This window comes from Leucopleurus acutus, assembly GCF_964270905.1.
Source record: "Leucopleurus acutus genome assembly, chromosome: 5".
Taxonomy (NCBI): Eukaryota; Metazoa; Chordata; class Mammalia; order Artiodactyla; family Delphinidae; genus Leucopleurus; species Leucopleurus acutus.
The window spans coordinates 58,760,084-59,010,702 of record NC_139147.1 but is presented as its reverse complement, the minus strand read 5'-3'; the positions used below and the strand labels follow the sequence as shown (position 1 = coordinate 59,010,702).

The window sequence follows — 250,619 nt, the reverse complement described above, 5'->3', positions numbered from 1 at the left end:
ATTCTGCTATTGATCCCATTTAGAGTATTTTTAATTTCATTTATTGTGTTGTTCATCATTGCTTGCTACATCTTTAGTTCTTCTAGGTCCTGGTTAAATGTTTCTTGCATGTTGTCTATTCTATTTCTAAGATTTTGGATCATCTTTACTATCATTATTCTGAATTATTTTTCAGGTAGACTACCTATTTCCTCTTCATTTGTTAGATCTGGTGGGTTTTTATCTTGCTCCTTCATCTGCTGTGTTTTTCTGTCTTCTCATGTTGCTTACCTTACTGTGTTTGGGGTCTCCTTTTTGCAGGCTGTAGGTTCGTAGTTCCCATTGTTTTTGGTGTCTGTCCCCAGTGGTTAAAGTTGGTTCACTGGGTTGTGTAGGGTTCCTGGTGGAGGGGACTAGTGACTGTTCTGGTGGATGAAGCTGGATCTTGTCTTTCTGGTGGGCAGGTCCATGTCTGGTGATGTGTTTTGGGGTGTCTGTGGACTTATTATGATTTTAGGCAGCCTCTCTGCTAATGGATGGGGTTATGTTCCTCTCTTGCTAGTTGTTTGGCATAGGGTGTCCAGCACTGTAGCTTGCTGGACATTGAGTGAAGCTGGGTGCTGGTGTTGAGATGGAGATATCTGGGAGATATTCGCCGTTTGATACTATGTGGAGCTGGGAGGTCTCTTGTGGACCAGTGTCCTGACGTTGGCTCTCCCACATCAGAGGCACAGCACTGACTCCTGGCTGCAGCACCAAGAGCATTTCACCCACACGGATCTGAATAAAAGGATGAAAAAATAGAAAGAAAGAAGGAAAGAAAGAAAGAAAGAAAGAAAGAAAAGATAAAACAAAGTAAGATAAAATAAAGTTATTAAAATAAAAAATAACTATTAAGAAAGAAAATTTTTAAAAGAAAGAAAAAAAAATTGGACGGATAGAACCCTAGGACAAATGGTGAAAGCAAAGGTATACAGAGAAAATCGCACACAGACGCATACACATACACACTCACAAAAAGAGGCAAAGGGGAAAAAATAATACATCTTGCTCTCAAAGTCCACCTCCTCAATTTGGGATGATTCATTGTCTATTCATGTATTCCACAGATGCAGGGTACATCAAGTTTATTGTGAAGCTTTAATCCGCTGCTTCTGAGGCTGCTGGGAGAGATTTCCCTTTCTCTTCTTTATTCACACAGCTCCCGGGGTTCAGCTTTGGATTTGGCCCCACCTCTGTATGTAGGTCTCCAGAGGGCATCTGTTCTTCGCTCAGACAGGACAGGGTTAAAGTAGCAGCTGATTCGGCGGCTCTGGCTCACTCAGGCCGGGGGGAGGGAGGGGTGCGGATGCGGTGTGAGCCTGCGGCGGCAGAGGCCAGCGGGACGTTGCACCAGCCTGAGGCGCACCGTACGTTCTCCTTGGGAAGTTGTCCCTGGATCCTGGGACCCTGGCAGTGGCGGGCTGCATAGGCTCCCCAGAAGGGAGGTGTGGATAGTGACCTGTGCTCGCACACAGGTTTCTTGGTGGCGACAGCAGCAGCCTTAGTGTCTCATTCCCGTCTCTTGGGTCCGCACTGTTAGCTGCGGCTCACGCCCATCTCTGGAGCTCCTTTAAGCAGCTCTCGTAATCCCCTCTCCTCGTGCACCAGGAAGCAAAGAGGGAAGAAAAACTCTCTTGCCTCTTCAGCAGGTCCAGTCTTTTCTCCGGACTCCCTCCCGGCTACCCGTGGTGCACTAACCCCCTGCAGGCTGTGTTTACGTCGCCAACCCCAGCCCTTTCCCTGCGCTCTGACTGAAGCCCAAAGCCTCAGCTCCCTGCTCCAGCCGCGCCGGTGGGTGAGCCGACAAGCCTCTCGGGTTGGTGAGTGCTTGTTGGCACCGATCCGCGGTGCGGGAATCTCTCCACTTTGCCCTCCGCACCACAGTTGCTGCGCTCTCCTCTGTGGCTCTGAAGCTTCACCCCTCTGCCACCCGCAGTCTCTGCCTGTGAAGGGCTCCCTCTTTTTCTTGATCAATCTGGCTAATGATTTATTTATTTTGTTTATCTTCTCAAAGAACCAGCTTTTAGTTTTATTGATCCTTGCTATTGTTTTCTTTGTTTCTATTTCATTTGTTTTTGCTCTGATCTTTATGATTTCTTTCCTTCTGCTAGCTTTGGGTTTTGTTTGTTCTTCTTTCCCTAGTTCCTTTAGGTGTAAGGTTAGATTGTTTATTTGAGATTTTTCTTGTTTCTTCAGGTAGGCTTGTATAGCTATAAACTTCCCTCTTAGAACAGCTTTTGTTGCATCCCATAGGTTTTGGATTGTCCTGTTTTCATTGTCCTTTGTCTCTAGGTATTTTTTGATTCCCTCTTTCATTTCTTCAGTGATCTCTTGGTTATTTAGTAACATATTGTTTAGCCTTCATGTGTTTGTGTTTTTTACATTTTTTCCCTGTAATTCATTTCTAATCTCATAGTGTTGTGGTCAGAAAAGATGCTTGATATGATTTCAATTTTCTTAAGTTTACTGAGGCTTGATTTGTGACCCAAGATGTGACCTATCCTGGAGAATGGTCTGTGCGCATTTCAGAAGAAAGTGTAATCTGCTGTTTCTGGGTGGAATGTCCTATAAATACCAAATAAATCTGTGTGGTCTATTGTGTCATTTAAAGCTTGTGTTTCCTCATTAATTTTCATTTTGGATGATCTGTCCATGGTGTAAGTGAGGTGTTAATATTTCCCACCATTATTGTGTTATTGTCAATTTCCTCTTTTATAGCTGTTAGCAGTTGCCTTATGGATGGAGGTGCCCCTATGTGTGGTGCATATATATTTATAATTGTTATATCTTCTTCTTGGATTGATCCCTTGATCATTATGTATTGTCTTTCCTTGTCTCTTGTAATGTTCTTTATTTTAAAGTCTATTTTATCTGATATGAGTATTGCTACTCCAGCTTTCTTTTGATTTTCATTTGCATGGAATATCTTTTTCCATCCCCTCACTTTCAGTCTGAATGTGTCCCTAGGTCTGAAGTGGGTGTCTTGTAGACAGCATATAGATGGGTCTTGTTTTTGTATCCATTCAGTAAACCTGTGTCTTTTGGTTGGAGCATTTAATCCATTCATGTTTAAGGTAATTATTGATATGCATATTCCTATGACCATTTTGTTAATTGTTTGGGGTTTGTTTTTGTAGGTCCTTTTCTTCTCTTGTGTTTCCCACTTATAGAAGTTCCTTTAGCATTTGTTGTAGAGCTGGTTTGGTGGTGCTGAATTCTCTTAGCTTTTGCTTGGCTGTAAAGCTTTTGATTGCTCCATAGAATCTGAATGAGATCCTTGCTGGGTACAGTAATTTTGGTTGTAGGTTCTTCCCTTTCATCACTTTAAGTATATTATGCCACTCCCTTCTGGCTTGTAGAGTTTCTGCTGAGAAATCAGCTGGTAACCTTATGGGTGTTCCCTTGTATGTTATTTGTTGTTTTTCTCTTGTTGCTTTCAATAATTTTTCTTTGTCTTTAATTTTTGCCAGTTTGATTACTATGTGTTTTGGCATGTTGCTCCTTGGATTTTCCTGTATGAGACTCTCTGTGCTTCCTTGACTTGGGTGGCTATTTCCTTTCCCATGTTAGGGAAGTTTTCAACTATAATCTCTTCAAATATTTTCTCAGGTCATTTCTCTCTCTCTTCTCCTTCTGGGACCCCTATAATGTGAATGTTGTTGAGTTTAATGTCCCAGAAGTCTCTTAGACTGTCTTCATTTCTTTTCATTCTTTTTTCTTTATTCTCTTCCACAGCAGTGAATTCCACCATTCTCCTTTCCACGTCACTTATCTGTTTTTCTGCCTCAGTTTTTCTGCTATTGATTCCGTCTAGCGTAGCTTTCATTTCATTTATTGTATTGTTCATCTCTGTTTGTTCTTTAATTCTTCTAGGTCTTTGTTAAACATTTCTTGCATCTTCTCCATCTTTATCTCCATTCTTTTTCCGAGATCCTGCACCATCTTCAGTATCATTATTCTGAATTCTTTTTCTGGAAGGTTGCCTATCTCCACTTCATTGAGTTATTTTTCTGGGGGTTTATCTTGTTCCTTCATCTGGTACATAGCCCTCTGCCTTTTCATCTTGTCTATCTTTCTGTGAATGTGGTTTTTGTTCCACAGGCTGCAGGATTGTAGTTCTTCTTGCTTCTGCTCAAAATATCTTTTCAATAATATTTTTGATCAATGGCCTTTAATAATATTTTGATATGATTTGTCTCCTTGGAGAAAATCCCCTCTATATTCCCAAGTTGAAACCTCTGGTCCTTATCTGCTCTGTAAATTACAGATTCATAAATCTGGATCCTTCTACTCCCTTGCTTTAATTACTTCAATGGATTGATATTGCAGACACTTAAAAGCCCAAATGCCTTTCCAGGCCTATGGGCCTTACCTGTTCTGGCCCTCACTGCAATCTCAAAATTATTGTTCTACTCATGTTGACCTTCTCATTTTTCTTTGGACACACCAAGCTCATTCCCACCTAGGGACTTATAGTAACTCTTCCTTTTTGTCTGGACTACTCTTTGCCAAGAACTTTACTCACAACTTTTTTTTTACCCATTTCTCATTTTAAAATTCACCTCCTCAAAGAGACCACTCAACATAAATTGGCCCCATCATCTCTTTCAATTATATCATTCTACTTTATTTTCCAAATAGTACTTATCACTACCCAGTATTTTCTCATTTCCTTGTATCTTTCCTTGATTGCCTCTCCCCATTGGGACATAAGTTTCTGAAGGCAAAGAACTTGTTGGTTTTAGTTGTGACTCTGTCTCCCACACTGAGAACAATGCATAGCAATGTATAGGCATTCAGGAAGTATTTGTTGAATAACTGAATCAATATTTTATTATATTAGTCTTGTAAAGTAAGACCACTGTCATCTTACTGTGGCTTTGTGAGGTACATTTATCTCAAGTTCCCAATCTCAAACTTTTTTTTTTTTGTGGTACATGGGCCTCTCACTGTTGTGGCCTCTCCTGTTGTGGAGCACAGGCTCCAGAAATGCAGGCTCAGCGCCCATGGTTCATGGGCCCAGCCGCTCCGTGGCATGTGGGATCTTCTCAGACCGGGGCACAAACCTGTGTCCCCTGCATCGGCAGGTGGACTCTCACCCACTGTGCCACCAGGGAAGCCCCAATCTCAACCTTTTTTACCACCCAGAGGTCAGCCTCCCACCAGTTGTCTGAAGTCCATATGCTCTCTCCTATCAAAATCTGTCCTCAAGAAAGAATCTTAAACTCAATTTATCATAAGCATGAATGATTACTAATAGCCTACCTTTATAACAATCCCAAGTAGCATATCATTTTAATAAGAATAAACCCTTGATTGCAAAAATTACCAGGGATATACAAAGGAGTTTTTCATGATGATTCTTTCCATGATGAATTCTTCCAGAGCCCTTGGAATTTTTCTGCGGTTTTTTTTTTTTCAGATTTGAAACTATATGTGTTTAATCCATCTTTTCTATCAAAACAGGTAGTAATACAACTTACTTTTTCTTTCTCTGAACAATACAGATGATGATAAATAACATACATGGAACAGTAATGAATGCACCAACTATACACAGCCAATTATAAGAAAAACCAGCAGTACCTAAAAAACACAAATCAGAAACATGTTCTTTGGGACTATACTTCTTTATGTACACTGTACTGACATTTTGGTACCTTTAATCTGTAATGCTCTTTTGATTTACCATTGCTTTGTTGACGTGCAAATTGATACTGTAAGATTATTTGTCACGTTTCATTTTGTAAAGTAATATACTAATATATATTAAAATTGAAGACAGACAATATTTATTTTCATCCTGCTACTCTCAAGAATTTAAAAAAGTATAGCCACCTAAATATCCACTTATATATAATCACTTAAAAGTGATTAACCAAACTATAATATAGTCACTTGATGAAATATTATCCAATTACTAAATGGAGTTTCCAAAGAGCCTGTAATAACCTTAGAAAACAAAAATAATTAGTATTTAAGATTAATGTTCTAAGTAATGTGATAAACTTTTTATAAGGCTTATGTAGGGGAGCAGTATTTGCCACACCAAAATATGTCTCTTTCACCTAAGGATTATTTCAGGCTGATTTTTTTAAGAAGCTGCAAACACAGGAGAAACATTGAAAACCAAGTGGAAGTTACGCTTTTGTAAGAGACATGTTCATGTATAAGAGAGATCTCCATTTGTACCAGGAAGAGGGGGATGACTCTAAATCTCTAGAAACTCTTATCAATTGAGAAAACAACAACTTAAATCTGCATAACAACCTTACCTTTGTTTACTGTGCTTTTTCTGGTAACCTCCCGTAACTGACTCTCCACCCCTAACATCTTCTTTCTTTAAAAAGCTGAAGATGGTACTTAAGGTGATGGTGTCAATATTTTTAAAGACTCAGTTTTCGTGGGTCTCTCCCATGTATACATATATTAAACTTTTTGCTTGTTTTTCTCCTGTTAATCTGTCATACCATTTTAATTATTAGACTAGCCAAACAACCTAAAAGGGAAGAAGAGACAAATTCCCTTCCCTAAAAGGGAAGAAGAGACAAATTTTCCACCCCTATAATTATTTACATCAACTAGGTGAGCACAATTATTTATTACAAAATGGAAAATGGGGGCTCTGAGAGGTAAGAAAATTGCCCAAAACTATACGGTGTTTTGGTGGCAAAACTTGGAAGCAAGTGCAGTTCTGTCTGAATCCAGGGCCTGCACTCTTAAGAAAAACACAAATGGTAAAATTTTTAATAACAATGAAAAACAGATCTCCAGGCTGAAGGCAGGAGGTCAGTGAGAAGCCTGCTGCATAATCCAGGCAAGAAGTGGAAGTGGATCAGAACAGGATAGTAACATGCTGAGAAGACACAGAACAGACAGCAAAAGCAAGGAGAAGTACAATCCTGCAGCTTGTGGAACAAAAATCACATTCACAGAAAGACAAAATGAAAGGCAGAGGGCTATGTACGAGAGGAAGGAACAAGATAAAACCCCAGAAAAACAACTAAATGAAGTGGAGATAGACAACCTACCACAAAAAGAATTCAGAATAATGAGAGTGAAGATGATCCAGGACCTTGGAAAAAGAATGGAAGCAAAGAACGAATAGATGCAAGAAATATTTAACAAAGATGTAGAAGAATTACAGAACAAACAAAAAGACACGAACAACACAATAACTGAAATGAAAAATACACGAGAAGGAATAAATAGAAGAATAACTAGGGAGAAGAACGGATAAGTGACCTGAAAGACAGAATGGTGGAATTCACTGCTGCAGAACAGAATAAAGAAAAAAGAATGAAAAGAGTCTAAGAGACCACTGGGACAGCATTAAATGCAACAACATTCACATTATAGGGGTCTCAGAAGGAGAAGAGAGAGAGAAACGACCCGAGAAATATTTGAAGAGATTATAGTTGAAAACTTCCCTAACATGGGAAAGGAAATAGCCACCCAAGTCCAAGAAGTGCAGAGAGTCCAATACAGCATAAACCCAAGGAGAAACATCCCGAGACACATAGCAATGAAATTGGCAAAAATTAAAGACAAAGAAAAATTATTGAAAGCAGCAAGGGAAAAATGACAAATAATATACAAGGGAACTCCCATAAGGTTACCAGCTGATTTCTCAGCAGAAACTCTACAAGCCAGAAGGGAGTGGCATAATATACTTAAAGTGATGAAAAGAAAGAACCTACAACTGAGATTATTCTACCCAGCAAGGATCTCATTCAGATTAGATGGAGAAATCAAAAGCATTACAGACAAGCAAAAGCTAAGAGAATTCAGCACTACCAAACCAGCTCTACAGCAAATGTTAAAGGAACTTCTCTAAGTGGGAAACACAAGAGAAGAAAAGGACCTAAAAATCAAACTGAAAACAATTAAGAAAATGGTCATAGGAACATGCATATCAATAATTACCTTAAATGTGAAGGGATTGAATGCTCCAACCAAGACACAGGCTGACTGAGTGGATACAAAAACAAGACCCATCTATATGCTGTCTACAAGACACCCACTTCAGACCTAGGGACACATTCAGACTGAAAATGAGGGGATGGAAAAAGATATTCCATGCAAATGAAAATCAAAAGAAAGCTGGAGTAGCAATACTCATATCAGATAAAATAGACTTTAAAATAAAGAATATTACAAGATACAAGGAAGGACAATACATAATGATCAAGGGATCAATCCAAGAAGAAGATATAACAATTATAAATATATATGCACTCCAAATAGGAGCACCTCCATCCATAAGGCAACTGCTAACAGCTATAAAAGGGGAAATCGACAGTAACACAGTAATAGTGGGAGACCTTAACACCTCACTTACACCATGGACAGATCAACCAAACAGAAAATTAACAAGGAAACACAAGCTTTAAATGACACAATAGACCAGAGAGATTTAGTTGATATTTATAGGACATTCTATCCAAAAAGAGAAGATTACACTTTCTTCTCAAGTGCGCATGGAATATTCTCCAGGATAGATCACATCTTGGGTAACAAATCAAGCCTTAGTAAATTTAAGAAAATTGAAATCATATCAAGCATCTTTTCTGACCACAGCGTTATGAGATTAGAAATGAATTACAGGGGAAAAAACGTAAAAAAACACACACACATGGAGGCTAAACAATACGTTACTAAATAACCAAGAGATCACTGAAGAAATCAAAAAATACCTAGAGACAAATGACAATTAAAACATGACAATCCAAAACCTATGGGATGCAGCAAAGGCAGTTCTAAGAAGGAAGTTTATAGCTATACAAGACTACTTGAAGAAACAAGAAAAATCTCAAATAAACAATCTAACCCTACACCTACAGGAACTAGAGAAAGAAGAACAAACAAATGGCAAAGTTTGCAGAAGGAAAGAAATCATAAAGATCAGAGTAGAAATAAATGAAATAGAAACAAAGAAAACAATAGCAAAGATCAATAAAACTAAAAGCTTGTCTTTTGAGCAGATAAACAAAATTGATAAACCATTAGACAGACTCATCAAGAAAAAAAGGGCGAGGACTGAAATCAATAAAATTAGAAATGAAGAAGGAGAAGTTACAACAGACACCACAGAAATACAAAGCATCCTATGAAGCTACTACAAGCAACTCTATGCCAATAAAATGGACAACCTGGAATAAATGGACAAATTCTTAGAAAGATATAGCCTTCCAAGACTGAACCAGGAAGAAATAGAAAATATGAACATTTATGATAAAAACTCTCCAGAAAGTGAGCATAGAGGGAACCTACCTCAACATAAAAAAGGCCATATATGAAAAACCCACAGCAAACAACATTCTCACTGGTGAAAAACTGAAACCATTTCCAGTAAGATCAGGAAGAAGACAAGGATGTCCACTCCTGCCACTATTATTCAACATAGTTTTGGAAGTCCTAGCCACAGCAATCAGAGAAGAAAAAGAAATAAAAGGAATACAAATTGGAAAAGAAGAAGTAAAACTGTCACTCTTTTTAGATGACATGATACTATACATAGAGAATCCTAAAGATGCCACTAGAAAACTTCTAGGGCTAATCAATGAATTTGGTAAAGTTTCAGGATACAAAATTAATGCACAGTTATCTCTTGCATTCCCATACACTAATGATGAAAAATCTGAAAGAGAATTTAAGGAAACACTCCCATTTACCAATGCAACAAAAAGAATAAAATACCTAAGAATAAACCTACCTAGGGAGACAAAAGAACTGTATGCAGAAAACTATAAGATACTGATGAAAGAAATGAAAGATGATACCAACAGATGAAGAGATATACCATGTTCTTGGATTGGAACAATCAATATTGTGAAAATGACTATACTACCCAAAGCCATCTACAGATTCAATGCAATCCCTATCAAATTACCAACGACATTTAATACAGAAGTAGAACAAAAAATCTTAAAATCTGTATGGAGACACAAAAGACCCCAAATAAACAAAGCAGACTTGAGGGAAAAAATGGAGCTGGAGGAATCAGACTCCCTGGCTTCAGACTATAATACAAAGCTACAGTAATCAAGACAATATGGTACTGGCACAAAACAGAAATATAGATTAATGGAACAGGATAGAAAGCCCAGAGGTAAACCCACATACCTATGGATGACTAATCTATGAAAAAGGAGGCAAGGATATCAGTGGAGAAATGATAGTCTCTTCAATAAGTGTTGCTGGTAAAACTGGACAGCTACATGTAAAAGAATGAAATGAGAACACTCCCTAACACCATACACAAAAATAAATTCAAAATTGATTAGAGACTGAAATGTAAGACCAGACACTATAAAACTCTTATTGGAGAGGCTTCCCTGGTGGCACAGTGGTTGAGAGTCCACCTGCCGATGCAGGGGACGCGGGTTTGTGCCCTGGTCCGGGAAGATCTCACATGCCGCTGAGCGGCTGGGCCCGTGAGCCATGGCCGCTGAGCCTGCACGTCTGGAGCCTGTGCTCCACAACAGGAGAGGCCACAACAGTGAGAGGCCCGCGTATCGCAAAAAAAAAAAAAAAAAAAAAAAAAAAAAACCTCTTAGAGGAAAACATAGGAAGAACACTCTTTGACATAAATCACAGCAAGATCTTTTTTGATCCACCTCCCTGAGTAACAGAAATAAAAATAAACAAATGGGACCAAATGAAACTTAAAAGCTTTTGCAAAACAAAGGAAACTACAAACTAGACGAAAAGACAACCCTCAGAATGGGAGAAAATATTTGCCAACGAAACAATGGACAAAGGATTAATGTCCAAAATATATAAACAGCTCATGCATCTCAATATTATAAAAACAAAAACCCAATCAAAAAATGGGCAGAAGACCTAAATAGACATTTCTCCAAAGAAGATATACAGATTGCCAACAAACATGAAAGTATGCTCAACATCACCAATTATTAGAGAAATGTAAATCAACACTACAATGAGGTATCACCTCACACCAGTTAAAATGGGCATCATCAGAAAATCTACAAACAACAAAGGCTGGAGAGGGTGTGTAGAAAAGGGAACCCTCTTGCACTGTTGGTGGGAATGTAAATTGGTAGAGCTGCTATGGAGAACAGTATGGAGGTTCCTTAAAAATCTAAAAATAGAATTACCATATGACCCAGCAATCCCACTACTGGGCATATACCCAGAGAAAACCACAATTCAAAAAGACACATGCACTCTAATGTTCATTGCTGCACTATTTACAATAGCCAGGCCATGGAAGCAACCTAAATGCCCATCGACAGACGAATGCATAAAGAAGATGCGGTACATATATAGAATGGAATAGTACTCAGCCATAAAAGGAACAAAATTGGGTCATTTGTAGAGACGTGGGTGAATCTAGAGACTGTCATACAGAGTGAAGTAAGTCAGGAAGAGAAAAACAAATATCTTTTATTAACGCATATATGTGGAACCTAGAAAAATGGTACAGATGAACCAGCTTGCAGGTCAGAAATAGAAACAAAGATGTAGAGAAGAAACATACAGACACCAAGGGGGGAAAGCAGCTGGGGGTGGTGGTGGTGGTGTGATGAATTTGGAGATTGGGATTGACATGTATACACTGATGTGTATAAAATGGATGACTAATAAGAACCTTCTGTAGAAAAAAATAAATAAAATAAAATTCAAAAAAAAATTTTTAATATTAACGCTTTTTTTTTTTTTTTTTTTTTTGTGGTACGCGGGCCTCTCACTGTTGTGGCCTCTGCTGTTGCGGAGCACAGGCTCCGGACGCGCAGGCTCAGTGGCCATGGCTCACGGGCCCAGCCGCTCCGTGGCACGTGGGATCTTCCCGGACGGGGGCACGAACCCGTGACCCCTGCATCGGCAGGCGGACTCTCAACCACTGCGCCACCAGGGAAGCCCAATATTAACACTTTTTACAGCAGGTATTATGACCACAGTGTACTTAAATTGTACTATAAATATCACTTCTTTCTACATAGTCTTCTGAATATAATTTATATTTTACATTGCAACTTCAATTCAAAAAATGGCCATCATTATGATTATCAATGATAGTTCTTAGGTGTAACATAAAAGTGAACCTATACCTTGTGGATGGACCTTAAGGAAATTTGCACTTATATTAAGTGGCATGGACTACTGTGCATTTTGTATTCTTAGGTCTTCTCGTGAATGGTTGTTTTTGTCCTCTTTCTGATTGTCAGATTGATGTCATTTGTCTGCTCACTGTAACCTCTTTTTCCTTTTTAATTTGCTGCTTTAATTTTCCATTATCATTGAAGAAAAAGATAAATTCTTGTTAGCAATTACTTCTTCCCTGAGATACTATTAGAAAGTCCATATTTAATTGAAAAACTTTGTGCTATTTATTTTTGACTGTTCAGGTATCACTTTGCCTCAGTTTCTACTTTTAACTATGTTCTTTTTCAACAAGATATTACATAGCTCATTCAAAATGTGTGGAGGAAGTTGAATGGGAAGAATTTGGCATAAAAATGTGAACACAGCCGTGAAGTCAATGGCAACAGAAAAAGGGAGGAGGGAGCTCTATATAAGATTTCAGCAAAATCAGGGATTTATATCCCAAATACTTGTTATGAAGCTAAGCAAGGAAGAATCCTCTTTTGAATTGATGTTACTTCTTTACAGACGTTTGTATCTCAGTGATAAGTGAAATTAACCATAATAATCTACCCAATAGATTGAGAGGACACACATATACTATTCAATTGCCATAATTCAATCTCATGATTTGGAGAAACTTACCAGGGGAAAAAAGCTGATTAACTTTCGTTTTAAGAGATACATGTGGGCTTCCCTGGTGGCGCAGTGGTTGAGAGTCCACCTGCCGATGCAGGGGACACAGGTTCGTGCCCCGGTCCGAGAAGATCCCACATGCCGCGGAGTGGCTGGGCCCGTGAGCCATGGCCGCTGAGCCTGTGCGTCCGGAGCCTGTGCTCCGCAACGGGAGAGGCCACAACAGTGAGAGGCCCGCGTACAGCAAAAAAAAAAAAAAAAAAAAAAAAAAAAGAGATACATGTAACAGAAATACCTCTATTCTTTCCTGAAACTCCATTAAAGTAACAGTAACAAAAATAAAATGATTAAATGAAAAATAACAAGTAAGACAGAAGAGAGACCTTCATTAGCAAGAAGTTTAAACAAACTTATGAAAGGTGTAAAAAGGTTAGAAGAATGGCCTATGAAGGTGCCGGATGAAAGAAGCTGAAGGTTCATTTATGTACAAAGCAGACTATTTCTGCAGAGAGAGCCCTGCAGAACCTGGAGAGGCTCAGGATTCAGACAACAAAGGAAGGAATATTCTGAGTCACAGAATAAAAGAGTCGAAAGCATCCACTTCCATGGACATAGAAACTGTCATACAGACTGAAGTAAGTCAGAAAGAGAAAAACAGATATCTTATATTAACATATATATGTGGAATCTAGAAAAGTGGTACAGATGAACCGGTTTGCAAGGCAGAAATAGAGACACAGTTGTAGGGAACAAACATATGGACACCATTGGGGGGGAGCAGGTAGTGGTGGTGGGATGAATTGGAAGATTGGGATTGACATGTATACATTAATACATACAAAATAGGTAACTAATAAGAACCTGCTGTATTTAAAAAATGAATAAATAAAATAAAATTCAATAAATAAATAAATAAGCATCCACTTCCATAACCCAAAGCACAACTTTGGACAGCCAAGTGCTTTTGCCGACCACTCAGGCAAAAAACATGAGGTGGTAGTTCAAGTAATTTATTAAACATACAAAATAACCAGGGTAGAGGGGGTCAGAGCACCAGAGTAAAGGCCTCTGCATTCCAGCTTTTAGACTCTCCTGGCTAATTGCTACCTACTCTCTACAAAAAAAAGTTTGTCTCTTCACAAGATGCAATAAACCAAATAAGGATTCTTTAAACTCCCACTGAAGGCTCACTAGACTTTGAAGAAAGCCTGTAATCAAAGTGAAAAATACTGAGTAAAAGAAATATAAAATTAAAATGATGGTAGCGGAGGTGAGGCAGGGACTGGTGAAGATAATTAAAGATAATTATAGCACCTCTAAATTATTATTCCTAGATAGATTTGAGGAGATATTTTTTCCTTAAAATAAGAAGATAAGGGTATGAATTAAAGCAATTTTAAATTGTAAAATTAATTTTAAATTGTAAAAGCAATTCAAAATTATAAACCTGATTATCAAAAGAAGGAAACATTTAATGAAAGAGTTTGAAGACAAATTTTAGAAACTCAGATAGTCTGAAAAAACGAAAAAGAAATGTGAATATTAAAGAAAAAATAAAATAAAATCCAATCTAAATACTTTAGTGACCACTTAATCAAAGTTTATCAAAAGAGAATGTTAGATGAACAAAGGGAAAAGTCTCAAAGAAATGAGAAGATAGTCAGAGTTGAAGGATTTGAGTCTCTAGATTGAATGAACTCACCAAATGCCCATCACATTAAAGGATTAAAAACAAGACAACTAAAAATAGCACCAGGAAGTTTAAAAATTCTAATAATAAAGAGAAGATACAATGTTACCAATGAGAAGTAATATTTACTATTACAATTATCAGATTGACATTTGGCTTCTTATTAATAATAATAGATAGTCAGGGTAATGGAGAAATACTCTAGAAGTTCTGAGGGCAGAAGGATGATTAAACTAAAGTTGTATAACAAGCAAGCTATCAATCACATGTGAAAGCATTCTAAGACCATAGGATAGATCCTGTGGCCTGGTCGCATGACCACCAGAGTCACCAGGGAAATTGCTAGTTTCCCCACAGCACTGAGTTTTGAACTCTACTTGAACCAGGTTGTGTAGCCTGGAGAGGCTGAAAATGACAGAAGAGGGTAGTTTTTGGTGGTCTGAGTGTATTATGTTTTACAACCATCTCATTTGGTGCTAGCCTTCATTTTGTGCTTTATTTAGATTAGCCCAGAGGTTAATTCAGAGATTGATGAGATTTCCTAAATGAGGTTATATTTAGCCCATCTGGACTGCTTACTAGACTACTCATTCCAATACTCCTGTAGTTGGCTATGTACAAAAACTGTTATATTTCCAAAAGACGTGATGTCTCCTTCACTCATTCAAAATTTATGATTCAACATCACTGAAGGCTAGTGATGCTTTTTGTTTCTTGGATGAATGTGACAACTTATGGAGATACTTCAATCTTCTCATCGTTTTCCTGAGTTTATAAAAACCAAAAGTATAGATTATAAAGATACCTTAAAGATATCCTTAAAGATATCTTAATAAAAGATATCTTTAAAGATATCTTAATAAAATAGGATAAGTTAAAGATATCTTAATAAAATAGGATAAGCGGGCTGACTAACATGACTTACTTAATGTTCTCACCAACTCTGAACATAGCAATTTTATGAAAACTGTCAAAATATAAGACTGGGAATTAAGATACCCTAAGTTATACTGCAAGCTGTCCCATCAAATAAGATTCTGGAAAAGTCATTAGATTATGCTTTCTGCAAAAGATATGCAGAGGTACTCTAGTCTTATTTCTAAAATGATCTGTAACTAATGACTTGCCTTCTCAATGTGTATTTTGGAGAAAGAAAATATTTCACTCTCATTATAAAATCTAGGATTTGAAGCATTACTATCTGAATACTAAGCACCCAAAGTAGATACCTTCTGCAGGAAGAGATGGAAACTCCAGTTGGCAGATAAGCCAAGATCTCTTCTCTATTTCTATAAAATATATTTAAGGCTATGTAATGAGGGCAAGAAACTGTACTTTCTTGAATTTCTGAAAACTGGGTCAAAGCACATTAATTACTGAACATGGTGAGAAGAGCCCTGTTGACAAGGAAGCTATGGAAATGCAGTTACAAAAGATGAAAAGATGGGACTTCCCTGGTGGCTCAGTGGTTAAGAATCTGCCTGCCAATGCAGGGAACACGGGTTCAGGCCCTGGTCCAGAAGATCCCACATGCCGTGGAGCAACTAAGCCCGTGCACCACAACTACTGAGCCTGCACTTTAAAGCCTGCAAGCCACAACTACTGAGCCCATGTGCTGCAACCACTGAAGTCCGCATGCCTAGAGCCCGTGCTTTGCAACAAGAGAAGCCACTGCAATGAGAAGCCTGGGCACTGCAACAAAGAGTAGCCACTGCTTGCTGCAACTAGAGAAAGCCCATGCGCAGAGACAAAGACCCAACACAGCCAATAAATAAATAAATAAATAAGATGAAAAGATAATAGCCAGTATAAAATTGGATAGTAAGAGAAGGTTTCAAGGATATATGTTATAATGTCCAAGTCAACCTCTTAAAGAGGGTATAGGAATGTATAATTAACAAAACTATAGAGGAGAGAAATGAAATAAAAACAAATAATCTGAAAGAATTCAGGAAGAGAGAGAAAGACATAAAACTGGTCAGATAATAAACAAATAATAAAGTGATAGATTAAAACCCAAATACCTCAGTATATACACTGAATATATAGAGATTAAAAGTTATAGTTTTAAAAGATTATCATGTGGAATATGAAAACAATTATTTAAATTATATAGAAAATTATATTATTTAAATATACAAATATATTTAAATTATTATTTACATTCTTTAGGAAAATTAGACTGCTTAATTATGGTTCTGAAACAGAAGATACAGTTGACAAAGCTTGAAAGGAAGGTGGGCAAAGAGAAATGGGTAGCTAAGAAAGACTTTCTATGGTAAATGAAACAAAACACAGGTTTAATCATCCTGGTAAGTAGTAAAAGAACTGTACTGTGAGGAAAGAGACTATAGGAGGAACAAAGTTGAAGGAGCCTAATCTTCATAGACTGTGGCAGAAATTCAGTGGAAAACATGTAAGGGAGATCAATTAAAAATTTGCCATGTAAGAACAGTTACCCCTGGAAGCAGGGCTGGAGTAGATCATAGCTTCATTATTTGATTCTTTTAGCCATGTGTGTGTATGACCCTGATTTTAGATTTTTAAAAATTCATGACTATGCAAACACTTCTGGTAGTGAATTTTAAAGATAAATAGTCCCCCTTGTTTTGATTATTACTTTTACTTACATTCTTGTTTGACTGACAGAGGAATGATCTTCTCTTCATTCCTTAGAGGATGATCCATGTGCATAATCAGGTGTTGGAATCTTAGGGACCTCACAGTCTCCAAGGAGACGTTAAACATTTCAGTGATAGTAACTGTGCCATTGGGATTCAGAGCAAGGGATACCTCTGGTGGATTAATTAAGACTTATAATGGGAAAAGAGATATTTGAGGAGCAGTTTCCCCACAGCCAAGTAAGTAAATCTAAGAAAATCTTCAGAGTCAAGATTGGACTGGAGTTCAGTTCTTAATTCAGATACAGCTGAGGCAAAAAATAAATAAATAAAAAGAGAGAGAGAAACAAAATTAAGTTTAAAAGTGTGTCACCCTAGATTTCTATGGTGTTAAAGATGGACTTTCCAAAACTTTTATATGAAACCAAAATGTTGAAAACATGTCCATCTCAAACACCTCTCCTCACATATTACAAAACCTCCTAATTCCATCTCCTATACTCACTATCCTCCAATTTGAGAGGAACAATTTGTATCTCCACTTCCATTCAAACTTAAAATTACATTAAATAAACTCATAATACTTTAAATTTATAGAAACATAATGAGGGAACTCTATGACACTATCACTACCCCTTCAACGTTTTGTTAATTTGAAGACTGGGAAATTCTTATTCTCTTAGCATCGTCTTTCTTCTTTCTTCTTCTCTACTGTCTCTTTTTCTTTCTTCTCTTTTCCCAGTGAAAACACTGATGCCACTCATGAGATTTATCCAATGGAATGAAGCCAGTGCAGTGTAGTATAAAAAAGTTAGATGGGAGGGCAGAAGACCTTAATGCTATGCCTGGTCTTGCACTGTGTAAAAAAAGGGAAATTATGTGACCATCATTGACTTCTGGGTTTTTTTCTTCTATATAATAAAAGACTTCGGCTGAATGACCTCTATTATAGTCTTTCCTTCTCTAAAATTCTTTCTCTGGATCTTAACCTTCAAAGACCACATCCCCATGATTTTGACTCCACGTAAAAATTTATATACTTATAATGTTAAGGCAGATTTGTCCTCCATGGCTTCCGTGTGGAAATACATTAAATAAACATTTGTAGCAGGCTTCGATTTCAAATGTCACCTCTCAGATAGTTATGAATGAGGAATTGGGTTCAATGGCCTCACAGTGTAGCCTATCTATGTATGGTGGGAAAAATCTTTTCTCCATATTTACTGCTGTACGTGCCAATAGTTTGTGGCGAAGAATCTTGGATCTTCTGCCAGGTAATTTGAACAACGTCTGCTGGAGTTGTTAAATTGCAGAAAATCATCATGTTTTCTCCCAATATAGCTGTCTCATTATTTTTGTGCTTTATCCTATGTTGATTATCTGAAAATAAAACCCAGTGTGAATTAAAAGAAATGTACTTCATACTACCCTAGACTTACCCCTATCATAGCACTTATCTCTCTGTTTTATAATTTTCTTTTTATTTCTCTCTCTTCCCCCATTAGAAAATGAACTCTCCTATCTTCTTCACCACTGATAGTTTCTAGAAATGTTTTTGTTATATAATACCTAATTAATAAATATTTATCAAGTCCAAAAGTTGCAACATAAATTAACCAACATAAAATGAGTAATCATAATTTTGATGACTTTCTGGAGGCTGAGTGTGACCTAAATCGAGGGTGATAAACTCCTCAGGGTCCCAGGCTTAGGGAGGACCCCATGTTCCATAAGTTTCACCAGCAGGAACCCCACCAGGTTCTCATGATGAAGAGCCAAAAAAATCACCTCATATCTTTGGCAAGGGGAGGGGAAAGTTGCCATTTTGAAATAAGCCCAGTGCATTTTCCATAAAAAGACCTACTGTCCAGGGTAAAAGACCTTACCAGGTCCTTAGCTCACGTGGGTGGAAGGACAGTGACCTAATTTCAGTTTCCTTTAGTTTTCCTGACTGATCTAAGTGGGAAGAAGGAGGAGAAAAATATGTAAAAAAACTTGTGAAGGTCACAGCCAAGGGACACAGGTCTACTAAAAGAGTGAGGTTTAGCCATAAGATTTTTTAAAACTTCCCCTCCCTCTCTCTTTACCTCCACATCAACAAGGCTAAAATATGAGAGTGGATTACAGCTGAAATGGTTACAAGGCTCAGACTCCAATAAATAAGGAGTTCTTAGGGAAATTAAAAAACAACAGGGGAAAAAAAATGAGGAAACTACAAGACCTTAAAGCCCTTGAAACCTAGACCTACAGTAAACAGTAAACACAATCCAACTTCTGGCCAGATTACCATAAAATCCACACTAAATCTCCATTTACCTTAGTTCCTATTATTTGATAGGAACTAAAATCACATCTGGATTCTAACAAAAAATTACAAGGCATACTAAAGAAAAAAGCAGTCTGAAGAGACAAAGCAAGCATCTAAACAAGATTCAAACATAGGACTATAAAGTAAAAATTGTTGCCTGCCATCTCAGTTCTACAAGGATCAAGCCATTAGCCGCTGCAGTCACCCACTGACAGTGAACCTGAGGGGAATCCAGGATGGAGAAAACAGTAAGCATTCTTTGCTTTGGATATATCAGTCCCTAGACAGTTAAGATAAATATCTAAGGAAAAATTTCAATGACCCCATTTTCTTGCATCTTCCCATTCATAGAAAAACACTAAAATCATTAACTTGAGATGTCTGTTCTTGTGATTAGCAGTGATATTTTTATGCCTGACTGCATCTTTTTCCCAGCAAAAAAGTTTATATATATATATATATAATCTCCTGTCTCCTCCCTTACCTCTTTAGAGCAGTTTCTCAGAGCAATCTGAGAGGCTGTCTCCTGGGCTATAGTCCCTCAATAATGTCTTCGAAGAAAATTTAACTCACAGCTTTTATGTTGTGTGTTTCTCTTTCAGTTGACAGTTTAGAATTTGAAATTACCAGACAGGAAGTTGAAAATAACTATGATTAATATATTAAGAACTCTGGTGGAAAAGTTGAAACATGCAAGAACATGTGGATAATGTAAGCAGAAATATGGAAACTCTAAAAAGAATAAAAAGAAAATACTAAAGACACTACAAGAACAGAAAACTATAGACCACTATCTCTTATGAACATAGATGGAAAAATCTTAAAGAAAATAGCAAATTGAATCCAAAAGTATGTGAAAGGAATTATGCCCCAAAACCAAGTGGGATTTATCCCAGGTACACAAAGCTGGTTCAACATTTGAAAGTCAATTAATGTAATCCATCACATCAACAGACTATAAAAGAAAAGTCACATGGAATCATACCAATAGATACAGAAAAAACATTTAATAAAATCCAACACCAATTCACGATAAAAACTCTCAGTAAACTAGGAATAGAGGGAAACTTTCCCCACCTGATAAAGAATATCTACAAAAAACTTACAGATAGTATCATATTTTAATAGTGAGAAACTTGAAGCTTTCTCTCTAAGATCAGGTACAATACAAAGATGTCCCCTCTTGCCACTCTTTTTCAACATCATGTTGAAAATTCTCCCTATTGCAATAAAGCAAGAAAAAGAAATAAAAGATATATGGATTTGAAAGAAAGATATAAAACTATCTTTTTTCTCAGGTGGTATGATTGTGTATGTAGAAAATTAGAAAGAAACAACTAAAGAAACTCTTGGAACTAATAAGAGATTATAAGAAGGTTGTAGAATTGCAAGGTTAATATACAAAAGTCAATCACTTTCCTGTATATCAGCAAAGAACAAGTGGAATTTGAAATTAAAAACACAATACCATTTACATTAGCAGCCCCAGAATGAAATACTGAGATATAAATCTAACAAAATATGTACAAAATCTCTATGAGGGAAACTACAAAACTTTGATGAATGAAATCAAAGAACAAAATAAATGAGAGAGATTCCATATTCATGGACAGGAAGACACAGTATTGTTAAGATATCAGTTCTTCCCAACTTGATCTGTCAATTAAATGCAATTCCAATCAAAATTCCAGCAAGTTATTTTATGGATATTGACAAATTGATTCTAAAGTTTATATGGAGAGGTAAAAGACACAGAATAATGCACTACTGAAAGAGAAGAAAAAAGTTGGGGAAGTGACACTACCCGACTTCAAGACTTACTTGAAGTAATCATTGCAGTGTGGTATTGGCCAAAGAATAGAAAATAGATCAATGGAACAGAATAGAAAGTCCAGATATAGACCCACACAAATATAGTCAGCTGATTTTTGACCAAGTCGCAAAGGCAATTCAATGGAGAAAGAACAGTCTTTTAAAGAAATGATGTTGCTGGGACAATTGGATGTCTGATTACTTTCCTAGGGATGCCATAACAAACTATTACACACTTGGTGGCTTAAACCAATAGAAATTTAGTTTTCACAGATCTAGAAGTTAGAAGTCCTAAATCAAGGTGTCAGTAGTGTTGGTTGCTGCTCTCCAAGCTTCTAGTGGTTTCCAATAAACCTTGGCATTCCTTGATTTATAGATGCTTCACTGTAGTATCTTCCTCTATCTTCATATGCTGTTCTACTCTGTCTCTGTGTGTCCTATCCACTTCTTATAAGGAAACGAGTCATTGGATTTAGGGCCCACCCTAACCCAGGATGATTTCATCCTGAGATCCTTACCTTAATTTCATCTGCAAAGATCCTATTGCTAAATAAGATCACATTCTGAGGTTCCAGGTAGACATAAATTTGGGAGCAAGGGGGACGTTATTCAACATTTCACAACATCCATATGCTAAAAAAAATTAATATAGGCATCTAACTAACTTTCACAAAAATTAACTCAAAATGGATTTATAGATCAATTAAAACATGGAAAACTATAAAACTTCTAGAAAGAAGCATAGGAGGAAATCTAGGTAACCTTGGGAGTGGTGATGAGTTATTAGATACAATACCAAAAGTATGATCCATGAATGTAAAAAAAAAATTGATGAGTTGGACTTCATTAAAATTAAGAACTTTTGTTCTATGAAAGACAATGTTAAGGGAATATAAAGATAAAACACAGATTGGAAGAAAGTATTTAAAATATGTACATCATATAGGACTTTTTCTTAGTCCTTTCAGGCTTCTATAACAAAATACCACAGACTGAGTGGTTTATAAACAACAGAAATTTATTTCTCACAGTTCTGGAGGTTGGAAGTCCAAGATTAGGGTACCAGCATGATTGGATGAGAGCCCTCTTATGGTTTGTTGACTTCTCATTGTATCCTCACATGGTGACAGGGACTAAATTCTCTGTGGATCTTTCATGAGAGCACTAATCCCATTCATCAGGGCTCTACCCTCATGACATAAACACCTCCCAAAGGCCTCACCTACAAATACGATAACCTTTGGGGATTAGGATTTCAATATATGAATTTGTAGAGGGAAACATGAGTATTTAGACTATAGCAGATTTGTATCCAAAATATACAAAAAACAATAAGAAAACAAACAACTTAATTAAAAATTAGGCAAAAGTCTGAACAGGAAACTCACGAAAGAAGATATATAAGTGGCAAATAAGTACATGAAAAATGCACAAAATCTCTTGTAATACGGAAATTGAAAATTAAAACAATAATGAGATTCTACTACAGACTTATTGGAGTGGTTAAAAAAAATTACAATACTAAGTGCTGGTGAGAATGTGGCCAAAAACAGAAACTCTCATTCACTGCTGATGGGAATGCAAAATGGTATAGCTTCTTTGCATGACATTTTGACAGTTTCTTACAAAACTAAACATATGCTTACCATATGATCAAGCAACTGTGTTCCTAGGTATTTACCCAACTTATTATAAAACTTACATCCACACAAAAATCTGCATGAAAATATTTATAGCCTCCTTATCCATAATCACAAAAAACTGAAAACAACAACTTCAATAGGTAAATGAGTACACAAATGACATTTATACAACAAAATGTTTTACAGCCATAAAAAGAAATGAGCTACAGGTCACAAAAAGATGTGGAGAAACCTTAAATGCATATTGCTAAGTGAAAGTAACCAGTCTAAAAAGGCTACATACTGTATGATTCCAATTATATGCCATTCTGGAAAAGGTAAAACTGCAGACACAGTAAAAAATATCAGTGGTAGCCAGGGGTTCAGAGGTAGGGGGTAGGGTTGAATGGGTGAGGCACAGGAGAGTTTTAGGGTAATGACACTATTCTGTGTGATACCACAGTGGTCAATAAGTGACATTATGCAGTTGTCAAGTTGTATTGAGCTTTACAGCAAATGAACTTTAATGTATACAATTAAAAAAATAATTTAGAAGATTGAGGATCCCAAGGAGTGAAGACTGTAACCTGAAAATCTAACTTTATTGCAAATGTATCTTATGTAAACATAAGTTGATAGTAGATATATTTAACATGATATAATTAAAATGACATTTTACTTCTGTGGCCTTCCTCCTCAAAATTCACAACCCCAGTCTAATTATGAGAAAAACATCAGACAATCTTAAGCAATTAGATAGCCTAAGCAATCTTGAGATTGCTTAGGCAGATAGCCCAAGCTAACTTGAGATTGCTTAGGCAGATAGCCTAAGCAAACTTGAGAAAGAAAACTGGAGCTGGAGGAATCAGGTTCCTGGGCTTCAGACTATACTACAAAGCTACAATAATCAAGACAGTATGGTACTGGCACAAAAACAGAAATATAGATCAATGGAACAAGATAGAATGCCCAGAGATAAACCCACGCACATATGGTCACCTTATCTTTGATAAAGGAGGCAATAATATACAATGGAGAAAAGACAGCCTCTTCAATAAGTGGTGCTGGGAAAACTGGACAGCTACATGTAAAAGAATGAAATGAGAACACTCCCTAACGCCATATACAAAAATAAACTCAAAATGGATTAAAGACCTAAATGTAAGGCCAGACACTATAAAACTCCTAGGGGAAAACATAGGCAGAACACTCCATGACATAAATCACAGCAAGATCCTTTTTGACCCACCTCCTAGAGTAATGGAAATAAAACCAAAAATAAACAAATGGGACCTACTGAAACTTAAAACTTTTGCATAGTAAAGGAAACCAGAAACCAGATGAAAAGACAACCCTTAGAAGGGGAGAAAATATTTGCAGATGAAGCAACTGGCAAAGGATTAATCTCCAAAATTTACAAGCAGCTCATGCAGCTCAATATCAAAAAAACCCAAACAACCCAATCCAAAATTGGGCAGATGACCTAAATAGACATTTCTCCAAAGAAGTTATACAGATTTCCAACAAACACATGAAAGTATGCTCAACATCACTAATCATTAGAGAAAGGCAAATCAAAGGTACAATGAGGTATCACCACACACCAGTCAGAATGGTCATCATCAAAAAATCTAAAAACAGTAAATGTTGGAGAGGGTGTGGAGAAAAGGGAACCCTCTTGCACTGTTGTTGGGAATGTAAATTGATACAGCCACTATGGAGAACACCATGGAGGTTTCTTTAAAAACTAAAAATAGAACTACCATATGACCCAGCAAACTACTGGGCATATACCCTGGGAAAACCATAATTCAGAAAGAGTCATGTACCACAGTGTTCATTCCAGCTGTATTTACAATAGCCAGGACATGGAAACAACCTAAGTATCCATCAACAGATGAATGGATAAAGAAGATGTGGCACATATATACAATGGAATATTACTCAGCCATAAAAAGAAACGAAATTGAGTTATTTGTAGTGAGGTGGATGGACCTAGAGATTGTCATACAGAGTGAAGTAAGTCAGAAAGAGAAAAACAAATACCGTATGCTAACACATATATATGGAATCTAAAAAAAAAAAAAAACGGTTCTGAAGAACCTAGAGCCAGGATAGGAATAAAGACGGAGACCTAAAGAATGGACTTGGGGACAAGGGGAGAGGGAAGGGTAAGCTGGTACGAAGTGAGAGATTGGTATGGACTTATATACACTACTAAGTGTAAAATAAATAGCTAGTGGGAAGCAGCTGCATAGCACAGGGAGATCAGCTTGGTGCTTGTGACCACCTACAGGGGTGGGATACAGAAGTTGGTAAGGAGACGCAAGAGGGAGGAGATATGGGGATATATGTGTATGTATAGCTGTTTCACTTTGTTATAAAGTAGAAACTAACACACCATTGTAAAGCAATTATACTCCAATAAAGATGTTAAAAAAATTCTTCATGTACTTTACTTACCTCATGTTATGCTCTCTGCTTTTCATCCACTCCTCTTGATTTTCATGTTCAAATTATAAACAAAACTTTTTTCAAATAATTTTCAAAAATTTCTTGGTCTGGAACTATGTACACAGTATTGTAGAATATTTAAATAAATATCACATGTTTGTTGCATACATAGTATTTCATTTGTCAACAAAAGACTGTGATGATGTCCTACTCGGGCTACTTTCAAGAGTGTGGTTTTGTAGCAATCCTTTACCTTCCTAAGCCTCAGCATTTTCATCTGAAAAATGGGCTTAGTGCTACCTGACTCACAGAATATTGTGAATATGAAAGGAGAACATATAGATGTAATGCTGGTTATAAATAACCATAGACATTTTAGTTATCATGGGTGATATAGTCCCTGCCCTCAAGGAAAAAGGGAAAAGTACTAAGGGAAGTCAAAAGAGCAACACAAAAGAGTAACAAGCTAACAATTACTATTTCCATAAGAATTTCTATAACTGTGCTTACCACACTCCTTCATTATTACTTGTTCACATGCGTGTGTCCCTTACTAGATTCTGAGTTACTTGGTGACAGTCTTCTCCATTTTGCATTTTAGATGCAGAAGTAAGTTAAGGAGAAGAAACCTGAACATAATGTTTTCCTGTACCTGTCACATTCTTTTTTTTTTCTCAGCATATATCACCCCACATTTAACTTTTGTTCGAGCCATCTAGCTAAATTCAAATGATACTTGCCCCATGAAAAAACCCTTAACTGAAGTTATCATGATGTTTTTTCTCTGCTGTTCCTATAGAACATTAGTTATTGCCTTTACTGTGAACCAAACTGATTTTAGATGGATTTGAGTTAAATATCTTTAATCAAATTATTTTTAAATGACTAGAAAAAAGCAGGACTTGAATACTTATTAAATCTTTGATGTGTTTCAGGTGTACCTCAGTTTGTAATGATAAGCAAACCCACAAAAAACCCCAACAGATATGACAACACAAAAATGAAAACTTCTTAATGACCAAGAGCCTCAAAACAAGTCAAACTTAAAAGGCAAATGGGCTGCAAGGAATACTGCAAAACTAACTAACTTGCAGAGGATGCATTTGCTTCCAGCAGGCTTCTGGCTCCCCTGTTTGAGCTACTTCAGAAGCAGTGCTTATTACATTTCTTTCATTCTGTTTACTAAGTCACTGTTTCAAATATGCTCAACTTAAACCGTTTGCTAGCTGTCAACAAGTTGGATAGCTACATGATTAACATGCAGACCCAAACATAATGTCCTCTTCACCTAACCTTATGAAAGTAAAAAGACTACAGCCTGGGCTTCCCTGGTGGCGCAGTGGTTGAGAGTCCGCCTGCCGATGCAGGGGACACGGGTTCGTGCACCGGTCCGGGAAGATCCCACATGCCGCGGAGCAGCTGGACCCGTGAGCCATGGCCGCTGAGCCTGCGCGTCCGGAGCCTGTGCTACAGCCTGGTATTTATTTACCATTGATTTCCACCCAAATGCATTCGAGAGAAAAAGTAGAAATTTACCTGATCCTTGTACCCAGAGGGGTAGCATGAGGAGCTGGATAATAGGATGGATGCAAAGCCCATGAAATTTGATGATAAAATCTTCACTAACGTTTGCAGTATTTCATTTTCTAACTGAACTCTGGAACTGAAATGAAGCGCTTACAGCCAAATCTGTTACTCAGTAACCACTTGCTCCGAAAATCCATTAAAACATTGTCTTGATTTTTAACTTCCTGTGCGCCAACCCTATTCAGAATCCTAGGTCTATACATAAAATTTTACTTAAACATATCTGCCTGCTGTCCTTTAGCTGTCACATGATTCATACACAGGGCCTCAAAACTTACCTGCTGACTTGCAAAAAAATTTAATTAGCTCTTCTTTGGGTAGTGTTACTAACCTTTCCCAGTTTTTTATGTATGTCATGCATATCAAACTAGTTTACCCACAATGAGATTAGGTGAAAAGACTGCTTTCCACAGAGGTATGCTAAGTGTCTAAAAATCATTCCTCTCGGGATCTAATCCCTAAAATCCATCTCCTCAAACAGCTGGAGTGGGAAAATTAAAAAATAACTTTCCTGTAAAATCATTAAGCAGTTTCAAAGTAAATACTATTTATGTATTAAAATGAAAAAGCCAACAAACAGACCATTTTCACCTTCCTATAAACTCTTCTCTCTATATACAATTTTAAGTAGAGGGAAAGCACTCCTTGCTTGGTGCTTTTGGTTTCTATTTTATTCCCTTCAGTTCCAACCCAGCCACCTGCTTATTGGTGTTTTATGCACATGAATCCATACCATCTTCCCCAGAAGGTCTTCCTCCTGCTGGAATCCTGGAAAAGCAGTGTTCATTCTCTATCGGTTCACACCATACTTTTTTAATGTGAACAATTCATTTGAAAGTGAGGATTTTTTTTTCCCTCCTGCACTTCTGTTATTGCTGGTTTAATGATTAGGGTCTTCTGGACTGTATGTCCTCTCTTACAAGTTACGGTTGGTGATTTTTTTCCAGAACCTCCTAGAATTACACTTAATTAGCCGAACAGACCAGGGATGGGGCATTGAAACCAGGGCTAGGACTTGGGGAAATTAGTGTTCTCAGAGAAGTGCAGCTGGGCTTAGCTTCTCTGGAGTGAGATCATTAACCAGCCTCCAGTTAGTACACACATAGCCATACCCTCACCCCACCCCGTGCTAATGTGTGTACATACTGAAGATGTTTTGGGCACTAAGCCTTTTCTTTTCTCTTTTTGTCACTCATAAATCCCTATAAAAATTACCTTCTCCTCTCGTAACTTCTCCCTCAGCTCCTGTCTCAGGAAAACAAAAGCCTCTATTGGCATAGATGGTCCCCACCCTCCCCCACCTCATATACCAATATCCATCTCTTTCCTGTGGCTCTAGGTATTGGAAGTCTTTCTTTCCTGACTTCCCTTAAGACAAAACTTCCCTCTAAACCCACACTTATAAGTAAGTCTACTACCCACCTGAGAGAGGTTGCCGTGGTAATGAGACAGAGAAAACTCAGTTTTCAAAGGGAAATGGAAACTGATGCTGAATAATGAATATATTACCTCTGGTTTGGGGAGCTCTTCCTGAGATAGAGGAAGAACTCATTGTGAGTAAAACATATTAGGATTAAATGCCCAGCAGCCTCTGAGTCAGGGAGAAGCACTGCTGCTATGTTGGGGAACACCAAGTTCTATTGAGGTGAAAACCCTGCCACTGATTCTTTTCTTGTGAGTAATAAAGATGTGAACACAGCATTATAACTTTAAAGAATGACTGGGATCCGAGCAAAGTACTCTAAAGGAAACTGTGTCTAAAAAATTAAAGGAAAATGTATTAAGAATGATGTATCACTGAGTATAAAATATTGATAAAGAGATTAAAAGTTATAAAAAGGAATGTACAGAAATTCTGGATTAGAAAAGTATAACCGAAATGAAAAATTCACTAGAAATGCTCAACGACCGGTTCAAGGAGGCAAAAGTTAGAATCAATAAACTTGAAGATAGATCTAGTCTGAGAAACAGGAAAAAGACTGAGGAAAAATGAACAGAACCTCAGAGATCTGTGGAACACTATCTGAGCACCGCCATATTCGTAAGGAAAGTCCCAGAAGGAGAGGGGATACAGAAAGGGGATAGAAAGAATATTTTAAAAAATAATGCCTAAGGGCTTCCCTGGTGGCTCAGTGGTTAAGAATCTGCCTGCCAATGCAGGGAACACGGGTTCAAGCCCTGGTCCGGGAAGATCCCACTTGCCGCGGAGCAACTAAGCCTGTGCACCACAACTACTGAAGCTGCGTGCCTATAGTCCATGCTCCGCAAAAAGAGCAGCCACCGCAATGAGAAACCTGTGCACCGCAACGAAGAGTAGCCCCCGCTCGCCTCAACTAGAGAAAGCCTGCGCACAGCAATGAAGACCCAATGCAGCCAAAAATAAATAAATAAAATAAATAAATTTTTTACAATACCCAAAAACTTTCCAAATTTGATTAAAAATATCATTAGTCTACATATCCAAGAACATTTATTCTGTAGAATAAATACAGAAAGATCCACACCGGGGCTTCCCTGGTGGCGCAGTGGTTGAGAATCAGCCTGCTAATCAGGGGACATGGGTTCGAGCCCTAGTCTGGGAAGATCCCACATGCCGCAGAGCAACTGTGCCCGTGAGCCACAACTACTGAGCCTGCGTGTCTGGAGTCTGTGCTCCGCAATAAGAGAGGCCGCGATAGTGAGAAGTCCATGCACCGCAATGAAGAGTGGCCCTCGCTTGCCACAGCTAGAGAAAGCCCTCGCACAGAAATGAAGATCCAACACAGCCAAAAAAAAAAAGATCCACACCAAGGCACATCATAATCAAACATAATCAAAGACAAAGAGAATCTTGAAAGTAGAAAAGGATTTTCAATAACATTAACAGCTAATTTTTATCAAAAACCTTTGCAAGGCAGAAATAGAGAGACAGATGTAGAGAACAAACATATGGACACCAAGGGGGGAAAGCCAGGGGTGGGATGAATTGGGAGATTGGGATTGACATATATACACCAATATGTATAAAATAGGTAACTACTGAGAACCTGATGTTAGAGCACAGGGAACCCTACTTCACTTTGCTGTACAGTAGAAACTAACACAACATTGTAAAACAATGATACCCCAATTAAGATGAAAAAGTGCTAAGAGGAGTGGCCAAGATGGAGGACTATGAAGACCCTGAGCTCACCTTCTCTCATGGGTACACCAAAATTACAATTATTCACACATAAATTATTGATGAGAAAAAACTGGAAGACTAGCAGAAAATATCTTGCACAACTAAAGATATAAAGAAGGAGCCACAATGAGACGGATAGGAGAGGTGGAAATGTCGTACAGTCAAGACCCACACCCCTGGGTGGGTAACCCACAAATGTGAGGATAATTACAATTGCAGAGGTTCTCCCAAAGAAGCAAGGAGTTCGAGATCCAAATTGGGCTCCCCAGCCTGGGGGTACTGCACCAGGAAGATGGTTCCTCCAGAACATTTGGCTTTGAAGGCAGGCAGGGCTTGCTTTCAGGAGAGCCAGAGGGCTATAGGAGATAAAGACTCCACTCCCAAAGGGCACACACAGAATCTCACATGCTTCGGGAACCAGGGCAGAAGCAGTCATTTGAAAGAAGCCTGGATCAGAGCAACATGCTGATCTTGGAGAGCCTCCTGGAGAGGCAGAAGGCAGCAGGGGCTTGCCCCAGGGACATAGACACTGGTGGCAGCCATTTGGGGAGCTCATTCTGCCATGTGGCCCGGGTGCTGGCAAGACCCATTTTGGAGTCCTGCCTCTAGCTTATAAGTGCCAGGACTCAGCCCCATCCATCAGCCTGTGGGCTGGGACACCTTAGGACAAGCAATGAGCTGAGTGGAGACACAGCTGTACCCACCAGTAGGCTTGCTGCCTTAATACCGCACAGCCCGCACCTGCCTCAGGACCTGGCCCTGTCCACCAGAGGACCCTGGACCCAGGGGTCCTCTGGCACTATCACTGGGACCCACAGGGTCCTGCAGCCAGAGACCCTGGGATCCAGTTCCATCCACCAGTTAGCTGACAGTAGCCCTAGGGCCAGCCTCACCCACCAGTGGGTAGGCACCAGCCCCAGGACCATGGCAGACCTTCAGTCAGCCACCCTGGGATCCGGAACCACCCACCAGCAGGGCAACACCAGCTCAGAACATGCCAGACCTTGCAGCCAACCATGTCAAAAACCAGCCCCCCTTACCAGCAGGTCTACACAAGCTCTGAGACCTCCAGGGTCCTGCAGCTTGAGACTTGGGAACCTGACTCCACCCACAAGTGTGGCAGCTCTCGCCCTGGGATCCTTTAGGCACCAGCCCACTGAACAGAAGGTAAATACCAGATCTGAGACAACTTGGCCACCTCAGCCAGCCACCATGGGATCTACCCCACTCACCAGTGGGCCAACACCAGCTTTGGGACAGCCCAAACCCAACAGCGAGCCATGTCAAAAACCAGTCCTACCCACCAGCAAGCCAACACTAGATCTGAGGCTGCCAGCCCCACATTCACCCACTGCAGCACACATCTCTGCCCACCAGTAGACCAGAACTACACCAGGACCTCCTGAGGCCATGTGGCCAGCAGGTGACCTGAGCCTGTCTTCCAGTGGCTGGGAGCCTCCTTGCAAGGCAAGGCATGGCAACCAACCAAACCAGAGGCCAGAAGGACCCATATAGGCAAAATAGGGAGCACCTCTAGAGCATAGAGACAAATAAGAATCTAGATTTCAAAATCATTATAAAATTCCTTCCCAAACATTTTATGATGAGAGTGGGAACATGAAAATTGGCTCTATGGTAGTATCACTAAGTAATTTCAATGAAAATATCCTTTTCACATTATGTTTAGAAAAAAGAAATGAGTCTACCATTATTCCAAAAAATTTCCCTAGATAAAGGACTCAGAAGATAAAATCTATCTTGCCTGTCTTGATTGCATTCTCCTACATGGTTAGAATAGCCATTGTCTCCCTCTGTCTCTTTTTTGTTTCCTAACCCAGCAACCTGCATCCTCATATTTCAAAATCTCTATCATTCTATCTTATGTAGGAGTCTCATTCCCACCAGAATTCTGGGAAAACACTGTCTATTGGCTCTTTGCCAGAAATCCACTGTTCCTAAGTTTTAAATTAATAGAGCAATACAATTTCTGGAGGTTCCTTTTCACCCTTGTTTATTTATTTATTTATTTAAACGTCCTTAAGGCTTCAAGGGTTGCCGTAGATGTGCAGGGGCAATGATGCCGTGTAGCACCTTCTAGGACTGTATTTCATCAGCCAATCAAGTCAGGGGTTGTGAAGCTGAAGCCAATGGGTTCAGACCAGGGGCGGGGCTTACAGCAAGTAACTGTCAGTGAGATAGCAGTTAGTTGCGGCTGTTCTAGGGTGAACGGATTAGGTAGCCTCCACTTCTCACCTACATACCACACGATACTCCTCCTGAGGCTCTAGATGGTGAGTCCTCCCTTGGCTTCCCCTTCAGGAAGTTGCCCTTCTCCTTGGGTACTTTCTTCCGCAAAGAAGAACAAATGCTCCCACAGTATTCCAGCTACAGATTCAGCCAGCCACTCCCTCTTGTAGTTTCCAACTTTCCTATGGCAGCCAATCAAACACTTTTCCGAAGATCAACCAGCCTTTCAGTGTGAATTTCTGTCCCTTAGCCCCTGCCCCTCCTCCATTACACTTCCCTTATCAACTTTCCAGACTATGGCTCACCTGCCTGGTGATTGTTCCCTTTGCCTTATGAGCACCAAGAGGAAAGCACACTGATGCCGTGGTGAATCTCCTCAGGTGTATGCAGCAGAGCCGAGAGGGAGGAGGGGCTCGTTCTGAGTGAAGAAGCCTTAGGAGGGCAACAGACTGCCCACCTTCGGAGTCTGTGAGTAAGGCCCCGCTGTATTGTGTGGAGAGTCTTCTGAAGAGACAATCCAGCCCCAGTTCTGTATCTGTCATAAATCAATGAGAGCTTTACAGCTAATGAAGATTACTGGGATCCCACAGCTCTCTTTTCGGGATAATTTTGTCACCAAATTCCTGCAAAATGTGGTGATTAAAAGGAAGAAAGATTTCCCATTTTCAAGTACAGAGTGAATCAGTACGATTTCCACTCCATGAGAGAGAATTTCTCAAGGCTAAGTGATGTTCAGGACAAATCCATATGCCATTTTTGAGAGGACAGTTATTAACTCCACACAGAAAGAGATTTGAGGCATTATTTAATTTATTGATAAGTTACTATAGGAAACCTATGTGGCAATTTCAAGGCAAATCAATATTTTTTACCTAATGAGGCATTAACTCACAAACTTATTCAAAATTGTCAAAAGTCAATTTAAGCTGAAGAGGAGTTTTAATTACATTGAAAATCTGTTTAATCTAAACTGCTGCTTCTTTACCCATATCCTTTAAAGTATCAAACTAGAATGATATTAGCATTTACATGCTAACTTAACATGAGATCATTTTGGTCAGGGGAAAGGTTCGTTAGGAGAATTTGGAGTAGAGGTTGAAGAAGCCAAATTGAGTATTTACAGCCAAACAGGGAAATTCTGTTGAACTTGATCATATATGTCCCTAAAGTTCAAGAATAATTAAGATTTGCAGTAATTTTATTCTTTTATGAAAGAGATTTATTAGGATTGAATGTATAAACACTTATTAAGGTTTTCTTTTTTAATTTATTTTTTTATTGGGGTATAGTTGTTTTACAATGCTGTGTTAGATTCTACTGTACAGTGAAGTGGAGTTCCCTGTGCTATACAGTAGGTTCTCATTAGTAATCTATTTTTTACATATTAGTGTATATATGTCAATCCCAATCTCCCAATTCATCCCACACCCCCTTTCCCCTTTTGGTGTCCATACGTTTGTTCTCTATGCCTGTGTCTCTATTTCTGCCTTGCAAACAGGTTCATCTGTACCGTTTTCCTAGATTCCACATATATGCGTTAATAATATATGATATTTGTTTTTCTCTTTCTGACTTACTTCACTCTGTATGACAGCCTCTAGGTCCATCCACATCTCTACAAATGACCCCATTTCGTTCCTTTTTATGGCTGAGTAATATTCCATTGTATGTATGTACCACATCTTCTTTATCAATTCATATGTCGATGGGCATTTAGGTTGCTTCCATGACCTGGCTATTGTAAATAGCGCCACAATGAACATTGGGGTACATGTGTCTTTTTGAGTCATGGCTATTAAGGTTTCAAATAAACAATTTTAGAAATGAGAAAATGCTTATGGGAACATGTGTCCCTGCTTTTAGTTTGGAAAACAATAATTTCCTTAACTGTATTAAATTCTGAGAGCCTATAGGAATGTATAACTATGATGCAGAAAATAGTTTTCCTTTTTTGGTCAAACCCATTTGCTCCAGAATATTTAGTCCAGGAGTAACAGTGAGAAAATTAATAGGTGAAATTGACAATGTTTTCCTAAATAGTTTGATGCTGGGAGCAAATACCATCAGTCTATCACAATGTTCTTCCCTAATGGCACAGATTTCTCCTAGAGCAGTGCTTCTAAATAATGGCTGATTATTAGAATCACTGGGAAGTTTTTAGGTTCCTAATACTCAGGTTGCACCTTAGACCAATTAAATTAACCTCTGTGGTACCACCCAGGTATCTGTATTTTTAAAACTCTCTGATTCCAATATGCAGTCAAGGTTGAAAATCTCTGTCTTAGAGGGATAACTGAGCTTGCTCTCCTCTACCACTTAAATTACTATCAAGATCCCTTGGTCTACTTTCAGTTCTTAACATGTTAAAGTGAGGTTAAGGAATTTAGAAATCCTTTGAGGAAAAATGAAACAAACCAAAAATAAGCAGCCCCAAACATCAGGGAACTGGTCTGACACCCAGAGCTAGGTGTCACCTAGTGTTACTACAGGCTGGTCTGATGCTCACAGCTAGTCCATGCTGTTCTCCTACCGGACATATAATCTCACAGAACATCAAAATCAGATGAGTTCACTAGGAGACCGTAAATAAAGTTGGACAAAAAGAAGTCACCATGCAACCCATACAGTACCAAACATCCCCTCCCTCATCTAAAATGAGTGGCTGCTGCTTCTGTACTCATCACAGCTTTATCCCCATTCTAGTCTGCTTTCTCTATACATAAGATTTATTGAGATACCCAATCACAGAATTGTCCTTGCTTTTTTTTTTTTTTGCGGTATGCGGCTTCTCACTGTTGTGGCCTCTCCCGTTGCGGAGCACAGGCTATGGACGCGCAGACTCAGCGGCCATGGCTCACGGGCCCAGCCGCTCCGCGGCACGTGGGATCTTCCCGGACCGGGGCACGAACCCGTGGCCCCTGCATCGGCAGGCGGACTCCCAAACACTGCGTCACCAGGGAAGCCCTGTCCTTGCTTTCTGACAGCACCCAAGTTATAGTAAACTTTCACTTCCTTAGACCTTCTCCAAAATTACCCAGATCCACAATTAGTTCTTTCTAACATCCTTTTACTGAACCTCCCAACAGTTCCCCAGGGTGAATGGCCTCCCTCACTGAGACACATTATAAACCAAACTTGTCAACTACAGTTGTGTTTCTGGGGTCTTCACCAGAAGGGCATTGATACCCTTTCTCAAAATATCTGACTCAAGAATATTGAAAATAAGCTGGCTTTGAGACTGAAAACTGAGCAATGTTGCCTTTGAATTGGGTGAATCACAGTGGTTACTACCATTGGCTACACATTAAAATTGCCTGGGGAGCCCAAGCTGCCACCTAGACTGATTTAAATAGGAATCGCTGAGGATAAGACTCAGGCAATAGTATCGTTATAGCTCCCCAGGTGATTTCAAATAAAATTATAAATACAGGGAGAGGAATTACATAGACTGGGAAACTATACAGATTAGAAAACTGAGGCCAACAGCAAGTTGCTCAGAGTCTTTTACCCCGCAAGCAGCAGCCCATCAGATCTTTGCGTGCAGAGAGTCGCAATCTGACCAGAGAATCGACACTTTTACATTGGTGCTAATATGGTACAACGTTTGTAAACAGTGTTCACAAGGCCCTTTGATGCTGGTGTTACAATACCATGTGGAAAGAAGTAGAAGGTATAATTATATAAGGATGAACAGAACTATATAAATAAAATATATAAAAGCCACTAGATGACATGACTGTGCATATTTTTTTTGTTTTTGAAATGCTTCTTTACATATTTATTTCAAAAATATTCACAATAAGCATGTACTCATTTAATTTTCTTTCAAAAGGTTGTTTTTATAGTCAGTAAAGAGCATATTATAAAACATATGTATGTGAAATATGAAACTGAAAAAGACATTGCTGGATTGTGAGAGGAAGTCTAGTAATAACTGATTGCTTAGCGGGGCAGCCAGATGAGATGCTAATAGACATGAGAAAAGGTTAAGCTAATATTATGAGAGAATTGGAAGAGTTCCCTGCATGAAGTTTAAGACCCCGACGTAAAACTTTCCTCACCATGGGAAGCAAGTGGGATTGGCAGACTGCAGCTACTACCTATTTCTTCAAACCAAGACACACCATGGCCTTTGTTCCTTTTCCAAGAAGTAACAATAGAAACATGTAACAACTCCCTTGTTTTAAATCATCTTGTTTTCAATATTTTTCTTAGGTCCTTGGTTGCTATAAAAATATTTAAAAGTTAGAGAAAACATGGCCTATCAATGTCTCAGAGGAGATAAAAGAAGGCTGTTATTAAACATCATCATAGTCTATTCATTTCTGTCTGGATAGAACAACAAAAGAGATCAGAATATTCTCACCACCACCACTTCTTACTTTGGAATAGCTGCCGGAACATGCTTCCAGAGGCTCAGATAAGCTGAGAGCAGACCCCTGGTTGTCCATCCTCAGAACTAAGTAACCTGCACCAGCTTGTGGTCCTGGTGACTGGTTAGATGAAAAATCTTCTTTTCAGCTGGATAGGTACAGGACGAAAATAGCTGAGTAGCGCTTGGCATCATAAGAACACAGGATGACACTGGCTCGTCTCTATCACTTGGGGTTGTAATTCTTCTATCATCTAAATTGAAAACATCATAGAAGAGGGAGGCATCCCTAATTTGGGCACACCTTAAGAAATCACTAGAAATAACTAAAGAGAAATATAGGCTTTTTATTTATTTTTTAAGAAAAGCTGTAGAAGGCCACCAAGAAGGAAAATCTTATGTTCTTTTGGTCCTAGGTGAGTTTTGCAGAGAGTCCTAAGAGTTGGATTCAGACGGCCTATGAGAAACCACAGGATGAGTGGCCCTGTTTCTAATTTCACTTTTCTTAACAAAGGATTTACCAACATATGGCTGGATATTTTTAGGACAACATTCACGAAAACTTCTCAGGACCTCCCTGAAATCATTCTAATATTGTCTTTGATCTGTACAATTGGAGGTAGGTGTAATTCTTTTTATTTAAGTGTGTTTTGTGCTTGTATTTTGTAAATGTCACCATAGAGAATTAAGAAAAGTAGCAATAATAGGAAATTAGATTTTTTTTTCTAAATTCATACCTCTATACCAAGATTTTCAATCAAATGAATCCAACGGTAATCTGCCCCTGAGGAGAGACCATGTAGATCTGATCCACATTCTTCACCTCTATTGAGTTCAGAGTATTCATACCTTCTTACTTGCTAGGTCGTGGTTAGATTTAAGTGATGTGGAGAATTGAACCAGATAAGCAGAAAATCAAAGGTTAGGGATTTTATTGTTACCTGCATCATCATAAACTAGAGTTTCATTCATATTTTAAAATTAGGTGTCCCACAGATTTCTTCACTTGGAAAAAGAATTTTCAAAGTGATAGGTCTTCTGAATGATTCAGTTACTTTTTAACCCCTTGGTAGGTGTTCCCTTAGGTTTTGTCCAAATGGTAAATTATGCCCAGCTTTTATGAGAAGAAAAGAACACTGTAGAAATCAAAAGAAAGCACATTTTTTGCATGTGCTTTTGACCTGATTAGGAATTGTATTACAAAGAATTAGAAACATTAAACTGAAGGAAATGCTGTGATACTACTTATTTCACCTTGAAAAAAATTATAAACAAAGTTAAATATTCATTTTATAGGCTTTCTAATGGGTAGTAGGTAATTAGTAATAGGTAGCTAGTTTTTCTCATTATTAAATTATTATACTAATTCCTCATTGCTATCTTGGGAATCAGCCAGGATATTTCATTTAAGTTTAGTAATTTATTAATCCCTCATTGCAGGATTGCTAGAGAAATGAATATCTGATTTATAGCATGTACATAAACTGCTGTAAATATTTTAGTAGGAACACAAGAACGAACGATTACTAGCAATATTTAATAAAGATTCTAAGAAAATGATAGACTTCGTAAAAGAAGTAAAGCATGAATTTAGTGGATGACCAATTATACTGATTCTATATGCTTAAGTGTGAGGGAGGGTTTCAGTTACAGGAATATAGCAAGTAAGGAGTGGTGCAGTATTTCATTGTCCTCAGTATTAAGAAGTCATGTCCAATTAAAGTTCTATAAATGTGGTATTTCACTGCCTTTCAATAGACATATTTTTTTGCAGCATTTTTGAACCTACACTTGAAAGACTTTCCAATTCCTCTCCCTGTGATATTATTTTTATTTGGATGCAGTTTTGAAATGTTCAGTTTTACATCTGACCAGGTGTGTATAGTAAATATGAGTAAATATAGTAAATATAGTAAATATTTTATATATCTGACTATATCTAAGATTCATATAAATACAAAGATGGCTTAAGAAAATTTGTAAACATATTTCTTCACTGCTCTGCCAGTTGATAGATGCTTATGATGTGGATAACATCACATCAGCTGTGTAGAAGAAGGAACCAGGCATGAAAGAGCTGAAATCCAGGTAACATAGTCAAAACAGAGCCTAGGTCTGAAACTAGGTAGGCAATTCAGAATGAGTACATGTACAGCTGCTAAGAATGTGAGTAGCTGAGTATTTAATCATAATTCAAAACCTTAGACAAGAAATTGGTAAACAAGATAGAAGCCCAGAGAGACTTTGAGCTACTGATACAGGACTCTAGTGGCAAGAGAATTCTGACATTGAACAAATCTATTGCCTTGGGAATGTTTCATAGTGTTCCCATTAGAATAGAGGCTACTCTCTAAGTGCACCTGCCTTAGAATATTTCAAGAAACATACACTGAACCTCTTACATGGAGCTGGAAGTGAGGAACAAGACAAAGTATATAGTCAAGGCATATACAGTATTACTAAATAGTTGGGAACAGCTGGAGTCAGGTAAAGGAGAGACAATATGCTTACTACAAGGAATATAGAATGCATTATTGACACATTAAATAGTCCTCTAGCCCAGGGGTTGACGGCAAAGTGTTTTCTGTAAAAGGCCATAGAGTGCATATTTTAGACTATGAAGGCCATATGATCTCTGTCACAACTACTCAACTCTGCCATTGTAGTTTAAAAGCAGCCACAGACAATACATAAGTAAATTGGTATGGCTGTATTCCAATAATACTTTATTTATGAAAACAGGCATTGAGCCAGATTTGTTCCCAGGGCCCATAGTTTGCCAACACCTGCCCTAGTTAATCAGTATATAAACACGAACGTGTGTGAAAATGATTGACTTTCCCAAACAAATTTAACCAGTGATGTTAAAAACCATAATGGAAACCATGTATCCATGCCAGAACCAGAAGCAGATTACTCCTTCATTTGTCATGAACAGGTTTTATAATCATCTGATTTTTGACATAAGTGCAATTTTAAGTACTTCTATAAACTTTACTATTTGTCAACAACTCTTTAAAGGAAGAGACCATATGTTGAGAACTGTGAACGGTCTAAGATTTTACTCAACTTTCAATCTAATAATTTTGCTTGCCACAGTTTCACGGTCCTGGCAAAAGACACGGGACTCCTGGGCTAGAAACAAAGGACTTTATTACTCATAGCAATAACAGAAGCCAGAGTCTCCGCATTTTCTTGCCCCTGTTCCATGAGCCCCACAGGGAGAAGTAAAGAGAGCAAGGTGAAACCTGCATACATAATGGGTTGCATTATAGGAGAAGAAATCTGAGTTTAGAGAACTTGAATATTTTATGATGGGCAGTGAGCTCATCTGCCCTCTTGCTCCAGAGAGAGATAATATCTTTATAACACTGGACAGTATAGTAAACCTGCCTTTTTCTCTGGAGGGAGACACTTGCTTTATCTTCCAAAGCTGTTAGCCATACAAATATTCTTGAAAGAAAATATTCCTGGAAGAAAAGCAGTCAGTGCCTCCATCCATAGCATACAGAGAAACACAAGAGACCCATGAAGAATCATTTCCCAAATGCAAGGAGAGAGCCTAACACCATAGGTACTCAGTGTTTCCTTAATGAGTGAATGTTGAATGGATGTGTTAACGAACCAAACTGGGTCTGCTTGCCCACGGGCAGTAAAGCCAACCTACTGACAGTGGGTTGTGGTGAAGGAAAGTGCAACGTTTATTGTAAGGTGCCGTACAAGGAATATGGGACAGCTAGTGCTCAAAAAGCCTGAACTCCCCGATGGGTTTCAGCAAAGCATTTTTAAAAGCAAGGCAAAGGAAGGGAGTCCCAGGGTATATGATGAGCTCATGCACAATTCTCTGACTTGTTGATGGTGAGGTAAAGTAGAAAGATCAAAAATTGTTGCAAATATTTCCTGGTTCCAACCAGACTCCTGAAGGGATGTGTTAATTTCTTTCATTTGGTGCGGCGGGGTGGGGGGGGGGGGTTTGCATCTGTAAAACAATTCAGGAAATGTGCATGAGATATTATTATCTAGGTACTTCAGAGAGGACCTAAAGCAGAGGATATAAGGGAGACATCTCTCTGGGGAAGGCCCCATAGGGTCCTGCCTGGTTACAGATGCCCATATAGGGTTTAAAACTATCAACTAAATATTTTATGATAAACACCATTAATTGGTTATTTCATAATCTGCATTACCTTCCCAGTCTCTATCCCTGCTATTCTTCCATACACATCTTCTGTATAATCCATGGCTAATTACGTAGTTTCTGGAAATTGATACGATTGTTTACTCCTTTGTGGATTTTGTGCATGATGATCCGTCTACCTGAAATCTCTTTCTTTCTCTTGTATGCCTGAAAATCTCCTACATACCCTTCAGTACTTTTGTCAAACTGTTTCCTATATCTATTCTTAAAAAAAAAAAAAAGAAAAAGAAGCATAGAGATGTTCATTAACCTTTTGCTGTAGTTGGTAATGATCTGATGCAAAATTATGAAAATCCAAGAGTTAAGACTTCAGCACTTACTATGTTGTGATTAATCTTTCTATCTTGTGCTAGGCATAGGAGTGCCTGGCATGTATTCCATGCTAATAGACCAACAGATAAATGAGAAAATAACATTTTTATATTATTAGGTCCAAAACTATGCAGATGCCGTACAGTGGATGGATCCACATTTATTTTTTGATATATTTACACCAATAATTCTCTTTAATGTTGCATTTGACATGGATGTTTACCTGCTCCACAAGTTATTCTGGCAGGTAAGAAGTGTTATTTTCAATAATATTATTCACTCATGAACTACTACATGTTATCTGTGTTCAGATTTTTTTACAGTTTTAAAAATCAACTATATTTAGGTATAATTTATATGCAATAGTATGCATACATTTTGAGAGTACAGTTTGATGAGTTTTGACAAATATCAACCTAACAAGATATAGAAATTTCCATTATCCTAGAAAATTCCCTCAGACTTCTTTGAAGTCAATCCCTCATCAATGCCTCAGAGAGGTAAGTACTGATCCAACTTTCTCTTTTTTAATGATTCAATTTCATTTGATTTACCTTAGAAATTCTGTCCAAATATTATGTAATTTTTGGTACAGATAGTCATTTGCAAGGTCATGGGGTACAAGTGCAAAGACTAACTTTCTCATTACTTGTCATTTCTATATAGTATATTTCTTTTGAATATTAATTCAAAGAGAAAAGTAGGAAATCATTTCTATAGCCTTATTATTAAAGTCTCAAATAGATGCCAGGTGAAAAAATTTACATAGTGACTATTACAGGCATTATTTTCAAAAGTCATTCCTAAGCAAGATAAATTATATTCAATTAAATTGATTAAAAAATCCATTACATATTGTTTTTAGCAGGTTCTTCAAGATTTACATAACAGTGTCATTGTCTTCCATGTATGACTTAGATTCACAATCAAAAATAAGTCTCCACTTTGATACCACTGTAGTTTTCTTTTTTCCAAAATTTTTTACTTTTGATGAAGTTCAATTCATCAATTTTTCTTTTAGAATTTGTGTTTTTATGTCCTATTAAAAATTATTTGCCTATTCTAAGGTCACTAAGATCTTTTGCTATGTTTTCTTCTAGAAGTTTAATAGTTTTAGATTTCACATTTAGGTCTAAGATCCAATTTGAGTTAATTGTTTTATATGATGTGAGTTGGGTGTTCTGTTTCATTTTTTTTTCATATGGACATTCAATTTTTACAAAATCATTTTTCTTCTTCCAGTTTTATTGAGATATAATCAATGTAGAGCACCATATAAGTTTAAGGGGTACATCATGATTTGACTTGTATACATCATGAAATGATTATCATAATAAATTTAGTGAACATCCATCATCTCACAGATACAAAATTAAAGAAATAGAAAAAAATATTTTTCTCTGTAATGAGAACACTTAGGATTTACTCTCTTGACAACTTTTGTGTGTAACATACAGCAGTGTTCATTATATTCATCATATTGTTGTACATCACATCCCTACTACTTATTTATTTTATAATTGAAAGTTTTGTACCTCTGGACTGCCTTCATCCAATTCTCCCTCTCACACCCCCTCCCACCCTGCCTCTGGTAACCACAAATCTGATCTCCTTTTCTATGAGTTTGGTTGCTTGTTTGTTTATTTTTGAAGTATAATTGACCTATACCACTGTGTTAGTTCCTGTTACACAACACAGTAGTTTGATATTTATATACTTTTCAAAATGATCATCACAATGTCTAGTTACAATATGCCACCATACAAAGATGTTAACTAGTTATTGCCTATATTACCCACACTGTACATTTCATACCTGTGAATCATTTATTTTGCAACTGGAAGTTTGTACGTCTTAATCTCCCTCACCTATTTCTTTCCTTCTCCCAACCCCTCTCCAGGTGGCTACCTGTTTGTTCTCTATATCTATATAAATCTGTTTCTGTTTTGTTACATTTGTTCAGTTAGTTCTTGCCACAGATGGCAAGATTCCATTCTTTTGTGGTTGAGTAATATTCCATTGTGTGTCTGTGTGTTGTTTGTGTGTATATATATATATATATATATATATATATATATATATACACACACACATATATAAACCGCATCTTCTTTATCCATCTATCGATGAACATTTAGGTTGTTTCCATACCTTGGCTATTGTAAATAATGCTGCAATGAACATAGAGTGCACATATATTTTTGAATGAGCATTTTCGTTTACTTTGTATAAATACCCAAAAGTGGAATTGCCAGACGATAGGTAGTTCTATTTTTAATTTTTTGAGGAATCTCCATACCGTTTTCCATAGTGGCTGCACCAATTTACATTCCCATGAATGGTGCATGAGGTTTCCCTTTTCTCTACATCCTCTCTAAAACTTATTTGTTGTCTTTTTGATAATAGCCATTCTGACAGACGTGAGGCGATATCTCATTGTCGAAATCAGGGATTTGCATTTCCCTGATGATTAGTGATGTTGAGCACATTTTCATATGCCTATTGGCCATTTTTCTGTTTTCTTTGGAAAAATGTCTATTCAGATCCTCTGCCCATTACTTAATAGGTTTGTTTGTTTGTTTTTGATGTTAAGTATTATGACCTCTTTGTACATTTTGGATCTTAACCCCTTATTCAATATATTGTTTGCAAATATCTTCTCCCATTCAGTAGGTGATCTTTTTGTTTTGTTGAGAGTTTCTTTCCTTCACTATGCAAAAGCTTTCTAGTTTCATGTAGTCCCATTTATTTATTTTTGCTTTTGTTTCCCTTGCCCAAAGAGACATAGCCAAAAAAAACGTTACTAAGACTGATAACAAAGATCTCACTACCTATGTTTTCTTCTAGAAGTTTTTCAGGTCTTACATTTAAGTCTTTAATCCATTTTGAATTTATTTTTGTGCAGGATGTGAGAGAGTAGTACAGTTTAATTATTTTGCATGTAGCTATTCAGTTTTCTCAACACCATTTTTTGAAGAGGCTGCCTTTCCCAAATCGTATATTTCTCCCTCCTTCGTCGTAGATTAATTGCCTATATAAGTGTGGGTTCATTTCTGGGCTTTCCATTCTGTTCCATTGATGCATGTTGCTGATCTCTTAAGCTCAGATGCGTTTCAACAACCCTGCATTTTTATTCCCCCCCTCACATTTACTGTTTTTGACATCATATTTTACATATTTTGCTTTATGTATCCCTTTACTGCTTATTGTTGATATAGATGATTTTACTACTTTGGTCTTTCTACCTTCCTACCAGCTTTTAAGTGGTTGATCTACTACCTTTACTGTATATTTGCCTTTACCAATGAGATTTTTCCTTTCATAATTTTCATATTTCTAGTTGTAGCCTTTTCCTTTTCACTTAGAGAAGTACATTTAACATTTCTTGTAAAGCTGGTTTGGTGATGCTGGACTTTTTTAGCTTTTGCTTTTCTATAAAACTTTTCATCTCTCCATCAAACTTTAATTAAAGCCTTGCTGGGTAGAGTAGTCTTGTTTCTAGGTTTTTCCCTCTTATCACTTTAAATATATCATGCCACTCCTTTCTGGCCTGCAGAGTTTCTGCTGAAAAGTCTGCTGACCGTCTTTTGGGAATTTCCTTGTACGCAGGCCTCTCACTGTTATGGCCTCTCCCGTTGCGGAGCACAGGCTCTGGACGCGCAGGCTCAGTGGCCATGGCTCACGGGCCTAGCCGCTCCGTGGCATGTGGGATCTTCCCGGACCGGGACACGAACCCGTGTCCCCTGCATCGGCAGGCGGACTCTCAACCACTGCGCAACCAGGGAAGCCCCTCCCTTGCTGCTTTTAATATTCTTGCTTTAACTTTATGATCATTACCTTGAACTCTTTATCAGGTAGGTTGCTTATCTCCACTTCACTTAGTTCTTCTGGGGTTTTATCTTCTTCCTTCATTTGGAACATATTCCTCTGCTGCTTCATTCTGCCTAATTTGCTGTTTTATTTATATGTATCTGGTAAGTTAGTTACATTTTCCAACCTTGGAGAAGTGATCTTTTTTAGAAGTCCTCTGTGACCCAGCAACATACTCTCCTCTCATCACCAGAGCTGTATCCTCTAGGAGTTCTTCCTATGTGGGCTTTGTGGGTCCTTCTGTTGAAGGAGGATGACCACTGTGTGCATTCTGGTAGATGTGGCTGACACCCAGTCCAGTTGGTTGCCAGGTTCTGCCTTGTGTGGGTGCTGTCAGCTGCTGGTGGGCAGGGCCAGGCAGCTGCCTGCAGAGCCCTGGGTGGTCCTGGGGCTAGGGTTGGCCCACTGGTGGGCAGAGCTGGGTTCTGGAGTGGGTGGTTTTGGGACCTGGTATCCTGGGTCTAGTGTCTGCTGCTGGTGGGTGGGCCCAGTTCCTGACACAGCTGATTACAGAGTCTGGAGTGCCCCAGAGTTCATGTTGGCCTGTTGGTGAGTAGGGCTGAACCCAGGGGTGGGGAGCTGAGGGGTCAAAGATGTCTCAGAGCTGGTGTCAGCTTGCTGACGGGCTTGGTGGTTGGGTCCCAGAACTGGTGTTGGCCTACTGATGGGCAGGGCCATGGTCTAGGGGGTCCTGGAGCAAGTGCTGTCCTGCTGATCTGGATGGCTTTGGTGCTCTGGTGGCCCCTGGGCTCATGTCCACCCACTGGTGGATGAGGATGAGTCCTGGGGCTAGTGCCAGCCCACTGGTGAGTGGAGCTGTGGCCTAGGTTCTCTGGCTGCAGGGCCCTGAGGGTCCTGGAATTGGTGTGTTGGCCTGCTGGTGGGCAGAGCTGGGGCCTGGGTTGTCCTGGGGCTAGTGCCAGCCCGTCGGTGGGTGTGGCTTGTCCAGGGACTAGTGCCAGCTTGATGGTGGGCAGAGCCAGGTCCTTACAGATGGCTGTGGATATGCAGGGGATCCCAGGACTAGTGCCAGTGCATTGGTGTGTGGGGTTGGATCCTAGGCCTTTTGATGGACAGGGCTGTGTCCCAGGATAGTTGTACACTCAGAGAATGTTAACGCAATTGGCCTGCTGGTGGGTGGGGCTATATTCTCACCCAGGTAGCTGCTTGGCCTGAGGCATCCCAGTACTTTCCCAAGGTGAGCTCCAGTTGCATCCTTCCTCTCTGAGAGGCGCTCCGAGATCAGCAGGTGGGTCTGACCCAGACTCCTTTCAAATCACTGCCTCTGCCCTGGGTCCCAGAGCATCTGAGATTTTGGGTGTGCCCTGTAAGAGGGGAGTATCTATTTCCCACAGCCATCTGGCTCTCCCAAAAGAAAGCCCTGCTGGCCTTCAAAGCCAAATGTTCTAGAGGAATCATCTTCATGGTGCAGTACCCCCAGGCTGGGGAGGCTGATGCAGGGCCTGGACCCCTTGCTCCTTAGGGAGAGCCTCTGCAATTGTAATTATCCTCCTAGTTGTGGCTCACTCACTGTGGGTATGGATTTTGACTATACCGTGTCTCTGGCCCTTCTACACATCTCATGGTTTGTTTTTTTGTGTTTTTTTTTTTTTGAAGTATAGCTGATTTAAAATATTGAAAATATTATATTAGTTTCAGGTTTACAATGTAGTGTGATTCAGTATTTTTGGAGAACATACTCCATTATAAGTTATTATAAGATAATGACTATAATTCCCTGTACTATACTATTTTATACATGCTAGTTTGTGTCTGTTAATCCCATACACTTAATTTGTCCCTTCTCCCTTTGGTAACCACTAATTTGTTTTCTATGTCTATGAGTCTGTTTCTGTTTTGCATATACATTCATTTGTATTAATTTTTTTAGATTCCCCATATAAATGATATCAGACAGTATTGGTCTTTGTCTGGCTTATTTCACTAAGCATAATATTTTCTAAGTCCATCCACATTGCTGCAAATGGCAGAATTTCATTCTTTTTTGCATTGTTTGTATAGTGGTGAGCATAGGTGCCTTCCATTCTTTTTATGGCTGAGTAATAGTCTATGGAATACGTATACCACATCTTCTTTATCCATTTATCTGTTGATGGGCACTTGGGTTGTCATGGTTTGTTCTTTATATAGTTAGTTGTAGAAGATCATTTCTGCTAGTCTTCTGGTCTTTCTCAACAAAAGCTACTCTGTAAATAGTTGTAATTTTGATGTGCCAGTGGGAGAAGGTAAGCTCGAGGTCTTTCTATGCACCGCGCCCCCCCCCCCCCGTCTTTGCCACTGCCCTCTATATTCAAAAATTTTAAAACTTTGCTCCAAATTGTAAAACAAAGTAAACAAGGAAAAAGTATAAAGTGTGGGAAAAGTAAATTCAGCTCTACATTTTAGTGAATAAACTATATCTTTTCAATTGTCTAGCATGTTGAAGACTCAAGAAAGAAATTATGGAGGAAAAAAGTAACAAAAAAATCTGACCGGCAAAACTTAACGCCACTTATGATTTTAACTCTGATACTATAAGAAAGCTATTATTAAATATACTAGGTCCAGTAAAAGGAAATTACTGATAAAAGTTGAGTTTCAAATACCCACCTTCTAAAATTTCCCACACACACACACATAAAAGAACAGCACAGAGAAGACTACTCACAGAAACAGCAATAATCCTAATTCACAAGCTATTATGATTATTTTCTAATCATGTGATATTTGAACCCCTCCAGGAAAGACCTTGAGAAAAAATACTCTAGATTATAAGCAGGATGTGCATTTCTTTCAAAGTAATCAATACAGTTTTGCAAGTATAAAGCTGTTACCTAAAATACATTAGAATCAAAACTATTAAAATAACTTACACTTGAAACAGAGTCCAGGCAAATGAAATTCAGACAAATTGCAAAAAAATGAAATTGAAAAGAATAGAGATATAATACTAGTTTGAGCTGGTTCTAGTGTTCCCTGTCAAGCCATCTCCTGAGTCTCTGTTCAACTGGGGGGTCAGCTGAGGTAGGATGAGCTAGATGGCTCTGCTCATATGTCTTTTGGTTGGTACTGTTAATATTGGCTATAGGCAATGAGTGTCACTGTACATGTATCTCATTATACAGGCAATTATTCCAGGCAATTATTCCAGGCTTCTTCACATGGTGATTTCAGAGTCTCAAACATCAGTGGGAGAGGGCAAACTTGAATTTACTAGTGCTTTTTAAGAGAAAAATTTTATTGAAGTATAGTTGGTGTATAACATTTTCTAAGTTATTGGTGTACAATATGGTGATTCCCAACTTTTTAAAGTTATACTCCATTTATAGTTATTATAAAATATTGGCTATATTCCCTGTGTTGTACGATATATCATTGTAGCTTATTTTATGCATAATAGTTTGTATCTTTTAATCTTCTACCCCTATATTGCCCCTCCACACTTCCCTCTCCCCACTTTTTAAGTCTCTAGTTACATCATGTTTGCTCCTGTTCAGTCAGTATGGAAGATAGCTACCCAATGGTGTGGATTCAGGGAGCAGAATTACTGCAGCCATTTTTGCAAACAATATACCATGTGATTTATTGAGGTATCAACAGCTATTTGGTGGAAGAACAAAGATTTGGATATCCTGACCCTCAATCCTCTTGTCTCAAAGCCTCATTTTAATTTGTTCCTTTGAACAGGAGTTAGTAATACAACTCCCTTGACCACCATAACCTTAAATTGAGAATTCAGCCACCCTAGAGGTAAATTACCTAGGGGACCTTGATTTTCTTTCACCATTCTGATGCTGTTATCAAGCTTTATCTACCAAAGACTCCCTCTCAATAGTGTCAGGCCTCAGTAATGCCGTATAAGCACTCTGTCATTGTTCTGTCAATTTTAAGATTGGGTTAGAAATGTCTGATTAAGTGACAACCAAAATCACTCAGGACTAGCACCCAGGCCTCCTGAGTCAGAGTCCAGTTATTTCCCAACTGGACCCTAACTCTCCGCAAGAATGTCCCTGTACAGACAAAAGACTAAAATAATCAGAAGGAAGATAGCTTTTAATATTTTAGCTCTTCTGAATTCTCTTTTTCATTAACTGCATTAGGTATGTCTTTCTCCAGTGCCTATTGCAATGCCTCATTGCATAGTAGGTAGTGAATAAATGTGTAATAAATAAGGGGGTAAGAACTTGTGCTTTTTCATTTTTCTTGATGTAGCAAAAGTTGAGACAGGAACCTGGGGATTTTATTTCATTTTACTTCTCTGGAGAATTGTTTTAAATGGGAATGATTAGTACACTGCTGGTGGCTGTGTTTGTTGGTAAAACTTTTTGGAGGATATATTAGTAATCTCTATGGAAAGTTCCAAAATGATGCATGTCTTTAATTTTACTCATTGAAATTCTAAGGATATAATTAAGGATGTATGATATTGCTGTTTTTAATTTTATATTGGCAGTAAGAGCATTTTTCAACATCATTATGAAATTCTTAGTTATCCATTTTTATTTCATTTTATTTTTAAATTGAAATATAATTGACATATAACATTATTTAGTTTCAGGTGTGCAACATAATGATTTGATATTTGTATATATTTCAGAATGCTCACCAAAATAAGTCTAGTTAACATCCATCACCACACATAGTTACAAATCATTTTTCTTGTGATAAGAACTTTTAAGACCTACCTTCTTAGCAAATTTCGAATATGAAATACACTATTGTTGTTAACTATAGTCACCATACTGTATATTGCATCCCTATGCTTTGTTTTATAACTAGAAATTGGTATCTTTTGACCCCTTTTACCCATTTCACACCTCCAACCCCCCACCCCACCCCACTGCCCGCCTCTGTTCTCCGTATCTATGAATTTAGTTTTTTGTTTTTTTAGATTCCACATATAAGTAAGTGAGATCATATGTTATTTGTCTTTCTCTGTATGACTTATTTCACTTAGTATATGCCCTCAAGATCCACCCATATTGTGGCAAATGGCAAGATTTCTTTCTTTTTCTTATGGCTGAATAATATTCTATATAGATACCACATTTTCCTTATCCATTCATCCATAGATGGACATTTAGCTTGCTTCCATGTTTTGGCTATTGTAAATAATGCTACAGTGAACATGAGGGTGTAGTTGTGAATTCTCATAGGTACTTTAAGGCACAATCACCACATTTTCCCAAGTGCATTTGGTAATAAAATCTTGCTAGATAACCACCACAGGTAGAATAGGAGAAAGTAGAAGACAATGGTGGGAAGGCAGAAGGCCAGGATCCAGTTGTAGAATAACAGAATGCCCCTTCCCATCTTTTTTCTGGTCCTCTGCCCTTTCTATACATTCCTTCTATTATTTTGTTTTCTCTTTTTTCCCCTCTTTTGTAACTTCTTTCTAAATTTGTGTTCTTTTTTCTATGTTAATAGGCTATGTCTCCGTTTTTATGCATTGTTAAATGTGTATATATATATATATATATATAATATATATATATGGTATGTATGTATATACCTTCACACATATACATCTATATTCAGTGGCCTTATCAAGAAAATTAAAAGTTCATTTTTTTTCCATTATGGTTTATTACAGGATATTGAATATAGTTCCCTGTGCTTTAGAGTAGGACCTTGTTGTTTATCTATTTTATATGTAGTAGATTGTATAAAAGTTCCTTTTTAACTATAATGTGGTATTTCCTGTAACTGGTATTTCTTAGGTCCTAAGAATCTCATTGCAATATTTGTTCCTTATTTCCAGAGTTGCAATCACATAGTTTTTAAATAAGATAATTTAAAATTTCCCTTTAATGGATTGCATGTGATTCTACATCTCCAGTATCCTGATTATCTGCATTTAAAAATGGAATACAAATGCCATCTGATTTTTCTATCTGTAAAATTTCTTTGCAGATACTTTTAATTACAATTCCTGGCTTTTTGATTAATTATACCTTAATTCTTTGGTATTTGGCATCTGTGAATAAATTAGTTTTGAAAACCACCACATGGTTATTATTTTCAGCTATCCTTGTGAGTTCAGATCCTATGCTGACTTCATCTTCTATAAAAGACCTGGGTAAGTATATTTTTCTCTTTTCCTATATTTAAAATATATTCCATGCTTAAACTGTCTAGTTTTAAGATCTTTTGTTCACTATAGCTTTTCACTATGTGAAGTGGGGTGCTGGGACATTGGGGATTGAGCATAGAGATTCAGGTGGTGATGCTTAGAAAAGAAGGAAATGCCAGTGATGGGCTTACTTAGTATTTTAAGTCTTACATTCAGTTGTGGAATAGGGCAGGGGATTATTTGTAATCCTTGACTTTATACATGCTTCTATCCTGAGCCAACAGAGTAGTTCTGGGAGAATCACAATATTGCATGTACATTGCGGTGACATTTCTATTGCCCAAAACCCCTTTTCTGTTGAAAACACTGTCATTAAGATAATGCTATTGGTAAAAAAAAAAAAGAAAGAAAGAAAAAGTCGTTGGAGTGTTTGTCACCATTAAGACCAAAAGCCTAAAAAGTCAAAAACAATAAAATCATTAATGATACAGTGTGTACTATTTTAGGAGAAAGAAATCTATATTTAGAAGTATAAAATATCAAGTCAATGTAATCCAGAAAAAAATCCAAGAGCCTCATTCAAAAAAAAATTACCTAATTTGTATTCCCTCAGCTATTTTTTAGTAATGAGAACAAAAACATTTGCTTTAAAGTAGAATTAAAGTATAATTTTAATATGGCACATACATGCACATACACACACACATACTTTTTATGGCCACTTGAAAAGGAAGGAGCTCTCTGAGGCAAGTAGAAACAGAGTAGTGCAGAAACCTCAATTGTACCTATGTGAATAAAGAAAAGCCATATCTTTAAGACAAGGAGATTTGTCTGTCCCTCAACCCTGCTTCTATGAGACTCTGTCAATGTCAGGCCCTTTCCTACTCAAAAGATTTGGAAGAGTTCTATGCTACCTGAGAGAATTCCATACTCCTCTTAATTGGAATCCAGTTACTTATTCCACTGACTTCCTGGCTTACCATTGTTGAATTTAAATAATTTCTTTGGGTTGAGTTACAAGGTTGTTCTCATAAACTTTGGCCATCTTGTCGTTACTTTTGGAATTTTATTTTTCTCCTCAATTTGCATCTTAAAAAAAATTTTTTTAAATAAAGTATCTTTCTCTTGGCAACATTTTTGTCTGAGTTTTCAAAGCAAGACTTTTATATATTTTTTACTTTATTCTCAAAAATAAAATCTGCCCAGGCCAATGTCTGGAGTACATGAATACATTCACATTGTTTTGAGCTTTTTAGGGTCCACTGACTTCTCTTATGTTCCTTATCTGTTATTTATTTCTAAATACTCACATTTTGTTATAGCCCCATTTTCTAAAATGGAATAGTTATACAACAGTGTCAGTTAGGGTTTGTCTTTGTCTTTGTTTTTGACTAAAAAGCCACCACCAAAACATAGTGGCTTAAAACTACAATTATATATATATATATATATATATATATATTTAAACATCTTTATTGGAGTATAATTGCTTTACAATGGTGTGTTAGTTTCTGCTTTATAACAAAGTGAATCAGTTATACATATACATATGTTCCCATATCTCTTCCCTCTTGCGTCTCCTTCCCTCCCACTCTCCCTGATGGCATAGGCTGGGCTCCACTGATTGTGGCTAAGCTTACTAATTAATCTCCAGTCAGCTGGAGGGTCATTTGGGAACTAAGTGATCTAGGATGGCCTCAACTAGGAAGATTCACCTTTCTTCCATGTATTTCTCACATTCCTCCAGAAGGGTAGCCAGGGAATGCTGCCATGGTGGTGGCAGGGATCCAAGAGAGAGGAAGCAGAAATCTTCCTCAAGCCTCTGCTTTCATCAAGTCTCATTAAAAAATAATATTTTTTTTTAATTTAAAAATCAGAACTCTTTGGTGAGAGAAACTGCAACTTCTTACAGCAGAAGGCCTGGATGAAGGGAGAGGTGAAGAATTGGACCATCAAGGCAATTGAACTTCCACAGGAACAGACTGCCTTGGCTTTTCTTCTCTTCCAACAGCATACTTACTGTATCAGATTGTGATCACAACTATAGAGTGGTTGGTTCACAGGGAGGGCTTTTACCATTTCCTTAATAATATTTCCTTTCTATGGACATTTTGAAAACCATTAAAGGTGCTCAAAGTTATAGTTTTCCCCTACAGGCACATTGAATAGCAAAGAAAAATGATAATTGATGGATATCTAAACTTAGAATATCATCATAAATAGAGGAGGATGAGGATGGAAGTAGATTATATCAGGGTGCTCTCCATTAATGGAGCTTGATTTCTAAAACCATTGAAAGTGATGTATGGGAAAGTCAGACAATGTCTAATTATAGTGTGATTATCAGGACAATTGCCTTAATACTTTGATTAGGTACCGTGGTATAAAGCCTTAGTTTATAAATATACTTTATTCCTCCACCATCAGTTTTTCTTGTCTTAAATGCATGATATATGTATTTATATAAGCCAAGTCTCAGAATTAAAAGTAATAAATTTTATGTTTTCATCTGTGCTTTGAAACAAGGAATGAGAGCTCTAGTTGATTATCTTACTTACATAAACTATAATCAACCACAATTAATTTGGTAACTAATCACGGTGATCTAGACTTAACTTGTAGTTGATACATAACGAAATTTCCTTGAAGGGAGTTTACAAACATGACTAAAGTATACTTAAGTATTAGGAAAAGTATGTGATATAAATACATAGCTGAATATCCTTCTAATTGCTGATAAAATTTTATTCTTCAACATTGATGAAGTTTTTCCCACCTTAAAAAAATATTTTTCCTTCTGCAGGTCTTTCTAGAGGCCTTGTCAATTTAATTAATGGAGAAAGTCTGATGACCTCTATAGTGTCTTTAATAGTGTTTACTAGTATTATGGATATTAACTTTGGCTTGCAAAACAAAGTAAACTATTCCTTAGGTAAGGACTTATTTTTTTCTTAATTTCTTAAAATTAGAATCCTGTATTTTCTGAAAGTTTACATGGATTTTGTAACACCTTACCATAAGTTATGCTTATACAAATGTAATTGTATTAGTATAATGATTTACTCTTTACAAAGCACTACCACACATCCCTTATTTAATATCTGTTGTAGTTTTGTTGTGAGGCTGAGTTGGGACTTTTCACGAGGATGCATATAGAAGCAACATTCCACAGGCCTAGGCTGAATCAGAATGCTTGATAACAAGAATGAGGGATGTTGTTTTTTATGCGTTGAAGATGAACTCAAAAGATAAGCCAGGTAGTGCATCCACCAGTGGCGAGAGGAGGTGGCTTCCCTTCCCTTCGCCCTGGGACTATCTCCCTGCAGGCAATACAGAAAGCTGTCAGCTCAGGGAGGAAATGTGAGTTATACAGCCATCTACAAGGCCTGAGTGCAGTGCTTGTAAGCAAAGAGACTGTAATATGCCTGGAAGCTCATTTACCACATTCAGATAGCCCTGAACAATAAGTATTTTATTTCTTTTATCATATGTGTATGTGTGCATTTGTGTGTATGAAATAAATGATATATGCACACTATAATGAGTGATTATAAAGTATTTATAATCCTTCCCCATGCTTTCAGTGGTGCTCAGAGTGTAGTCTCAATAAAATTAGAAATTAAAAAGGAGAAGTTACAATCAACAGAAATACAAAGGACCATAGGAGACTACTATAGGCAACTATATGCCACTAAAATGGACCCCTAGAAGAAATGGACAATTTTTTAGAAAGGTACAATCTCCCAAGACCAAACCAGGAAGAAATAGAAAATATGAACAGACTAATTACAAACACTGAAATTGAATCTGTGATTTCAAAAACTCCCAACAAACAAAGGACCAGGACCAGATGGCTTCACAGGTGAATTCTACCAAACATTTAGAGAAGAATTAATACCTATTCTTCTGAAACTATTCCAAAAAATTGCAGAGGAAAGAACACTTCCAAACTCATTCTATGAGGTCACCATCACTCTCATACCAAAACCAGACAAAGATACAAAAAAAAAGAAAGAAAATTACAGGCCAATATCACTCAATATCACTGATGAACATAGATGCAAAAATCCTCCACAAAACACTAGCAATCCAAATCCAGCAATACATTAAAAGGATCATACCCCATGATCAAGTGGGATTTATTCCAGGGTTGCAAGGATTTTTCAGTATCTGCAAACCAATCCATGTGATACACCACATTAACAAATTGAAGAATAAAATCCATATGATCATCTCAATAGATGTAGAAAAAGCTTTTGATAAAATTCAACATCCATTTATGATAAAATCTTTCCAGAAAGTGAGTGTAGAGGGAACCTACCTCAATATAATAAAGGCCATATATGACAAACACACAGCTAACATCACATTCAATAGTGAAAAACTGAAAGCATTTCCTCTGTGATCAGGAACAAGACAAGGATGTCTGCTCTCCCCATTTTTATTCATCATGGTTTTGGAAGCCCTAGCCACAGAAATCAGAGGACAAAAAAAAAAAAAAAAAAAAAAGAATTAAAAGGGATCCAAATTGGAAAAGAAGAAGTAAAACTGTCACTGTTCACAGATGACATGATACTATACACAGAAAATCCTAAAGACACTACCATAAAACTACTAGAGCTCATCAATGAATTTGGTAAAGTTGCAGGATACAAAGCTAATACACAGAAATCTGTTGAATTTCTATACACTAACTATGAAAGATCAAAAAGGGAAATTAAGGAAACAATCCCATTTACCACCACATCAAAAAAGATAAAATACCTAGGAATAAACCTACCTAAGGTGACAAAAGACCTGTGCTCTGAAAACTGTAAGACGCTGATGAAAGAAATCAAAGATGACACAAACAGATGGAAAGATATACATGTTCTTGGATTGGAAGAATAAATATTGTCAAAATGACTATACTACCAAAAGGCAATCTACGGAGTCAAGGCAATTCCTATCAAATTACCAATAGCATTTTTCACGGAACTAGAACAAAAAATTTTTTAATTTGTATGGAAACACAAAAGACTCGAAAGCAAACTTGAGAAAGAAAAACAGAGCTGGAGGAATCAGGCTCCCTGACCTCAGACTATACTACAAAGCTACAGTAATCAAAATGGTACAGTACTGGTATACCATACTGTTTTGATTACTGACTATTCTTTTCCAAAAAGAATCACCCCTCTCATGTCTTCCTCTAGGGAGCTGGTTCAAGTGGTGGACAATTAATTACCCTACTTGTGCATAAGAAGCACTTGCTTTCAGCATTGTTCTGTATCCAATTATTTTACCCAGGCCATGGCAGCTTGGAACATCAACTGGAACCCCAGTTTAGCACAGGAAGGTACATTCTCTTTAAATTCTTCATATATGCCATCTGTGGTGTATAAGAAAACCAAACCAACTACCTACATACAACCTTTTCCAAAATCCAGAATACAAAATGAGGTGACACCATACAGCACTTAGAGAGTTTTTACCATAAAACTTGCTGCAGATAAGGGCTTCCTGAAGATGAATAAGGTGAACAAAAAAGAAATGTTTATATTCAGAAGCATCTTAAAAACTCAAGAGCCACCCTTGGGGGAAACTGAAAAATGTAAAATGTAGTCATACATGCTGGTCAGAAGGATCCAAGCCCAGCCCCTATACCTGATCTAGTATTCTACCAGGTCCCATTTAAGATAGTAAATACTGATCACAGAATTTCAGGGAACTTTATCAGAGGCAACATCTACAATCTAATCAAAAGAACTTTCTTGATATTCACTGAGAAGCAAAAAAAAAAAAAAAAAAGAAAAGTAAAAAGAAAAGTACTGATTTAGAAGTTAATTCATTCATTAATCCAACAGTTACTTGTTGATATGTACTATGTGATAGCTCCTATTCTAGGCCCTGGTGATTCAGCCATGAACATAATAGTCCTTGCTTTTGTGGAGCTTGCCTCAAAATTTTGACTATAATCAATGGAATAGAATTTTGTTTTTGATTAGATTTCAGAGGAGTACAAACTTTTAAGTAATCACTGTTAAAATGATAATAGTAACAACATTTTATTACAAATGTCTGCTGTAGAAAGAAGAGAAAAGTGAACTTATTTTCTTCGACATCAGGACTTTCTCTGAATTTTTAATAGGAGAATTTCCCTTAAGAAAGGTTCTTGATAAGTTTTACTGGTATTTCATTTATATCAGTTAACACAGCTGTGAAACAGTAATTTTCATAGTAATCATTATTTTACAACATGTAATTATTTAAACAGTAGTGCTCTATCTTTGAAGTGAACACATATTTCATAATAGGGAAAACCAAGAAGTTACTGCACTCAGAGGTTCTTACCTTTTCCTATTTGTATATTAGAAGTTTAAGAACATTATAAGAAATAATGGATTTGCTTTGAGGTTTTTCCTAACCTAATAAATCCATTCAGCATATATTGTACTCATTAAGAGCTATTTTTCTTTCTTAAAGGGGAAAGCAACTTTTAAACTGGGTCTTTTAACTCCAGTTCCCTGCATTTTTCTGAAACCAGAGTTGGCCTCCAGCCTATGTTTCATTTACAGGAGGTGCTGGATTCCCAAAATTATCATCATGGTCAACTCCATACCTAGAATGGATGTGACTTAGAGGGTCATTCATGAAATTCTCCTCCCAAGTTCACACTATCCCTACGGATGTTAAATCTTTCTGCTTGGCATATCTAGAAACCGTGGCTCCCTTTCAGCCATAGGAATGAGACTAGGTAGAGAAGGAATCTAAATAGCCTCAGTACTCTTAACAGTGCCCTCTCCACCAGTGGACATGATTGAGGATTCATAAATGGATTCTTTCTCCTTCATTTTACTATCTAAGAGCATAGTCCTAGGATTTACTTCCCCAAATTTAGCCTTGTTTTTCGATGTGGTTGCTGTTGCTGTTTTCTGTTGGCCATTCTTTGTTTCGATTTTGTTCTTGCTCTTCACATATTCTGTTGAAGTTGACCCTTCAGGCTTTCCTGACCCCAAGACCCACTCTCATCTGTAATTCAAACTTTGCTCCTCTGTTCCTCACCCTGTAAAGGTGGGAAGGACTTCCTCACCCACTGAAAATGCCTGATTCCGGCAATCAAGGCTATCAAGGGCTTAGGTCTCCTGTTTTCCTGGGGAGGGCATCATAACGACTGTAGAAAGCAATTTGGCAAGATATAATAATATCGATAAAGGATCAACTATCCTTTAGTGTAGTAATTCCACTTCTGGGGACTAAGGAAGTAATCAGAGAATTACAAAATAATTATGTACAGAAATACACACTGCAACATTGCTTATCAGGGAAAAAACTGGAAGCAATGAAATGCCCAACAATAAGGAACCAATTGGATCGGTTTGGCAGGCCAAGACAATACAGGAAATTCACTCAGCTGGGACTCAGAGGCATTCCTTGTTTTGTATTTCTTTGTGTGTATTATGTTAGACCTGGAAAATAAGTTCCATGGGTTTAGAGACTTTCTACTTCTTGTTCATTACTGTTTTTCCAAAATGTATTACAATTTTGGCACTGAATAAATATATATTCCCTAATGGGGACTGAAAAAAGCTCTTAAACTAAACTGATCAAATTTTACAAATTTGTGTCTGACTTTTAACATTTGAAAAGAAACTCTTTCAATTTAGGAATAAGAAAATACCCTACATCTACCCCAAAAACTATGAGCTATTTTTAAAGAGAATGACAAAAAGAAAAGTTGACCCAGATTATCACTTAAAATTAAGAGCAAGTAAGTTCTATTAATTATTTCCTGTTTACTCCCCTTTCTTACAGCTCATAGCATCATGGATAAAATTTGGTCATATTGTATAGAAAGTCTCTTGTTTGGAATTCTAACTTCAAAACTGGTACAATTGTGGTTGTCTACTGTTTTTGGAGATGATGTGAATCATATAAGTCTCAGCCTTTCAATTCTATATCTCATCTTTTATATTTGTAAGTAAGAGGGATATGCCTAAAATTAAATGATGTAGAAAAATTGAAAATAAAGATATGGGAAATATTTAGGCCAAAAAAGAACATTCAACTGATCTAGAAGGAATATTTTTGAAAATAATGTATCAAAGGAGATTAAAAATATTAATATGTATACAATGGAAAACAATGTGCCAAGATATATAAAGACAATTATAAATGACAAGAGAAATTTGACAAAATCATTACAATGAGATACTTTAACATGCCTTTCCTAGATAATTTCATAACCAAGTGGACAAAAAAATGACTATGGCTATAAAAAGATTTAAATAAAAACTCAAATGCTTGGCTCACAAGATATATAAAGAGTTTTATCTTCCAAAACAGAATACTTATCCTTTACATAGACATATAGACATTAACAGAAATAAACTAGACTAGAAGAACATTACAATAAAATTTCAAACATTGCTCAACCACAATGCAATTAAATGCTAACTTCAAAAGGAGGATCTTTAAAAATAAACATTCTAACTGCCTGAAATTTAAAAAAACTTTTCTTGGTAACTCTTCAATCAAAAAGGAAATAAAAATAGAAGTTACAAATCAAGGAAGGCTAAACATTAGAAACTCTATCAACATTACTAATCCATTTACCACAACTCCCTTCTCAAAGAAGTATGGCAGGCAATGATAATTAGCCATATCACTGTTCCCTGACAGAGCCTCAGAATCACTTTCAACCCAGCCCTTTAGACAGCTCCACAAATGATTTGGAGTTGGCATGTGTGATAATACTTACTTCCCAAATTACACTATGTCTTTCCATTACACTTAGGAATAAGAGTGTTGCCTAGCCTCATATCCGTGATTAAAGACAGATGTAGAGAATGGACTTGAGGACATGGGGAAGGGGAAGGGGAAGCTGGGACAAAGTGAGAGAGTGCACGGACTTATATATACTACCAAATGTAAAATAGATAGCTAGTGGGAAGCAGCTGCATAGCACAGGGAGATAAGCTGGGTGCTTTGTGACCACCTAGAGGGGTGCAATAGGGAGGGTGGGAGGGGGAGACACAAGAGGGAGGAGATATGGGGATATAAGTATACGTGTAGCTGATTCACTTTGTTATAAAGCAGAAACTAACACAGCATTGTAAAGCAATTATACTCCAATAAAGAGGTTAAAAAAAAAAAGTTCTGGAAGCTCTAGCTAATATAATAAGAATAAAAGAAAGACGTTTATACATTTTAAAGGAGAAAATGGTTACATTAGTCACAGCATTTTAGATTATATAGAAACACCCAAGAGAATTAATTAATAAACTAAGAAAACAAGGTTCTTTAATAGTTTGATATAAGGCAAATATATAAAAATTAATAAATCAAATAGCATTCTTATAAAGCAGCAGTAACTAGTTATAAAATATAATGAAAATTGATTCTCTTTACATTAGCAAAAAGTTATAAAATATCAAGGAATAAACTTAACAAGAAGTTTGGACTTAAACAGAAAGCTACACATTTTATACTTCTGAGAAATATAAAATTTAAATAGACACAAAGAAAAGCTTCTTTTTAGAAATGCTAGAGTAACAGGCTTCACTACTTTCATGTCTGAGGAAGGAAAGGCAGAACATAGGGATGTGAGGTTTCCTAACTAATCTGGATTTAAACCAATTATAATCTAGTGAGGTTGCACAATCGTTAATGAATTAATAGACAGTGAGAGAATAATGAGTCAGTACAAGTACATTCGTTACATACTACTTTAATGGTGTATTCCTAATGCTACAAAATTTATATTCCAGCAAACATAATTTCCTCTAACATCATTAAGTAAGCATAGCCTCAAGATTAAGAGTTACACTCAAGGAAATAATTTTATCTATTTTAATTTTAAAAATTGAATTATCATTGATTTACAATATTATATTAGTTTCAGGTGTACAACATAGTGATTCAGTATTTTTATAGATTATACTCCATTCTGTTATTACAAAATAATGACTATATTTCCTTGCACTGTACAGTAGATCCTTGTTGTGTATTTATTTTATACATGATAATTTGTATCTCATAATCCCCTACCCTATCTCCAAGAAAATTATTTTAAATTTTTAGAGTCAAGATGTCTCAATAAACATTTTAGCAAAAAAAAAAAATCCTAGGACAGAATTTCATGAAAACAGATAATGAGTAAATATAAATCTAATGTAAAATAACTTTTACCCTGACCTAGCTTATTGTTTATATTAATATCTTCAAGGTAGTCATCATAAATATTTTCCAGATTTTACCATTACTTAACAAGTTATAAAGAGTAGTCCAGGATTTGATCTCAAAGCACATGCATCCACAGTTTCCTCTTCCTTCACGATTCAAAAATGACTAAGTAAAGTGTTCGTTTCTGGCTTAGGTATCATTCCTAGCCAGAACTAAAATAAAGAATATAAAACTTGTAATTTTCCATCTCTAGAAAGGAAGACTCAATAGTGTGATAATGTTGTTCATTTCATCAAATTAAGATTATCACAATCTGAATCAAATAATGATAGAATTTTGGAGGGAGGTGAAATTTTACAGAATAATTTTAAAAATTCATCTGGAAACAAACTGTGAGACTATGCATGACAACTTTTTTAAAGTGAAGAATTTTACAATTAGGTAAGTATTAAACATTTAAAAAGCCTATAGTAATTAAAATACAACTGCTATTAACAGGGAAATACAAAGTAAACCAAAGAAACAGAAGGGGCACAAAACAGATCCATGTATGACAATTTGATAAACATGGCAATAATGGTCAAAGTGGCATATCCATAATATTCTTCAATATTAAAACAAAAATTTTAATTTGTACTTGTTAACTAGAACAATGTCTAGTTCAGAGAAAAAAAAATTAAGAGAAAAAAAATAAGCCCATTACAGAACTGTATTGCTGTATAATCCCTCTGTAGTTTTTCTTAATGTGTGACTGTATATATGTATGTTAGAAGCAAGCCTCTGTGAGTGTTCACAGGGTACTCCACTCCTCTCTAAGATCTTAATCCAATTATCTTAAGCTTCCAATTCTATAGTCTATGAAAACCCAAAGATATCTCCTCATAATTTCTGAAAATTTCTGGAGTTTTCTTCCTCATAATCTCTGCTGCCTCCTCATAAATATATAGCAATTTCTTCTTCTTAGTAAACTCTAGTGAAGATGGAGACAAGGGGAGCTCACAAGGAAAATTACGTTGTGTAGTTCACAACTCTATGAGATCTAACAGCTACCCATATCTCCTCACTTTTCCATGTTTCCCGCTTAATTTTTACCACTTGTCTCCAGTATAGAAATTCAGCAAGCAGCCTTTAATGCTTGGAGTTGCCTTCTGGGTGTCTCATTCTGTACTTTCAAGTAGCTTATCTTATGATTTTTTTCTAGGCAAATATAGTCCTCTCTTCAATAGAAATTTCAATCAAAATGTTCTTTACTATGCGGCTGCTTCCCACTAGCTATCTACCTTACATTTGGTAGCGTATATATGTCCATGCTTTGTGACTGCCTGGAGGGGTGGAATGGGGAGGGTGGGAGGGAGGGGGATGCAAGAGGGAAGAGATATGGGAACATATGTATATGTATAACTGATTCACTTTGTTATGGGGCAGAAACTAACACACCACTGTAAAGCAATTATACTCCAATAAAGATGTAAAAAAAAAAAAAAAGAGGAAACAAACAAACAAACAAAATGTTCTTTAAAACTATACCTGAAGTCCTGGCAGTGGAATTATGGGTATTCCCTTTTTCTAAAAAATATAATCTCTATACTGTATCATATTATTTGAATTTTTCACAGTGATAATATATCCCTTTTATAAGCTACTTTCAAAATTATTTTTCCTTCTAGCTCATGAAAGCTATGAGAATGTTTAAGAATATTCCACAGTTTTGTACACTTTTCAGTCCCTGACAGTAAATTCACCAAACCAAAATTAAACTGGGGAAGTAGATCCATATTAGGTTTCTATTGGCTCCACTCCCTTAGTCTTGTCACAAGATCAAACCATTTCTATCTCTTACTGTCTTCTAAGAAAAAGTATGTGAAGTGAGCTAGTCCATAGAGAGCTCATCAGCTCACTTCTATTTAATTCATCCAGAGCCCCTCTGAAAAAATTAGACCTGTGAAGGGTGCTCTAGCCTCACTAGGGCACATGAAGAGATTTGTGAACTCCACATTGTTGCCAATTATCAGAAGCCAAAGCAGTGCAAGGATGTTCATTACAGACTTTTCTGCACAGTTGGGTATGAATCTAAGGAGGAAGAAGGACAATGGGTGGTGATAATAATTTGTGATATTATCCAGTTGAAACCAAGGGGAATAGCCTCTCTATATGAAGTCACTGCTATCAGATATCTGATGTTTTCATCTCTGGCAAAATTTGTGCCACTGTTGATGTAAAATTAATATTTTATATTTGTTTCTTTAAAAACATAGGTAAGCTAGTTGGAATGTCTGGAATATTTACCATCGTCGTTATGGGACTTTTTTTAAATTCTACAAGTTTTAAACCAGGAGTTGAAGCACTTCTTCTTGAGTGAGTGGCTAGCATATTTTCACTTTGTTTCGTACATTAGAAGTTATAATATTGTAATAGTAACTACATCTACGTCTACATGGTCAAAATAAGACACTGACTTGAAAACTAGCTAACTAAAAACCCGTTCTAAAAACTCTGTTGCCTATGTCCTCTAAACCTCCATCTTTAAGCAAAATTTGTAACCTCACTTTGAGTTCATGTTGACTCTATTTCACCACTAATTCCCTTAAGTCTGACCATATTACTCAGTAATGTTCAGTCTAATCCCCTAGACAGAGGCTAGGATTAAGGTAAGGCAACTGAGGCCTTCATCTCAGGCACAAAATTTAAGAGGGTGCCAAAACACTCAGTAATCAAAGCAAATATTTTAATGTAATATTTTAAAATTGAAATTAATACAAAAAATCCATGGTGAAAATACAAAATTTTAAAAGATCAGTATTACTAACAATTCCTTTTGCCTCAGGCTCCAATATGGGTCAGTTTGGCACTGCCACTAGAATGGAAGACCAATATTTTAAGGACAGTGAAGAGAGGCCATGCAAAGCCAATTAAAAGATTAAGCTGGGGCATTTAAACACAATTGGCAGTGTTAAAAAAGAAAATAGAAGAGTACAAATTGTGCCTTGCTCAAGGGCACCCAGCTGAGGGGGTGAGTGGAATCTGTGTCAGTCTTGAAGAAGGGGTACTTTCTGTAATGTTCCAATACATGGGATGGGAACTTGGCCTAAATCACACAATGGCAACATATTAATATGTGTTAACAGAGGCCCTGAACATAATCAATGATTTTTTGGCTTTTGGGAGATCATTATGGAAGATGAAGTAAGTTCAGAAGTCAGAAGCTGAAAAGTATAGGATTTTATAGGATTTGAGAGCACGTCACTAAAATTTCCTGTCAATTACAAAGGAAGCCAGTTGTACTAGCAGCTAGGCAGCATTAATTGGGCCACCATTGTAAGAAGAATTTAAAATGTTATGCATGTATTTATATCTATGGGAAGTGATTCTGAAGGCTCCCTTCATTCTTGCTGTAACTGAAAGCTGGATCTCCCCTGAAGACATTATTTCCCTCGTGTTCCTTAAAGGTTATAGTGTCTTTCTCACCTGCATCCCTGGTGCTATAAGACTAGGGTTGAGGTGGGTGATTTTTCTGTACCTCAGTCATTTCTATATTATTTTTCTTATTCTTCCCCAGAGGAGCCCAGTTTTGAAGCTCATGCCATCAGATTATACCATCGGCCACCCTCTTGGTTGTAGTTATCTCTAGAACTCTGAGTCACACTCTCCATTTTGTGAAGATCTTGGCCGCTGTCTCACTGCGACTCTCCAACATCATGCTATCACCATCCTTAGTGGCATCAATCAATATTCACACAGTTGATCCTACTATTCCCTCACCTTTCAATTCCAAGACTTCCTCTCCTCCTGTGAGCACATCTATCACTCCGCTTCAGCCACCCACTTTATGCTCATAAAAATAATAACTTCATAATCTCAATTTCAAGAATCTTACTATCTAAAATATAATATGTGGCAGCTCCTACTCTCTGAGACTGTAGAAATCTAAGATAATAATGGTAAATCCTATAAGAGTCTACAGCAGGTCCATGCTACTCTCTAAGAGAGGAGGTGCACCATCTCCCATCTTTTCAGCTTAACCCCCTAGGACCCCAATTCTAACAATTCTGTTGTCACACTGAGAATATAACGCATTGAACCTATGATGTTTTCTGACCCTCACCCACCTCATTTCCTCCTTACCCAGATCATTTCTTTTCTTTAAAACCATCTAATAACTTCTCATTTGGCTACAAGTCAAAGTTGTTTCACTGGCAAACAAATGATGTATTTGTCCCCCTGTTACTTCTGTGATTCATTTCTACCACCCTCACCCTCACCCACCCTGCTCTAGCCACACTTGTTATTCCTCAAATATACCAAACAGGCTTCCTGTTTGGGCTTGTGTTCTTGTGCTTCTGCTCTTGAAATGTGCTTCCTTTACATATTGGCATAAGTAGCTGCCAATTTCATGCTTCTATTTCATGCTTCTATTCATACATCACCTTGTTAGAAAGAAATTCCCCAAATAAGAGATACTTCCTTGTCAACCCATATAATTCTTCTTAAGTCATATAGTACTACTTGGTTTATTTTTATTTTTTAAATTTTATTTTAATTTTGTTTATTTTTGGTTGCATTGGGTCTTCGCTGCCATGTGCGGGCTTTCTCTAGTTGCCGCGAGTGGGAGATACTCTTCATTGCGATGTGAGGGCTTCTCATTGCAGTGGCTTCTCTTGTTGCTGAGCACAGGTTCTAGGCACGTAGGCTTCAGTAGTTGTGGCACACGGGCTCAGTAGTTGTGGCTCACAGACTCTAGAGTGCAGGCTCAGTTGTGGCGCTCGGGCTTAGTTGCTCTGCAGCATGTGGGATCTTCCCGGACCAGGGATCGAACCCATGTCCTCTGTATTGGCAGGTGGATTCTTAACCACTGTGCCACCAGGGAAGTGCCAACCTGTATAATCTTTTATTCTTGGCAAATTGATGTCCCTAAAATGTCCAGGCCATAAGGTCTTATCATTCCTCTAGGCTAAGGGCTGTGCAACATTGAGATATAAAAATGACACAGATGCCTAGATCTATAGTATCAAAATCTATGAGGGTGAGAGCATGGGATATCTGATTTTAAAAAACTCTTCCAAGATGATACTTATATACAGAAAGGGTTGTGACCCTTTGCTCCCGTAAAAGGTCTAGATTTGTTAGGATAACTCATGATCACCAAATAAAGGAAACAGACTTTAAAAGAAAATTCAGAAGCTTTTTTCTGTGTGCCTGACTGATTGAACACACACACGTACATGTGCACGTCTATTAGATGGATTTGGAGCTTGGTTATTCAGCTCATATCCACTCTGAATTTGGTGGGCATTGATTCCTTACAGAATCTGGTTTCCTCCTCATAAGATTTCTCCCGTTAATTTCTACCATATATGAAAGAGTCTTGATAACTCTTCAATATATGTCACTTACTTGATTTGATTACATTTTGTGCTAATCTCAACAAGACTGAGATTTTTGATATTTGGAGACATTTTCCCACAGCGTTTCATGTTGAAATTTTCTCTGGTAATTCCTAGGTATTTGTGTTTCAGGGACAGAGTCTGGCAGCATATGGGTAAAACCAAGCTCTTTTTCCTCTCATAAAATGGTGTTCATGTGCCCTTTTAATCTTTTCCATTTATTTTGCTACACATGTAATGTCAACCTTAAAGACATGAAATATACAGAAAGATAACATGAAGTTTTAAATAGCTATGGTCCCAACACCCAAAAATGACAAATACTCGTGTCTGAGTGTACTTTTTCAAACTGCTTTGCCTGCAGCTGATGAGAACATGAGCTTTGGGAATGATGCAGAGTTTTCCTGGGCTCTGGAGTACTTGAATAAGTACAGACTCAGAAATCACAAAAGGAGAATCTACAAAGGACATTCATGTGAATAAAAGATTCATTCACATATTCTAAGTGCTAGCTAGATTTTGGGCAAAGGCTTAATTCTATCACTATGTAAATCAGACTAGTAGTTCAGTATTTCCTTTTAAAATAAACAATTTTAGATCTTCCTAATGATACAAGGACTTCACAATCAGTATTTTCCAGCTACTTGAACCATAGTGCCTGAATGAGTTCTGTCAAATAGTATAGCTACAACCTAACATATCTTTCAAAGTCAACCCAAATAGAACGACACTAATTTACATTCAGTGTAAGCTGGTTAAAATTGCTTTAGAAGTATTTGTTTACTTGCCTTAGTGCTCCTTACTCCCCAGTTAAATTATAAGCCCCTTGAGTGTTGGTGAATGCCTTATTCATCTTTATTTTCTTTATAATGCCTAGCACAATGCCTTACATAGGTAAGTCTTGCATTGAACATGTTAGATTAATTAATTATATTTAAATTTTTTTTCTAAAAATGCAGATTCTGGAGTTGTCTATCATTTGTTGCTTTTCTTATGGTGTTCACTTTCATTGGACTTCTAATTCCTGCACATACATATTTATATATATCATTTTCTGATATATATTATTCATTAAATATCTGCTTAACACTTGTTGTTTTCAGGTAAGAAAGTCATTTGAATATTTCTATTTATAAGACATTGACTAAGCCTGAAGACATTCTTTAAATGACAGAGATGTTTCATACCTTAGAATGAAAAATTCACTCAAACTTTCCAAGGAATCATCAGCAAGTTAGCACTCAGTGTTTTATTCAATTTTTAACTACATTTCAAAGCAATGCAAACATGTTGTAAAATTTTTGAAAATTAGAAAAAAGAAAAAAACTTCTCATAATCTTACTACCTAGAAGCAACCACTATTAACATTTCGTATATTTCCTCCAGTGTTTTTTATTGTTTTTTATTCTATGAGGTTTCATGAAGTTAAACACCTATCATAAATAAAAATGTTATCTTGCTTTGTTCGCTTAATATTATATATTAATATAATATATATATTATATAACAAATAACTTACTCTTAATAAAGTATAGTTGGAAATTGCTTTTCAAAAATCAGGGAGGGACAAATTGGAAGACTGGGATTGATATATACATGCTACTATGAATAAAATAGATAACTAATAAGGACCTACTGTACAGCACAAGGAACTCTACTCAATGCTCTGTAATGGCTTATATAGGAAAAGAATCTAAAAAAGAGTGGATGTATGCATATGTATAACTGATTCATTTTGCTATACACCTGAAACTAATACAGCATTGTAAATCAACTCTACTCCAATAAAATTTTTTAAAAAAGAAAGATAACCTTTCTTTCCTCCTAAATTATTATTCACTATTATTTGATATCTGCTCTGTTTGGTGTTCTGACGATTCTGGCATTCTGCCATGTTACGTTATGTTATGTGATGTTATGTTTAGTTACTTTAAGGTTACATTTTTCTAGCTTTGATTCAAAAAAATTAAAAATAAATTAAATGATCACATGTCTAATAAATAAATAAAAATCATATGGAAGTTCTCCTTGTAAATGTCTTTTTTTACCTAAATAATTTTTGTAGCCCCCTTTCCAGTGTTTAAAGGCAGAAAACAATCTGCTTATGTAACTGAAAAGGAGATAACATAGAAGAGGAAAACCACCATAACAATTCTTTAATCTCCATCACCAAAATTGTTAACATTCTACTTCCATCTAGGAAGATTAGTTGGGACCCAACATCAAGTCAGCCAGTGCCAAGTAAATGGAAATTAGCCCCAAATTGTCAGATACAGTTAGTGTAAAATATAAGAATGATCTGTTATTAAAAGAAGAAATAGAAATGAATTAACTGATACTGGGCAGATTCAGTAAGATTAAAATCTACACAGAAAAAGAAAGAGAGGACATTATTTTCTCTCGTATTTATTAGATTTGCTTTTATTTGTTTTTGAGATCTAGAATAGAGTATATCTACAAAATGTCTCTAACACTTTTTTTTCCACCTGGAGAAGCACCACTCAAAGGTGATGTGGAATTACTCCACTACTTTCCTAAGAGAAAGAAAGAAAAAGAATAATACCATTCTCTTGGTATGGAATGCCCTTCTGCCTTCCTCTTGTGCCATGCCAACAGAGTGTGAAAGATGGTTCATTGGTCTGAGAGTTGGCAGTTCCACAGGGAATAGATTGGAATAGCATAGAATGGGATGGAAAGAAATTTCTATGACAAAAATAACTTTTTAAAATCTGTTTTGTCTTTTAGACTTCTGGTCTTTCTATTATTGAGCCCTCTTTTGTCTCGACTTGGTCATGGTTTCAGCTGGCGCTGGGCATTCATTATGGTCTGGAGTGAAATGAAAGGGATTCCTAATATAAACATGGCTCTTCTGCTTGCCTACTCTGAATATTCTCTTGGATCTGAGAGGGAGAAATCTCAAGTAAAGAAAGATGTGGTTTTTTATTAGAATATTTTATGAAAACTGTTTCTGTGTACTAAAATATGCTTTTGTAGTGAGATCGCTCAACCCCACTTGGAATGTGGGAGTGATTTAGCTATGATGGTAAAACTGGGGAGGGGAAAAACAACTGGCAACTTTCCTCTTCTCCATTCTAGCTTAAGCATTCCTAAATCCCTTCATCACACTCCTAAAAGATAGGTTTATTGTACAAGTTAAGAGAATTAAAATTTATAAGTCATTTAAAATATTACCTGATACAGAGTATGCACTTAATAAATGTTTCTATTTTTATTTACTTCTAACACCTACTCAAGAAAAGCAGAAACCTACTTATAATTGGCTCTATTGCCTTCTGTAACTTTATGAGGCCACATTTAGTAATGCTAGGAACCGAAACATTTTGTTTATTAGCGGAAGTTATCTCTAAGATAGAACCCCCAAACTCTGCCTAACAGAACATAATGGGTATGACTCTCCCTCTACCTCATCTCAAAATAAGATAATTTCAAGGAGCTCTTTAAGAAATTTTCTATGCAGACATCACAACACATCTAATACTTCCATCGTGGCTTTTCTTTTTACATAAATTCCAAGAGTAAAGGGAACAGTACAAAGGCCATTATTATGTATAATCCAAACATTAAAAAACTAAATATTCAAACACTGCTTTCTAAACCAAAGTATCTAATATTACATGACCTCCTCCTTCTTTTTAACCTATCTCCACCTGCCTGAATAAAAATCAGCGGCATCATCATACATCCTGACCAGTATAATGGTGAACGTTGCACATGGATATGGGTTCCGAAATTTTTAGTTGGTTGCTATTTACTGTGTGACCATCCACAAGTTATTTAATTCCCACCACCTCACCCAAGGTGTCAGTTTCCTCACTCCAAAACAGATTTAGTAATAATACCAATCGTTTGCTAATAAATATTTAACAAGTAACTTTCTCAGAGAGGGGGAGACCCTAAGTTGTAGTGTTTGCCAGTTTCTGTTGTGTAATCACTGGCACCAACAGGAATATCAATCTGCTCATAAACTTCCTGAAAATGTAATGATCAGCTCTCACAAACTTGTATGAGCCAGGTCTATCTGGCTATATCACTATCTCCACTGTCTCAAAGGGTTATTATGATAAATTGAAAATATACCTAAAATGCTTAACACATTGTTTAGCATATAGTAAATGTACAATAAATCTGAGCTATGATGATGATGATGATGATGTTGCCATGTAGACTTGCTTTCAAATAAAACTTTGGTAGATAAAATCATTTGAGAGATGTCTTAGTAGTAGTTAACTAGTTGAGAAGAAAGTAGCACTCCTTACTTAATTTAATTTAGCTGAATCTTACAGCTAATTTATTAATACTCACAAAGAGGCACTACAATGAAAGCTTAAAATTTTAACTTAATCCTCTCTCTACTACTCACAAGTTCAATGACTGAACTGAATATGTTCCAAACAAGTACATAAAAATATGTGAAGCCAAAACTGAGAACTAAGAGGAAAAATAGACAAACTATATTTGGAGACTTTAACACTCCTTTTTATAATTTGTTCAACAAAGTGTAGAACTAGTAAAAAAATCAGCAAGGATATGGAAAAACTAAGCAACACCATCAACCAACAGGATCTAATTGACATTTATAGAATCGTATCAACTGATACAGAAAAAGCACTTAACAAAAATTAATACCCATTTATGACAAAATCTCTCAAAAAATAGAAATAGAAGGGAATTTCCTAATGTTGATAAAGAACAGCTACAAAAAAATTTACAGGTGGCATTATAATTAATAGTGAAAGACATTTTCACCCTATAATTGGGAAAAATCCAAGAATGTCTACTCTTACTCTTTTTATTAAACATCATGATGGAAGTTCTAGCTTGCTTCATAAGACAAAAAAATAAAATAAAATTAACGAAAAAAAACACATGAATATTGAAAAGGGAGAAATAAACTATCCTTATTTGCAGATAATATTATCTATATAGAAAATTCCAAGGGTCTTCAAAAAGAAGATAAAAAAAAGCTCTACTAGAACTAATAAGTGAGTTCAGCATGGTCTCAGGATACAAGAGAAGTATAAAAAATCAAGTATTTCTATATACTACCAATTGATACAAGGAAATGAAAATTAAACATACAATTCCACATACAATCATTCAAGAAATAAAAAGCAAAGGAAGGGCTTCCCTGGTGGTGCAGTGGTTGAGAGTCCGCCTGCCGATGCAGGGGACACGGGTTCGTGCCCCTCCAGGAAGATCCCACATAAGGCGGAGCAGCTGGGTCCGTGAGCCATGGCTGCCGAGCCTGCGTGTCCAGAGCCTGTGCTCCGCAACGGGAGAGGCCACAACAGTGAGAGGCCCGCGTACCGCAAAAAAAAAAAAAAAAAAAAAAAAGCAAAGGAACTAAAATAACGAAAACAAGTTTGAAAGAGAAGAAAAAATGGGAAAAATCACTATACCCAATTTTAAGGCATTATTACAGTTATAGTCATGGAGATTAGATAGTATTGTCAGAGAGAGAGAGAGACACGTGGAACAGAACAGAGAACCCAGAAATAGATCCACACAAACATCCCCAACTATTTTTTTTTTTTTTTTTTTTTTGCGGTACATGGGCCTCTCACTGTTGTGACCTCTCCCGTTGCGGAGCACAGGCTCTGGACACGCAGGCTCAGCGGCCATGGCTCATGGGCCCAGCTGCTCCACGGCACGTGGGATCCTCCTGGACCGGAGCACGAACCCACGTCCCCTGCATTGGCAGGCGGACTCTCAACCACTGTGCCACCAGGGAAGCCCCCCAACTATTTTTTGATAAAGGTGCAAAAGCAATTCAATAGAGGATGTCTTACAAATGGTGCTGAAGAATGGGTCATTCTTAGGCAAAAAAAAAGAACATTGACTCTAAGTCTCACATCTTTTACAAAAATTAATTATAGTGGGTCACAGAATTAAATACAAAATGTAAAACTAGAAAACTCTTTTTTAACTTGGAATAAAATCTTTGGGACCTAGCATAAGGCAAGGACACCAAAAGCATAATCCATAAAAGAAAAAAAAAAGAAGAAATTATACTTCATCAAAATTAAAAACTTTTAACAGTCCAATGGGCAGAATACAGGAAGAGACATTCCACAGAACAGGATATACACATGATAAATAAGCATAAAAAGATGGTCAACATGATTAGCCACTGGGGACATGCAAATTGAGACCACAAAAAAGATATCTATTAGAAGGGCTAAAATGAAATATGGTGATGAAACTAAATGTTGGTGAGGATGCAAAGAACCTGGACCACTCATACATTACTAGTAGGAATATCAAATAGTACAGTCACTCTGGAAAAGAATTTGGCAGTTACTTAAAAAAAAAAATTACATACGCAAAGGAAGGGACCCAAAGGGCCTGGGGTAGCATGGGCACTTCTGGCCCGGACACATAGAGCTCCCAATGCTAAGTCTGTCAAGGTCAAGGCTACAGCAACTCAACAAAACTTTCCACTATCCTCAAGTCAAGCAGTTATTGCTGGGAGCTTGGAGGTATCAAAAATTCATGCCAGAAGACAAACTGTGCCTGTCCCTTAAACATTTGCCTTAAGGGCAGCTTCAGAGCACTACGCTCTGTTTCTGAACCAGCCCATCTGACAGCAGCCTGGAGAAGCTGCCTCCTCCATTCAGCCTCCTCCATCAGGAACCATTTTCTTCTTTGAACACCATCAGGGACACCCACAACAGGGGCTGGGGGTCCAGTCCAGCGAGAACCCAGGAACTCAGAGATTTCTCCTGATTATGTCACAGAGTGCTAAGGGTAGGACTAGAGCCGTGTGGCTGACAGGGTCTTGGTTCTCCAGCTGGGTGTCAGCCCTGAGCCTCTGAGGTGGGAGAGCCAAGTTCAGGACATTGGTCCACCAGAGAACTCTCAACTCCTCATAATATCAATCGGCGAGACCTCTCCCAGAGATATCTGTCTCAATGCTAAGACTCAGCTCAACTCAACGACCAGCCAGCTCCAGTGCTGGACACCCCATGCCAAACAGCTTACAAGACAGGAACACAACCCTACCCATTAGCAGACAGGCTGCTTAAAATCATAAGTCCACAGACACCCCAAAACACACCACCAGACACAGTCCTGCGCACCAGGAAGACAACATCCAGCCTCATCCACCAGAACACAGGCACTACTCCCCTCCACCAGGAAGCCTACACACAACCCACTGAATCAACCTTACCCACTGGGGCAGACACCAAAATCAATGGGAACTACTAACCCGCAGCCTGCAAAAAGGAGACACCAAACACAGTAAGTTAAGCAAAATGAGAAGACAGAGAAATACACAGCAGATGAAGGAGCAAGGTAAAAACCCACCAGACCAAACAAATGAAGAGGAAATAAGCAGTCTACCTGAAAAAGAATTCAAAGTAATGATAGTAAAGATGATCCAAAATATTGTAAATAGAATGGAGAAAATACAAGAAATGTTTAAAAAGGACCTAGAAGAATTAAAGAGCAAATGAACAATGATGAACAACACAATAAATGAAATTAAACATTCTCTAGAAGGAATCAATAACAGAATAACTGAGGCAGAAGAACAGATAAGTGACCTGGAAGATAAAATAGTGGAAATAATTACTGCACAGCAGAAGAAAGAAAAAACAATGAAAAGGATTGAGGACAGTCTCAGAGACTTCTGGGACAACATTAAATGCACCAACATTCGAATTATAAGGGTCCCAGAAGAAGAGAAAAATAAAGAGACTGAGAAAATATTTGAAAAGATTATAGTTGAAAACTTCCCTAATATGGGAAAGGAAATAGTCAACCAACTCCAGGAAATGCAGAGTTCCATACAGGATAAAACCAGGAGAAACATGCCAAGACACATACTAATCAAACTATCAAAAATTAAATACAAAGAAAAAATATTAAAAGCAGCAAGAGAAAAGCAAGGATTAACATACAAGGGAATCCCCATAAGGTTAACAGCTGATCTTTCAGCAGAAATTCTGCAAGCCTGTAGGGACTGGCAGGACATATTTAAAGTGATGAAAGGGAAAAACTTACAACCAAGATTACTCTACTCAGTGAGGAGCTCATTCAGATTTAACAGAGAAATTAAAACCTTTACAGACAAGCAAAAGCTAAGAGAATTCAGCACCACCAAACCAGCTTTACAACAAATAATAAAGGACCTTCTCTAGGTAGGAAACACAGAGAAGGGAAAAACCTGCAATAACAAACCCAAAGCAATTAAGAAAATTGTAATAGCAACATACACATCGATAATTACCTTAAATGTAAATGGATAAATGCTATAACCAAAAGACATAGACTGGCTGAATGGATACAAAAACAAGACCCATATATATGCTGTTTACAAAAGACCCACTTCAGACCTAGAGACACATATAGTCTGAAAGTGAGGGGATGGAAAAAGATATTCCACACAAATGGAAATCAGAAGAAAGTTGGAGTAGCAATTCTTGTATAAGACAAAATAGACTTTAAAATAAAGACTATTACAAGAGACAAAGAAGGACACTATATAATGATCAAGGGTTCAATCCAAGAAGAAGATATAACAACTGTAATTATTTATGCACCCAATATAGGAGCACCTCAGTACATAAGGCAATTGCTAACAGCCATAAAAGGGGAAATTGACAGTAACACAATCATAGTAGGGGATTATAACACCCCACTTTCACCAATGGATAGATCATCCAAAATGAAAATAAATAAGGAAATGCAAGCTTTAAATGATACAATAAGTAAGATGGACTTACCATCCAAAACATACCATCTAAAAACAACAGAATATACTTTCTTCTCAAGTGCTCATGGAATATTTTCCAGGATAGATCATATCTTGGGTAACAAATCAAGCCTTGGTGAATTTAAGAAAATTGATATCATATCAAGTATCTTTTCCGACCACAGCATTATGAGACTAGATATCAATTACAGGAAAAAATCTGTATAAACTACAAACACATGGAGGCTAGACAATACGCTACTATATAACCAAGAGATCACTGAAGAAATCAAAAATACCTAGAAACAATTGACAATGAAAACACAACGACCCAAAACCTGTGGGATGCAGCAAGAGCAGTTCTAAGAAGGAAATTTATGACAAAATACAATCCTACCTCAAGAAACAAGAAACATCTCAAATAAACAACCTAACCTTACACCTAAGGCAGTTAGAGAAAGAAAAACAAAAACCCCAGTTAGCAGAAGGAGAGAAATCAAAAAGATCCGATCAGAAATAAATGAAAAAGAAATGAAGGAAACAAGAGCAAAGATCAATAAAACTAAAAGCTGGTTCTTTGAGAAGATAAAGAAAACAGATAAACCATTAGTCAGACTCATCAAGAAAAAAAGGGAGAAGACTCAAATCAATAGAATTAGAAATGAGGAAGGAGAAGTAACAACTGAGACTGCAAAAATACAAAAGATCATGAGAGTTTACTACAACCAACTATATGCCAGTAAAATGGACAACCTGGAAGAAATGGACAAATTCTTAGAAAACCACAACCTTCTGAGACTGAAGCAGGAAGAGATAGAAAATATAAACAGACCAATCATAAGCACTGAAATTAAGATTGTGATTAAAAATCTTCCAACAAACAAAAGCCCAGGACCAGATGGCTTCACAGGTGAATTCTATCAAACATTTAGAGAAGAGCTAACACCTATCCTTCTCAAACTCTTCCAAAATAGAGCAGAGAGAGGAACACTCCCAAACTCATTCTACGAGGCCACAATCACCCTGATACCAAAACCAGACAAAGATGTCACAAAGAAAGAAAACTACAGGCCGATATCACTGATGAACATAGATGCAAAAATCCTCAACAAAATACTAGCAAACAGAATCCAACAGCACATTAAAAGGATCCTACACCACGATCAAGTGGGGTTTATTCCAGGAATGCAAGGATTCTTCAATATACGCAAATCAATCAATGTGATACACCATATTAACAAATTGAAGGAGAAAAACCATATGATCATCTCAATAGATGCAGAGAAAGCTTTTGACAAAATTCAACACCCATTTATGATAAAAACCCTGCAGAAGGTAGGCATAGAGGGAACTTTCCTCAACATAATAAAGGCCATATATGACAAACCCACAGCCAACATTGTCTTCAATGGTGAAAAGTTGAAACCATTTCCAGTAAGATCAGGAAAAAGACAAGGTTGTCCACTCTCACCACTATTATTCAACATAGTTTTGGAAGTTTTTGCCACAGCTATCAGAGATGAAAAAGAAATAAAAGGAATCTAAATCAGAAAAGAGGAAGTAAAGCTGTCACTGTTTACAGATGACATGATACTATACATAGAGAATCCCAAATATGCTACCAGAAAACTGCTAGAGCTAATCAATGAATTTGGTAAAGTAGCAGGATACAAAATTAATGCACAGAAATCTCTGGCATTCCTATATACTAATGATGAAAAATCTGAAAGATAAATTAAGGAAACACTCCCATTTACCATTGTAACAAAAAGAACAAAATACCTAGGAATAAACCTACCTAAGGAGACAAAAGACCTGTATGCAGGAAACAATAAGACACTGTTGAAAGTAATTAAAGATGATACAAACAAATGGTGAGATAGTCCATGTTTCTGGATTGAAAGAATCAACATTGTGAAAATGATAATACTACCCAAAGCAATCTACAGATTCAATGCAATCCTTATCAAACTCTCAATGACATTTTTCACAGAACTAGAACAAAAAATTTAACAACTTGTATGGAAACACAAAAGAACCCAAATAGCCAAAGCAATCTTGAGAAAGAAAAATGAAGCTGGAGGTATCAGGCTCCCTAACTTCAGACTATACTACAAAGCTACAGTAATCAAGACAGTATAATACTGGCACAAAGACAGAATTATAGATCAATGGAACAGGATAGAAAGCCCAGAGATAAACCCACACACATATGGTCACCTTATTTTTGATAAAGGAGGCAAGAATATACAATGAAGAAAAGACAGTCTCTTCAATAAGTGCTGCTGGGAAAACTGGACAGCTACATGTAAAAGAATGAAATGAGAACATTCCCTAACACCATACACAAAAATAAACTCAAAATGGATTAAAGACCTAAATGTAAGGCCAGACACTATAAAACTCTTAGAGGAAAACATAGGAAGAACACTCTATGACATAAATCACAGCAAGATCCTTTTTGACCCACCTCCTAGAGAAATGGAAATAAAAACAAAAATAAACAAATGGGACCTAATTAAACACAAAAGCTTTTGCACAGCAAAGGAAACCATAAACAAGACCAAAAGACAACCCTCAGAATGGGAGAAAATATTTGCAAATGAAGCAACTGACAAAGGATTAATCTCCAAAATATACAAGGAGCTCATGCAGCTCAATATCAAAAAAAAAAGAAAAACCCAATCCAAAAATGGGCAGAAGACTTAAATAGACATTTCTCCAAAGAAGATATACAGATTGCCAACAAACACATGAAAGGATGCACAACATCATTAATCATTGGAGAAATGTAAATCAAAACTACAATGAGATATCATCTCACACCAGTCAGAATGGCCATCATCAAAATAGCTACAAACAATAAATGTTGGAGAGGCTGCGGAGAAAAGGGAACCCTCTTGCACTGTTGGTGGGAATGTAAATTGGTACAGCCACTATGGAGAACAGTATGGAAGTTCCTGTAAAAACTAAAAATAGAACTACCATATGACCCAGCAATCTCACTACTGGACATATACCCTGAGAAAACCATAATTCAAAAAGAGTCATGTACCACAATGTTCTTTGCAGCTCTATTTACAATAGCCAGGATATGGAAGCAACCTAAGTGTCCATTGATAGATGAATGGATAAAGAAGATGTGGCACATATATACAATGGAATATTACTCAGCCATAAAAAGAAACTAAATTGAGTTATTTGGAGTGAGGTGAATAGACCTAGAGTCTGTCATACAGAGTGAAGTAAGTCAGAAAGAGAAAAACAAATACTGTATTCTAATGTATATATATGGAATAAAAAAAATGGTTCTGAAGAACCTAGGTGCAGGACAGGAATAAAGACGCAGACATAGAGAATGGACTTGAGGACACAGGGAGGTGGAAGTGTAAGCTGGGACGAAGTGAGAGAGTGGCACGGACATATAGACACTACCAAATGTAAAATAGATAGCTAGTGGAAAGCAGCTGCATAGCACAGGGAGATCAGCTCGGTGCTTTTTAACCACCTGGACACATGGGATAAGATGCAAGAGGGAGGGGATATGTGGATATGTGTATACGTATAGCTGATTCACTTTGTTATACAGCAGAAGCTAACACAACACAGTGAAGCAATTTTACTCTAATGAAGATGTTAAAAAAATAAAATAAATAAAATGATAAACTTTAAAAAAAAGAGCAAGAGAGGGAGACAGAGACAGACAGAAAGAGATAGGGAACAAATTACTGATATCCATAATTAAAAAGAAAACATGCCTACAAGTTATACAGTTATTAAAATAGTAATAAATAGAAATTATGCATAACTTTTTGTCAGAATAATTCAATACCTTAGATGAAAATGGTTAAACTCCTCAAAAACACAACTTACCCAAAGTGACACAAAAGAAAATAGAAAATCTGAATAGCCCTATATCTGCTAAAGAAATGGGTATATAAATTAAAACTGTCTCACAAACTAGAAGCCCAGATGGCTTGACTAGAAAATTCTACCAAACATTTAAGGAATAAATGATAACAATTCTACATAAACTCTCTCATAAAATAGAAAATGATGGAACACTTTCTTATTTTATGTGGCCAGCCCACTCTGATACTAAACCCCAACAAAGATAATTACAAACAAACAAAACCATTAAGTAAACATGATGCAAAAATTCTTAGAAAATATGTAGCCAATTAATTTTAAATATATAAAAAGTATGACATTATGATCAAATAGACTATCCAAAAAATATGTCCAGAAATATTAGTTTAACATTCAAGAAACTATTTGTGGAATCTAAAAAAACTGAGCTCATAGAAACAGAGAACATATTGGTGATGGCCTGAGGTGGTGAGAGGAGATGGAGGAAATGGATGAAGGCAACCTAAAAGTACAGACTCCCAGTTATAAGGTAAATAAGTTGCCAAAGAAAGTAAAACCTTCACTTTTACCTCACACCATATGTAAAAGTGCTTAGAGATGCATCATAAACATAAATATAAAATCAAAAGCCCTAAAACTTCAGAAGAAAACATAAGAGAATACCTTTGCAACCTTGGAATAGACAAAGGGTTTTCAGATCAAAAAAACAATAGTAATTGGAGTTCTCAACATTAAAAATGTTTGCTTACCAAAAGATAGCTTTACATAAATGGATAATGTAAGTCACAAACTGAGAAGAAATATCCATAACACATATATCTGATAATGTACATTTTTCTGTATTTTTCTAGTGAAATATAGCTAATTCATAATGTTGTGTTAGTTTCAGGTATACAGAAAAATGATACTCTTTTCCAGATTCTTTTCCATTATAGTTTATTACAAGATATTGAATATAGTTCCACATGCTATACAGCAGGTCCTGTTACTTACCTATTTTATATATAGTAGTGTGCATATGTTAATCCCAAACTCCTAATTTATCTCCCCCCACCACTGCTAAACCCATTGGTAACCAGGGGTTTGCTTCCTGTCTGTGAGTCTATTTCTGTTTTGTAAATAAGTTTATTTGTATCATTTTTTAGATTCCATACGTAAGTGTATCCTATGATATTTGTCTTTCTCTGTCTGATTTACTTCACTTAGTATGATAATCTCTAGGCCCATCCAAGTTGCCGCAAATAGCATTATTTCACTCTTTCTCATGGCTGAGTAATATTCCATTGTATATATATATATAACTTCTTTATCCATTCATCTGTGGATGAACATTTAGATTGCTTCCATGTATTGTAAATAGTGCTGCAGTGAAGATTGCTGCACATGTATCTTTTCACATTAGAGTTTTCTCCAGATATATGCCCAGGAGTAGGATCATATGGTAACTCTATTTTCAGTTTTTTAAGGAACCTCCATACTGTTCTCCATAGTGGCTGTATCAATTTACATTCCCACCAACAGTGTAGCTGGGCTCCTTTTTCTCCACACCCTCTCCAGTATTTGTTATTTGTAGACTTTTTAATGATGGCCCTTCTGACTGGTGTGAGGTGATACCTCATTGTAGTTTTGATTTGCATTTCTCTAATAATTAGTGATATTGAACTTCTGTTCATGTGCCTGTTGGTAATCTGTATGAGAATGCACTTTTATCCAGAATATATTTTTCAAAATTTCTACAATTTTATAATAAAAGAAAAACGACCCAATTTAAAAAATAGGCAAGGGGCTTCCCTGGTGGTGCAGTGGTTGAGAGTCCGCCTGCTGATGCAGGAGACACGGGTTCGTGCCCCGGTCTGGGAGGATCCCACATGCCGTGGAGCGGCTGGGCCCGTGAGCCATGGCCACTGAGCCTGAGTGTCTGGAGCCTGTGCTCTGCAATGGGAGAGGCCACAACAGTGAGAAGTCCGTGGACTGCAATAAAAATAAAAATAAATATAAAAAATAGGCAAAAGAGTTGAACAAATGTTTCAAAAAGAAAGATATATACCACTAAGCACATTAAAATGCTTAACATCATTACTCTAGGGGAATGCAAATTAAAACTACAATGAGAAACATAATATTCAATTTAAATGAAGGTTTTAGAACTGGCAAATCTCACCTATAGAAATAGAAATAGGAAGAGTAGTTGCCTCGTGTCAGGTGGGGATTGATTGGAGCAGCACTGGAGAAATTTGGAGGGATATGAGAATATTCTACATCTTGATAGGACTGAGGGTTATATGGGTGTATGCACTGTCAAAACTTATCAAATGATACATAAGTACATTTCAATGTGTGTAGATTATACCTTGGTTTTTCTAATTACCAGTGTTTGGGCTGCACCCTTGAAGAATTAAATCAGAATATTCAGTGGCACCATCCTGGGCACCAATATTTTAAAGTTTCTCTGGTGATCCTAGTGTGCAAACTTGAAGGCCTCTGGTGTGGTTTCATGCTCTGTCTCTAACCTTTCTTTGTAGCCAAAGAATAGAGGACTGGCTAAGAGTTTAAAATAAGTTCTGGAAGTTAGAATTCCATAAAACGATGGAAGTATGTAGTATCAAATTGAAAAGTGTCGCTTCATCTGTCCATGGAGATTAACTTGGGATATAAATGGAGAAAAGAAACAGGTGGCACCAAAGACATCAATTGCTCCTCCCTGCTGGCAATGAGATGCCAGAGAGGCAAAGTATGAGGTGGAGCAAACATACCAAGACCTCTGAGTTGTCCTCTTTTCCTAAGTGGAGAGAATTATTTCATACAGATGTGCTGATAATGTTGAGCAGAGAACTGTGTGGCTGTGTACATGGAGGTGTGTATGGTGGATGAGAATTGGTGAAGCACAGGTATATTTCCAGGGCTCAAGAAGTGCAGTAATAGAATTGAAGAACAAGTATTTTCCCCTAATGTCTTCATATGTACATAAATATTTGTCAAACCATGTGTCCTGAGTTTTGGTTTGGTTCCAAAATGTGAATGAAGCACATGCAAGAAGATAGAGAATCCCCAGAGTACTTTCATCATGTCTGACATCCAAATTCCCCTCTGCCATGAGTATCTATTGACATAGTACATCCTAGCTTAATTTACATTGGTAAATATAGAGTATATTATATGACATTGTGATGAAAACTTACTTTTTTTTTTCTATTCCAGATATTATTTCATGGAGTGTCAGTATCCTTAATTAGCCTGATTGTCAATAGATTTATTTTGCCAATGGCAGTTACTAAACTCGGTAAGCCCTGCAAATTCATATTCTGAGTGAAGAGAAAAATATTCCAAACATGCTAAAGAATTGTTAATAATGAAGAAAGAAGCCATATAAATACAAATCAGTGGTGTCTAATTGAAGAGGAAATTGGATCTCTATGTAAAGTCATATGAATTGTTTAGGCCAATAAGCTTGTTAGGCCAATAAGCAATAATTTTGTACCCCAGTGTTCATTGCAGCACTATTTACAATAGCCAGGACATGGAAACAACCTAAATGTCCAACGATAGTTGAATAAATAAAGAAGATGTGGTACATATATACAATGGAATATTGCTCAGCCATAAAAAAGGAATGAAATTGGGTCATTTGTAGAGATGTGGATGGATGTAGAGTCTGTCATACAGAGCCAGAAAGAGAAAGAGCCAGAAAGAGAAAAACAAATATCGTATATTATTAAGACGTATATGTGAAATCTAGAAAAATGGTACAGATGAACCTATTTGTAGGGCAGGAATAGAGATGTAGACATAGAGAACGGACATGTGGACACACAGGGGGAAGGGAGGGGTACAACAAATTGGGAGATTAGGTTTGACATAAATACACTACCATGTGTAAAATAGATAGCTAGTGGGAACATGCTGTATAGCACAGGGAGCTCAGCTCCATGCTCTGTGATGACCTAGATGGGTGGGATGGGGGGCAGGGTGGGAGGGAGGTCCAAGAGGGAGGGGATATAGGTATATATATAGCTGATTCACTTCATTGTACAGCAGAAACTAGCATAACATTGTAAAGCAATTTTACTCCAATTAAAAAAAAGATTACTTATTTACATTAGTCCAGTTTAAGTAAAATTATACAATAAGTTTATTCAGTTATTTGACAAACTTTTTGTTAAGAGCCTCTTATATGCCAGTCATTATTCTAACTGATAGTGATGCATTATGAAGACAAAAAAGATTTCTGAGTTGATGGAGAGAGGAGAAACAGGGAGTAAACAAGTCAAATAAGGTAATATCAGAGAGTCATTTTTGTATAAAAATCAACAAACCACATATAAATAAAATAGAAAACACAACAGGTAATAGATTCCTGAGGAAATTAGAAAATGAGTGTGTTCAAAGAAAGAAGGTAAGGTGCTGGGACCTTCGAGAACAATGCCAATAGTGAAGGAAGTTCAGATGGGAGAGGTAGGGAAAGAGTTAGATAATGAAGGACCTTGAATTTTAAGATTTTATTCTAAGGGATAAATGGATTTCTTGGTTGGTTTTAAGCAACTAAGTGTAATTTTATGAATAAGGTCCTTAAAAAGACAACTCTCGTTCTGTGGATAGCTGATTGGGAGCTATGAAGAGAATAGAAGCAGAAATACTAGTTTTAGGAGGCAACTGCATTATACAATATGACTGTTTCAATCCCCTACTTTTTAACAATTGATAAATTGAAATCTAAAGAGTTAAAAGTTCTCGTCTAAGGTCACATGGCTTGATAATGACAGTTAAAGAACTAAAAACAAATTGCTCTAATGTTTTTAATCCATTGTATTCTTAACTGCTTTATCACCCTTTCTTGTTACACGCAGAGTTTTCATTCATATGGCATTTTGTAACCAATCTTAAATTCCATGTTTATGGATAATATTGCACCTTCATCCTCATATTTGCAACAAAATCTTTCCTTTCATTTACTTTTTGTATTTTCTGAGCCTTAACATAGTAAAATGGAAAAAACAGATTAAAGAGGTAAAAATTTTCAATTTATCAGATGTTCTACTTAGTAGCTAAATAAACCTAAAATTCTTATTGTGGAGCATCTGTTTACTTGCACTGAGAGCAGTGAACATTTGCTCATGGAACATTATTGCTTTCCAAAGAAACTTCTATGGCTCAGAAAAAGGGAATTTGTGTCTGGTAGTAAGATTCCTTCAAACATTGAGGTCTGGAGATATATATACATACACACAAACACACACACACACACACACAGTTAATCCTTGATGAACATGAATTTAAACTACGCCAATCCACTTATAAGTGGATGTGAATTATTTTTAATTAAAAGAATTTTAATATGTACTTCAGTATAACACAAACCTGCTTATTGAATCTGAGGATGCACAACCATGGATATGAATGGCCAACTATAAAGTTATATGCATGGAGGGTTGGCACCCCTGACTCCCATATTGTTCAAGGGTCAAATGTATACATCTGGAGATAAATAAATATATATCATAAATACTTATATATATGACCTTATGTATAGGTGGGAAATATATGTATATATCTACACATACACTGAGTACATATATGTATATGTATATCTATACCTCCTGCATATATCTCCTACACATCTATATGTATATATGTATATTTTATATATATCATTAAAATGATGATGTCTACTATTTATAAAATGTGTTCTTTGTATCAAAGGTCTTCATGATGTCACATCAACAAAGTATAAATCACTGTATTATACATTTCAACACTTTCAAGAACTAACCATATCTGTAGCCTCTGCACTCAAATTTGACAAAGATCTTGCTAACGCAGATTGGAACATGGTTGAGAAAGCAATTATGCTGCAAAACCCATATGCAGTAAGCAAGTAATATCTTTTGTTTATTCCTTCAAAGTGGATATGATTGCCCTTAAATAAGTATAAATGTTATAAATATTAATTCACAATTCTTAGGGATTTTTGTGACCACTATGGGGCAAAGTAGAACTGACAACCCCTTTGAGTATAGTAAGTATGTATTGTAAATTCAAAAGAAGGACTAGTGTATTGGAGCTGCCTTTAAAAGACAGCGTAGGGCTTCCCTGGTGGCGCAGTGGTTGAGAGTCCGCCTGCTGATACATGGTACACGGGTTCGTGCCCCGGTCCGGGAGGATCCGACATGCCGTGGAGCGGCTGGGCCCGTGAGCCATGGCCGCTGAGCCTGCGCGTCTGGAGCCTGTGCTCCGCAACGGGAGAGGCCATAACAGTGAGAGGCCCGCGTACTGCAAAAAAAAAAAAAAAAATTATATATATATATATATATATATTACTTTGTAATATAAAATAGAATTCAAAGCCAGTGTCATACGATTAGATGTGGTGAAATGTCACCTCCTGCTTCTGAGATATGCTTTAGAATCTCCATGGTCAGACTTCTAATTCATATATGAGTTCATAATTCATTAGCTGTCATGAATGCCACAAGGAGAAATAATAAAAGTTGTCCTGGTATCTGCTCAATGCTTCTTCTGGGTTGCCATCTCCTATATTAAGTCCAATTTTCATTGCAATGTTTTTCTGCATCAAACAATATGAGGGGCCAACTTCTATGACTGTAGACATAAGATAATTGGTTGCTATGAAATAGGATTTCTAAAACTCCATTTTAAATCCTCTAACAGGTGCTTGAAGCTCCAGGTGGGGGCTCAGAATCAAGCCTTGTGTCTGCAGGAATATTGCCAGGATTTCTGGATAAGAAAAGTACCAAGTCAAATCTAAGGATTTTTTATAGTAGCTCCCAATATCTGATTGTGGCCTTTTGTTTATCTGGCTGCATCAGAATCACTGGGAAAGCTTATTAAAAAATACGGATTGATTTCCCAGCCTCTACCCAGGAGATTCTGATGCAGATGGTCTGAGGAGGGTCCCAGGAATATATATTTTTAATCCATTTACCCAGCTAATTCTAATGCAAAGTCAGGGTTGAGGTCACCACTCTGATATTTGATCTGTTTCAGAAGGCAGATAATTAAACAATTACATTCTCCTCTTTATGATGCTGACATGAGGGATATTCTAGTGTTATAGATAGAACATTGGCTTTAGACTCAGAAAATCTGGGTTCATATCCTAGATTTATCACTTAATAGATGCTTTGTGATCTTTATATAAACCTTTTATTTTATCTAAGCTTCAACTTTTTTCATCTATAAAATGGAGTTATCCATATACCCATTTCCTAACAGCCATGTTCACTTTTTATTCTACCTTAAGTGATTAGTTTAAAGCAGTGGTTGTCACACTTCAGCTGTAGCAGAATCATGGAATGGGTTTGTAAAAACACAGACTGCTGTCCCATCTCCCCACAGTCTCTGATTCAGCAGGTCTATGGTGGGGTTTGAGAATGTGCATTTCTAACAATACCCAGGTGATGCTGCTGGTGCTGGGGAACCACACTTTCAGAACCAGTGGTTTAAAGTGTGATCAGCAATGTAGTAGCTTTTATAAACTTTTACCAATGCCATGCAAAGGTAAAAATATGATATAACTCCTTCCCCCCAAAACTGGCAATTATGTTACCTTCTAGATGACTGTGCAAACGATGAGAAAACTCATCTGAACATTTTTCTGTATCTAGCAAAATTTCTATACTTTTTTAAACCAAAATGGTATGTGAATTGCTTGAGGTTTATGCTAAACAATATGTTAATGTTCATGTATTATTTTTTGGTTTTGATTTGTGTTTTATTTAGTTGGGCCAAGAAGAAAAAGCAGAACATCAAAAAGTGAAATGTATACACTGTAACAAGGAAATAGATGAGACCCTTAATATTGAAGCAATGGAGCTGGCCAAGAGGCGTCTCCTGTCAGCACAAATAGTTAGTATTTTATTATACGCTTTTTAAATTTTTGTCCTATCATTTATATCATTTGCAAATATTATTTTACCATTCAGTAGGTTGTCTTTTCATTTTGTCAACGGTCTCCTTTGCTAAGTTTAATTAGGGCCCATTTGTTCATTTTTGCTTTGTTTCCTTTGCCTTAGGAGACAGATCCCAAAAAATATTGCTACGATTTATGTCAAAGAGTGTTCTGCCTATGTTTTCTTCTAGGAGTTTTGTGATTTCCAGTCTTACATTTAGGTCTTTAATTCTGAATTTATTTTGGTTTGTGTTGTGAGAAAATGTTGTAATCTCATTCTCCTACATGTAGCTGTACAGCTTTCCCAGCACCTCTTATTAAAGAGACTGTCTTTTTCCATTGTAAATTCTTGCCTCCTTTGTCATAGATTAATTGACCATAGGTGCATGGTTTTATTTCTGGGGTCTCTATCCTGTTCCATTGATCTACATGTCTGTTTTTGTGCCAGTACTATACTAAAAAAATTTAAATTTAAAAAATTAAATTATTGGCTAAAATTATACTGAAAAGTTTCTCCCTTGCTTAAGACATCTTGGTTATTCTCACCTGCACAGCTTAATAGATTGCTTACAAAGGCAAAGGGAAGTTTGGCATTGTCTTAGGAATCTGCTTGAGTGCAAAGAGAAAAAAGAAAAGGACAAAAAGAAAAAGAAATCCACTCAAATTAGTTTAAGTAGAAGGTGTTTTATTTTGAGGAACTTGGAATTTCACAGATCCCAATGGCAGGAATTACAGCTGAGCTCTACCACCAGATGCGTTATGCAGTCAGTTCCATGACACTGCCTATCTCTGGACCGAACCAGTTTTTCCCGAAAGAATACCACCAAGTCCACTAGTAACTGCAGGTATAGGTTAGTATGTTTTCATATCAAATCTTGGGTAAAAATTAAAGAAATTCTGTAGCGCAGCAGCATATAGGACTCTGTGAGGAAATGCTAACAGCCCAGTTACCATTTTCTATCCAGGTCAGAATCTTGACCAGTTGCCATGACTCATCCTCTCAAAATGTTCATGTTGGGCCTTCCTCACTGCCTGTGGAACTGTCATGCATTTCTCTTCTGTTCCATGCATATAGGATTCTGCTTGCTCAGTCTAACTTGGGAAATGGAAGATCTTTAGGGTATGATTATTCCCTCCTCAGCAGTAGTCCTGGCAGACAAGCTGAGTCGCAAAGACAGCTTTCCAAGGACCCAAATAACTTCTTTAAGCAATTGAGGCAGTGCCATGAAGGGTGAACTTATGCCCATATCATGCTTTGTTCCACCAGCAGATTTTATGAGATCATGTCTTTGAGTCACTTCCAGATTTTTAATTTATTTCAGGAAAATATAGTATTCAGGAACCCTTAAAATCAATGCAGGAGACTCCATTTTGAGTCTTGCTTTTATTATTAATATGATATGTGACTCAGAACATATTCTTTTAAGTTATTATTCTCCCCATCTGTAAAAGGGGAAATTATGCTACCTGAATGACCTCTTAGATTCCTTCCACTCATGATAGCCTGTTTTCTGCAATATATACTTCCTGTACCTTTTTGATTTATAGCCTTAAACTTTTTTTTTCTACTATTATATCTTCATTGATTTTGTGCTGTGTGTTAGGTCTTAATCCAGAAATCCTATTTTTCAAAGTATATTGGATCTCTCTGTTCTATTCTCCAGATCTTCATCTCACCTCATATATTTTTAGTCTTTCTTTGTTCTAGACATATTTTCATGTGTATCTTAGCTTGTTGATTTGATTTCTGCAATCTCAATACTAATGTTCACTGTTCCCAACAGTATTAATTGGTAATTGCAGTTTTCAAAGCTCTGAGAGTTTTTGTTTAAATCTCAGCCAGCTCTTGTTAACGGGAGCAATATCTCCTCCACTACTGTATGTTAAAAGAGGGGGACTTCCCTGGTGGTCCAGTGGTTAAGACTCCACGCTCCCGATGCAGGGGTCCCAGGTTTGATCCCTGGTCAGGGAACTAGATCCCGCATGCATGCCGCAACTAAAGATCCCACATGCCACAAGGAAGAACCCACACAAGGCAACGATGATTCTGTGTGCGGCAACTAAGACCCAGAGAAGACAAATAAATTAATTAACTAATTAAAAAAAGAAAGAAGAGGAAGCACAGCATGGTAAGACAGTGGCACAGGAGAGCAGCACAACATAATGGGGGAAAAGAGAGGCAGGCTTTAAATTCAGAAAGAACTGAGTTTCCAATGTGATCTTGAGAAAACTGCTCAACTCCCTGAGGAGCCTCATCTTTCTCATCTATGCAGATTCGTATACCTTCCTCATAAAGCTGTTGCAAGAATTAAATAATTTTCTGTAAAACATAATTATGTTAATTCAATAGTATAATAGAGAGCTCAGAGATGGCAGTTATTGTTAGGAATCAACCATTCTCTAAATTCTTCTTACATTTTGGTATGAAGGATCACTTAAGAGTTAACATTTTTCTAGTATCTAACTGCTTTGTCACTTATGTCACTAAGCTTTCGTGAGCTCCATATGACTTTCAGCTTTCTTATTTTCCCCACAAACTACAGTGTTTATCTTTGAGGATACTGAAAATATTTTAATGCTACATTATTTTGCAAATATTTTAATGAAGTTTAAGGAGAAAATGATACTCTATAGAATTCCTTTCATTACTGACAAATAACCTTTTGACCATTCATCCTTAAATTTAGTTCTGTCCCTTTCTAGGATCCCCCAAGAGCAAAACCATGTTTCAATGTCTGTAAATAATTGTGCAGACAGAGTGTCTTCTATGGAATCAGGAATCTTTAGTCATATCACACATCCCAATTTAGGAAGTTGATTCTCAACAATGTTCAGCACACAGAAGTCGAGTTGGCTCTCAGTATATGGATTAAATGAATGAATGTCTGTGTTCTGCACCACAGGAGCAGCTCATTTCATGCTGGGAATAGATTGGAGACAAGAGAGTTCTGTTGTCAAAATATTGGGGGAAGTGGAATTAAATAAAGCTATAAATCAGAATCCCTTACTGTAGAATTTCTCAGAGTTTTTAATATTCTAATATGCATTAGAAACTTTTAAGATGGGGATAGTTTGCAACAGTTCCCACACTTATTTGGCCACAGAACTCCACTTATTTTTGAAAACCTAATTAACATCTAGAGGAACCTAGTTTCCTGCATAACCATTTTCATTCCACCAAAAACTCAGACCTACCTTCTGCACTGACCTCATGGTCTGGACTCCATAGGAAAAAAACCTTTTTTTATATAAAGATACCAGATTATTTGGGGATTTTGACTTCTTTCTCACAGATTATTTTTCCATAAAGAAAATAATATATTGTCCCTGTTACCCATATTATAGAATGATTTGATTCAACATTTCTTTTAGGCAAGCTACCAGAGACAATACAGGAATGAGACTCTGTCCCAGAGTGCAGTCCAGGTGCTGGTAGGTGCAGCAGGAAGCTTTGGTGAGAAAGGAGAGTAAGTATATTTTCAGGAGAAAGCTTCCAGCCTAAGCCACTGCATTTAGGAAATTGTGCAAATGAGTTTCCCGCTTTTGTCCGGTAACCTGAGATCATCCAGTATTATGCGTGCAAGCCACTGCCTGCTCTCCACCCCACAACCAGGCCAAATCACCTGCTTCCAGTTTCCCAAACTTGCTCCACTCATTCACACCTCTGTGCATTTGAACCAGCTGCTGCTTCTGACTGAGATGCTCTTCCCTTTCTCCTTTTGCCCACCCCTGCAAAGCTAAGCTGTGGTAAACCACTCCTCCTTCTAGGCTACTCAGATACCTCACTGAGGTCAAAGACTTCCTTAGTTCTTCCAGGCACATCTTCCCAATGCACAACCTCTCCTGATATACTCATAATGATTTCCTTAGATGCAAGCCTCCAGAGTCGACAATGAGTTCCTCAAAGTCAGCATGTTAGGGAGTACCCTCAGATTATCCCCTGTGGAGTGGAAGGGTGAAGGATGTATGATTGGGCAGAGGATGAGTTAAACTGCAATGCAGTTGCGACAGTGACCACCCAAAACCCAGACATACCTTCTTGTTCTAGATCTCACTTCTGGTACTGCGGACACCAAAATTTCCTGCTCAAGTGGTCCTAAGCTTATTTCTAGGATCGCTTGGGCCTTTTCCCTTATGTCATGATCTTACAAGCAAACTGGGCCCTTGGTGTGCACCCCTCAAAACCTAAGACATGTGCCAGCCTGGTGTCCACTCACAGGCACCGGCTTGAGGTACAGTGAGAGATAAAGCTGTGTGTGGGAAGAGAAACAGCCAGACACTAGAGCATGCTCTCACTGCAGTGTGAGTCCAGATTTTCAAAGAGTCTAACAGTTTTAATTTCAAGCCTAGCCATGTAAATCATTATGACATTATCTTTCCATATATGGTGCAAGTCCTCCACCTGCCCTTTTGCTCTAGGACCCTCAAATGCTTAGGGGACCTGAGCGATGTTAGTGAAGTAGAGGGAGAAGCCTGGGCCGATGTGATCAATTTAAAACAATATGATTCATACTTTAAAGACAGATGCACTATGTACAGTGGAAGTTTTTAAATGAATGAACAAATGGCATGCTGAAAAGTAGTATCACTGCATTGTCCAGGAGAGGTTAACATATGTAGAATACATATAAAACAGTACCTATATAGAGCAATTCAGCCCACCACCTTGATTTTTCCTCTTAAAATCCATGAAGGCAGAAGAAACATATGCCTCTGAGGACCCAGAGTAAATGGGGTTAAGGTGTGAAAGGACTCGTAGTGGGCAACAAAGGCAAATTTTGAAACATTTATTACATTTTCATTTATACATGCAAGAGATAAATATTGAATACTAATGTGTGCAAAACTATATGCCAGCACTGGGGAATATCAAGATCAGTGAAATGGTGTTCATATCAGAGAACTTTCTCTTAATTACACTTGTGTTCAGTGATAACTGCTTTGCTGTGTTGCTTTGGAGTTGATTTCACCATCTGCTGATCATTCCTATCCATAGCCCCACCTGTTGGGGTACCCTGTGGCAAGAAAACAAGTCTAAAGATAAAAACAGTAGGGGGGTAAATAGAGGTACCAGGACCTGTGCTAAGTGCCTGCGTAATTGCCTAAGAAGCAATACTTTGAATAGAGCTTATATTTATTGTCTTGTGTCAGATACAGTTTTAAACATATTACATGTATTACCCATTCAATGTCATAAAAATCCTATAAGTGCTATTATTATCTTTATTTTGCAGATGGGGAAAGTGGGGCACAGAGAGATTAAATAATTTACCCAGGGTTATTTAACTAACGAATTACAGAGCACGGGTTCAAAGCTATCCTACCTCACTATCCAGTTAGAGAGATCATACTCTTTTCCTAAATCAGGTCTAAACAGTGAACATGTTGATATAAAATAGGAACTCAGGAGCCTGAAAAACACAATAATTTGGCCTGTAAAATATCACACACATTGATATCACAGAATTTTAGGATTCATAGGAACTTGTGAAATGATCAAATCTTAGCTTAGACATTAATTCCTTCAGGAAGGTTTCCTGATTCCCCAAGACTGTATTCAACACCCTCCTTTGTGGGCCCAGAGTGTCCTCTTATTGTCTCTGCAGAACGCTTACTACACTTAACTGCAACTGTTGTTTGCATGTTTTACTCCACTAGTCTTCTGGATTCTTGAGGGCAAAGACCAGTATTAATGGTTTATCCCATGCATTTATCAAGCATAAAAGGTGCTCAATCAAATATTTTAAAAATCAGAAATGAATCAAGTCATATCTACATTCATGATTTTCCATGTAATTACCACATGATTATATTGAATCACAGAGAATGGAATAACTTCCTTCTTTTTAATTATATCAGTATCCCTGTAACAGAGAAATTGCCCAAATTTTAGGCTGAGAACATCATAATCCATAGGAAGAACAAGGTCCACCTTTGTACTTAAGTCACCAATGCCTTTCCATTAAGCTGCATTTTAAGGTAGGGCCTCAGATCCAGGGATGGAGCCCCATCCTCCTTCTGATGAAGACAATGTAAGTATCTGGTCAGCAGCAGGTAAGTTCCTCATGAAACCAAGGGAATTTGCTGAGCAAGACCAAATGATAACATATAGATCTGAACTGCCTCAACAAAAAACCCAGAAGAAACCTACAGGCAACTTGGGGCAAATGTCTTTTGGCGGTTTATGAGCACCAACTTCTCCAAGTAACCATTTTTACTCTTTCACTTCTCCACTTGTATTTTCCCCATAAACTCCCTGATTACTTGCCCAGAAGGTGCAAGAAAAGAGATGGGTGAATGTGTGAGTTGGGCTGGATGCCTCATATATGCTTTCTCATTTAAGTTTCCCAGGCTGACATAAGTATTTTTACTTCCATTCTGAGAGCAAACAGGTTAATGAGGTAATTTGTTCACTGCCACCCAGATAATGGAGGATCAAACACAAAAACCCACATATATTTGAATCCCAAATATTTGAATCATGGTATGCTTTCTCTCCCTGAAACTTGACTTCTCTATTTTGAAACATTTATCTCCATTTTTTTTTTTTTTACTCTCTGTTTAATGATGAGTCCCACAATCTAACTTCATAATTATATATCCACCTTCATCTACATCTTCATGACTTGGACCTATGCCCATGAAAGTGTCTCATTTCCTGTCGTCACTGGACAAAATAGTTTTCCTGCCTCCTGACAATACTGCATTAAACTTATCTCAAAAATTTTAAAGCATATTTAAAGGTTCTTCTTCTTTTTTCTTTTTTTTAGATATATGAGTGCAGAGACAATAAAGAATTATTCTGAAAGCAAAAAAATTCTTGTCTTTACTAGAAAAGTATTGCTCAACTGGGTGTATAATACGAAAAAAGAAAAAGGGATCCCATCAAGGTAAGTGCTTTTAAACCTTACTAGAAATGTTATTATAATCATTTGAAATTTCCTTTTATTTATTTTTAAAAATTTATATCCTGAATACTTTGTAAAATATTTTGAGGTGGTTTACAACGAAATTACTTATATACATACAAAAAGTTAAAGAAAAAAAGATATAGTGTAATAACTTTTATTATAGAGGTAAATTTCATACAAGATTAAACATTAACCATTTTTAAGTGTACCATTCAGGGTTATTTAGTATATTCACATTGGGCAACCATCTCCTCTGTCAAATTCCACAGCATTTTCATTGCTCCAAATGTAAATCCAGTACCCATTAAGCAGTCACTCCCCATTCTCTCTTCCCGCCCAGCTCCTGGATAGCACTAGTCTGCTTTCTGTCTCTATGAATTTACCTATTCCAAATGTATTATATAGATAGAATCATATAACATATAGCCTTCGGTTTATGGATTCTTTTTTTTAACATCTTTATTGGAGTATAATTGCTTTACAATGGTGTGTTAGTTTCTGCTTTATAAAGAAGTGAATCAGCTATACATATACATATATCCCCATATCTCTTCCCTCTTGTGTCTCCCTCCCTCCCACCCTCCCTATCCCACCCTGGAAGCAACCTAAGTGTCCATCGACAGATGAATGGATAAAGAAGATGTGGCGCATATATACAATGAAATATTACTCAGCCATAAAAGGAAACGAAATTGAGTTATTTGTAGTGAGGTGGATGGACCTAGAGTCTGTCATACAGGGTGAAGTAAGTCGGTTTCTGGATTCTTTCACTCAGCATAATGTTTCTTCCACATTGTAGCATGTATCTGTAGCATAAGGTTCATCTACTTTGTAGCATGTATGAATACTTTATTTCTTCTAATGGCTGAATAATAGTCCATTGTACAGACGTGCTGTATTTTCTTTATCCATTCAACGGTTGATGAGTATTTGAGTTGTTCTCAGCTTTTGGCTGTTGTAAACAGTGCTGCTATGAACATTTATGTACATGTATTTGTTTGAATTTCTGCTTTCCATCTTTTGGGTATGCATCTAGGAGTAAAACTGCTGGATCATATGAAAATAACATTTATTTAATTTATTTATTTAATTTCTTGAGGAAACACCAAATTGTTTTCCACATCTGCTAGATAATTATGAAATCAGGAAATGTGAGTCCATCCACTTTGTTTTCTTGTTCAAGATTGGTATAGCTATTCAGGGTTCCTTGCAATTCCATATGAATTTTAGGATTAAGTTGTCTATTTATGCACATAAAAAATGTCATTGAGATTTTCTTAGGAATTACATTTAGTTTGTAAATTGCTTTGAGTAGTATTACCATCTTAAAATATTAAACTTTCTGATTCATGAACATGGGGTGTCTTTTCATTTATTTAGATCTTTAATTCCTGTTAGGAATGTCTTAAAGTTTTCAGTGTACATGTCTTTGGTAAAATTTAATCCTAAATACTTTTATGCTATTTCAAATAAAATTGTGCTCCTGATTTCATTTTTGTAGTGTTTATTTCTAGTGTATAGAAATACAAGTTATTTCTGTATATTGATCTTGTATCTTGAAGCTTTGCTGAATTCATTTATTAGCTCTAGTTGTTTTTTGTGAATTCTCTAGGACTTTCTGTATTTAAGAGCATATCACCTAAGGATAGAGATAATTTTACTTTTTCCTTTCCAACTGGGATGTCTTTTATTTCTTTTCTTAGATTCAAGAGAGGTCTCCCTCTTCTCAATAGGAGTATCAGTAAATACCAAATGGATATTTTTGTACTATGGTTCTTTCAAAACCTTCAATAGTGACTTAGGCTACAACTTTCTGAGTACTTACTTCTGTTGATGTAACAAAGAAATGGAGATTTGAAAAACTAGGATTTATAGTCATCTACCTTTTAGGCTGTCTCTTATGTATCACTCATCTCAGAGTAGGTAGTACAGATTCTGGAGTCAGATGGCTTAGTTTAGAATCCTAGTCTTTATCATTTATTAGCTGGATAAGTTTTACAGGTCTCAGTTTTCTCATTTGAAAAACGGATAAAGTAATATCGATGTCATATTCTGGAGACTGATATATGTAAAGCATTTGGCAAAATAACTGGCATATAGTAGGTACTAGTATATGCTAGTTGGGTTCACCTCTGCCTACATTATGGGATTGTTGTAAAGATTACATAAATAGTGTGTGTAGAAGCACTTAGTCCAGAGACTAGCACTAAGTAAGCACTTAAATGTTAGCATTTATTATTGTGCTAAATAAAAATTGAGTTCTCTAACCAGTGGATGAAGTCACTATCAAAGATGAACAAAGACACAAGGAAACAAATAATCATGAGAGTGAATCAGCAGAAATAACGGCAGATTTATATCCCTAAGACTTCAGTTATTAAAATTATCCAATATGGACTATAAGTATTAATGAAATGTTGACGTTAGTAAGTGATGGAATCACAAACATGAACAAGGCCAATCACCAAAAGAAGATTTATATAATGAAAATGAAAAAATATATAATTTATATATAAATTATATAACATGGAAAAAATATATATAATAGTTTCTACCACCTTTTCATTGCTTCCAAGGTAATTACCCAGGTCAGATCTCAACACAGTTGGAGGGGAAAATATAGTGGCTGCTTCAGGAGACTACAACTTGTCAGCTGATGGAATTACAGGACCTGACATCAGCAAATACTAGTAGAACATATAAGGGGATGGGTCTTGAGGATATGGGACCAGAGGGCTGCAACATAAGGCCAGATTGGGGAGAAATTTATTGGCACAGAGGTCTTATCCATGATAATTCAGGATTCAACATTCTATCTAGGACACTTGGAGCTGGTGCTATTATATTCCTGAGATGGTTCTTTGAAGCTTGACCAGGCCAATAACCTACAATAAATGAAGTGCAGATGATAAAATTGGAATATTTAACCAGATTTATTATATTAGAATGAAGAACCAACCTCATGATCTTGTTCCCTGCGAAAGAACAGAGGATATTTCCCTTCACCAAGGCAACAGTGAGAAACTCAATGATAGATGTCCTCTGCAGGACATGGTTAACCATCATTAAGTCTGCTGTGGAACTGGCCTCTCTAGTATCAAAAGGAAATGGGAATGGCAGAAGACAGATGGCAACACTTAAATGTCAGAGGCAAGGTGGGCATACTTTATTTTGTGGACAGCAAACCTGGAGTAGCAGTCAGAGTGTTTGACCTAAGGATGGGTAACAAATATTGTATATTAAAAGACAATATAGACAAACAATTAACTATGTTATTACTTGACTTTTCTAAAGATAAAAAGGGAGAGCTGTTGAGCAAAGGGATGAAGTCAATTACTGCAAGATAGCTAAGTCAATTCTCAGAACCAGAGTCCTTGAGAAAGAACTGAAGCACCACAAATATGTAGGATAAATATTTCCTCAATCTTCTCTCAAATGGACATTTAATCATTTTACCAGAGTTCCTGTGCATTGGGAAAAGAAAATACTCAGACTCTGTTAGGACTTTGGGTTATGGCATTTTAAATGATACTGATATCAAAGGCTTGAAATACTATTGTGTTCCTCAAGTTAAACTGGGAGCTTTTAGGCCAGATAATTTATGGAGTTTCTGACCCAGTCTGTCTCATAGAAGTCCACCAGGTCCACTGTGTGGTTATTTCCCTAAGTCCCTAAGTGTATAATTGGGATGAATATACTTAGTGTCTAGCTGAACACAACCATCGCCTTGTTGACCTATATTGTAAGAATCATGGCAGAAATGGCCAAGTGGAACCCTTGGCCAAAATAGTAATGAGAAGCAATATAGCATTCCAGGAGGAGTTTAAAAACTAACGCCAACATTAAAGATTTAAAGGAATTGTAAGTAATTCCCATCATATCCCCTTTAATTTATCTATCTGACATAAACAAATCAGATTATAGTCAATTATCAATTTAAGCAAAAGGTAACCTCAAGTGTAATGCTGTGCCAGATGTGATTTTATTGCTGGAAGAAATTTTAAAAAGCAGTCTGTTCTCTCAACCAAGATGGTGGCATTGAGACCCCTGAACTCAATTCCTTCCATGGACACACCAAACCTACAGCTAAACATGGATGAGTTCTCCTTGAAAGAAATCCAGAAACTATCTGAGCAACTCCTACACATCAAGATAATGAGAAAATACCTACTTTGAAACAGGTAGGAAAGGCTGAGACACACTTTCACCATAAAACTCACCCCCTAGCACAGACATACAATCAGAAGGGAACACACAGCTCCCAGTCTCTCCCAAGAAGCAAAGGGCTTGAGCCAATATCTAGTACCCCAACTTTTAAGACTTCACCCTAGGGGATGGGCCCCCAAAATACCTAGTTCTGAAATCTAATGAGGCTTATAACCACAAAATACACAAGACTAGAGCAGACAAAGAAACAGTTCTTAATGGGTTCATGAGGATGTTGTCTCCTTGGAAGGAGCTTGTGTAAAATTTGGCCCCCTGGATTTTGTGGCTGCCACACAAAGGACACACCTCTTGATTGCCTGGCTCTAGTGGCCAAGGGGGCTTGTATTTTAGGACCCACAGGACTGTAGCAAACAAAGAAACACTTCTTAATGGACTACACCTCCAGGATTCAGTGCAGATGGAGCAGATAGAAATACCCATCTCCCAGTCTTTCCCTGAAAGAAGTCTATTTGCATACCTCAAAAGCTGCTACCTGAGGAGTCCAGTTTCCAATCAGCTTGCATCTAGGTGATGAATGATACTCTCCACAATGCGACACAAACAGGTCTTGGCACATCCTCAACTACTGGGAGCCACTAAGAGCAAATAAGGCAGCTTGGACAATCACGAAGGTCTGAGAGACAACCAAGAGCTCAGGCTAGGCTGAATGATAAGGTTTATCTACACAAGACCAGTCCATCAAGACTGAAAGAGGTGGCTGTTTTATCTAATATGCAGAAACCAACACAGAGCATGAAGGAAAATGAAGAAAGAGAGGAATATGTTCCAAACAAAAAAACAGAATAAAACTCCAGAAACACCTTAATGAAATTTAGATAAGTGATTTATCTCTTAAAGAGATCTATTAGAGTGATTTATCTGTTAGAGAGATCAAAGATGCTCACTAGGGTCAGAAGAAGAATGTATAAACAAAGGGAAAAATTTAACAAAGAGATAAACAATATAAAAATGTCCCAAACAGAAATCACAGAGCTGAAGAATAACTGAGCTGAAACATTCAATAGAGGGGTTTAACAGCAGATGAAATCAAACAGAAAAAAGGATAAGCAAACTCAAAGACAAGGCAGCAGAATTCATCCAATCAGAGGAGGAAAAAAAAGAATGAAAAAGAGTGAAGATAGCTTAAATGACTCATGGGACACCATCAGGTGGACCAGTATTTACATTATAGGGGTCCCAGAAGAAGAGAGAAAGAAAGGGGCAGCAAACTTATTCAAAAAACTAATGACAGGAAACTTTCTTTACATAGGGAAAGAAACAGACATCCAGATCCAGGAAACTCAGTAATTTCCAAATATGATTAATCCAAAGAGACCCACACCAAGACACATTAGGTAATTAAATTGTCAAAAGTTAAAGACAAGGAGAGAATATTAAAAGCAGCAAGAGAAAAACAATTTGTTATATACAAGGGACACACACACACCAATAAGGCTATCAGCATATTTTTCAGCAGAAGCTTTGTAGGTCAGAAGAGAATAGCGTGATATACTCAGAGTACTGAAAGAATAAAAAAAGAAAAAACTACCAACCAAGAATTCCCTACCCAACAAAACTGTTCAGAATTGAAGAAGAGATAATGAGTTTTTCCAGGCAAGAAAAAGCTGAGGAATTCAGCACCCTCAAGGCCAGCCTTACAAGAAATGTTAAAATGGGCTAAAGTCCCTTTCAAGGTAAAATGAATGGGAATTTTTTAATAACAGGAAAACATATCAAAGTATAAATTTCATAAGTAAATAAATATATAGTAAAATTCAGAGTACTCTAATGTTGTAATAATGGTGAGTAAGTCACTTATAAATCTAGTATGAAGGTTAAAAGGCAGAAGTACTAAAAATAACTACAATAATTTGTTAATGGATACACAAGGTAAAAAGATGTAAATTGTAACATCAAAAACATAAAATGTGGAGAGGAGGAGTAAAAATGTAAAGATTTTAGTATGTATTCAAAGTTAAGTTTATCTTAAAATAGACTGTTATAAATATAAACATGTTTTATGTAAACCTCATGGTAACCACAAAGCAGAAAACAATAGTAGATACACAAAAGATAAAGAGAAAGGAATCTAAGCATACCACTACTGAAAATCATCAGTAGATAGGTATGGATTTACTATTGCCATTTGATAATTGTTTTCTTGCTACTTTATATAGTTCTTTGTTCATTTCACATTCTCTTATCTCTTAAATTGATGCAGCCACCGTGGAAAACACTATGGAGACTCCTCAAAAAATTAAAAATGGAACTACCACATGATCTAGCAATCCCACTTCTGAGTATATATCCAAAAGAAATAAAAACAAGATATCAAAGAGATATTTGCACTCCCATTTCACAGTAGCATTATTCACAATAGTTAATATACAAAAATAACGTAAGTGTCCATCAATGGATGAATGGATAAAGAAAATACAATGGAGTATTATTCAACCATGAGAAAGAAGGAATTCCTGCATTTGTGACAACATGGTTGGATCTTGAGAGCATTATGCTAAGTATAAACCAGACTGAGAAAGACAAATACTGCATGGTATCACTTATATGTTAACTCTAAAAATAAGTAAAGTGAAAAAAATGAAATAAAATAATAGATTTTAAAAAGTCAACTCATAGGGACTTCCCTGGTGGTGCAGTGGTTAAGAATCCGTCTGCCAGTGCAGGGGACATGGGTTCAAGCCGTGGTCCAGGAAGATTCCACATGCTGTGGAGCAACTAAGCCCGTGTGCCACAACTACTGAGCCTGCGTGCTGCAACTACTGAAGCCTGTGTGCCTAGACCCCATGCTCCACAACAAGAGAAGCCACCACAATAAGAAGCCCGTGCACCGCAACAAAGAGTAACCCCTCCTCGCCACAACTAGAGAAAGCCTGTGCACAGCAACAAAGACCCAACACAAAAATAAATAAATTAATTCATTCATTAAAAAAAAATAGTCAACTCATAGAAACAGAGAGTAGAAACCAGAGCTGAGGGTTTGTGGAAATAGGGATTGGTAGAAGGTTACAAACTTTCAGCTATAAGGTGAATAATGCCTGAAGATCTAATGTAAGACATGGTGACTATAATTGAGAACACTGTACTTTATAACTGAAATTTGCTAGAGAGTAGAACTTAAATGGTCACACCCCCAAAAAAGAGTTATGTGAGGTGATGGGTGTGTTAATCAACTAGATGGGGGGAATCCTGTCACAATGTATATGTATATACATTGTATTGTATATATACATGTATATATGATGTACACTTTCAATATCTACAATTTTTTATGCCAGTTATACCTCAATATGGCTGAATTTTTAAAAAAAATAGAAAAGGAAAACAGTCTGGAGAGAGGGCTGAGAAGGGCAAAGGCAGTGTTACCATAAACTTAACAAAGCTTACACTCTATGGCTCCTCCCTCACACTGGCACTGCCTGAGGCCTTGGAGGATTTTTGCAATTTGATGACAGCATCATATATGTATTCATAATTTCATCTTCTTTTCCTTAAACAGGGGTCCAAATTGTAAAAATTTCAGGTCCTGCATAACACGGATCTACCTCTAAGAATAGAGAAATAATCCAGCACTTACCCACTCTTCAATCAATAATTGATTAATAATTTCATTTGAGTCTTAGCAATAATAATGCATTATTATACTAGTTGAATAATTTAAAAATAAAATTAAAAATACATTAAGTAATTCCTCTCACCCACAATTCTGTCTAGCATACTCAGTATAAAAATAATTTTTCAAAGCATGTATGTTAATTTAAAGTTTTTGATAAAATATGACCTAACCTGTTCCACTATGACACATGCTGGGATTCGTTCCAGATTATATGCCTTGACAAGGAAAAATGCTCATGATCCATTGCTAAGAGAAAAAACAGGTTATAGAACAATATGTATGATATAATTCCTTTTGTATTTATAAATATGATTATATAAACAAAAATATTGGAAAAATATTCAAACTGGTAATAGTAGCCATCTCTGAGAAGTGAAATTATTAGAAGGTGGGAGAGATTTGCTTTGTTTTTTTTTTAATATTTCCAATTTGAATTATCCCTGTCTTATGATCTGAAGTATTTCTACTAAAAGTATAAGTAAAAATGAATGAGAGGTGAGGAAAGTGAGAAAGAGGGGAAAACAGCCTGAAGATATTTAGCAGAGGAAGAAATTAAAGGAAAGTATATGAAGTAGGATGCCAGAAAGTGTATGGTATTGACAGCTACTTCTCAGAATTAAGCTGGGCTTTGTAGCTGTTGATGATTAGGACAGAACTGAGCATATATTGAAATTAATTCAGTGTAATTATTTTATCAGATAAAACTATCTTTTTTTTTTACAGCCATTGCTTTCTTCGTGTATGTCATAAAATAGTATTTACTGATGAATTTGAGTATGTCGGATATCTTGTGATACTAATGAATATATTTCCTATTATAATTTCTTGGATATCTGTGTTAAATGATATCTATGAGCTTGAATTAGCATATGCTAACTACTCTTTTCTTGCATTTTATATCACGGAGGCACTACTTAAGGTAAGCTAAAATGTGATTTTGTGTGTGTGTGTGTGATATGTCTAACAGGGAGATTTCCTAATTTCATTTTTCAACACTAGCTACAGACAGTTTTCCAAAGGAGTGTATAAAATTCTCCCTCACTCCTCAAACAAATTTATTTTTTAAAGGTGATTTTAGGGTGACAATAGAAAATATTCATACTTTAAGGATTGATTTTGTATTTGCAAATTTTTAATTAGTGTGTGTCAAAGAGATGCAGAGTGAGTTAAAAAGGTATTGGCAAAGTTCTTTAACTTAGCAGAGAGGTGAGCACCTGGATGTTCATTTTATTATTTTTTTTTAATGGAAGATTTTTTCTTTCTTTCTTTCTTTCTTTCTTTCTTTCTTTCTTTCTTTCTTTCTTTCTTTCTTTCTTTCTTTCTTTCTTTCTTTCTTTCTTTCTTTCTTTCTTTCCTTATTTTTGGCTGCTTTGGGTCTTTGTTGCTGCGCACCGGCTTTCTCTAGTTGTGGCACGCCGGGGCTACTCTTCGTTGCAGTGCGAGGCCTTCTCATTGCAGTGGCTTCTCTTGTTGCAGAGCACAGGCTCTAGGTGTGCAGGCTTCAGTACTTGTGGCATGTGGGCTCAGTGTTGTGGCACATGGGCTTAGTTGCTCCACGGCATGTGGGACCTTCCCGGACCAGGGCTTGAACCCGTGTCCCCTGAATTGGCAGGTGGATTCTTAACCACTGCGCCACTAGGGAAGTCCCATTTTATTGTTTTTATACTAGATAGATAAACAGATGGATAAGCAGATTGATAGAAATTCATTTATACTTGAAAAACATTTCATAATTTGATTTGTTAAATCCAGTATAAAGGTAGCTGTTAAATGATGGAAATGTATTGATGGGTCCACAAACATAACAGTATTGTGTCATATGGATCAAGTTGTAATATAAAATATTTTTAGCCAGACGATTTAAATACAAGAATTATATATGATATTCAAACAAAGTGGATGAAATCTCGAATCCTTACTGGAAAATTAAAATGCTACTGCAGAGCTGTGATTGGTGGGGAGAGGGGAATGGCTTCACATTCAATCACATTGTATGTAATAAATTCCAATTAGTTGGAACGACCATAGGAGATGTCACCTAATTAAGAAGAAATAAAGCAATTAGGGTTAGAGTTAGTACCAGGGTGAGTGTGAGTAAAGGATTCCCTAAAATCACTTAATACATACTATAGTGGAAAGAACACCGAGCTGGGATGCAGCAGACTTGGCTCTGGTTTTGGTTTTCTCTGACAGACAGTTAGCTGTTCACCAAGTCACTAAACTTTTCCCAACCTTAGTTTCTTCTTCTGTAAGATATCAGGGTTGGCCTAAATGAGAGGAAATGATCCCTCCAGCTCTGTGGTCTTTGTACTTTGCCAAGTTTAAGCTTCTGTCACAACTGTGCATAGCCATAGCTCCTTCAGTCAGGTCCACTTAAGAGAGCAGAAAAGGACTGCAGAGACTTCGCTACACTTCATAGCTAAGAGGGTACTCCCAAATGTGCAACTCTGTTCTTGTCTTTCCCTTCTATTTAACTCAGGATTCATCTTCACTGCCCGATTTACAAGCTTGCCTTCACTTATTTTCTTTGCTGTCTTTTCTACACAAGTTCAGTTCTGCCCCCTTTGTACTATGCCTATTAAAAATTCATTATGTTAATAACAATAATAAATGATCACTAAGGTACCAGGTATCATTGCAATTATAACATTTCAAATCCTTAAGTTAGCCCTTTAATGTAGATATATATTATGACTTGCATTTTACAGATGAGGGACCTGAGTCTCTGAGAAGCTGTTTAAGGTCACATAGCTAATGATAGTAGAGTTTGGATCCAACCCCTCAAAGTTTGTGTTCTTTCTAATACACAATTATACCTTAAACTTTCCTTCTTGTATTTTCAAACTTTTCCCAAAACACTCCTCAACCTATTAGAGTAATGGATCTTTTGAAACTTTCTCAGAGGAAGAGTAATCACTCTTCTATATCTGAGTGCTGGAGGCTTCCATTACCTGAATTTCTAACCATTCTTTAACAACCTTATATTTAACAAACCCTCTTCCTTTGAAGCCTACACTATCCTTTTATACCAAGCTCTTCCTCTCCTGGGGCTGTATTCTATTGACCTCCAAAAAACTCCTTCACATTTCCAAATACTGGGCATCTGGATAAAGTCTTACTGTTGATACCAGTTCTTTCAAGTTCCTAAGAGAATGATCTAACCTATATTCTGTTTCAATAAGAAGGAAATGAGACATCTACAGTAGCTGAATGGTGCCTTGAGCAGGACCTCACAAGAGGTCCTCCCTAGATTCAGCACTGAATTTCCTCAGCCCCGCCAAATGTGAGCAGACTCAAGGGAAATGACTCTCTACCACTAAACACACAACAGTCTGTTTACAAACAAGCATGACAGTTTCTTAATTTGTAATCGAGCTTACACTTTCCCTGGCGTAAATAGGTCTGTCTCCTACAGTCTCTGAATCATAGTGAGTAGGGGGATCAGGCTGCTAAAAAAGACAAATTAATCAAATTTACAAATCAGTATCTTAAGTTTTATGATAGAGACCTACACAGGGTGCTATGGGAAAAAAATGGAGTTCATTACACAGAATAGTAGGTTTAGAGAAGGAAGGCTATTAAGGAAAGGAGATGCTTGAGTTGAATTCTGAATAATGAATAGGAGTCAAAGTAGGGAGTATGTGAGTGGACAACAAGAACAAGGGAAAACTTAGAAGCAACAATGTGACACATACAAGGAACAATATTCCTAATGACAGGAGCTTAGGGATGGGTTGGTCACGATGCAGATTGGAGAGATGTTAAATCTGTGAGGAGGATATGGAAAATGAGACAGGAGACACAGACGTGAATTAAATAATAAAGGGCCTCATGGGTCAGGCTATCTCAACCACTTCCCTGGCATCAACTACCATTCATAGTCTAATGATTCCCAAACTCATGTCTCCAGCTCAGATTTTATTCCGAGCCTCAGATCATATAGACAACTGATGACTGGATCTCTTCAATAAAATACTGTGCAAACATCTCAAACAGCATATTCAAAACAAATGTATCATCTCTAAACCTACTCTTGCTTCAAAATTCCCCTGGAAACCTAATTTCCCAGGCTGGATTCCACAATCATTTTTGACCACTCCTACTCTCTTAGTTATAGTAGGTTTTCAATAAAAATTTTTTAAATAAATAAAGAATGAATTAATAAGTTAGTAGGTATTTTGAATATTTTATCTCTTGGAATAGATATTTCAATATTTTAACCATTTAATTTCAAGTTGATATGATCACTTCCTAGTATTTTAGACAAGTAGAATGTTAAGGTAGATCAGAGAAAAACCTAACTAGTAATGTTTCAGTTATTATGGAAAATGGTGTAGTAAAAGCAAAAACAAATAAGATAATATAATTTCTTTTTAAATCGACAGATAGCAGCAATGAAGAAGGAATATTTTTTACATGCCTGGAATCTATTTGAGTTAACAATTACATTAATTGGCATCATAGATGTAATGCTTATTGAGACAAATTCCATTAATTATCATACTTTTGATTTGATTCAAACAGTGGCCTTTATAAAAGTTGTTCGATTTCTTCGTGTTCTACGCATTTTGAAGGTAAAGAACTATTAAATCATGCAGTTTCGAACTGCTCCTGACTGCTTCATGAATTATGGACTAAAATCAGTTTACTAGTGTTATGGTTTCTACTTTCTGTTGGGCTGATGTTTATATTTTAGATCCCTTTGACAAATTAAATTTTATAACAGATTATATTATGAATATCCAAGTTATATTAGAAATTTGTTTAGCACATGAAAGTACAGAAATACTCATCACAGCTTCTCCTTTGAATAGAGAGCACATGAAAACTCCAAAGTAATGTTTATTCTTATGAATACCTGAAATAAATGATGGAAATCAACAAAACAAACCATGTAGCGACAAAGCAAATAGTATACATTCATACAAATTAAAAAACCGAAAAATACACATTCTGTGTTATATAAACTCATAATATAAAATCACAGCATCAAAAATGACCTTTGACTGTCTAATTAATGTCTTCCTATAACAAGTATAATGAGTAGTTATTTATTTCTATATGAGTGTGGAGATTATGGAGCATGGACTTAGGGATCAGCCAACTCTGCTGAAGTTAGGAGACTGTACAAGGGTAACAGTTAACCTGGGGACTTAAACCCTCAGCAAAGAAACAATGAAAAGTTAATTGTGGGGCCAAACAGGGAGTATAGTTGTGGTGGACTCTCACTCAAATGAACCATCTAGTGAACAGTTTAGTGGGAAGTTTAGCAGGTAAAAGTGACAGTACTTTATAGATGGTCATTTTATGGCCTAAACCCAGAAGATTAATCACATTGTTTTCCAAGAATTTAAACCAGTTGAAAATAGCATGCAATTCTCTCTAAGGGAAATAAGTAAAGAATAAAGTCTTAACCTCACAGAGACATCTAATATTATTAGTTACGGGGAAATAGCTCTAGCCATGAAATTATAGAGATACTATGAATAAAATAACCAAGAATCTTGACAAGTTACTATAGTTACCATTGAGAGCATGTCATTTTTTATTAATACCTATTTTAAACTAACCAACATAAAATCAACTATAATTTGTACAATTTATATTAAATAGTGGTCCTGTTTTTTAGCTCGTAACACCAAAGTTGCTGCAGATATTAGATAAAAAGATGAGTCATCAGCTGTCCTTTAAGTATGCTATACTAAAAGGATATATCCAAGGTGAAGCAGACATAATGACTATAATTGATAAGATTGCAAGTTCTAAACAGATTAAACAGGTGAGGAAAACTTTAAATACTAAGAAAATGGTTTATGTTCCTCACCCCTCAGTCTCCCTCACCCATCATGTCTTCTGTCTATATATGACCTTTGATTCCTGGTTTGCTAAGAATTGTCTGTAAAAACTGAAACTGATCAACATTTAGATTACTCAAAAGGCTCCTTACTGAAGTGTCTATGCCATATTAACAAGTTATGAGGCTCTTGGAGCACATCCTTTTGTCCTTGTGGAGCTGTCATGAAACCTGTGTGCAGCGGTCAGCTTCTCTCAATGCAAGTTCCAGGATCTGTCAGGCTACAGATGCATTAAATAGGAAATATTGGAGGACGATAAGTGATGGCAGGGTTGAGCCAACGGACCTTCCTCATAATTCCCAAAGGCTCCTTCTATTTCTCTATATCCCTGATTTTCCCACAGTAAATAATGAAAGAAGTAAAGGATGGGGATATGGCAAATGGAAAGGAGTACCAATAACTTACTTAGAGGGAAATCACATCTAATTCTCTCATTATACAGAAGAGAAAAATGAAGCCAAGAGAGGTTAAATGATTATGCCAAAGTCACACACATAGCTAATAAACAGCAAAGAGAATGCTAGGGCCTAAGTTCTAGACCTTATTTTTCATTTTCTCAATTAGGCAGATTATATGTCCCCACAAATTTGCCAGCTATGTGGAATTAAGCAGTCACCTTTCAAGATAATTTAGAACATTTGAATGCTATAGTCTTTTTTTTTTTTTTTTTTTTTTTTTTTTTGCTGTACGCGGGCCTATCACTGTTGTGGCCTCTCCCGTTGCGGGGCACAGGCTCCGGACGTGCAGGCTCAGAGGCCATGGCTCACGGGCCCAGCCGCTCCGCGGCATGTGAGATCTTCCCAGACCGGGGCACGAACCCGTGTCCCCTACATCGCCAAGCGGACTCTCAACCGCTGCGCCACCAGGGAAGCCCTGAATGCTATATTCTATATGCTATATGTCCAAAGCTTTGTAGTTGAGAACATTGACACTCAATATGTAGTTGAATACAGAGAGCTGTATCTTTTCTCTCTTCACCACCTGTAACTATAAAACTATTTTGCTGCATTTTATTACCTTTATAACCACTCATATTGAGGATACACAGTAAAAAATACAGAAGGACTTGAATCTCTAAGATATTGGCCAGTTTCAGTCCTCATTTCTGCTCCCACATAGTTTGGTTAAAACTTCTATCTCATTTAAGGTTGAAAGCCACACCTGTTTCCGAAATTTGGAGGCTATCAAAAATTGAATGGGAGAGTACTAGCATGCCTGCAGTTTTCAGAATCAATAATATCCTAAAGTAAGTTACTTTAAGAAAAAATATATGACTTACCTTTAGGCTTCTCAAAATTAGCCTAGGTAATGCCGCTTCTTATCCTCTCCACCACTCTTGCTAGAGTAAAATAAAATTCATTGCACAAAATTCAATTCTAATTCCTGAAAAATTTCCCATCATATTTTTCTTTAAAGTTATTTTTTTAATTCAGTTTATTTATTTATTTTTGGCTGCGTTGGGTCTACATTGCTGCTTGCAGGCTTTCCCTAGTTGCAGTGAGTGGGGGCTACTCTTCGTTGCAGTGCGCAGGCTTCTCACCACAGTGGCTTCTCTTGTTGCGGAGTACAGGCTCTTGGCACACGGGCTTCAGTCGTTGTGGCACGCAGGCTCAGTAGTTGTGGAGCATGGGCTTAATTGCTCCACAGCATGTGGGATCTTCCCGGACCAGGGCTTGAACCCATGTCCCTGGCATTGGCAGGCGGATTCTTAACCATTGCACCACCAGGGAAGCCCTAAAGTTATTAATTTAGGTTAAAAATTCATCAGTTGCAAATGTAAAGACATTTTATAACAGTTTTGTTTCCCAAAACATTTCTTTTGTTCCGTAGATGTTATTAAGGAGGATAACGAAGAATACAGGACATGCTATGGAAGAGCTAGGTAGGTACCTCTCACCCTAAAGATCTAACATGACCATCTCTTATCATCGTTTCTTCAGAGAGGCAATGGTTTTGATAACAAAACTGATCTTTGAGGAGACCTACTTACTATCAATAATAAAATGAATAACTTCAACAATCAACATGATCGTATCTTTGGCTGGATGAGAATAGTGTAATATTACCCCTCCACATTTGTTCTCTCTGCCTTATACCACAATGAAGGACTCTTAATTTCTGTTTAAAGAAAACACATTTGCATGCCATGGTTATGCATGTCTTTATGACCTTATAAATTCTGTTTTCTTCCAAACATACCTTCCTGAGCAACACAAGGAAAGAAGCTATTTTTTCCTCTGTTTGCCACAGAGTTGCCATCTGACAATTTAGGCTTTAAAACGAGTTGAAATCGGAACAGAGCCTCACAGATCGCTGATGTGACTGCTAGGAGACTCAGTGCCCAAACGTGACAACAGCCTGTTCTCTGAATCACACCAATTCATGGTCCTAGTGCAGCACAAATCCTGGGAGTGAGACAGACACATCCCTATAGCACAGTGTTTACATGTATGGAGAAGAAGGGGGTTTGGTACAAGATGGTGGACAACAAAAGAACACAGCAAGCCTGGGAATGAGGCCAAGCATGAGAGATCTTGCATGGCAGATGGTTGTCAAGCCAGACAAGAGGTCATGACCAAGAAAAAGTCCTAAGTGGATGAAACTCTCATGGGCATCCAGGAATCCACATCAGACAGGCAGGAGAACATAGATGAGTGATCTAGATGCCCAGGCAGGACAGGTGGAAATGACCCAGGAGGAGTGAGAGAACTTGATCAGAAGCCATATTTAAGCACACAGTCTGTAGTCAGAAATCTTCATTTAAACAGAATGAAAAATTGGGTCATGAACTCCAGACCTAGAGCCCAGGAGAGCCTCTCAGTGTCCAGCATAGATGTTTCAGTATAATTTTGATCCTAGGACTAGGGCTGTCTGTCCTTCACGGGCTTAGACACAGGTATGGGCTGCCAACAAGAAAATGTCAGGCAGAATTCTGTAACTACTGGTGAATTTTGATTGATTGTAGAGACCTCTTCAGGGAGAGATACATTTCCCTGTGGTGAGGGTTATACTCCATGAGTTTAAAGAAGAAATATTAGCTTACTGTCCACATGAAATATTTAAGCAATGTCCTATTTCCTCTGAAAATATTTTGTTATTTTTCAGGCTACTTAGAGTATGACCACCCAGAAATCGCTGTCACTATGAAAACAAAGGAGGAGATTAATGTCATGCTCAGTTTGGCTAGAGAAATTGTTAAAGTTTTCAGGTTAAAAGGAATTCTTCATAAAATTGAAGGTTTTGAAATTAATAAGGTATGGTAGAATATTTTCAAAACAAATATACTTACTTGATATATAGTTATTTATGATCATCAAACCTACTTTTGGCTCTTTCCAATATAGGCCATTCCTGCAATATAAATATATAACTTAAAATAGTTGTCTAAAGAAAAGCACCTATCAAAGAGAGTTTCCTTCCTGCAGTTCTATTGGTCTACTTCCCTTTCCTTTCTTGCCATAGTGAGGGACAACTTCTTTCTATGCTTTACACCCAGACTAAAGGTATAATGAAACTATTCCTCATCCTAGGCTAAACTGGGTATCAATATGTTCCTGGGAGTTACCTGTGACACTCAAACTACTTTTTCCATAAAAACTATGATTTATAAGAACACTCAATTATAGGGTAAGAATTAATTACATTTCCTTTCTCTAAGTTATTTAAATGGTACTGTGACATGTAAAAAGTTAGAGAGGGTCCCAACTCATTCTGTAAGTATAAAATTTATTCCCCAAATCGAGAATAGTATAAGGGGAAAAAAGTTATTATACTTGTGAATACATATATAAAACTTTTTAACACAATAGTAGCTAGTTGAATCTGGCATAATACACTATGACTAAGAAGGTTTTGTCTCCCAAAATAGCTATATAACTCACTTATTAAGAGATCAAAGAAGAAAAGTCATTTGATAAAATCCAACTCTCATTCAGAATGTTCAAAGGCTAATAAAAGAAGTAACATCCTTAACTGGATAAAAAGTATCTATTAAAAATCTGAAGCAAACATTGTATTAGATGGCAAAACATTTAGAATTATTCCCATTAAAGTCAGAACAGTACCATTTCAGGTAGTGAATGCTGTGCTTGTAAGTCTTAGCCAGATCAAGAAGAAAAATAAAAGGAACTTGAGAGATGGAAGTTTTGGAAAAAGAATAAAACTGTTATTTCCTATTGATTGTTTAATCTAAAACCCTAGAGAATTAACTTAAAATTGATAATATAGGATCAATAAAATAATTCAATAGGGTTTCCAGAAACAAGATCAACTTTCAAAATTATTCCACAACTAAAGAAAATGTGGAAAAATATTGTATTCACAATAGCAATTAAAAACTCTAAATCCTTAAGAATGAACCTAAGGTAAAATATGTATAACACCACATGGCAAGAACTAAAAGGCATAAAAAAAAATAAGTCTCCTTGAAAACAGGACCATGGAAATTATAGCATCTGAGGAATAGAAAGTAAAAGATAGAAGAAAAGTGAGCAGAGTCTAAGGGACCTGTGAGATACCATCAAGTGGACCAACACATGCAATGTATATGTCCCAAGAAGACAAGAGAGAGAGAAAGGAACAGACAGGAAATTTAAAGAAATATTGGCTGAAAACTTTCTAAATTTGATGTAAGGCATGAATATTAACATCCAGGAAGCTCAGTGAACTTCAAGTAGGGTGAACTCAAATAGACCCACATCAAGGCACATTGTAATCAAATTGCTGAAAGATAAAGAGAGAATTTTGAAATCAGCAATAGAGAAAAAATTCATCACATACAAAGGATCCTCAATAAGATTATCAGCAGATTTCTCATCAGAAACTTTGGAGACCAGAAGAAAATGGGCTGATATATACAAAGTACTAAAAGAAAAAATAGTCAACTAAGAATCCTATATCCAGCAAAAATGTCCTTAGAAGTGAGAGGGAAATTAAGACACTTTCAGACAAACAAAATCTGAGGGAGTTCATTACCACTATACCTGCCCTGAAAGAAATTCTAAAACATGTCATGAAGATTGAAATGAAAGGACACTGAACAATAACTCAAACCCATAGGAAGAAATAAAAATCTCAGTAAAGGTAAATACATGGGCAATTATTAAAGCTAGTATTATTGTAATAATTGTATCTGACTCCATTTTTTTTGTTTTCTACATGATTTAAGAGAGTAATATATTTTTAAAGTAATTATTAGTCTAAAAGCTAGAATTATTACAGCTTTGGCTTGTAATGTCATATTTAAGAGATGAATGCATTTTTAAAAATATTTAGTTTGTGTTTTGGACAGACAACACATAAAGATGTAATATTATGACATCAACTGCAAGGGGTGGGGATGAAGCTGTTAAAGGAGCAGAGTTTTGTATGTTATGGAAGTTAAACTGTTATAAATTCAAATTAGAGTGTTATATTCTAGGATGCTAAATGTAACCCCTGTGGTAATAGAAAAGAAAATAACTAAAGAATTACATATAAATAAATGAGAAAGGAGTTTTAAGTGTTTCACTACAGAAAATCAACTAAATACAAAAGAAGAGAGTAATGCAGAAAATGAGAGACAAAAAAGGATACAAGATAATGAAAAGATGATCCATAAAAAGGTAGAGGAAATTTTCAAAATAAATATATCCAAAAAAGTGCTCATGTTCAGAATATATAAAAATATCTTACAAATCAATAAGAACAGGACAGAAAATTCATTTTTTAAAAAAAAAATCAGCAAAAGATATGAACAGGCACTTCCTAACAGAGAATATTCTAGAGGCCAATAAACATAAGAAAAGATGCCAAATATCATCATCATAAGCTTAATGCAAATTAAACCCAAAAGTAAATACAAATACACAACCATCAGAATACTTAAAATTAAAATAAAAACAAAAATACTGGCAATACCAAGTGTCGGCAACTGGAACATTAGAGTGGGAATATAAACTGATGCAATCACTTTGGAAAATTATTTGGCAGAATCTACTAAATTTGGACATATACATATCTTAAGACCCAGAAATTAGATTATATAACCATATATACAACAGAAATGAGTACATATGTACAGCAAACAAGTATTCACTGCAGCATTTCAAAAGTCCAAAACTGGAACAGCCCAAATGTCAATCAACAACAGATAAATAAAGCTGTGGTATATTCATAAAATATAATACTACACAACAGTGAAAATGAAATGAATGAATGTTTACTCCTTGCAACATTATAGATGAATCTCAGAAACATAATGTTGAGCAGATGAAACCAGACACAACTAAGTACATACTCGTTGATTTCATGCAGATAAAGTTCAAAACCAGACAAAGCTAAACTATGGTAATAGAAAAAGAGTGATTAATTTGGGGTAGGAGTAATGACTAGAAGAGAACATAAGGGAGGATTCTAGGGTTCAATAAATGTTTTATTTTTTAATCTGGGTGCTGGTTACGCAGATATTTTCATGTGGTAAATGTTCTTTGATGGACATTATGATTTGTGCACTTTTTGCATATGTGCTATACTTCGGTAAAAGATTTATTTATTTTTCTTAGTTTCTGCTTTATAACAAAGTGAATCAGCTATACATATACATATATCCCCATATCTCCTCCCTCTTGCATCTCCCTCCCATCCTCCCTATCCCACCTCTCTAGGTGGTCTCAAAGCACCGAGCTGATCTCCCTGTGCTATGCGGCTGCTTCCCACTAGCTATCTATTTTACATTTGGTAGCTGGGACGAAGTGAGAGAGTGGCATGGACATATAAGATTTACTTTTAAAAGTAGTCTGTGACTTCAGAATAATGATAACATAGAAAAATGCTATAACGGGAGAGGTTGAAGGTTTCCATGGAAGAACAAAAATCTCAGAAGAGCAAGAAAAGGAAATAGTATAAAACCATAATTGTTTTAAACATTCTGTGAACACCAATTTTGTTCATCTCCTTTCTTAACTTTTGTGGTTTTAGTTAATAATGGCCAGAAAAAGAGAGATACTTGATCTTCAACCTATGTACAAACCTCTTACCGTTGACAAAGCACTCTATCATATTCCATGGCTAGATAAAGACCAAGACTATATAAGCTTTATTCAGGTAATATTTGTATTTGCTAGTAATACTATCTCTAACGTATCAGCAAATGATATTTTAAAAGGTAAAGATTTAACCATGATACTCTTCAGTTTTAAATTACCTAAATGTCATTGATTACCTGTAGGATAAAATCAAAATCTCTTTGAATGACATGCAAAGTTCTCCCACAACCTGCCTCCTGCCTACCTCTCCATCTTTACTTTCTGTTACCCATGTGTCATATACCCCATAATCTATTTATACTGAACCACTCATGGTACCCCAAGAACTTTATACTGTTCTTTAAGTCCATTCCTCTGTGAGTGCTATTTACTTATCTTGAAATGCTCTTTGCTTTCATTTTTTCCCCCAAAACCTCCTCTGCTTATTGCTTCTCTGGAAACACCCCCACCACAGGTACTCTGAAAAGCAGGCTTTAGAGTCAAATACCCCACCAGTAGAAGAACATCCTATGGTCCATCCAGAGTTTGGAAGACCAAAGGAATCACCACTGTTACTGTATATCTTTATTATAGCATCATTACATTATATTACAATTATTATCTTTACATCTCTCTCCCCTACTATAATTTTTACCTCATCCAGCATTTGAATACTCAACTCCTACCATGTAGCATCTCACATAGCGGGTGTTCAGTAAGTGTTTGTGGGATGAACAAATAAAGAGATTTAACCTGTTCTATTAACATCTTTTTCTATATCAAATAAGTAACAAAAGACAAATTATGTTTTTTTCACCTGCTTAAAATATTTTGAATGAATGAATTTTTTTATTACTTCATCAGCTGTTTAGAGCATGAGTATGTATAAGACACATATGTGCCATTAGCTTCTATCTGTCCTATCTTTCATCCAAATGAAATATTTTCATCCTTCTACTACATTCTTATTCCTAGATTAGATTGTTTTTTAATCTACGTATGAACACCCCATCTGAAATTACATATACCTGTGAATATCCACCTTCTTCTGTTAGCCATAATTCCTATTTTCTCTTACAAATTTATTACTAACACAAAATTTCAGATATTTTAAAGTAACATTTACTTTAAAAATGTACAACTTTTTAAAAAATGTAAACTCCAATCACCACTAAAATATTATTTATGGCTTATGTATTTGGTGATATTTTTTAGGAAAGATCCAGAGTTGTAACATTTGATTGTGGAAATGATATATTTGAAGAAGGTGATGAGCCCCAAGGAATTTATGTAATTATTTCAGGCATGGTAAAGGTAAGGCAGAGACATTTATAAATGCCCTTGTGAGCACTAGTTAAAAAGTTACATAATACAGAATAAATACCTTTCAATGTTAAGAACTCCATTATTCCTTTTTTTGGACAGCAGCTGTTATCCAAACAACAATTTTCTTCCTCAGACACAATGATAATACCAGCCATCACCTTTAAGTCATACGTTGCTATTGATAACAAGAAACCTCAAAGGATCAGCATTAAGATGGAAAGTTATAATATACATTGTTATTTATCTTATGTTTGAGTTGGGCTTTTAGCCATTCTAAGACAGGTATAGGTTGAGTGAGTAGGTGGGATCAGAAAGATCAGAGTATTTAAGAATGCTTTTTTTCCAAGTCATTGCTAATTTAATAAATTCACTTTAAAAGTTATGAGTAATACGTGTTCTCAAACAATATATAAATATTAAAACTGTTAAAACCAAAGGGGGAAAAAGCCATAAATTAAATAGTTTTGGTAAATTAACTGGCCTATGTATTTTTTTTCTTTCTTTGTTCCTGAACAGCTTCAAAGATCAAAGCCAGGTTTGGGAATTGACCAAATAATCTGGGAGTCAGAGGAGAAAGATTACCAAATAACTTACACAGACTTTGTGATCAGTGGGGCAATAATAGGAGAGCTAAACTGCTTGACTAATGAACCTATGAAATATTCTGCCACCTGCAAAACTGTAGTGGAGGTCAGAAAACATCACCTAATGTCTTACTGTTGTACTTTGTTAAATATCTAGTACAAAATTTAAGGTTATTTTTGTACTTGTATATGTTTACAGTCTAGCGACAATTTTTTTAAAAATAAGGATGATAAAGAAATAAAACTTGTTATAAAATTTTATGAACACACTATAATGTCCTAACAAAATGGTTTGTAAAATTAACCTACCATATTGAAACAAGGATTTAACCAGAAAAACTGGTTATATGAGATGTCTCATGGGAAAATTAGATGGGATATGTTAACTATCAATACCATAATTTGGAGGGTAAGGAAGGGAACAAGTCAAAGAGCTGGGGTTTATTACTAGAAAAGTTGAGCAAAGTGGACGGAAGTTTCCTGACACACAATTGAGGACAAAATCCTCAAAGCAGCAGAGACTTCCACTGGCCTAATGTGAACTCAGAAAAAATAATGACTGTAAATAATTGAACCTCCAAAATATATAAAAACCCATAAGTCGATAATGACACCTATTTTTTTATTCCATAAAGGTTGCTAGGATATCAATTTATGTCTCTGAAAATGGATTGCTTCTTTTTTTTAAAGGACCGTGTTTTATTTATTATTTTTTTACTATATATATATATATATATATATATATATATATATATATATATATATATATATTTTGGCCATGCTACACAGCTTGCGGGATATTAGTTCCCCAACCAAGGGTCAAACCCGGACCCCTGGCAGTGGAAGCCCGGAGTCCTAACCACTGGACCACCAGGGAATTCTGGATTGCTTCTTTTAAAAAAGAAAAAATTAAACATTTATCTTGCCTTTCCTCTATGAACTCTTTCAAGGAAGCTAAAAAGAAAAAAAAATGATGAAAAATTCTTCTGTGTAGAAGAATTCCAGCTAACAAATATAGAATGACAGAATTAGAATATCTCCATTTTGCCATCCCTAATGAAGTAATAAAACCTCTGTCAGAATGTCTATCATCAAAAAGTCTACAAATAACAATGGGACTTCCCTGCCAGTCCAGTGTTTAAGACTCTGTGCTTCCACCGTAGGGGCCCCAGGTTTGATCCCTGGTTGGGGAACTAAGATCCCACATACTGCAAGGTGTGGTCAAAAAGTGAAAAAAAAAAAAGTCTGCAAATAACAAATGTTGGTGAGGATGTGGATAAAGGGATGCCTAGTACACTGTTTGTGGGAATGTAAATTTGTGCCACTATGGAAAACAGTATGGAGGTTCCTAAAAACTAAAAATAGAGCTACCATATAATCCAGGAATTCTGCTCTTGGATAGGTATATGAAGAAAATGAAAACATTAATTCGAAAAGATACATGTACCTCAGTGTTCACAGCAGTATTATTTATAACAGCCAAAACATGGAAGCAACCTAAGTGGTAATATATATATATATATTATATACATATATATGGTAATATTACTAAGCCATAAAAAAAGAATGAAATTCTGCCATTTGCAACAACATGGTTGGACCTGGAGGGTATTACGTTTAGTGAAATAAGTCAGAGAAAGACAAATACTATAAGTTATCACTTATATGTGGAATGTAAAAAAAGAAAACAAACAAATTAATATGACAAAACAGAAATGGACTCACAGATACAGGAAACAAATTAGTGGTTACCAATAGGGAGAGGGAAGGGGTTGGGACAAAATAAGGGTAGAGGATTAAGAGGTACAAACTACTATGTATAAAATAAATAAGCTACAAAAATATATTGCACAGTACAGGGAATAGAGTCAATACTTTGTAATAACTTTAAATGGAGTATAATCTATAATAATATTGGATCACTATGTTGTACACCTGAAACTAGTATAATATTGTAGATCAACTATGCTTCAATTTTAAAAATTGGGCAAAGGATTTGAACAGATACTTCACAAAAGAATATACAAATTGCCCATAAACACATGAAGAAAATAATCAATATCATTAGCTCTCAGAGAAATGCAAATTAAAATCATGATAAGTTATCACTACACACCTACTACATTGGCTAAAAATAAAAAAACTGAACAGTGTATTAGCAAGGATGTGAAGCAACTGAAATTCTCATACATGGCTAGTTAAAGGGTAAAATGTTACAACTTCATCTGAAAACAGTTTGGCAGTTTCTCATAAGGTTAAATACACACTTACCCTATTACCCAGCAACCCCACTCATAGATACTTACTAAGAGAAATTAAAACCAACATACACAATGTCTTCTGTATTCATAGCAGCTTATTCCTAATAGCCAATAGTCTGTTCATTGTTAGTATCCGCATTTTATTTGACCAAAGCACTCGCTTCCCTCAAATAATGTGTTTTTAGAAATACTTATGTCTTTAGAAAAGGTTAAATGATCTTTGATACTTGGTTTTCTATTTTTTTCAGAATCTGTAAGAATAATAAAGAACCTCTCATTGGATCATGTAGTCTTTTAGTGCTTAGTGTATGACAAGATTGCACAAATATTTACTAAATAGATACATTTTATTAGGTTTCCAGGAAATAACATGAATCTATATAATTGAAATTATTAGCTTTAATGTTACATATATAAATGGGAAAACCTCATTTCATTAAATCATGGGTGCACAGGATGAAATGTTAAACTGATATCCTCTGGGACTTCCCTGGCAGTCAGGTGGTTAAGACTTCGTCTCCCAATGCAGGGAGTGTGGGTTCCATCCCAGGTTGGGAAACTAAGATCCCACATGCCTCGTGGCCAAAAAACCAAAACATAAAACAAGCAATATTGGAACAAATTCAACAAAAGACTTAAAAAAATTGATATCCTCTTCTTTCCAGGCATACTTTATTCCCAAACATCACTTGTATGAAGCTTTTGAACAATTCTGTCCTCACATTGAATATAAAATGTGGCTAAAACTTGGACTTTCTATTACTGCCAAAAAAATCAGGGAACATTTATCTTATGAGGTAAGAGGTGTTTATATAAAATTGTATTTCTCTCTGAGTGAAATAGCCCTAAAGTTTTGTTAGAAATTAACTATTTAGGAATTTATATTAAACTTTATAAACAATAGGCTATGAAATTGTGTTTTTCTTATAGGATTGGAATTACAAGATGCAGTTAAAACTCTGTAACGTTCATGTAAAAAATATACCGAAGAACACCAAAACTGATATCTATGGTGAAACTGTAATTTATGTCATCCTCATTCATGGAGCTGTGGAAGATTGTCAGTTACGAAAAGCTTATAAGGCTCCTTTCTTAATTCCTAGAACATGCCATCAGGTAAAGAAATATTGATTCAAATCTTCAGGTCAATATGCCATTTGTCCAATGTGTTAATGTTAGAAAAATTGTCACTTTTCCACCTTCCCATTCTCTCCCTTTCCCCCACCACCTCCATACACACACACACACACACACACACACACACACACACACACACACACCACACACCAAATTAATTGATTGCTTTTGCACTGGGTAGCCCAAACACCAAGCTATTCCTATTCACTGTCAATGAATTGGGCCAAGCTATACATTTTGACCACATTTAGATTTTGGTGCAACTGTAAATAGCAAAAGAGGACCTATTAAGTTCATGTACATATTGCAGAAGGACTACTCTCTCTGGACTGTAACAGCAGTGCTCTAAAAATGTTCTGTCAGTCCCATGCTGAAGTGAGTACCAGTGGTATTTCCCCAGATACTTTCAAAGTGAATGTAGAAATGAAGGACTTCTCATATTTAAGCTGTTGGGTTACCCTTCCAATTAAAATGAGAAGCTGTGCCATGAGAAGAAAGAAAGAAGTAAGACTGTATTATGTGTGTGTCTGTGTGTGTGTAGAGTAAGAGAGGCACATGTCAGGAGGAATCAGAGGACACATAAAATACAGCTAAAGAAAGTAACTTGAAAGAGGGACCTAGAGTCAATTAAATCAGGTACTTTTTAAAAGCAACTATGACAGAAACAGTGCTAGATGCTAAAGTGGTCAAGATGAATGAGACTTTAAGCTTGCCCTCAAGAGATCTCTCAACCAAGCGAAAAGAAACATATAAATAGATTAATAAACATTTACAGCTATGGTAGAAGTGCTTAAAAGGTAGATTTGGGACACAAGGAAAAAACTGAGGTGGGAATAAGAGGAATTCTAAGCTGAGAAACAGTCACAAGAAAATTTTCTACGTGGATGCCACTAGCATCAATTTGATGCCAAGTGAGAGGAAGTAAAACATTATTCTTAACTATGGTGCTCCCCAACTCTATTCTTGAATACATAACAATAGAGCTTAGTTGGGGGGTGCTGGTTGGGAATTTAGATGACCAAGTAAGAGATTCTCAAGGCAGCCCAAACCTGCCCAACTCTGTCTACTCTCCTAGGCATAAAACTCTGCTCACTGTGAATTTGGGCACCAATGTTATTCAAAGCATATTGAAGACAGTCACAAGGTTGGAAGATTTCTTGAAATCCATTGATTTTCAAACTTTCTTCCTGCCACATAGAAAAACTTTCTGGGTGATATTTTAAAGGGTCATTGATGATTAACTCGATTATTTTTCTCATTTGTAATAAAAATGAGCAAAATAATTAAAAATCAGTGAAAGTATGTAGAATATTGACTCTCACAAAACTAACATATCCAGGTATTTAAAGATATCTAATATCTATTGCTACTGTCAATTTTCAGGCCCAGATATTTAGAGAGGGTCTGAGATAGTAGCCTAACAGAAACATTCAACTGTATGATATAGCTTGTAATCTGTCAACTTTCAGATACAAGGCACTGAAGATTTCACAAAGGTAACAATTGTTCGAACTGCGATTGATTCAAAAAAATTCAGGTGGAACGCTAGAAAGTATATAACTTCACGTAAACGTGCTCATCCTGTAGCATCAGGTATGTTAGATTTCTTTGAGCAATTGGGAACTTACTTTCCTTTTGTAAAATACTCCTATATGTATTTGGAAACTTGTATGCATTCTACCTAGAGTACTGAGGAATCCTTTTAACTGCCATATTTGATATCCAATGTGTGAATTAAAACCGAGAACATCTAAGTTATTAGAAATTTTAATATTTAATCTATAAAAACAAACACATATAATAGTATTATATATTATACACATTATTTGTGTATAAAAGTAATTAATGAGGGAATTCCTAATTCATCCCAAAAGTTAAAATATTTTATATAGCAGTAATAATGAAAATATTGTTGCACTGTCTGAACAACAGAGATATAAATCATGTGACTAAATGAATAACTTTATTATTTTTTAAAAATTTTTTTATACAACAGGTTCTTATTAGTCATCCGTTTTATACACATCAGTGTATACATGTCCATCCCAATCGCCCAATTCATCACACCACCCCCCAACCCCACACAGCTTTCCCCCTTGGTGTCCATACATTTATTCTCTACATCTGTGTGTCTATTTCTGCCCTGCAAACTGGTTCATCTGTACCATTTTTCTAGGTTCCACATATATGCGTTAATATACGATATTTGTTTTTCTCTTTCTGACTTACTTCAGTCTGTATGACAGTCTCTAGATCCATCCATGTCTCCACAAATGACCCAATTTCGTTCCTTTTTATGGCTGAGTAATATTCCGTTGTATATATGTACCACATCTTCTTTATCAATTCAGCTGTCGATGGGCATTTAGGTTGCTTCCATGACCTGGCTATTGTAAATAGTGCTGAAATGAACATTGGGCTGCAGATGTCTTTTTGAATCATGGTTTTCTCTGGGTATATGCCCAGTAGTGAGGTTGATGGATCATATGGTAATTCTATTTTTAGCTTTTTAAGGAAACTCCATACTGTTCTGCATAGTGGCTGTATCAATTTACATTCCCACCAACATTACAAGAGAGTTCCCTTTTCTCCACACTCTCTCCAGCATTTGTTGTTTGCAGATTTTCTGATGATGCCCATTCTAACTGGTGTGAGGCGACACCTCATTGTAGTTTTGATTTGCATTTCTCTAATGATTAGTGATGTTGAGCAGCTTTTCATGTGCTTCTTGGTCATCTGTATGTCTTGTTTGGAGAAATGTCTATTTAGGTCTTCTGCCCATTTTTGGATTGGGTTGTTTGTTTTTTTAATATTGAGCTGCATGAGCTGTTTATATATTTTGGAGATTGATCCTTTGTCCATTGATTCATTTGCAAATATTTTCTTCCATCGTGAGGGTTGTCTTTTGGTCTTGTTTGTAGTTTCCTTTGCTGTGCAAACGCTTTTAAGTTTCATTAGGTCCCATTTGTTTATTTTTGTTTTTATTTCCATTACTCTAGGAGGTGGATCAAAAAAGATCTTGCTGTGATTTATGTCAAAGAGTGTTCTTCCTATATTTTCCTCTAAGAGTTTTATAGTGTCTGGTCCTACATTTAGGTCTCTAATCCATTTTGAGTTTATTTGTATATGGTGTTAGGGAGTGTTCTCATTTCATTCTTTTACATGTAGCTGTCTAGTTTTCCCATCACCACTTACTGAAGAGACTGTCTTTTCTCCATTGTATATCCTTGCCTCCTTTGTCATAGATTAGTTAACCATAGGTGCGTGGGTTTATCTCTGAGCTTTCTATCTTGTTCCATAGATCTATATTTCTGTTTTCATGCCAGTACCATATTGTCTTGATTACTGCAGCTTTCTAGTATAGTCTGAAGTCAGGGAGTCTGATTCCTCCAGCTACATTTTTGTTCCTCAAGACGGCTTTGGCTATTCGGGGTCTTTTGTATCTCCATACAAATTTTAAGATTTTTTGTTCTAGTTCTATAAAAAATGCCATTGGTAATTTGATAGGGATTGCATTGAATCTGTAAATTGCTTTGGGTAGTATAGTCATCTTCCCAATATTGATTGTTCCAATCCAAGAACACGGTATATCTCTCCATCTGTTGGTATCATCTTTAATTTCTTTCATCAGTGTCTTATACCTTTCTGCATACAGGTCTTTTGTCTCCCTATGCAGGTTTACTCCTAAGTATTTTATTCTTTTTGTTGCAGTGGTAAATGGGAGTGTTTCCTTAGTTTCTCTTTCAAATTTTCATCATTAGTGTATAGGAATGGAAGAGATTTCTGTGTATTAATTTTGTATCCTGCAACTTTACCAAATTCATTGATTAGCTCTAGTAGGTTTCTGGTGGAATCTTTAGGATTCTCTACGTATAGTGTCATATCATCTGCAAACAGTGACAATTTTACTTCTTCTTTTCCAAGTTGTATTATTTTATTTCTTTTTCTTCTCTGATTTCCATGGCTAAGACTTCCAAAACTATGTTGAATAATAATGGTGAGAGTGGACATCCTTGCCTTATTCCTGATCTTAGAGGAAATGCTTTCAGAATTTCGCCATTGAGAATGATGTTTGCTGTGGGTTTGTCGTATATGGCCTTTATTATGTTGAGGTAGGTTCCCTCTATGCCCACTTTCTGGAGAGTTTTTATCATAAATTGGTGTTGAATTTTGTCAAAAACTTTTTCTGCATCTATTGAGATGATCAAATGGTTTTTATTCTTCAATTTGTTAATATGGTGTATCACATTGATTGATTTGCATATATTGAAGAATCCTTGCATCCGTGGGATAAATCCCACTTGATCATGGTGTATGATCCCTTTAATGTGTTGTTGTATTCTGTTTGCTAGTATTTTGTTGAGTATTGTTGCATCTATATTCATCAGTGATATTTGTCTGTAATTTTCTTTTTTTGTAGTATCTTTGTCTGGTTTTGGTATCAGGGTGATGGTGGCCTCATAGAATGAGTTTGGGAGTGTTTCTTCTGCTGCAATTTTTTGGAAGAGTTGAGAAGGATGGGTGTTAGCTCTTGTCTAAATGTTTGATAGAATTCACCTGTGAAGCCATCTGGTCCTGGAATTTTGTTTGTTGGAAGATTTTTTTTTTTTTTTTTTTGCGGTACGCAGGCCTCTCACTGTTGTGGCCTCTCCTGTTGCGGAGCACAGGCTCCGGACACGCAGGCCCAGCAGCCATGGCTCACGGGCCCACCCGCTCCGCGGCATGTGGGATCCTCCCGGACCAGAGCACGAACCCGTGTCCCCTGCATCGGCAGGCGGACTCTCAACCACTGCGCCACCAGGGAAGCCCTGTTGGAAGATTTTTAATAACAGTTTCAATTTCATTACTTGTGAATGCTGTGTTCATATTTTCTATTTCTTCCTAGTTCAGTCTTGGAAGGTTATACCTTTCTAAAAATTTGTCCATTTCTTCCAGGTTGTCCATTTTATTGGCATAGAGTTGCTTGCAGTAGTCTCTTAGGATGCTTTGTATTTCTGCAATGTCTGTTGTAACTTCTCCTTTCTAATTTTATTGATTTGAGTCCTCTCCCTCTTTTTCTTGATGAGTCGGGCTAATGGTTTACAAATTTTGTTTATCTTCTCAAAGAACCAGCTTTTAGTTTTATTGATCTTTGCTGTTGTTTTCTTTGTTTCTATTTCATTGATTTCTGCTCTGATCTTTATGATTTCTCTCCTTCTGCTAACATTGGGTTTTGTTTGTTCTTCTTTCTCTAGTTCCTTAGGTGTAAGTTTAGATTGTATATTTGAGATTTTTCTTGTTTCTTCAGGTAGGCTTGTATAGCTATAAACTTCCCTCTTAGAACTGCTTTTGCTGTATCCCATAGGTTTTGGATCATTGTGTTTTCTTTGTCATTTGTCTCTAGGTATTTTTTGGTTTCCTCTTTGATGTCTTCAGTGATCTCTTGGTTATTTAGTAACATATTGTTTAGCCTCATTTAATCATGTGTTTCTGTTTTTTACATTTCTTTCCCTGTAATTGATATCTAGTCTTATAGAGTTGTGGTCATAAAAGACACTCGATACGATTTCAATTTTCTTAAATTTACCAAGGCTTGATTTGTTACCTAAGATATGATCTATTCTGGAGAAGATTCCATGAGCACTTGAGAAGAAAGTGTAATCTGCTGTTTTTCGCTGGAATGTTCTATAAATATCGATTAAATCTATCTAGTCTATTGTGTGATGTAAAGCTTGTGTTTCCTTATTAATTTTCTGTTTGGATGACCTGTCCATTGGTGTAAGTGAGGTGTTAAAGTTCCCCACTATTATTGTGTTACTGTCAATTTCCTCTTTTGTAGCTGTTAACAGTTGCCTTATGTACTGAGGTGCTCCTATGTTAGGTGCATATATATTTATAATTGCTATATCTTCTTCTTGGATTGATCCCTTGATCATTATGTAGTGTCCTTCATTGTCTCTTGTAACATTCTTTATTTTAAAATCTATTTTATCTGATATGTGTATTGCTACTCCAGCTTTCTTTTGATTTCCATATGCATGGAATATCTTTTTCCATCCCCTCACTTTCAGTCTGTATGTGTCCCTAGGTCTGAAGTGTGTCTCTTGTAGAGAGCATATAGATGGGTCTTGGTTTTGTATCCATTCAGGAAGCCTGTGTCTTTTGGTTGGAGCATTTAATCCATTCATGTTTAGGGTAATTATCAACATGTATGTTCCTATGACCATTTTGTTAATTGTTTGGGGTTTGTTTTGTGGGTCCTTTTCTCCTCTTGTGTTTCCCACTTAGAGAAGTTCCTTTAGCATTTGTTTTAGAGCTGATTTTGTGGTGCTGAATTCACTTAGTTTTTGCTTTTCTGTAAAGCTTTTGATTTCTCCATCAAATCTGAAAGAGATCCTTGCTGGGTATAGTGATCTTGGTTGTAGGTTCTTCCCTTTCATCACTTTAAGTATATCATGCCACTCCCTTCTGGCTTGTAGAGTTTCTGCTGAGAAATCAGCTGTTAACCTTATTGGAGTTACCTTGTATGTTATTTGTCATTTTTCTCTTGTTGCTTTCAATAACTTTTCTTTGTCTTTGATTTTTTCCAATTTGATTACTATGTGTCTTGGCGTGTTTCTCCTTGGGTTTATCTTGTATGGGACTCACTGCACTTCCTAGACTTGGGTGGCTATTTCCTTTCCCATGTTAGGGAAGTTTTCGACTATAATCTCTTCAAATATTTTTTTGGGTCCTTTCTCTGTCTCTTCTCCTTCTGGGACCCCTATAATGCGAATGTTGTCGCATTTAATGTTGTATCAGAGGTCTCTTAAGCTGTCTTCATTCCTTTCCATTCTTTTTTCTTTATCCTGTTCCATGACAGTGAATTCCACCATTCTGTCTTCCAGGTCACTTATCCGTTCTTCTGCCTCAGTTATTCTGCTATTGATTCCTTTTAGTGTAGTTTTCATTTCATTTATTTCATTGTTCTTCTCTGTTTGTCTGTTCTTTAATTCTTCTAACTCTTTGTTAAACATTTCTTGCATCTTCTTGATGTTTGCCTCCATTCTTTTTCAGAGGTCCTGGATCATCTTCACTATGATTATTCTGAATTCTTTTTCTGGAAGGTTGCCTAGCTCTACTTCATTTAGTTGTTTTTCTGGGGTTTTCTCTTGTTCCTTCATCTGGTACATAGCTCTCTGCCTTTTCATCTTGTGTATCTTTCTGTGAATGTGGTTTTTGTTTCGCAGGCTGCAGGACTGTAGTTCTTTTTGCTTCTGCTGTCTGCCCTGTGGTGCATGAGCCTATCTAAGAGGCTTGTGCAAGTTTCCTGATGGGAGGGACTGGTGGTGGATAGAGCTGACTGTTGCTCTGGTGGGCAGAGCTCAGTAAAACTTTAATCCACTTGTCTGCTGATGGGTGGGGCTGGGTTCCCTCCCTGTTGGTTGTTTGGCCTGAGGCAACCCAACACTGAAGCCTACCTGGGGTCTTTGGTGGTGCTAATGGTGGACTCTGGGAGGGCTCACACCAAGGAGTACTTCCCAGAGCTTCTGCTGCCAGTGTCCTTGTCCCCACGTGAAACGAAGCCACCTCCCACCTCTGCAGGAGACCCTCCAACACTAGCAGGTAGGTCTGGTTCAGTCTCCTCTAAGGTTACTGCTCCTTCCCCTGGGTCCCGATGTGCACACTACTTTGTGTGTGCCCTCCAAGTGTGGAGTTTCTGTTTCCCCTAGTCGTGTTGAAGTCCTGCAGTGAAATTCCACTAGCCTTCAAAGTGTGATTCTGTAGGAATTCCTCCTCCTGTTGCCGGACCCCAAGGTTGGAAAGCTTGACATGGGGCTCAAAACCTTCACTCCAGTGGGTGGACTTCTGTGGTATAAGTGTTCTCCAGTCTGTGGGTCACCCACCCAGCAGTTATGGGATTTGATTTTACTGTGATTGTGCCCCTCCTACCCTCTCATTGTGGCTTCTCCTTTGTCTTTGGATGTGGGGGTATCTTTTTTGGTGAGTTCCAATGTCTTCCTATCGATGATTTTCCAGCAGCTAGTTGTGATTCCGGTGTTCTCACAAGAGGGAGTGAGAGCACGCCCTTCTACTCTGTCATCTTGGTTCAGGGACCCAATAAATAACCTTAATATAAAGCCTATTCATACAAATTTTGCATGAATAAAGTTGAATCAGAACATAAATGATTATTTAATAAATACTATTAAGTCATTGATTCAAATTTAGAAAATGAGTTTGAGGTAGATTTAAAAATTAACTGGTAAATAATTAAATTATTGAATAAATAGTAATATAATTTAATATTTATCATTTCACTGAAAGAGACATAGTTCTAAATTTAGAAATATAGAAATTAATTTTAAAATTCTGTGTCAATAAAAATATTACCAATCAAGAGGTCAGCAAAGGACAATTCATGGAAGAAAAGTTACATTGAAAACAAAATGTAAAAAAGTTCAACACTACTAACATTTATAGAAACAGAAATTAAATATTGCTCTGTTTAATTAGTGAGATTTTTAAAGAATTATAATGCCTAATGCTCAAAAAAAATGTTGTGAATCTGATATACATTCTTACCTTGATACCAGCACTAATTGATGAAATAAATTTATCACAAGATTCCAAAAGCCGTAAAGGTTTTTATATCCTTTGCCTAAATAATATAATTTTTATAATGTCAATTATACCTCAATAAAAAATTAATTAATAATATAATTTCTAGACATTTATTGTAAAGAAATAAATCAAAAAATGTGATAAGGGTAATTGAGCATTATTTATAAAAATAAAAAGTAGAAGTTATCAAAATGGCTAATGATAAATGAATGGTTAATTAAATTAACACATTAGTCAACATGATTAAATGCTAAATAACCATTAACCAATTAATTTCCCATGTAGTAACTTGGAAAAGACCAATGATACATGTCAAGTAAAAATACTAATGATACAACATTGTGTTGCTAACATTAAACAAATTTTATCTTTATTATGTTACAATTATATACCTTTGAATCCATGTGGACACACAATACTGTCATCACATGAGTCTCCTCTCATCTTTAGATTAAGCAGAAATGGGACATGGTATTGAAACCTTCACCATCTTCTCTTTTTTCAGCCATCTCCCCTCCCCACTCTCTAAAACGTAGCCATACCAAACAGCTAATGGTTCACATAATCTGGGAGACCTCATGTTTTCTCATTCCTGAACTTTTGCACATTCCTTCTTTTCCTTCTGCCTGGAACTTCTAAACATGCCTCTCCCCACATCTCCCCATTCCACGGAGCTAACTTCTTATTCTTCAAATCTCAGCATCACTGATACATTCCAAATTCACAACACTTCACTCTCCTGTGTGCTCCCATAGCCCGCTATGCACACAATCCTATTTTCCCATTTTGTATTTTTTTTTGCTGGCCCATCTGCTCCAAGAGGGCATGGATCATAACTCGTTTGTTTTCTTATGTATCCCTATTGCTTACCAATGGGCCTGGCATGCTCGATAGATATTAATATAAAAGTATTTTGGGGATGGTGGGACAATAGATGATTTTGTCTCTCTACTTTCCAAACCTTCTGCACAATTGTTACACAATCTTTATAATAGAGGACTTTTAATCCCTTTTTTGAAAAGTGACCCCACTTGCTACCAGTCAAAATTACCACCAATTTCAGATCACATGTCCTGGGTGTAAGTGACTTGAACATGGTTGACTTTGAGAGTCGTACTATTTGATACAGTCCTTTGTTTCAGTGCTTGAACTAACACAGTCTTTTTTGAAGCAGCTGCAAGCAGAACAAATGAAGAACACCCTCAAGAAGAGACAGGTACTCAGGTAAACTGAGAAATAGAGTGAAAGTACAGTCAGCCCTCCATATCCTAGAACACGGAACCCATGGATAGTGGGTGCATACTGTACTATGCCACTTTATATAAGAGACTTAAGCATCCATGGATTTTGGTACTTGTGGGAAGAGGGAATGTGGTCCTGGGACCAATCCCCTGCCAATACCTAGGGACGACTCTACCTCACTAGATCTACACCAGCCTACCTGTAGACTGGATTTTAGGGAGTTCCAGGTGGGGTAGAGAGTTTATTTATTTATTTAATAAACTTTATTTTTTAAAATTGAGACATATTTTTAAAATTTATTTATTTTATTTTTGGCTGTGTTGGGTCTTCATTGCTGCACATGGGCTTTTGTCTGGTTGCAGCAAGCGGGGGCTACTCTTCGTTGTGGTGTGCAGGCTTCTCATTGTGGTGGCTTCTCTTGTTGGGAGCACAGGCTTTAGGCACACAGGCTCAGTAGTTGTGGCACACAGGCTCAGTAGTTATGGCACATGGGCTCTACAGTGCAGGCTCAGTAGTTGTGGCACACGAGCTTATTGGTTCCGCGGCATGTGGGATCTTCCCAGACCAGGGCTCAAACCCATGTCTCCTGCATTGGCAGGCAGATTCTTAACCACTGCGCCACCAGAAGAGCCCAATTGAGGCATATTTGACATATTAGTTTCGGGGAGAATTTATTTTTAATTCTTGTCTTTTCCAAGCTGGTTGTATTTTTCCAGGAGATGTTGATTATCATGCCCAGAATCTGAGAAATATCTACTACAAATACATCAGAAAATTGTATATTTGATTGTTAAAAATGTTTTACATCAGTTAAGTCTATTTGCTGTATTAGAAGTAGGCATCAAACTCAAAACACATGCTCCCTTTCCCCCGAAACTCTCCTCATGAGTGTATGTTGAATGAAAGTTGATTATAGGTTCCATGGGGGACGTTGAAGGTGTTTTTCTCATGTCCGTCTTAAACTCAAATGTGTCCAAGTTCTCAGATCTTCAAGAGGCCAATACTCTTCTTTAACACAAATGTTCTCATTCTGCATAAAAGCAGGAAGTTCACTTTCTCCCTAAGTATTTTGGAGTCTTCCTGGGGAAGCTTTTCCTCAAACCCTCCCTGGTTGTTGCTTGTTACCTAGAACTCCTGACCCAATAGCTTTGGGGCTAAGAGTATGGGCTCTAGCATGAAATTCTCTGGTTTGTCTCCTGGTTCGATCACATATTAGCCATGTGACCTTGGACAAGTTTCTCAACCTGCCTGAGCATCACTTTTTCCCTGTCTATAAAACAGGGATAATAACAATGCCTATTTCATATAGTGCGACTACATGGGGATTAAAGAAATGGGAAGTACACTGCATAGTATTTGACATATAACAAGCAATACATACACAGAATGTCTATTATTCTTTGTTAACCCCTTCTTAACATTGTAAACTACGTCTCCAAACCTCTTTTGCTCTCCCCATATTAATTTTCTAAAAAAATATATGGACACAGTCACCTCCTCTAATTCTCGCAAACACAGTTGCTGCTGAAGACTAGGAAATAACAAAGGGAAATTACAATTAAAAAACAAAAAAAGAGGAGTAAGACACTTAAGATAAAATATTAGATGGCTTCGTCTAGCTTACCGATTAAGCCATCTTTCTCCTTAGCCCTGGCAGGCTGACAAGCCTGTAGGATTCATCTTAATAGCATATTTGAGGGGATGGAGGGAAGAGCCAGGGAAGCTAGTACTCTCCCGGTACACTTTGCCCCAAAATGCTGCTTTTCCTTAATTAAAGAAAAGGATTGCATGATGGTTGCTAACATAGAGGAAGTAGTGTTAAAGTAAGAGACAGTCCATTAAATGGTAGAAACATCAGCTACTGAGACATACAGAGATCAACAAAGTGTGTTATGTAGTAAATTCTTTTTTCTCCCTGATGTCAGATCTTGGCTATGTTTCTGAGCCAGCTCCCTTCCTACTCCCCTCAAACCTTTGCCCTACTACTACCACCCCAGAACTGTAGCTTTACCTTTACATAATGAAAAAGGCTGACACAACATAAAGTGGCTCCTTACAAAATGTTTTGGTCCCCACACAGTGCTGTCACTGGCAGAAGTCCCAGTTCTAGATGCCCTGATCTACAGACCAGATCTGACACCAGCTCTGCTTTATAAATCTGACCCTTATTAACAGTCTCAGACTTTGACTCCTATCTCCATTTTTAGAATCAACAGCCTACAGAATCAATTGTTAAGACCACGGAGGATAAGAACTTCTATGAGGATGCCTATAATAAGCCTAAATGAAAGTCTGGTAAGCTGCCTCAGTTTCTCCAACATGATCAGGAGCACACCTGTCCCCAGAGATGTAGAAGGAATCCAGTTTATTTGCCTTTGTGTGATAGTATGATTATACTACCTTCCACTAGCCAGAGATGTTTCTAATGGCACTAGCTTTAAATTCTAATATGGAAAATTAATTTTAAAATAAGATTCCTTTATCTGGATTTCTGAAAACTTTGTTGTCTCGTGGTTCCCTCTCTATAATCTGCTATTTAGTCTCACATGCAACACTGGTTGCTCCCAATTTGGCAGGTCATTTTTCAGGCAGCCATGCACTGTGGAAGATGTAAACAGGCAATAAGCTATGACTTCATGTTCAAAAGTTTATGTTCTAGTTAAGGAGACAAAACATACCACACAGAAGGCAATTAAAATAACAATACGAGATACACCATGGACAGAGTCAACTGAAGCTAAATGAATTCAAAAGAGGAAAAGTAGCTACTGAGCATAAACAAAGTCTTTGTAGAGAAATGAAGCGGATGCTCAGAATAGAAGACACAAGAGAGCAAGACTTTGGGGGAAAAATGAGTAGACCAGCCTAACTGTTGACCATTCAAAATGTGGTGTCTCTGGGGAAATATGTGTTCATAAGTGCTTTATATGACTCTATGTTACATTAAGAATATCACTGGGTTAAAAATGACCTTCAGATAAATCTTATCTCCATTTAAAAAACGTTAGCTCTTGCATACCACTTCCTATGACAAAGATCATATTTAAAAATAGATTTAAAAGCTAGCAATACACCATCGAAAAGGTGTTTGCAAGAATTATTTGCAACACATGGGAAAAATTTATACAAAATGATGAGGAAAACACTATGATTCCAACAGGCAAACCTATGAACAGCCAGTTCAGGGAAAAGACAATACCCAGAATATAGAGAAAATAAAAAATGCAAAACTAAACAACAATGAGGTATTAACATTTGTTTTTTTAAATGAACAATTTTTATTCAATGGTAGAATTATTGTCTTTGAAATAACTGAAAATAGAGTGATACTTGTTTTCTCATATTTAGCTGGTGGATAAGTAAAAGTAATTTGTTAACAAAAGTCATAAAAATGCTTACACACTTGGGCTCAGTGTTTTTTGAAAAAATCAGTCTGAAAATTGAAATCCTAAGAGAGTAAAAATCAATCCAAAGAGAGAAATCCGAAGTATTCAAGTAGACATATGTACAACATGTCTAGTACACTACTATTTCTAGGGGCAAAAAATTTAAAAAAGCCTAAGTGTTCAACAATGAGAAAGTGTATAATTTCACTACAGAACATCCATACACGGACTATCATAAAACCATGAAAAAGACTGGTTGAGTCGTCCAATGTAAAATATAAAAGCTGAAGGCAAAACTGTACTTATACCTTGTTTAGCATAAAACAAGGCCAGAAAAGATAAATCCAAATGATGTAATTAAGTGGAAAGGTGAGAGTAAGGATGGTCTTATTTACCTCTTTTATTTTATGCAGTTTTATTACCCTTATAATGAAAAATATGATTGTAAAACTATCAAGCATTATTCAAATATAAATTACTTTAAAGTTGTCTTTTCTTTTTTACCACCGTTTACACTCAGCGATCCATAGTGTTAGGAAAGGGAGTGGTAATAGCCAGAGTTGAAACTCAGTGAGTGACTCAGAAATGACTCCAGTGAAGTTATTCCCACAATGGAAAACCCTCCTCCTGACAATGCATAAAATACCCCTGTCCGGTTTGGCAGACGCCAAGGGCTACTTGGATGCAGACTCCCAGTTTAAATCACGCTGCCACCCCTTTATGAGGATGAATGATTCACACTTCCTTGCTCAACCTCCTTCCTTGGCCTCATCAATAATGACCAGATGTTTCTTGTGAGAATGAAAATGACCCTCCAATACATCCTATCCCAGGTTGTGGGTCAATGTTGAAAGATTCCAAAGTTCTTTTGCCTTTGTTTTCTTTCCTTTCCATTTTTTTAGAAATGGTTGACAAGGCTGTTTTGAAGACTGACACATGGCATTGGTACTGCTGTCATGAGATGCCTCCTGTTTTTGAAATGTATTTCCCTACCTCAAGAGGGAGCAACTTCGAGTTTGATCCTGTGCAAATGCTCTTGGTGCCACAAGGAGAGAAGTTTGGAGCTTGCAACTGTTCCGTTTAAAATACTTTTTTGCAAAATTTCCTTGATTTAAAATATCTATTATTTAAAATATGTAAAACAGCCCAGAAAATTTTAGAGTGAGTTTTAGTTTTAGAGCCAGAAAATAAGCTTATGCCGTCTCAATAATTTGCATATTACTCTTAAAGCAAAAATGGTTTGCTTCACTTTATGAAAATTAAATGCTATTAAAATATATTTTAAATGTTGCTCTTGAACCAAGTATTGATTTTTTTCATTCATTGCACTTCACTCATCTTGGAAGCACTCAGTGAATTAAAATAGCAAAGAATGGAAATGGATTTAGACTGAACCATGTAACTCAGTCCTAAGCGAAAGTGCCAGTGTCCATTTTGTTCATCGTTATATTTACAATAGTGACCACAACGCCCAGCACACAATTTTAAAGGATAATCTTAACAGTGAATAGATATTGTGTGCTTTCTGTATGCTGGTATATGACAAATGCTGTACAGTTATGAACTTACATAATCTTCACAACAACCACGTAAGGTAGGTACTATTATTTCCAATTTACAAATGAGTAAATTGAAAGAGTGAGTGTGAGCAATTTGCCGAAAACCTCCCAGCTAGTAAGAGGCAGAGCAGAGAGTTGAAAACAAGCCTGTGATTAGCTATTTTACCATATATACCTCCAGTATGATAAGTCTTAAATAAGTATCTGAAGAATTTATAAAAATTTAAATATATGTCTTTAGGATCATGCTTCCACCCAGGGATTGGGAAATGTTATTCCAAACTTTTTTCTTGCTACAACTGGTGGGAGGCACAGTTTTCAGAAACCAAGTGTAGAGACTCCATTCACAAAATGCGCTTGTGGAGAAGACAGTTTGGTTTGTTGCTGTTGGGAAAGTCAAATCAAACTGCTATCACTTCTCTCCAAAACTAAACTCAACCAGTTCTTTTCCAGTGATAGTTACATGACAGCTCTTTTAATGTCTGAAGGGACATTATTTTTTATTACTAAGATGTAGGTGATGTACAATACTATACAAGTTACAGGTGTACAACATAGAGATTCACAATTTTTAAGGTTATACTTCATTTTTAGTTATTATAAAATATTGGATATATTCCCTGTATTGTACAATATATCCTTGTAGCAGATTTATTTTACACATAACAGTTTGTACCTCTTAATCCCCTATCCCTATATTGCCCCTCTCCCCCTCCCCACTAATAACTACTACTTTGTTCTCTCTACCTGTGAGTCTGTTTCCTTTTTGTTATAGTCACTAGTTTGTTTCAATTTTTAGATTCCAAATGTAAGTGATATGTATTTGTCTTTCTCTGTCTGACTTATTTCATTTAGCATAATATCTGAGAGATCTTATTAATGAGTACCCTTCCTCTCCTGAGTTCCGAACCAAATGAAAATTAAGACGGAGGATTAAGGCACTTAGAACCTAAAACACACACATCCCACTCTCCCCACACCAACACACACACCTTTATTAGTGACTGAGCTGACATGGAATACATGGTTGCCTTTTGACTCCCAGATTTGGACAGATTTACCACTTTAGACATTTACCATTAAGCTTACTGCATAGCTGAGAACAGTAGAAAATAAGATTTCTAAGGGCAAGTTCACCCCCAAAAGGAATCAGGAAGAAGGGACTGGACAAAGAACATCCAGACTCTGCTTCCAAATTCGTTAACCTGATAGGTCACTGCACCTCAGCAGAATGAATGAGGAGGTATGGTGACAGGCCAGGAGTGTTAAGGCAATGGAGAGTGAAGCCCTCAATCTGGAACCAGAAATCAGGAGAGGGAAGAAGTGCTCTCCACCAGTAGCCATCACTGACAGCGAGCTTAAAGTGCACCAGGCACTCTTCTGAGGGTCTTGTCCTCATTTCAGCTTGAGCCATCACTACACTTTAGGTGGTAGGTACTATCACCATCCCATTTTAAAGAGAAAGTAATGGAGCTTAAAGAATTCAGAAAATTGCTCAAAGTCACAGCTAGACGTGATGACACTGGTACTCAAATCGCCCAAATACATTCAGAATAATTTACAATGCTTTTTAAGTTCTCTAGATTTTTTCTGGTGGGGGGGAAGGGGTGGAAATCTAAGCCAATGGAGAAGAGAAGGATACACTCCAAAAGATATTAGTCATTGTCAGTGTCTGACTAGGTCCGTGTCCTTGACGGTAAACATTTCCACGTGGGGAAAGAAGCCTGAACAAGGCACCGAGATATGAAATAATTGCAGCACCTTGCAAGGTGTATACCCACCCTCCTCATCAGGGTATGGTAATTGTGTGCCCAGGACTCCTCCTTCACCAGAAAGAATGTAATGCCGATTTTGGCCTGAGAAGGGTGCTTAGAGCTCATTTCCGCTTGACTCCTCAGGAGAAGCCCACTTATTTGCTTACAAGGCCCAGAATATTGTCTGCTTTTAATATTTTTAGATAAGGGCTTTACTTGGTCTTTCGACCCTTGGAATTTTATTTTTAACTTAGCTTTTAACTGTTACAGTGTTTAAACCTAGTTTGCATTATTTTTTTCCCTCCAGATACATAACTTAACCTTCTATAGTCTATGTTAGTCTTACTAATTAAAAACAGAAAACTTTGCTGATGAAGGAATATTCTTCCCAAGGGTCATTCATTCTGAAACAGTAGTCCAAGAAATGACAGGGAAGAGTACTGTACCATCCACCTGCCTGGGTACATTGTAGGAGCCCTCTCAGTGAGCTGAACAAATTCCCATTTTGTTTCAAATAGTCCCCTTACCATTAAAAATAATCTTCTGTTTTATTATTGCCCCCAGCAAGTCATATGCTAACATTCCTCCCACAAAGCTCACTTAGAGAGGTATTGGAGATGTGTTCCTACCTACTTTTTGAAACCAAATACTCCTTATATAAACAAACGATCCTTTTTAAAATTGCATCAAAATAAATAAATTAATTAAATACTTAGGGACAAACCTCACCAAGGAAGTGAAAGACTTATATGCTGAGAACTACAAAACATTAATAAAGGAGACTGAAGATGATTCAAAGAAATGAAAAGATATTCCATGCTTCTGGATTAGGAGAATTAATATTGTTAAAATGGCCATACTACCCAAAGCAATCTACAGATTTAATGTGATCCCTATCAGATTACCCATGACATTTTTTACAGAACTAGAACAGATAATCTTAAAATTTATATGGAACCAAAAAAGACCCAGAATTGCCAGAGAAATCCTGAGGAAAAAGAGCAAAGCAGGAGGCATAACCCTCCCAGACTTCAGACATACTGCAAAGCTACGGTAACCAAAACTGTGTGGTATTGGCACAAAAACAGACAGATCGATGGAACAGAATAGAGAGCCCAGAAATAAAACCACACACCTATGGACAATTAATCTTTGACAAAGGAAGCAATAATATACAATGGAGAAAAGACAGTCTCTTTAGCAAGTGGTGTTGGGAAAATTGGATAGCCTCATGTAAGTCAATGAAGCTAGAACACACCCTCATACTATGCACAAAAATAAACTCAAAATGGCTTAAAGGCTTAAACATAAGACAAGGCACCATAAAACTCCTAGAAGAGACCATAGGCAAAACATTCTCTGACATAAATCGTGCCAATGTTTTTTTCTTAGGTCAGTCTCCCAAGGCAATAGAAATAAAAGCAAAAATAAACAAATGGGACCTAATCAAGCTTATAAGCTTTTGCACAGCAAAGGAAACCATAAAATAATGAAAAGACAACCTACACACTGGGAGAAAATATTTGCAAATGATGCAACCAATAAGGGCTTAATTTCCAAAATATACAAACAACTCACACAATTCAATAACAAAAAAACCACAAATAATCCAATCAAAAAATGGGCAGAAGACCTAAATACAAATTTCTCCAGAGAAGACATACAGATGGCCAAGAGGTACATGAAAAATGCTCTTCATCGTTAATTATTAGAGAAATGCAAATCAAAACTACAATAAGGTACCACCTCACACTGATCAGAATGGCCATCATTAAAAAGTCTACAAATAATAAATGTTGGAAAGAGTGTGGAGAAAAGAGAACCCTCTTACACTGTTGGTGGGAATGTAAACTGGTGCAGCCACTATGGAAAACAGTATGGAGGCTCCTCAAAAAACTAAAAATAAGATGCCATATGATCCAGCAACTCCACTCTTGGGCATATACCCATACAAAACTGCAATTTGAAAAAATATATGCACCCCTATGTTCAGAAACAGCACTATTTATAATAACCAAGACATGGAAACAACCTAAATGTCCATTGACAGATGAATGGATAAAGAAGATGTGGTGTATATATGCAATGGAATATTACCCAGCCATTAAAAATCATGAAATAATGCCATTTGAAACAACATGGATGGACCTAGAGATACTAAGCAAAGTAAATCAGAAAGAGAAAGACAAATACCATGTGATATCACTTATATGTGGAATGTAAAATATGATACAAATGAACATATCTATGAAACAGAAACAGACTCACAGACATAGAGGACAGACTTGTGGTTGCAGGGCAGGGGAGAAGTATTGGGAATTTGGGATTAGCAGATGCAAACTATTATATATAGGATGGGTAAAAAACAAAGTCTTACTATATAGCACAGGGAAATATATTCAATATCCTGTGATAAACCATAATGGAAAAGAATATGAAAAAGAATATATATGTGTATAACTGAGTCACTTTGCTGTACAGAAATTAACATAGCACTTTAAATCAACTATATTTCAATACAATTAAAAAAAATAAAACCAAATACTCCTTAATGAGGAATATCAGCAATTAACAGTCATAGTTTTCAAACACATAACTCTTTGACATTAGACAGGATTCCTAATCAACTCATATTATGTACCAAAAAGTAAGTAGTTAGAAAATTATACTCAGGAAGACTTTTCAATATTATCCCATCGTGCAGCCTTCACCCTCTCTATGAGACTTTTTGCAGGGAAGGCAGAATGGTGATGTCTTAACTAAGCCATTATATTCCTGACTCTACAAGAATTCTTGAATAAACCAGTTCTTTTCCTGTCATAAAATGCTCCAAAATGATTTTCCTTAGCATAAATAGCTCTCCCAGCTCCCATCTCTAATCACAAAAGTCTAAAAAGGACTACCTAGGGCTTGATTTATACCATCTGTTTTTTTGAGACTGAAAAAGTTCAAAGAATCACTCTTATCCAGAAGACCTCTAACCAGCCTTGGCAGCTGAAGTCAGTCTGAAGTTGAAAGTGCCAACTAAATGTCACTCACCATCTGGTTCTACAAGGATTGAGTCATTAGCCACTGCAGTCGCTGACTTTCAACACACCCTGAAAGGAGCTCAGGGTGGAGATAAGGAATGAGACACTCTGTGCTCTGGGAAAATTGGCATATATTTTCAGGAGAAAATTTTATAAACCTAATTTCTTGTATCTTCCTGTACTTAGAAAAATCATTAACAGAGATATCTGTTCTTTGTGACTAGCAACAACCTTCTACTGAGATGTGTGCTTGACTGCATGTACCCCTTCTCCAAAAATCACATATGTACTGACCTCCCTCCTTACATCTCCAGAGCAGCTCCTCAGAGCTATCCCCAGGCTATAGTCCTCAATAAATCTCCAAATAAAACTAAACTCACAGCTCTCATGTTGTGCTTTTTTGTTCTTTTTTAGTTGACAAAAGCCACACAAGAACTGGGAAGCCATGACACACTCAAGACATGTAAATATGTTTCAGCCTTTCTGGACACATTGGAGTGATACAGACCTAAGTTCAAAGTCAAGGCCATCTTTCTACAACTACTCATTGAATAGGAAAATGAATAAACTGCATGCCCTGTTTGCACTTATATCCAAGATTACTATCGGGGCGTCTTGAGCAAGTCCCTTGACTTCTGTGAGCCTAGTGTCCTCATCCATAATATAGAGGAAATGGTATTTATCCCATAGAATTCTTGCATGAACTAATAAGAAATTATACCTAAAACATTTAACGCAGTACGTAGATTATAGAAAGCTCTCAACAAATGATTATTCTGATTATACTATCCTTTGATCTTAGAGATATAGTAAAACAGGCTTTGCATTGGTAATTAATTCTTTTACAGTAATGCCTAAGGATAGGAAAGTTAATTTAAAGATTCCAACTGAAACTTCCTCTGATTTCACCATCATCTGCTTACAAACATCCAGGCTTTTATTTAGAATTTAATTCATGTAATTTCTCATATGTATTAGGCACTGGAGTAAGCACCAAGAAGGACAGAGAACGTATGATTCAAAGATTTGTTATTTTGGCTTCTTTGTGTGGGTGTGTGTATTTCTGGACTTTCATTGGTGGAGCAGAGGTAGATTATTTAGTCCAGAGTTGTTTTCACAGCAATAAATGTGCATATTATACGTGTACTGCTCCTTCCTGCTACCTTACACAATCATAAGAAATTTTCATGATCAGTAGCTAACGCTTCCACAGCTCAGCTTCTCCATCTAATGGCCTGAGTAAAACTCAAAGTTGAAAGTTAGGGAGCCATCCCCAGCCTTTTCTTAAATTATAATGGAAGGTTGATTTCCAACACTCACCCCTATGGTGTTGACTCTCTGAACGCAAAGAAGGCTTTGCTCAACACTGGAACTAATTAAGCCACCCTTGGGGCAGCGTCCAGGCTGTTTGCTCAAGCTGCCCTACCCAACGTCTAGGATAACTTAATTTATACTGGTGAGGAGTCAACAATTGCCCTACTCACTGGCTAACTCCCTTGTCTATTTTTTCTTTCCTCCATGATGCTGAAAAACTCTGGTTCCCTGCTTCTGACCTCTAGGTGGTACAACACGTAGAGAGGTCACTGAGGAGAGGGACTTTAAAGTAAATTTTTAATTTTTTCCTGAAAGTAATAGGGAAGAGAAAGGTTATTATAACAGTGTGTCAAGACACCTTCATACTCTCTCTCTCTCACATACACACACACACACATACACACCACTTTCTTCACACACAAAATGGCAGACCATTGGCTGTTATCTCAGATTCCCTATATATGGTGTAGGGGAACAAAACTTGCCACCCTAGACTATCCCTTTAGCTTGAGAATTATTTGGATTGGAGATTTTTTTAAAAAAGCAAAAGGCTCAAGAACTCTTTCTTTTTACCCACTTCCTCCTTAACTGCCTAAAAGAATTTAGACAAAGAGCCTGGTCCAGGAAGAAGAGCACTACCACCAGAGATACCCACAAAGAATTCGGGCTACGTGTGGTATGGGGAGCTCAGCAGAGCCTGGAACCCAAAGTCCTGTCTGTGTCCCGTTGTCTCTGCATGGCCCAGCAAACATTTGTTATCCAACATTTACATCTCCATCTCCATGTGAATTGCCTTCCTCCCCTTTGAAGTCTCAGGTCCCTACCCCCTTCTTCTGCTCTCAGAAGGCATATTAGCCTCAACTGCCTAACCTGTCCTTGGGCCTCATATTCTTATGGAGCCCCCGTAAGTATATAATTAAATTTGTTTTTTTTCCTGTTAATCTGTCTCCTGTGGATTTACTTCTTAGACGAGCCAGAAGAACCTAGAAGGGTAGAGGAAGGTTAGTTTAGTTTTGTTTTTTTTCTCCCCACAACAGAATAGAAAGCTTTAGATAACTTGGAAGAAATTCCTTAAAATTTATTGTAATTATTCAACTTGGGAAAGGAAGTGGTTTTGACACAGGAGAATGGGAGAAACAGATTAGGGCAGCCCCAGATTTCTTAGATCTGTATGCAGTAGACATCCTTAATTTTTATATATGCTTTGTTAAGAATTTTCTTTCTTCACTGTTCAACTAACTTACTGAGGAGAAGGTTTCCTGAATTTCAGATATTCCCAAGATAAGAAAATTTGCTATCTTAATATCTTTCCTAGGATAAATTACCCAAGGGATTAATGAAAAATTGAATGGAGGTTCTGTTGGAGAAATATAATTAGAAACACACAATCTCCTGCTGCCCCAGAAAATCTCTCCACAAAAGTAGAAGGAAGAGAAAGTTTTATTATTGAATAAGCATTAAACCAGAATGTAATGAGAATCATAGGCAATCCGCTAAGGAGATTACAGAAACAAAGAAATCTTGCCCTTTTCTGTAGCCAAACAGATACAATCCATTGTATTCACTTTTTCAAGATAAACAATGTCTAGTCCTCAAATAAGAGGACTTGACTGCATTATTTGTCACACATTATTCACCCTAAATGCATTTGGTAATATGTTTGCTGATTGTCCTTGAAAGAGAAATTTTCCTCTTATCCTTTTGCCTGTAGGTAGGTTTGAAATTTGGAGCCAGGGGTCAACTGAAGTTTGGCTCCTATTCTCCCAGGAAAACTGGGACATAAGGGCCTTATCTTCCTTGTGATTGCATTTCAAAAAGATGGGTCCCAGGTCCCGGGGGAGATGTTCCTGGATTGTTTATTCAATTTTTAAAAGATTTACATGTATTTGAAAGATGGAGAGAAAGAACTTACAAGTTTTCTAAAATAAATGCTCTGAAAAAAGGGAGGGGAAAAAGTCTCTGCCCTTATTTTCAACAGAGAGAATTAGGCTCTTATCTTTCATTTGTATTTTCCCTTGCAGGACTAAAATGCTATCAATCATAATATATTTTACTTCATGCATTGAGCCCTCCTAGACTGGCATAACCCTCCTTTCCCTCTCACAAGCCCTACTCTCCAGAATACTTTGTCCTCCTAGGCAAGTGTTGTCCACCTCTCAGCCCATTTGTCATAAAGTGCTCCTGGAAACCCCCCATATAGACAGCCTGATGTATGGAGAGCAGCAACGGGGGCACGAGTGATGTGTGATGGGTCTGGTGTTGCACAACTAGTACCCCAGCTTCTCTAACATGGTTTCTTCTAAGCTGCTTCCCCATGCTGCCCTGCCTGTTGCAGGTATGACCTCTCCATTACTCTAGGACAAGCAGTAAGGTCTTTTGCACTTTGTTTCATTTCATTTCAAGGAGCTCCATGAGGGCAGGCCTGTATCTGCTTCATTCACCGCTAAACCCACTGTGCTCAGCATACAGTAGGTGCTCAGCATATACTTGTTGAAGGAATGAAGGAACAAATGAGTGGCCAAACTTGAACCAACCATCAACTATAAGAATAATTTTAAAATTCTGTAATTCCTGTCCCCAAGTTAATTTCTCTCATATTTAACCTTTCTTTCTATTGAGATAATTTACACATGGTAGAATGCATGCTTTTTGATATACAGCTCTATGAATTATGAGAAATGCATACAGTCATGTATGTCACCACCACCACAAGATACAGAACAATAACAAAAAAATTCCCTCCTGATCCTTGAAGATCAAACCTTCCCCTACCCCTTCTCTGGCCACCACTGATGTGTTTTCTGTCCCTACAGTTTTGCCTCATCCTGAATGTCACAAAAGGTAGATATTAAATCTGGATTCTTCCACTCAGCATAATGCATTTGAGAATCATCTATGTTGTTGTATATATTAGTAGTCCATTCCTTTTTATTACTGGGCAGAATCCCATTGTGTGGATGTGACATAGTTTGTTTAGCCATTCACTACCTGAGATTATCTGGGTTATTTCCAGCGATTTTTTTTCTGTTTTGTTTCGGGGGCTTTTTGGCAATGATGAGTAAAGCAGCTATAAACATACACATGCAGGTTCTTAGAGATCTTAATTTTTTATTTCTCTTGGGTAAATGCCTAAGAGTGGGGTTGCTAGGTTGTGTGGTAAGGCTATGTTTAACTTTGTAAGAAACTGCCATACTCTTTTCCAAAGAGGCTAAACCATATTGCATTCCCATCAGCAGTATGTGAGACTTCTAGATGCTCCGCTTCCCTTGTCAGCACTTGGTATTATCAGTTTTTGTTTTTATTTTTTTTATTTATTTTTTTTAAGAAGATGTTAGGGGTAGGAGTTTATTAATTAGTTTATTTAGTTTTGCTGTGTTGGGTCTTCGTTTCTGTGCAAGGGCTTTCTCCAGTTGTGGCAAGCCGGGGCCACTCTTCATCGCGGTGCGCGGGCCTCTCACTATCGCGGCCTCTCTTGTTGCGGAGCACAGGCTCCAAATGCGCAGGCTCAGTAGTTGTGGCTCAAGGGCCCAGCCGCTCCGCGGCATGTGGGATCCTCCCAGAGCAGGGCTCGAACCCATGTCCCCTTGCATTAGCAGGCAGATTCTCAACCACTGCGCCACCGGGGAAGCCCATCAGTTTTTGTTTTTGTTTTCAATGTTATCCATTCTAATAGATGTGCAAAAGTATTGCGTTGTAGTTTTGATTTATATTATTACACCCCTAATGACTATGGTGTTGAGCATCTTTTCATGAATTTGTTTGCCATCCACATATTTTCTTTGATGAAATATCTGTTCAAATATTTTGCCTATTTTGTTATTTGATGTTTGTTCTATTCTTAGTAAGTTTTGAGAGTTCTTTACACACTTTGGATAAAAATCTTTTTACCAGATGTATGTTTTGCTAATATTTTCTACTGGTCTATGGCTTGATTTTTAAGCTTTTTTGTTTTAAAACAAAGTTCCCCCCATCTGATGTTTCTTGGACTACAAAGTGCTTTAGTAAGTTCAGGCATCTGAGGTGAAAAACCCCCATGGCCTGTTTACAATTGCAGATGGGGCTTCCCCATTTGTTCAAAACTCTCATTGACTAACGACTTCTGGTTAAGAGCAATAACCCAGTTGGTTCATCCTCTGACATTTTAGGAAGTTGTGCATGTGTGCACTTCTGAATCTCCTCCCCCCGGGCTCCTCCTCTCCTCTGCAAAGGGATACTCTCCTCTCAGCTCTCTCTGCCCTGGTGGCTGAGCAACGCAGCCCTGTCTCTAAGTCAGGAGCAGCGCTTGTCAGAACACAGGGCAAGCCGAGGGGAAGGCACCAAGAGGACTGAGAGGATGGGCAACTCTCTGCTGAGGGAAAACAGGTGAGCCCAGACTCCCTAATGGGGAGCAGAGGAGATGGGTCTGGGCAATGTAGCCGGAAAGAGAAAAAGAGGTCTACTCTTGGGGAGAAAGCAATTGGGTGAGGGACTGACAAGAATGAAGTGCCTACTATGTGCCAGAGAACACATTCAATTCGTTATAGATTGGCCTTCTCCCCAGAATCACGGTGAGCAGCTGGTGGAGGACAGCTGAGAGGCAAGACTTTATCAAGGACGTTCTGTGCCATATACTACCCCCTAAGAAATGGAACAACTTTCTGGGGGCCCGGAGGGTATGCTCTTCTGAGGTTAAAGACACCACCACCCTTTTAGTCACTATTAAAGTTCGAAATAAACAGCAAGCTTCCTGATAGCATAAGACCTTACCTGGTGCACATTCCCTGCAACAGGTAAGCAGAGGTCATTGAAATTGGTAGAGAACTTGGCTTAACTTTTCTGGGCCTCAGTTTCCTCATGATAACTGGAAATAATAACACAATACCTATGCTGGAGGGTTCTAGTGTGTGTGATGTTAGCATAGTACCTGATACAGAGTAGGGTTCAATAATTAGAAGATATTCTTTTTTTGGACCATCATCTTCATTAATGTCAAAGCAGCCATTGTAAAAATTAGTACCACCCAAAACAAGGGAATCCCTATGGTACAAAGTGAGGTGGTTTGGAGAAAATGAGCTAGCTGAGGAGTTGGGGGGTGGTCTTTACAGGATTGTGTTTGGTGTCCCAGAGCTCAGTTCATGCCATTGAGAGCTAGAACATAGAATCTAAAAACCCACCTGCCAAAAGGAGGCTTGGTGAACCCGAGGAATGTCTCCCGGCCCTCCCTGAGGGTCAGTGTTGTCTGGGACTTCTCCTCCTCAGATCCTCACAGCCCTCAGTCTGAAACTCTAGCATTCTTCTATCAGATTATAAGTCCCTATTTTTATGTCTAGATGTGAGGTCCTCAAAAGTAGAGACTGTTTCTTATTCATTTTTGAATTTCTGTTTCCTAACATTGTTTCTGGCATATAGTAGGCACTCAATAAACACCGAATGAATGGCTGGAAACCTAAATAAATACTGTCTTGAAAAGAAAAATAAAACAAAATACAGGTATGATGTGACTGAGAAAGTTATGATTGATGTTACATTTGTAATTTTGTATTTTAGAACTTTAGTGAGGCAGTGAAGGATTGTGACATTAATACAATTGGAGAATAAATAAAGTATAAATAAGAAAATAAACTGGGAAGTCACAGTTACAACTACTTATAACATTAGAAGCATTATTTTTATTTTACTGTCTATATCAGAGATGTGTATTTTTTCATCTGTGAAGAGCTAATATGCCTTTTGCCCGCTTTTGTTTTGGATTTCGGTCTACTTTGTTTTATTTATTGTAAAAGCTATTTTTACTTTGAAGAAATTAGCCCTTTCTCATAAATATTACCAAAAAGATTTTTGTCCAATCTGAGTGTCTTGTCCCATACAGAATTTTTATGTTTTTCTTATATATTTAAACATAATTGAATTAAATCTAGACAGCTTTTTGGTTTCTCCTTCATTTATCATTTATGCTTAAAATTATTTCCCCATCCCAAAATAAGACAAATCCACAGTATAATTTTCATAGATTTATTGCTTTACATTTAGCATCATACATTCATTATATGGTGTCAGATAGAAATATTTTTCTACATAATTACTCAGTTGGCCCAGCATCTTCATTTCTATGCTGACTTAAAATGTCTTCCTTACTATACTCAAAAGCCTTATATTTACTTAGATCTTATTTTCAACTTCACCTTCACCACCTGGTTAGCATCCAGTCAGCACACTCCACCATGTCTCTCCAGATCAAATTTGTTACAAAAAGCAGGGAAATTCCCACCATCAGGCAGAATGGCACCGATTCCCTTCATGAGAGGAGCTCAGAGTTTCAGAGGATGAATCTGCCAGAAGCAAACTCAGCTTCTCCCACTTATTCCCACTTGTCGTCAGACAAGTTGCATAAATTTTTTAACCTCAATTTCTTCATGGGTAAGACATAGAACCATAATACCTACCTCATGGATTTATTCTGGGATTAAGTGAAATATAACATAGAAAATGTATATGTTATTTACATTTAGGAAGTAGTATGTATAGTAAGTAATATATATATAATAGTAAGTAGTATTTATAGTGTGTGTGCATATATATGTGTGTATATATATATATATATATATATATATATAGTAAGCACATAATAAATTGTGTTTAATTTTTAGTTTCTTTTTCTCTATACCCTAAACTCCCCACAAATAAAAAGATAGTTATACAGAAACCCAAACAATGAGCCAATTTATTTTCTTTATTTAATTCTTTCCTTCCCTTTTATCCCATGTTCTCTGCCTTGGTGCTTTCCGTGAAAATTGCAATTTACATGAGACAAGGCCAGTGCCCTTCTCGGTTCCTGTGGACAGTCCCTGAAACTGCATAGAGCGGATAAGCCTCTCTGTACACTGATATTCTTGCAGTTGTCATGAGGCTGTCTGGACATTTGGGAACAAATGATTGGGGCCTGATGGTGTACGGCAGTTGCTGGAGAACGTTGCGAGGGCTGTTCTATGGCAATGGAGGGGAGGTCAAATCAAGGACAGACTGAGGTATATGCTTTAGAAGGGCGTATTAACAGATGGGAGGGCAACAAGAGGAAGCCGAGGCAATTCTGGGGTTACACACAAATAGCAGAAATGAAGAAAGCTGGAAAAAGTATCAAGCAAGGTGGGAAGCCTGGAAAGGAAAGACTTAGCTCATTCTTGATATGTTGAGGTTTGGGTGGCAGCAGATCTCTCATGAGACACCCTGGAATCTGAGAAATCAAAGCCCCAAACAGAGAACATCCAGGTGAGAGCAAATCCAACAAAACTTCTCCCAGGCTTTGCCTGTGAGGAATGAAGTCTGTCAGGTCCTGGACTTCACATACGCCCCAACAGAGGACCCTGCTTAGACGCAGCAGCAGTTGTAATGATAGTAAACGTGCAGACAAGACAGAAACACTCTGAAACCTTGGACAGAAGATGTGCCATTTTGCTAGGAATCTAGTGTAACTCCTGGCAGCTGGAAAGAAGACCCTTATTTCCTGTTGTCTCTTTGTCTGTCGATTTCATGTACCTTTCTGCTCCAGCTCCATCCTGGCCATTTCACTTTAAGCTCTGAGTTTCTATTTCTGAGGTAACCACATCCTCCACACGGCTACAATTGTTGAAAGGGCTGTGCAGAGAGACACCTGTGATTACCCCGATGCTCTTAAACAAAGTCTTCCTCATCAATCCTTTCTGACCAGGCCTTTTGAGTGTCAGGGAATCGTTAAAATATGGAACGAGCATCCCTGAATCCAAGAATCCCGAAGTGTGGCAAAGTCAGTTGTTCTGTGGCTTGAAGAGTTATCTACACTTTCCCCATGGTTTCCGGAGAAGTTTTTGAAAAAGTATCAGTTAAAAAGTAGCTACACAGCCAAAGGCTACACAGGCATCCCCCCAACAGGGTGCTTTTCTTCGGTGCAAATTAAGTATCAAATATTTGGTGTGTATCATTGGACCTAGGTTAAAGTATACAGTCCAAAGGATGAAACAGACTGGAAGGGCCATGGGCATTAGAAGAAGGGAGAGCACTGGGCAGACTGGAGCCAAGGAAGCTTTGTGTAAGAGACAGGAACCTGGAATTGCTGGCACGTAGCCTGAACCTACCCCAGACCAAAACTCCAAACTGAAATGCAAGAATATACTGCAGAAAAGTTGACTGGGGGAATTAGTTTGAAAATAGCTTTTGCGCATATTTAACTTTACGTGACCCTTACAACTCCATGAAGTAAGCGGTATAAGTATCCTCATTTTATACATAAAGAAACTGTGGCTCAGGGAGTCCAGAGATATTGATCCAGTAATGCAAAATTAATCATCTCCTTTCATCTCACTCCCATATCTCCTCAGCGAACCTGATTTCTTAGCTTGAGTGTGATTTAGTGGTTTCCTTCCGGTGTTTCTTTAATGGCAGAAATAGGAGATATAAGCAAATGGGCTAAGGAACCCTGAACGAAGCCTGAAAAGGAGGAAGAACTACAGCCATACCTCTCGGCCCCAAAGGCTCTAATGGTACACAGACGCCAGAAGCTGTCAGAAGACTCAGCACGCTGGTGCCCACAGCCAAGCTCAAGTGCAGCAGCCTCTCTTCCACTGCCCTTTCCAAGAGAACTCCATGAAAAATCTCACTGGGGGAGATATTTTTGTGTTTTCCAAACATTTTTGCATAGTGTTACTGGTACATGCAGTACTTTTTTTTTTTTTTTTTTTTTTTTGCGGTACGCGGGCCTCTCACTGCTGTGGCCTCTCCCGTTGCGGAGCACAGGCTCCGGACGCGCAGGCTCAGCGGCCATGGCTCACGGGCCCAGCCGCTCCGCGGCATGTGGGATCTTCCCAGACCGGGGCACGAACCCGTGTCCCCTGCATCGGCAGGCGGACTCTCAACCACTGCGCCACCAGGGAAGCCCCATGCAGTACTTTATAAAGGCCTTTCCCAGTCAACCGTGTAGGTAGTTAACCATCTCTCAGTTCAGAAAGATGCCCAGACTTAGCCTCAATGTCAGACTGCAGAGAGACCCTGAGCCTTTCTGCCGTTAAAGAGATAACAAGTCCTGTTTATATAGCTATACCTCGAGGTCAATAAGGCAGATTTGATGATCTGAGCCAGTTAGAGTTGCTCTGTTCTTAGCCACTCCTTCATTTATCAAATACTTATTGAAAATATATTTACTATGTGCCAGACACTGTGGCATATGCTGGTAATCTATACCATGATGAACAGACAAATATGGTCCCCAATCTTGTGAAACTCACCTTCTAGTGTAGGATATAGACAAGTGAGCAGAAAATTATAATAGAGTGTAAATAGGAGAAATTCAGAGTGCAGCGGGATCCTGTGTAAATATTGCCTAATCGGTGCCTAGAAGAAATTTCTCAAATGTCCACACACTTTTACTTTGATCTCCTGGAGATAACTCTGTGTGTCCTTCATCACAAGAGGCCACATAAATCGCTGGAATTGGAGATAAGCAAGCCTATTTTTCTTTGCTGGGAACACAGCAGAAAGTTCCTTCTCTGATTAGGAGTTGATAGTGTCATATTTCCAAAGGTCCAGTTAATGTCCTGGGAGGACGAAGCCATTCTAGTATGACAGATGTGTCCAAGTCACCTAGAATGAATATTCTCTTGGGGGAGAAAAAAAAAAGGGTTTTACAGAAATGACAAAGGGAAGAGAGTCACCCTAACGAAGCTGCAGAAACTAAACTTGTGATTTGTGTCATCTCTTGGCTATTTTAGATGCTGGGACTGCCACATCGCTGACGGGTGTTTCCGCCTTCCATGGTGAGTGGAGAACTGTTTTCAGGGGTTATTTCCCTATAAGTGTAGTTTCAATGTGGTATTTGCTGTAAGTTACCTGTGAATTACCCACTGTCTGTGGCCACAGTGGAAGCTGGGCACTAGCCCAGGCACCATCATCTGAGAGTCAGTCAGGGAAGTGATGCTTTGAGTTTGGTGAGAAACAGGAACAATAGTCTCATGGGTGGTTACACACTCTTCAAACGGGAAAGCCTCAGAAGCAAGGATGAAACTGGCTATCAGTGTAGAGAAAGGCCCCTTAATCACACTGCACATCCCAGCGTCTACCTGGGACAGAAGCATGCATTTCCGTCCCTTGCACAGAGAACGTATAGCCAGGGTGACCATATAATTCATTGTCCAAACTGGGAAACTTTTGCGAGTGAAAAGGAGGCTAAAAATAGTTAAGTGTCACTAAATGATTGATAACAACGTTAACTAAACTGTTTGTGTAAAGCAGGACATATGGTCATTCTCCTTAGAGCAGATGCTGTCCTTGTCTCCTGTGATGATAACTGGCTGCCATTATATTTAGAATGTGTTTTTCCAAGGGTCATCAGTGCAGTGCAGTCACCTCTGTGCTCACACGGGAGGTGTTTGATTGCTCGCTTGCTTGCTTGCTTGTTTGCTTGGATATCATACATTGGGATTGAGGTTGGGATTGGATACAACAATGGCTCCTTGATATAAAAGAAATTGAAATTTTGTCAGAAACAAAACTCTCCAAAAAGTTATGTAGAGGGGACTGCCCTGGTGGCGCAGTGGTTAAGAATCCACCTGCCAATGCAGGGGACACGGGTTCAAGCCCTGGTCCTGGAAGACTCCACATGCCGTAGAGCAACTAAGCCCGTGCACCACAACTACTGAGCCTGCGCTCTAGAGCCCGTGCTCCGCAACAAGAGAAGCCACCGCGGTGAGAAGCCCGCGCACCGCAACGAAGACCCAAAGCAGCCAATAATAATAAAAGAAAAATTATATATAACATAACCATAGTTCTCCATCTATAAATCAATTCCATACCAGCCTCAGAAAAAGGAGGAGGAAAGAGAAAAAGGGAGAGAGAGAAATGCAAAGGAGTAGATTTCTATTCGATCTTATCTTTGATTTTTTCTTTTTCCTATCCTCTTATTTCTCTGGCTGAAGGCGGTGTTATAAGAGGCTTATAACTTCAACAAATGCGTTAAGCATAAGTTTTCATAGTTGAGTGTAACTCCCTTTGAGAGTTTCTGAATATTAAAACAACCAATTTCTTTTCCTTCTCTTTTACAGGAAAAAAATGCACACTTTTAAAGTGAGAAAAGACTCCCCAAAGCAAAGTAAGTCATTGCTTTCACATCATTTTTACTTTTGACAGACTTAGGTTTCCAAGCTGCCCCTTCCCTCTGCTCCCAAAGCTCCTTGGGCATATTTCTAGTATAACACTCACACATTTGCTGCAATTTGTTCAATTGTGTGTCTCTTTTTCTCCACTAAACTGGGAGCTCATTGAGACAAGAATGGGCTTATCGAACTCCATAGCCTTCTGTTATTTCCCAAGGTCTGCAGGCTGAAGGAGTTAAAAGGGAACAATAAAAGCAAAAGGTGGAGGTGTGAGGCACATGTAAGGAACTGCAATGAGGCCAGTGTGGACACAGAGAGCACAGAGGAGGGGCAGGGCCTTGGGGTCAAGTTTAGGGTTAGGGTTTTTGTCTTGAGAGCTACAGGAGGCACTGAAAGGCTTTAAACTAGGGCCAAGTATGACCACATTTGCATTAAAGACATCACCCAGTTTGCTGTGCAGAGAACAAATTGTAGGAAGGAGTGACAAGAGCGGATGCTGGAAGACCACTTAGGAGGCTGATGCAACGGTCTCTGGTGACTGAACAGGGCTAAAGTTAAGGAAAGAAAAGCATTTGAAGGAGAGGGTGGTGAAGAGTGTCACGTGTAAGGGGGGAAGCAAAGGAAGTACAGGCCTGAGGACAGGCCACAACGTTTCTAAAGAAGAAAAACAAAGAGTTTTGCCTTTGCCTTCCTGGGCTTAAAGAGGAGAGCCTGGTTCATTCATTCTGACTCTGAAAAAACGAGCTCTACTGGTGTGTAAAAATATCATACAGCCCTCCCACCCCTAGCCTTTTCACCCAGGGGAATTGTGGGCGCAGGAAACCCCAATCTGCATCACAGCGAAACAGAAATAGAAATAGACCTCTAATGGTAGAAATAAGACCTCTAATGCTGAAACTCACAGACCCTTCTAGTTTTTTTTTAAATTTTATTGAAGTTATTGACGTATAACGTTACACTAGTTTCAGGTGCACAATGTAGTGATTTGATATATATACCATATATATCAAATATATATAATATACCATCACCATACAAAATTATTATAGTACTATTCACAATATTCCCTATACTGCATATTATGTTCTCATGACTTATTTATTTTATAACTGGATGTTTGTACCTCTTAATCTCCGTCAACTATTAACTCACACCCCTGCCCCTTCCCCTCTGGTAACCACCAGTTTGTCCTCAGTATCTGTGAGTCTGTTTCTATTTTGTTATGTTTGTTCATTTGTTTTGTTTTTAGATTCTACATATAAGTGAAATCATACTATATTTTTCTTTCTCTGTCTGACTTATGTCACTCAGCATAATACCCTCTAGATTCATCCATGTTGCTGCAAATGGCAAGATTTCATTCTCTTTATGGCTAATATTTCATTGTATATATATATACCACATCTTCTTTATCCATTCATCTACTGAGGGACACTTAGGTTGCTTCCCTGTCTTGGCTGTTGTAAACAATGCTGCAATGAACATTGGGGTGCATATATCTTTTCAAATTAGTTCTTTTGTTTTCTTCAGATCAATACTCAGAAGTGGAATTGCTGGATCGTATGGTAGTTGTATATTTAATTTTTTGAGGAAACTCCATACTGTTTTCCATAGAGGTTGAAGCATTTTACAGTCCCACCAACAGTGCAAAAAATTCCCATTTCTCCACATCCTTGACAACAGTTGTTATTTGTTGTCTTTTTAATAATATCCAGTATAGTAGTATAGTATTTGTACCATAGTACTACTATAGTAATAGCATACTACAGTAGTGTAATATAGTTTGAAATCACCAAGCATGATACCTCCAGCTTTGCTTTTCTTTTCTCAAGACTGCTCGACTATTCTGCATCTTTTGAGGTTTCATACAAACTTTAGGATCATTTATTCAAGTTCTGTGAAAAACAGTATTAGTTTTACCAATCCATGAGCACAGTATATCTTTTCATTTTTTATGCATGGTCTTCAATTTCTTTCATCTATGTCTTACAGTTTTCAGAGTACAAGTCTTTTACCTCCTGGGTTAGATTTATTCTAGGTATTTTATTCTTCTTGATACAATTGTACATAGGATTGTTTTCTTAATTTCTCTTTCTGATAGTTTGTTACTAATATATAGAAATGCAACAGATTTCTGTATCTTAATTTTGTATCCTGCAACTTTACTGAATTTATTAGTTCTAATAGTTTTTGTGTTTTTTTTTTGTGGTATGCGGGCCTCTCACTGTTGTGGCCTCTCCCGTTGCGGAGCACAGGCTCCGGACGCACAGGCTCAGCGGCCACGGCTCATGGGCCCAGCCGCTCCACGGCATGTGGGACCTTCCCGGACCGGGGCACGAACCCGTGTCCCCTGCATCGGCAGGCGGACTCTCAACCACTGCGCCACCAGGGAAGCCCTAGGGTTTTCTATATATAGTATTATATCATCTGCAAAGAGTGATAGCTTTACTTTTTCCCTTCTAATTTGCATGCCCTTTATCTCTTTTTCTTGTCTGGTTGCTGGGGCTAGACTTCCAATATTATGTTGAATAAAAGTGGTAAGTGTTGGGCATACTTGTCTTGTTTCTGATCTTAAAGGAAAAGATTTCAGCTTCTCATCATCAAGCATGATGTTGCTGTGAGCTTGATGTACATGGCCTTTATGCTGAGGTATATTCCCTCTATATTCAGTTTGTTGAGAGTTTTTATCATAAATAGATGTTAAATTTTGTCAAATGCTTTGTCTGCATCTATTGAGGTGATCATATGATTTTTATCCTTCATTTTGTTAATGTGGTCTATCACATTGATTGATTTGTGGATATTGAATTATCCTTGCATCCCTGGGATAAATTCCACTTGACCACAGTGTATGATCCTTTTGATGTATTGTTGAATTTGGTTTGTTAATATTTTGTTGAGGATTTTTGCATCTCAGTTCATCAGGGATATTGGCCTGTACCTTTTTTTTTTTTCTGTGGTGTCTGTCTGGTTTTGGTATCAGGGTAATGCAGGCCTTGTAAAATGAGCGTGGAAGCATTCAATATTTTAGAAGAGTTTGAGAAGACTAGGTATTAACTCTTCTTTAAATGTTTGGTAGAATTCACCTGTGAAGCCGTTTCACCCCAACCTTTTGTTTGTTGGGAATTTTTTGATTACTGATTCTACTGATACTAGTAATTGGTCTGTTCATTTTTTCTATTTCTTTCTGAATCAGTCTTGGAAAATTGGATGCTTCTAGGAATTATCCATCTCTTCTAGATTGTCCAGTTTGTTGGCTTACTTGTAGTTGTCTCTTGTGATTGTTTGTGTGTGTCTCTCTCTCTCTCTCTCTCTCTCTATATATATATATATATATCGTTAGTTTTAAGCTGATAGTTACTTGTTTGAATGCATCCTAAAAGCACTACATTTTTACTGCTCCCCACCTATGTTTATGTTATTGTCATCATATTTCACATTTTTATTCTGTGTATCCCTTAACTTCTTTATTGTAGTTACAGTCGATTTTACTACTTTGGTTTTTTAACCTTCATACCAGCTTCTTAAGCAGCTGTTCCACTGGCTTTAATATATATTTGCCTTTACCAGTGAGATATTTTCTTTCGTATAGTGTCTTATTTTTAGTTATAATCTTTTCTTTTCTGCTTGAAGAAGACTCTTAAACATTTCCTGTAAGGCCAGTCTAGTGGTGATAAACTCCTTTAGTTTTTGCTAGTCTGGGAAATTTTACCTCTCCTTCAATTCTGAATAATAACCTTGCTGGGTAGAGTTTTCTTGGGTTGTTAAGGTTTTTCCTTTCAGCACTTTGAATATATCATGCCACTCCCCTCTGGCCTGCAAAGTTTCTGCTAAAAAATCAGCTCATAGTCTTGTAAGAGCTCCCTTGATATGACTTGTTTTTTTCTTGCTGCCTTTTATCTCTTTATCTTTAACTTTTGCCATTTTAATTATGATATGTCTTGGTGTGGATCTCTTTGGGTTCATCTTGTTGCTTCCTGGACATGGATATCTGTTTCCTTCCCCAGATTAGGGAAGTTTTCAGCCATTATTTCTTTAAATACATTTTCTGCCTCTTTCTCTCACTCTTCTCCTTCAGGGACCCCTATAATGTGAATGTTAGTTTGCTTGATGTTTTTCCCAGAGATTCCTTAAAACTATCCTCATTTTAAAAAATTCTTTTTCCCTGTTGCTGTTCTGATTGGGTGATTTCCACTCTTCTGTCTTCCGATCGCTGATCCTTTCCTCTGTATCATCTAATCTGTTGTTGATTCCCTCTAGTGTATTTTTCATTCCAGTCATAGTATTCTTCATCTCTGATTGGTTGTCTTTCTTACATTTTCTAATTCCCTGTGGAGGTTTTCACTGTGTTCCTCCATTCTTCTCCTGAGTTTGGTCAGCATCTTTATGATCATTATTTTGAACTCTATCAGGTAAATGACTTATCTTCATTTCATTAGGGTTTGTATCTGGGGGGTGATTTTGTTCTATCATTTGGAATATTCCTCTGTCTCCTCATTTTGTTTGATTTCCTGTGTTTGTTTCTATGAATTAGTCAAAACAGCTACCTCTTCCAGTCTTGCAGTCATGGCCTTGTGCAGGAGTAGCCTCTGTGTAGACTGTATGTGCTGGGCAGCTTTGGTGGGATGGCTAGAGCTGGGGTAGGAGTTGGGGGTGGAGAGCCAGAGTGCACCCCCCTGGTGTTGCTTTTGGGGGATGGCTGGACCTTCTGTGGGCCTGGAGCCTACAGGGGCAATCTTGGCAGCCTGGCTGAAGCACCTGGACTATGTTCCCATCTGTGCTATCAAGGTGAAGGAGGAATGCAAAAAATGGTGCTCTCCATGCCTTTGAACCCGAGGAGTATTCCAGTAGTTGCCTGCCCATTAGGCAGATGCTCTAGGGGTAGTAAATGGATTTCTTCACATAGAGTCTAGGTGCCTTTTAAACCGCTATTCTTATTGCTGTGCCCCCCCCCCGGGGGTGGAGGCAAATGTACACATGGGCCCCTCAGTGATACCCCTCCCTCCTGCAGGTTGCTGTATCAAGGACAGGGTTCCTGTCCATACCATCTCTCCTACCCATCTTTGTTTGGTCCTTCTGTCATTTATTGTGCAAAGCTGTTCAGTCAGCCCTCAGTTCTTCTCCAGAAAGAATTGCTCTATATGTAGGTGTAGATTTGGTGTGTCCATGGGAGGTGCTGATTGTAGGGTCTTCCTAAGCCACCGTCTTGGATCCCCACAGACCCTTTTCTTGCAGTGATAGTCACGGAAGTCCTAGATAGCCAGGGGAATTTACAGAGATGTGAGAATCTGGAATGTCAGTACTGAGGGACTATAAATCTTTACACAGCAAGGTGGCCTGCATCAGCACAACCACCTCCCACGTAGGGTGATATCCTGAGGCTTCTTTGTGAATTCTCATGTTTGCTTATTCAGCTAGTGTGTTTGCCTCTTTGCTGAGTGGCCAGAGCCAGCTGGTTTTAAGTACACTGGCTTTTGAAAAATTGGTCTGCTTATGTTTGTTTCTGCCAGCAGTCTCAAAACTGGGAATGTTCAGTTTAAGAGTTTCTTTCTCTGTAAAGCTTTCCCTGAGCACCAGCTTCCACACTGTCATCATCCCCTGTCACCTACAGTAGAAACGACAGCTTTCCTCTGCATTGTGGATCTCTCTTAGGTCCTTGTCTGCCTCCTATGCTTGCCTGTGAGCCCCTTGAGGACAGGGACTGTCTGATTCTTCTTTGTCTCTCCAGTTCCTGGTACAGGGTAGACATGCAACAAATTTTAGGGAAGGAAGGACAGAGAAGGAAAGGAGTGAGGAAGGGAGGGAAGTGTGATTTCCTATCCAAAGACCCACTGAACGTGTTTCCGTCCACTCAGCGTCTCAGCACAGCTCTGGCTGTTTCTTGTCTGGATGGCCCTGTCACTCCCCAGGGAGCTGAAGACCAGGCTAGCCTGAGGAAGACTACCCCTGCTGTTCCTTGATTCTCTGGTTGCTTCTCTTTCAGTGTTCCTCTCCTCCCCTCCCAGAAATCTCCCCATGACCTGAAATTCATTAAGTGTGTTTTCTTTCTCCAGATGAAGAAACATCATCTGCTCCCATCCAGGTAATGCAAACACTTCTGAGACTTTTTCTGAGATGACAGTAGAAATGCAGACACCTCAGATAGCAGGAGAAGACCTCCAACACCCCTTCTGACCTTAATATTGAATTCTTTAGACACCAGTGCTTGTGAGCCCAGGGACATATGCAGAGCCTGAGGGCAGAAGCAACAGCCATCTCTGTTGCACAATTTATTGAAAGGAACTAATATTTTTTGAGTACTTGGTTTATGCCATGCAGTGGGCTGAGCGCTTCACATGCATCAGCTCATGTAACTGTCACAACAACCCTGTAAGATTTGTACTATTATTTTCCTACCCATTTTACAGATGAGAAAACTGAGACATTAAGTGATGTTCCCTCAAAGCCGGACAGCCGACAAGATGGCAGGGGCATGATTCAAAAACAAGTCTCACTGCCAAATCCATGCTCTTTCTCCTGTACCTTGCTGTTTTGCTTTTTATCTCCTGAGATTTCACTGAGTGAGACCTTCTCTTAAGTGGATTCTCTTTTTAATAATGCAGATATCTCTAGAATGGGTGGTTAAACACCATAACCCAAGCACTTTAAGGTGTCTTCAGATTGTTCTCTTATATAAGAATGAGCAGCCTCAGGGTCCCGAGACTTTGGGAATTACATAGTGTGGTCTGGGGTCACTCTGGGACGTGGGGCAGAGAATGCATGCCTGAGTAGGCTGAGTTCTCTTAGCAGCATGAGAACTCTGGCAGCTTGGGCTAGTGGTTGGGCTGCGGCAGCCATTTAGGAAAACCAGACACAGGAGATGGAAGGGAAGCGGCCGTGTAAGACAGACTTTGCCCAAGGCTGAACCTCTGTTGAGACGAAGTATAAAGGGAATGGCAAGAGGCCAGGTCTTGATGATGGCTGTCCTTTGACCAGCAGGAGAATGCTGACCAGGGGTCCTCGGAGGATCTGTGCTACACCCTCATCAACCACAGCGTCCTCGGGAAAAGGCCATCAGGGAACGCTGCTGAGGAGTGCTATGAGAACGTTTCCTTCAAGGCTGAGAGACCCAGAGAGTCGCTGGGCGGAGACGGGACTGAGTATTCGCTTCTTCGTGTGCCTTCCGCCCCTAGGCATCCGTCCTCCCCAGAAGATGAATATAAACTTCTCATGCCCAGTAGAATCTTCTCTGACTCCCTGATATAGCCACATCCACTTATGCCCCCTTCTCAGGCTCAATCTTCTCATTTCTAATGAAGTGATTGGTTCAGCACTTAATACCAGCAAATAAAAGCCAGGGTTGGGGAGCTCTGGTTGAAGCAGGCATGGGGCACAAAGCCCTTTCAGCTTATCTGCCCCTCAACACACACACAACGGCCCTTCCTATAGGGGTCACTGGAGAATGTAGTTTGCAAGCCTCAGGGCCTCCTAGATCCTTCTCAATGTCCAGCATCCAAAGATCAACCAACTATCCCAAACACCCACTCTTTGAGAAGGAAGTGACCATCTTTGGTTCTAAGTGGCTTTAAGAAATGGGCCATTCTACTCAGTGGTGGGAAGAACTCCCTCGTCCCCTGCTCCTCTGTTCAGGTTCTTCCTATAAAATGTCCACACGACTGTCCTCTGAAGTCACAGGGAAGCTTCACCCATCATAGTAAGTGCACCCAAAGGGGAGTCCTCATTCCACACATGTGTGTAGACCCAGCTCCTCACTCATAGCCTTCCGGGTGGGCACCTGTGGCGTTGCTCTTACTCCACACCTCTAAGCAGTGTCCTTCGCAGAGCGTCCTTTGACTCATTGGCTCTGGTGGTGTGGTTGGTTACATGGGTTGAATTAGTAAGTTCCAGGCCAAGTTTTTATATATTTTTAATCCATATTTTTTAACTTTGTATTTCTCCCTAGAAATCTTAGGAAAATCATAGCATCAGAGAAGGATAGGGTAGATCATTGGCGATCCTTTAATCCCATTATTTTTTCTGGCTCAAAGAGGATAACTAGCTCAATGCAACATTTCAAGTGACTGGCAGAACCTTACCTAGAGCCTGATTTCCTGGCTTCCAATTCAGTGCTCTTCCAATATACTACATAGAAGGGCCTCTACTACAGGGTATATGTATGTGTTAAATAATATGCCATGTATAAACTATGAATAGTGTCCACACTGGAAAAATCACACACACACACACACACCCCTCTTCTCTAATGAGCATTTCTCCCTACGCCCCAATTATTTATTTTCCCTTATCTTTCTTTTAGTGTTTCTACAATTATGCCTATCCCCTAAAACAGGGGTCAGCACACTACGGCCCACAGGCCAAATGTGGCCGACTCGCTGTTTTGGTAAATAAAACGTCACTGGCCCACAGCCCGCTCATCTGTCTATGGCTCATTTGTCTGTGGCTTCTCAACCTCAGCAGAGTTGAAAGGTTGTGATGCACACTGTAGGTCCTGCAAAACCAAAAATATTTATTTGGGGGCCCTTTTCAGAAAATAAGTTTGCAGACCCCTTCCTTAAATAATCATAACTATAGATAAACTAGACAAAAGTGTGTTTGGGTATTGGTGTAACCTGTAAGAGCTAGTACCAATAAAATGGTATGGAAATATTAAACCAAAAATTAGGGTGAGAGCAAGAATAATTAGCAAATTAGACTATTTCTATATGCACACCTGCGTTCTCAACTTCCTGTTTTATTTAACCCATAGCTATTGTCCTAATTTTTAGGGGTGTTAAAATAGTAAAAAGTTTGTTGAGATAAGCAGTAGATGCATTATGAGTTTAATTACTGTTTTGTTCCCCAACCGAACCAAAGTTAAATAATTTTGCTATTTAAAGTGTGCTAGGGGCCCAGCAGGGATAAATCCAGTGGCTTAAGGTTCGATGTGTCAACACAGGTTTGCTGAGACTTCAGCCAGTTGATGGTCTTGATCTAAGAGCCAATCACATCTGAATATCTTATACTCCACTAACTTCCTATTTTTAGCAAAATCCTTCCACATGGAATCCTAACTTTGACCTTTGGCCAGGATTCACTCAAGTTCAAAAGGAGACATGCATGATAGCAGGGAATACAGTACAAGACGTAACATGGCTTAGGGCAAAGAATGCGGATACTGGAGTCAGATAATCAGTGATTCGAATCCTGATTCCTGTTCTTCCTCCCTGTGAGAACTTGAGCATGTAGATTGGAGGCTCAGTTCCATCACCCATAAGTAGGAGGATTATATTCAATGTACGTACATCATCTGTCACAGATTCTGAACAAATGATATCAAGAGTAAAGGGATAAAAAACTCTTTATGATGTCTATAGAAAAACATGTGCTGATGGGCCTGGTGATGCAGGGCCACCTGGCAGTCTTCCAGAGAGGCAGAAACACAAAATTGCTGGGGTTTACACTGGGATTTTTCACTTGGACGTTGGACCCCTGTGGAAGTTGATTGGTTTAAATATTCTTAGTACAACATGATAAGTTGTAGTTGTTTGAGTCTTACCCCATGAAAGAATTACGTGTCCCAAATATGTTTTCTAGGGAACATGTTAAGTATAAATGCTTAAACAAAGAAAATTGTTCTTATAATGAAATGTAGAGGGATTCTGAAAGGGAATTATTTTTGAGCGGGAGAACCCTTTGGGAGTGCTTCGAAATACCTACTAGGGCTGTATATAATGCTGATCTATTTTCCATAGATTTCAGGATTTCTGATGAAAGCAGGGTACCCTCTTTACAGAAAATGTACATTCACACACACACACACACACACACACACACACAAATATCTGTATACAATTTCAAGGGGTTGGGGATGCAACCCCTAAGTTAAAGAATTTCTGTTCTTGATAAGAGACTGAGGATTTAAATTGGTCCCTTAAGTCACATATATAATCAGAAAATTCCCCTCCCTGATGTTGATCTTAAAACTATACACAGCCTAAGTTCACAGAGGCATATTTTATGCAGTATCTGCAGGCTTTGTGGTTTCCGCTTTGAGTTCATACTAGTAGCTATAAATAATCTTAGTCTGTGAATAAATTCTTACATAGAACAGAAGAGAGGTACAAGAAAAAGACAAAGATAGGTCAGGAAATCCTACCGTTGACAACAAATAAATTCAAATCCTCACGTTTTTAAGACAACCTTGGGTGACAGATGCTTCCAATATGCTCAGGAATGGAAAGGCATAGGTAGAACAGGAGAGTCGAGTCCCCAAGATTCCACAGGAGCCTTCCGAGAAAAAGGAGATTCTGTTTACATTTATCTGACTCTGTTCTTTTCCAAGCCAACCTACTGAGTTCAGAAAGCCACGTGATCTGAATGTGCCTCGGTTCTGTCAACAGTTAAATGGATCTGTGTAAGTCTCTCCCCCTTTCCTAACAGAGGGTTCCTTTGCGAGGCACTGGGTGAAGCGTTGAGGGGTCGTTATCACCCCAGAGAGTCTTGTACAGTCTGATAATCACAGCTCTCAACCCATCCCTTCCCCCTCACCACCTGTGCTCCTCATGGATTCCCAGATGGTAGCCCAGTCTGAACTGAGCATGACCCTGGGGTGCCCACCAGTTGGAGGCCATTGATCATGTGTGGTTGCCCACTAGACTGGACTTTGCTCCCCAACACTGAGGAATTCTGGGCTGGTCATTCCACCTCTCCAGACTCTGGTTTCCTAACTATAAGATGAGAGGGGCTGCCTTCTGTTACTAAGAGGATAATGAACTTTAATCATAAAGGAAAGATTGCTGCTAGCAATGCAGTAATAGTGTGAATTAGCTTATTTTAAAACAATGAAACAGTAATGGGAGCAGAGGAGGGAAGACATAGAGATTTCTCCCATTTTTCTCACCACTAATCAGACTCTGAATAGGGCAGAATCCATGTCTAGAGTCCACATCTAAAGGGGAAAGGAGAAAACATGCAGCTCATCCTAAGACACAAACATGTGTAAAGAAAAGCAAATCTGTTTATTCAAATCCCACCATTGCTTCAAGGTTCAGCGCCAGTCCTACTTCCTAGGCAAAGCCTTCTCCAATTAAACTATACTTTTCACCCTTTTCTCTGACCATCACGCAGCCCTGCAGTTTGTCTTTATTTTTAACACCTATTTTTTCCTGCTGTTTCCTGTTTCATCTGTGCAGAGCCTGACTCCCTAATAAAACCAGTGGCTTTTTTCCTTATCATCCTCTTCTTCATTGGAATATTCTATAGCCTTTTGCAACACAGATCATTAAAAAATCTGCAGAACTAAGTTAAATTGAAAGGGAGAAGAGAATAGGACACGTGGCTAGAATTTTTGTCAGTAATGGGAGGAGGGGCAGGTTCCACTGATCCGGCTGTATCCTTTCTGCCTGTACCTCAGTGACTCCCAGAAAAGACCAGTATTTTTTCCTCAAATCCTTCAGTGAGGGACTTCCCTGATGGTCCAGTGGTTGAGACTCTGCTCTTCCACTGCCGAGGGCCTGGGTTAGATCCCTGGTCGGGGAACTAGGATCCCACAAGCCGCGTGGCCAAAAAAACAAAACAAAACAGAACAAAACAAAACAAACAAAAAAAGCCTTTCAGTGATGCCACAGATATTCGTTGAAACCTTCTTATGTACCTTCATTATGCGCGTCATGAAGATGTGTGATGGCCAATCAATTCATCCCCTATAGCACCACAGTATATAAGTGCCATTTTCCCCCCAAACACCTCAAAATGCTTTAGTCACAAAGTTCAGTTCTTTCCACACCATTTGGGCAGAAGAGTCAAAACTAACGGAAAATCCTCTCTATGACTTTCAAGTGGTCAGAACCCAAGACAAGGTGCCTGCACCTTGGTGGTTTCCAAAAGAGAAGGGAAGATCAGAACCAAACCCGGTCCTGCCTCCAGACAGGAAACAGCCCTTCCTTCCAGCCCCAGGCTCTTCAGACACCTGGTCCTGCCTGAGGGGCCCCGGGTGTTGGGGGGGGGGCAGGGGGGGCGGGGGGGGGGAGTGGAGAGGAGAGACGGCTCCCCTGCTCCCCAGGCAACAGGAACAGGGAGAGGAAGACACAGGCCAGCCCAGTTCAATCTTATTCACTCAGAAGGGGAAGCTGCCCTTGGGGAAATGAAAAGGTCACTTCCAATACCATTTACTGTGAGAACATGCCAACCCAAATCCTGGCCCTGGAGAGTCAACCCCTACGCAGCAAAGGTCAACGTGGCAATGCGGAGGCAAAAATAGAGTTCTTCATTATTTTCTTAAAAGTACAAACATGAAGGTTTAGGTTTGACGTATAAAATAAGAGGAAGAAGGGAAATTCACCTGTTTCACTAGTTGGAGGAACTATCCTCAAAATGAAACACCGACTTAGACTTACGATAAATGTTATCTTTTAGTTAAATAACAAAGCACATTCACATTATGCAGAGTCCTGGGTCATAAAGAGCCCCAGGCAAATCTAGCCTGAGACTCCTACTCCAACACATCCCGGAACGCAGCTGCCCCCAGCCTGACTGTCCACCCAGGGCCAATTTAACTGAGATACTGAGGCTGAGAAACTCTCATTACATGACCACAAAACCCTCCTGGAAATTTCCAGCAAAGCCATTTTCCTAACAAGACACTTTGTTCCCTCGTGACAGGTAATTCTATATCCGTAGACGACCAATAGAGTCAGTCTTGTTCACTCCACCCTCACCCCTCCAAAAGGATCTGACGTTGAACTTCCAGCAGTTTATTTCCGAGCGTGGTTCTTCCTGTTTCACAACCATCTTCAATAAGATACACAATCAGTGCCTGAAGACACTGAATCCTACAGGAAGGCTAGTGACTCTGGACAACAAAAACCAACATGTACTACCTAGAGCAGATGGTAAGCAGTATTAATGATTCTCTGATGAAAGTTGATGAAAATATAAATGGAGAAACTGTCCAAAATGAGAGTCGTGTGTTCAAAACTAACATGGACCCGTGTTTCCATAAGAGGTGTTCAGCAGTCGCAGGAACTATACACAGAAGGGAAATAAGAAACACACACCTCATTTCTGTAGCTCTACATAACATTGCATGGAGTGCCAAGGCTAGTTTGCTGAGATATGCGGCTATGGAAGGAGACACAGACGATGCTGCTTACATCTGGTGAGATGCCTGCCTTTTCCTCACAGCCTTGCTTGGAGGTAGATCAGACATCGGGGTGGGACGGAGGATTTCAGGGAGCCATTGGCTCAGCTCTCCCTCACCTCGCCTCTCCCCGTTCTCTCGCCAGGGGCTCAGGCTGGCGGGATCCTGCCTCAAAGGCCACCCTTACCCTGAAGAGAGCGTGTCCACGTGTGGGTGGAGGCAGAGAGTGCTTCAAGAACAGCAGCGACCTGGCCCTGCAGGTCCACCTGCCGCCTGGTCACCCCGCCCCATGTGGACCCAGCTGGGGCAGCCCTGGGTGCTGTTTTGCTGCATGTAGTGCCAGACTCTGCAGAATCAGGAGAAAAAGGGCCGTCTCCAGCCCTGTAGTCACTGTGCGTCCTTCTGCGTTAATTCACAGGATCTCTTCTGTAAAACGGAATGAATTCTCCTCATCCCAGAGTTCAGTGGAGTGCTGCTTTCAGACACAGATCGACCTCGACCGCTTCATTCTGAAAAGAAAATGCAAAGTCACCATTTTTTAAAAAGCATGGTTATTCTAAACATTTATGTTTTTATTTTATTTCATTGGGTTTGATTATAAACGCTAATGTAAAAGTGGAATATCTGTAAATTCCTAACAGAGGAGGTTTACTCTTCAGGCAACACACACGCATGCACGCGCACACGTGCACACACACACAGAGGCACACATGCAGAGGCGCACACATGCACACACACGCACACAGAGGCACGCGTGCGCAAACATACACGCACGCATGCACGCAGAGGCACACAGCTCTGAACTCCTTTCAAAAGGCAAATGACATTGTTTGCTTATTTGCTTCGGTATAATTCATGATAAATAACATTTTGACAAGGCCCTTTGGATGCAGAGGACATTTTAACAGTCTTTTTGCATAATCTAACCATAAAAATACCTCTACATTTTCATTTTTAATATAGCGCAATATTCAATGAGACATTCTGATGAGGGAAATGGCGCACAGCTGGCCTGACTAAAGCAGAGGTACCCAGGCAACGACTCGGGACAGGACACAGGGGACCCACGTGCGCCACAGCAGGGTTCTGGCCGTTGATGTTGGGGATTTCTTTGCCATCAGGAGCTGTCCTGTGCATTGTAAGAGGTTTAGAAAAATCCTTCTGGCCTCTTCCCACTAGATGCTAGTTTCCCACCAACACCCCCAATTGTGACAACTAAAACGTCTCCGGACTTTGCCAAATACCTTGGAGCGGGCAAAACTGTCCTGGCTGAGAAACAGCACTCTTTGGCTGAACTCTGTGTTTCCCGGGGAATCTCCCAACAACCTAAATGTTTTCCCTGGACACCCCAGGCAGTCCTTTCAAGGGCAGAATGCATACACTGGCGTCTCTGCCAGCAGCCAGCCCATCCATTTACCCCAAATCTGTGCAAACGAGATTCACTCTTCTCATTGCCTAGAGCTTTTTCCTCTTCTCTCTCACATGAATCAGTTTTTGCTTTTGTTCCTTACTCAGTCTACTGGTTAACGCCTTCACATGTCAGAAAACACGACAAAATAACTTACCCCACGTCCAAAATCACTCATGCAGCTGTTTTACATTGTAAAACAGATTTCCCCTCCTTGTCTCTGGACCCCTCCCTCCACTCGGTGAAGAAGCTCAAAGGTAGAAGGGAGGTGGGGGCAGTGATCCAATAAAAAAAGTCCCTTAACCTTGAGGACATCGTGCCAAGTGAAATAAGTCAGACAGAGAAAGACAGATACTGCAGGATCTCACTTATATGTGGAATCTTAAAAAAACAAATTCACAGAAAAAGAGATCAGATTGGTGGTTGCCAGGGGTGGGGTGTGGAGGAGGGGGAATTGGATGAAGGTGGTCAAAAGGCACAAACTTCCTATTATTACAACATAAATCAGTCCTGGGGATGCACTGTACAGCATGGTGACTATCACTAACACTGCTGCATGGTACCTTTGAAAGCTGCTAAGGGAGCAGATCCCCAAAGTTCTCGTAATGAGGGAAAAGAAACTTTTGTAACTATACGAGGTGATGATGATGGCTGTTAACTACACTTATCACAGCAGTCATCTCCTAATACGTGTGTCAAGTCATTATGCTGTACCCCTTAAACTAACACAGTGCTATTGGTTAATTATCTCTCAATAAAGTTGTAAGAAAATATAAATTTAAAAATTCACTTATGGGCTTCCCTGGTGGCGCAGTGGTTGAGAATCTGCCTGCTAATGCAGGGGACACGGGTTCGAGCCCTGGTCTGGGAGGATCCCACATGCCGCAGAGCAACTAGGCCCATGAGCCACAACTACTGAGCCTGCGCGTCTGGAGCCTGTGCTCCGCAACAAGAGAGGCCGCGATAGTGAAGAGGCCCGTGCACCGCAATGAAGAGTGGCCCCCGCTTGCCACAACTAGAGAAAGCCCTCGCACAGAAATGAAGACCCAACACAACAAAAATAAATTAATTAATTAATAAACTCCTACCCCCAACATCTTCTTTAAAAAAAAAAAAAAACTTTTCTCTGTGAAGAATCAGAACATCATCTTTGTGGGACGGTGCCTGCCCAGCTCCTGACAGGAGCGGGGGGATACCTCGCCAAGCCCACCGTGCCTACGCACACAGGGAGCTGGCGTCGGTACCCCCGGGCCTCACTGGTCCCTCCCAGAGGGCCTCACACCCCTCTCTTCCCTCCCTCTGGACTTGGTTCTGAGCTGCCCCTCCCTCTGCCTCCCTGCCTTCTCTGCATCTCTCTTCTTCCTTCCTCGCTTCCCAAATGGTCACTGTCTACCCTTCTATTTGAGAAGGGACTGATACTCATACTCCTGAAAATATCAAACACTGCTCATGCTCTGCAAGGTGGGTTGGGGGCGGGGGTCACAGAAATCCCCATCCCCAGGAAAAATGCCTGAGAGAAAGAGTACCGTCTCCTGAGGAGCAGAAACAGTGTCGCTCAGGCCTGCATCCCTGATGCAGAGTCTGAGGTTCAGTTCCAGGTCTTCTGTCAGACCTCATAAGCCACCTGCCCTCATAACGTGGACCTGCCGGCCTCATAATCCTCCTCAACCTTGTCTCACCCTCCTCCCACCCCATGGTCTTCATTTAGAAAGTGCTGGGGACCACAGCTTCAAAGAGGAGGCTCAAGAAGTCAAGGTCAGTCACCACACAGCAGGCAGGGTGGGCCTCCCCTCTCTCTGCCGTGCACAGGAGTGGGCTGAAAGGTCCTTCCTTCCTTCCTTCCTTCTCTCCCTCTCCCTCACCCCCTTCTTTCTTTCTAAAATTCCTGTACAGGGGGCAGAACCTCTTCACTCCACACAGTATGTTATCTGCCTGGCCCAGAGACACACTTCATTTATTTAGATGCTCAGTGAAGAAACTATTCATTTATGTGACTTTCCCAGTGAGCTAGAAGTTGGCCCTCTGAAAGTCATTCCTTTTATTCATTTGGGAAAAAGAGAGCTTTAAGAACTGCTTTATAAAACTCTCTGCCTTCCCAGGCCGAGATCAGTCCACTTCCACTTTCCGTTCCCAAGAATCAAGCGTCATCACAATAAACGCCTCTTCTCACAGCGTGTGGTAACGCGTGCGCTTTATAATCTGTTGCACTCTCCTGACCCTCGGCTGCTGGCCCCGTGCCTGCCACTCACCACACCTCCTTCTCGTTCACCTTTTTCATTCTTTCCACTAGTATTTACCACTGCTGATGTGCAGTGTTTCTGATGGGTTGTGGCTGAAAAACCATCCAAGACTGTTGGCATTAAACAAGAGCTAAAACCTCTCCAAGTGAGGAATCAGAAGTGGGAAATGAGAAGAAGAATGGGAAGTAAGGTCAAAGCTCAGTGCAGACACACGTGAGGGAAGGAGGTCTCGAAGGCTGGCGGTCATCTCACCTTTCCACCTTCCTTTCTGGCAGGTTTTGTACAACGTCCTCAGATTCTGACAAGTCGGGTATCTTCTACGCTTGTTAAAAAACATATCCATTTCCCCATCCTTTTCTTAGTTTTAAAAGTAGATGAGTAAATGTATTACAGTCTTCTATGGAAAGAGACGAACTTGTCTTTTTATGTTCCTCTATTAATATCTTAATGCAGCAGTCCCCAACTTTTTGGCACCAGGGACCGGTTTCACGGAAGACGACTCTTCCACAGACTGGGGGTGGAGGTGGGAGTCGGGGGGGTGTTTCAGGCAGTAATGCGAGCGATGGGGAGCGAGGGGGAGAGCTGGGGGTGGCAGAGGAAGCTTCACTCGCTCGCCCGTTGCTCACCTCCTACTATGTGGCCCTCCTCCTAACAGGCCACAGACTGGTACCGGTCCACAGCCCGGGGGGTTGGGGACCCCTGTCTTAATGGACTCAGTGGCCTTCAATAGAAAAAGAGATAGATTCCCCATACTGAGGTCATCTTTCAACAATTTAACTATATTGTTTACTTCAAACTCTTCAGCACTTGCTTCTCTTGTGAGACCACAATGTTTCCATGAAGGTTTCTAATGATATTCTGATGTGGGATATGGGGCTTAGAAGGTGGGTGAACCACAGCAAGGAAACACATAGCAACCCTCATGTTTATAGTTTAGTTGTTTCCGTAACATTTTTTCCAGTTGCTCTGTCTGCTCACGGAGGGCAGGGACTGGGTGACCTCCACGGAGCGTGGAACATCACCTGCTCAGAAAGCAAATCGAGCCATCTGCCCTGTCTGGTTCACTTGTTTATCATCACAGCTCTGCCTTCTGATGTGCTCGACTTACCAGAGAACCAGAGGGACACTGGGTCAAGCCCCAGAGTCTCACAACCGGACACGTTCTGATCATGGAAATCCTGCTGCAAAACGCCCAGCACCAACTCTTCACTCATCACATACTTCATAAAGTTGTGGTCTTCTGACGGAAACCCAAAGTGCAGGTGGTAGGTTATTGTGGCGTTTTCACCACTGAAAGGCAAACCAAACAGAGACAGTTAAAAATATCAACAGAGGGCTTCCCTGGTGGCGCAGTGGTTGGGAGTCCGCCTGCCGATGCAGGGGACACGGGTTCGTGCCCCGGTCTGGGAAGATACCACATGCCGCGGAGCGGCCGGGCCCATGAGCCATGGCCGCTGAGCCTGCACGTCCGGGGCCTGTGCTCCGCAACGGGAGAGGCCACAACAGTGAGAGGCCCGCGTACCGCTAAAAAAATCAACGGAATCACACTGCAACTCATGAAACTGATTTTAGGAAAAACATCTTTTTAGTTCTGCATTCCCTCCTGGGACAAAAGGGCAAAGAGTGTACTGCCCTAGAAGCCCCCTCATCAATGCATTCATCACACAAAGTTGAGGTGGTCCTAACCTCCTCCTTCCACCTAGAACCCATCCCCTTGGAGTCCGCCAGGAGAGGCCATGCAGGGGAGATACTAACTCGGCTATTGTCAACGAGGCTCCAAGAGCTGCCCAACACCAGGCTTTACCCCTGAGGCAGGCCAGGGAACCCCTTTTTTTCCCTGTTCTCACATCACAGCCTCTCCCTGCCCCAACAAGCGTGTGTCAGAGCTACTCAGTTTAACTAGTTCATTACTTAACCTATAAAATGTTCAAGGTAGGGCCCAAAGCTCCCTGCCATCGGCTGGATGCAGACTCCTAATCTCTCACAGATGACCTTGGGTACCAGCAGCAGATCATACCTCCCTGGTTTGTCCCCAAAGTGAGAAACTTTTTCTGTTCCATTTCCACTTCCTAAGGTTTTGCAACTCTCAGTAAGGGGACCTAAGGAAAGGGAGTTTTCATCTTCTTAGAACATACTTTCCCATTTCTAAAATAAAAATAATCATGAGGCTATCCTCAGCTAATCAACAGTCTATACAGCTTGTTAAATGCTACCTTAACATTTAGATTTCTCAACAGATATCCTTTGGTTCAAGAAGGCCTAGATTTTTTTAAAAGGTCCAGATTAAGAGCCAGCAATAAAATATTTAAGAGTGGCCACATCTGAGATCCTCACCCAAGGGCAAGTTTGGGTTTTTTTTGTTTTTTTTTTTAACATCTTTATTGGAGCATAATTGCTTTACAATGGTGTGTTAGTTTCTGCTTTATAACAAAGTGAATCAGTTATACATACACATATATTCCCATATCTCTTCCCTCTTGCATGTCCCTCCCTCCCACCCTCCCTATCCCACCCCTCTAGCACAAAGCACAGAGCTGATCTCCTTGTGCTATGCGGCTGCTTCGCACTAGCTATCTATTTTACATAAGGGCAAGTTTTGCAGACAAGCCAGTCCCAGGAGTGAATCAGAACACTGTCCCTGCCAACGACTGGCAAAGAGCTCCCTCTTGTGGCCAGAGGTCACATACACCAATACTCGGACTGATGCGCAGGCTTTGGAGGCAATGCGTTTGTTTCTCAGTTCGACACTGTTGAAACTCTGTCTGGACTTTAAAAAATGAAACAAAAATGTTTCCCAGCAGAATTTCTTTATCCGAAAATCCTAAAACCCCTGGGTTTTTCTTTCAAATAACTTTTAAAAATAGATTCTCTCACATTACTCTTCAGATTTTGTTTTACTCAGTTTTCTGATGGGTTTTCTCAGTGTTTACCCCAACCCATTATGCAATCCCACCTCCTCTAGACCCGTAATATGGGCTGGATTCTTGGTAAGACCCTTTACGCTCTGAATATCCTTCCTCTCTCACCTGTCTTTGAATTGTAAGTTAGGGCAAGCGCACTAAGAGGAAAGTTGGGACTGATTATGCATTTCTCCCTTTTCTATTGGCGTTTTAATACCAGTAATTTATGAATAAAATAGGCTAGGTCAAAAGTGTCACCATAAGGTAGCATGCACACTGGCGGTCCATAAAGAAGGAGGAATAGTGCTGTTGACAAGGCAACCTGCCACTGTGTTTTCAGACTCCAAATCCCTTTGGTTTTACCCCACTGTGCACTGGTGCTTCCCCTCCCAGGTTTGGGAAATTTATGGTTTGAGTGGAGGAACCTCAATGTAAAATTGCCTTTGATGGTCACATTCCAGGGCTATCTTAGGCACAGCAGGTAATAAAGCTTTGCCTTGTAAATCTTGTCCTAACTATATAAAAGGATAATCAAATGACTCTTCTACATACATACACACTTTTACCTAAGTGTCTATAGACATATATAAAAACATAAGAGATTAGGAGGAAAGGAAACAATACATATGCGTGCGTATATGTTACACATATATAATACACAAAGTATATATGGTAAATACATGCACAGAAGAAATCACACAGACCAGTGATTGTTGTTCATTTTGTAGAAGGGACTGGAATTCACTGCGGAATTGATTGGCACAGGAACTGTCCAGGGGTAGTGGGGCAGGGGAAGGCGGGATGTGTACTTTGCTGGTAGCATGTATCTTTATTTTTTAATATTATACAAGGAGCATGAACTTGTATATGACTTGTGTTCCTCAAAAGCAAAAGCCAGTACATAATCCAGCACTATCTGAGATCTATTTCTATTTCTACTCTTAGCTTATTCGAGCATCTGCTGGGAAACAGAAATGGTTTGTCTGGGCTTTTGCTCTATTCCCTGTTACTGGGTTGAGTCATATAATTTATCTGGATTTAATTTTTTTCCTTCGTAAAATAAGGGCATTGAGCTAGTTGGCCTCCAAAGACCCTCCCGGCACTGACACTATGGTTCTATCTTCCGTTGGTCCCCTCCGTGCTTGCGGATTAGGGAAGTCCTTTTTGGTAACTAGCTATGAGTGTGGATTTCCAGAGAGACACCAGCACATAATGCTCCACATTCTTACCTGAAGTCTATGATTTCAACTGAAGTAAAGTAACGGCTCAGAGCTGGTGATGAACTGTACACATCTGTGAGCTAAAACAAACAGGGCCAAATTAACAACCACACACATTACTGCCAGGTCATACTGCATATCACCTGACAAAGCAAAACTACTCCTAAGCAAAGGAGATCCAGCTCTAGGGAGGAATTAACTTACCTAGAGGCTCTGGATGAAGAAACAGGAAGGGGTGGGCCCCTCACCAACCAAAATCCAAGTTAGCATTCATTTCAAGGGATCTCATTTGTAAGGATCAAGTGACCAGGCTGGGATTTTCAACATCTCGTATGTTGCGCTGAGACCTGTGGCCTTACTGGTCGGCAGCCTGAGCCCACACAGACCCGAAGCACCATGGGAAGGAGGGAACCCCCGCGGGGCTAGGAAGACTGCAAAACAGGCCGCTCAGGGCCCCGTTTATAACCAAACAAGGGCCTCTTCTCTCTTTTCTCCAGAGCTTCACTCCAAGGAGAAACAGCCACGCTGTTTCTGGATAATGGGATTAAGTGGGGGAACAATGGCAAAGATTCGGAGTTCTTATTTTATCCATGAAATGTTGCAACCATAAAAAATAATGACATCTGTGTTCGCAACTACCCAGGTTTCATGCCCTTACATTTTACCATATTTAGTTGAGCCCTTTAGGTGAAGAAACCCAGCACAGCTAAAGCTATTCCTACACACTATTCTGTTTTTCCTCCCTCCCTCCCCACTACTAACCACTGCCCTGAAGCTGGCATGTATCCTTTCCATGCATGTTTTTATAAACCTAACACTCCCCTGTGTAATCATAACTATACATAAATTTAATGCACATTTTTATTCAAATAAAACATACCATATTCTACATAATTTTCTCTGACTTGCTTTTTTTTCACTCAAAATCACATTTGAGGTTTACCCATAATGGTCCATCTAGAGGGAGGTCATTCAGTGTGACTCCTAACTCTGCAGAGATTCCATGAAATGATTGCTCCACTTCATCCCGTCCCCTACTGGTGGCCATGGGCTTTGTTTCCGATTTTCTCCTGCTACAAACTATGCGGAGGTGATCCTGCCTGAACCTCTCTGAGCCTCTCTTCTTATACAGGTAAGAGTTTCCCTGGGCCATATACCAAGAGATGGACTTGGGTCCAAGAGTTAGCACATCTCTACCTTAACTAAGTCTTTCTGAATTGCTCTCCATTTCACTCCCCTCCCAGCAATGTATAAATGCTCTATTTCCCACAGCCTTGCGAGCATTTAATGTTACCAGATTTTTCCATCTTTGCCAATCTGATGAGTATAACATCGTGTTTTACATCGTTTTCATTGGCAATGTCTCGCTTTCTAGTGAGGTTGGGTATCTTTTTGTGTGTTTATTAACTCTGTGGGATTTCTCACCTTTGAATTGCCTATTAGGGCCCTGTCTTTCTCTTGGGTTGTCTTATCCAAACTGATTGGTGTTACATTCTGGACACTAGCTGTTGGTTTTGTGTCATAAATATCTTCTCCCAGTCTTTGATTAGTCTTTTCATCATGCTTCAGAGATGTGGATTCTCACCTATAGTACCCGAGAACTTGTGCCTGAATGTATTTACGTTGCATGCCTTTAAAATTTACTTTGAAGGTTAAATGCCTTGTTCTTAGCAGGCAGGAGGACAGTGCTGGGATCTGGGTACACCCCCCAGCATGGACCCAGCTCTGAGGCTGGAAGCAAGCCCACGGCCAGGCCTCTGAGAGCCCGGCCAGAGACACTCCTGCCGGCCTAAAGCCTCAGCCCTGACGTTGTTCTAGAAATTCCACACCTAGGGTTTCCCCCGTGCTGAGCCTGGCACGCCCTGTAGCACCTATCACAGCTCGGTGCCTCACTGTTGTATCCGGCAGCAAGCAGCAGAACTACCCCCGAGGAAAACGTGCCCACCTGCCTCCCCCCATCCCAAGCGGAATCTCATGCAGGCTGCCTCCATATTTCTCTCCCACTTAACTCACTGGTGACAATTCATTCTCTCCCAGGTAGAGCAGACGGGACTAGACCACCTCCTCTAATCCTGTCACTGTTGCTGTGATCTGCATAAGAATCTTGACATAAGAGGCATTGCTATCTCTGCTATCTCTCCCTTTCTCACTGATCAAAAAAGAAAAAAAAATTCCAGGCATTCGGGGAGGTTACAGAACATGGCCCAGGCCACTCTGCTAGTAAGGGATTCAATCCTAGATGTTACAGACACTAAGGCAGCTTCCTCATGTTTTATCACACCACCCAGTGGAGATGAAGCAAGGAGGAAAGTGGATCCTTCCGAATATCAAGGAGGAAAGTAGCATTAAGTGTTAAGAACTTTGGGGGAAAACGACTGGGTCATCTTATAGATTTTGAGCCCCACAGAAAAGAATATTGCCAGCAGGCCGACAGTCATTTAGAAAACCCGGGAGGTTGGAAAGTGGCTCTCCCAGGGCTGCTCAGAAGGAGAGGGAAGAAGATGAGGATGCTACAGACGGGATTATTTTTCAAGAGCTGAAAATAACAGCAATAATAACAACAATAATGCCATTCTCTTCCTTTAAGATTGAGCTTCTTATGTCAGGAGTTATGTTTGTCTTTCCTTCTTTTTTCCCTCCCTCTCATCTTTCCTTTATTAATCCTTAGGGCCCTAATCACTGTGTTTTGCACATAGTAGGTACTCAGAAGAAATGTTAAGTTAAAATTTTATGTTAAGAGATGGAGTGGTATACTAGATCACTTTCAGTGTCCACTCTAACATTCTTTTTGGTGGCATGGTCCCCAGCTATAATTAGGACATATTTAGGAGCTGTTAACCACACTACCCACTTTGGGACCAAAAAAGTGAAAAGAGGGGCTCCTCACCCCTTGCTCTGGTGTCTCTCACACTATGCCTATGAGGCTGGGTACAAACTGAGCTCAGAGCCCGGTGAGCTGATCACCAGAGTCAGGTACAGTGGCTCATCAAAAACCGCTTCCAATTATTTACAATAGCCAAGACATGGAAGCAACCTAAGAGCCCATCAACAGATGAATGGATAAAGAAGATGTGGTGCATAGAGACAATGGAATACTACTCAGCCCTAAAAAAGAATACGATACTGCCATTTGCAGCAACACGGATGGACTTCGAGGGTATTATGAAATAAGTGAAATAAGTCAGACAGAGAAAGACAAATGCTGTAAGATAACAATTATATGTGGAATGTAAAAAATAAAACAAACTAGTGAATATAACAAAAAAGAAACAGACTCACAGATACAGAGAACAAACTAGTGGTTACCAGTGGGGAGAAGGAAGCGGGGACAGGCAAGATGGGGGTAGGGGATTAAGACGTACAAACTACTATGTATAAAATAAATAAGCTAAAAGGATGTATTGTACACACACAGGGAATATAGCCAATATTTTATAATAACTATAATTGGAGTGTGACCTTAAAAACTGTGACTATGTTGTACACCTGAAACTTATAATACTGTATATCAACTATACCTCAACCTCTTAAAAAGTGATAGCGTTAAAAAAAAAAGAGAGAGAAAGAAAAGAAAACAGCTTCCAGAGGAAGAGGGATGCCTTCCCTGCATCATCAGAGGGGCCAACGCTAATTCGGCAACATGCACGTGGACTGAGCTATGACACCACAGAGCTAACGGGCTGCCTTAAGCAGAGTATCGGCCCCAACCCTAAGAGAAGGAAACTGGCAGTGAGATATGAGAGGGGCCAGGAAAACTGTGTTTAGAAAAGCAAGACAGTAAAGCAAAAGAGAGGGCACAGTGTTTCAATATCGACTCCCATTTACCGTCCATGTCCAGAAGCTTCTGGAAACTGGCCTAAGTGGAAGAAAGGGGTTCTTGACCTGATAATTAGATAGTAATTAGACAGTAATATCTCTAAGTTCCTCATTTTTGTTCCTGAACATATTTGATTGGGAAGCCAGGGGCAGGAGTCATTTCAGCTCACTGCACCTTACGTTTATCATCTGCAAGTCAGATAATTCTTTTTAAAAATGTTTTACAGGGCTTCCCAGGTGGCGCAGTGGTTGAGAGTCGGCCTGCCGATGCAGGGGACACGGGTTCGTGCCCCGGTCAGGGAGGATCCCACATGCCTCGGAGCGGCTGGGCCCGTGAGCCATGGCTGCTGAGCCTGTGCGTCCGGAGCCTGTGCTCCGCAACGGGAGAGGTCACAACAGTGAGAGGCCCGCATACCACAAAAAAAAAAGAAAAGAAAAAAAAATGTTTTACAAAGTTCTGTATAGGCACCCCATATGCACCTGTGGGTATACAGGGAAAGTGCAGGAACAAGCTCAAAGAGGCCTGTGAACTTGCCCCAGAGATCTGCCAGTCCCTGTTCCTCAGCCACTACCCGGTGATGAGTTAAAAACACCTGTAGAATCTGCTCACGCCTGCTTCTGTGCAAAAGAGATATGGCTTTAAAGTGAGTGATTAATACCCAGTTCCCCTTGACGTAGAGTGTCCAGTCTGTAACAGGTGACACATGTGGACGCTGACTCACTTGGTTTCTGCTCGGCCAGTGCAAAACCCCTCAATGAAAAAAGCACCCAATGGACTTACTTCCCTAGTGGTCCAGTGGTTAAGACTCCGAGCTTCCACTGCAGGGGGTGTGGGTTCGATCCCCGGTAGGGGAACTGGGATCCTGCATGCCACGCGACGTGGCCAAACTATTAAAAAAAAAAAAAAAGGCAACCAAGAGGAAAGTAGCAATAGGCTATTCACTCAGCAGCTTGCTCTGGAAGCAGGTGGCAGGAAAGGAGGAAAAGGGAACTGCAGATAAGATATAAACAAGGAAACGAAGGAGGAAGAGAAACCTGGAATAATCCTCGCAAGGTACAAACTCCTGTGATCAAAGGGGCAATCAAACGGTATGCACCTGGCTGCCCAGAAACTGACTCTGGGGTGACCTAGATGGAAGCCAAATAAAGAGGGCTCACTCCAAACTATCAACTGCAGGGAAGAGGGTAACAGACGGCAGGCTAGTCTTGCTTAGGTTTTCTTATCAAAAACTTTTCTGGGTCTGGCCGTGAACCACCCTGTCTTTGACAAGGTGACCAGGGCTGTCCACCAACCCTCGTGGTCTGGCTGCAGAGCCCCCATATTGCACAGAGGCTCATTCTCCTGCATTTCCTGCTCCGTGAGTGATGTCACCGTCCACCCACGTGGCCACCCAACCAGGAGCCTGGAGCCATGCTCTCCCTCAGACCCACATCCAACCGCCATGAAGTCCTACTGAGGGAGAAGACCTCTGAAATCTCACTTGAACCTTAATTACTCCCCCTGACATTGCCCTAGTTCAAGGCTCTCTCATTTGTCACCCAACTTATTACAACACCCTCTAACTAAGCGCTCTACTTCCAGTGTTTTTCCGTCATCACACAGAACAACTGAAATCGGAAGCTGACCATGTCAGCCTGCAGATTAAAATCTCTCAGGGCCTCGTCAAAGAACACAGAAACCTTCACGAGCTGACCCGCCCCCTCCTGTTCAGCCTCACCTCTGCAAGTCCGCTACGCAGTATGCAGGGGCCATGGCACATCCTCTAGTATTCCCTGCTCTCTAATCTGGAACACCCCTACTTCATATTTCAAGATTCTTCCTGAGTGTCACCTCCTCCAGGAGGCCCTGCGTGCCTCCATCCCCACCTCCATGTTTATATAAAACACACTGTACGTATCTCAGTGATGGAACATATCACACTGTTTATAACTATTTAATTGCTTCCTCTCCTTGGACCGTGAGCTCCCATTGAGCGCTCAGACTTTGTGACCCTAGCACCGGGCATGTTGTTGAGCACATCGCAGACCCTCAATGAAACTTCAGGTTGAATCAAGTATAAGACCAGAATGAGAAACAGAACACTCTCCTCCAGGATGCATTTAGCTGGAGGCCAGGGCTCCTCCCTCTGGCTTTGCACTACAGAAAATCCATTTCTAAGCACCGGTTTCTGCCACTACCCAGACAAAGAATCCAAGCTTGAAGCTACCTACCGGCTAGCTCTAAGCCAACTGTTCCAGGAGAATTCATACTCTAATGCTAAGAACTCAGTAACAATGCATAAGGTATCCTACCCTTTTCGTGAGCAGGTCAGGCAATTTCTCTTCAGTAACACACTCCTCTGGAATCTTTAGCGTGACCAAGAATGTTTTATTAGACGACAATTCAAGTATTTCATTTTCATCCTCATCGACATAGGTTACTAAAGAGAATGGGGGCGGTATAAAAAGTAAAAGTAAACACATGCATAAAATAATAAACTTATTTACTCCATTGGCTGCTATACTTAAAAAACAAACAACGAATATTCATCAGGGATAAAGCCTGGACACAGTAAGCAAGAATAAGCAGAAATGTTTTCTCTTCTCAGTAAGGCTGAATAAAGACAAGGGCTCACCTCTATCATGATACAAATTTTGTTGTTTTATTTGACGCCACGGGGGGCTCAGATTCCACTGAACACAGACTGGGAGAAGGGCGGTGGGAGGAAGCAGGAAGAACGTGAACTCCTTGGTTAAACTGACCCTGTAGCTTAGCTACATGCACAGGTATCAAGGAAGACGCTGGAGACGTTCTGGAGGGGCCAAAAAACAATGGGGGACGGGGGACAAGGAGCAGAGCAAGGAACTTTGCTGAATCCTCTTCGGTTCTGTACACATGCTGAGGAAGTGACCATCCTCGAGCAGAACAGCTTGGGGATTAGAATCTGAGAGCGTGAGCATGAAGTCATCGCTCTCCAGGATGTCCCACGGCGGGGATGTTGACACACTCTGTTTGCACTCAGAGCCCCAGGGCTCACAGGACTTACATTCCTGGGACAACAGTTGGCTGCTTTGTTCTAAGGACTATGAGTTAATTGATTTCTTAAGCAGTTAGAGCCAAAGGAAAAACACACAAAGTCGGAGACAGGAGTTCAAAGCTGGCATGCTGGCACTAATTATGCTCCCCTGGCTTCCTGCCCGCGTCACTCAGGGACAACCTCTCCGGCCCTGAGAAAGGCGTGGGTGACTGGAACCAGGTGTTTGTCGTGAATTTTTTTCTGTAATCCCACACCTCAAACATAACATTATCAGCCTCTTTTACTGGACTCTGAAAAGGCCACAGTGGCATCAATTCTGGGTTTATGATGGAAGAAAGAGTCCTGGTACTTATTCCCTGAGGAAGTCTGAAGTGTGAGGCATGAGAAGCAAGGGAATGTGCAGGAGAATTAACAGAGTGGGCCGGAGGCTGCCAGCCTTCGCAAGTCCAGCACAATGTTGGCCCCTGGCTGGAATCTGGGGCTCAGATTTCTGGAGTGTTCCCACGTTTCCTGGTAAAGAGTGGCTGGCTGTGCCTCAACTGTTTGCAGAAACAGTGTGGCTTGTGCTGAGCCTCTCCTTTCCTTCTGGGAGTCTGGAGCTTTGGTAGGTACCGGGCAGAGCCTGCCTATGAGACCAACTCCAATAAAAACTGAATCTCTAATGAGCTTCCCTGGTGGACAACATTTCACACGTGTTGTCACAACTCATTGCTGGAGGAATTAAGTGCACTCTGCGTGACTGCACTGGGCAAAGACTCTTGGAAGCTTGCACCTGGTTGCCTCCATATTTTCCTTTATATCCTTTAGCTGTAATAAATCAGTCATCTTTATGACTATAGGCTGAGTCCTATGAGTCTTACCAGCAAATCACTGAATCTGGGGGTGATCTTGGGGACCCCAACACAGGGAATTATCCCTGCGTCCTTATTTGTTGTAAGTCATCATGTTATTTTTGTCTGAGAATAAAAGTTATGCCCTCAAAGCAGAAAACTTGCAAAGTATAGGAAATTGCAGCAAAGCAAGAAAAAAATTACTAATAATTCTTTAATCAAAAGGTCCCCCCCATATTTTATATTATATATTTGAGGTCTTAATGAGAAGGTAATTTGTATACTGCTTTTTGTTGTTTGTTGTCATCATTTCCTCTCTGTCTTGATTCTTTTGTTGCTGTTTACATATCAAAAGCCATTCCCCACGTGTTTAAAATTCCTTGCAAAGATTATTTAATGGCTGCACTAATGTTCTAAAACCATTTAGTGTTTTTATCTTTCCAATTTATAAATGTTGCTGCAATGGGTATCTTTGAGCTCTACACCCACCACATACATTTCCAGAGTAGATACCATTGCCTCAGAAAGGAATAAGGATGCCAGAGAATGGATACAGGAGTCACAGAACTGCTGAACTCAAGGGCACTAAGAAATGCCAGGTTTGCCATTGTATATTCTTGCCTCCTTTGCCACAGACTGATTGACCATAAGCGCATGGGTTTACTTCTGGGCTCTCTATCCTGTTCCGTTGATCTGCATCTCTGTTTTAGTGCCAGTACCATACTGTTTTGATGACTGTAGCTTTGAAGTATAGTCTGAAGTCAGGGAGCCTGATTCCTCCAGCTCTGTTTCTCTTTCCCAAGATTGTTGTAGCTATTCAGGGTCTTTTGTGTTTCCATACAAATTTTAAGATTTTTTTGTTCTAGTTCTGTGAAAAATGTCATTGGTAATTTGATAGGTATTGCAGTGAATCTGTAGATTGCCTTGGGTAGTATGGTCATTTTGAAAATATTGATTCTTCCAATCCAAGAACACAGTATATCTTTCCATCTGTTTGTGTCTTATTTGGTTTCTTTCATCAGTGTCTTATAGTTTTCATAGTACAGGTCTTTTGCCTCCTTAGGTAGGTTATTCCTAGGTATTTTATTCTTTTTGATGCGACGGTAAATGAGATTGTTTTCTTAATTTCTCTTTCTGATCTTTCATTGTTAGTGTATAGGAAAGCAGGAGATTTCTGTGTATTAATTTTGTATCCTGCAACTTTACCAAATTCATTGATGAGCTCCAGTAGTTTTCTGGTAGTGTCTTTAAGATTTTCTATGTACAGTATCATGTCATCTGCAAACAGTGACAGTTTTACTTCTTTTCCAATTTGGATCCCTTTTATTAAGAAATGCCAAGTTCAGGACTTCCCTGGTAGTCCAGTGGTTAAGGCTCTGTACTCCCAATGCAGGGGGCCCGGGTTCGATCCCTCGTCAGGGAACTAGGTCCCACATGCATGCTGCAACTAAGGAGCTTGCCTGCTGCAACTAAAGAGCCTGTGTGCCACAGCTAAGGAGCCAGCACAACCAAAATAAATAAATAAATAAATGATAATTTAAAAAAAAAAAAAAAAGGAAGAAAGAAATGCCAAGTTCGAAAAGAGATCTCCCATAATAGCTCTAATGACATATACTTAACTTGTATTATCTGAATGAATCTGTACCCGACCTGGCTAAATAGTCGTGCTTGTTAAAATAACAACAACAGCAAAAAAAAATAGGTTTACCCAGTCAGCAGAATTTTCATGTTTTTAATGGGATTTAACCTAGTCAGTATTTCCATGTAGAGAAAACGTCTTTAAAAAATTGTAGTACATATATAGAGGACACTGGAGGCACACAAAAACAGCTCTTAGGCAGGAATATAAGAAATGAGGCTGGAGAGGTAGGCCTTAAATGCCAGATGTCTTCAAGAGATAATGGAGGTTGTTAAATGCCTCCCAGGAAGGAGATGAGGGTAAATCTGCTGGTGACAGATGGGATGAAATGGAACTGGGGGAGATTGGAGGCAGAGAGGCCACTGGACAAGAATGGGAGAGACAGATTTCGACTGACAGCAGTGGGAAGAGGAAGGAAGGAAGGGAGGGAGAAGAAAGACCAGGATGGTGGAAACAGAGCTGGCTGTAAAGGCAGCCAGACTTAGTTGGAATTCCAGCTCAGTTAGTCATTAGCCATGTTACTTGAGCAAGTCACTTAAATCTCTGACGTAGTTTCTTCAACAGAAATGCCTACACTGTAGGTGACGGTAAAGATAAGAACCACCATATATAAAGTATACAGCACAGAGCCTTGCCGTAGGCAGGTAGTCAATGTTGAAAGTTTCTATCAAGACACTACCAAGGAATGATTGATAAGACCTGGTCATTATCTAGCTATAGGAAAGAAGAAGAAATCAAAAATGTTCCAAAGTATCAAGCCTAGGTAACGGGAAGAATAACAGCTACCGTATTAAGCATTACGCACATGTATGCACTTGTATTTACCTCATGTAATCCTCCAATCAACCCTATTAATTAAATATTAATGTTTTTATTTTAAAATGAAGACATTGAGGCTTAGAAAAAAATGCATAATTTGCTTAGGTCAGTCAATTGAGCGAGTAAGTAGGAGGGTCAAGGTACATTTATAGACACAGATCCAGAAATCATTTATATTTTACAAATGTGGAAACTGAGGCAAGGAGCATTGAAGAATTTGCCTAAAGTTACACAATTGGATGATATAAACCTGGCCTCATGACTCACCATGAAACTATAAAAGGTGAGCTCAGTGGAGAAGGGGATACACATGACTAGTAGTTTCACATGGATAATGATAAAGATGATGACAGTTATTTCCAGGTAGAGAACTACAGCAAAGTGCACGACTAAAACTCAGGAAAAGTGTTCCAGGGGGCACCTCTGAGAGGGGATGGCTGCTGCCTTGGGACTAAATGAGCTTCTCAAGGGAAAGAATGAAGAATGAGAAGAGTGAGAAGGCTGAAGACATGCCTCCTGCAATCACACCATGGAGCCAAAGGCAGAAATAAAGTCCTGAAGTCCAGAGTTCTGAAGGCCTGGAAGAGTACAATACAGTGGACAGAGCTGAAGGCTGCAGACAGGGCAGGGGAAGGGAGAAAGGCCATTGGGTTTTATGATCAGACACTTGCTGTTGATCTTTGGAAGAACAATTTGGGACCAATGGATACAGTGGTTTAGGAGTGAGCAGGAGATAAGATCACAGACCTCTCTTTCTAGAAGTTTGCCAGTGAAAAAAGAGGGAGAGACAAATATATAAATGAAGTAGCAAGATGCTGATGGAAGACTGCTCTGAAGGAGAGACTATGTGAGCACATTTGAAGAGGCCCGAGAGGATGCTTAGAAAGAAAGGGCGCTCTCTGAAGGTCCACGGGTCAGAAGAAGCTGGAGAGAATTCTATGGAGAACACAGGTGAAGAGGTCAGTCTTGGGAAGACAGGAGAACATATGAGATGTGAGGGAAAGAGAAGCAGGTGAAAATGCAAAGAAATTCCAAGATACCGGGCTTGCTGTCTGCCTAGGATTTTCCCATGAGTCACCCTATACCAGGGAGCAACCTGTGCAACTTGCTTGTCTGCCAGGACCATGTGATGTCATAAGATGTGATGCTTATTCCCAACTCAAGGCAAAACAAACCCATCCAATACAGCATCACGTAGGAAGTCCCTGCCTGCATCTCAGTACCAGAGCCTCCCCTACTCATAGAAAAGCCCGTATGGTAAGAGAGCTGGGGGACATCCCATAAGGGTTCCTAGACTGTTAAAACTGGTCACCTTTAACTCATATTTCTAAGCATCCACCTACTTGTCACAGTTTGGTTTCTGTAACATTTAAAATATTTTGCCCAAACCAAGGAAAGGTTTCACCAGTTAAGGCATTCCTAGGGTCTCTCCCCTCACTGTTCGGACACATTAGTAAAGAAAGCAGAATCCTTGAGGATGCTTATCTGATTCTCCAAATTATCCAGACAGGAAATGACTTTGAGAGAGAGGAAAACTTTTTTTTTTTTCCTTTACCCCTCACACCAAGGAATTTATAATTCCTTAGGGAGAAAGAGAAAATCCATTAATACTTTATTCCTAAAATCTGGGACAAAATCAGGCCTCTAGATTTAACGGGAAGGATTCCCTGAGCTCTGCCCGCGCCCCCCTGCCAACCCCAAATTGTCCATTTTAAGAAGGTTTCATTGTCTCTTGTGAGCCTGGTGGAGTGCTAGCCTCTCCTCCACACTGTGGACACAGCCCAGGCTCAATGCCTTAAGCCGAGCCGTGATCCTGAATTTGCCGTCACTTCAGTGGCGGACCATGGGCAGAGTCGAGGGAGAGCCCACTCCAGGTGCAGGCAAGAAGGGGTGCACAGTCTGTAGAGAATTAATAATAATAAACCTGACCACAGGTTGGCCTGCTTGTATTATCACCACATCATGGCCATTCCTATCAATGTCAGTGACAAGCTACAGCTCCCCACTGGGCACCTCATTCTGGTATCCTATTGGCCCCTCCCCAAATGGGATATCTTTCTGTACTGGGATGTATTCAGTGTACCCTCTGGGTCCACTCCAGCTCCACATTTATTATCACCTCCACCTCTGAGCCTCAGTCTGGAGACTACAGAGCCCCGAGACAGGAGAGTAAGGAGTTGGGAGAAAGGGAAGGAGGAGGGGAATGGCAAATGGAGGTGCTGAGAAACTTCACTTCTTAATGAACCAGACAGCATCACTTCTTAAAGAATGTACACTCATTCTTTTTTTAATTGAAGTATCGTTGCTGTACAATGTTATATAAGTTACAGGTGTACAATGTAGTGATTCACAATTTTTAAAGGTTATACTCCATTTACAGTCATTGTAAAATACTGGTCATATTCCCCGTGCTGTACAATATACCTAATAGTCTGGATTTCTTTCTCCCCTACCCACATATCGCCCCTCCCACATTCATTAACGAATGCACAGCCTTCGACTCTCCCACCTGCCCTTTTCCCAGACAGCAGCATTTTCTACACAGCGCCCAGAAGTTCTACCAATACTCGATTCATATCAACGGGCTTGACAATTGGACAATGGCTGATTTTTGCAGACTGTCATTCCAAAAGTGCCCGCGGAGCTGCTCTGGGTGAGGCTGGGACTGTCAGGGAGGGAGTCCTGTCCCTGCTCCTTTTTACCCATTAAACCCGCCACTGCCTACTATGACCCTCCCCACAAGCCCAAACTCCTGAAAGTTGAGATGCCAAGTAAAATAAAAGTATTTCCCTGATTTAAAAAAAGTAAAAGTTTGAAAATCTCTCTTACGGCATTAACATATTTTAAACACAATTTTATAACCAGACTGAAAACAAAGTTTGCACCGCAAGTGTTAAAAAACTCTTCCCTGAATCTGATCCTGTGAACTCTCACGTCCCCCTGAGAAACTGTGGAGGAAAATGGAATCCCTTCTTCTGCAGGTTGCTCTTCGTGATCTGAAGAGGTCAAATGACTTTCTTTTTTTTTTTTCTAATGCAAAATAAGACTTTATTAATAGAATTATTGCATATGAAAGAAATATGGGATTTTCCAGTTTGCTCTGAACTTTGTCAGAATTTATCTGAACATTTAAATTAAAAAAGAATAAAATCTAAGCAAATGCAACATTTAAACCTTAAAAGAAATTCAAACTCAGAGGTCATTGTGGCTGTCTTTAAGTAATTGAGGCATTTTTTCTATAAATAATTGAGTAAATTTTGCCTGATAATTATGATATAATAAAATAATAATAAAGCTAGCAGTACAGGATATAGTCTTTGTTTTACTACAGAAGATGGAGAAGAAGGAACGCTAACAGAAATAATTTATTGTTCTTACTACAAATGACTTTCTGAGAATGAAAATGGAAGACAGCTCTTGGATCTTGAGTTGTTTTTTTTTTTTGGCCACTCAGCTTGCAGGATCTTAGTTCCCCAACCAGGGATCGAACCCGTGCCCCCTGCAGTGGAAGCATGGAGTCTTAACCAATGGACGCCAGGGAAGTCCCTGGGTCTTGAGCTTTAGAATCCTCAATATCAAACCAACCAAATCTGTGGCATCATCCTTTGTTATAGGCCCCAGATGCCAGCCGATGGTTCAGCCAACTTTTAGGACAGCACTGGCTGGTTGTGATAGGACAAGGCCGTGTGACTCAATTTCAGTTTCAATATCCACATGTGGGAGATGATGGGAAGAGGGAGTATCAACACTCATACCAAAGCGATTGTCCTCAGTGTGATGAAGGAGGGGCAGCACCTCTTATCAACTTCTCCCTGCCTCAGAACCAGCCTCTGGCCTCAAAGACACAGCCATTCCACCTCAACACCGCCTTAAGTAACTAAGCAAACATGCTGCCTGCCTGGGAAGCTCACATGCTAGAGGTTGGCACACCTCATCAGAGTTTTCCTATTTCTTCAGGTACTGTAAAACTTTGAGACAGGAGATGAAAGGGTTGGGACAAGGAGGAACAGGAGGTGAATGACAAATGCAGTTCCTTAGGAGAATTCCCAGGGCCCCCTCTGGAGAGACTCAGGGGCTGCCATGCTTGCTCTCATCCTGTAACTTGGTTTGCTAGGGAGAGTCCAGCTCAACCCTTATCTTGTGGTGATCAAATCACCCTCACAAGTATCCCGGTTCCAGAAGAGCCCCCCTCACACCCCTGTACCCTACAATCACCCACACATAGAAATGAAAGCACTTTTCTTCTTTCCTATTTTGAAATTGAAATATTGCCCACTGGGGGCGGGGGTGTGTGCTATATTTATGCATCATAAAAACCTTAATACTGATAATCATAAAAAAATTAGCAACTACCTAAAAGGTTTTAAAAAGATGTGGAAAGGCTTCCCTGGTGGCGCAGTGGTTGAGAGTCCGCCTGCCGATGCAGGGGACACGGGTTCGTGCCCCGGTCAAGGAGGATCCCACATGCCGTGGAGCGGCTGGGCCCGTGAGCCATGGCTGCTGAGCCTGCGCGTCCGGAGCCTGTGCTCCGCAACGGGAGAGGCCACAGCAGTGAGAGGCCCGCGTACCGCAAAAAAAAAAAAAAAAAAAAAAAAAATGTGGAAGAGTACATCATGCAGTTATAAAAAAAAATGTTCACAAATAATTTTTAATGAATTGGCAAAATGATCTCAATGTAACATTAAAATCCGGAAGGTGAGCCACAGGATGATAAAAAACAATCTGATCGCAAATTATTTTTAAAATGCAAGTAAGAAAAAGACTAGAGAAAAATATAACAAAATATTAATAATGTGGATGGGCTTTATGGGTAACTGAACATGTACTATGTTCATATTCATAATAAAAAATAAAATGAGATAATGCATGTAAAATATATATTTAGCACCATGTGAGTTTTTGTTTTGTACCACATACAACACAAATATAACAGTGATTTCTAAAATAAGTTAAAATAATGACAGCTTACAGATGCATGGTTCTATGAAGTTTTTTAAATGCTTCCAAATACATTATTCATCATTTTACCATTACAATAATATACTAGGTATATCAGATAAAGTTATCGTTATACAATAATTACCTTTTTACAATAATTATCTTTACTAAACAAATTATTTTAAAAACTTTTCAAACACAATGGGTAAGATACAATAAAACATAGTGTTTATGGAAATTAAAAATTTAAGAAATCTTCAACATCCAATGGGTAGAGTTTAAAGTAAAACAATGACCCCCATACTTTTTCCAGAGTTTATAAAACACACAAGAAAGAAAATAAAAAAGAAAAGCAAAAATCATGTATATCTCCCATCTATTCAACATATCGCAAACCAGTTTTAAATTCATATTATAAACGATGAAGTAGCAGTGAGTACGTCTTTGATTTCAGCGTTTAAGTGTCATAAGCATTACATGAGTTCTCAAAATGCATCAATTTAGTCATGTTTAAAACCTCTTACCTCCAATCAGACATAAGCTTAGGATGATGACTATAACGAGACCTAGGAAAACAGAGGCGAGGACCATCCACAGTTTGCACTTTCCAACCAAGTTCTTATTACAGGAGTTCCAAGGGCTTTCCTTGTCAGCCTGGAAAGCAGAGGGAGACTTAGAGGCAGGCATTTGGTTTCAACAAACATTTTTTAATACTCACTATGGGCCAGTGACACTGAAATGAAGGCAGCAGGATCCTGACCTCGAGGGGCTCCACCCTACTGAGTCAAGTTTACAAAAGGACAGAATGGAACCTCACAAAGAAGTTAGCAAGAAAATGCTCTGGGGACTCTGAGGTGGGAAGGACAGGCAGGATTCTGAAGGATGGACAGAGAAAGGCATTGCAAACCCAGGAAAGAATATCCTCCCTGTCGACTCACAATGAAATTGGCCAAGAGATGCATCTGATAGGAATGTGGGTTTCAGAGGCAAGTAATGAGAGTTAAGATTAGAGGGAGTGAAAGGTTGAAGCATATCTGAGAGGGTCTTAAATGCTGCCAGAGCAGTTTGGACTTAAATTGGCGTGTACTAGGAACTCGTTGAAGGTTTCTGGCACAAAATAGCTGAGGAGAAGATTAAGAGAATGATGACTAGTTTAGACCAAGAGAACCTTCTGCTGGGGCCCAGACTCTATGTAATAAGGGCCTGGAAAGGGAATGAAAGGGAGGACAAGGACGGGAGAGATACCAGAGAATAAGCTGCAGTGTGTGTAGTGAGGCAGAGGGTGGGGTTAAAGTAAATAATTTCAACCACTCTGGTCTACTGAACATCAACACCGTTTCACTTCATCTGAACACCCCTGCAAGGGAGGTATTAACCCATTTCAAAGATGCAGTTGGGAGAGATTAGCCAGGACTAACCCCTGCTGCGTGACGCTGCCCCGCTCACTCGCTCTCCCATTGGTCTACAGGGTCCCCCAGGCACTGTGTGGGGCTCCAGGTTAAGAGTGCGCCCGGCCACCTCCACGCTCAGTACTGCCACCTGCCCCTAAAAGGTCCCATTCCTCTCCTCCTACTTCCTACATGGAGACCATGGGAAACAATGGAATATGACGCAGAAAAAATGTGTTTCTCTATCAGGATCCCAATCCCAGCTATATCACTTAAAGGCAGGGTGACTATCAGAAAACTCCTTACTGAAACTCACCAGCCCCAAGGTCCTCACCTGTAAAACACATAAGTAATAAATCTAGCTCACGGGGCTGTTATAAAAACTAGAGATCACGCACACGAAGCACTTGCTAAACAAGGGTAGAGCGGAGGTCACACTCCGGAGCCCCTGAGCGCACTTGACACTGGCTCTCAACACACAGGAGCCAGTGGTTACGTGGAGTATTCACCTGCCTCGCCAAGCGGCAGCAGGGCACTTCCTGAATCCGCGCCTCGTTAACTTTCTCTTCCGCGGTGATTTTAGTGGCAGCTATCAGAAAAGGAAACTGTCCACGCAAGGACTACAGTTTAATCTTTCTCAAGGAGAGGGTCCAAGCCTGCATATCAGAATCACGTGAAGGGGACTTTAAACAACACCTAGGCCCTACCCGGACCCAGGGGATCAGATTGCAGGGAAGGGTGGAGCAGACCCAGTTTGTCAATGTAGACTTCCCAAGGTAAATCAGCTGCTTTACGAGAGGTGGACCCCTGGTCTGGAGCCCCCCTGCTCTTCAGGAACCTGGTCAAATCTCTCCTTTCGTGGAGGCCTCCCTAGCAGCCCACCCGTGGAGAGATCTCCCAGTACACACAGCTCGGCTGCCGCTGCCACTGCCTGCCTTGTCTGGTTTCAGGTCCGAATATAAACAGATACTGGCCTATCTTCCTAGGGAAAGTGAAACCACATAGAAGGAAGGGTGGCTCTTAAAATTCCCCACTCTTATATCCCATACCTCTGCCTCATACAAGTAACAGGCACTTAATAAACGTGTGTTGCTTAGTTATAGTGGGCGCCCAAAATTTTGAGAATGCACTTTGAGAAGCTCTAGAGTAGAGGTCACACTTTGGAGCCCCTGCATGCCCTTCAGGTGGGGTACGAGGGGTACAGTAAAGGCCCCGTCAATATCTGGACAGAGGGAAACCCTCTTGAGGTAAGTGGGTGTGGAGTCCAGGGACGGCACCACCGCTCACCCCTACCCACAGACTGAGCATTGCTCCAAGGTCACCAAAGCTAGCGGCTCAACAAGGCACACAAGAAAGAGGAGTCCCAGTATAAGAAGCCTTGAACTTCTCAGGGGACAGAAACATATCTTCCTATTTACAGAGCTCCTGAGACACATGCCATTTTCAGTCCTTGTACAAGACACAGCAGGAACCATAAAGATTCGTGCCAAATGAAATGGTCTGGAGTCTCAAATGAGCCCATGAATGAGGGTCAATGCACCTCTTTGGCCCTTTGTGCCTTCACCTATGCTATCCCTTAGAGACCACAAACTAGGACGCTGGTGGTGTGAGGAGACCAATATTCTGACTTCCTGGGGGAACTCAGCTCAGAATTATATAGCCCTCCTCTGTAGGAAATGCCTCTTCCTGTCCAGCCCATCACTGCCATCCTACAGGCTGGCCCCTTCTCCTGCCATCAGCCCGAAGGCAGAGACCACTATCCTTTGAATGACTAATCTTCACATATTTTATGTCATCGTAAAATGGTCTGTCAGACACACCCAACCCATCAACGGAGTACAGCGCTGCTCAGCGGTCTGCACACCAGAATCAACACAGGAATCCTAGTTTTTCGAAGTGCCCCCAGGAGAGTCCACCCTGCCTTGAGAGAGCCTCTGATCCAGCAGATGCATGCTACCCACGCACACTGGGCCATGGAAACACAATGCCTCCTTCACTGCCTTCTTTAGCATCTCTTGCCCAAATTCTAGGTCATGAGGAGAGGCCACAGGCAGGGTCTTCTCCAGAGTGGCTTCTGAAGATTTTTGCAAACTGCATTTTACACTCTATGATGGCAGCATATGGCCCAAGAATTTCTGTGACTTTCCTCTGACTATTCCCCCAGATATATTCACATCCCTCTTCAAATAAGGTCCAAATACATGACATAAGGTCCTGAAACAATGGCAAGACTACGTATCTCTTGGATACAAAAAGCTTTTCTTCTCTTTGGCTCAATTAGGAAGAGGTATTATATAGATCAGGGGAAATTTTTCTTAGCACACAGTAAAATCTATATTTTGTAATCTTCATTGTGGGATTTAATCCACTTGTTGACTCAAGCACAAAAGAGCCAGCTGATTCTTGTCCTAAATTCTGAACAATACATGTCAGTGGGCCGATTTTTAGCTAGCCCATTCATATATGTATTGCCTGCCTCAAAACTACCCATGGATTATTACTGCTATTATCAAAATGATGCCGCCATCCCTTAAAATGCCTCTGGGACTTCTACCTGAAAACTGAGGTCAGAGTCCGTGAAATGAGCCATAAAAGAAAAGCAGTCTTACTCAATTATCCCTAATGCCTTTTCCAGTTTTGACGCAACTATATTGCCATGTTTACAGTGATGGCAGGCAAAGTGAAGTTCACTGGCTTACAATCTTTTTCCCTCAAGCCCCAAACCCAAATTAAGAAACAGAAAGTTCTTTCTACTGCCTTTGAATACCCTCCCAGATGAGCCCTTCCAAGTAGGAAGATACCCATGATATGGGATGTCTTCTTCCCGATGATTCTCAAACTCTTCCCTGCTCGTCACGCATCTACCCGTCTGCTCACATCTCCCTCATCATGCCAGATACGCTACTCAATTCCTCATATTTCACCTACGTTCCATAACTTACAGAAATTAGTAATAATATATAACAGGCAATTATACATAAATAAATATAAGTTATATATGTTTATATATTCAAATTATGTACATATATATAGACATATAAAATAAATCAACAAAAGCAGCATAGGTTTGAAAAACAGCCTGAGTTCAGTCTCAGAGCCACCACTGGGTGAACTTGAGTATTTTGGTAACTCCGCCTGAGACTCAAGTTCTTCACTCAGTGTCTTCTTCTGTCAAATCAGAATGCCACCCCCTTCCTCTGAAGTTTGTTGTGCTCATTAAATGCATTTATGTAGCAGAAGTGTTTGGCACATGATAGGTACAAAATATATGTTTAGTAAAAACACATGGACTTAATGCTACATTTCAAAGTTGGAAATCTTAACATACAGTTTAAAGAGACCTACACACAAAAGTCTTAAGAGTCTGGATCTTGCGCTTGTGGCTACATTAGTTGACTTTTCAATTTAAAATACACTTCAGCTGATTCTATGGAACCAAAGAGAATGATTAACACATTAGATGAGGATTTTTTTTTCCTCTTTTTAAAAATTATTCCTCTTCAAGCATTTCTAGAATGTTCTCCAAGTGCTGATGTAACCCTTCATCTTCACACCATTCTGTCCCTCACACAGCTTTCCTATTTCCTACACAGCTTTGTATTTCCTACAAAGCTGGTTCACAAGGAAGTCTCAGATATCTGTATACACCTGGCTAACAAGGAAGTAATTAAAACATGAAAAAGCAATCTCTACCAGGTAGGTTAAATGATAATAAAATACTGACACCCTGTATGTGTCCTGCACAGTCTACTCCTCCACTGTATTCAACATGCGTTCCCAGGCCTCACAAAGAAGACTGGTTGGCCACATTACGTTACCACCAGTTGACAGCTGGGGAAACATAGACCTTAGTGCCTTGCCTTGGGACACACCTTTTAATGGGGAAGTTGTCACCAGAATTCAGATCTCTGGATTCGGTCCCAAACCATGGAGTCCGTGGGATGCCCTGGGTCTATCTGACATGAGGCAAGTACTCCCAATTCCCATTCCTAGACATCGCCTTGGAGGATCTGTACAGCAAGTCCACAGTTGCAGCCACTTGCACAGAGATCAAATCATCTTCCTCCAACTTTCATTTTTCTATGGAATTCATCTTTCATTCAAATATAAGGTAGCAAATTACTCTCCAGGGTACCTATAAAAGCAGACTTTACAGTATTACTAGGAATCAAGGAGGAAGCAAAAGCAATGCTTTCAACTTCTGAATTTCCTGCTGATCCCCGAAATCAGCAGTTGAGCTGCCAAAGGGATGGCAGTAGAGGAGAGGGCCCTAGAAAAATCGGGTTGGAACCATATGTGTATATATGTGGAGTTCCATATACCAAGTAAACATCAAGCCAGTTCGAAGGGTTAATGGGAAGGTAGAATTCAAAGTCTCTGCTGTGTTACAAGCATTTGATCAGAATGAATAATTTTCCTGCCCCTGTTAGAGCTGAATCAGAAGAGTTCAGCCTAAACATCACCAGGGACTTACTTAGAAACTGAGATGAGTCCAAAGCGAATGAGGCGGTCTAGTTCTTTGAGACAAGAACTTGTAAGTTATTCCCCTTAGTTGAGCAGGGCAAGTGCGCCCCCCAGGCCTTCTGTACTTGCTCTTTTCTCCCTTCTCCCCTACATCTCTTCCTGTGAAATCAAATGGCCAGACGGAGAGAAGACAAAAAGTGTAGACCCAGGGGATGGCGAGCCGGGATGGGGGATGGTGGGCGGTGGGTGAAGGCTGGGGGAGGGTGGAGGGGGAGGGCAAGTAGCAAGGTCGTATAGGAAAGGAAGACAAAGAATTCTCAAGAAAAGGAGACACCAGTTATCGCTGGCTCGCCCTACTGGAAACAGAAAAACCAAGTTAAAAGTTAATGAACTTTTTAAAACCACCTCTACCTCTGGGGATTCTCTCTCTGAAGAGAGGAGCCGCACACCTCCGGGATAAGATTCCTCAAGTTCCTTGGAGCCGGAGGGATCCGAGGGGCCTCGGGCAGGCTCAAGGTGGAGGGCATTGTTGTGTCTGCTCCATTCAGAATATTCCAGCGCGCACCACCGGCGCTTGGGGTCTGCTGCGCCCAGAAAGCTGGCTGGAAACCGGAAACTGCGGTGCCAGGCCCGGGTCCTGGCCAGCAGCCTGGCTCAGAGCCCGTCGGATAACGCTGCCAGAGCGAAGACGGCCTTACCTGAACTGGGCAGGGCTCCTCCTCCAGAGGAAAGATGCCCTGGACGGCTCCACTGAGAGGCGTCTGCTCGTCTGGCTGCCCCTGGATCACCGAGAGCTCCAGGTCATCTCCTGGCGATGGGGGCCCGGCCCCCTCCATGGACGGGGAGAGGAGGATTAAACAGCCCGCCAGAAAGCAGGACGCGTACACCCGAGGGTGCGAAGTGGCCTCGAGCGTGGCTTGCCCTACGCCCCCGGTGGGCGGGGCGGGGAGCCCTCGGGCGGTGGGCGGGGCCTGGTGGGGCGTGGGGGGTTGGAGGCGGGCTTTGACGCCCGGGAAGCGCCCCTAGCTCCCGCCAGGTGCCGCAGCCTTGGTCTGCTGTGAGCTCCGGAACACAGCGGAAGAGGGCTGTTTTTCTGGTTTGTTCAGGGCGCTGCTTGCTCTGCCTTTTGCTATTTGTACATATACAAAGCAGAAGCTGAGCCGAGGGCCTGATTGGGCGTCGGGCTGTGGCATGGATGGACATTCCACCCTCCTCGAGGAGCTGTCTGTTGCACGGGCTTGCCCCAGTTTTCGCTGTCTAGCAAAATTTCATTCATTTAATCAACATATAACTATGAACATATAACTATCTCCTGCGTGCCAGGCATCGTGCGAGGTTCTGAGCCAATGAAGGTGCATAATACGAATACACTCCTTCCTCTTACGAGTCCAGAGTCATGCAAAGACACCGTAGTGAGTGGTGGAGGGAACAGCAGGCTCAGGAACCAGGCTGCCCAGATTAATCCCCTCTCACAGGGTTCCTAACTGCGAGACCTTGGACTTTCATCTTTCTGTGCCCAGTTTCGTCATCTGGAAAGCTGACATAATGTTAGTACCCCCCTAAGGGAGTTGTTGCCCGATTTATAGAGTTGATGTCAGCAGAGCACTCAGACATATAGCAAACATTCATAAATGTTGGCTATTATCTACCTTTGGGAAGAGGGTCAAGATACCCCACCATCACCACCTACACACACACACACACACACACACACACACACACACACACACACAACCTGAGGAAAAAGTATATGCACCCACTCACAATCCACAGTCCATAGTTCAGAACTTCTGGTCTTGAGAGCCTGAAATTATGTTTGCTCTGCAGGGTGTGCTGATGCTCTCAAGCTTCTGCTCAGAGCTGGCTTGCTTCCCTACTTCTTCCCTGTCCCCAACAAACATACATACTGAGATGAGTTTGAGACCTGGACCTGGCACATATAAATCAGCTCCATTTCAGAAGATGTTGACTTGTGCCCCCAAATCCAGCACCCTCGATGCCTACTGTTCAGACACTGCCTAGATATCGGGTCTCTAGTTGTCTCTTGCCTGCTGCCAGCTCATCTGGACTCTGGACTCCATCTGCCTGCTGGATGGGGTTGTGCTAACTGCAGCCACTCAGCTGCTGGCCGGCACTGACTTCTGCTTTCTCTGCCCTAAAAGGCAGGACTCAGTCTGCATTCTCAGCTGGGATTTTGTAAGAGGCTTTCTGATGAAGGAGCAAGGGTTAAGGGAACCAAGAAGGGGCACCAAGGCATCCAAGGACTAGCCACAGGAGAAAGCCCTCCGTACCCTGAGGCTTAAAAGGGACTAGAGCTTGATTAAAAACTAGAACCATCAGGTGGGCCCTCTTGATAGGATCTGTAGTCACAAAAATTTGCAGCCGCTGCCAGGACTACAGTCCAGCAGAGAGGAAAAATTCTCTGATCTTTGTCTCCACCTGCCAGGGTTTTGCCCGTTAACTCCCACTGGAAACTGGTGATGGAGGTTGGGGGTCAGCCTCCCAGGCTAAGAGCAGAGAATGAATCAGAGGTGAAAAGAGAGAGGAACCTGCATGTATACCTTTCCCTACAATAACTAACTTCTAGTCTTCCTTCTCAGACATTCAGTAGTCAGTAGACTCCTCTGGTCTGACCAGATTCCTCTTCCTGGCTGGCCCTTCCTTCTCCCATTCTGTTGCCACTCCCCACGTCTTTGTTTATGATGCTCCCTCTGCTTGAAACGCTTTTCCTTCCACTCCAGCCCTGTATGGGCAGCTCCCCTTCATCTTTAAATCCAAGCTGAAACACACTTTTCCCAGTAAACCTTCTCTGATTCCCTTCCTCCACCAAAAGTTATCCACACTCTTCTCTGCTACCCATACACGTTGTTCCTGTGCTAACCACGTCACATGTTCAGTCTAATTTAATTCAGCAAGTAGTGCTGAATTCTTGCTCTGTGTCAGGCATTCTTCTTGGTGCTTGAGATGTAGCTGAAGAGATAGCTAAATAAAACACAATCACTGCCATTGTGAAACTAATATTTATTAAGGGGGAGCAAACTTAAATAATGTTTTTAGAACATCAGGAGGTGGTGCATGCTATGGGGAAAAAAAAAAAGGTAAAGAAGAGTATGGGAGGTTGGAGAGCTGAGCGGTGCGGTTGGGAGTTGCGATTATAAATAAGGTGACCAACTTAGGCCTCATTAGGAAAGTGAAATTTGAGCAAAGAGTTGAAGATGGCAAGGAATTAGCTCTGCAGATTTCTGAACGAAGAAGGAACTCCAGGACAAAGGTCCTGAGACTGGAATCTGTCTGACTTTTACTGTCTGAGAATCAGTAAAGAGGCCAGAATGGCTAAAATGGAATATAAGCAGGAATTTTTTTTTCCTTGTCTGCCTCCACCAGTTGTTTAATCTCCTCGAGGTATCTATGTTCCCAGTACTCCGCTCTGTATCCAGCACAGTGCCCTCTGTAAATGTTGATTAATTTGAATATTCTCGGTGATGACAGCTTGCTAGACCCAGGGCCTTAGACCCTGACTAGAACCATTAAAACCTCTCTAACCCTGACTCCTATGCTTACCCAGCCCCAGACCACCTTTCCCATAATTTCCTCATTTGACTGCAGGAGCTCATTCTCAGTGGGAGATTCCCTCTGTTGTGTAGGATGGACTGTAGCTATCTTCCAAGCCTGGTTTCTCCATGAACAGATGTCTAAAATCTTCACTCTCCCAGAGAACCAGAAAGCTACTGTTTCCTGTCACAAACATATTCTACACCACATCTCTCAATGCCTCCTGAGTACCACGAGGCGAGGTTTATTAATTCTCTTATCTAGACTCGAATGCATTTCCAGAATTTCATAAGACTAGTCCTTGTACACTGTTGACATCCCTATGGTAGTATAGGTTTTGAAGACGAGAAGAGTTAGGATCAAATTTAAACCCTCACTAACTGTGTGTTCTTAGGCAAGTTGTTTAAAGTCTATGAGCTTCTTTCCTCCTTATAAAATGATTCCTACCCAGTAGAGTTAGGAGGATTAAATGAGGTAATTAAAGTAAAGCATTTATTCCTGTGCCTGGCAAAAGCAGAATCGCAGTAAATATTCCTTTCCTTTCCATAACTATGAGTATCTCTGTAACTAATACCCACCTACCCCAAACTCTTTGCACCCAGCAATAACGTTTGATTCAATGTACTTTGTTTTTTTTTTTTGCGGTACGCGGGCCTCTCACTGTTGTGGCCTCTCCCGTTGCGGAGCACAGGCTCCGGACGCGCAGGCTCAGCGGCCATGGCTCACGGGCCCAGCCGCTCCGCGGCATGTGGGATCCTCCCTGACCGGGGCACGAACCCGTGTCCCCTGCACCGGCAGGCGGACTCTCAACCACTGCGCCACCAGGGAAGCCCCAATATACTTTCTTTTGATATTGATTTGTGTTCCCGTCTTGTCACATTTTCTGGATTGCTGACACTTGCTCACACCTCCCCATATTGCCTGAACTACTTAAATTCTTATTTGCAACCTGTTCCTGATTTCTGATAACTGCAAATTTCTTCATCTCCAGACAGCTGACCTAGAATGTAGGTGAATGTACCAACTTCTACTTGAGGACTTTTTTGATCCTGCCAGTCTGACTCTAAACTGAAGATTCAGATGAGTTAGAAAGAAGTGTTTCTCCCTGGAGGTAGAACCAGGTTTAGATTAAATAATTCTTGTTGAAGTTTAGGAGTTGTGAATGAGGAATCAAATTCTATCTAGATTTCTTTTTGCATTTTCTTCAAAACTGACTTCTATAGGGGTAGCTTTTTAAAGGATATTGTTCTTTCATAAATAGTTCTTTAAATGTGTTTTTAAAAGTATACTGTTCTTGCACAAATAGTTCTTTTTAATATAATCTAAAAATTATTATTGACTCAAGTACTTTAGTTCGTTCAAGGGGGTCAAATGTAAATAACATTAAAAAATTCAAACATACTTCTTGCCAAGACTTGCTGACCAGTATAAGGTTTTCAATTTTGCTTTTCTTGTCATAGTACTTGCTCTTCTTTCTTCATCTCCTTTAAGAGCAAATAATTTCCTAAATGATTATCATATAAAACAAAAAATAAAGTAACATCATTAAAGTGAGGTCACCAAAGCATCTCATTAGCTTCAAATAGATCTATGCCTCTTCAAAACACCACATTTTGGGGGCTTCCCTGGTGGCGCAGTGGTTGAGAGTCCGCCTGCCGATGCAGGGGACACGGGTTCGTGCTCCGGTCCACGAAGATCCCACATGCCGCAGAGCGGCTGGGCACGTGAGCCATGGCCGCTGAGCCTGCATGTCCAGAGCCTGTGCTCCGCAACGGGAGAGGCCACAACAGTGAGAGGCCCGCGTACCGCAAAAACAAACAAACAAAAAAACACCACATTTTGTACCCATATGTTGACAGATGGCAAGCAGTACTATGCTGAACATCAGCAGTTAGAGCAATTGGATCAGCCACTCAGGATAATCAAGCAGAAAACTAATGAGAAATAGTTGGTTGGCTTGTGGTATTTCATTTTGCAGTTTTCCAGGCACTGTGAAGGGTGAGTCCCTACAAATTCTCCCCAATAGTCTAGCACGTGAAAATGCTCCTGTCTTTGTTTTTGGAGACCATTCCACTCTGTTAACTAAACCAGTCTTGGAATTTGCCTCTACTCACACCTTTGCAAAAATAAAGTCGATATTCCTACATCATTCAGGTTCTAAAGGCATCTTGGCATGAGGTAGCCAAGTAAGTTAAACTGGTGTTTCTCAACCTTTTCCCCATGTCTGCACTGATGAGGAACACGGTACACACACATTAGCACCAGCAAGAGCTTAGAATGGTAGCATGTATGCGTGGTTTGAAAACTCCCTCTGATGAATCTGATAGATCATGCTAGCCATCCTCCATCTCCTAACTGAGATCACAAACTTATGCAAAGTTGTGAGGTATTTTGTTGAATAGCAAATCTCCTTAGAAATCGCCATAAGTAAAAAGTACAATTCACCGTGTACCTAAGTCACAGCAATACCAGGCAAAATAAACCTAGGTTTTAAGAACTGTCAGCCTAATTTGTTCTTCTATGCCATGGGTTCAGTAGCTAAATCTCCCTTTGTGGATTAAGGAGAACACTTGGCCCTCTGAATTGCACTATGCCATGGCCAGTTTACTGAATCCTCAGGAACCTATCCAGAGGTGTATCGTTAAAACATTTTTCCTTTATCTGAAGGAAACAGTCTTTTAGCAAATCCAAATATGTTTTGTGAAATGGAAAACATTCACTATCTCAGGGAAATCATATCCAGGTTTCAGTCTTACTATCTGATCTGGGTTATGACACCTTTTGCTCTCTCTTCTTTTGCTGTTACATTAAGATTTTCCGAGGTCCTATAAAATCCAGGTTCATTATTTTGGATCCTACTTAAAAATAACATTGCTATTACTTTCTTTAACTTTGTCCCAGGGAAAAAAATAATATCATTCTTCTCCTTTCTGCTGTTTTTACCTACTTGGTGATATTGTTAAGTACAGCCTCTATTAATGAAAAGTTCACTCTGAGATTATGTGTGAAACACTTTAAATCAAAACAAAATAAATCAATAACTATGATGTATTGAGCATGTACTATAGGTTTACAACTGTGCTAGGTGTTGCACGGCTCTGATAATAAAAGAAAGTTTTGGCCATTGGAGTTTTATAAAGGGATCAGAAGTCAGATGATAATATTCTGAAAATTTTCACTTTCAAAACAGTCATCCAGGGCTTCCCTGGTGGCACAGTGGTTGAGAGTCCGCCTGCCGATGCAGGGGACACAGGTTTGTGCCCCAGTCTGGGAAGATCCCACATGGCACGGAGCGGCTGGGCCCGTGAGCCATGGTCGCTGAGCCTGTGTGTCTGGAGCCTGTGCTCTGCAACGGGAGAGGCCACAACAGTGAGAGGCCTGCGTACCGCAAAACAAAACAAAACAAAAAAAACAGTCATCCAAAAATTCCTTTGTCTTTCAACTGCTGACCAGCATTGCCACAATTTTCTTAAATCCCCCGTAAGTGCTTTCAATCCAACTACCACAATGCTTCATTCTATCGTTTTAGTGAAGATTACTAATTAGTAATTGACAAATAAGTTTTGTTAGTTGTTTGATGGTTTCTCTGTACACAATATTACCATGTTACAGCTGAAGAAAAGTCCTGTGATATGGTTAGACAAATTGGATTAGAAAATAAGGAAAATATAGGTACTTCCTCTGTCAATAACTGAGTTTAGCTTTGTTTGCATTTGTGAAGGAGTCATTTTTATGCATTTAATTTCATTAGAACACTGAAGATCTGGCATGTTTTTTTTAATGGAACTTATTTCAATAAATCAGTTTTGTCTGGATCCTTATAAATATCTGCCCTTGAATAGGAACATAAAGTAAGGTATGGATTCTTGAGCGTCTCATCCACTTTTTATCTTATTTTAGAGGTTTGGTTCATGACATTAGTTTTCTTCCATTCCTGAATCAATGGCCCTTTGACGCTTGAGAATGAATACAGCTCTATCCTTGAGGCAATTTTTCAGGGAATAAAATACATATTAATCTTTCTGTCTTTCAATACCAAATGTATGCAATCTGAGAGTTCCAGAAGAAAAAAATTATCTCATTTTACTGATAATTATTGCATTCTTTTTAAAAGAATCTATCACATAAAACACAGTCAAAAATCAAATTTGCACAATTACAAAAGAGAAGGGACATATTTATGAATCCAGGGAACAAAGTTTGACACCCTTGTATAAACACCAGGAAAGTTTGGTCTTCCACATCCATGTCCCCAGCTAACAATGCCAGTCAAAATCCATTTTCCATCACTTTTTCTTCGACAGGACAAAGGTCCACCCGAATCTCCCTACACAAGAAGATAATGTAAGTAAAAAGCACATTTGTCCCATGATCATCAATTTTGCATTAAGGTGTCTAATGAATTGTGAGCAAACGCCTACTCTGACAGGTTCTTGCTTGGCTAACTACTATGCAGTTTGAGGAAGTAACAAGAAATAATGTGAAACTTCCAATGTCATTTTAGAATTATTTTTCCTATAATCAAAAGGTGCATTCATCATAAGAAACTAGATTCTTTAGGCCAAGAGTGACATTAGAAGATTCTTGCAGGGGAAACAATTCTCACATACCTCCAAAAAAATAACAAACCTCAATAGTAATAATAATGACAATAATAACAATAGCTAACATTTATTTAGTGCTGGTATGTGCTAAGCACTGTTTTGGGTCATTTAATCCTCACAAGAACCTTTTGAGGCATGGTTATCTTGGAAGGTAGGTTGACTTCTACCTCTAGGTCATGCAACTTTAGTGTTGGCTCATGGCCCTGAGGAAGAAAGAAAAGGAGACCCTGTTTAGCTGGCCAGGTCCAATTATGAAACCCCAAGGATCACTGGCTGATAATTATCACAGAGAAATCACCCGCACTTGAGAGTCCTTTCTGACATCTTAACTCAAAAGCTAAGGCTGAAATAATTCAATGTTTAAACAGAATTCCTACTGTGCTCAGTATTTAAAGTATAATATCTGGATTTTTATTTCCTTATTTTGGAGCATACCTGAAGCTACACCTTACTCAGAGGCAAAGATAAAAAATGCATTCCGAATGTGTCCCTGGGTGCCACCCTTACAAGTCTAAACCCGATTAGGTGAATTCTAACTAGTAGGAGACTGGGATCTTTTTATTTTAACCGTTGCCACACCAACTCTACGCAGTCTAATTTAACCTCTAAACCCTGGTGGCTATGGGGAACAGGACTATATAACCGACTAGCTGCAGGAAGCACCCAAAATATAGTAGTTTAGCATTACAGAGGTAAATGTTCAAATCCCAGCTCAACTAGCTGTGTGACCTTGGGTAATTTACTTAGGCTTTCTGTGCCCCAGTTTCCTCTTCTATAAACTGTGGATGAAAGAATAATTTGAATGAATTTATGTAAAGGACCTAGTACAGCTCTTGCCACAAAATAGGAGCTTAGAAGATAGAAGTCACTACAGTATTATAATAAGATGATTTTTAAGGTTATGTAAAGATGCGGGAACAGCTCCCTTGCCCTCCTCATTCTCTAAATCATCTGTTCACTTTTTGGCAATCAAATAGATATCTGCATACATTGGAATCTGAGGCTCATAGGACTGTCCCCCCAAAGATGACCTTCAACTTCACCACTGTCAGGAGGCCTATCCAGAGGCATAAAAATGAGTGTCCCTGTCGCCTCTCCCACTCCTCTTTCCTTTCCCCCAGCCTATGCGTTAAAGGAGTAAGTAAATAAAACACTGTTTCTTTAGAAGGTACATGGCCGCTGCTAAGAAATAGCTAGTGATCCTAAAACACTGCGTGTGTGCGTTCTGCTTTGTTTTTCAGTTTTGGGTTATAAGAAAATCATGGCAGAATGATAAATGCTGACTTCATTCCCTAATTGTTGGAGGAAAATACATGGTGACTAGAAAATGAGTTTTACAGATCCGATTACTATTTAATCACCTTTTCCTGATCTCAGACTATTGGATTATAATTAATATATTAATGAAGGTAGGCCCCTGCCCGAGTTATTGCCCAGTGTTGTATAGATTAAACGTGAAAGCATTTATGGAAAGTACAACATGTTAGGCAAGGGAAACGTAAGACGACTTACCCTGCAAGCATCTTTCTTGCCTGACATGACGCCCGCACAGAGCATCCTCGAAGTGATGATCCCATAGGTGGAAACACAGAGGGTTTGGTCAATGAGCTCTACCTCTGCTTGCTGCAAAACAGGGGAGCCTTTATTGTCTGGAAAACACATAGAAGTAGAAATCACAGTAATGATTACATTTACTTTATTAGACAATTTACTCATTTTCTCCTTTTACCCTCATAACAATTTTTTTAGGTAAATTCTATTATGATAACCATTCTTCTGATGAAGAAATGGAGGCTTAAGAGGATAAAGGACTTAACCAGTAGCACAAGAATAGCTAGGAACAGAGCCGGGTTCAGGCCCAAGGTCTGACTCGACCATCTAAGCTACTGTGCCTTACTCCTTCACCAAGTACCTCCGGCCTTTACGACTGTGAATCAGCAACAATTATTACCAATGCTCACTGGTCAGGAAGGTCCCTTATGTGGAGCATGTTAACTGACATATGGGAGTGTCCTCGGAACCATAAAAACATAACACTGTGGATATAGCTCTTTCGCTTCCTTTTATAACCTCTGTGGCTAAGATGATTCAGAAAAATAAACACTCACACACTCATGCTTGTAAAGAAAATGTCCCATGATATGGTGTTTGAATAGACTCTTTCCTCTTGTGATATATGATGATGTAATTAAAGCCCTCAGCGCAGTCCTGATAGGTTATAGGTGTTCGAGCAGTGATCTGCCTTCCCTCAGCAGGGCCAAACAGGCGGTGAATTTCATGATTTCAATAACTAAATGTAGGCAGTTAGCACTGGAGAAGCTGCCCATAGTGAATCTTTAGAGAGTGTCAAAGCAAGGCCAAGATAAGGTTCAAGACTTACAGAAAATGTATCTGCCCTAAGCCCTTGGAAATGACTGCAAGGGAATCCAAGATGACTGGGAGATCAAGGGAAAGCATTAGCTCTAACCTTTGGATTCTTCTCCTTACTGTGTATTTAGAATCCTAGGCCATAAAATCCTTGGCAGGACAGACGTAGGGACTTCCCTACCATAAAGTCTGACCTTTGTACATATGAAAAAAGATGCCCCCTCTGGGTGGAAGAATTGTAAAAAGGTATCCCCTCTGGGTGGATCAATTCTAGGCTGATTTAACCCCCTATGCCTGAATCTACAGTCTGGGAAGCTAAGGGCAGGCTGGATTTCAGCCCTCACTCTCATTCACTTAGCCAGTTAGGTGCCCTTGTGAAGGACATACTCGTATTATCCTCCAGACAACTGTCTATGAGTCGACACAGTAAGGGGTGTGTGTGTGTGTGTGTGTGTGTGTGTGTGAGACAGAGCATCCTTCACTTCTTTATGAAAATCAGTCATTTTTTTTGGATGAAAGGGAACTAGCAAACTCCTCTGAGTTTGCAAAGAGCCCATACTATCTATCCAGTGCCTTGCTCAGAGACCTTCCCTTAGGAAGTGTGTCCTGCTTCTTTTTGGGGCAAGGGGAAACATCATAAAACAAGAACTATAATACTCTCCTCCATTCCACCTCTCAGAGTTTTTAGAAGGATCAATGAGATCATATACAAAAACCCTCTCCATGAACCCTAAAGCACCACATCAACACAAGTTACTACGATCTGGAGAGGAGGGCATGGCGTTCACTGACACACACACCTGCTTCGTGCCTTCGCCCCCAGCCGGTCACCCAGCACTTCTCTCCACTGCGCACTTTCTGGCCAGCAGGAGGGATGCATATTGGCTGAATGAGCTGTTTCAGGGTCTCAGGCCAGGCGACACTGAGCTGTAGCAAGGCAATATCATAGTCAAAGGTCTGGCTGTTGTAGTACTCGTGGACCACAATTCTTCTCACTGGGGAGACGAACTTGGCATTCCCCTGCACGTACATGCCAAGGTGAGCAGTCCATGGTGTGGGGTCGGAGAGTCTGGTACAAAAGGAATGAAGCATGGAGTCAGAGGCCTGAAGAACCAGACATGGTTTGGAAAAGAGCACTCCACAGAGGGAGGAGGGCTGCAGGAAGGGAGGTCTGACTTTCAGTCCCTATCTTAGTCGTTGCCTCTGTCCACGGGCATGGCAAGAAGCACAACTTCTCTGAGCCTCCCTTGTCTCCTCAGTAAAACCAAAGATGAAGTAAGGTAGAGCAGGGCTGGTGAATGATAGCTAAGGTCCAGAAAATGTCCTCAACCACACTCTAAGGACATGCTGGCGATTTTCTTGCCACCAGTATTTCAGGAATCACACACAGGTCAAGATGGTTAGTGACTGGAATTCATTTGTTACCTTCTCCCTATTCATGCTGACAGTGGTATTCGATGGAGACAGACAGGGCCAGTAAGACAGTGGTCTGGGGATCCTTTTGCCAAATTCAAATGATATGAATACCAAAATAGATGAGAAATCAAAGTATTCCAAGCAGGAATGTAAGGAAACTCCTTCTTGAAAACTACCAGAAGCCTTAAAGGTCACTACTCTAGGGCTTCCCTGGTGGCGCAGTGGTTGGGAATCCGCCTGCCGATGCAGGGGACACGGGTTCGTGCCCCGGTCCGGGAAGATCCCACGTGCCGCGGAGCGGCTGGGGCCGTGAGCCATGGCTCCTGAGCCTGCACGTCCAGAGCCTGTGCTCTGCAACGGGAGAGGCCACAACGTGAGAGGCCCGCAAAAAAAGATCACTGCTCTAACTGTTCATACTTGACTATTCACAGGGTCTCACTCCCTATGAGCCCTTCCAGAATTCTAATCCTGACCCCGCTAGGCTGGCATGAAGTCACTGAGGGTCTTGTAACCTCCACCTGAGGTTTCTGTCTCCGTGGGTGCAGCAGCTTTGCTCTGGTGGGGTGAAGAGAATGTGGAAGCTGTGGAAGAAAAATAAGGACAGATCCCAAAGAGTGTGGCCCCTTATCTGCTTAGCTGACATCTCACGGGCAGCACTGGGGACCCAGGGAAGTATTGAGGGCCACGTATTACTTGGAGCAGTTTCTTAGCATAAAAGACTAATGGCGGAACAGAAGTGTAGCCGTTTTAGTCATTAACATGAATCCTGTAACTTCCAGGAGAAACAAATACTCTAATTGTATAAATTCATTGAAATACTCCACTTTAAAAAATTCTGAATGAGGAATGAATGGCATATTTTTGTACCTAAGCTCCAATAGATTACAAATAAGGTTATTTTTTAGTGAAGTTGTTTTCTGAGCTTCCCTTTCACCCTTAGCTGGTAGAGTGTCTGCCCCATAATAACCCCATTAGTAAAGGCAGACAGAGCCCTTCGGACGACAACCCTAATGGACTTTTTCATGATCCCCCCATGATATTGTGATTTATAATAAGAAATATATACTTGGTTTTCCTTACATTCCGGCATAGAGCTCCTAAAACAATTTCCTAAGTGATGAGAGGGGCAAATGTGTCTTTTGTTATGTTAATGAGGTTACTTTGGGACTGCAGCTAAGGCTGGGGGCTGGTCACCAGGAGGACTAACTATGTGATTGGAGGGTTAGAACTTTCAGTTACACTCCCAACTTCTAGGGAGGAATGAGGGGCTAGAGGTTGAATCCATGGCCAATGACCAATGATTTAATTAATCATGGCTGTGTAAGGAAGCTTCCATAACATTCCAAAAGGACGGGGTTTGGAGAGCTTCCAGGTTGGTGAACGAATGGAGATGCGGAGAGAGTGGTGCACACCAGGAAGGCATGGAAAATTCTGTACCCGTTCTCATACCTCGCCCTATGCATGCCTTCCATCAGACTGTTCCTGAGTTATATCTTATTATAATAAACTAGTAAGCCAGCAAGTAAAATGTTTCTCTGACTTCTGTGAGCTGCTCTAGCAAATTAATAAAATCCAAGGAAGGGGTCATTAGAACCTCCCCTCTATAACCAGTCAGTCAGAAGCTCCGGTGACGACCTAGGCTTTGGACTGGCATCTGAATTAGGGGGAGAGGGGTAGTTTTGTAGGACTGAGCCCCTAAACTGTTTTTTTTGTTTTGTTTTGTTTTGTTTTGTGCGGTACACGGGCCTCTCACTGTTGTGGCCTCTCCTGTTGCAGAGCACAGGCTCCGGACGCGCAGGCTCAGCGGCCATGGCTCACGGGCCCAGCCGCTCCACGGCATGTGGGATCCTCCCGGACCGGGGCACGAACCCGTGTACCGTGTATCAGCAGGCGGACTCTCAACCACTGCGCCACCAGGGAAGCCCCCCTAAACTGTTTAATCTGTCTATCTGGGTAGACAAAGTCAGAATTGAGTTGAATTATAGGACACCCAGCTAATGTCAGAGAATTGCTTGGGACTGTAGGAATCCTCCCCCGCTCTACACTGGAAATTGGATGCAGAATCGCTACCCTCACGCTCTAAATAGGGATTCCTGTACCCCAGCAATCCCTTAATACCCGTTCTCCACACATTCCCATACTCCACAGTCTTCACACGTTCCCACAGAATTTCTTCTGACTTGAAAGCCCTATCCTGTTTTCTCAGTCTGGTAAAAGCCTGTTCACTCTTGATATTCCTTTGTGTTCTTCTCTTTATATCAATAATTCCTAAAAAGAATGTTCGGCATACAATTGATGTCACAAAAACAAAACAAAATAAAAAACCACCAATTGAAATGATTGAATGTGTCCAACAGGGAGCTTCTTCCCACAACATGGGGGCAGGTGTATGGTCTGTGGTCTGTGGTCACTTCAGAGTAAGAATTGAGATGCCCTACCTGTTTCCATGGAAACAGTGGGCGGCCGAGAGAAGCCACTCCCTGGAGATGACTGAGGCTCCACAGTAGGCAGATCCAACAAAGTGGAGGCTGACTTGCCATGGCCAACCCCCTTCTTGGGTGTCGGTGCCCCCGATGATGCGGTGGAGGGTGGAGGGACTCCTGCTGCAGCCTTTAGGAGAGGAAGGGTCACACGAATTAAAGGCAGACTTGGAAGAAAAACTGGAAATCCAGTCAAGTTTTGAGCCGGGTTGGGAACTGACTAACCGGATAAGCAATTTGAAATCCCCTGCTTATCCAGAGAGGCGAGATGCGCGTCTGTCTGAAACCAGCACCAACAAATCACTACCTCCCTCCTGAAAACAGGCCTTGACACAGAGTCTCTGTACAATAACGCACATGAGGGGAGGAGGGGACCTATTAGTAACAGCTGTACTGATAAGAACAGGAGCCGTGGAGTTCAGGTTGTTAGGTGGAGAAGAACGATTAGTTCCAAATGCAACAGAATTGAGAGTGTCCTTGAAGTTGTGCTGATTTGGGAGAGAATTTGTAAGTCCCAAACAAATGAAAACCTAGTTGGACTTACCTGGTAGCACAGTGATTAAGAATCTGCCTGCCAATGCAGGGGACACGGGTTCGAACCCTGGTCCGGGAAGATCCCACATGCCGCAGAGCAACTAAGCCCGTGCACCACAAATACTGAGTCTGTGCTCTAGAGCCCGCGAGCCACAACTACTGATCCTGAGTGCTGCAACTACTGAAGCCCACGCGCCTAGAGCCCATGCTCTGCAACAAGAGAAGCCACCGCAATGAGAAGCCTGCGCACCACAACGAAGAGTAGCCCCCGTTCGCCGCAACCAGAGGAAGCCCGCGCACGGCAATGAAGACCCAATGCAGCCAAAAGTAAAATAATTAATTAATTAATTATTTTTAAAAACCTAGTTAAGAAAAACTAGTTATCAGAGCAATTATTTTCCAGTATAAATAGTATTGATAAGGATACATAATTAACAAGTTGGCACATGGCCAATTAGAAACCACACAACTAATAGTAACATAGGGTGGATTACTGTTCTCAGGTCATAGCTAAGGAACGAACCAGCACTTGACATTGATCACAACATGAGGCATAATTAACAAAGTCATCCATGGCATTCCAGTACCTATTTCCTTTCTCATAGGTTTTTTTTATTTAAGAGCTTATCCCTGGATTAGAGTTATTAGAAAGTGAAAGTTCTCAGTATAAACATCTAATGCATGAATGCTTATTATCAAGAAAGAAGACAGAATCCACTCTAGAAGTTTTAATTCTGAGAAACCATTTCAGAATCAGTTCACCAATGTTTACTATTCTTCCCTGGCCTGTGGCAACTTCTGCCTGGGGCATTACACCAAGAAGGGAATAAAAATGAAAAACAGATCAACTGAGGAACAAATACAAAGGATCAGAAGGAACATGTTTCTACTCACTGCAGCCTTCCTCATCACTTCCATCTGGACAGTCCGCAGAGCCATCACATTTTGCATTTTGTTTCCTAATGCAAATATCATTGCCACACTTAAAAGTTCTGTTGTTGCATGGAATACCTAAAAGTGAGCAAAAAAGAAATAATTTTTCCTACTCAGAGACAGATTTGAGTGAATGACACTGAATTCCGTCCACAAAGGATGGCTTAGCCACAGGATCGGTGTTTGCTGCTCTGGGAAACACGACAGAGGGAAATAAAGCAACCCCACACTGTCCCGTCCCTGCATCTCAGCAGAGCCACTGAAAGGAAGGCAGGCAGGTGCACTAGTTGAGAATCAACCCAATAGTCTCTCCCTTCTTCCACTGTAGGGGAGATGCCAAGCAGTTGGCCATATCCGTGGCTTAAGCCATGGCTTCTTTGCCATTACTTTACCTTGTTCTCCAAGAAAATTTTTGAGCAAAAATCAACACCATACTCAGTCCTTTTATACCATTGGGGGTGGGAGGGAATGGACAGATTTTGTGAATTACTGCACATTTGTTCACAACTCTGGCAGTGTGTGTTTTTGCAGGGGCTAGAATAGACCATACCCTACCACAGTATCTGGCAAATCCCTCTATATCCGATCCTCAGTTTCCTTGAGTTGTGAACAGCATTAAAAGCAAGTCAGCAAGGGAAATCTTCCAGAATTCACACACACACACACACACACACACACTCCACCCCAGTTAGAGTGACCAACTCTTCCACTTTGTCTGGGCCCAGGAGGATTCCCGGGACCTGGGATTTTCCATGGGGAAACTGGGACAAGTCGATTGCCCTAACCCAAGAGAGATATTTTGATTTGGGCTTAGAAGAGTCTGATTAGAAGAACAGCAAAGTGCACAGGGCTCCTCCTCACTCTGAGTGCAATTCTGCTCATCCCGGCCATCCTCACAGTCCCTGAAGCCGTCGCAGACCAGAGGGCCGTGCTGCCTGAAGGAGCTGGAGTTGCAGGCAGGTCTAAGAGTCGCTGGAAGGAGAACAGGCAGAAAGCTCGTGAGCCTGACATATCAGTGGGACTCCCTGATGACCAGCAGTGCCCCTCAAAACGTGCAAATGGTTAAGATGACTTAAACAAAACAAAACATGTGTTTTCTCAAAACTGACACCTCCATGAGGAAAAGCAGATGTTTAAATTTTGGTGTAATTCTTAGCACCGAACAGCATATCTGAGTTTGTCAGATATGACTTTTGCTTGTGGAGAAATACATTAAACTCTGGGGGTTTGTTTCTTTAATTACAATTAAATGCATCATAAGATTTTAAGGAAAATAAAAATCATAAACTGTTATCTAAATTGGACTTGTCTACCTTCCTAAACAAAATGGAGTGTCCTGAGATTGGGGATTTTGTTTTACTCATCTCTGTTCTTCAGGCGCCTGATCAAATAGTAGGTGCTCACTAAAAGTTTGTTGAGTAGATTAACGAATGTGAGATCTTAAAGAACAACAGACTTGTAGTCTATTGGTAAGGAAAACTCTCTTTAAAATTATTTTACCCTGAGACATTCATTCCCTGAACTAGGAAATACCAGTGTAAATCTGTTACAATTTTTCTTCTTTGGAATATTTTCGGGAATTGCCTTTAGACCAGTGACAGACACAATATAGTAGCAAGCACTCTTAGAAGGTATAATTCCTTAGACATTTCTGTTTTTTTGAAAAGTTATCATTTTTGTTATCTGCTCCTGTTTTTTCAGAGGTATGTCTTGTGAGGATCAGGGGGGAGGACGTTGTTGCCCTGAAATAGTTCATTTATTTACTCTGAGAGTATCTAGTACCTAATCAACTCCTAGAGAATAGCTCCCAACATGGCATGATGAGAAATGATAATTACTAAAAAACAGTCCTTGTTACGAAGTAACAGTAATCACTTTCATTTGGAGCATAATAGTAGGGAATAAAAATAACATAAGAAACAAAAGCAACCTCAATCACTATACAATGGTATTTATTTTCTTAAGAAATAGAAGACCCTATAGATTTAAATTGTTAATGAAGCCTAAGTTAAGAGGGTTTTAATTTGTTTTGTCAATAAAAAAAAAAGGTGTAGAGTTACAGGTTATTTTTTATGAACATAATTTTTCAGCTAGTTATATTAACTTTAATATTTCTCCAAAATATGAAAAAGATTAAATAGCTTCATCATTGCAATTGTATTGGAATTAAACTCTGAATCTTTAGGAGAAAGTGTTGCCAGTGGTGTCATATGGTCCAGTGAACTATTCTCCCCATTTTGCTCCCTGAAACTGGAGATAGATTCAGGAATTAGGTGCAAATAGTAATGAAAAACCAATACAGAGACTCTCTGCCCAAAATAAGAATATCCAATACCCCACCACTTGGTTATTACCAATGTGATATTGATGCAAACTATACAGGTTAAAAAAAAAATCAATTCTTTTATTCTCAACACCTGTGCTCCATAAATGAGCATGCTGAAAGTGTTTACTTCTCTGCAGATTCTGAACTTCTTTCTAGAGGGAAGATCCGTGCTTTAAAATAGGATTATGTTTAAGATTGTGGCTGCTTGATTTACTAACCATAGATCCTCATTCTCTATGATAGTATTATGCATCCCCACCCTTGCCACGGCCCCAAAGTGAGCAGGATAAACTTCCCTGCCCCTCGACTACAGCCTCAGCTCTGACCGATGGAATATGACACAAGTGATGGTGTGCCAACTCCAAGCCCAGGACTTAAGAGGAACCTTATATTTTTGGTCACTCCTCCTTTGCTTCTACCACTGCCAGGGCCAGGCCACTAGCTCAACAAGGAAAAGAACCATGAGGAGTAGAACCAACCCCAACCTGAGAAGAACCAAGCTCAGGAGGCTCCACAGCTTAAAGCAGTGCCACCCAGCTGAGCCCAGCCCAGTTTGGTCCTACCTGAGACAACACACAGATGAGTGATCCAGGACAAACGATTGCCGTAAGCCACTGAGTTTGGGGAATAGTTTATTATGTGGCAATAGATAACAGCTACAAAGACCCAGGATATGCATCAGCAGCAACAGTGGTCCTGACAAGCTATTTATTCCTAAGAAAGTCATAGTAAAAGCTTAAATACCCACCACAGAAGAGTTCATCACTTTCATCAAAGCAGTCATTTACTCCATCACAGCGCTGGGCCTGAGGGACACATAAACCGGAGGAGCATCTAAAAGATCCAACAGGACAGGCTAGAGACAATAAGACATAGGAAATCTGTGTGGGTCCCTAAAAGTCACCAGACCACATTAACAAAGAAATGTGAATCGTTAAGTGGCTGAGTGGCAACATAGCGGTAGTAATCATACGATTTCTCCATCAAAGCGAAGCTATAGCTGGTAATTGAAAGACCAAAAAGGAGTATTTAAGAACAAAGAAATCAAACTAATCCACCAGAAGCTCTGAGTCGACATTGCAGCCAGGTCACACGTACAAATTCCTACACCTCCATCCCTGACTCAGCAACCTGGCTTTATCACAGACTTGGAGAAAGAGAAAGCTGGAAGCTGCCTTTGAGTCCAGTATGCCCAGTGTGCAGTCTTTAGAATCCCCGGGGAATTTAAATGGCCTTCTGGTGTTTCTGAATCCCCTATGACCAGATGCATTATTCTGAGGGTTGGTGCCTTTAATTACATTTTCAAGGGATCTCTATGGCAAAATGTATTAGTAACCACTGATCTTAGAAGTTGGACCTAGAGAGATTAATGACTGGTTTCAAAACTCAGGACTCCTAGGGCACTTCAACCAGGCTACTCATCAAAGATCCATTCCCTGGAATGGAATCTTTAATCCTGGGCATAGCTAAACATGATAGTACTAATAAATCCTTTCTCTCTGCCGTGGTCTGAATATTTGTGTTCCCCAGCCCCCAGATTCATATGTTGAAATCCTAACGCCCAGGGTGATGGTAGGGGGAAGTGGGGCCTTCAGGAGGTGATAAGTGATGGAGGCAGAGCCCTCATGAATGGGATGAGTGCCTGCCTTACAAAAGAGGCCGCATGCTAACACATATATAAGGAATTTAAGAAAAAAATAATGTCATGAAGAACCTAGGGGTAAGACAGGAATAAAGACACAGACCTACTAGAGAATGGACTTGAGGATATGGGGAGAGGGAAGGGTAAGCTGTGACAAAGCAAGAGAGTGACATGGACATATGTACACTACCAAACGTAAAATAGATAGCTAGTGGGAAGCAGCCGCATAGCACAGGAAGATCAGCTCGGTGCTTTGCGACCACCTAGAGGGGTGGGATAGGGAGGGTGGGAGGGAGGGAGATGCAAGGGGGAAGAGATATGGTAACATATGTATATGTATAACTGATTCACTTTGTTAGAAAGCAGGAACTAACACCCCATTGTAAAGCAATTATACTCCAATAAAGATGTTAAAACAACAAAAAAAAAGAGGCCGCACAGAGCACTCTCACCCCTTCTGCCATGCGAGGGCACAACGAGAAGTCTGAGACCAGAAGACGGCCCTCACTCAACCATGCCGGCACCCTGATCTTGGACTTCCAGACTCTAGAACTGTGAGAAATAAATTTCTGTTCTTTATTAGCTACCTAGCCTGTGCTTCGTGCAAAAGAATGGGGAGGGTGCATGGTCAGGTCAACCACTAACTCAACGGCACACGATGGAGAGCATGAGCTCCTAGGAAATACTCACGGTTTGAAATAAGAGTTAAAAATAAGATGGCTTACTAGTTACCTGTATCATTGATGGGAATTATAATATTCTGATATTCAGAAATGTAATAATTCTGAATCCAGAAGCAGGTATGTTAGCATTGGCAAAGAAGGAAGGGTCTAACTGGGCTTTCTCTCAGGACTTAACCTCGTGGATTCCTAAGTGGTCAACTCTTACTTTCCCCCTTTTAAAATGGGTTGAGACACAATCACTGTTTCTCCAAGCACAGAGTGGCATCCCAGTGGCAGGAGAAGTGACTGTAGGTAGAATACAGATGAAAGCCTCCTATTTGAATTGTCATATATTTTAATTTCTACTACAAAAAATACAATTAGATTATTAAACCTCAGAGACTACCATTTAAGACAAAAAAAAAAAAAAACGGGTTGAGAATTTCCTGAGTCAGTATCTACTCTCTCCAGCACTAATGACTTCCCTCAGACATTGCCTTTTCTGCTGACCGCTTCCTGGCCACTGTTCCAGCAGTTCTCAGTGTGAAGTTCAACACTCTGCAGGCCGCTATTTGGACTCTCCTTGAAAGACCAGTCCTTCTATGCATCAGAAGCCACAGTGAGTTGCAACTGCTGCCCTTCGATCCATCAAATGTTGGCGTAAACCTCATATTTACAAAAACTTATGGCTAGCAAGAAGAACAATGAATCAAGAAATTGTCCTATATTTCAGGAATCATGTAAGAAACTGTTTTTCAATTGTAACAAACAACGATATTATTTCTTCTATAATTTAAACTTCAGCATAATAAATACATAATTGTATGTAATATTTATCATATATTTTGTTCTTACTATATAGTTATTTAAGTATTATTATAAAAGTATACTAGTCAATAGCAGAAATAAAGAAGCAGTTTTCATTCCTTAAATTCTCAACGCTTAGAGCCATAATAAAGTGTTAGCCTCTGTTTAACCCTTCATTACGGTTTTCTAAGGGGCTGATCCCCGGCTTACGTTGACTGATGTTGTAACTGCCATATTCCACCAAAAGTGGCTTGTCCGAAAGCCTTGAACTGCACTGAAGCTGAACGTGAACCAAGGAGTTGGGCACTCGGAAAATCGTCTGGTGGTCCATGTAGGAGCCGCAGTACCTGAGGAGTGAGGGTAGGGGGACACACAGCATGAGGGCCTGTCAACTGCATTCCTGTCTTCTGTCAACAGCGAATTCACTGATACTTTGGTCATTTGAGCTTCACAAACGGAGAAGCTTATGGTAGAGCTGATGGTAGTTATCCATCCTATGCTAAGTGATTGTCATTGAGTCACTTCTGCCCCCTTGATTTTCTCCTCTGCTAAATAAAACAATAGCGTTACTACCAACTATCTGTTACCTGTTGCTTTCCTCACCAATACTTATAATTAGAAGAAATACAGGTTTAATTCTCCTAGGCCTGTCTCTTCTTTGAACATAAATAACTGCTTAACAAAAAAAAGAATTGCCTACTCTGGCCACAAACCTCTCTGCGGGGCAGAGTGGAACCCATGAACTCAGGTTGAAAACATGCAGAGAATTCCAGCAACGCTTAAAGCAAAAGACAACAATCTTTCAATCTAAATGGAACTCTGATATGCACTTCAGGGCTTGTCCTTGGCAAAATTTCAAAATAGTGATGTCTATCTGCAATATTCCCCTACCTTGGTTTTGCTTTGCATCATCTAGGAGAACATGTCCCTCCTATTAGTAATCCTTGCATGAGCACTGCCGTTAGTGGAACATGAAGTACAATTACACTGGGGCCCATGGTGAGTTAGGCTTCTGCCTTGTGCGAGCAAGACTTTCCCAGGTGTCTATTGTTTCTCAAAGGGAAACAGTAGACACTAGGCTTGAAGGGGGACATCCTCCACTGGAATCTGTTAACGCCCATCACTCCAGGTCCCCAAAGCATTTGGGAACCACATATTTCATGGATCAGATGTTGGCATTCAGTGTGAAGAGCATGGGGATAACCTATCATTTTACAGTTCAAAGCATTCACGTATATTTCAGGACGAATCTTTTGCAATTGGCTGAAGTTCAGGAGCTGATCGGCAGATAGACCAGCTCCTGGGATACGAGGTGGCCACCTGGCTAAGCGGAAGCCAGCATCTGAGAGGTGCCTGAAAGCCTAGTCAAGCTCTTCGGGCCAGAGTCTACTCTAGTTGGTCATCTTAGGATCAGAAGCCTGCATTCTAAAATCATGATGATTGTTATCTGTATCTCATAGTTTTTATTGGAATTCTCCATTAATATTTACTATTTACTAGAGTAATAGTAATATTACTATTAGTAATATATTAGTAATATTTAATATTTACTAGAGTTTTCTTGCAAAGATTAGCCTCACTTCGACATTAAAGAGGAGTTAAGAGGAAAGGGGTCAAGCATGAAACCATGCTTGGGCTGGAGTTTACAGGGGGACAGTATGTAATGGAGCATAGTGGTGGTTTATGAAATGAAAGTAAAATAAAGCGAGAGATTAGAGAAACCCAGCAAGTGTTAGTTTACGTGGGCAGACACGTGACAGGTAAGAAAACTGAGACATAAAGAGGTGAAGTAATTTGTTAAAGTTCAAATAGCTAGTAAGCAGAGGCAGCGTTAGGACCCAGTTCACCGGATACTAAACCCTAGCACTTTCTAACGCACCAATAGCCTTGCCCTCCAGAACTTTGCTGGACAAAAGCTTAGGAAGGCTGTCCATTTCTTCAGGTTTGTATACTGCATTCTAGTTGCCCTGAGCACTCATACCCCACCCCTGTGTTCTCTGAATTCAAGATCACTAAGCTTCCTGGTCTCAGCATTACTTTTTCTCCCTTCTCCATGACAGACCCAAAGCCTTTAGGCTAACCTTAGCAGCAAGGTGCCAGGAATTAGTTCAGTCAGAGCCTTTCTAATGAAAAGGACGGATAATGGGAAGGGCTGGCATTTTAAATCCCATGGGTACAACTAGTATCAAAAGAATCTGATAGAATTTCAGCCAACCCACAAGACAAAATGAAGAGCTGTTCCTTCAGGGAAAGTATTTAGGGCAGAGAGCTTTCCTGGTATTTGCAGGAGGAAACTATTCATATTTTGGCAGCAATACATCATGGGTGGCAGGGGTTGCTACTTAGGGGGAAAAAGCATCTCATTTTCAAAGCACTGCTTTATTTTAAGCATACAAGCTTACAATAGATTTGTAAAGATTTGTTTTCTGGACCGCTAATTAAATACCAAAATGCAGTATCTTTAAAGCCTTGGGGCACATTCCATAGTATTTATGCATCCAATGTCATTTCCTTAGCAATCCTATTAATCATATTAGTCATAGCTAAGACGTCCTGGTGTGTGGTAAGCATCATTTCATTGAATTCTTACCGAAAAACCCCACCTCATTACCTCATTTTACAGACTGACAAAGTGATTAAATAATTTGTCCTAGTTCATGTAGCTACTAAACAGCAAGGCTGCAATTTGAACCTAGGTCTTCTGCCTCCTACTTAATAGACCCTTGATTCAAAAATACTCCCAAAAGGAGTACAAGCCACATGTTAATAATGGATCCAAGAAAACCATTAAATCAGGGAGATTCTATTCCAAGTCATTGATTCTAGGATCAATGACTATTTAGCAAGTCATCTAAGAGTCTAAATGAAATCAAAGAAGGTTGTTCAGGAAAATCATTTAGAAAGGGAAGATTTCATTCATGGAATAGCTGTGAGCAAAGAATTAGCAGACAAGTCCCTCAGGCTAACGTCACAAGTTTCCTTAAAGTAAACTGAGAAGCTATTTGGCAAAGACAGGGCATCCTGTATTTTTTTTTTTAATACAAGACCTATTATAACTTTAGAAGCAAGTAAACAATAACAACAGCTAAAGGATGAATTAAGGGAGAGAGTAAGGACCTTCTAGATCAGTTCGGGAAGCCGAGGTGCCTAAATTTCTCTCAGCTTCTTTCTCCTACTGCACAGAACTGGCTAATGGTTTCTAGCTTTTGTAATCATCAGGACTTCTATTTACTATTTTCCTCCATGGCTGCAATGGTTTTTCTGCCAATTATTTTTGTAAAGTATGGAGTGTGTACATCCATAGCCCAGCAGTACAGAGCAGTGATGGAAACAGGGACTTGGGAGCCATAAGGATTTGAATCCTGGGTTAATCTCTTATGAGCTGAGTGACTTTGAGCAAGTTATTTAACTCCTGTAGTCCTCAGTTCCCCTGTCTGTAAGTAGTAAAGTGCAGACTCTCTGGGGGAAAGGAATCCAAGGCTTTGAACTCCTGGGTGAGGCTTTTCATTAGATTCTTCACATATGGAAACCACTTACATGTGCTCATTAATTTCCCACCATCCGTGGTCACAGCCTTTCAAACTCTTCTTGGTTATTGAATAGTTATGGAATTTCAGTGCTATGCCGAGAGTTGATAGGGGAGTCTATGAAAAACAAACGTAAGTCAGAAAAATGACTCAATTGAAGAATATGTTTCAGACTAAGATTTTGTTACTCAGAACTCATTCCTTGGGCTTGCTATTTTAAGGGCATTTTATTCTCTGTGCCCTGTGGCCCTTGGTGGGGTAGACCAGCTCCCCTGAACAAACTGACCTGAAGAGGAGAGCACAACAGAGAAGGAAGTGAGCTGCCTCCCCAGCCCACCCTGTGCTCAAGGAGCAGCTGTGATGCCCCAGTGTGATGAGCTGAGATAGATACATTAGCTCACCTCTAGGTTTCAGTTTCCTCCAAGTAAGTGAGCTTAACTTTGAAAACACCCACTTGTTAGCAAGTTTACACACTTTCCTCCTTAGATGACAATAATGACAGTTTATTTAAGGCACTATTCTGATTCTTTAGATAAAGGAGGAATGAATCAGCATCCTCTTCATATTAAACCTTGGTATTTCAGAAGTTTCTGAGTCATCCCTACATCTTCTCTGAAGAGATCAAACAAGGGAAGCAGCTACTTATGTGGTACGTGCACAAGTGAGCGCATACACACACACACACTCACACGTACACACACGCAATGCAACTGGCCTTGTTGTGACATTGTATGACATGCACATACGTCACATCTGATATGCCATAATTTTTGTTTTAATTTTCACTTTAGCCCAGGAATTATTTAAGAGAGAGTTCTTACATTTCCAGGGAGCAGAATTTTGGCTTCCCTATTTTCAAGGTTTTAAATTCTATCTGAGTTAGATAACAGATTATTTATTGCAGTATAGCTTTTAATTTTTTAATTTACTAACAATTTTGTTGGGATCAAATTTATGAAGCCCCCAAGGTCATTTTTTTAAAAGGGTAATTTCTGTTTATATATATTACCAAACTCATTATTTGTATGATTTAATACTCTTCCTAGCCTTATTTATTGTCCCCCACTGTCTCTGTCATGAACCAAGAGAAAGGAAAATCTCTTATTGAAGCACTCTCCCTTTCTCTTTGTACTTCATATAGGTTTTACGAGTATTAACGCTATACCCTTTGGTGCATAAATAATTGTAGTAATTAGATCGTTATCACTGCAGATTGCCTTCCTTTTCCCACTGAACGCCGTAATTCCAGCAACGTCTGGCATTAAGGTTGTGATCCTTGCTTTCTGATTGCTTACATATGCCTAGTATGATATTGCCCATCCTTTTATTTTCAACTTTACTAAATCATTTTTTAAATTCATTTTGTCTTTTAACAACAACATACAGTTAAGTGTTAGATCATACTTTGCAATTCAATCCTACTGTCTTATCCCTTTAACAGATGAGTTTTGTCCATTGACTTTTATTGCTCTGACAGACATTTGGTTTTTCAGTTGTGTCATCATATTTTATGTTATAGTTTCTTTGATGTATGGTGTGCTTCTTTCTAACTTGTGTTTAAATATAGCTCCCCTCCCGCCTTAGTCTACCTTTGAGAGGAAATGGATTGGGCACTTTATGACCGATTTAAACATAACAACATGGTGAGGCAGGTAGTATGATTCCCATCTCATAGAAGAAGAAACCTAGACTAACCAAAGACAAGCAAATTTCCCCACGCAGACCAGAAACTCAAACCAGTCCTGCATTTCTCTGAAGGCCTCCCTTTTCTCAGCACTGCCTGGAAACCCATGTCGGGAACCCCAGAGGAACAGGATTGTCTTTCATTCACCATAAGACTCACAAGGCTCATGAGAACACATATCACTCTTGTCATTTGGTTATTTCTTCACATTAAAAAAAAGAAAAAAAAGATGTGAACTGAGAGATAGTAAGTATATTTAAGGAATCAATTAAATTTTCTAGCATGAGAACATATTCTAATGTAATCCTCCACCAAGAAGCTTGCTTGGGCATTTTCACTGAGTTCCAGTGCGCTGAAACAAAATGGATTTATATGCACCCCAAGCAAAAAGCCTCTCCACAGTGAAAGGAAATATGTCCCCTTGCACACTGATTCCGCTGACACAGAATCATACACTATTCTACTTTCATGCTCAGATTGGCCAAGAGACTCTACTGATATTACCGTCCTTGATAAATGGATAGATGAGGTGCAGTTTCACAAAGGACTGCAAATTATTTCAACAAATGAACGAGAAACGTGAAACTACTAAGTACACTATTTCCCTCTATGTTCTGTACTCTCTGTTCCCACTGCCCAATGCTGTACCTTTGTTTTGGGAACTTTAACCAAGTAAGGAGAGGAATTCTTCTGATCAGGACCTGCTGTATTTAAATATCTCTCTAGTCAGTGATGGTAACAAAATGCAGGACATACCTTACTTTTGGTCACCCCTAACTTGCCAGTGGTTGTGTACACGTGTACACACAACACAAGAACCCACCTCAGATGAGCACTGGAAAATTCTTTGGCAAATATGCTTGCCACAGAAGCATGGAAGAAAGGCTCCCTTCTGGGGAATCCCATCTATTTCCTGTGTGATATGAGAAGGTGAACTTGCATGGCCCACAGTGATCCCTGCTTATGTCTGGTGGACCTAACTGGGTGGTGCTGGGCTGATGACATCTATGATAAAACAACTCAAGGGACTGCTTTACTTTTTCTTCTAAGACTCTAAAACAAAACTGATTATTTGGAAAACAAAAAGAAGGAAGAGAGAGGGAGATGAATGTTCAGATAAGTGAATGTTATGACAGATAGGGAAGCTGAACATCTTTAGGAGCCCAGAAAAGGAGAGGCTGTTGAATTTATTTATGGAGGGGGTGTGATCCCTTTTAATCCTACATGGGTCACTTACTATTGGAGTGGCCTCTGGCAAATGCTTTGTCCCCATTTCTGTTTCCTTATCTATAAAACAACCAGAATATTGCTCCTACATCAGAGGTATGCTTTGAAAAGCAAATAAAATTATGTGTGCTGAAAACACTGAAGTACTAAACAAATGTAGACAACATATTATAACCACAAAGTCCTTTTTTGGTTTTATTGATTTAATATCTCCTTCCTGCCCTGTAGTCTGTTAGCTCTGTGAGAGAAGGACTTTGGTAACCTTGCTACTAGGCATCCCTGTACAGTGACTGACATGCAGCAGACATTCAACAAACATTTGTTGAACAGACAGGAGAGCTTGGGAGAAGAATCAGATGAGCTTTAAGTTGGAGCAAGAGTTAATCCTTCTCAGTTAAATAAGACCTTAAAAACTCAGCTAGAAGTGAGTTTGAGAAGGGAATTGATTGTTCTTCAGTAGATTTGGAAATCAAACCAGTCACTAAGAAGGATTGAGGATGATAAAATTAACTCTTGTGCAGAAAAGGTTTTATCATGACTTGAGTCAATATTTTTGTTACTTAGGTCATGCAGTTCTTCATCATTTTTATTAAATGCAAAGATATTTAACAGGTCACAAATTATTTTTTACATGATTTCCATTGAGAAACATGATCTCTAAAGACAAAGCAAAAGCCACAATGAGACAGTAGGAGGGGCGCAATCACAGTAAAATCATATCCCATAACTGCTGGGTGGGTGACTCACAAAATGGAGAACACTTATACCACAGAAGTCCACCCATTGGAGTGAAGGTTCTGAGCGCCATGTCAGGCTTCCCAACCTGGGGGAGGAGGAATTCCTAGAGAATCAGACTTTGAAGGTTAGCGGGATTTCATTGCAGGACTTTGACAGGAGACTGGGAGAAACAGAGACTCTACTCGTGGAGGGCACACACAAAATAGTCTGTGCACTGGGAGCTAGGGGAAGGAGCAGTGACCCCATAGGAGACGGAACCCGACCTACCAGCTAGTGTTGGAGGGTCTCCTGCAGAAGAGAGGGGTGGCTGTGGCACACCATGGGGACAAGGACACTGACAGCAGAAGTTCTGGGAAGGACTCCTTGGGGTGAGACCTCCCAGAGTCCACCATTAGCCCGACCAAAGAGCCCAGGTAGGCTCCAGTGTTGGGTCACCTCAGGCCAAAGAACTAACAGGGAGGGAACCCAGCCCCACCCATCAGCAGACAAGTGGATTAAAGTTTTACTGAGCTCTGCCCACCAGAGCAACAGCCAGCTCTAACCACCACTAGGCCCTCTGATCAGGAAGCTTGCACAAGCCTCTTAGATAGCCTCATCCACCAGAGGGCAGATAGCAGAAGCAAGAAGAACTACAATCCTGCAGCCTGTGGAACAAAAACCACATTCACAGAAAGATAGACAAGATGAAAAGGCAGAGGGTTATGTAAGAGATGAAGGAACAAGATAAAGCCCCAGAAAAACAACTAAATGAAGTGGAGATAGGCAACCTTCCAGAAAAAGAGATCAGAATAATGATAGTGAAGATGATCCAAGACCTCGGAAAAAGAATGGAGACAAAGATCGAGAAGATGCAAGAAATGTTTAACAAAGATCTAGAAAAATTAAAGAACAAACAGAGATGAACAATACAATAACTGAAATGAAAACTACACTAGAAGGAATCAATAGCAGAATAACTGAGGCAGAAGAATGGATAAGTGGCCTGGAAGACAGAATGGTGAAATTCACTGCTGGAGAACAGAATAAAGAAAAAAGAATGAAAAGAAATGAAGACACCCTAAGCGACCTCTGGGACAACATTGAACACAACAACATTCGCATTATAGGGGTTATAGAAGGAGAAGAGAGAGAGAAAGGACCCGAGAAAATATTTGAAGAGATTATAGAAGAAAACATCCCTAACAAGGGAAAGGAAATAGCCACCCAAGTCCAGGAAGTGCAGAGAGTCCCATACAGGATAAACCCAAGGAGAAACACCTTGACACACATAGTAATCAAACTGGCAAAAATTAAAGACAAAGAAAAATTATTTAAAGCAGCAAGGGAAAAATGACAAATAATATACAAGGGAACTGCCATAAGGTTAACAGCTGATTTCTCAGCAGAAACTATAAAAGCCAGAAGGGAGTGGCATGATATACTTAAAGAGATGAAAGGGAAGAACTTACAACCAAGATTACTCTACCCAGCAAGGATCTCATTCAGATTTGATGGAGAAATCAAAAGCTTTACAGACAAGCAAATGCTAAGAGAATTCAGCACCACAAAATTAGCTCTACAACAAATGCTAAAGGAACTTCTCTAAGTGGGAAATACAAGAGAAAAAAAGGACCTACAAAACCAAGCCTAAAACAATTAAGAAAATTGTCATAGGAACATACATATCAATAATTACCTTAAACGTGAATGGATTAAATGCTCCAACCAAAAGACACAGGCTTGCGGAATGGATACAAAAACAGCACCCATATATATGCTGTCTACAAGAGACCCACTTCAGATCTAGGGACACATACAGACTGAAAGTGAGGGGATGGAAAAAGATATTCCATGCAAATGGAAATCAAAAGAAACCTGGAGTAGCAATAAACATATCATATAAAATAGACTTTAAAATAAAGAATGTTACAAGAGACAAGGAAAGACACTATATAATGATCAATGGATCAATCCAAGAAGAAGATATAACAATTATAAATATATATGCACACAACATAGGAGCACATCAACACATAAGGCAACTGTTAACAGCTATAAAAGAGGAAATTGACAGTAACACAATAATATTGGGGGGACTTTAACACCTCACTTAGACCAATGGACAGATCATTCAAAATGAAAATAAATAAGGAAACACAAGCTTTAAATAACACAATAGATATTTAATTGATATTTATAGGACATTCCATCCAAAAACAGCAGATTACACTTTCTTCTCAAGTGCGCATGGAAGACTCTCCAGGATAGATCACATCTTGGGCCACAAATAAAGCCTCAGTAAATTTATGAAAATTGAAATCATATCAAGCATCTTTTCTGACCACAATGCTATGAGATTAAAAATGAATTACAGGGAAATAAAAGTAAAACACACAAACACACGGATGCTAAACAATACATTACTAAATAACCAAGAGATCACAGAAGAAATCAAAGATTAAATAAAAAAATATATAGAGACAAATTACAATGAAAACACGATGATCCAAAACCTATGGAATGCAGAAAACTCAGTTCTAAGAGGGAAGTTTATAGCTATACAAGCCTACCTCAAGAAACAAGAAAAATCTCAAATAAACAATCTCACCTTACACATAAAAGAACTACAGAAAGAAGAACAAACAAAACCCAAAGTTAGCAGAAGGAGATAAATCATAAAGATCAGAGCAGAAATAAATGAAATAGAAACAAAGAAACCAATAGCAAAGATCAATAAAACTAAAAGCTGGTTCTTTGAGAAGATAAAAAATATTTGTAAATCATTAGCCAGACTCATCAAGAAAAAGAGGGAGAGGACTGAAATCAATAAAATTAGAAATGAAAAAGGAGAAGTTACAACAGACATTGCAGAAATACAGAACACCCTAAGAGACTACGGCAAGCAACTCTATGCCAACAAAATGGACAACCTGGAAGAAATGGACAAATTCTTAGAGAGGTATAACCTTCCAAGACTGAAGCAGGAAGAAATGGAAAATATGAACAGACCAATCACAAGTAATGAAATTGAAACTGTGATTAAAAATCTTCCATCAAACAAAAGTCCAGGATCAGATGCCTTCACAGGTGAATTCTATCAGAGATTTAGAGAAGAGCTAACACCCATCCTTCTCAAACTCTTCCAAAAAATTGCAGAGGAAGGAACACTCCCAAACTCATTCTATGAGGCCACCATCACCCTGATACCAAAAACAAAGATACTACCAAAAAAAAAAAATTACAGACGAATATCACTGATGAATATGGATGCAAAAATCCTCAACAAAATACTACCAAACAGAATCCAACAACACATTAAAAGGATCATACACCATGATCAAGTGGGATTTATCCCAGGGATGCAAGGATTCTTCAATATACACAAATCAATCTATGTGATACACCATATTAACAAACTGAAGAATAAAAACCATATCATTTCAATAGATGCAGAAAAAGCTTTTGACAAAATTCAACACCCATTTATGATAAAAACTCTCCAGAAAGTGGGCATAGAGGGAAACTACCTCAACATAATAGAGGCCATATATGACAAAGCCACAGCAAACATCATTCTCAATGGTGAAAAACAGAAAGCATTTCCTCTAAGATCAGGAACAAGACAAGGATGTCCACTCTCACCACTATTATTCAACATAGTTTTGGAAGTCCTAGCCATGACAATCAGAGAAGAAAAAGAAATGAAAGGAATACAAATTGGAAAAGAAGAAGTAAAACTGTCATTGTTTGCAGATGACATGATACTATACATAGAGAATCTAAAAATGCCACCAGAAAACTACTAGAGCTAATCAATTAATTTGGTAAAGTTGCAAAATTAATGCACAGAAATCAATGCACAAAATTAATGCACAGAAATCTCTTGCATTCCTATACACTAATGATGAAAAATTTGAAAGAGAAATTAAGGAAACACTCCCATTTACCACTGCAACAAAAAGAATAAAATACCTAGGAATAAACCTACCTAGGGAGACAAAAGGCCTGTATGCAGAAAACTATGACACTGATGAAAGAAATTAAAGATGATACCAACAGATGGAGAGATATACCATGTTCTTAGATTGGAAGGATCAATACTGTAAAAATGACTATACTACCCAAAGCAATCTATAGATTCAATGCAATCCCTATCAAATTACCAATGGCATTTTTTACGGAACTAGAACAAATCATCTTAAAATTTGTATCAAGACACAAAAGACCCTGAATAGCCAAACCTGTCTTGAGGGAAATAAACGGAGCTGGAGGAATCAGACTCCCTGACTTCAAACTATGCTACAAAGCTACAGTAATCAAGGCAATATGGTACTGGCACTCAAACAGAAACATAGATCAATGGAACAAGATAGAAAGCCCAGAGATAAACCCACACACCTATGGTCAACTAATCTATGACAAAGGAGGCAAAGATACACAATGGAGAAAAGACAGTCTCTTCAATAAATGGTGTTGGGAAAACTGGACAGCTACATGTAAAAGAATGAAATGAGAACACTCCCTAACACCATACACAAAAATAAACTCAAAATGGATTAAAGACCTAAATGTAAGACCGGACACTATAAAACTCTTAGAGGAAAACATAGGAAGAACACTCTTTGACATAAATCTTTTTGATTTATGATTTTTGATCATAAATCTTTTTGATCCACCTCCTAGAGTAATGGAAATAAAAACAAAAATAAACAAGTGGTGGGGGCTTCCCTGGTGGCTCAGTGGTTGAGAGTCTGCCTGCTGAGGCAGGGGACACGGGTTCATGTCCCGGTCCAGGAAGATCCCACATGCCTCGGAGTGGCTGGGCCTGTGAGCCATGGCTGCTGAGCCTGTGCGTCCGGAGCCTGTGCTCCGCAACAGGAGAGACCACAACAGTGAGAGGCCCATGTACTGCAAAAAAAAAAAAAAAAAAAAAAAAGTGGGACCTAATGAAACTTAAAAGCTTTTGCACAGCAAAGGAAACCATAAACAAGATGAAAAGACAACCCTCATAATGGGAGAAAATATTTGCAAACGAATCAATGGACAAAGGATTAATCTCCAAAATATATAAACAGCTCATGCAGCTCAATATTAAAGAAACAAACAACCCTATCCAAAACTGGGCAGAAAAACCTAAACAGACATTTCTGCAAAGAAGACATATAGATGGCCAAAAAGCACATGAAAAGCTGCTCAACATCATTAATTATTTGAGAAACGCAAATGAAAACTACAATCAGGTATCACCTTACACCAGTTAGAATGGGCATCATCAGAAAATCTACAAACATCATATGCTGGAGAGGGTGTGTAGAAAATCCTCTTGCACTGTTGGTGGGAATGTGAATTGATACAGCCACTATGGAGAACACTTTGGAGGTTCCTTAAAAATCTAAAAATAGAATTACCATATGACCCAGCAATCCCACTACTGGGCATATACCCAGAGAAAACCATAATTCAAAAAGACACATGCACCCCAATGTTCATTGCAGCACTACTTATAATAGCCAGGTCATGGAAGCAACCTAAATGCCCATCAACAGCCAAATGAATAAAGAAGATGTGGTACATATATACAGTGGAATATTATTCAGCCACAAAAAGGAATGAAATTGGGTCATTTGTAGAGATGTGGATGAATCTAGAGACAATCATACAGAGTGAAGTAAGCCAGAAAGAGAAAAACAAATATTGTATATTAATGCATATATGGGGAACCTAGAAAAATGGTACAGGTGAACCAGTTTGCAGGGCAGAAATAGAGACACAGATGTAGAGAACAATTGTATGGGCACCAAGGGGGGAAAGCGGCGGGGGGTGTGGGTGGTGGTGTGATGAATTGGGCGATTGGGATGGACATGTATACACTGATGTGTATAAAATGGATGACTAATAAGAACCTGCTCTAGAAAAAAATAAATTAAATAACATTCAAAAATTCAAAAAAAAAAAAAAAAAAAAAGAAACGTGCTGTCACACAGCTATCAGTGGCTGCTCAAAACCTTCCAAGAAAGCAACAGCTGTATTTAACCTCCTCACTGAGAACAACCAACCTTGACCTCTGGGGAATGGTGTCATCGCACAAGTCTGTCCCCAATGTTTCCTGTCTCCCCTTTCCCATCCCCCACCCCCATGCTCTTTTCCTTGTCAAGATTTCCTATTGTTCAGCATTTCTAACCCTTGACCCAGTGAAACAGAAAGTGATCTGATATTTTTGTTTGTACCCTGACTAAAACTTAATCACAGCAACGTTTAGGGATTTTCCTTTTAAATCTTGTGAGTTACCATGGGATCAACATTTGTTTTATCTCAAAGGACTTTCAAACACTTGATGGAGCTTCTGGGAGTGGGGTCTTTCTTGTTCTAGATATTATAAAGAAGATAACTCTGCTTATTGGAGAGTTGAAGAGGCAGAGGTTTGATGTCTTTCCCTCCTCTTTCCCCAGCGCTTCTTTTCTTCTCTTTGCATCTACCCCTCTCCCCACCTTCAGACTTGCTAGTCACCTGAGGCTCTGAGCTTTTGCTGCTCCAAGGCACCAAGAATTGGGCAGTGAGCAAGAATCCAGAACCTTTATGTCTTCATTATATTTTAAATATTTGGGATAATGATAAAAAAATAATTTAAGGATGCCTACTAGTAGGTAGAGATTTGGGTATAATAAAAACATTTCAATATTTAACTGTTAGGACTGTGCACGAACCCTACATGCAGCAAGCACTCTCCTGCCTCCTCGGGGCCTTTGCCTCAGCTCTTCCCTTTGCCCGGGACACTCTTACCCTCAGCACGCCAGGTTAGTTCCATCGTGTCTCAAGTTTCTATGCAAATGTCCCTTTGTCAGTGAGGCTTTCCCTGACCATCCTACTTGAGACAACAAATCCCAGACTTCCTACCTTTCACACCCCCACCACCCCCCCACTCAGCTACAGAGCCCCTCCCCTGCTGTATTCTCCATAGCATTGTACCATCATGGAACACACTGCATGTATTTTACTTGTTTATTTCTTTGTCACCTGTCTCCCCCTACTTTATAGAGGACTCCATGACAGCAGAGCTTGTGTGTGTGTGTGTGTGTGTGTGTGTGTGAGAGAGAGAGAGAGAGAGAGATCTCATGCATCCCAGTGTTCAGAATACTGCCTGACACGGAGCAGGCATTTAATAATAATATGTTGAATGAATACAAACTAGACACTGCTTGTCACTGACATCTAACTGCTATGCCCCACAAAAATGATTTCATATGTATATGCTGAAAGAGCAAAGGCGACCTCCCTCCACATTAATATAACGCTGGAGAAAGAAAAATAGGTTAGACACTGAGATTTTGAGAAACAAACAGAAACCAGGGACTACCTGTCTAGCGCCAGAGGGAGACATATGTACTTCATATAAATTTACACTCCAATTTGCTTATACAGCTGAAATATATATTGCCTAATTCAATTTATTATTTCTTTATTATTCTCATTATAATGCTGATGAAGTAATTAAAAATTAATAAATGAGCTCTACCATAATAAAATAAACTGTTTGATCCTATAACAATGTCTTTGCTCTTTTTAATACAAAGTAAGAAACTGGACAAATAAGCCCCAGTCTGCAAAAAGCAGTTAATTGTGAGCAGCGGCTTGAAATTACAACAAACCTTCATGTTCTAGATAATATATTTTAATAAGGTTTAAATATTATAAAATTAACTGACATTCTTTTTGTAATTTAAAAAATAAGTATAATTAAATTCAAAAATAAATAGCTACTAAAAATAGGATAGCAATATTTTTCTAAGATACTGTTAAAACTAGGCTACCTGAAATTTCCAGGTACACTTGCATTTTGGAGGGTAGTAGCTTGGGTAATATGGACTTGAAATTTTCCCTTCAAAGCCAGTGATTTCTTTGACCAACACTGTGTTTTCACATTCTGAAAAAAATATCCAGTAACACACAATGATTTGCAGTTGTGAGATTATGGGAAATAGACAGCATACATTTCTTTAACTACAAATGCATATTTTCTTGGTCAATAAGCTTATATATTTTTGAAATTAAACTATTTAAAAAAAATAGTACCCTATGGATGTATAGCTAATATACTGTTCAAAGTCTATACTTGTTTTCAAATCTTTTTTTTTTTTTACATCTTTATTGGAGTATAATTGCTTTACAATGGTGTGTTAGTTTCTGCTTTTTAACAAAGTGAATCAGTTATACATATACATATGTTCCCATATCTCTTCCCTCTTGCATCTCTCTCCCTCCCACCCTCCCTATCCCACCCCACTAGGTGGTCACAAAGCACGGAGCTGATCTCCCTGTGCTATGCGGCTGCTTCCCACTAGCTATCTATTTTACGTTTGGTAGTGTATATATGTCCATGTCACTCTCTCACTTTGTCACAGCTTACCCTTCCCCCTCTCCATATCCTCAAGTCCATTCTCTAGTAGGTCTGTGTCTTTATTCCTGACTTACCCCTAGGTTCTTCATGACATTTTTTCCTTAGATTCCATATATATGTGTTAGCATATGGTATTTGTCTTTCTCTTTCTGACTTACTTCACTCTGTATGACAGACTCTAGGTCCATCCACCTCACTACAAATAACTCAATTTCGTTTCTTTTTATGGCTGAGTAATATTCCATTGTATATATGTGCCACATCTTCTTTATCCATTCATCCGATGATGGACACTTAGGTTGCTTCCATCTCCTGGCTATTTCAGATCATTTATTTTGGTTACAGATCTATAGAAGGCTATTCCTTTCTTTAAAAAACATGGTTTAAATATATTTTTTCTTCTAGTTTTATTGAGATATAATTAACATATTAACACTGTATGTATATTTTGACATACAGCACTGTAAATATATATTTTTAAAGCTTCTGAGTTAATTTTGTTCAAATTAGTGTGTATTTGTTGTTCAAGAGATATCCAGTTTTCATAATGTGTTATACTATTTAAATAAGACAATCTACATGTCTATTCTTACTGTTATGGTCATCCTTCTGCTAGAATATAAGCAGCCCAAGAGCACTGATTTTCTTTCTATTTTGTTTACGATTTCCCTAACACCTACAGTCATTTCTGGCATACAACAGATGCTCAGTAAATATTTGTTGAGTGGATAGACAAATTCCACTATAATATTTCTGTTATAATTCTATTTTTAACCTTTGGAGTTACAGATAATTTTCAACCTAACACTATCTCAAATATCTAGTTCAATAAATCAATTTTACATTTTGTTTTGTAATAATTTGACAGAGAAAAACCTATCAAAATGAGCCACTGCCCTAAAATAGTGATGAACCTGTAGCTCTCACTATCTACTTAAGCCCAATTCTCTTCCCTCCTCACCCCCATCTCCCATTCTGACCCCTTTAGCTTTGTTGATGCTCATAAAGAAGTTACCAAGACATGACCTGTAAGATCTGACCAGTTTCCAAGGCAACAAATATTACAAAAACATTAGAGTTTCAGTGAAGGCTCTTTTCATTTTGTTTTGTTTGACTTCGTCAACCCAAGTCAAAAAGAGAAGAACAAAGAGGAGGTCACTTTTTGCTCACTAGAAAAACCCATTAAAACCTCTGGGTTTTGGGCTTCCCTGGTGGCGCAGTGATTGAGAGTCCTCCTGCTGATGCAGGGGACATGGGTCCCGGAAGATCCCACATGCCGCGCAGCGGCTGGGCCCGTGAGCCATGGCCGCTGAGCCTGCGCTTCCGGAACCTGTGCTCCGCAACGGGAGAATCTACAACAGTGAGAGGCCCGCGTACCGCCAAAAAAAAAAAAAAACCCTCTGGGTTTTGCATCATGAGCACTTTCTAGGATGGCACTTATGTGCATTACTATAAATGAGAATTCATGAAAGAATGTGCTAGTTACTGAGCTATTGTCCCTCAGCTCCAAACCCACCCCTCTCTACTCTGTTCTGCAAGGCTGGGCTGGACTATACAAACCACTTCTGTCCTTCACTACCTGATAGGCTCTGCCTGTAGGGGGTGCTAAAGGGAGACTAGAAGGCTGGAGAGGGAAGAATAAGACTTCACTCTGTTTCTTATTCTTGGGAGTGTCACCCCAGCAATGCTGCTTCACCCTTGCAGCTACTCTTCCTTCCTGTAACAGAGTTGAATCTGTTAGCAGTTTTTCCAACTTCCGCTTTATTGTGTCTCCCTAAAAGAACCCAGCTCAGCTGTCTGGCACCCTCTCCTCAAAGGTCTGGGTCCCAGGTTCATGAACACCTGCCTCCGAATTTATAGACACCAACACCAGCTGGGCATAGGTCTGAGTTCCATTACACAGACCACCTCCCCCTCCTCCAAGCCCTAAATTGTAATCATTCCAATTCCTTTCCTTTGTTCCTCTAGATCTACAGTGCTAGTTGCTTCCTACATGTGTTACATCCATGATACCTTACAGTTTTTTTGTGTTTTGTTTTTTTGTTTCTGTTTTTTTGCCTTTTGAGTTACCCAGTTAACACCTCTGTACTGAGTTAACAGTTCTTTACATTAAGTTCTCTGTTGGAATAACTAATACCATCTCCCTCTTTGAACCTGACTCAGGGTCCTGACTAATGCAACTAGTATTACAACACAGCCTTGGGAGAGATAAGACTGGAGTATCTACCATAATAAGTATTTCTCATGACTTTTTTTCAATTGGGGAAGCTTACCTTGTTCTGGAATGACCTCGAAATATGCCCGGATTCCTGATAGCCTTGGTATCTGAGGAGACTTAAATATCACCAACATGAGGTTATTTGTCGAAACAAATGACATTAATGTTCTTGTGGGTTCACAAATTCTGAAACCAGATAACCAAACAAAAGCACATAAATAATAGGTTATTGAGTATCGGACCTCCATCCACCACTAATTCCACACATTTCTTGGGCCATCCACACAGTTCCTGTGAATCAGACTCTACCAGCCAGGTCTTCATCAATTAGTGGCCAGAAGGGACTACAGATGGAGCGGAGCTGATATAGCTGCAGAAATTTTTGTCCAGTGACTAATGAAGAATTCTCTTGGATGGCTGTCACTGGACACTCCTTGAGAGCAAACAAGGTATACAGGCAGGGTATTTAATAGCTAAAGTCATGGGCTCTTCACTAGGGAAAACTGGGTTCAAAACTCAGCTCTATCACTTAACTGGGCAATGAAGTAACTAGTTCTTCATAAATGCCAGTTTCCCAACTCTGAAATGGTAGTAATAATAACAGTATACTCCTCATAGCATTGTGGTGAGGATTAAATGAGATAATAACTAAATATGTCTGGGAATAGTGAAAAGAAACCAAAAACAGTGATTGAGGGGTGAGCGTCAGTGACAAACTTACTTTTCACTACAAATCTTTAGACACTGTTTGAATTTTTAACATGTTCATTCACCACCAAAATATAAATAAATAATACTTACATAAAATACTATTATATACATACATAAACACCATTTAAAATGATAAGATAATTCATATGCCCTTTAGCACAACGAGTAAAAATAGCAAATTCTTAATAAAGCCTAACTGACATTACTAGGTTACCAAAATATTAAGCACTCATAAAAAGATGTCTACTAGTGAGTAAGAAATACTAGGATATGTATATGTATACGTGTGTGTAATTATGTACACGTATGAATGAAAGAATGTATGCAAAAATATAACAGACATTTATTCTGGGTAATGGGAATGGAAGATAATTGACATTGTTTTCTCTGATTGACCTCATTTTCACAATAAACACTGTGTTATCTTTATAAGGAAAATAAATTGTTTTACTAATGCTATGCAATTATAATAGAATATTCATTCTCACATTCTATTGAAACAGTAGCCTTCACTGTGATTGCAATGAAAGTAAAATTAAACCAAAAAAATGTGAAATATATATCAAAACTATTGACTGAAGTTCCCAATGATTTTGACTGTTATATGCTAGAAGTGAAAAGCAAACACTGTGTCTGATAGGCTCTGGCTAATACAGGGGGCACTAAACGGGGCACGGGTCAATCTTTGACCTCATGAGTATATACAAAAATGGTTTAAAAAAATCCAAGGGCAAGTCAGATACTGCAAAAGAGAGACATTGTAAAAATTCTTTTCACTTGCCAACCAGAGTGCCTGCATAATACCTATACAAGATGGTGCTCCGGATTGGCATGAGGGAGTCGTAAATGGTCAGGGAGTCGGTGACACAGTTGTCGGCTTCAATCTGGACGGACTCTATTGAGAGACGGATCAGGTGGCCCACTATGGCCACCAGCTTGAAGTGGCACATCAGCCTCCCTGAGGTTGCCGAAATCTCCAGAGGGTAACGGAGAGACAGGTGATCTGCGTAGAAGTACTGAGAGCAGCCTTTGTCTGTGGAGACAGCACTTTATTTTGCTTTGTTTTGTTTTAGGAATGATTTTTCTAGAAATCTTTATAGAAGAGTAAAGAGCAAAAGAGCTCACATGGAGAATATCTGCTGTCTTTGCCAGCCTGGAATCCACCCTCATCTCTTCTGATAACAGCACCTAGATTTTACTTTGAGAAACTACACCTACCCTGTACATGTGGCTTGGTTGGGGTTAAACTCACCCTAGGTCCAGAAGTGAGCACACGACCCAGACTGACCAATCAGAGCCAAAGCAGCTGTTTCAGGAGTGGGCACGTCAGTCAATTTGAGACAATGAAACTCAGCCCAAGGACTTCTAAAATACAGGTGAGATTTTTTTCCACCATGGGAGCTAAACTGATAAATCATAAGCTTGGATCTGCTGGTGGCCATTTATGCCACCACATTGGAAGAACCCACTTGATGAAGTCTCAGCAGAAGAAAACAAAAATGCAGAGTCCTGATAATATTTTATCTTAGAACCTGGACCCAACCATGCCTGCAGCCAGCATATTCCACGTATGTCCCAGTTATATGAGGCAATCACGTTTCTTTTGTGCTTAAGCTAGTTTGAATACACTATATCTGTCACTTGCAACGGAAAGAACACTCACAAACACCAGCATGTGAACAGGAAAACTACAGCCAAAAAGGATACTGATTTGGAGGCAGTTGGGGATGGGGAGGTTGGAGGGCAGGGGAGAAACCACAGACATAATTTACCAGATCCTATGGTTGAAGAGTAATCTGACCGAAGCCCAGCTGCATTGAAAAAGCACACAGAAAGAACACTATCAGTCCCAGCATTTCATTTTGTTAGAATTTTGCTTAGTAAAAATATCTTGTCCTTTAAAGGCAATCCAGCATATCTGGGATTTACTTTAAAATAATCCTGTGGGGGTAAAAGGGAGGTTGTTTAGGTATTTAGACATCAAATAGGACAGCTATGAGTTGATAGTTGTTGAAGCTGAGTAAAGTGTGTAAGAGTTCATTAAACAATTCTCTTCACTTTTGTGCTTGAAATCATCTGCGGTAACAACTTTTAAACATTTTCTGAAGATAAAAAAGCAACTAAACATGGTAGTAATTGGTTCTATATCTGAAGTAGTATATGTGGTACAGAATTTTCCACTAGAGATTTTTTATTGATTCATTACTTATTACAAACACTTATCAACCTACTATATGCCTAACATATATATATAATTTAAATCAAAATAGAAAACTGCATAAATTTTGGGTTAGACAATAATTAAACCACTTTACTGTCAAGATAAATGACGGAATTTGCATTCTGACTGTGTTTTGGGCAGGCCATTTTGGAGCCTTGGGGCACACTATAGAACACAGGCACAGTTCTGTCTGAACAAGGGAAGAAACAAGGAAGGTAAACCTCAGCAAAATTTTCCTTCTCCAGGACCTTATCCCTTGGAGCCTTAGTTTGAAGATGCATGAAGCCAAATTAAATATAGAAAAGGGTACGCTTTAAGAAATTCATTTTCATGTGTATTCTGACCCCAATTCTATTGTCTAATCACTGTATATAACATTTAGCAACTTCTTTTATCAATGTACCCCCAATGTCTTCAGCTAATCCTGTTCCACTGGGATTGTGGAGAAGAATACAGTCATTCCTCAGTATCCACAGGGGATTGGATCCAAGACACACAAGGATACCAAAATTCATGAATGCTCAAATCCCTTATGTAAAATGGCATAGTATTTGCATAAAACCTATGCACATCCTCCTGTATACTTTAAATCATCTCTAGATTACTTCTAATACCTAATACAGTGTAAATGCTGTGTAAATAGTTGCCAGCCTGTGGCAAACTCAAGTTTTGCTTTTTGGAACTTTCTAGAATTTTTTTTCCAAATGTTGTCTATCCATGGTTGGCTGAATCCACGAAGGCGAAGTCCGTGGATATAGAGGGAAGACTGTACTTCACGGCAACATTGACTACGACAACGACAGTATCAAGAGTGCTGCAGGAAGGAGTGCTTGAAGGAGAATTACCCAACAATCACCATTTAGTACCACAGAGTCCATGTCCACAGCCAGACCCTGCAGGCTCCCCACGGAGGTCCGGTTTATGATGCTCGTCTGGATGGAGTCCTTCAAGATGGCAGCCACACAGTCCTCACAGAAGATATGGCCCTTGGCATGTGGCATGACAAACACAAGCCAAAAGTGAACAAGGAGGCCACCTTTGTTGTTACTGCTGTAGTGAAAAGAGAAAGAAGTCCAGGGATACCTCTTAGGCAGTAGACTTTCATAAGGAGCCAGTGACCCAAGTGATAAATTCAAGGTGAGGCCAATGGACACATCTTTCAACTGACACATCTTTCAACATCTTTCAAGTTCATCTTTCAACTAACTTCCTTCTTTAGGAAGCCATTGACTCCTATCATGGGAATTTGGAAAGGAAAGCATCATGGTATGTGTATTCTTGTGCTGTGTTCAAATCTAGAACTGTTAGTATATTTTGCATCTCCATGGAGAATATACTATTTCTATGGATGTCAATCAGTATTCACTGCTATTACAAATAACAACAGTTAGAATGTTTGATACCTCACCATGTCCAGACACAGTGCTAAATCTGCTTTATCCCATTTAATCTTTTGAGGAAGGTCCTGTTATGCTTCCAGTTTTACAGATGAGGAAATTAAGGTCATCTACAACTCAAAATCACACAGCTACTGAGTAGCAAGTCAGGAATCAGCCTAATTTGGTTTTCAATCTGACCCTGGAGTAGGAGCTCCTACCTGCACAAATATTGTCATATTTTATGAAAAAAACATAAGGTAGTGTTCTATAGCACATAATTTGGGAAATGGAAGGTGAAGGAGAGGAAACAAATTGCTTTACTCCAAGACTTCTCAGTGCCTTTAATCTGCCCAAACGGATTGTGAATCTCTGCAGATATATCAGGGGTGGGGGGAGATGGGATACAGTACAAGGCACACAAAGTTTCCTAAAAATTATTTGACCATGGGATCCTTCTTTGCTCAGAAGATCTCTAGTGACCAGTTTTTTACTGAACATATTTTGAGAGACACTGACTGGTCTGTGTTTTCTGTTTGCCCTCACCCAATATAGTAGACGTGTTTATGGTCATTTTGCCCAGTGGCATTAATACAAAGGTCTAGGATCCCAGTTCTGGAAAGAGAGCAGGCTTTGGTAAATGAAGAAAAAAACTCAGCATGATAGCATGACAAAGAGTTCAGCTGCAGTTTTCCCTGGTGGCGCAGTGGTTAAGAATCCGCCTGCCAATGCAGGGCACACGGGTTCGAGTCCTGGTCCAGGAAGATCCCACATGCCACGGAGCAACTAAGTCGATGCTCCACAACTAATGAGCCGGAGCTCTAGAGCCCCCGAGCCACATCTTCTGAGTCTCGTGTGCCACGACTACTGAAGCCCACGCACCTAGAGCCGGTGCTCCGCAACAAGAGAAGCCACTGCAATGAGAAGCCTGTGCACCACAATGAAGAGTAGCCCCTGCTCATCGCAACTAGAGAAAGCCCGCGTGCAGCAACGAAGACCCAACGCAGCCAAAAATAAATGCATACATACATACATACATAAAGTCTTTAAAATAAATAAATAAAAGGGGTAAAAAAAGAGTTCGGTTGCTATTGTGCTAGAAGGGTATTAACCCACAACTGCCCCCAAGTGGTTACTTGAGAATGGCGCTCTTTCAGCCCTTCCACAGCCTTTTGAGGTATTACAGCAGTGAACATAGAAGTCCCAAAGCAAGGGACATTCATTACCTGACATCTGCAACTACCGACTGCTGGTAAAATTTGGAGAAGGCAGATGTTGTATAAACCAGGTTTACCTGCAAAAGAAGAACCAAGATGTCTGAAGTCTTTCAAATTGGCTTCCTCTCATGATACCCAGTGTGCCGTAGGTCCAAGCTCTGACAGTTAGCAAGGTGAAAAGCAAGGCTCAAACTAAAGGCCTCTACGGCCAAACCCAGACATTATTCCTTGAATTCAAATAAATTCTTACTTCCTGTATCAGGGTTACTTACTGTCATTCTGCTCTCTGTGAAGATTAATCAGCTACCTTTATTCATTTATTGCTGTCTTTAGACACCCTAACCAAGCTTAACTGCTGCATTCTGCCTACTCCAAAAGTTAATTTTCTCCACAATGAATAAGCGAAATTCCTTTAAGCGTATTTACAAGGTATTCTGCCCAACCTCTTTTCTACCAATGCACGCCACGGAAAATGTATATTAGCCGCTAGAGGGCGCGTGGTGCCCACAGTCCAACTTCCATATCCCACTGCAGAACTCTCGTTTCCAGGGACACACCCAGATCTTTTAAAACACCATAAATGGATCTCAAAAGAGAGCTATTTCAGTCAATTGACTGTTTGCCCTTACTTAGCATTTCTAAAACCAATTTCTTCTGCCAAATCTTCTCCTCCTGTAGTCCCCTTTTTACATAATAGCAAAATCACCTAATTGCCCAGGAAAAAAAAACAAAAAACGAAAAACCTTAGAAATAATATAGCATTGTGGAAAAAAATGGGCCATGGAGTTTAAATTCACTGTGCAACACAGAACACATTACCAAGGCCTGCTGAGCTTCTTTTTTTTCTTTTTCTTTGTCTCTCTCTCTTTTTTCTTTAACATCTTTATTGGAGTATAATTGCTTTACAATGGTGTGTTAGTTTCTGCTTTACAATAAAGTGAATCAGCTATACATATACATATGTCCCCATATCTCTTCCCTCTTGCATCTCCCTGCCTCCCACCCTCCTATCCCACCCCTCTAGGTGGTCACAAAGCACTGAGCTGATCTCCCTGTGCTATGCGGCTGCTTCCCACTAGCTATCTATTTTACGTTTGGTAGTGTATATATGTCCATGCCACTCTCTCACTTTGTCCCTCCCAGCTTACCCTTCCCCCTCTCCATATCCTCAAGTCCATTCTCTAGTAGGTCTGTGTCTTTATTCCCATCTTGCCCCTAGGTTCTTCATGACCTTTTTTTTTTTTTTAGATTCCATATATATGTGTTAGCATACGGTATTTGTTTTTCTCTTTCTTTTTTTCTTTTTTTTTTTGTTTTGTTGTTTTGTTTTTAACTTCTTTATTGGAGTATAATTGCTCTACAATGGTGTGTTAGTTTCTGCTGTATAACAAAGTGGATCAGCTATACGTATACATATGTCCCCGTATACCCTCCCTCTTGCGTTTCCCTCCCACCCTCGCTATCCCACCCCTCTAGGTGGTCACAAAGCACTGAGCTGATCTCCCTGTGCTATGAGGCTGCTTCCCACTAGCTATCTATTTTACGTTTGGTAGTGTATATATGTCCATGCCATTCTCTCACTTTGTCCCAGCTTACCCTTCCCCCTCCCCATATCCTCAAGTCCATTCTCTAGTAGGTCTGTGCCTTTATTCCTGTCTTACCCCTAGGTTATTCATGACATTTTTTTTCTTTTTTCCTTAGATTCCATATATATGTGTTAGCGTACGGTATTTGTTTTTCTCTTTCTGTCTCTCTCTTTTTTAATCTGTAAAGTGGTGATCAAAATGCCTACCTCTTTGGGTGGGATGTTAAATAACTATAATAAAATGCATTGAGTGCAATACTAACTATACAAATGGGGTCTACACAAAGCCAGCATTGACTCTGCAGGAGGCCGGGGAGGATTTCACAGAGAAGGAGGCTTTTTGATGGGTCATGAATGACGGGTGGAATTTCACTCCATAGAAATTGGACAGATGGCTTTAGGTCCTGAGTGAATAGCAGCAGAAACCAGGGCTGCCAGACATGTAAATGCAATGATTATTCATAACACAAGTAATGACTGCCTTAGATCACAAGGTTTCTGTTGGGAGAAAGTGGTAAGGAATGAGACTAGGACAATCAGGGGACAGATTTAGAAAAGTGCTTGCCTGCTATTCTTAAGAATCAGTATTTTATCTGGCTATTCTTAAGAATCAGTATTATATCCTTAAGCCAAAGGAGAAATGTTATTTTTGAAGGATAACTTCAGCAGCAGAGAGGAATGGCTTTGGGTGTTGAAGGAAGAACACTGCCTGGGACTGGAAAAAATGGTAGAGAGATTTTAAAAGAATGTCCATCTCCTTGGGCTAATTTGAGGGATAATTGATATATTGAAATGATAAAGGGTTTTACACTTTACCCAGTATATAGGAGGCCTTCAATCAATAAAAGCCACTATGCCTGCTACCGTCTTTGCTCGCTCTCTCTCTCTCTCAGCCCTTCTTCATTTTACACTGCAGAGCGCCTGTCACTGCAGGAGAGTCGCCACTGCTAGGCCACCCTCTCCATTACTGTGCAGATGCAAACTGGCAGAAACTTTCTATTGGTAATAGGTACCAAGAGCCATGATAAATATTCTTCTGTGTGACCAATTATACTTTTAGGAAATCAGCTAAGGAAGTAATCAGAGATACAAACAATTTACATGGCAGTTTTGTTATAGTGTTATCTGTTAATAGCAAAAATTGGAAACAACTTAAATATCCAATAAAAAGGGACTTGCCAACTTGAAGCTATCAAAACTTATGCTTTTTAAAGAATATGAACTTGCATAGAGACATGCAATCTTATGTTAAGAGGAAAAAGTCAGATTATAAAACTGAATATCTACTAATACTCCAATATTGCCCTATGTCCTGTGTCTACGTGGTCCAGAATCAAAAGGGGCTCTATCTCTGGAGATGATGTTAAAGGAGATTATATTTTTAAAGTACTTTTGTAAATTTTATAAATTTTTACAATAAATACTTATCAGTTCTACAATAGGAAAGGTTTTTGTTTTTTTTTTAAGTGAAGAGATGCCAGTGCATCAAGGTTGAAATAAATCTGTATGGATTACAGAATTAATCAGTATGCATGTAATTTCTGTACTGGAAGGCATTTTAAATATCACCTGATCCAATTCTTTTATTTTAGAGATAAGAAAAACTGAAGCTCAGAGAGCCATTTCTTTTTAATTTCAGGAGAAAAAAAAAGCAATTCTATCAAATAAACAATTTTATCTTACAACCAAGATGAGCTAAATCCCATGTTTCCCTGAGTTCTTCCTTCATCCACCCTGCTCACCTGTGACACTGTAACCCCAACCCCTCATCCCTTACCCCCTGACCTCACCTTCCCCAGCCTTTGAAGATCCCCCCATCACCTCACCACTTGTTGCACGGTCCGGGCCACTGATAGAAATTCCCTGGACTCCTTCTGTCGGTATTCAGGAAGAAACTCAATGTTGGTGATGCGAAACATCCCAGCAAAGTAAAAAGCATCTCTGCTTTCTGTCTTACCTGTAAGAGAGGAGAGAAGGTGGTTAGGAGTCTTTCCATCTGTGTGACAGTGAGGCATTGTCTGATATATGGCACTATCGGGCTCCTGAAATGATTTTATTTTAGACAGCTTCTTTAAGCAGTTTTTTAAAATAATTTATTTGTATTTAATTTATTTATTTGTGGCTGCACTGGGTCTTTGTTGCTGCGTGCAGGCTTTCTCTAGTTGCTCTGAGCGGGAGATACTCTTCGTTGCGGTGCACGTGTTTCTCATTGCGGTGGCTTCTCTTGTTGTGGAGCACAGGCTCTAGGTGTCCGGGCTTCAGTAGTTGTGGCTCGTGCGGTCTAGAGTGCAGGCTCAGTAGTTGTGGTGCACGGGCTTAGTTGCTCCGCAGCATGTGGGATCTTCCCGGACCAGGGCTTGAACCCGTGTCCCCTGCATTGGCAGGCATTGGCAGGCAGATCCTTAACCACTGTGCCACTAGGGAAGTCCTAGGCAGCTTCATATTTTACAGACTGTGAAGCTCTAAATGTAGTTAATAACATCTCTTCTGGACTTCCCTGGTGGGAAGAGCCAGGCAAAGCAAGATGATAGGCCAAAGGAAACCCAGAAGAAATGCCCCATATAAGTGATTCAAACTACCACGAGGGTGCATCTCTCTCTCTCTGAGTCCACCCATGTGTCTATCTACACTTACTCTTTTTTCTCCTAACAAACACTTCACTTGTTTCACTACTTTCCGTCTCTATGTGGAAATTCATTTCTACAAAGCCATGGGCCAGGGTCTTATCACTGGCCACTGGCCTTCATGGTCTAGTGGCTAAGGTTTGGTGCTCTCACTGCTGTGACCTGACTTCAAACTCTGGCCAGGGAACTGAAATCCTGCTTCAAGCTGATGCAGGCTGAGGCCACCTGAGATCAACTCCTGCTCAAAAACTCTGCCCAGGGAAGACCATGGGACTGGGCATCAGGTGGGCCAGAAACTGCTGTGAAGACAGACAAAGACATTGCTGTGTCTGAGATGCCTTCAGGCACCTGAGAATAGCCTAGGGAGATGAGGGGCTCTCCTTTCAGCCGTTCCTTTTTGTTACAAGGTCTTACGGGTATGAGGCATCACTCCCAGGCTCTCATGGCTGTGGTACCTTTCTTTCCTGTGACACATGCCCCAAGGTATCATAGCTTCTTTCTGCATGTTTGTCTTTCTAGAAGAACAGTAAATTCTTGTCCTTCAACCCCTAGCACAGGGTAGCGAGTGCCTGACTTAGCTTTCAAGCTCAGTAAATGTTCCTGGGAAGGAAGAGAGAGAGGAAGAGAGGGAGGGAATAATCTCTCTTAGCACAATGCCCAGTGCGTGGAAATGCTAAATAAGTGATGGCTGAATTAAAAAGAAGGTGCAGCCTCTGTGAAGGACAGGGAACAGCCTCCCTGTGTGACCCATCCAGGCTCACATTAGCCCTGTAGTGTAGTGAGGCTGTGGAGAGTGGGGAAGGGACCAGAGGCCTGAGCTCCTGTCCTAGATTTGTTCTTTGAAGTTATGAAACTGAGCCCCCTAAAACTGAGTTTCTCTGCCAAGTTTATGTCTAAGCTCTCTAACCAAAACTTTACTCCCTTTCTTGTCCTGTACTTGTTCACCTCAAGATTAAGGAGTAGCAAAGAAAAGTGGGGATTGAAACAGAGCAGGACCATTCAAGGCCCTCCTGGGTACAAAAGCCTTTCCATTTTCCCCATTTCTTGTTTGTAGGAAAAAGGCTTCAGCCTCCCAGACCTTCCCTGAGTTCCAAAAGGCAGATTCAAACAGTCACTAATTAGAAGTGAGGGAATGCAGAAACAAAGGAAAAGCAGTCAAGAAACAATAGTGCAGAGTCCTAGTTCCTCCTTAAGGGGTAAACCTAATAATCTGATACATAACTTTGAGTTCTTCTATAGGAACTAAGGACCTATCCAAGTGGAGGATGGTGACTTCAGGCTGAGCACAATCACGTAGACCCCAGACTGGTTGGAACCAGAAGGCTGATGGTTGAGATTCCTGAAATACCATCCTGTTACCTCACCACCAACCATCAGAAGAAAGTCACACACTCCATAGCCCTCCCCAACAAAATTTGCCTTTAAAAACTCTTCCTTGAAGACCATCAGGGAGTTAGGGTCTTTTGAGCATGAACTGTCCATTCTCCTTGTTTGGCCCTTAAAATAAACCTTTCTCTGCTCCAAACCCCGACATTTAGATTTGTTTGGCCTCACTGTACATCAGGCACATGAACTTAGGTTCAACAAAAGTTATGTTGAGGCAGGAGATAGATGGGCCCTCAGGGCAAACAGTTTGAGTTCATTCCCTGTGGACCATACTCCAGATGGGAATAACAGGACAATCGAGAGAGGACACTGGGTCCTGCCCAGATAGAAGATAAGAGACCACATATTTTATTCTCAAAGTCAGGAGACCTCTCCGCCTACACATGCGTAGACCTCCAAGTGGCCAAATCTACCCATACTCCTCTTTGGTTGAATCCATCTTGGCTAAGAGATGCACACGCGCACATGGAAAGATCCTGAGATATACCAAATATGGACTCTGAACTAGGCAAATCAAAATGATTGGCCAAAGGAGACATGGAAGAAATGCCCCATAAGAGTGATTCTAACTGCCACTTCGCGACTCTCTCTCTGAGCCTGCCCATGTGTCTATCCACACATACTGTACTTCTTTTTCCCCTAATAAATACTTTACTTGTTTCACTACTTTCTGCCTTTGTGGGAATTCTTTTTTCTGCAAAGCCATAGGGCCAGGGCCTTGTCACTGACCACTAGTCTAGTGGCTAGAATTCGGTGCTCTCCTGGCTCAGTCCCTGGATGGGAACCAAAACTCTACTTCAAGCCACTGCAGGCCGAGGCCACCCAAGTTCAATATAACCTTGGACAAATCACCTTGCCTCACTAGGCCTCTTGTATAAAGCAATAGTTGTTTTTGTCTTTGATTTTACCAAGAAAGTCCTTAGATTTTTTTTTCTTTTGCAGATTCTTTAAAATTTGAATGAAAGCTATGACTTCTACCTAGAAGCTCACACATCCTTCTTCTATCAGTAAGTAATCAAGGGATAAGCAATGCAAGAGAGATCAATTTAGCCTTCAACCAGATTACATTTGTCTAACTCTTGAGCTCAGCCTAACATACAAGCCCTCCATGTGAAACTGAGGAAGACCCTGTGGGGCCATCCTGGGCACAAAAGCCTTTCTGTGTCTCCCTTTTTCTTATTTGCAAAAAAAAGAAAAAAGTCTTCTGCCTCTTAGACCTTCCTGAATACAAAGAGCAGATTCAGACAGCTGCTAATCAGGGAAGTAAGGGAATGCAGAAACAAAGGAACAATCAAGAAACTATAGTCCAGGATTCTGATTCCTCCTCAAGTAATATACATAACAATATCTGTGAGTTCTTCTGCAAGAACTAAGACCACACACAGGTGGAGGATCATAACTTCAGGATGAGCACAAGGTTCCTGGAATACCACCCTGTTACCTCACCATCAACCAATCTGAGGAAAGTCATACATCCTGCAGTCCTCACCCCAAATTTTGTCTATAAAAACTTCTCCTCCAAAACCATCAGGGAGTTCAGTTTTTCTGAGCACGAGTTACCCTTTCTCCTTGCTTGGCCCTGCAATAAACCTTTCTCTGATCCAAGCTCCATTTTGGTTCGTTTGGTCTCACTGTGTGTTGAGCACACAAACTTATGTTCAGTAACACATGGTTTTCCTGATGAGCTGTCCATCTCATTTCTGTTAAAAAAAAAAAAAAAAATCACAAGCCCCAAATGGAGTCCTTTGCTCCCAAGACTGCAAACCAAGACTTAATTACAGTTTCACATTCTCTCAGGAATGTGACCTTTAAACAGAAATTTCCTGATCAACACTAGTGTGATAATCTACATGATAAAGACCCTGCTGTTCCCTTCCCCCCAAATTTGATGGCCTGGCCTGAAACAATCCTTTCTTTTCTTTTGCTAATAGCTTCCTTGCTCCACCCTCCTTCTGCCTATAAAAACCTTCCATTTTGTACACCCCCTCAGAAAGCCCTTTTATTTACTAGAAGGGATGCTGCCAGATTCATGAGCCATTGAATAAAGCCAATTAGATCATCAGATTTACTTGGTTCAATTTTTGTTTTTTAACATTTCTCAAGGCCACCCTCCATGCCCAAATTTCATCTATCAAAACTAACCCCTGTTGTTTGTTGAACAATTCTCACTTACTTATACCAGTTTTCCTTTGCTTGTACTGGTCTGTTTTGCTGAAATGCCCTTAACTGATTTTCACACAACCAACAAGTTAACTCTTCACAATGATGTCCCGAAACCTTGTACAAAAATGCAAGGGCAATGCAAATATATCAGTTTAGGGCTGGCAGAGAGCTGAAGGGAAATAAACTGGTTTGCTCTGGATTGGGGTTGTGTGTCTTTTGTGTTTTTCTTAATTGCTCATTGACTTGACAGCCCCCACTAGTCTGTAAAGACAGATTCTTTCCTGTCTACCACTCTGTTCCATGCTTATGACAGAGCTCAGCTCATAGTGGGCACTCCCAAGATGTGTCAAATGAATTTTCAAGAACCAGTTCATGAAGACTTATCTAGACTCTATCCCTGGGCAGGTTGTTGGATGTCTCCCTTCTGTGATTGCAAAGTAATTGCTTGAGAAAAAAAAAAAAAAAAGTCAACTCACACTCCCTCTCTAGTACTGAACTATGAGATTTTTTGAAAGTAGAAAAATGCATCTGTGAGCTTTTTGAAGGTAGGAGATGTATCTTGGTGTGCCTGATATCTTATATTGTGCCACACAAATTATAGGTGGTCAATTTCTATATGTAAATGAACTGAACTGTTCAAGACAATATTCATTCATTCTTTGCCTATAAATCTAGCTTTCCAACCAAATTTTAATATCTTTGAGAGTACACATATCTTGTATCAAGTATATTAATATGCGTAGGGTGGGAAGTCCAACATAAATCAATAAATGCTGTAGTTACTGAGCTGCTTGGGTAAGTACTCTCTAAGGAAGAACTTAGTTATGACTCCTATCCAAAAGGATCAATAAGACTGACAAAAACAATCAATTGGATAAATAAAAACATAAAACAGAGGAGAAGGGCTTTCCTGGTGGTGCAGTGGTTGAGAGTCCACCTGCCGATGCAGGGGACACGGGTTCGTGCCCCGGTCTGGGAAGATGCTGCATGTCGCGGAGCGGCTGGGCCCGTGAGCCATGGCCGCTGAGCCTGTGTGTCCGGAGCCTGTGCTCCGCAACGGGAGAGGTCACAACAGTGAGAGGCCCGCGTACCGCAAAAAAAAAACAAAACAGAGGAGAGAAAGATGCATGAGTAAAATGAAGCTCAGGGAGCTAGAAATCTAAGGTTGCCTAGAAACAGGCAGTGGGTGGATGAGGAAATAAAACAGCTTAGCATTCCATTCATTTTTTAAAGCTAAAAATGCATTACACTTCTGAACCAGTCAGAAGCTCCTGAGCATTCTCCTCAGCTCTTCTCATCCTATTCCCCCATCTCTGCTCCTCTGGGAAGAAAGCAGTGGTGGTAAAAGAAGAAATGGGAAAGACAATTCTGGCTTCTTCCTTAAAACCTCAACAGTTTTGAAAATGACTGTCAGTCTGAGAAATAAGAAAATTCTATCAGAAACCCCCAAGGTCAGATCGGGCCTGCATTGCTGATGCAGAACTCACAGGGCAAGCCTTAACCCCAAAGATACACAGATTTCAACTCACTGATATAAAGCCACAGCAGTGTCCAGGCTACGACCGCTAAGATGAACAAAAATACTGTGAAGAGAATGATTTTGATTTGGACGTTCCAAAAGGGAGCTTTCTTCTTGAGTTGCTTCTTGGGTTTGGGTTTGGGTTTGTTGATGGGTTTTCTCGGTGGTCGTCTCCCTGGCAGCTTCCCTTGGACACTGACCACCTGAACTGAGATATTGGATATCTTCAAAAGAATGAAAGAGGTGTTAACAGTTAGAAGTAGTCTAGAGCTTAAATGCAACCACCTAGTCAGGAGAATCTTGGTGCTAAAAAGCCTAAATAAGCCAAATTATTTACATAAGCATTGACTTGCATTGAATCACACAGTTAAGACCAATCAGAAAAAAACAGGAGGTATATGAACTCTAGTGATATGGTTCCCAGGTCCTCAACTGGTCCCCTCAACTCTCCAACTCTGCTAAACTGACACTGTAGAGGATAGGCCTGAATTTTATGGAGTGTAGACTAGAGGACCTGAAGGTCAGACAGGATTCTATGGGGGTTGATTCATCTGTCCACCACTCTGGGGATGTGTGTGTTTGTACGATATAGCTTTTCTCCCACAGTGTCTTCTGGGCTGAGGCAGATTGAAAGTAAGAATAGAAGTGAGTTCCTCAGAGAAACTAATTGATTTCTTAATTATGGTTTCGTGACCTGGTGGTAATGATACCGAGCAGGACCCTGTGGGACTCCTGGGCACAAAAGCCTTTCTGTGTCCCCCATTTCTTGATTACAGGAAATAGGCTTCATTCAGCCTCCATGACCTCCCCTGAGTTCCAACAAGCTGGTTCAAACAGTTGCTAATTAGGGAAGGGAGGGGATGCAGAGACAAGGGAGGAAAAGTCAAAAGAAACAATAGTGCAGCCTTGGGGCAGGGTCCTGGTTCCCCATCAAGGGATATATATAACAGCATCTGTGAGCTGTTTTTCAGATACTGAAATCCCCATCAGGTAGGAGAAATTAACAGTATGCTGCCCACAAACACATAGACCCCAGATGGGTTGGAACCAGAAGTTACCTCACCACCAACCAGTCAGAAGATTGTCTACGAGCTGATCATGCCCTCTTTGAACCATGACTATAAAACTCCTCACTACCCTCTCCAGGTTGAAACACACAGTTTTGAGGGCATTAGCCCACTGTGGCTCCCTTTGCCTGTCAAAGCAATAAAGCTATTCTTTTCTACTTCACCCAAAACTCTGTCTCCAAAAATTAATTCAGTGTTGGGGTACAGAGGCTGGATTCAGCTTCAGTAGGAAGAAAAATGTGAGGATGATGCTCTCGTTTGTGTAGGGATGCAGGACAAGGATCAAACTGATTGTTCTACCATTGCCTCACAAGCATGCACTTCGAAGCCAGCCACTGAACTGGTCAGTGACTCAGGTTTTCAATACAAATGAAAGAATGATTAAAAAAATAAAGAATGAAATAGGGGACTCATGTTAGATTAGAAAATTACCGGGTTTAGTGCAAGGTGTTCTGTGCAACAGGAAAAAATACATTATTTAACTCTTTCCCCTCCTCTTTTTTTCCTCTATCCTCTGTCATTTGATGCTGTCAATTCTTTAATAATGTAAGTGAGAGTTTAACTTCTTTGAAGGAGAGATTTATACATGTCAGGGTAACTAAACTTCAGTGACAAAATAACTTTTAAACACACATTCTTTTAAAGGCAAGAATATGGAGCACCAGTTCCAAAGAAATAATCTTTCGAGCTCTCCTCTAAGAATGCTCTCATTCTCTCTCTCTCACTGTTCCCTACAAAGTACATGTCTTCCAGTCTTTAATCCTACCAATTAATGGGATAATATGTGGCCAAGAACATTCTAAATTATTCATGGCTCCCTCATTCTTTTTGCCAAACACTCCTGTCAACCCCTGGAGTGAAATGTAGCTTATATGCCTCCTGCTGAAACTGAACTAGACCAGATCTCATCTAATGTGATGTCCTGCAGGACTGAGGATGGTGTTTCTAAAGAGAAAAATATTCTGTTGTTGGATGACTTGACTATAGTGTCAAGCTACTTTCAAATATTCCCCCCAAGAAGTAAAAAAGGAAAACACACAGAAATGCTAGCCCATGTAGAATTGACAAGGTCAAGGTTTGGTCTTTAAGTGTGGGAACACATTATAGGCAGTCTCAGTTAGCCCTGATTAAATTTTAAAGTGGAATTTGTGTAGAGATCAGTACCATTTCCCTGGAGTTTTAGAAAAACAGCTGCAAATCAATTGCCAAGTACAGCACTTTAAAACAAGCTCAAATTTGTAAAATCCATTAAGTTCCAAAGGAAAGCTAAGTATTTTATTATTGTTTCCTTTATTTCTGTAAAGTAACTCAGTCTCATTTTACTAAAAGGGTCAGCAATAAATGGCATTCGAGTAACAAAGAAGGCGTCTCTCGATGTACTTACATTCACATCAGCAGGTTTGGATGAAACATCGCTGTTTTCTTTGTCCATTTTTAGTTGTTCTGCAGGTGAACATCCAGAGGTACCTCCAAGCCAGTTTTCAGCCCCTTACATTCCCGCTTGAGAAGAATTGGTTGCCACATTCAAGCTAGCTTTCCGAGGAAAGGAATCAATTTACCTCCACCGGCTCCAGTTCAGAAACTGAAGCTGCCTCATTACTATATAGTGAATGTTAAAGGGACCTAGCAGAGAGCCTTGCAAACCCAAACTAAAGGCTTTTTAATGTTACCCTAATATGAGTCAGGCCTCTCAGAGCCCAGCCTCAAGGCAAGGTTGCCTCACAAGGATACAGTCCAACAACCCCCAAATATTTACAAGTCATTTATATTTTTGTCTGCACCTACTAAAGTATATTATGAGATCTAGTGTATAACCCTCAGCGTTGCTTCTTAGAAATCCCCATGCTG

The 250,619-nt window shown here is 39.3% G+C and overlaps 4 protein-coding genes across 5 annotated transcripts; 2 read left to right on the top strand and 2 right to left on the bottom strand.

The window, feature by feature from the left end:
• Positions 1–37,139: 37,139 nt before the first annotated feature.
• On the top strand, positions 37,140–147,922 carry SLC9C1 (solute carrier family 9 member C1; the record flags this gene model as incomplete). The annotated part of the gene is made up of 26 exons (XM_082839250.1): positions 37,140–37,263; positions 38,419–38,519; positions 41,273–41,401; positions 50,938–51,103; positions 53,901–54,029; positions 58,889–59,050; positions 63,514–63,613; positions 67,599–67,742; positions 69,385–69,559; positions 82,427–82,508; positions 84,926–85,092; positions 86,966–87,091; positions 90,507–90,601; positions 93,905–94,024; positions 102,609–102,804; positions 106,271–106,459; positions 107,515–107,664; positions 109,571–109,622; positions 110,846–110,994; positions 114,698–114,823; positions 115,960–116,058; positions 116,587–116,760; positions 119,581–119,712; positions 119,846–120,031; positions 121,522–121,645; positions 147,795–147,922. The coding sequence occupies exons 2-26, from the start codon at positions 38,496–38,498 to the stop codon at positions 147,920–147,922; spliced, it is 3,324 nt and encodes a 1,107-aa protein (XP_082695376.1). The 5' UTR covers positions 37,140–37,263; positions 38,419–38,495.
• Positions 147,923–148,081: 159 nt separating this feature from the next.
• GCSAM (germinal center associated signaling and motility) lies at positions 148,082–159,260 on the top strand (the record flags this gene model as incomplete). The annotated part of the gene is made up of 5 exons (XM_082839249.1): positions 148,082–148,164; positions 150,636–150,680; positions 151,965–152,011; positions 158,069–158,097; positions 158,994–159,260. 5 exons carry the CDS (start codon positions 148,082–148,084, stop codon positions 159,258–159,260), a joined length of 471 nt encoding a protein of 156 aa, XP_082695375.1.
• Positions 159,261–164,247: 4,987 nt separating this feature from the next.
• LOC309961636 (TPA-induced transmembrane protein) lies at positions 164,248–194,656 on the bottom strand. Its single transcript, XM_082839085.1, has 6 exons — positions 194,510–194,656; positions 188,484–188,613; positions 179,009–179,136; positions 172,910–172,980; positions 169,889–170,070; positions 164,248–165,641 (listed from the first exon to the last, which is right to left on the bottom strand). Exons 1-6 carry the CDS (start codon positions 194,645–194,647, stop codon positions 165,637–165,639), a joined length of 654 nt encoding a protein of 217 aa, XP_082695211.1. The 5' UTR covers positions 194,648–194,656; the 3' UTR covers positions 164,248–165,636.
• Positions 194,657–201,519: 6,863 nt separating this feature from the next.
• TMPRSS7 (transmembrane serine protease 7) lies at positions 201,520–250,203 on the bottom strand (the record flags this gene model as incomplete). 2 transcript variants are annotated; one of them, XM_082839469.1, is made up of 18 exons in its annotated part: positions 201,520–201,690; positions 203,480–203,616; positions 205,135–205,403; positions 208,189–208,360; positions 209,659–209,775; positions 210,559–210,669; positions 212,772–212,879; positions 215,345–215,481; positions 218,672–218,778; positions 230,098–230,210; positions 232,958–233,088; positions 234,418–234,646; positions 235,386–235,424; positions 236,691–236,884; positions 238,437–238,504; positions 241,839–241,969; positions 247,715–247,928; positions 250,156–250,203. In XM_082839469.1, the coding sequence occupies 18 exons, from the start codon at positions 250,201–250,203 to the stop codon at positions 201,520–201,522; spliced, it is 2,496 nt and encodes an 831-aa protein (XP_082695595.1). The 2 variants fall into 2 exon arrangements, with proteins under 2 accessions (XP_082695595.1, XP_082695596.1); XM_082839470.1 differs by lacking the exons at positions 235,386–235,424; positions 247,715–247,928; positions 250,156–250,203 and having other exon boundaries at positions 236,691–236,881; positions 241,839–241,931.
• Positions 250,204–250,619: the final 416 nt, after the last annotated feature.

Bases quoted from the DNA above. Each gene is read 5' to 3' on its own strand.
- LOC309961636 (XM_082839085.1), bottom strand. From the start codon at position 194,647: ATGGAGGGGGCCGGGCCCCCATCGCCAGGAGATGACCTGGAGCTCTCG. The intron at 188,614-194,509 runs GTAAGGCCGTCT...TCTGCTTTCCAG, and splicing joins AGGAGCCCTGCCCAGTTCAG to GCTGACAAGGAAAGCCCTTG. The intron at 170,071-172,909 runs GTAAGAATGTGG...TTTGCCTTTCAG, and splicing joins GTTGAAATCATAGACTTCAG to TGGTGAAAACGCCACAATAA.